This window comes from Oncorhynchus clarkii, chromosome 32, assembly GCF_045791955.1.
Source record: "Oncorhynchus clarkii lewisi isolate Uvic-CL-2024 chromosome 32, UVic_Ocla_1.0, whole genome shotgun sequence".
NCBI lineage: Eukaryota > Metazoa > Chordata > Actinopteri > Salmoniformes > Salmonidae > Oncorhynchus > Oncorhynchus clarkii.
In genome coordinates this window covers 30,805,689-31,094,046 of record NC_092178.1, presented here as the reverse complement: position 1 = coordinate 31,094,046, position 288,358 = coordinate 30,805,689, and the positions used below count along the sequence as shown (strand labels likewise).

The 288,358-nt window shown below is 42.7% G+C and overlaps 1 protein-coding gene across 3 annotated transcripts; it reads right to left on the bottom strand.

The window, feature by feature from the left end:
- Positions 1–80,373: 80,373 nt before the first annotated feature.
- On the bottom strand, positions 80,374–214,442 carry LOC139391821 (semaphorin-6D-like). Of its 3 annotated transcripts, XM_071139389.1 has the most exons (21): positions 214,246–214,442; positions 207,631–207,694; positions 187,052–187,214; positions 132,165–132,291; positions 113,569–113,790; positions 111,709–111,823; positions 111,438–111,495; positions 110,530–110,586; positions 109,902–110,003; positions 109,023–109,113; positions 108,585–108,707; positions 108,258–108,346; positions 107,322–107,539; positions 105,368–105,499; positions 105,034–105,189; positions 103,727–103,900; positions 103,088–103,228; positions 101,754–101,831; positions 93,416–93,474; positions 91,726–91,779; positions 80,374–83,065 (listed from the first exon to the last, which is right to left on the bottom strand). In XM_071139389.1, the coding sequence occupies exons 5-21, from the start codon at positions 113,702–113,704 to the stop codon at positions 81,720–81,722; spliced, it is 3,129 nt and encodes a 1,042-aa protein (XP_070995490.1). In that variant the 5' UTR covers positions 113,705–113,790; positions 132,165–132,291; positions 187,052–187,214; positions 207,631–207,694; positions 214,246–214,442; the 3' UTR covers positions 80,374–81,719. The 3 variants fall into 3 exon arrangements, with proteins under 3 accessions (XP_070995490.1, XP_070995491.1, XP_070995492.1); XM_071139390.1 differs by lacking the exon at positions 207,631–207,694; XM_071139391.1 differs by lacking the exon at positions 207,631–207,694 and having other exon boundaries at positions 91,726–91,776.
- Positions 214,443–288,358: the final 73,916 nt, after the last annotated feature.

Here is a 288,358-nt window from a genome sequence, read left to right as displayed (position 1 = left end):
AATGGACAGCTGTGTTGCCATAGAAATGAGTTTGGAACTCTATGGTTATCATTAGAATCCTATAAAATTCCTGGTCATCATTGTAATTATATTCTATGTTGTTGGAATAATATAAAACAAAAATACCAAATGTTTTTTAAAAGTCACTAGCTAGGTCAATGGCCCATTGAAATGTTTTAGCTTGTTTCATGGAAGTTGTTGTTGAACTTCTGAAAGTCTAGGCTTTGGCTCAGTGGGCTATAAAGACTTGTGGAGCACAGACAACCAGGGTTAAAACATATGACCACATTCAGACAAGGGGGGCGAAGCCAAAGCCCACTGAGGTTGGAGAGCACTGTAGGATCTGCATAATAATCATACCTCTTTTATAAACAGGATATTATTATCATTGATTATGTCAAAGTGTATGTATGAATAAATCTGAGTGAACAATTTCAACGATATTACTGAGTTAAAGTTCATATAAGGCAATCAGTCAATTCAAATACATTCTTTAGACCCTAATCTATGGATTTCACATGACTGTGAATACAGATGTGCCTCTGTTGGTCCCAGATACCTTTTTAAATGAAGACAGGGGCGTGGATTTGGGGCGGCAGGTAGCCTAGTGGTTAGTGTTGAGCCAGTAACCGAAAGATGCTGGATCCAATCCCCGAGCTGACAAGGTAAAAATCTGTCATTCTGCCCCTGAACGTGACAGTTAACCCACTGTTTCCCGGGAAGGCCGTCATTGTAAGTAAGGATTTGTTCTTAACTGACTTGCCTAGTTAGAAAAAGGATAACAAGCCTTCTACTGTGATGGAGAATGCCTATATCCTCTGGGTTCCTGCATGAACACCACTAACCACGCTATGATCCAACTAGTGGTCAGTATGCACTACTACACCCACTCACATGAACGCTAACATTGTTTTCAGTTGGAAAGATGCTAAATGGCTCAGACATTAATGGGAAATATGGCAAATTGAAACAAAAACACCCAAGATACCTGAGTCTACAATGGCAGACTCTTAATGTAGAGTACCGATAGTGAGAAGTTACATTTCATGACTGAAGCAATTGTGCCCTCTAGTGGTCGACTTTATACTATACCTGCTCTTTCCATGACAGACTGACCAGGTAAATCCAGGTGAAAGCTATGATCCCGTACTGATGTCACTTGTTCAATCCACTTCAATCAGTGTAGATGAAGGGAAGGAGACAGGTTAAAGAAAGATTTTTAAGCATTGACACAATTGAGACATGGATTGTGTATGTGTGCCATTCAGAGGGTAAATGGGCAAGACAAAATATTTAAGTGCCTTTGAACGGTGTAAGGTAGTAGGTGTATAAAGAATGGTCCACCACAGTGGGAATCATTGGAGTGAACATGGGCCAGCATCCCTGTGGACACCTTGTAGAGTTCATGTCCCGGCAAATTGAGTCTGTTCTGAGCAACAGGGGGAGCAACTCAATGTTAGGAAGGTGTTCTTAATGTTTTGTAAACTCCGTGTATGTAGGCCTACATATTTTTAAATAGTACAGAATCACACATCACAATTCAAAGCCATAAAGTGTGGGCCTGTAGTACCTGTAAATCACCTATACTTTGTTTTTCATTTCCATATGAAAAGAATAATGCATAATTGTTCATGTAATAGTGTAATATTAGCCTCATAACTCCAGGAATAGGAAATAGTGATGAAATAATCAAGTAATATGAAAAGACAGAGACAAATGCTTTTGAACTACTAGTTATTTTATTTAGAAATGTAAAATTCAGTGCAAAGTAATATAGTGCATTTGTGTCTAGACCCCTGTGTGGTGGCAAAGTGTCGCAAGAATCCTGTGGGGAGAGAAAACAAGAGAATACATTAATTCAATGGGTGTTAACTAATCAGGCTTCAGCGAAGCACTTCAAGTCCTCAATTCCTGAGAGAAAGAGAGAGAGAGAGAAATGTGGCCTTTCAGATGTCTGCAGTAGGACTACATGCTGGCCATGAGGTTCTCCAGGTGGTACTCCAGGAGGCTGGAGAGCTCAGTGACCAGAGACACTGGGTTAAAGTACCAGGCCAGCTGCTGCCCAAACATGTCATCTAGCAGAGCCAGCAGCCCGCCCTGAAGAGAACACCACACAACACATAGATAATGGCTCTAAGTTACTAGCTTATCAAGAGCAGAGAGACAATGAGAGTTACTCCTCGTAAAATGGCATTGAAACCCTGTTATTCATGAAAAAGTAAAGAGGAAGTAAACTAGAAATAGGGAAGTAAACTCTTGAATCTTACATTGATCAGCAGCAGGTATCTCTCGGCCTTTGGCTCAATGCTGGCAGCTACGGGCAGGAAGGAGTACAGGAGAGCGTACAGACGCTCCATGAACCCACCAGGGTGCTAATGGAAACAGAGGAGAGAAGTTTAAGTGAAATTACAAATAGAGAGACATCGAAACATGTACCAGTGAGATGCTACTTACCACCATCAGGGACTTCTGAGCTGTCATCATCCCAAATAGCACCAGTTCAAAGAGGACATCTATCAGGTTAACATGATGGATCTAGGACAAGAAAACACGTTTGGAGAAAATAGGAATGATTTCAAATAGATCAGCTACTGTGATGTATAAAAGACATGCATGTGGAAGAACTCAAAGTGAGACTTGAAAGAGTTAATGAACTCACCTTTACCTCAGCCAGCTCCCTCTCAATGTCAATCTGCTTGGAGGGGTCACTCAGGTAGTCCACAAAGTCGTTATAGGCACGGATGAATTCGGCCTCGTCCTATCACAAAGCAAAGAGCATTGACGTTAGTGAACAGAACACATTTCCCATCGAGGACGCTCTCTTTCCCTTGAATGAATAAGGCGTTACCATGTGGTGGGCCTGAACCAGTGCGCCCATTAGGACCTTTCCTGCCACAAACAGATGGTTCCTGCTCAGGGTGGAACCAAGCAGGGTCTAGAGAAGAGGCAAGAATTAGTGAGACACCCATCTTCCTCTTGGAGACAGACAGAACAAGAAGACACAGAGAGAAAAGGAAAAAGGAAGTCCACTCACAGTGAAGGCCTGGCGCAGAGAGACGAGCCTCAGGGCGATGTCCTCCACTCTCTTGGTGGTAAGGTAGAGGCTGTGGGAGGGAGGGAATGGAGATAACAGCATGGTGACCACTATCCTTCAGCATCTGGCAAGCCCAGACTACACAGACATTTAGAGGAACTCACTTTAGCAGAGGAACCTCCCTCTCCTCAGGCAGCAGGTCCTCCTCCCAGCCCTACAACAACAGAACAAACATGCAAGATCAGTGACCAATGCAATGACATGACAAACAATGGGTCAATGGAAGGATCTTAATGCTACTAGTCAATAGTATGTGTACTGTAGGTGTGTGTGTGTAACATCTGACCTCATAGCAGTTGTGGCCCTCAGGCTCTGGCTCAGTGAACTGCTGATTGGTGGGCGTAGACACGGAGGCAGCCTCCGACCACGCCGAGGAGGAGAGCAGCCCATCCGGCCCCATGTGGAGAGTGGCATACACCACCGAGACATCAGTCTGCTGCTCCAAAAACACATACAACACACCTGTTTACCACACACACGCATTATTAGAAAACAGAGCATATCTAAAGTAAAAACACCCAATAATTTCTGTTCAATATACATAAGAAAATGTATATTTACCTGGTAGCAGCCAAGGGTCATGTCCACAGACGTCTCATGACGGAGGTGAGAAGCATACTGGGTCACCCTGCCAGCCACATACTGACAGAGAGAGACGATATGTTAAGGCCAAATGGAATAAGTGAAGAAAGCCTAATCTTGTACTATTTCGGTAGTATTTACATCTTACCAGGATCCAAGTGACGGACTGAACCTTGGTGGCACAGTAGGGGATGCCCTCTGAACTAAGTCTGGCTGTCTCCCTGGAGATGGCCCACACCAGTTGAGTCTCCAGGCCTCGGACCCTACTCACATGGTGCCTCCTCACCACCACCTGCTGTGGAGAGAAACAACATCAACAAAACAACATCAGCCATCGCTGTAACATATTTCCATCAAGATCACATGACTCTGGCAATGTAGATTAGGACTAGGTAGTAACAAAGACACATACCTGGGATCCCCCACGCATATAGGTGATAATGGGGCTGATGAACTGGAAAGTTCTCCAAGCTTTAGCCACCGGACCGGCATGGTTCTGCACAGGATATGGGTGACATTACAATACATTCAGGTTAGAAACAGCTAATTACAGGAATTGTAACAGTGATGTGTGTGGGGGGGGTGGGGTCTCTTACTCTGATCACAACAGGCCCACAGTACAGGGGGCTGAACCTAATCGGTATCAACTGCCAATTACCAGTGGCCTCCTAAAGCAGACAACAAAGATTTTTAGAATTAATATCTGGGATACTTTTCAAACATAATACCAAAAACGTTCTGAAAATTGTACCTCAAGGATAGTCGGTACATCTGGCACATCCTCAAGGATGATAGCAGCATCCTGGACATCAAGGATGACTGGCAGCAGTGGCACATCCAACTGGACCTCATCCAGTACATTTGATTCTAAAATTAGTAGCAGGAATACAAACAAACAATTGTCAGGAAGTAAAACATATCAAGCTAGCTAGTAACGTCACTACTAGTAAAAGTCCAACAGTGCTTCGCTTATCAACAATTATTAAAGTTAGCGTTAGCTTGCAAGTCTGTATTACAGAAATACACATTTCACAAATGACATTTTCAATGCTGAATGTGGTAAAATAAGAAGTTAGAACTCCACGTACCCTCTTCGAAGTCGCTGTCGCTGTCCACCTCCCGACGATCGCGAACCCTGCAAAACGGAAAAAGACAACAAAAACAACCCACAAATGAATTTACACAACCTGTCGAAGCAGAAGGCTGCCCACGTCCTCGCACTCTCTCCATCAATCTTGAAAAACACCCAGGCATTTTCCAGTCGATTTTTCAATCTCAGGTCTCAAAAATCAGTCAAGTTTGTTGTTGTTAAACAGCAAATTGAAGTTGTTCTTGTTTTCGAACAGAAAACGTTCAATAGAACGCTGAGATGTTCTATTGGTTAGATGTCTCTTGGCAACACATATGTTAGAAAATTGCTGATTTAAAAATGGACAGCTGTGTTGCCATAGAAATGAGTTTGGAACTCTATGGTTATCATTAGAATCCTATAAAATTCCTGGTCATCATTGTAATTATATTCTATGTTGTTGGAATAATATAAAACAAAAATACCAAATGTTTTTTAAAGTCACTAGCTAGGTCAATGGCCCATTGAAATGTTTTAGCTTGTTTCATGGAAGTTGTTGTTGAACTTCTGAAAGTCTAGGCTTTGGCTCAGTGGGCTATAAAGACTTGTGGAGCACAGACAACCAGGGTTAAAACATATGACCACATTCAGACAAGGGGGGCGAAGCCAAAGCCCACTGAGGTTGGAGAGCACTGTAGGATCTGCATAATAATCATACCTCTTTTATAAACAGGATATTATTATCATTGATTATGTCAAAGTGTATGTATGAATAAATCTGAGTGAACTTTTTCATGGCAGGTTCACCTTTTGAAGCCGAGTGAGGTTCCCAAAGCGTGCTGCGCTCCCACCAAGCTCAGTCCCATCTCTAGACTCTTCTACAACGACAACGTGATCCTAAAGAAGCATGAAGACATGGTGGTCAAGACCTGTGTATGCCTGTGACACCTGTGGCAACCCATCTATTCTACATCATTTTAATAAACTTCACTACCTTTGTTCCAAAAGATATACCTTTGCAACCAGCAGTTGAAAGCAATAATCTGGCAATATGCAGATAAATAGTATGTATCTACACTGTACAAAAAAATTAACGCAACATCCAACAATTTCAACGATATTACTGAGTTAAAGTTCATATAAGGCAATCAGTCAATTCAAATACATTCTTTAGACCCTAATCTATGGATTTCACATGACTGTGAATACAGATGTGCCTCTGTTGGTCCCAGATACCTTTTTAAATGAAGACAGGGGCGTGGATTTGGGGCGGCAGGTAGCCTAGTGGTTAGTGTTGAGCCAGTAACCGAAAGATGCTGGATCCAATCCCCGAGCTGACAAGGTAAACATCTGTCATTCTGCCCCTGAACGTGACAGTTAACCCACTGTTTCCCGGGAAGGCCGTCATTGTAAGTAAGGATTTGTTCTTAACTGACTTGCCTAGTTAGAAAAAGGATAACAAGCCTTCTACTGTGATGGAGAATGCCTATATCCTCTGGGTTCCTGCATGAACACCACTAACCACGCTATGATCCAACTAGTGGTCAGTATGCACTACTACACCCACTCACATGAACGCTAACATTGTTTTCAGTTGGAAAGATGCTAAATGGCTCAGACATTAATGGGAAATATGGCAAATTGAAACAAAAACACCCAAGATACCTGAGTCTACAATGGCAGACTCTTAATGTAGAGTACCGATAGTGAGAAGTTACATTCAAGACTGAAGCAATTGTGCCCTCTAGTGGTCGACTTTATACTATACCTGCTCTTTCCATGACAGACTGACCAGGTAAATCCAGGTGAAAGCTATGATCCCGTACTGATGTCACTTGTTCAATCCACTTCAATCAGTGTAGAGTAGATGAAGGGAAGGAGACAGGTTAAAGAAAGATTTTTAAGCATTGACACAATTGAGACATGGATTGTGTATGTGTGCCATTCAGAGGGTAAATGGGCAAGACAAAATATTTAAGTGCCTTTGAACGGTGTAAGGTAGTAAGTAGGTGTATAAAGAATGGTCCACCACTGTGGGAATCATTGGAGTGAACATGGGCCAGCATCCCTGTGGACACCTTGTAGAGTTCATGTCCCGGCAAATTGAGTCTGTTCTGAGCAACAGGGGGAGCAACTCAATGTTAGGAAGGTGTTCTTAATGTTTTGTAAACTCCGTGTATGTAGGCCTACATATTTTTAAATAGTACAGAATCACACATCACAATTCAAAGCCATAAAGTGTGGGCCTGTAGTACCTGTAAATCACCTATACTTTGTTTTTCATTTCCATATGAAAAGAATAATGCATAATTGTTCATGTAATAGTGTAATATTAGCCTCATAACTCCAGGAATAGGAAATAGTGATGAAATAATCAAGTAAATGAAAAGACAGAGACAAATGCTTTTGAACTACTAGTTATTTTATTTAGAAATGTAAAATTCAGTGCAAAGTAATATAGTGCATTTGTGTCTAGACCCCTGTGTGGTGGCAAAGTGTCACAAGAATCCTGTGGGGAGAGAAAACAAGAGAATACATTAATTCAATGGGTGTTAACTAATCAGGCTTCAGCGAAGCACTTCAAGTCCTCAATTCCTGAGAGAAAGAGAGAGAGAGAGAAATGTGGCCTTTCAGATGTCTGCAGTAGGACTACATGCTGGCCATGAGGTTCTCCAGGTGGTACTCCAGGAGGCTGGAGAGCTCAGTGACCAGAGACACTGGGTTAAAGTACCAGGCCAGCTGCTGCCCAAACATGTCATCTAGCAGAGCCAGCAGCCCGCCCTGAAGAGAACACCACACAACACATAGATAATGGCTCTAAGTTACTAGCTTATCAAGAGCAGAGAGACAATGAGAGTTACTCCTCGTAAAATGGCATTGAAACCCTGTTATTCATGAAAAAGTAAAGAGGAAGTAGAATAGGGAAGTAAACTCTTGAATCTTACATTGATCAGCAGCAGGTATCTCTCGGCCTTTGGCTCAATGCTGGCAGCTACGGGCAGGAAGGAGTACAGGAGAGCGTACAGGCGCTCCATGAACCCACCAGGGTGCTAATGGAAACAGAGGAGAGAAGTTTAAGTGAAATTACAAATAGAGAGACATCGAAACATGTACCAGTGAGATGCTACTTACCACCATCAGGGACTTCTGAGCTGTCATCATCCCAAATAGCACCAGTTCAAAGAGGACATCTATCAGGTTAACATGATGGATCTAGGACAAGAAAACACGTTTGGAGAAAATAGGAATGATTTCAAATAGATCAGCTACTGTGATGTATAAAAGACATGCATGTGGAAGAACTCAAAGTGAGACTTGAAAGAGTTAATGAACTCACCTTTACCTCAGCCAGCTCCCTCTCAATGTCAATCTGCTTGGAGGGGTCACTCAGGTAGTCCACAAAGTCGTTATAGGCACGGATGAATTCGGCCTCGTCCTATCACAAAGCAAAGAGCATTGACGTTAGTGAACAGAACACATTTCCCATCGAGGACGCTCTCTTTCCCTTGAATGAATAAGGCGTTACCATGTGGTGGGCCTGAACCAGTGCGCCCATTAGGACCTTTCCTGCCACAAACAGATGGTTCCTGCTCAGGGTGGAACCAAGCAGGGTCTAGAGAAGAGGCAAGAATTAGTGAGACACCCATCTTCCTCTTGGAGACAGACAGAACAAGAAGACACAGAGAGAAAAGGAAAAAGGAAGTCCACTCACAGTGAAGGCCTGGCGCAGAGAGACGAGCCTCAGGGCGATGTCCTCCACTCTCTTGGTGGTAAGGTAGAGGCTGTGGGAGGGAGGGAATGGAGATAACAGCATGGTGACCACTATCCTTCAGCATCTGGCAAGCCCAGACTACACAGACATTTAGAGGAACTCACTTTAGCAGAGGAACCTCCCTCTCCTCAGGCAGCAGGTCCTCCTCCCAGCCCTACAACAACAGAACAAACATGCAAGATCAGTGACCAATGCAATGACATGACAAACAATGGGTCAATGGAAGGATCTTAATGCTACTAGTCAATAGTATGTGTACTGTAGGTGTGTGTGTGTAACATCTGACCTCATAGCAGTTGTGGCCCTCAGGCTCTGGCTCAGTGAACTGCTGATTGGTGGGCGTAGACACGGAGGCAGCCTCCGACCACGCCGAGGAGGAGAGCAGCCCATCCGGCCCCATGTGGAGAGTGGCATACACCACCGAGACATCAGTCTGCTGCTCCAAAAACACATACAACACACCTGTTTACCACACACACGCATTATTAGAAAACAGAGCATATCTAAAGTAAAAACACCCAATAATTTCTGTTCAATATACATAAGAAAATGTATATTTACCTGGTAGCAGTCAAGGGTCATGTCCACAGACGTCTCATGGCGGAGGTGAGAAGCATACTGGGTCACCCTGCCAGCCACATACTGACAGAGAGAGACGATATGTTAAGGCCAAATGGAATAAGTGAAGAAAGCCTAATCTTGTACTATTTCGGTAGTATTTACATCTTACCAGGATCCAAGTGACGGACTGAACCTTGGTGGCACAGTAGGGGATGCCCTCTGAACTAAGTCTGGCTGTCTCCCTGGAGATGGCCCACACCAGTTGAGTCTCCAGGCCTCGGACCCTACTCACATGGTGCCTCCTCACCACCACCTGCTGTGGAGAGAAACAACATCAACAAAACAACATCAGCCATCGCTGTAACATATTTCCATCAAGATCACATGACTCTGGCAATGTAGATTAGGACTAGGTAGTAACAAAGACACATACCTGGGATCCCCCACGCATATAGGTGATAATGGGGCTGATGAACTGGAAAGTTCTCCAAGCTTTAGCCACCGGACCGGCATGGTTCTGCACAGGATATGGGGGACATTACAATACATTCAGGTTAGAAACAGCTAATTACAGGAATTGTAACAGTGATGTGTGTGTGTGTGTGGGGGGGGGGGGGGGGTCTCTTACTCTGATCACAACAGGCCCACAGTACAGGGGGCTGAACCTAATCGGTATCAACTGCCAATTACCAGTGGCCTCCTAAAGCAGACAACAAAGATTTTTAGAATTAATATCTGGGATACTTTTCAAACATAATACCAAAAACGTTCTGAAAATTGTACCTCAAGGATAGTCGGTACATCTGGCACATCCTCAAGGATGATAGCAGCATCCTGGACATCAAGGATGACTGGCAGCAGTGGCACATCCAACTGGACCTCATCCAGTACATTTGATTCTAAAATTAGTAGCAGGAATACAAACAAACAATTGTCAGGAAGTAAAACATATCAAGCTAGCTAGTAACGTCACTACTAGTAAAAGTCCAACAGTGCTTCGCTTATCAACAATTATTAAAGTTAGCGTTAGCTTGCAAGTCTGTATTACAGAAATACACATTTCACAAATGACATTTTCAATGCTGAATGTGGTAAAATAAGAAGTTAGAACTCCACGTACCCTCTTCGAAGTCGCTGTCGCTGTCCACCTCCCGACGATCGCGAACCCTGCAAAACGGAAAAAGACAACAAAAACAACCCACAAATGAATTTACACAACCTGTCGACGCAGAAGGCTGCCCACGTCCTCGCACTCTCTCCATCAATCTTGAAAAACACCGAGGCATTTTCCAGTCGATTTTTCAATCTCAGGTCTCAAAAATCAGTCAAGTTTGTTGTTGTTAAACAGCAAATTGAAGTTGTTCTTGTTTTCGAACAGAAAACGTTCAATAGAACGCTGAGATGTTCTATTGGTTAGATGTCTCTTGGCAACACATATGTTAGAAAATTGATGATTTAAAAATGGACAGCTGTGTTGCCATAGAAATGAGTTTGGAACTCTATGGTTATCATTAGAATCCTATAAAATTCCTGGTCATCATTGTAATTATATTCTATGTTGTTGGAATAATATAAAACAAAAATACCAAATGTTTTTTAAAAGTCACTAGCTAGGTCAATGGCCCATTGAAATGTTTTAGCTTGTTTCATGGAAGTTGTTGTTGAACTTCTGAAAGTCTAGGCTTTGGCTCAGTGGGCTATAAAGACTTGTGGAGCACAGACAACCAGGGTTAAAACATATGACCACATTCAGACAAGGGGGGCGAAGCCAAAGCCCACTGAGGTTGGAGAGCACTGTAGGATCTGCATAATAATCATACCTCTTTTATAAACAGGATATTATTATCATTGATTATGTCAAAGTGTATGTATGAATAAATCTGAGTGAACAATTTCAACGATATTACTGAGTTAAAGTTCATATAAGGCAATCAGTCAATTCAAATACATTCTTTAGACCCTAATCTATGGATTTCACATGACTGTGAATACAGATGTGCCTCTGTTGGTCCCAGATACCTTTTTAAATGAAGACAGGGGCGTGGATTTGGGGCGGCAGGTAGCCTAGTGGTTAGTGTTGAGCCAGTAACCGAAAGATGCTGGATCCAATCCCCGAGCTGACAAGGTAAAAATCTGTCATTCTGCCCCTGAACGTGACAGTTAACCCACTGTTTCCCGGGAAGGCCGTCATTGTAAGTAAGGATTTGTTCTTAACTGACTTGCCTAGTTAGAAAAAGGATAACAAGCCTTCGACTGTGATGGAGAATGCCTATATCCTCTGGGTTCCTGCATGAACACCACTAACCACGCTATGATCCAACTAGTGGTCAGTATGCACTACTACACCCACTCACATGAACGCTAACATTGTTTTCAGTTGGAAAGATGCTAAATGGCTCAGACATTAATGGGAAATATGGCAAATTGAAACAAAAACACCCAAGATACCTGAGTCTACAATGGCAGACTCTTAATGTAGAGTACCGATAGTGAGAAGTTACATTTCATGACTGAAGCAATTGTGCCCTCTAGTGGTCGACTTTATACTATACCTGCTCTTTCCATGACAGACTGACCAGGTAAATCCAGGTGAAAGCTATGATCCCGTACTGATGTCACTTGTTCAATCCACTTCAATCAGTGTAGATGAAGGGAAGGAGACAGGTTAAAGAAAGATTTTTAAGCATTGACACAATTGAGACATGGATTGTGTATGTGTGCCATTCAGAGGGTAAATGGGCAAGACAAAATATTTAAGTGCCTTTGAACGGTGTAAGGTAGTAGGTGTATAAAGAATGGTCCACCACAGTGGGAATCATTGGAGTGAACATGGGCCAGCATCCCTGTGGACACCTTGTAGAGTTCATGTCCCGGCAAATTGAGTCTGTTCTGAGCAACAGGGGGAGCAACTCAATGTTAGGAAGGTGTTCTTAATGTTTTGTAAACTCCGTGTATGTAGGCCTACATATTTTTAAATAGTACAGAATCACACATCACAATTCAAAGCCATAAAGTGTGGGCCTGTAGTACCTGTAAATCACCTATACTTTGTTTTTCATTTCCATATGAAAAGAATAATGCATAATTGTTCATGTAATAGTGTAATATTAGCCTCATAACTCCAGGAATAGGAAATAGTGATGAAATAATCAAGTAATATGAAAAGACAGAGACAAATGCTTTTGAACTACTAGTTATTTTATTTAGAAATGTAAAATTCAGTGCAAAGTAATATAGTGCATTTGTGTCTAGACCCCTGTGTGGTGGCAAAGTGTCGCAAGAATCCTGTGGGGAGAGAAAACAAGAGAATACATTAATTCAATGGGTGTTAACTAATCAGGCTTCAGCGAAGCACTTCAAGTCCTCAATTCCTGAGAGAAAGAGAGAGAGAGAGAAATGTGGCCTTTCAGATGTCTGCAGTAGGACTACATGCTGGCCATGAGGTTCTCCAGGTGGTACTCCAGGAGGCTGGAGAGCTCAGTGACCAGAGACACTGGGTTAAAGTACCAGGCCAGCTGCTGCCCAAACATGTCATCTAGCAGAGCCAGCAGCCCGCCCTGAAGAGAACACCACACAACACATAGATAATGGCTCTAAGTTACTAGCTTATCAAGAGCAGAGAGACAATGAGAGTTACTCCTCGTAAAATGGCATTGAAACCCTGTTATTCATGAAAAAGTAAAGAGGAAGTAAACTAGAAATAGGGAAGTAAACTCTTGAATCTTACATTGATCAGCAGCAGGTATCTCTCGGCCTTTGGCTCAATGCTGGCAGCTACGGGCAGGAAGGAGTACAGGAGAGCGTACAGACGCTCCATGAACCCACCAGGGTGCTAATGGAAACAGAGGAGAGAAGTTTAAGTGAAATTACAAATAGAGAGACATCGAAACATGTACCAGTGAGATGCTACTTACCACCATCAGGGACTTCTGAGCTGTCATCATCCCAAATAGCACCAGTTCAAAGAGGACATCTATCAGGTTAACATGATGGATCTAGGACAAGAAAACACGTTTGGAGAAAATAGGAATGATTTCAAATAGATCAGCTACTGTGATGTATAAAAGACATGCATGTGGAAGAACTCAAAGTGAGACTTGAAAGAGTTAATGAACTCACCTTTGCCTCAGCCAGCTCCCTCTCAATGTCAATCTGCTTGGAGGGGTCACTCAGGTAGTCCACAAAGTCGTTATAGGCACGGATGAATTCGGCCTCGTCCTATCACAAAGCAAAGAGCATTGACGTTAGTGAACAGAACACATTTCCCATCGAGGACGCTCTCTTTCCCTTGAATGAATAAGGAGTTACCATGTGGTGGGCCTGAACCAGTGCGCCCATTAGGACCTTTCCTGCCACAAACAGATGGTTCCTGCTCAGGGTGGAACCAAGCAGGGTCTAGAGAAGAGGCAAGAATTAGTGAGACACCCATCTTCCTCTTGGAGACAGACAGAACAAGAAGACACAGAGAGAAAAGGAAAAAGGAAGTCCACTCACAGTGAAGGCCTGGCGCAGGGAGACGAGCCTCAGGGCGATGTCCTCCACTCTCTTGGTGGTAAGGTAGAGGCTGTGGGAGGGAGGGAATGGAGCATGTCAACCATTAGGGTCAATGGGGATAACAGCATGGTGACCACTATCCTTCAGCATCTGGCAAGCCCAGACTACACAGACATTTAGAGGAACTCACTTTAGCAGAGGAACCTCCCTCTCCTCAGGCAGCAGGTCCTCCTCCCAGCCCTACAACAACAGAACAAACATGCAAGATCAGTGACCAATGCAATGACATGACAAACAATGGGTCAATGGAAGGATCTTAATGCTACTAGTCAATAGTATGTGTACTGTAGGTGTGTGTGTGTAACATCTGACCTCATAGCAGTTGTGGCCCTCAGGCTCTGGCTCAGTGAACTGCTGATTGGTGGGCGTAGACACGGAGGCAGCCTCCGACCACGCCGAGGAGGAGAGCAGCCCATCCGGCCCCATGTGGAGAGTGGCATACACCACCGAGACATCAGTCTGCTGCTCCAAAAACACATACAACACACCTGTTTACCACACACACGCATTATTAGAAAACAGAGCATATCTAAAGTAAAAACACCCAATAATTTCTGTTCAATATACATAAGAAAATGTATATTTACCTGGTAGCAGCCAAGGGTCATGTCCACAGACGTCTCATGGCGGAGGTGAGAAGCATACTGGGTCACCCTGCCAGCCACATACTGACAGAGAGAGACGATATGTTAAGGCCAAATGGAATAAGTGAAGAAAGCCTAATCTTGTACTATTTCGGTAGTATTTACATCTTACCAGGATCCAAGTGACAGACTGAACCTTGGTGGCACAGTAGGGGATGCCCTCTGAACTAAGTCTGGCTGTCTCCCTGGAGATGGCCCACACCAGTTGAGTCTCCAGGCCTCGGACCCTACTCACATGGTGCCTCCTCACCACCACCTGCTGTGGAGAGAAACAACATCAACAAAACAACATCAGCCATCGCTGTAACATATTTCCATCAAGATCACATGACTCTGGCAATGTAGATTAGGACTAGGTAGTAACAAAGACACATACCTGGGATCCCCCACGCATATAGGTGATAATGGGGCTGATGAACTGGAAAGTTCTCCAAGCTTTAGCCACCGGACCGGCATGGTTCTGCACAGGATATGGGTGACATTACAATACATTCAGGTTAGAAACAGCTAATTACAGGAATTGTAACAGTGATGTGTGTGTGGGGGGGGTCTCTTACTCTGATCACAACAGGCCCACAGTACAGGGGGCTGAACCTAATCGGTATCAACTGCCAATTACCAGTGGCCTCCTAAAGCAGACAACAAAGATTTTTAGAATTAATATCTGGGATACTTTTCAAACATAATACCAAAAACGTTCTGAAAATTGTACCTCAAGGATAGTCGGTACATCTGGCACATCCTCAAGGATGATAGCAGCATCCTGGACATCAAGGATGACTGGCAGCAGTGGCACATCCAACTGGACCTCATCCAGTACATTTGATTCTAAAATTAGTAGCAGGAATACAAACAAACAATTGTCAGGAAGTAAAACATATCAAGCTAGCTAGTAACGTCACTACTAGTAAAAGTCCAACAGTGCTTCGCTTATCAACAATTATTAAAGTTAGCGTTAGCTTGCAAGTCTGTATTACAGAAATACACATTTCACAAATGACATTTTCAATGTTGAATGTGGTAAAATAAGAAGTTAGAACTCCACGTACCCTCTTCGAAGTCGCTGTCGCTGTCCACCTCCCGACGATCGCGAACCCTGCAAAACGGAAAAAGACAACAAAAACAACCCACAAATGAATTTACACAACCTGTCGACGCAGAAGGCTGCCCACGTCCTCGCACTCTCTCCATCAATCTTGAAAAACACCGAGGCATTTTCCAGTCGATTTTTCAATCTCAGGTCTCAAAAATCAGTCAAGTTTGTTGTTGTTAAACAGCAAATTGAAGTTGTTCTTGTTTTCGAACAGAAAACGTTCAATAGAACGCTGAGATGTTCTATTGGTTAGATGTCTCTTGGCAACACATATGTTAGAAAATTGCTGATTTAAAAATGGACAGCTGTGTTGCCATAGAAATGAGTTTGGAACTCTATGGTTATCATTAGAATCCTATAAAATTCCTGGTCATCATTGTAATTATATTCTATGTTGTTGGAATAATATAAAACAAAAATACCAAATGTTTTTTAAAAGTCACTAGCTAGGTCAATGGCCCATTGAAATGTTTTAGCTTGTTTCATGGAAGTTGTTGTTGAACTTCTGAAAGTCTAGGCTTTGGCTCAGTGGGCTATAAAGACTTGTGGAGCACAGACAACCAGGGTTAAAACATATGACCACATTCAGACAAGGGGGGCGAAGCCAAAGCCCACTGAGGTTGGAGAGCACTGTAGGATCTGCATAATAATCATACCTCTTTTATAAACAGGATATTATTATCATTGATTATGTCAAAGTGTATGTATGAATAAATCTGATTGAACTTTTTCATGGCAGGTTCACCTTTTGAAGCCGAGTGAGGTTCCCAAAGCGTGCTGCGCTCCCATCAAGCTCAGTCCCATCTCTAGACTCTTCTACAACGACAACGTGATCCTAAAGAAGCATGAAGACATGGTGGTCAAGACCTGTGTATGCCTGTGACACCTGTGGCAACCCATCTATTCTACATCATTTTAATAAACTTCACTACCTTTGTTCCAAAAGATATACCTTTGCAACCAGCAGTTGAAAGCAATAATCTGGCAATATGCAGATAAATAGTATGTATCTACACTGTACAAAAAAATTAACGCAACATCCAACAATTTCAACGATATTACTGAGTTAAAGTTCATATAAGGCAATCAGTCAATTCAAATACATTCTTTAGACCCTAATCTATGGATTTCACATGACTGTGAATACAGATGTGCCTCTGTTGGTCCCAGATACCTTTTTAAATGAAGACAGGGGCGTGGATTTGGGGCGGCAGGTAGCCTAGTGGTTAGTGTTGAGCCAGTAACCGAAAGATGCTGGATCCAATCCCCGAGCTGACAAGGTAAAAATCTGTCATTCTGCCCCTGAACGTGACAGTTAACCCACTGTTTCCCGGGAAGGCCGTCATTGTAAGTAAGGATTTGTTCTTAACTGACTTGCCTAGTTAGAAAAAGGATAACAAGCCTTCTACTGTGATGGAGAATGCCTATATCCTCTGGGTTCCTGCATGAACACCACTAACCACGCTATGATCCAACTAGTGGTCAGTATGCACTACTACACCCACTCACATGAACGCTAACATTGTTTTCAGTTGGAAAGATGCTAAATGGCTCAGACATTAATGGGAAATATGGCAAATTGAAACAAAAACACCCAAGATACCTGAGTCTACAATGGCAGACTCTTAATGTAGAGTACCGATAGTGAGAAGTTACATTCAAGACTGAAGCAATTGTGCCCTCTAGTGGTCGACTTTATACTATACCTGCTCTTTCCATGACAGACTGACCAGGTAAATCCAGGTGAAAGCTATGATCCCGTACTGATGTCACTTGTTCAATCCACTTCAATCAGTGTAGATGAAGGGAAGGAGACAGGTTAAAGAAAGATTTTTAAGCATTGACACAATTGAGACATGGATTGTGTATGTGTGCCATTCAGAGGGTAAATGGGCAAGACAAAATATTTAAGTGCCTTTGAACGGTGTAAGGTAGTAGGTGTATAAAGAATGGTCCACCACAGTGGGAATCATTGGAGTGAACATGGGCCAGCATCCCTGTGGACACCTTGTAGAGTTCATGTCCCGGCAAATTGAGTCTGTTCTGAGCAACAGGGGGAGCAACTCAATGTTAGGAAGGTGTTCTTAATGTTTTGTAAACTCCGTGTATGTAGGCCTACATATTTTTAAATAGTACAGAATCACACATCACAATTCAAAGCCATAAAGTGTGGGCCTGTAGTACCTGTAAATCACCTATACTTTGTTTTTCATTTCCATATGAAAAGAATAATGCATAATTGTTCATGTAATAGTGTAATATTAGCCTCATAACTCCAGGAATAGGAAATAGTGATGAAATAATCAAGTAAATGAAAAGACAGAGACAAATGCTTTTGAACTACTAGTTATTTTATTTAGAAATGTAAAATTCAGTGCAAAGTAATATAGTGCATTTGTGTCTAGACCCCTGTGTGGTGGCAAAGTGTCGCAAGAATCCTGTGGGGAGAGAAAACAAGAGAATACATTAATTCAATGGGTGTTAACTAATCAGGCTTCAGCGAAGCACTTCAAGTCCTCAATTCCTGAGAGAAAGAGAGAGAGAGAGAAATGTGGCCTTTCAGATGTCTGCAGTAGGACTACATGCTGGCCATGAGGTTCTCCAGGTGGTACTCCAGGAGGCTGGAGAGCTCAGTGACCAGAGACACTGGGTTAAAGTACCAGGCCAGCTGCTGCCCAAACATGTCATCTAGCAGAGCCAGCAGCCCGCCCTGAAGAGAACACCACACAACACATAGATAATGGCTCTAAGTTACTAGCTTATCAAGAGCAGAGAGACAATGAGAGTTACTCCTCGTAAAATGGCATTGAAACCCTGTTATTCATGAAAAAGTAAAGAGGAAGTAAACTAGAATAGGGAAGTAAACTCTTGAATCTTACATTGATCAGCAGCAGGTATCTCTCGGCCTTTGGCTCAATGCTGGCAGCTACGGGCAGGAAGGAGTACAGGAGAGCGTACAGGCGCTCCATGAACCCACCAGGGTGCTAATGGAAACAGAGGAGAGAAGTTTAAGTGAAATTACAAATAGAGAGACATCGAAACATGTACCAGTGAGATGCTACTTACCACCATCAGGGACTTCTGAGCTGTCATCATCCCAAATAGCACCAGTTCAAAGAGGACATCTATCAGGTTAACATGATGGATCTAGGACAAGAAAACACGTTTGGAGAAAATAGGAATGATTTCAAATAGATCAGCTACTGTGATGTATAAAAGACATGCATGTGGAAGAACTCAAAGTGAGACTTGAAAGAGTTAATGAACTCACCTTTACCTCAGCCAGCTCCCTCTCAATGTCAATCTGCTTGGAGGGGTCACTCAGGTAGTCCACAAAGTCGTTATAGGCACGGATGAATTCGGCCTCGTCCTATCACAAAGCAAAGAGCATTGACGTTAGTGAACAGAACACATTTCCCATCGAGGACGCTCTCTTTCCCTTGAATGAATAAGGCGTTACCATGTGGTGGGCCTGAACCAGTGCGCCCATTAGGACCTTTCCTGCCACAAACAGATGGTTCCTGCTCAGGGTGGAACCAAGCAGGGTCTAGAGAAGAGGCAAGAATTAGTGAGACACCCATCTTCCTCTTGGAGACAGACAGAACAAGAAGACACAGAGAGAAAAGGAAAAAGGAAGTCCACTCACAGTGAAGGCCTGGCGCAGAGAGACGAGCCTCAGGGCGATGTCCTCCACTCTCTTGGTGGTAAGGTAGAGGCTGTGGGAGGGAGGGAATGGAGATAACAGCATGGTGACCACTATCCTTCAGCATCTGGCAAGCCCAGACTACACAGACATTTAGAGGAACTCACTTTAGCAGAGGAACCTCCCTCTCCTCAGGCAGCAGGTCCTCCTCCCAGCCCTACAACAACAGAACAAACATGCAAGATCAGTGACCAATGCAATGACATGACAAACAATGGGTCAATGGAAGGATCTTAATGCTACTAGTCAATAGTATGTGTACTGTAGGTGTGTGTGTGTAACATCTGACCTCATAGCAGTTGTGGCCCTCAGGCTCTGGCTCAGTGAACTGCTGATTGGTGGGCGTAGACACGGAGGCAGCCTCCGACCACGCCGAGGAGGAGAGCAGCCCATCCGGCCCCATGTGGAGAGTGGCATACACCACCGAGACATCAGTCTGCTGCTCCAAAAACACATACAACACACCTGTTTACCACACACACGCATTATTAGAAAACAGAGCATATCTAAAGTAAAAACACCCAATAATTTCTGTTCAATATACATAAGAAAATGTATATTTACCTGGTAGCAGCCAAGGGTCATGTCCACAGACGTCTCATGGCGGAGGTGAGAAGCATACTGGGTCACCCTGCCAGCCACATACTGACAGAGAGAGACGATATGTTAAGGCCAAATGGAATAAGTGAAGAAAGCCTAATCTTGTACTATTTCGGTAGTATTTACATCTTACCAGGATCCAAGTGACGGACTGAACCTTGGTGGCACAGTAGGGGATGCCCTCTGAACTAAGTCTGGCTGTCTCCCTGGAGATGGCCCACACCAGTTGAGTCTCCAGGCCTCGGACCCTACTCACATGGTGCCTCCTCACCACCACCTGCTGTGGAGAGAAACAACATCAACAAAACAACATCAGCCATCGCTGTAACATATTTCCATCAAGATCACATGACTCTGGCAATGTAGATTAGGACTAGGTAGTAACAAAGACACATACCTGGGATCCCCCACGCATATAGGTGATAATGGGGCTGATGAACTGGAAAGTTCTCCAAGCTTTAGCCACCGGACCGGCATGGTTCTGCACAGGATATGGGTGACATTACAATACATTCAGGTTAGAAACAGCTAATTACAGGAATTGTAACAGTGATGTGTGTGTGGGGGGGGGTCTCTTACTCTGATCACAACAGGCCCACAGTACAGGGGGCTGAACCTAATCGGTATCAACTGCCAATTACCAGTGGCCTCCTAAAGCAGACAACAAAGATTTTTAGAATTAATATCTGGGATACTTTTCAAACATAATACCAAAAACGTTCTGAAAATTGTACCTCAAGGATAGTCGGTACATCTGGCACATCCTCAAGGATGATAGCAGCATCCTGGACATCAAGGATGACTGGCAGCAGTGGCACATCCAACTGGACCTCATCCAGTACATTTGATTCTAAAATTAGTAGCAGGAATACAAACAAACAATTGTCAGGAAGTAAAACATATCAAGCTAGCTAGTAACGTCACTACTAGTAAAAGTCCAACAGTGCTTCGCTTATCAACAATTATTAAAGTTAGCGTTAGCTTGCAAGTCTGTATTACAGAAATACACATTTCACAAATGACATTTTCAATGCTGAATGTGGTAAAATAAGAAGTTAGAACTCCACGTACCCTCTTCGAAGTCGCTGTCGCTGTCCACCTCCCGACGATCGCGAACCCTGCAAAACGGAAAAAGACAACAAAAACAACCCACAAATGAATTTACACAACCTGTCGACGCAGAAGGCTGCCCACGTCCTCGCACTCTCTCCATCAATCTTGAAAAACACCGAGGCATTTTCCAGTCGATTTTTCAATCTCAGGTCTCAAAAATCAGTCAAGTTTGTTGTTGTTAAACAGCAAATTGAAGTTGTTCTTGTTTTCGAACAGAAAACGTTCAATAGAACGCTGAGATGTTCTATTGGTTAGATGTCTCTTGGCAACACATATGTTAGAAAATTGCTGATTTAAAAATGGACAGCTGTGTTGCCATAGAAATGAGTTTGGAACTCTATGGTTATCATTAGAATCCTATAAAATTCCTGGTCATCATTGTAATTATATTCTATGTTGTTGGAATAATATAAAACAAAAATACCAAATGTTTTTTAAAAGTCACTAGCTAGGTCAATGGCCCATTGAAATGTTTTAGCTTGTTTCATGGAAGTTGTTGTTGAACTTCTGAAAGTCTAGGCTTTGGCTCAGTGGGCTATAAAGACTTGTGGAGCACAGACAACCAGGGTTAAAACATATGACCACATTCAGACAAGGGGGGCGAAGCCAAAGCCCACTGAGGTTGGAGAGCACTGTAGGATCTGCATAATAATCATACCTCTTTTATAAACAGGATATTATTATCATTGATTATGTCAAAGTGTATGTATGAATAAATCTGAGTGAACTTTTTCATGGCAGGTTCACCTTTTGAAGCCGAGTGAGGTTCCCAAAGCGTGCTGCGCTCCCACCAAGCTCAGTCCCATCTCTAGACTCTTCTACAACGACAACGTGATCCTAAAGAAGCATGAAGACATGGTGGTCAAGACCTGTGTATGCCTGTGACACCTGTGGCAACCCATCTATTCTACATCATTTTAATAAACTTCACTACCTTTGTTCCAAAAGATATACCTTTGCAACCAGCAGTTGAAAGCAATAATCTGGCAATATGCAGATAAATAGTATGTATCTACACTGTACAAAAAAATTAACGCAACATCCAACAATTTCAACGATATTACTGAGTTAAAGTTCATATAAGGCAATCAGTCAATTCAAATACATTCTTTAGACCCTAATCTATGGATTTCACATGACTGTGAATACAGATGTGCCTCTGTTGGTCCCAGATACCTTTTTAAATGAAGACAGGGGCGTGGATTTGGGGCGGCAGGTAGCCTAGTGGTTAGTGTTGAGCCAGTAACCGAAAGATGCTGGATCCAATCCCCGAGCTGACAAGGTAAAAATCTGTCATTCTGCCCCTGAACGTGACAGTTAACCCACTGTTTCCCGGGAAGGCCGTCATTGTAAGTAAGGATTTGTTCTTAACTGACTTGCCTAGTTAGAAAAAGGATAACAAGCCTTCTACTGTGATGGAGAATGCCTATATCCTCTGGGTTCCTGCATGAACACCACTAACCACGCTATGATCCAACTAGTGGTCAGTATGCACTACTACACCCACTCACATGAACGCTAACATTGTTTTCAGTTGGAAAGATGCTAAATGGCTCAGACATTAATGGGAAATATGGCAAATTGAAACAAAAACACCCAAGATACCTGAGTCTACAATGGCAGACTCTTAATGTAGAGTACCGATAGTGAGAAGTTACATTCAAGACTGAAGCAATTGTGCCCTCTAGTGGTCGACTTTATACTATACCTGCTCTTTCCATGACAGACTGACCAGGTAAATCCAGGTGAAAGCTATGATCCCGTACTGATGTCACTTGTTCAATCCACTTCAATCAGTGTAGATGAAGGGAAGGAGACAGGTTAAAGAAAGATTTTTAAGCATTGACACAATTGAGACATGGATTGTGTATGTGTGCCATTCAGAGGGTAAATGGGCAAGACAAAATATTTAAGTGCCTTTGAACGGTGTAAGGTAGTAGGTGTATAAAGAATGGTCCACCACAGTGGGAATCATTGGAGTGAACATGGGCCAGCATCCCTGTGGACACCTTGTAGAGTTCATGTCCCGGCAAATTGAGTCTGTTCTGAGCAACAGGGGGAGCAACTCAATGTTAGGAAGGTGTTCTTAATGTTTTGTAAACTCCGTGTATGTAGGCCTACATATTTTTAAATAGTACAGAATCACACATCACAATTCAAAGCCATAAAGTGTGGGCCTGTAGTACCTGTAAATCACCTATACTTTGTTTTTCATTTCCATATGAAAAGAATAATGCATAATTGTTCATGTAATAGTGTAATATTAGCCTCATAACTCCAGGAATAGGAAATAGTGATGAAATAATCAAGTAAATGAAAAGACAGAGACAAATGCTTTTGAACTACTAGTTATTTTATTTAGAAATGTAAAATTCAGTGCAAAGTAATATAGTGCATTTGTGTCTAGACCCCTGTGTGGTGGCAAAGTGTCGCAAGAATCCTGTGGGGAGAGAAAACAAGAGAATACATTAATTCAATGGGTGTTAACTAATCAGGCTTCAGCGAAGCACTTCAAGTCCTCAATTCCTGAGAGAAAGAGAGAGAGAGAGAAATGTGGCCTTTCAGATGTCTGCAGTAGGACTACATGCTGGCCATGAGGTTCTCCAGGTGGTACTCCAGGAGGCTGGAGAGCTCAGTGACCAGAGACACTGGGTTAAAGTACCAGGCCAGCTGCTGCCCAAACATGTCATCTAGCAGAGCCAGCAGCCCGCCCTGAAGAGAACACCACACAACACATAGATAATGGCTCTAAGTTACTAGCTTATCAAGAGCAGAGAGACAATGAGAGTTACTCCTCGTAAAATGGCATTGAAACCCTGTTATTCATGAAAAAGTAAAGAGGAAGTAAACTAGAATAGGGAAGTAAACTCTTGAATCTTACATTGATCAGCAGCAGGTATCTCTCGGCCTTTGGCTCAATGCTGGCAGCTACGGGCAGGAAGGAGTACAGGAGAGCGTACAGACGCTCCATGAACCCACCAGGGTGCTAATGGAAACAGAGGAGAGAAGTTTAAGTGAAATTACAAATAGAGAGACATCGAAACATGTACCAGTGAGATGCTACTTACCACCATCAGGGACTTCTGAGCTGTCATCATCCCAAATAGCACCAGTTCAAAGAGGACATCTATCAGGTTAACATGATGGATCTAGGACAAGAAAACACGTTTGGAGAAAATAGGAATGATTTCAAATAGATCAGCTACTGTGATGTATAAAAGACATGCATGTGGAAGAACTCAAAGTGAGACTTGAAAGAGTTAATGAACTCACCTTTGCCTCAGCCAGCTCCCTCTCAATGTCAATCTGCTTGGAGGGGTCACTCAGGTAGTCCACAAAGTCGTTATAGGCACGGATGAATTCGGCCTCGTCCTATCACAAAGCAAAGAGCATTGACGTTAGTGAACAGAACACATTTCCCATCGAGGACGCTCTCTTTCCCTTGAATGAATAAGGAGTTACCATGTGGTGGGCCTGAACCAGTGCGCCCATTAGGACCTTTCCTGCCACAAACAGATGGTTCCTGCTCAGGGTGGAACCAAGCAGGGTCTAGAGAAGAGGCAAGAATTAGTGAGACACCCATCTTCCTCTTGGAGACAGACAGAACAAGAAGACACAGAGAGAAAAGGAAAAAGGAAGTCCACTCACAGTGAAGGCCTGGCGCAGGGAGACGAGCCTCAGGGCGATGTCCTCCACTCTCTTGGTGGTAAGGTAGAGGCTGTGGGAGGGAGGAATGGAGCATGTCAACCATTAGGGTCAATGGAGATAACAGCATGGTGACCACTATCCTTCAGCATCTGGCAAGCCCAGACTACACAGACATTTAGAGGAACTCACTTTAGCAGAGGAACCTCCCTCTCCTCAGGCAGCAGGTCCTCCTCCCAGCCCTACAACAACAGAACAAACATGCAAGATCAGTGACCAATGCAATGACATGACAAACAATGGGTCAATGGAAGGATCTTAATGCTACTAGTCAATAGTATGTGTACTGTAGGTGTGTGTGTGTAACATCTGACCTCATAGCAGTTGTGGCCCTCAGGCTCTGGCTCAGTGAACTGCTGATTGGTGGGCGTAGACACGGAGGCAGCCTCCGACCACGCCGAGGAGGAGAGCAGCCCATCCGGCCCCATGTGGAGAGTGGCATACACCACCGAGACATCAGTCTGCTGCTCCAAAAACACATACAACACACCTGTTTACCACACACACGCATTATTAGAAAACAGAGCATATCTAAAGTAAAAACACCCAATAATTTCTGTTCAATATACATAAGAAAATGTATATTTACCTGGTAGCAGCCAAGGGTCATGTCCACAGACGTCTCATGGCGGAGGTGAGAAGCATACTGGGTCACCCTGCCAGCCACATACTGACAGAGAGAGACGATATGTTAAGGCCAAATGGAATAAGTGAAGAAAGCCTAATCTTGTACTATTTCGGTAGTATTTACATCTTACCAGGATCCAAGTGACGGACTGAACCTTGGTGGCACAGTAGGGGATGCCCTCTGAACTAAGTCTGGCTGTCTCCCTGGAGATGGCCCACACCAGTTGAGTCTCCAGGCCTCGGACCCTACTCACATGGTGCCTCCTCACCACCACCTGCTGTGGAGAGAAACAACATCAACAAAACAACATCAGCCATCGCTGTAACATATTTCCATCAAGATCACATGACTCTGGCAATGTAGATTAGGACTAGGTAGTAACAAAGACACATACCTGGGATCCCCCACGCATATAGGTGATAATGGGGCTGATGAACTGGAAAGTTCTCCAAGCTTTAGCCACCGGACCGGCATGGTTCTGCACAGGATATGGGTGACATTACAATACATTCAGGTTAGAAACAGCTAATTACAGGAATTGTAACAGTGATGTGTGTGGGGGGGGGGGGGTCTCTTACTCTGATCACAACAGGCCCACAGTACAGGGGGCTGAACCTAATCGGTATCAACTGCCAATTACCAGTGGCCTCCTAAAGCAGACAACAAAGATTTTTAGAATTAATATCTGGGATACTTTTCAAACATAATACCAAAAACGTTCTGAAAATTGTACCTCAAGGATAGTCGGTACATCTGGCACATCCTCAAGGATGATAGCAGCATCCTGGACATCAAGGATGACTGGCAGCAGTGGCACATCCAACTGGACCTCATCCAGTACATTTGATTCTAAAATTAGTAGCAGGAATACAAACAAACAATTGTCAGGAAGTAAAACATATCAAGCTAGCTAGTAACGTCACTACTAGTAAAAGTCCAACAGTGCTTCGCTTATCAACAATTATTAAAGTTAGCGTTAGCTTGCAAGTCTGTATTACAGAAATACACATTTCACAAATGACATTTTCAATGCTGAATGTGGTAAAATAAGAAGTTAGAACTCCACGTACCCTCTTCGAAGTCGCTGTCGCTGTCCACCTCCCGACGATCGCGAACCCTGCAAAACGGAAAAAGACAACAAAAACAACCCACAAATGAATTTACACAACCTGTCGACGCAGAAGGCTGCCCACGTCCTCGCACTCTCTCCATCAATCTTGAAAAACACCCAGGCATTTTCCAGTCGATTTTTCAATCTCAGGTCTCAAAAATCAGTCAAGTTTGTTGTTGTTAAACAGCAAATTGAAGTTGTTCTTGTTTTCGAACAGAAAACGTTCAATAGAACGCTGAGATGTTCTATTGGTTAGATGTCTCTTGGCAACACATATGTTAGAAAATTGCTGATTTAAAAATGGACAGCTGTGTTGCCATAGAAATGAGTTTGGAACTCTATGGTTATCATTAGAATCCTATAAAATTCCTGGTCATCATTGTAATTATATTCTATGTTGTTGGAATAATATAAAACAAAAATACCAAATGTTTTTTAAAGTCACTAGCTAGGTCAATGGCCCATTGAAATGTTTTAGCTTGTTTCATGGAAGTTGTTGTTGAACTTCTGAAAGTCTAGGCTTTGGCTCAGTGGGCTATAAAGACTTGTGGAGCACAGACAACCAGGGTTAAAACATATGACCACATTCAGACAAGGGGGGCGAAGCCAAAGCCCACTGAGGTTGGAGAGCACTGTAGGATCTGCATAATAATCATACCTCTTTTATAAACAGGATATTATTATCATTGATTATGTCAAAGTGTATGTATGAATAAATCTGATTGAACTTTTTCATGGCAGGTTCACCTTTTGAAGCCGAGTGAGGTTCCCAAAGCGTGCTGCGCTCCCACCAAGCTCAGTCCCATCTCTAGACTCTTCTACAACGACAACGTGATCCTAAAGAAGCATGAAGACATGGTGGTCAAGACCTGTGTATGCCTGTGACACCTGTGGCAACCCATCTATTCTACATCATTTTAATAAACTTCACTACCTTTGTTCCAAAAGATATACCTTTGCAACCAGCAGTTGAAAGCAATAATCTGGCAATATGCAGATAAATAGTATGTATCTACACTGTACAAAAAAATTAACGCAACATCCAACAATTTCAACGATATTACTGAGTTAAAGTTCATATAAGGCAATCAGTCAATTCAAATACATTCTTTAGACCCTAATCTATGGATTTCACATGACTGTGAATACAGATGTGCCTCTGTTGGTCCCAGATACCTTTTTAAATGAAGACAGGGGCGTGGATTTGGGGCGGCAGGTAGCCTAGTGGTTAGTGTTGAGCCAGTAACCGAAAGATGCTGGATCCAATCCCCGAGCTGACAAGGTAAAAATCTGTCATTCTGCCCCTGAACGTGACAGTTAACCCACTGTTTCCCGGGAAGGCCGTCATTGTAAGTAAGGATTTGTTCTTAACTGACTTGCCTAGTTAGAAAAAGGATAACAAGCCTTCTACTGTGATGGAGAATGCCTATATCCTCTGGGTTCCTGCATGAACACCACTAACCACGCTATGATCCAACTAGTGGTCAGTATGCACTACTACACCCACTCACATGAACGCTAACATTGTTTTCAGTTGGAAAGATGCTAAATGGCTCAGACATTAATGGGAAATATGGCAAATTGAAACAAAAACACCCAAGATACCTGAGTCTACAATGGCAGACTCTTAATGTAGAGTACCGATAGTGAGAAGTTACATTCAAGACTGAAGCAATTGTGCCCTCTAGTGGTCGACTTTATACTATACCTGCTCTTTCCATGACAGACTGACCAGGTAAATCCAGGTGAAAGCTATGATCCCGTACTGATGTCACTTGTTCAATCCACTTCAATCAGTGTAGATGAAGGGAAGGAGACAGGTTAAAGAAAGATTTTTAAGCATTGACACAATTGAGACATGGATTGTGTATGTGTGCCATTCAGAGGGTAAATGGGCAAGACAAAATATTTAAGTGCCTTTGAACGGTGTAAGGTAGTAAGTAGGTGTATAAAGAATGGTCCACCACTGTGGGAATCATTGGAGTGAACATGGGCCAGCATCCCTGTGGACACCTTGTAGAGTTCATGTCCCGGCAAATTGAGTCTGTTCTGAGCAACAGGGGGAGCAACTCAATGTTAGGAAGGTGTTCTTAATGTTTTGTAAACTCCGTGTATGTAGGCCTACATATTTTTAAATAGTACAGAATCACACATCACAATTCAAAGCCATAAAGTGTGGGCCTGTAGTACCTGTAAATCACCTATACTTTGTTTTTCATTTCCATATGAAAAGAATAATGCATAATTGTTCATGTAATAGTGTAATATTAGCCTCATAACTCCAGGAATAGGAAATAGTGATGAAATAATCAAGTAAATGAAAAGACAGAGACAAATGCTTTTGAACTACTAGTTATTTTATTTAGAAATGTAAAATTCAGTGCAAAGTAATATAGTGCATTTGTGTCTAGACCCCTGTGTGGTGGCAAAGTGTCGCAAGAATCCTGTGGGGAGAGAAAACAAGAGAATACATTAATTCAATGGGTGTTAACTAATCAGGCTTCAGCGAAGCACTTCAAGTCCTCAATTCCTGAGAGAAAGAGAGAGAGAGAGAAATGTGGCCTTTCAGATGTCTGCAGTAGGACTACATGCTGGCCATGAGGTTCTCCAGGTGGTACTCCAGGAGGCTGGAGAGCTCAGTGACCAGAGACACTGGGTTAAAGTACCAGGCCAGCTGCTGCCCAAACATGTCATCTAGCAGAGCCAGCAGCCCGCCCTGAAGAGAACACCACACAACACATAGATAATGGCTCTAAGTTACTAGCTTATCAAGAGCAGAGAGACAATGAGAGTTACTCCTCGTAAAATGGCATTGAAACCCTGTTATTCATGAAAAAGTAAAGAGGAAGTAAACTAGGAATAGGGAAGTAAACTCTTGAATCTTACATTGATCAGCAGCAGGTATCTCTCGGCCTTTGGCTCAATGCTGGCAGCTACGGGCAGGAAGGAGTACAGGAGAGCGTACAGACGCTCCATGAACCCACCAGGGTGCTAATGGAAACAGAGGAGAGAAGTTTAAGTGAAATTACAAATAGAGAGACATCGAAACATGTACCAGTGAGATGCTACTTACCACCATCAGGGACTTCTGAGCTGTCATCATCCCAAATAGCACCAGTTCAAAGAGGACATCTATCAGGTTAACATGATGGATCTAGGACAAGAAAACACGTTTGGAGAAAATAGGAATGATTTCAAATAGATCAGCTACTGTGATGTATAAAAGACATGCATGTGGAAGAACTCAAAGTGAGACTTGAAAGAGTTAATGAACTCACCTTTGCCTCAGCCAGCTCCCTCTCAATGTCAATCTGCTTGGAGGGGTCACTCAGGTAGTCCACAAAGTCGTTATAGGCACGGATGAATTCGGCCTCGTCCTATCACAAAGCAAAGAGCATTGACGTTAGTGAACAGAACACATTTCCCATCGAGGACGCTCTCTTTCCCTTGAATGAATAAGGAGTTACCATGTGGTGGGCCTGAACCAGTGCGCCCATTAGGACCTTTCCTGCCACAAACAGATGGTTCCTGCTCAGGGTGGAACCAAGCAGGGTCTAGAGAAGAGGCAAGAATTAGTGAGACACCCATCTTCCTCTTGGAGACAGACAGAACAAGAAGACACAGAGAGAAAAGGAAAAAGGAAGTCCACTCACAGTGAAGGCCTGGCGCAGGGAGACGAGCCTCAGGGCGATGTCCTCCACTCTCTTGGTGGTAAGGTAGAGGCTGTGGGAGGGAGGGAATGGAGCATGTCAACCATTAGGGTCAATGGAGATAACAGCATGGTGACCACTATCCTTCAGCATCTGGCAAGCCCAGACTACACAGACATTTAGAGGAACTCACTTTAGCAGAGGAACCTCCCTCTCCTCAGGCAGCAGGTCCTCCTCCCAGCCCTACAACAACAGAACAAACATGCAAGATCAGTGACCAATGCAATGACATGACAAACAATGGGTCAATGGAAGGATCTTAATGCTACTAGTCAATAGTATGTGTACTGTAGGTGTGTGTGTGTAACATCTGACCTCATAGCAGTTGTGGCCCTCAGGCTCTGGCTCAGTGAACTGCTGATTGGTGGGCGTAGACACGGAGGCAGCCTCCGACCACGCCGAGGAGGAGAGCAGCCCATCCGGCCCCATGTGGAGAGTGGCATACACCACCGAGACATCAGTCTGCTGCTCCAAAAACACATACAACACACCTGTTTACCACACACACGCATTATTAGAAAACAGAGCATATCTAAAGTAAAAACACCCAATAATTTCTGTTCAATATACATAAGAAAATGTATATTTACCTGGTAGCAGCCAAGGGTCATGTCCACAGACGTCTCATGGCGGAGGTGAGAAGCATACTGGGTCACCCTGCCAGCCACATACTGACAGAGAGAGACGATATGTTAAGGCCAAATGGAATAAGTGAAGAAAGCCTAATCTTGTACTATTTCGGTAGTATTTACATCTTACCAGGATCCAAGTGACGGACTGAACCTTGGTGGCACAGTAGGGGATGCCCTCTGAACTAAGTCTGGCTGTCTCCCTGGAGATGGCCCACACCAATTGAGTCTCCAGGCCTCGGACCCTACTCACATGGTGCCTCCTCACCACCACCTGCTGTGGAGAGAAACAACATCAACAAAACAACATCAGCCATCGCTGTAACATATTTCCATCAAGATCACATGACTCTGGCAATGTAGATTAGGACTAGGTAGTAACAAAGACACATACCTGGGATCCCCCACGCATATAGGTGATAATGGGGCTGATGAACTGGAAAGTTCTCCAAGCTTTAGCCACCGGACCGGCATGGTTCTGCACAGGATATGGGTGACATTACAATACATTCAGGTTAGAAACAGCTAATTACAGGAATTGTAACAGTGATGTGTGTGGGGGGGGGGGGGGGGGCCTCTTACTCTGATCACAACAGGCCCACAGTACAGGGGGCTGAACCTAATCGGTATCAACTGCCAATTACCAGTGGCCTCCTAAAGCAGACAACAAAGATTTTTAGAATTAATATCTGGGATACTTTTCAAACATAATACCAAAAACGTTCTGAAAATTGTACCTCAAGGATAGTCGGTACATCTGGCACATCCTCAAGGATGATAGCAGCATCCTGGACATCAAGGATGACTGGCAGCAGTGGCACATCCAACTGGACCTCATCCAGTACATTTGATTCTAAAATTAGTAGCAGGAATACAAACAAACAATTGTCAGGAAGTAAAACATATCAAGCTAGCTAGTAACGTCACTACTAGTAAAAGTCCAACAGTGCTTCGCTTATCAACAATTATTAAAGTTAGCGTTAGCTTGCAAGTCTGTATTACAGAAATACACATTTCACAAATGACATTTTCAATGCTGAATGTGGTAAAATAAGAAGTTAGAACTCCACGTACCCTCTTCGAAGTCGCTGTCGCTGTCCACCTCCCGACGATCGCGAACCCTGCAAAACGGAAAAAGACAACAAAAACAACCCACAAATGAATTTACACAACCTGTCGACGCAGAAGGCTGCCCACGTCCTCGCACTCTCTCCATCAATCTTGAAAAACACCGAGGCATTTTCCAGTCGATTTTTCAATCTCAGGTCTCAAAAATCAGTCAAGTTTGTTGTTGTTAAACAGCAAATTGAAGTTGTTCTTGTTTTCGAACAGAAAACGTTCAATAGAACGCTGAGATGTTCTATTGGTTAGATGTCTCTTGGCAACACATATGTTAGAAAATTGCTGATTTAAAAATGGACAGCTGTGTTGCCATAGAAATGAGTTTGGAACTCTATGGTTATCATTAGAATCCTATAAAATTCCTGGTCATCATTGTAATTATATTCTATGTTGTTGGAATAATATAAAACAAAAATACCAAATGTTTTTTAAAGTCACTAGCTAGGTCAATGGCCCATTGAAATGTTTTAGCTTGTTTCATGGAAGTTGTTGTTGAACTTCTGAAAGTCTAGGCTTTGGCTCAGTGGGCTATAAAGACTTGTGGAGCACAGACAACCAGGGTTAAAACATATGACCACATTCAGACAAGGGGGGCGAAGCCAAAGCCCACTGAGGTTGGAGAGCACTGTAGGATCTGCATAATAATCATACCTCTTTTATAAACAGGATATTATTATCATTGATTATGTCAAAGTGTATGTATGAATAAATCTGAGTGAACTTTTTCATGGCAGGTTCACCTTTTGAAGCCGAGTGAGGTTCCCAAAGCGTGCTGCGCTCCCACCAAGCTCAGTCCCATCTCTAGACTCTTCTACAACGACAACGTGATCCTAAAGAAGCATGAAGACATGGTGGTCAAGACCTGTGTATGCCTGTGACACCTGTGGCAACCCATCTATTCTACATCATTTTAATAAACTTCACTACCTTTGTTCCAAAAGATATACCTTTGCAACCAGCAGTTGAAAGCAATAATCTGGCAATATGCAGATAAATAGTATGTATCTACACTGTACAAAAAAATTAACGCAACATCCAACAATTTCAACGATATTACTGAGTTAAAGTTCATATAAGGCAATCAGTCAATTCAAATACATTCTTTAGACCCTAATCTATGGATTTCACATGACTGTGAATACAGATGTGCCTCTGTTGGTCCCAGATACCTTTTTAAATGAAGACAGGGGCGTGGATTTGGGGCGGCAGGTAGCCTAGTGGTTAGTGTTGAGCCAGTAACCGAAAGATGCTGGATCCAATCCCCGAGCTGACAAGGTAAAAATCTGTCATTCTGCCCCTGAACGTGACAGTTAACCCACTGTTTCCCGGGAAGGCCGTCATTGTAAGTAAGGATTTGTTCTTAACTGACTTGCCTAGTTAGAAAAAGGATAACAAGCCTTCTACTGTGATGGAGAATGCCTATATCCTCTGGGTTCCTGCATGAACACCACTAACCACGCTATGATCCAACTAGTGGTCAGTATGCACTACTACACCCACTCACATGAACGCTAACATTGTTTTCAGTTGGAAAGATGCTAAATGGCTCAGACATTAATGGGAAATATGGCAAATTGAAACAAAAACACCCAAGATACCTGAGTCTACAATGGCAGACTCTTAATGTAGAGTACCGATAGTGAGAAGTTACATTCAAGACTGAAGCAATTGTGCCCTCTAGTGGTCGACTTTATACTATACCTGCTCTTTCCATGACAGACTGACCAGGTAAATCCAGGTGAAAGCTATGATCCCGTACTGATGTCACTTGTTCAATCCACTTCAATCAGTGTAGATGAAGGGAAGGAGACAGGTTAAAGAAAGATTTTTAAGCATTGACACAATTGAGACATGGATTGTGTATGTGTGCCATTCAGAGGGTAAATGGGCAAGACAAAATATTTAAGTGCCTTTGAACGGTGTAAGGTAGTAGGTGTATAAAGAATGGTCCACCACAGTGGGAATCATTGGAGTGAACATGGGCCAGCATCCCTGTGGACACCTTGTAGAGTTCATGTCCCGGCAAATTGAGTCTGTTCTGAGCAACAGGGGGAGCAACTCAATGTTAGGAAGGTGTTCTTAATGTTTTGTAAACTCCGTGTATGTAGGCCTACATATTTTTAAATAGTACAGAATCACACATCACAATTCAAAGCCATAAAGTGTGGGCCTGTAGTACCTGTAAATCACCTATACTTTGTTTTTCATTTCCATATGAAAAGAATAATGCATAATTGTTCATGTAATAGTGTAATATTAGCCTCATAACTCCAGGAATAGGAAATAGTGATGAAATAATCAAGTAAATGAAAAGACAGAGACAAATGCTTTTGAACTACTAGTTATTTTATTTAGAAATGTAAAATTCAGTGCAAAGTAATATAGTGCATTTGTGTCTAGACCCCTGTGTGGTGGCAAAGTGTCGCAAGAATCCTGTGGGGAGAGAAAACAAGAGAATACATTAATTCAATGGGTGTTAACTAATCAGGCTTCAGCGAAGCACTTCAAGTCCTCAATTCCTGAGAGAAAGAGAGAGAGAGAGAAATGTGGCCTTTCAGATGTCTGCAGTAGGACTACATGCTGGCCATTAGGTTCTCCAGGTGGTACTCCAGGAGGCTGGAGAGCTCAGTGACCAGAGACACTGGGTTAAAGTACCAGGCCAGCTGCTGCCCAAACATGTCATCTAGCAGAGCCATCAGCCCGCCCTGAAGAGAACACCACACAACACATAGATAATGGCTCTAAGTTACTAGCTTATCAAGAGCAGAGAGACAATGAGTTACTCCTCGTAAAATGGCATTGAAACCCTGTTATTCATGAAAAAGTAAAGAGGAAGTAAACTAGGAATAGGGAAGTAAACTCTTGAATCTTACATTGATCAGCAGCAGGTATCTCTCGGCCTTTGGCTCAATGCTGGCAGCTACGGGCAGGAAGGAGTACAGGAGAGCGTACAGACGCTCCATGAACCCACCAGGGTGCTAATGGAAACAGAGGAGAGAAGTTTAAGTGAAATTACAAATAGAGAGACATCGAAACATGTACCAGTGAGATGCTACTTACCACCATCAGGGACTTCTGAGCTGTCATCATCCCAAATAGCACCAGTTCAAAGAGGACATCTATCAGGTTAACATGATGGATCTAGGACAAGAAAACACGTTTGGAGAAAATAGGAATGATTTCAAATAGATCAGCTACTGTGATGTATAAAAGACATGCATGTGGAAGAACTCAAAGTGAGACTTGAAAGAGTTAATGAACTCACCTTTGCCTCAGCCAGCTCCCTCTCAATGTCAATCTGCTTGGAGGGGTCACTCAGGTAGTCCACAAAGTCGTTATAGGCACGGATGAATTCGGCCTCGTCCTATCACAAAGCAAAGAGCATTGACGTTAGTGAACAGAACACATTTCCCATCGAGGACGCTCTCTTTCCCTTGAATGAATAAGGAGTTACCATGTGGTGGGCCTGAACCAGTGCGCCCATTAGGACCTTTCCTGCCACAAACAGATGGTTCCTGCTCAGGGTGGAACCAAGCAGGGTCTAGAGAAGAGGCAAGAATTAGTGAGACACCCATCTTCCTCTTGGAGACAGACAGAACAAGAAGACACAGAGAGAAAAGGAAAAAGGAAGTCCACTCACAGTGAAGGCCTGGCGCAGGGAGACGAGCCTCAGGGCGATGTCCTCCACTCTCTTGGTGGTAAGGTAGAGGCTGTGGGAGGGAGGGAATGGAGCATGTCAACCATTAGGGTCAATGGAGATAACAGCATGGTGACCACTATCCTTCAGCATCTGGCAAGCCCAGACTACACAGACATTTAGAGGAACTCACTTTAGCAGAGGAACCTCCCTCTCCTCAGGCAGCAGGTCCTCCTCCCAGCCCTACAACAACAGAACAAACATGCAAGATCAGTGACCAATGCAATGACATGACAAACAATGGGTCAATGGAAGGATCTTAATGCTACTAGTCAATAGTATGTGTACTGTAGGTGTGTGTGTGTAACATCTGACCTCATAGCAGTTGTGGCCCTCAGGCTCTGGCTCAGTGAACTGCTGATTGGTGGGCGTAGACACGGAGGCAGCCTCCGACCACGCCGAGGAGGAGAGCAGCCCATCCGGCCCCATGTGGAGAGTGGCATACACCACCGAGACATCAGTCTGCTGCTCCAAAAACACATACAACACACCTGTTTACCACACACACGCATTATTAGAAAACAGAGCATATCTAAAGTAAAAACACCCAATAATTTCTGTTCAATATACATAAGAAAATGTATATTTACCTGGTAGCAGCCAAGGGTCATGTCCACAGACGTCTCATGGCGGAGGTGAGAAGCATACTGGGTCACCCTGCCAGCCACATACTGACAGAGAGAGACGATATGTTAAGGCCAAATGGAATAAGTGAAGAAAGCCTAATCTTGTACTATTTCGGTAGTATTTACATCTTACCAGGATCCAAGTGACGGACTGAACCTTGGTGGCACAGTAGGGGATGCCCTCTGAACTAAGTCTGGCTGTCTCCCTGGAGATGGCCCACACCAGTTGAGTCTCCAGGCCTCGGACCCTACTCACATGGTGCCTCCTCACCACCACCTGCTGTGGAGAGAAACAACATCAACAAAACAACATCAGCCATCGCTGTAACATATTTCCATCAAGATCACATGACTCTGGCAATGTAGATTAGGACTAGGTAGTAACAAAGACACATACCTGGGATCCCCCACGCATATAGGTGATAATGGGGCTGATGAACTGGAAAGTTCTCCAAGCTTTAGCCACCGGACCGGCATGGTTCTGCACAGGATATGGGTGACATTACAATACATTCAGGTTAGAAACAGCTAATTACAGGAATTGTAACAGTGATGTGTGTGGGGGGGGTGGGGTCTCTTACTCTGATCACAACAGGCCCACAGTACAGGGGGCTGAACCTAATCGGTATCAACTGCCAATTACCAGTGGCCTCCTAAAGCAGACAACAAAGATTTTTAGAATTAATATCTGGGATACTTTTCAAACATAATACCAAAAACGTTCTGAAAATTGTACCTCAAGGATAGTCGGTACATCTGGCACATCCTCAAGGATGATAGCAGCATCCTGGACATCAAGGATGACTGGCAGCAGTGGCACATCCAACTGGACCTCATCCAGTACATTTGATTCTAAAATTAGTAGCAGGAATACAAACAAACAATTGTCAGGAAGTAAAACATATCAAGCTAGCTAGTAACGTCACTACTAGTAAAAGTCCAACAGTGCTTCGCTTATCAACAATTATTAAAGTTAGCGTTAGCTTGCAAGTCTGTATTACAGAAATACACATTTCACAAATGACATTTTCAATGCTGAATGTGGTAAAATAAGAAGTTAGAACTCCACGTACCCTCTTCGAAGTCGCTGTCGCTGTCCACCTCCCGACGATCGCGAACCCTGCAAAACGGAAAAAGACAACAAAAACAACCCACAAATGAATTTACACAACCTGTCGACGCAGAAGGCTGCCCACGTCCTCGCACTCTCTCCATCAATCTTGAAAAACACCCAGGCATTTTCCAGTCGATTTTTCAATCTCAGGTCTCAAAAATCAGTCAAGTTTGTTGTTGTTAAACAGCAAATTGAAGTTGTTCTTGTTTTCGAACAGAAAACGTTCAATAGAACGCTGAGATGTTCTATTGGTTAGATGTCTCTTGGCAACACATATGTTAGAAAATTGCTGATTTAAAAATGGACAGCTGTGTTGCCATAGAAATGAGTTTGGAACTCTATGGTTATCATTAGAATCCTATAAAATTCCTGGTCATCATTGTAATTATATTCTATGTTGTTGGAATAATATAAAACAAAAATACCAAATGTTTTTTAAAGTCACTAGCTAGGTCAATGGCCCATTGAAATGTTTTAGCTTGTTTCATGGAAGTTGTTGTTGAACTTCTGAAAGTCTAGGCTTTGGCTCAGTGGGCTATAAAGACTTGTGGAGCACAGACAACCAGGGTTAAAACATATGACCACATTCAGACAAGGGGGGCGAAGCCAAAGCCCACTGAGGTTGGAGAGCACTGTAGGATCTGCATAATAATCATACCTCTTTTATAAACAGGATATTATTATCATTGATTATGTCAAAGTGTATGTATGAATAAATCTGATTGAACTTTTTCATGGCAGGTTCACCTTTTGAAGCCGAGTGAGGTTCCCAAAGCGTGCTGCGCTCCCACCAAGCTCAGTCCCATCTCTAGACTCTTCTACAACGACAACGTGATCCTAAAGAAGCATGAAGACATGGTGGTCAAGACCTGTGTATGCCTGTGACACCTGTGGCAACCCATCTATTCTACATCATTTTAATAAACTTCACTACCTTTGTTCCAAAAGATATACCTTTGCAACCAGCAGTTGAAAGCAATAATCTGGCAATATGCAGATAAATAGTATGTATCTACACTGTACAAAAAAATTAACGCAACATCCAACAATTTCAACGATATTACTGAGTTAAAGTTCATATAAGGCAATCAGTCAATTCAAATACATTCTTTAGACCCTAATCTATGGATTTCACATGACTGTGAATACAGATGTGCCTCTGTTGGTCCCAGATACCTTTTTAAATGAAGACAGGGGCGTGGATTTGGGGCGGCAGGTAGCCTAGTGGTTAGTGTTGAGCCAGTAACCGAAAGATGCTGGATCCAATCCCCGAGCTGACAAGGTAAAAATCTGTCATTCTGCCCCTGAACGTGACAGTTAACCCACTGTTTCCCGGGAAGGCCGTCATTGTAAGTAAGGATTTGTTCTTAACTGACTTGCCTAGTTAGAAAAAGGATAACAAGCCTTCTACTGTGATGGAGAATGCCTATATCCTCTGGGTTCCTGCATGAACACCACTAACCACGCTATGATCCAACTAGTGGTCAGTATGCACTACTACACCCACTCACATGAACGCTAACATTGTTTTCAGTTGGAAAGATGCTAAATGGCTCAGACATTAATGGGAAATATGGCAAATTGAAACAAAAACACCCAAGATACCTGAGTCTACAATGGCAGACTCTTAATGTAGAGTACCGATAGTGAGAAGTTACATTCAAGACTGAAGCAATTGTGCCCTCTAGTGGTCGACTTTATACTATACCTGCTCTTTCCATGACAGACTGACCAGGTAAATCCAGGTGAAAGCTATGATCCCGTACTGATGTCACTTGTTCAATCCACTTCAATCAGTGTAGATGAAGGGAAGGAGACAGGTTAAAGAAAGATTTTTAAGCATTGACACAATTGAGACATGGATTGTGTATGTGTGCCATTCAGAGGGTAAATGGGCAAGACAAAATATTTAAGTGCCTTTGAACGGTGTAAGGTAGTAAGTAGGTGTATAAAGAATGGTCCACCACTGTGGGAATCATTGGAGTGAACATGGGCCAGCATCCCTGTGGACACCTTGTAGAGTTCATGTCCCGGCAAATTGAGTCTGTTCTGAGCAACAGGGGGAGCAACTCAATGTTAGGAAGGTGTTCTTAATGTTTTGTAAACTCCGTGTATGTAGGCCTACATATTTTTAAATAGTACAGAATCACACATCACAATTCAAAGCCATAAAGTGTGGGCCTGTAGTACCTGTAAATCACCTATACTTTGTTTTTCATTTCCATATGAAAAGAATAATGCATAATTGTTCATGTAATAGTGTAATATTAGCCTCATAACTCCAGGAATAGGAAATAGTGATGAAATAATCAAGTAAATGAAAAGACAGAGACAAATGCTTTTGAACTACTAGTTATTTTATTTAGAAATGTAAAATTCAGTGCAAAGTAATATAGTGCATTTGTGTCTAGACCCCTGTGTGGTGGCAAAGTGTCGCAAGAATCCTGTGGGGAGAGAAAACAAGAGAATACATTAATTCAATGGGTGTTAACTAATCAGGCTTCAGCGAAGCACTTCAAGTCCTCAATTCCTGAGAGAAAGAGAGAGAGAGAGAAATGTGGCCTTTCAGATGTCTGCAGTAGGACTACATGCTGGCCATGAGGTTCTCCAGGTGGTACTCCAGGAGGCTGGAGAGCTCAGTGACCAGAGACACTGGGTTAAAGTACCAGGCCAGCTGCTGCCCAAACATGTCATCTAGCAGAGCCAGCAGCCCGCCCTGAAGAGAACACCACACAACACATAGATAATGGCTCTAAGTTACTAGCTTATCAAGAGCAGAGAGACAATGAGAGTTACTCCTCGTAAAATGGCATTGAAACCCTGTTATTCATGAAAAAGTAAAGAGGAAGTAAACTAGGAATAGGGAAGTAAACTCTTGAATCTTACATTGATCAGCAGCAGGTATCTCTCGGCCTTTGGCTCAATGCTGGCAGCTACGGGCAGGAAGGAGTACAGGAGAGCGTACAGACGCTCCATGAACCCACCAGGGTGCTAATGGAAACAGAGGAGAGAAGTTTAAGTGAAATTACAAATAGAGAGACATCGAAACATGTACCAGTGAGATGCTACTTACCACCATCAGGGACTTCTGAGCTGTCATCATCCCAAATAGCACCAGTTCAAAGAGGACATCTATCAGGTTAACATGATGGATCTAGGACAAGAAAACACGTTTGGAGAAAATAGGAATGATTTCAAATAGATCAGCTACTGTGATGTATAAAAGACATGCATGTGGAAGAACTCAAAGTGAGACTTGAAAGAGTTAATGAACTCACCTTTGCCTCAGCCAGCTCCCTCTCAATGTCAATCTGCTTGGAGGGGTCACTCAGGTAGTCCACAAAGTCGTTATAGGCACGGATGAATTCGGCCTCGTCCTATCACAAAGCAAAGAGCATTGACGTTAGTGAACAGAACACATTTCCCATCGAGGACGCTCTCTTTCCCTTGAATGAATAAGGAGTTACCATGTGGTGGGCCTGAACCAGTGCGCCCATTAGGACCTTTCCTGCCACAAACAGATGGTTCCTGCTCAGGGTGGAACCAAGCAGGGTCTAGAGAAGAGGCAAGAATTAGTGAGACACCCATCTTCCTCTTGGAGACAGACAGAACAAGAAGACACAGAGAGAAAAGGAAAAAGGAAGTCCACTCACAGTGAAGGCCTGGCGCAGGGAGACGAGCCTCAGGGCGATGTCCTCCACTCTCTTGGTGGTAAGGTAGAGGCTGTGGGAGGGAGGGAATGGAGCATGTCAACCATTAGGGTCAATGGAGATAACAGCATGGTGACCACTATCCTTCAGCATCTGGCAAGCCCAGACTACACAGACATTTAGAGGAACTCACTTTAGCAGAGGAACCTCCCTCTCCTCAGGCAGCAGGTCCTCCTCCCAGCCCTACAACAACAGAACAAACATGCAAGATCAGTGACCAATGCAATGACATGACAAACAATGGGTCAATGGAAGGATCTTAATGCTACTAGTCAATAGTATGTGTACTGTAGGTGTGTGTGTGTAACATCTGACCTCATAGCAGTTGTGGCCCTCAGGCTCTGGCTCAGTGAACTGCTGATTGGTGGGCGTAGACACGGAGGCAGCCTCCGACCACGCCGAGGAGGAGAGCAGCCCATCCGGCCCCATGTGGAGAGTGGCATACACCACCGAGACATCAGTCTGCTGCTCCAAAAACACATACAACACACCTGTTTACCACACACACGCATTATTAGAAAACAGAGCATATCTAAAGTAAAAACACCCAATAATTTCTGTTCAATATACATAAGAAAATGTATATTTACCTGGTAGCAGCCAAGGGTCATGTCCACAGACGTCTCATGGCGGAGGTGAGAAGCATACTGGGTCACCCTGCCAGCCACATACTGACAGAGAGAGACGATATGTTAAGGCCAAATGGAATAAGTGAAGAAAGCCTAATCTTGTACTATTTCGGTAGTATTTACATCTTACCAGGATCCAAGTGACGGACTGAACCTTGGTGGCACAGTAGGGGATGCCCTCTGAACTAAGTCTGGCTGTCTCCCTGGAGATGGCCCACACCAGTTGAGTCTCCAGGCCTCGGACCCTACTCACATGGTGCCTCCTCACCACCACCTGCTGTGGAGAGAAACAACATCAACAAAACAACATCAGCCATCGCTGTAACATATTTCCATCAAGATCACATGACTCTGGCAATGTAGATTAGGACTAGGTAGTAACAAAGACACATACCTGGGATCCCCCACGCATATAGGTGATAATGGGGCTGATGAACTGGAAAGTTCTCCAAGCTTTAGCCACCGGACCGGCATGGTTCTGCACAGGATATGGGTGACATTACAATACATTCAGGTTAGAAACAGCTAATTACAGGAATTGTAACAGTGATGTGTGTGGGGGGGGTGGGGTCTCTTACTCTGATCACAACAGGCCCACAGTACAGGGGGCTGAACCTAATCGGTATCAACTGCCAATTACCAGTGGCCTCCTAAAGCAGACAACAAAGATTTTTAGAATTAATATCTGGGATACTTTTCAAACATAATACCAAAAACGTTCTGAAAATTGTACCTCAAGGATAGTCGGTACATCTGGCACATCCTCAAGGATGATAGCAGCATCCTGGACATCAAGGATGACTGGCAGCAGTGGCACATCCAACTGGACCTCATCCAGTACATTTGATTCTAAAATTAGTAGCAGGAATACAAACAAACAATTGTCAGGAAGTAAAACATATCAAGCTAGCTAGTAACGTCACTACTAGTAAAAGTCCAACAGTGCTTCGCTTATCAACAATTATTAAAGTTAGCGTTAGCTTGCAAGTCTGTATTACAGAAATACACATTTCACAAATGACATTTTCAATGCTGAATGTGGTAAAATAAGAAGTTAGAACTCCACGTACCCTCTTCGAAGTCGCTGTCGCTGTCCACCTCCCGACGATCGCGAACCCTGCAAAACGGAAAAAGACAACAAAAACAACCCACAAATGAATTTACACAACCTGTCGACGCAGAAGGCTGCCCACGTCCTCGCACTCTCTCCATCAATCTTGAAAAACACCCAGGCATTTTCCAGTCGATTTTTCAATCTCAGGTCTCAAAAATCAGTCAAGTTTGTTGTTGTTAAACAGCAAATTGAAGTTGTTCTTGTTTTCGAACAGAAAACGTTCAATAGAACGCTGAGATGTTCTATTGGTTAGATGTCTCTTGGCAACACATATGTTAGAAAATTGCTGATTTAAAAATGGACAGCTGTGTTGCCATAGAAATGAGTTTGGAACTCTATGGTTATCATTAGAATCCTATAAAATTCCTGGTCATCATTGTAATTATATTCTATGTTGTTGGAATAATATAAAACAAAAATACCAAATGTTTTTTAAAGTCACTAGCTAGGTCAATGGCCCATTGAAATGTTTTAGCTTGTTTCATGGAAGTTGTTGTTGAACTTCTGAAAGTCTAGGCTTTGGCTCAGTGGGCTATAAAGACTTGTGGAGCACAGACAACCAGGGTTAAAACATATGACCACATTCAGACAAGGGGGGCGAAGCCAAAGCCCACTGAGGTTGGAGAGCACTGTAGGATCTGCATAATAATCATACCTCTTTTATAAACAGGATATTATTATCATTGATTATGTCAAAGTGTATGTATGAATAAATCTGAGTGAACTTTTTCATGGCAGGTTCACCTTTTGAAGCCGAGTGAGGTTCCCAAAGCGTGCTGCGCTCCCACCAAGCTCAGTCCCATCTCTAGACTCTTCTACAACGACAACGTGATCCTAAAGAAGCATGAAGACATGGTGGTCAAGACCTGTGTATGCCTGTGACACCTGTGGCAACCCATCTATTCTACATCATTTTAATAAACTTCACTACCTTTGTTCCAAAAGATATACCTTTGCAACCAGCAGTTGAAAGCAATAATCTGGCAATATGCAGATAAATAGTATGTATCTACACTGTACAAAAAAATTAACGCAACATCCAACAATTTCAACGATATTACTGAGTTAAAGTTCATATAAGGCAATCAGTCAATTCAAATACATTCTTTAGACCCTAATCTATGGATTTCACATGACTGTGAATACAGATGTGCCTCTGTTGGTCCCAGATACCTTTTTAAATGAAGACAGGGGCGTGGATTTGGGGCGGCAGGTAGCCTAGTGGTTAGTGTTGAGCCAGTAACCGAAAGATGCTGGATCCAATCCCCGAGCTGACAAGGTAAAAATCTGTCATTCTGCCCCTGAACGTGACAGTTAACCCACTGTTTCCCGGGAAGGCCGTCATTGTAAGTAAGGATTTGTTCTTAACTGACTTGCCTAGTTAGAAAAAGGATAACAAGCCTTCTACTGTGATGGAGAATGCCTATATCCTCTGGGTTCCTGCATGAACACCACTAACCACGCTATGATCCAACTAGTGGTCAGTATGCACTACTACACCCACTCACATGAACGCTAACATTGTTTTCAGTTGGAAAGATGCTAAATGGCTCAGACATTAATGGGAAATATGGCAAATTGAAACAAAAACACCCAAGATACCTGAGTCTACAATGGCAGACTCTTAATGTAGAGTACCGATAGTGAGAAGTTACATTCAAGACTGAAGCAATTGTGCCCTCTAGTGGTCGACTTTATACTATACCTGCTCTTTCCATGACAGACTGACCAGGTAAATCCAGGTGAAAGCTATGATCCCGTACTGATGTCACTTGTTCAATCCACTTCAATCAGTGTAGATGAAGGGAAGGAGACAGGTTAAAGAAAGATTTTTAAGCATTGACACAATTGAGACATGGATTGTGTATGTGTGCCATTCAGAGGGTAAATGGGCAAGACAAAATATTTAAGTGCCTTTGAACGGTGTAAGGTAGTAAGTAGGTGTATAAAGAATGGTCCACCACTGTGGGAATCATTGGAGTGAACATGGGCCAGCATCCCTGTGGACACCTTGTAGAGTTCATGTCCCGGCAAATTGAGTCTGTTCTGAGCAACAGGGGGAGCAACTCAATGTTAGGAAGGTGTTCTTAATGTTTTGTAAACTCCGTGTATGTAGGCCTACATATTTTTAAATAGTACAGAATCACACATCACAATTCAAAGCCATAAAGTGTGGGCCTGTAGTACCTGTAAATCACCTATACTTTGTTTTTCATTTCCATATGAAAAGAATAATGCATAATTGTTCATGTAATAGTGTAATATTAGCCTCATAACTCCAGGAATAGGAAATAGTGATGAAATAATCAAGTAAATGAAAAGACAGAGACAAATGCTTTTGAACTACTAGTTATTTTATTTAGAAATGTAAAATTCAGTGCAAAGTAATATAGTGCATTTGTGTCTAGACCCCTGTGTGGTGGCAAAGTGTCGCAAGAATCCTGTGGGGAGAGAAAACAAGAGAATACATTAATTCAATGGGTGTTAACTAATCAGGCTTCAGCGAAGCACTTCAAGTCCTCAATTCCTGAGAGAAAGAGAGAGAGAGAGAAATGTGGCCTTTCAGATGTCTGCAGTAGGACTACATGCTGGCCATGAGGTTCTCCAGGTGGTACTCCAGGAGGCTGGAGAGCTCAGTGACCAGAGACACTGGGTTAAAGTACCAGGCCAGCTGCTGCCCAAACATGTCATCTAGCAGAGCCAGCAGCCCGCCCTGAAGAGAACACCACACAACACATAGATAATGGCTCTAAGTTACTAGCTTATCAAGAGCAGAGAGACAATGAGAGTTACTCCTCGTAAAATGGCATTGAAACCCTGTTATTCATGAAAAAGTAAAGAGGAAGTAAACTAGGAATAGGGAAGTAAACTCTTGAATCTTACATTGATCAGCAGCAGGTATCTCTCGGCCTTTGGCTCAATGCTGGCAGCTACGGGCAGGAAGGAGTACAGGAGAGCGTACAGACGCTCCATGAACCCACCAGGGTGCTAATGGAAACAGAGGAGAGAAGTTTAAGTGAAATTACAAATAGAGAGACATCGAAACATGTACCAGTGAGATGCTACTTACCACCATCAGGGACTTCTGAGCTGTCATCATCCCAAATAGCACCAGTTCAAAGAGGACATCTATCAGGTTAACATGATGGATCTAGGACAAGAAAACACGTTTGGAGAAAATAGGAATGATTTCAAATAGATCAGCTACTGTGATGTATAAAAGACATGCATGTGGAAGAACTCAAAGTGAGACTTGAAAGAGTTAATGAACTCACCTTTGCCTCAGCCAGCTCCCTCTCAATGTCAATCTGCTTGGAGGGGTCACTCAGGTAGTCCACAAAGTCGTTATAGGCACGGATGAATTCGGCCTCGTCCTATCACAAAGCAAAGAGCATTGACGTTAGTGAACAGAACACATTTCCCATCGAGGACGCTCTCTTTCCCTTGAATGAATAAGGAGTTACCATGTGGTGGGCCTGAACCAGTGCGCCCATTAGGACCTTTCCTGCCACAAACAGATGGTTCCTGCTCAGGGTGGAACCAAGCAGGGTCTAGAGAAGAGGCAAGAATTAGTGAGACACCCATCTTCCTCTTGGAGACAGACAGAACAAGAAGACACAGAGAGAAAAGGAAAAAGGAAGTCCACTCACAGTGAAGGCCTGGCGCAGGGAGACGAGCCTCAGGGCGATGTCCTCCACTCTCTTGGTGGTAAGGTAGAGGCTGTGGGAGGGAGGGAATGGAGCATGTCAACCATTAGGGTCAATGGAGATAACAGCATGGTGACCACTATCCTTCAGCATCTGGCAAGCCCAGACTACACAGACATTTAGAGGAACTCACTTTAGCAGAGGAACCTCCCTCTCCTCAGGCAGCAGGTCCTCCTCCCAGCCCTACAACAACAGAACAAACATGCAAGATCAGTGACCAATGCAATGACATGACAAACAATGGGTCAATGGAAGGATCTTAATGCTACTAGTCAATAGTATGTGTACTGTAGGTGTGTGTGTGTAACATCTGACCTCATAGCAGTTGTGGCCCTCAGGCTCTGGCTCAGTGAACTGCTGATTGGTGGGCGTAGACACGGAGGCAGCCTCCGACCACGCCGAGGAGGAGAGCAGCCCATCCGGCCCCATGTGGAGAGTGGCATACACCACCGAGACATCAGTCTGCTGCTCCAAAAACACATACAACACACCTGTTTACCACACACACGCATTATTAGAAAACAGAGCATATCTAAAGTAAAAACACCCAATAATTTCTGTTCAATATACATAAGAAAATGTATATTTACCTGGTAGCAGCCAAGGGTCATGTCCACAGACGTCTCATGGCGGAGGTGAGAAGCATACTGGGTCACCCTGCCAGCCACATACTGACAGAGAGAGACGATATGTTAAGGCCAAATGGAATAAGTGAAGAAAGCCTAATCTTGTACTATTTCGGTAGTATTTACATCTTACCAGGATCCAAGTGACGGACTGAACCTTGGTGGCACAGTAGGGGATGCCCTCTGAACTAAGTCTGGCTGTCTCCCTGGAGATGGCCCACACCAGTTGAGTCTCCAGGCCTCGGACCCTACTCACATGGTGCCTCCTCACCACCACCTGCTGTGGAGAGAAACAACATCAACAAAACAACATCAGCCATCGCTGTAACATATTTCCATCAAGATCACATGACTCTGGCAATGTAGATTAGGACTAGGTAGTAACAAAGACACATACCTGGGATCCCCCACGCATATAGGTGATAATGGGGCTGATGAACTGGAAAGTTCTCCAAGCTTTAGCCACCGGACCGGCATGGTTCTGCACAGGATATGGGTGACATTACAATACATTCAGGTTAGAAACAGCTAATTACAGGAATTGTAACAGTGATGTGTGTGGGGGGGGTGGGGTCTCTTACTCTGATCACAACAGGCCCACAGTACAGGGGGCTGAACCTAATCGGTATCAACTGCCAATTACCAGTGGCCTCCTAAAGCAGACAACAAAGATTTTTAGAATTAATATCTGGGATACTTTTCAAACATAATACCAAAAACGTTCTGAAAATTGTACCTCAAGGATAGTCGGTACATCTGGCACATCCTCAAGGATGATAGCAGCATCCTGGACATCAAGGATGACTGGCAGCAGTGGCACATCCAACTGGACCTCATCCAGTACATTTGATTCTAAAATTAGTAGCAGGAATACAAACAAACAATTGTCAGGAAGTAAAACATATCAAGCTAGCTAGTAACGTCACTACTAGTAAAAGTCCAACAGTGCTTCGCTTATCAACAATTATTAAAGTTAGCGTTAGCTTGCAAGTCTGTATTACAGAAATACACATTTCACAAATGACATTTTCAATGCTGAATGTGGTAAAATAAGAAGTTAGAACTCCACGTACCCTCTTCGAAGTCGCTGTCGCTGTCCACCTCCCGACGATCGCGAACCCTGCAAAACGGAAAAAGACAACAAAAACAACCCACAAATGAATTTACACAACCTGTCGAAGCAGAAGGCTGCCCACGTCCTCGCACTCTCTCCATCAATCTTGAAAAACACCCAGGCATTTTCCAGTCGATTTTTCAATCTCAGGTCTCAAAAATCAGTCAAGTTTGTTGTTGTTAAACAGCAAATTGAAGTTGTTCTTGTTTTCGAACAGAAAACGTTCAATAGAACGCTGAGATGTTCTATTGGTTAGATGTCTCTTGGCAACACATATGTTAGAAAATTGCTGATTTAAAAATGGACAGCTGTGTTGCCATAGAAATGAGTTTGGAACTCTATGGTTATCATTAGAATCCTATAAAATTCCTGGTCATCATTGTAATTATATTCTATGTTGTTGGAATAATATAAAACAAAAATACCAAATGTTTTTTAAAGTCACTAGCTAGGTCAATGGCCCATTGAAATGTTTTAGCTTGTTTCATGGAAGTTGTTGTTGAACTTCTGAAAGTCTAGGCTTTGGCTCAGTGGGCTATAAAGACTTGTGGAGCACAGACAACCAGGGTTAAAACATATGACCACATTCAGACAAGGGGGGCGAAGCCAAAGCCCACTGAGGTTGGAGAGCACTGTAGGATCTGCATAATAATCATACCTCTTTTATAAACAGGATATTATTATCATTGATTATGTCAAAGTGTATGTATGAATAAATCTGAGTGAACTTTTTCATGGCAGGTTCACCTTTTGAAGCCGAGTGAGGTTCCCAAAGCGTGCTGCGCTCCCACCAAGCTCAGTCCCATCTCTAGACTCTTCTACAACGACAACGTGATCCTAAAGAAGCATGAAGACATGGTGGTCAAGACCTGTGTATGCCTGTGACACCTGTGGCAACCCATCTATTCTACATCATTTTAATAAACTTCACTACCTTTGTTCCAAAAGATATACCTTTGCAACCAGCAGTTGAAAGCAATAATCTGGCAATATGCAGATAAATAGTATGTATCTACACTGTACAAAAAAATTAACGCAACATCCAACAATTTCAACGATATTACTGAGTTAAAGTTCATATAAGGCAATCAGTCAATTCAAATACATTCTTTAGACCCTAATCTATGGATTTCACATGACTGTGAATACAGATGTGCCTCTGTTGGTCCCAGATACCTTTTTAAATGAAGACAGGGGCGTGGATTTGGGGCGGCAGGTAGCCTAGTGGTTAGTGTTGAGCCAGTAACCGAAAGATGCTGGATCCAATCCCCGAGCTGACAAGGTAAAAATCTGTCATTCTGCCCCTGAACGTGACAGTTAACCCACTGTTTCCCGGGAAGGCCGTCATTGTAAGTAAGGATTTGTTCTTAACTGACTTGCCTAGTTAGAAAAAGGATAACAAGCCTTCTACTGTGATGGAGAATGCCTATATCCTCTGGGTTCCTGCATGAACACCACTAACCACGCTATGATCCAACTAGTGGTCAGTATGCACTACTACACCCACTCACATGAACGCTAACATTGTTTTCAGTTGGAAAGATGCTAAATGGCTCAGACATTAATGGGAAATATGGCAAATTGAAACAAAAACACCCAAGATACCTGAGTCTACAATGGCAGACTCTTAATGTAGAGTACCGATAGTGAGAAGTTACATTCAAGACTGAAGCAATTGTGCCCTCTAGTGGTCGACTTTATACTATACCTGCTCTTTCCATGACAGACTGACCAGGTAAATCCAGGTGAAAGCTATGATCCCGTACTGATGTCACTTGTTCAATCCACTTCAATCAGTGTAGATGAAGGGAAGGAGACAGGTTAAAGAAAGATTTTTAAGCATTGACACAATTGAGACATGGATTGTGTATGTGTGCCATTCAGAGGGTAAATGGGCAAGACAAAATATTTAAGTGCCTTTGAACGGTGTAAGGTAGTAAGTAGGTGTATAAAGAATGGTCCACCACTGTGGGAATCATTGGAGTGAACATGGGCCAGCATCCCTGTGGACACCTTGTAGAGTTCATGTCCCGGCAAATTGAGTCTGTTCTGAGCAACAGGGGGAGCAACTCAATGTTAGGAAGGTGTTCTTAATGTTTTGTAAACTCCGTGTATGTAGGCCTACATATTTTTAAATAGTACAGAATCACACATCACAATTCAAAGCCATAAAGTGTGGGCCTGTAGTACCTGTAAATCACCTATACTTTGTTTTTCATTTCCATATGAAAAGAATAATGCATAATTGTTCATGTAATAGTGTAATATTAGCCTCATAACTCCAGGAATAGGAAATAGTGATGAAATAATCAAGTAAATGAAAAGACAGAGACAAATGCTTTTGAACTACTAGTTATTTTATTTAGAAATGTAAAATTCAGTGCAAAGTAATATAGTGCATTTGTGTCTAGACCCCTGTGTGGTGGCAAAGTGTCGCAAGAATCCTGTGGGGAGAGAAAACAAGAGAATACATTAATTCAATGGGTGTTAACTAATCAGGCTTCAGCGAAGCACTTCAAGTCCTCAATTCCTGAGAGAAAGAGAGAGAGAGAGAAATGTGGCCTTTCAGATGTCTGCAGTAGGACTACATGCTGGCCATGAGGTTCTCCAGGTGGTACTCCAGGAGGCTGGAGAGCTCAGTGACCAGAGACACTGGGTTAAAGTACCAGGCCAGCTGCTGCCCAAACATGTCATCTAGCAGAGCCAGCAGCCCGCCCTGAAGAGAACACCACACAACACATAGATAATGGCTCTAAGTTACTAGCTTATCAAGAGCAGAGAGACAATGAGAGTTACTCCTCGTAAAATGGCATTGAAACCCTGTTATTCATGAAAAAGTAAAGAGGAAGTAAACTAGGAATAGGGAAGTAAACTCTTGAATCTTACATTGATCAGCAGCAGGTATCTCTCGGCCTTTGGCTCAATGCTGGCAGCTACGGGCAGGAAGGAGTACAGGAGAGCGTACAGACGCTCCATGAACCCACCAGGGTGCTAATGGAAACAGAGGAGAGAAGTTTAAGTGAAATTACAAATAGAGAGACATCGAAACATGTACCAGTGAGATACTACTTACCACCATCAGGGACTTCTGAGCTGTCATCATCCCAAATAGCACCAGTTCAAAGAGGACATCTATCAGGTTAACATGATGGATCTAGGACAAGAAAACACGTTTGTAGAAAATAGGAATGATTTCAAATAGATCAGCTACTGTGATGTATAAAAGACATGCATGTGGAAGAACTCAAAGTGAGACTTGAAAGAGTTAATGAACTCACCTTTGCCTCAGCCAGCTCCCTCTCAATGTCAATCTGCTTGGAGGGGTCACTCAGGTAGTCCACAAAGTCGTTATAGGCACGGATGAATTCGGCCTCGTCCTATCACAAAGCAAAGAGCATTGACGTTAGTGAACAGAACACATTTCCCATCGAGGACGCTCTCTTTCCCTTGAATGAATAAGGAGTTACCATGTGGTGGGCCTGAACCAGTGCGCCCATTAGGACCTTTCCTGCCACAAACAGATGGTTCCTGCTCAGGGTGGAACCAAGCAGGGTCTAGAGAAGAGGCAAGAATTAGTGAGACACCCATCTTCCTCTTGGAGACAGACAGAACAAGAAGACACAGAGAGAAAAGGAAAAAGGAAGTCCACTCACAGTGAAGGCCTGGCGCAGGGAGACGAGCCTCAGGGCGATGTCCTCCACTCTCTTGGTGGTAAGGTAGAGGCTGTGGGAGGGAGGGAATGGAGCATGTCAACCATTAGGGTCAATGGAGATAACAGCATGGTGACCACTATCCTTCAGCATCTGGCAAGCCCAGACTACACAGACATTTAGAGGAACTCACTTTAGCAGAGGAACCTCCCTCTCCTCAGGCAGCAGGTCCTCCTCCCAGCCCTACAACAACAGAACAAACATGCAAGATCAGTGACCAATGCAATGACATGACAAACAATGGGTCAATGGAAGGATCTTAATGCTACTAGTCAATAGTATGTGTACTGTAGGTGTGTGTGTGTAACATCTGACCTCATAGCAGTTGTGGCCCTCAGGCTCTGGCTCAGTGAACTGCTGATTGGTGGGCGTAGACACGGAGGCAGCCTCCGACCACGCCGAGGAGGAGAGCAGCCCATCCGGCCCCATGTGGAGAGTGGCATACACCACCGAGACATCAGTCTGCTGCTCCAAAAACACATACAACACACCTGTTTACCACACACACGCATTATTAGAAAACAGAGCATATCTAAAGTAAAAACACTCAATAATTTCTGTTCAATATACATAAGAAAATGTATATTTACCTGGTAGCAGCCAAGGGTCATGTCCACAGACGTCTCATGACGGAGGTGAGAAGCATACTGGGTCACCCTGCCAGCCACATACTGACAGAGAGAGACGATATGTTAAGGCCAAATGGAATAAGTGAAGAAAGCCTAATCTTGTACTATTTCGGTAGTATTTACATCTTACCAGGATCCAAGTGACGGACTGAACCTTGGTGGCACAGTAGGGGATGCCCTCTGAACTAAGTCCGGCTGTCTCCCTGGAGATGGCCCACACCAGTTGAGTCTCCAGGCCTCGGACCCTACTCACATGGTGCCTCCTCACCACCACCTGCTGTGGAGAGAAACAACATCAACAAAACAACATCAGCCATCGCTGTAACATATTTCCATCAAGATCACATGACTCTGGCAATGTAGATTAGGACTAGGTAGTAACAAAGACACATACCTGGGATCCCCCACGCATATAGGTGATAATGGGGCTGATGAACTGGAAAGTTCTCCAAGCTTTAGCCACCGGACCGGCATGGTTCTGCACAGGATATGGGTGACATTACAATACATTCAGGTTAGAAACAGCTAATTACAGGAATTGTAACAGTGATGTGTGTGGGGGGGGTGGGGTCTCTTACTCTGATCACAACAGGCCCACAGTACAGGGGGCTGAACCTAATCGGTATCAACTGCCAATTACCAGTGGCCTCCTAAAGCAGACAACAAAGATTTTTAGAATTAATATCTGGGATACTTTTCAAACATAATACCAAAAACGTTCTGAAAATTGTACCTCAAGGATAGTCGGTACATCTGGCACATCCTCAAGGATGATAGCAGCATCCTGGACATCAAGGATGACTGGCAGCAGTGGCACATCCAACTGGACCTCATCCAGTACATTTGATTCTAAAATTAGTAGCAGGAATACAAACAAACAATTGTCAGGAAGTAAAACATATCAAGCTAGCTAGTAACGTCACTACTAGTAAAAGTCCAACAGTGCTTCGCTTATCAACAATTATTAAAGTTAGCGTTAGCTTGCAAGTCTGTATTACAGAAATACACATTTCACAAATGACATTTTCAATGCTGAATGTGGTAAAATAAGAAGTTAGAACTCCACGTACCCTTTTCGAAGTCGCTGTCGCTGTCCACCTCCCGACGATCGCGAACCCTGCAAAACGGAAAAAGACAACAAAAACAACCCACAAATGAATTTACACAACCTGTCGAAGCAGAAGGCTGCCCACGTCCTCGCACTCTCTCCATCAATCTTGAAAAACACCCAGGCATTTTCCAGTCGATTTTTCAATCTCAGGTCTCAAAAATCAGTCAAGTTTGTTGTTGTTAAACAGCAAATTGAAGTTGTTCTTGTTTTCGAACAGAAAACGTTCAATAGAACGCTGAGATGTTCTATTGGTTAGATGTCTCTTGGCAACACATATGTTAGAAAATTGCTGATTTAAAAATGGACAGCTGTGTTGCCATAGAAATGAGTTTGGAACTCTATGGTTATCATTAGAATCCTATAAAATTCCTGGTCATCATTGTAATTATATTCTATGTTGTTGGAATAATATAAAACAAAAATACCAAATGTTTTTTAAAGTCACTAGCTAGGTCAATGGCCCATTGAAATGTTTTAGCTTGTTTCATGGAAGTTGTTGTTGAACTTCTGAAAGTCTAGGCTTTGGCTCAGTGGGCTATAAAGACTTGTGGAGCACAGACAACCAGGGTTAAAACATATGACCACATTCAGACAAGGGGGGCGAAGCCAAAGCCCACTGAGGTTGGAGAGCACTGTAGGATCTGCATAATAATCATACCTCTTTTATAAACAGGATATTATTATCATTGATTATGTCAAAGTGTATGTATGAATAAATCTGAGTGAACTTTTTCATGGCAGGTTCACCTTTTGAAGCCGAGTGAGGTTCCCAAAGCGTGCTGCGCTCCCACCAAGCTCAGTCCCATCTCTAGACTCTTCTACAACGACAACGTGATCCTAAAGAAGCATGAAGACATGGTGGTCAAGACCTGTGTATGCCTGTGACACCTGTGGCAACCCATCTATTCTACATCATTTTAATAAACTTCACTACCTTTGTTCCAAAAGATATACCTTTGCAACCAGCAGTTGAAAGCAATAATCTGGCAATATGCAGATAAATAGTATGTATCTACACTGTACAAAAAAATTAACGCAACATCCAACAATTTCAACGATATTACTGAGTTAAAGTTCATATAAGGCAATCAGTCAATTCAAATACATTCTTTAGACCCTAATCTATGGATTTCACATGACTGTGAATACAGATGTGCCTCTGTTGGTCCCAGATACCTTTTTAAATGAAGACAGGGGCGTGGATTTGGGGCGGCAGGTAGCCTAGTGGTTAGTGTTGAGCCAGTAACCGAAAGATGCTGGATCCAATCCCCGAGCTGACAAGGTAAACATCTGTCATTCTGCCCCTGAACGTGACAGTTAACCCACTGTTTCCCGGGAAGGCCGTCATTGTAAGTAAGGATTTGTTCTTAACTGACTTGCCTAGTTAGAAAAAGGATAACAAGCCTTCTACTGTGATGGAGAATGCCTATATCCTCTGGGTTCCTGCATGAACACCACTAACCACGCTATGATCCAACTAGTGGTCAGTATGCACTACTACACCCACTCACATGAACGCTAACATTGTTTTCAGTTGGAAAGATGCTAAATGGCTCAGACATTAATGGGAAATATGGCAAATTGAAACAAAAACACCCAAGATACCTGAGTCTACAATGGCAGACTCTTAATGTAGAGTACCGATAGTGAGAAGTTACATTCAAGACTGAAGCAATTGTGCCCTCTAGTGGTCGACTTTATACTATACCTGCTCTTTCCATGACAGACTGACCAGGTAAATCCAGGTGAAAGCTATGATCCCGTACTGATGTCACTTGTTCAATCCACTTCAATCAGTGTAGAGTAGATGAAGGGAAGGAGACAGGTTAAAGAAAGATTTTTAAGCATTGACACAATTGAGACATGGATTGTGTATGTGTGCCATTCAGAGGGTAAATGGGCAAGACAAAATATTTAAGTGCCTTTGAACGGTGTAAGGTAGTAAGTAGGTGTATAAAGAATGGTCCACCACTGTGGGAATCATTGGAGTGAACATGGGCCAGCATCCCTGTGGACACCTTGTAGAGTTCATGTCCCGGCAAATTGAGTCTGTTCTGAGCAACAGGGGGAGCAACTCAATGTTAGGAAGGTGTTCTTAATGTTTTGTAAACTCCGTGTATGTAGGCCTACATATTTTTAAATAGTACAGAATCACACATCACAATTCAAAGCCATAAAGTGTGGGCCTATAGTACCTGTAAATCACCTATACTTTGTTTTTCATTTCCATATGAAAAGAATAATGCATAATTGTTCATGTAATAGTGTAATATTAGCCTCATAACTCCAGGAATAGGAAATAGTGATGAAATAATCAAGTAAATGAAAAGACAGAGACAAATGCTTTTGAACTACTAGTTATTTTATTTAGAAATGTAAAATTCAGTGCAAAGTAATATAGTGCATTTGTGTCTAGACCCCTGTGTGGTGGCAAAGTGTCGCAAGAATCCTGTGGGGAGAGAAAACAAGAGAATACATTAATTCAATGGGTGTTAACTAATCAGGCTTCAGCGAAGCACTTCAAGTCCTCAATTCCTGAGAGAAAGAGAGAGAGAGAGAAATGTGGCCTTTCAGATGTCTGCAGTAGGACTACATGCTGGCCATGAGGTTCTCCAGGTGGTACTCCAGGAGGCTGGAGAGCTCAGTGACCAGAGACACTGGGTTAAAGTACCAGGCCAGCTGCTGCCCAAACATGTCATCTAGCAGAGCCAGCAGCCCGCCCTGAAGAGAACACCACACAACACATAGATAATGGCTCTAAGTTACTAGCTTATCAAGAGCAGAGAGACAATGAGAGTTACTCCTCGTAAAATGGCATTGAAACCCTGTTATTCATGAAAAAGTAAAGAGGAAGTAAACTAGGAATAGGGAAGTAAACTCTTGAATCTTACATTGATCAGCAGCAGGTATCTCTCGGCCTTTGGCTCAATGCTGGCAGCTACGGGCAGGAAGGAGTACAGGAGAGCGTACAGACGCTCCATGAACCCACCAGGGTGCTAATGGAAACAGAGGAGAGAAGTTTAAGTGAAATTACAAATAGAGAGACATCGAAACATGTACCAGTGAGATGCTACTTACCACCATCAGGGACTTCTGAGCTGTCATCATCCCAAATAGCACCAGTTCAAAGAGGACATCTATCAGGTTAACATGATGGATCTAGGACAAGAAAACACGTTTGTAGAAAATAGGAATGATTTCAAATAGATCAGCTACTGTGATGTATAAAAGACATGCATGTGGAAGAACTCAAAGTGAGACTTGAAAGAGTTAATGAACTCACCTTTGCCTCAGCCAGCTCCCTCTCAATGTCAATCTGCTTGGAGGGGTCACTCAGGTAGTCCACAAAGTCGTTATAGGCACGGATGAATTCGGCCTCGTCCTATCACAAAGCAAAGAGCATTGACGTTAGTGAACAGAACACATTTCCCATCGAGGACGCTCTCTTTCCCTTGAATGAATAAGGAGTTACCATGTGGTGGGCCTGAACCAGTGCGCCCATTAGGACCTTTCCTGCCACAAACAGATGGTTCCTGCTCAGGGTGGAACCAAGCAGGGTCTAGAGAAGAGGCAAGAATTAGTGAGACACCCATCTTCCTCTTGGAGACAGACAGAACAAGAAGACACAGAGAGAAAAGGAAAAAGGAAGTCCACTCACAGTGAAGGCCTGGCGCAGGGAGACGAGCCTCAGGGCGATGTCCTCCACTCTCTTGGTGGTAAGGTAGAGGCTGTGGGAGGGAGGGAATGGAGCATGTCAACCATTAGGGTCAATGGAGATAACAGCATGGTGACCACTATCCTTCAGCATCTGGCAAGCCCAGACTACACAGACATTTAGAGGAACTCACTTTAGCAGAGGAACCTCCCTCTCCTCAGGCAGCAGGTCCTCCTCCCAGCCCTACAACAACAGAACAAACATGCAAGATCAGTGACCAATGCAATGACATGACAAACAATGGGTCAATGGAAGGATCTTAATGCTACTAGTCAATAGTATGTGTACTGTAGGTGTGTGTGTGTAACATCTGACCTCATAGCAGTTGTGGCCCTCAGGCTCTGGCTCAGTGAACTGCTGATTGGTGGGCGTAGACACGGAGGCAGCCTCCGACCACGCCGAGGAGGAGAGCAGCCCATCCGGCCCCATGTGGAGAGTGGCATACACCACCGAGACATCAGTCTGCTGCTCCAAAAACACATACAACACACCTGTTTACCACACACACGCATTATTAGAAAACAGAGCATATCTAAAGTAAAAACACTCAATAATTTCTGTTCAATATACATAAGAAAATGTATATTTACCTGGTAGCAGCCAAGGGTCATGTCCACAGACGTCTCATGACGGAGGTGAGAAGCATACTGGGTCACCCTGCCAGCCACATACTGACAGAGAGAGACGATATGTTAAGGCCAAATGGAATAAGTGAAGAAAGCCTAATCTTGTACTATTTCGGTAGTATTTACATCTTACCAGGATCCAAGTGACGGACTGAACCTTGGTGGCACAGTAGGGGATGCCCTCTGAACTAAGTCCGGCTGTCTCCCTGGAGATGGCCCACACCAGTTGAGTCTCCAGGCCTCGGACCCTACTCACATGGTGCCTCCTCACCACCACCTGCTGTGGAGAGAAACAACATCAACAAAACAACATCAGCCATCGCTGTAACATATTTCCATCAAGATCACATGACTCTGGCAATGTAGATTAGGACTAGGTAGTAACAAAGACACATACCTGGGATCCCCCACGCATATAGGTGATAATGGGGCTGATGAACTGGAAAGTTCTCCAAGCTTTAGCCACCGGACCGGCATGGTTCTGCACAGGATATGGGTGACATTACAATACATTCAGGTTAGAAACAGCTAATTACAGGAATTGTAACAGTGATGTGTGTGGGGGGGGTGGGGTCTCTTACTCTGATCACAACAGGCCCACAGTACAGGGGGCTGAACCTAATCGGTATCAACTGCCAATTACCAGTGGCCTCCTAAAGCAGACAACAAAGATTTTTAGAATTAATATCTGGGATACTTTTCAAACATAATACCAAAAACGTTCTGAAAATTGTACCTCAAGGATAGTCGGTACATCTGGCACATCCTCAAGGATGATAGCAGCATCCTGGACATCAAGGATGACTGGCAGCAGTGGCACATCCAACTGGACCTCATCCAGTACATTTGATTCTAAAATTAGTAGCAGGAATACAAACAAACAATTGTCAGGAAGTAAAACATATCAAGCTAGCTAGTAACGTCACTACTAGTAAAAGTCCAACAGTGCTTCGCTTATCAACAATTATTAAAGTTAGCGTTAGCTTGCAAGTCTGTATTACAGAAATACACATTTCACAAATGACATTTTCAATGCTGAATGTGGTAAAATAAGAAGTTAGAACTCCACGTACCCTTTTCGAAGTCGCTGTCGCTGTCCACCTCCCGACGATCGCGAACCCTGCAAAACGGAAAAAGACAACAAAAACAACCCACAAATGAATTTACACAACCTGTCGAAGCAGAAGGCTGCCCACGTCCTCGCACTCTCTCCATCAATCTTGAAAAACACCCAGGCATTTTCCAGTCGATTTTTCAATCTCAGGTCTCAAAAATCAGTCAAGTTTGTTGTTGTTAAACAGCAAATTGAAGTTGTTCTTGTTTTCGAACAGAAAACGTTCAATAGAACGCTGAGATGTTCTATTGGTTAGATGTCTCTTGGCAACACATATGTTAGAAAATTGCTGATTTAAAAATGGACAGCTGTGTTGCCATAGAAATGAGTTTGGAACTCTATGGTTATCATTAGAATCCTATAAAATTCCTGGTCATCATTGTAATTATATTCTATGTTGTTGGAATAATATAAAACAAAAATACCAAATGTTTTTTAAAGTCACTAGCTAGGTCAATGGCCCATTGAAATGTTTTAGCTTGTTTCATGGAAGTTGTTGTTGAACTTCTGAAAGTCTAGGCTTTGGCTCAGTGGGCTATAAAGACTTGTGGAGCACAGACAACCAGGGTTAAAACATATGACCACATTCAGACAAGGGGGGCGAAGCCAAAGCCCACTGAGGTTGGAGAGCACTGTAGGATCTGCATAATAATCATACCTCTTTTATAAACAGGATATTATTATCATTGATTATGTCAAAGTGTATGTATGAATAAATCTGAGTGAACTTTTTCATGGCAGGTTCACCTTTTGAAGCCGAGTGAGGTTCCCAAAGCGTGCTGCGCTCCCACCAAGCTCAGTCCCATCTCTAGACTCTTCTACAACGACAACGTGATCCTAAAGAAGCATGAAGACATGGTGGTCAAGACCTGTGTATGCCTGTGACACCTGTGGCAACCCATCTATTCTACATCATTTTAATAAACTTCACTACCTTTGTTCCAAAAGATATACCTTTGCAACCAGCAGTTGAAAGCAATAATCTGGCAATATGCAGATAAATAGTATGTATCTACACTGTACAAAAAAATTAACGCAACATCCAACAATTTCAACGATATTACTGAGTTAAAGTTCATATAAGGCAATCAGTCAATTCAAATACATTCTTTAGACCCTAATCTATGGATTTCACATGACTGTGAATACAGATGTGCCTCTGTTGGTCCCAGATACCTTTTTAAATGAAGACAGGGGCGTGGATTTGGGGCGGCAGGTAGCCTAGTGGTTAGTGTTGAGCCAGTAACCGAAAGATGCTGGATCCAATCCCCGAGCTGACAAGGTAAACATCTGTCATTCTGCCCCTGAACGTGACAGTTAACCCACTGTTTCCCGGGAAGGCCGTCATTGTAAGTAAGGATTTGTTCTTAACTGACTTGCCTAGTTAGAAAAAGGATAACAAGCCTTCTACTGTGATGGAGAATGCCTATATCCTCTGGGTTCCTGCATGAACACCACTAACCACGCTATGATCCAACTAGTGGTCAGTATGCACTACTACACCCACTCACATGAACGCTAACATTGTTTTCAGTTGGAAAGATGCTAAATGGCTCAGACATTAATGGGAAATATGGCAAATTGAAACAAAAACACCCAAGATACCTGAGTCTACAATGGCAGACTCTTAATGTAGAGTACCGATAGTGAGAAGTTACATTCAAGACTGAAGCAATTGTGCCCTCTAGTGGTCGACTTTATACTATACCTGCTCTTTCCATGACAGACTGACCAGGTAAATCCAGGTGAAAGCTATGATCCCGTACTGATGTCACTTGTTCAATCCACTTCAATCAGTGTAGAGTAGATGAAGGGAAGGAGACAGGTTAAAGAAAGATTTTTAAGCATTGACACAATTGAGACATGGATTGTGTATGTGTGCCATTCAGAGGGTAAATGGGCAAGACAAAATATTTAAGTGCCTTTGAACGGTGTAAGGTAGTAAGTAGGTGTATAAAGAATGGTCCACCACTGTGGGAATCATTGGAGTGAACATGGGCCAGCATCCCTGTGGACACCTTGTAGAGTTCATGTCCCGGCAAATTGAGTCTGTTCTGAGCAACAGGGGGAGCAACTCAATGTTAGGAAGGTGTTCTTAATGTTTTGTAAACTCCGTGTATGTAGGCCTACATATTTTTAAATAGTACAGAATCACACATCACAATTCAAAGCCATAAAGTGTGGGCCTATAGTACCTGTAAATCACCTATACTTTGTTTTTCATTTCCATATGAAAAGAATAATGCATAATTGTTCATGTAATAGTGTAATATTAGCCTCATAACTCCAGGAATAGGAAATAGTGATGAAATAATCAAGTAAATGAAAAGACAGAGACAAATGCTTTTGAACTACTAGTTATTTTATTTAGAAATGTAAAATTCAGTGCAAAGTAATATAGTGCATTTGTGTCTAGACCCCTGTGTGGTGGCAAAGTGTCGCAAGAATCCTGTGGGGAGAGAAAACAAGAGAATACATTAATTCAATGGGTGTTAACTAATCAGGCTTCAGCGAAGCACTTCAAGTCCTCAATTCCTGAGAGAAAGAGAGAGAGAGAGAAATGTGGCCTTTCAGATGTCTGCAGTAGGACTACATGCTGGCCATGAGGTTCTCCAGGTGGTACTCCAGGAGGCTGGAGAGCTCAGTGACCAGAGACACTGGGTTAAAGTACCAGGCCAGCTGCTGCCCAAACATGTCATCTAGCAGAGCCAGCAGCCCGCCCTGAAGAGAACACCACACAACACATAGATAATGGCTCTAAGTTACTAGCTTATCAAGAGCAGAGAGACAATGAGAGTTACTCCTCGTAAAATGGCATTGAAACCCTGTTATTCATGAAAAAGTAAAGAGGAAGTAAACTAGGAATAGGGAAGTAAACTCTTGAATCTTACATTGATCAGCAGCAGGTATCTCTCGGCCTTTGGCTCAATGCTGGCAGCTACGGGCAGGAAGGAGTACAGGAGAGCGTACAGACGCTCCATGAACCCACCAGGGTGCTAATGGAAACAGAGGAGAGAAGTTTAAGTGAAATTACAAATAGAGAGACATCGAAACATGTACCAGTGAGATGCTACTTACCACCATCAGGGACTTCTGAGCTGTCATCATCCCAAATAGCACCAGTTCAAAGAGGACATCTATCAGGTTAACATGATGGATCTAGGACAAGAAAACACGTTTGTAGAAAATAGGAATGATTTCAAATAGATCAGCTACTGTGATGTATAAAAGACATGCATGTGGAAGAACTCAAAGTGAGACTTGAAAGAGTTAATGAACTCACCTTTGCCTCAGCCAGCTCCCTCTCAATGTCAATCTGCTTGGAGGGGTCACTCAGGTAGTCCACAAAGTCGTTATAGGCACGGATGAATTCGGCCTCGTCCTATCACAAAGCAAAGAGCATTGACGTTAGTGAACAGAACACATTTCCCATCGAGGACGCTCTCTTTCCCTTGAATGAATAAGGAGTTACCATGTGGTGGGCCTGAACCAGTGCGCCCATTAGGACCTTTCCTGCCACAAACAGATGGTTCCTGCTCAGGGTGGAACCAAGCAGGGTCTAGAGAAGAGGCAAGAATTAGTGAGACACCCATCTTCCTCTTGGAGACAGACAGAACAAGAAGACACAGAGAGAAAAGGAAAAAGGAAGTCCACTCACAGTGAAGGCCTGGCGCAGGGAGACGAGCCTCAGGGCGATGTCCTCCACTCTCTTGGTGGTAAGGTAGAGGCTGTGGGAGGGAGGGAATGGAGCATGTCAACCATTAGGGTCAATGGAGATAACAGCATGGTGACCACTATCCTTCAGCATCTGGCAAGCCCAGACTACACAGACATTTAGAGGAACTCACTTTAGCAGAGGAACCTCCCTCTCCTCAGGCAGCAGGTCCTCCTCCCAGCCCTACAACAACAGAACAAACATGCAAGATCAGTGACCAATGCAATGACATGACAAACAATGGGTCAATGGAAGGATCTTAATGCTACTAGTCAATAGTATGTGTACTGTAGGTGTGTGTGTGTAACATCTGACCTCATAGCAGTTGTGGCCCTCAGGCTCTGGCTCAGTGAACTGCTGATTGGTGGGCGTAGACACGGAGGCAGCCTCCGACCACGCCGAGGAGGAGAGCAGCCCATCCGGCCCCATGTGGAGAGTGGCATACACCACCGAGACATCAGTCTGCTGCTCCAAAAACACATACAACACACCTGTTTACCACACACACGCATTATTAGAAAACAGAGCATATCTAAAGTAAAAACACTCAATAATTTCTGTTCAATATACATAAGAAAATGTATATTTACCTGGTAGCAGCCAAGGGTCATGTCCACAGACGTATCATGACGGAGGTGAGAAGCATACTGGGTCACCCTGCCAGCCACATACTGACAGAGAGAGACGATATGTTAAGGCCAAATGGAATAAGTGAAGAAAGCCTAATCTTGTACTATTTCGGTAGTATTTACATCTTACCAGGATCCAAGTGACGGACTGAACCTTGGTGGCACAGTAGGGGATGCCCTCTGAACTAAGTCCGGCTGTCTCCCTGGAGATGGCCCACACCAGTTGAGTCTCCAGGCCTCGGACCCTACTCACATGGTGCCTCCTCACCACCACCTGCTGTGGAAAAAAAATTAGTGTTGAGCCAGTAACCGAAAGATGCTGGATCCAATCCCGAGCTGACAAGGTAAACATCTGTCATTCTGCCCCTGAACGTGACAGTTAACCCACTGTTTCCCGGGAAGGCCGTCATTGTAAGTAAGGATTTGTTCTTAACTGACTTGCCTAGTTAGAAAAAGGATAACAAGCCTTCTACTGTGATGGAGAATGCCTATATCCTCTGGGTTCCTGCATGAACACCACTAACCACGCTATGATCCAACTAGTGGTCAGTATGCACTACTACACCCACTCACATGAACGCTAACATTGTTTTCAGTTGGAAAGATGCTAAATGGCTCAGACATTAATGGGAAATATGGCAAATTGAAACAAAAACACCCAAGATACCTGAGTCTACAATGGCAGACTCTTAATGTAGAGTACCGATAGTGAGAAGTTACATTCAAGACTGAAGCAATTGTGCCCTCTAGTGGTCGACTTTATACTATACCTGCTCTTTCCATGACAGACTGACCAGGTAAATCCAGGTGAAAGCTATGATCCCGTACTGATGTCACTTGTTCAATCCACTTCAATCAGTGTAGAGTAGATGAAGGGAAGGAGACAGGTTAAAGAAAGATTTTTAAGCATTGACACAATTGAGACATGGATTGTGTATGTGTGCCATTCAGAGGGTAAATGGGCAAGACAAAATATTTAAGTGCCTTTGAACGGTGTAAGGTAGTAAGTAGGTGTATAAAGAATGGTCCACCACTGTGGGAATCATTGGAGTGAACATGGGCCAGCATCCCTGTGGACACCTTGTAGAGTTCATGTCCCGGCAAATTGAGTCTGTTCTGAGCAACAGGGGGAGCAACTCAATGTTAGGAAGGTGTTCTTAATGTTTTGTAAACTCCGTGTATGTAGGCCTACATATTTTTAAATAGTACAGAATCACACATCACAATTCAAAGCCATAAAGTGTGGGCCTATAGTACCTGTAAATCACCTATACTTTGTTTTTCATTTCCATATGAAAAGAATAATGCATAATTGTTCATGTAATAGTGTAATATTAGCCTCATAACTCCAGGAATAGGAAATAGTGATGAAATAATCAAGTAAATGAAAAGACAGAGACAAATGCTTTTGAACTACTAGTTATTTTATTTAGAAATGTAAAATTCAGTGCAAAGTAATATAGTGCATTTGTGTCTAGACCCCTGTGTGGTGGCAAAGTGTCGCAAGAATCCTGTGGGGAGAGAAAACAAGAGAATACATTAATTCAATGGGTGTTAACTAATCAGGCTTCAGCGAAGCACTTCAAGTCCTCAATTCCTGAGAGAAAGAGAGAGAGAGAGAAATGTGGCCTTTCAGATGTCTGCAGTAGGACTACATGCTGGCCATGAGGTTCTCCAGGTGGTACTCCAGGAGGCTGGAGAGCTCAGTGACCAGAGACACTGGGTTAAAGTACCAGGCCAGCTGCTGCCCAAACATGTCATCTAGCAGAGCCAGCAGCCCGCCCTGAAGAGAACACCACACAACACATAGATAATGGCTCTAAGTTACTAGCTTATCAAGAGCAGAGAGACAATGAGAGTTACTCCTCGTAAAATGGCATTGAAACCCTGTTATTCATGAAAAAGTAAAGAGGAAGTAAACTAGGAATAGGGAAGTAAACTCTTGAATCTTACATTGATCAGCAGCAGGTATCTCTCGGCCTTTGGCTCAATGCTGGCAGCTACGGGCAGGAAGGAGTACAGGAGAGCGTACAGACGCTCCATGAACCCACCAGGGTGCTAATGGAAACAGAGGAGAGAAGTTTAAGTGAAATTACAAATAGAGAGACATCGAAACATGTACCAGTGAGATGCTACTTACCACCATCAGGGACTTCTGAGCTGTCATCATCCCAAATAGCACCAGTTCAAAGAGGACATCTATCAGGTTAACATGATGGATCTAGGACAAGAAAACACGTTTGGAGAAAATAGGAATGATTTCAAATAGATCAGCTACTGTGATGTATAAAAGACATGCATGTGGAAGAACTCAAAGTGAGACTTGAAAGAGTTAATGAACTCACCTTTGCCTCAGCCAGCTCCCTCTCAATGTCAATCTGCTTGGAGGGGTCACTCAGGTAGTCCACAAAGTCGTTATAGGCACGGATGAATTCGGCCTCGTCCTATCACAAAGCAAAGAGCATTGACGTTAGTGAACAGAACACATTTCCCATCGAGGACGCTCTCTTTCCCTTGAATGAATAAGGAGTTACCATGTGGTGGGCCTGAACCAGTGCGCCCATTAGGACCTTTCCTGCCACAAACAGATGGTTCCTGCTCAGGGTGGAACCAAGCAGGGTCTAGAGAAGAGGCAAGAATTAGTGAGACACCCATCTTCCTCTTGGAGACAGACAGAACAAGAAGACACAGAGAGAAAAGGAAAAAGGAAGTCCACTCACAGTGAAGGCCTGGCGCAGGGAGACGAGCCTCAGGGCGATGTCCTCCACTCTCTTGGTGGTAAGGTAGAGGCTGTGGGAGGGAGGGAATGGAGCATGTCAACCATTAGGGTCAATGGAGATAACAGCATGGTGACCACTATCCTTCAGCATCTGGCAAGCCCAGACTACACAGACATTTAGAGGAACTCACTTTAGCAGAGGAACCTCCCTCTCCTCAGGCAGCAGGTCCTCCTCCCAGCCCTACAACAACAGAACAAACATGCAAGATCAGTGACCAATGCAATGACATGACAAACAATGGGTCAATGGAAGGATCTTAATGCTACTAGTCAATAGTATGTGTACTGTAGGTGTGTGTGTGTAACATCTGACCTCATAGCAGTTGTGGCCCTCAGGCTCTGGCTCAGTGAACTGCTGATTGGTGGGCGTAGACACGGAGGCAGCCTCCGACCACGCCGAGGAGGAGAGCAGCCCATCCGGCCCCATGTGGAGAGTGGCATACACCACCGAGACATCAGTCTGCTGCTCCAAAAACACATACAACACACCTGTTTACCACACACACGCATTATTAGAAAACAGAGCATATCTAAAGGAAAAACACCCAATAATTTCTGTTCAATATACATAAGAAAATGTATATTTACCTGGTAGCAGCCAAGGGTCATGTCCACAGACGTCTCATGGCGGAGGTGAGAAGCATACTGGGTCACCCTGCCAGCCACATACTGACAGAGAGAGACGATATGTTAAGGCCAAATGGAATAAGTGAAGAAAGCCTAATCTTGTACTATTTCGGTAGTATTTACATCTTACTAGGATCCAAGTGACGGACTGAACCTTGGTGGCACAGTAGGGGATGCCCTCTGAACTAAGTCTGGCTGTCTCCCTGGAGATGGCCCACACCAGTTGAGTCTCCAGGCCTCGGACCCTACTCACATGGTGCCTCCTCACCACCACCTGCTGTGGAGAGAAACAACATCAACAAAACAACATCAGCCATTGCTGTAACATATTTCCATCAAGATCACATGACTCTGGCAATGTAGATTAGGACTAGGTAGTAACAAAGACACATACCTGGGATCCCCCACGCATATAGGTGATAATGGGGCTAATGAACTGGAAAGTTCTCCAAGCTTTAGCCACCGGACCGGCATGGTTCTGCACAGGATATGGGTGACATTACAATACATTCAGGTTAGAAACAGCTAATTACAGGAATTGTAACAGTGATGCGTGTGTGTGTGTGTGTGTGTGTGTGTGTGTGTGGGGGGGGGGGGGGGGGGGGGGGGTGGGGTCTCTTACTCTGATCACAACAGGCCCACAGTACAGGGGGCTGAACCTAATCGGTATCAACTGCCAATTACCAGTGGCCTCCTAAAGCAGACAACAAAGATTTTTAGAATTCATATCTGGGATACTTTTCAAACATAATACCAAAAACGTTCTGAAAATTGTACCTCAAGGATAGTCGGTACATCTGGCACATCCTCAAGGATGATAGCAGCATCCTGGACATCAAGGGTGACTGGCAGCAGTGGCACATCCAACTGGATCTCATCCAGTACATTTGATTCTAAAATTAGTAACAGGAATACAAACAAACAATTGTCAGGACGTAAAACATATCAAGCTAGCTAGTAACGTCACTACTAGTAAAAGTCCAACAGTGCTTCGCTTAGCAACAATTATTAATAGAGTTAGCGTTAGCTTTGCAAGTCTGTATTACAGAAATACACAGCATCTCACAAATTACAGTTCCAAAGTTTTAAACTCCACATGCCCTCTTCGAAGTCGCACAAAAACAACCCACAAATTAATTTGAACAATCTGGCGACACAGCTGACCGCGGACGTCCACGCACTCTCCACCAACCACCCAGGCATTTGAATCAGAGAGGTGCGGGGGGCTGCCTTAATCAACAACCACGTCTTCGATGCCCGGAGAACAGTGGGTTAACTGCCTCGCTCAGGGGAAGAACGGCACTCTGTTCACAACATTGACATCAGCAAACCGCCAACCCATGTGACGCGGGATTAATCCTTTAAGAGCACACTTCTTCAGCGTGCCAGTAGCCATTGAAGGCGAGCATTTTCCCTCAGGTCAACCTGGTGAGTACGACGAGCACGCAGATGGGCTTCCCTGCAACTTTTTCTTACAGTTTGTGCAGGAATTCTTCTGTTGTGCAATCCCACAATTTCTTCAGCTATCGGGGTGTCTGATCTCAAACAATTCCGCAAGTGAAGAAGGCAGATGTGGATTTCCTGGGCTGGCGGTTACACGTGGTCTGCTGTTGTGAGGCCGGTTGGACGTACGGCCAAATTCTCTAAAATGACATTGGAGGCGGCTTATGGTAGAGAAAGCAACAGCTCTGGTGGCCAGTCCTGCAGTCAACATGCCAACTGCGCACTCCCTCATAACTTGAGACATCGGAGGCATTGTGTCATGTGACAAAACTGCACATTTTAGAGTGGCCTGTTATGTCCCCAACACAAGGTGCACTTGTGTAATTATCATGCTGTTTAATCAGCTTCTTGATATGCCACAGCTGTCAGGTGGATGGATTATCTTGGCCAAGGAGAAATGCTCACTAACAGGGATTTAAACAAATTGGTGCACAACATTTGAAAGTAATATGCTTTTTGTGTGTATTGGACATTTCTGGGATCTTTTATTTCAGCTGATGAAACATGGGACCAACACTTTTCATACGTTGCTTTTATATTTCTGTTCAGTATAATATGTTGATTTTGAGTGTGAGAATGGTATATGAATAACACCCAATACCTCCTTCATTAAAGAAGGATCTTCGCATTTGACCTATAACCATACTTCACTCTTGATTAAACTATTCAAATCTACAGTAATTCAGATAATTACATCACCCTTTGTCATATATTTTATGTATCCAATCAAAGCTGTGAAGTCCTGTGACATAAGTGCAATGCTACATATCTACCATTTTGATGGCTGTCTTGTTGAACCATAATTTTCTAATTGTCTCTTTTATATGTACTGCACATGGTTCAATTAACTAGCTAAATATATATATATACCATAAGTGCATGGCAACAAAAAAAGATATGACTTTAATTATACTTTTTTTCCAGTACAATTTAGTAGCAATGGAAAATGTCATTGTCTTTTTTTGCCGTTTTTATATGTACAGAGGATCCAATACACAGGAATATGTCATTGACAACAGATTTCTGGAGGACTGTGCACTGCTATATTTGTAATAAAATAAACTAGAATATTAATGGCGGAGGTTGATTTGATGCAGAAGTGAGAGTAAATGCCAGTGAACACAGACCTTCAGAAACTGATCGACACTCTCCTCCTAGACAGTGTTACCTCTCTTCATCTACATAGCATTGCAGTGTATTGGAAATACATTTGAAAATACTTCTAAGTATGCATTTGTCTGGTATGAGGATAGACGGAATGGATTTTAAATTGCATTTGACATACTAATCATAGTGTTCCGTATTTACAGCCATGTGAAATTGTATGCACTCACTGATGTAAATCACTTTGGATTATTAAGTCTCAAAATCGCATAAATAATTATCAAGAACCCGGCACATTTTAAACCTTTTGATCAGCTGAACGCATTCATGCTACGTTTTTCGCAGACGTTTTACCAGGCAGGGGCACACAAAGTCAGTTCTAAGCAGTGCAGTACCACTCAGAGCAGTTTGGCCTCTACAAGGGTTCATCGAGATGGAAATACAGGCATGATTTAAATCTACATGCCTTCTACAATTGCTTAAGTCATTGTCATTTATATCATTGTAATTCTGCAGAAAAAAGTGGCTGACATTTTTTGTAAATGGTGATGACATTTCACAGTGAGGATAAGCAATATTTCTTCTGTCCCTCTTTTTTATTCCTTGTCATTCTCAGGTGTGTGGCCGAAGTGCACCACAACCTGTAGAGAAACTCTATGAGATGCTACAAGACCAAGAGCTGGTTCAGTCGCTGCAGATTCAGCTGAACATCGTGACAAGTATAAAGTCATCCTCTCGACATCTTCCAGAGCAGAAGCCGGTGACAGCAAAGATCTTTCAGTATTTAGAGGACTTGCCGATGAACATTGCAGCCAGCAAAGAACTACAGTATGAGGCTTGTTCACACTACTTTGACACAGTTGACGACTTGCCCTTTGCTGTGAAAACAAAAATCTTGAGCACTGATGAAGAGGCATACACCAATGCAGAGGAAAAACTTACAGTACATGTCAGGTGGTCAGCCTGCCCTGGAGTTCCTCCAAGAAGTTAGGGTGTTTGATCCACGTCACATTGCGTATATGGATGACCGAGTGTTCAGCTACAAGGCTATTCCAGGCTTCAGTAAGGTACCGAGAGATGAACTGGATGCCTACTTGACCAATGCAGGACCAGCAGCACTTAGAGCCACAGTGAGTGGGGTGGTAGATTTGAATATCTTCTGGGATGGACTTCAAGAGAGACTTCCTGTGCTGAGCACCCTGGCCCAACGCTACAAAGATGCAGTCTCAAACTCAGCTGATGCTGAGCGAAGCAACAGTATCTACAAGCTTGTGTTGTCCAGCCATAGGCGGTCAACCTCTAACAACCTACGAGCCTTGGTCTTCATGTACCACAACCAACAACTCCGCAGTGGAGGAATTGATATGGAGGAGGATAGGGAAGATGAAATGGAGGATTACATTGAGATATAGGCCTAGATGAGCTAGGCCCTTGGTCACCAACCCTCCTCTCGTTATGTTCAGAAAAAGAGCTGTGTTTGTTAAAAAAAATAAACAGCCCAAAAGATCACTTTGTCTCAAATATCACTTTTTTTCTTGGTAAAATAGCCCTTACACAGCCTGGAGGTGTATGTCCAAACCAGATGGGATGGCGTATGGCGTATGGCTGCAGAATGCTGTGATAGCCATGCTGGTTAAGTGTGCCTTGAATTCTAAATAAATCACAGACAGTGTCACCAGCAATGAACCCGCACACCATAACACCACCTCCTCCATGCTTTACGGTGGGAAATACGATAATTCGTTCACCCACACTGCGTCTCACAAAGACACAGCGGTTGGAACCAAAAATGTCAAATTTGGACTCCCGACCAAAGGACACATTTCCACCGGTATTAAATTCATTGCTCATGTTTCTTGACCGAAGCAAGTCAGTTCTTGTTATTGGTGTCTTTTAGTAGTGTTTTTTGTTGTTGCAGCAATCGACCATGAAGGCCAAGAGTGTGCAAAGCTGTCATCAAGGCAAAGGGTGGCTATTTGAAGAATCTCAAGTATAAAATATATTTTGATTTGTTTAACACTTTTTATTGGTTACTATATGATTCCATATGTGTTATTTCATAGTTTTGATGCCTTCACTATTATTCTACAATGTAAACATTTGAAAAATAAAGAAAAACCCTTGAATGAGCAGGCGTTCTAAAACCTTTTGACCGGTAGTGTACTTCAACAGACAAAACAAGCCTGTCAAAACAGCCGTGGAAAACTGAGAAAAACCCTGATGAGGCTCCTGACGATTTGACATTTCTGCCAGCCAAGCAGCCAGGAGTTTAACCAGAAGATCCCCTCACCTGACAGCACTCCTCTGGACTTATTCAATGTGAATACTGTCAGAACCCTCTGCCTCCACACAAACAAACAAGCTGATTCAGACAAACAACATAACACGAAAAGGGAGAAAAGAGGAAAAGCGTTGGTACAACCACGTTTTATCATTTCAATGGAATGGTCATCCTCCGAGGTCAGCTGAAGTTTAGAAATATGATGGTATTACAGGAGGGACAATATCTTCTCAATGAGGATGGGACTGCACCCATGACCCACCGAGCATTCATAGAAGAGCTTACCAACCAGATTTGTGGGGTGTCTGTTGAGCTATTAGAACAGGTGAGAAATGCACAATTGAGGATGAGAACTACACACGTACCTGTCCCTGTCAAAACACCTATCGCTGTCAAGAAAAAGGGTGTTGTAAAAAAGATAATAAAGAGGTGTCTACAATGCAGGAAGAACGGAGTCACTTTGGAATCTCCATTGAAGTGCCAACAGTGCCAGGTAGCACTCTGCGTCAGGCCTGACAGAAACGGCTTTCATGAAGCTCCTTTTGAGTTGAGCGAAGGACAGCAGTAAAAGAGAATCCGCTCATCTTATTTTAATAACAGATTGTCATTTTTTTTCCTGAGGTGGACAAATGTATTTTGAATGTGCTAGTGGTGCACATTTACTAGAGAGTATGGAAACCGCACCACAGAGTATGGACATTCAGCACCCCCCTACGAAAATACTTTATTTGGAGCAAATAAATGTACCTCGGTGACGATAAATTGTTAACCACAAGCAGGACAGGCTATGCCCAAACAAAGCTTTATGTGAAGGTTTAGTAAGTTTACTGATGTGATGTAAACATCTACTTAATAAAAATCACATTTGGTTAAGCATTGGAGCTACTTGTTGTGTAAAAGACCTTGTGTTAGCTGAGTATTGTAAATATGAGGAAGCAGGGGAAAGTAAGAACCTTGAACAAGTAAGCCTTGTCTGAGTCAGAAGGGCCCTGTAGTGAGAGGCAGCTTTATGTAGTCTTCCAAGTACACCCCTGGACAGGACGCGCAGGGCCTTACATCCCAATCACAATTCAATATGGAAGTGGTCAGATGATGCGGATGCTACGCTACAGGACTGTTTTGCTAGCACAGAATGGAATATGTTCCTGGATTCATACAATGGCATTGAGGAGTATACCACCTCAGTCATCGGCTTCATCGATAAGTGCATCGACGACGTCATCCCCACAGTGACCGTACGTACATATTCCAACCAGAAGCCATGGATTACAGGCAACATCTGCATCGAGCTAAAGGCTAGAGCTGCCACTTTCAAGAAGTTGGACAGTAATCCGTATGCTTATAAGAAATCCTGCTATGGCCTCAGACGAACCATCAAACAAGCAAATCGGCAATACAATTAAGATTGAATCCTACTACACCAACTCTGATGCTATTACGGACTATTACGGACTACAAAGGGAAACCTAGACGTGAGCTGCCCAGTGACGCGAACCTACCAGATGAGCTAAATGCCTTTTATGCTCACTTCAAGGCAAGCAACACTGAAGCATGCATGAGAGCACCAGCTGTTCTGGACGACTGTGTAATAACGCTCTAGGTAGCCATTGCGAGCAAGACCTTTAAACCGGTCAACATTCACAAAGCCGCGGGGCCCGACGGATTACCAGGATGTGTACTCAAAGCATGCGTGGATCAACTGGCAAGTGTCTTCACTGACATTTTCAACCTCTCCCTGACCGAGTCTGTGATACCTACATGTTTCAAGCAGACCACCATAGTCCCTGTGCCCAAGGAAGCGAAGGTAACCTGCCTAAATGATTACCGCCCGTAGCACTCACGTCGGTATCCATGAAGTGCTTTGAAAGGCTGGTCATAGCTCACATCAACAGCATCCTCCCTGATACCCTAGACCCACTCCAATTTGCATACCGCCCAAACAAAGCCACAGATGATGCAATCTCTATCGCACTCCACACTGCTCTTTCCAACCTGGACAAAAGGAACACCTATGTGAGAATGCCTTTCATTAACTTCAGCTCAGCGTTCAACACCATAGTGCCTACGAAGCTCATCACTAAGCTAAGGATCCTGGGAGTAAACACCTCCCTCTGCAACTGGATCCTGGATCCGCCCCCAGGTGGTAAGGGTAGGCAACAACACGTCTGCCACGCTGTTCCTCAACACTGGGGCCCCTCAGGGGTGTGTACTTAGTCCCCTCCTGTACTCAGTGTTCACCTACGACTGCATGGCCAAACACCACTCCAACACTATCATTACGTTTGCTGACGACACAACAGTGGTAGGCCTGATCACCGACAATGATGAGACAGCCTATAAGGAGGAGGTTAGAGACCTGGCAGTGTGGTGCCAGGACAACAACCTCTCCCTTAATGTGTGCAAGACAAAGGAGCTGATTGGGGACTACAGGAAAAGGCTGGCCGAACAAGCCCCCATTCAACCCTACCTCCATGTACAAATTACATAGACTAACTTGTACCCCCGCATATTGACTCAGTACTGGTACCCCCTGTCTATAGCCTCGTTATTGTTATTTTATTGTGTTACTTTTTATAATTTTTTACTTTAGTTTATTTGGTAAACATTTTCTTAACTTTCTCAAACTGCACTGTTTGTTAAGGGCTTGTACAGTAAGCATTTCACTGTAAGGTCTACACTTGTTGTATTTGGCGCATGTGACAAATAAAGTTTGATTTGATTTGATCTCCTTAATGCTGAGTGCCAAGCAGAGGCGTGTCAGGTCCCATTTGTAGAGTCTTTGTTATGACTCGACCAAGGCTTGAACCCCCAGCCTGCCAAAAACCACAAGGATACGGAGTCTGGGGGCTATCAACAACATAGCTCAGGCAGTAGGAAGCTCTCTCATCCATTTATATGCAGATGATACAGTCTTATTCTCAGCTGGCCCCTCCCCGGATTTTGTGTTAAATGCTCTATAACAAAGCTTTCTTAGTGTCCAGCAAGTTTTCTCTACCCTTAACCTTGTTCTGAACACTTCCAAAGGTCCCCAAACCTAACACATCCCTGGGTCGCTCATCTTTTCAGTTCGCTGCAGCTAGAACGAGCTGCAACAAACACTCAAACTGGACAGTTTTATCTCAATCTCTTCATTCAAGGACTCAATCATGGACACTCTTACTGACAGTTGTGGCTGCTTTGCGTGATGTATTGTTGTCTCTACCTTCTTGCCCTTTGTGCTGTTTTCTGTGCCCAATAATGTTTGTACCATGTTTTGTGTTGCTACCATGTTGTTGTCATGTTGTGTTGCTACCATGCAGTGTTGTCACCTTGTTATGTTGTTGTCTTAGGTCTGTCTCTGTGTAGTGTTGTGTTGTCTCTCTTGTCGTGATGTGTGTTTTGTCCTATATTTATATTTAATATAGTTATACATGTTTTATTTTTAATCCCATCCCCCGTCCCCGCAGAAGGTCTTTTGCCTTTTGGTAGGCCGTCATTGTAAAAAAATAATTTGCTCTTAACTGACTTGCCTAGTTAAATAAAGGTTAAATAAAAACATTTTAAAAAAGTGGTGTTAAAGAAAGGCCTACAATGAGGAGGCAAATGGCTTCAGGTTCATTTGACACATTTTTTGGGAAGTCATGTCTTTGATCTACTGAATGTATTCATAGTGGTGTATTTTGTTTTGGGAATACAGATCTGCATCCTAGGGCTCGATTCAATCCGTAGCGCAAAATATGTGTTTGAAATGATATACGGTTGAAATTGAAAGGCAATTTCCGACTGAGCCGACTTATGCAGCGTTTAACGTTAATGCAGTCTCTTTGAATGCGGAAACATTGCCTTTAAATGTCAATCACGCTATAATATCAGCGCCATGGCTTGAATTGAGTCTTTAACCTATTGAACACGTTTATACTTGTCTGAAAGTTGTGCTTGTGCTTCTACACCTGCATTGCTTGCTGTTTGGGGTTTTAGGCTGGGTTTCTGTACAGCACTTTGAGATATCAGCTGATGTACGAAGGGCTATATAAATAAATTTGATTTGATTTGAAAGGAAAATTAATTCAGTACTACCCAGTGTTTGATCAGTCTATTGTTTTTAGTCAATGGGGCCTCGCTTTTGTGTTATTGTTTTGGATTGCTAACAAAATAACCTGACTGAGTGTTCATGTTGCTTGTCAACACAGTCTTGCAGTACAGTCTTGAACTGTATAATTATTGGTTGTTAGAACCATTTTCTAGTCATTGATTAGATATTTTTTACATTTCATTATTTTACTTCCTTTTACTATTCATTGGTTACTGATATTTTTGTCCTATTTGACCTGTTAGTAACGTTTAAATTGTTATTTGGAACCATGCAATCACTTAAGAGATTTCCTTGTCTATTGATTAATAAATTCACTATCATTGAATGCAATTTCTCTGTGGTCAACTCACTGCACCAAAAATGTGTCTGCATAAAAACTCTTAGGCCGGGATTCAAATTGATCGCAGGTCCTAGGCATTGCGGATTTTTAAGTCAATGTTCCTGCGTTCGCGGAGATCCCATTCACCATAAACACTATGTCGGCTCTATTGGAAATTGCCTTCAAAAGCTTCAATGCCTGTAACCCGAGATCGGATTGAATCCCGGCTCTACACTTACTCATCAATAAAAGATACAGAAACTGTCATCTCTTTCTGCACTGCACAGTGCGCAATAGACCTCATGAGGGTGCCAAAGATCTGAGTTTAAAAGAAATGGGCATGTGGTTGCAACCGGGACCATTTCTTATTTTGAATCCCTCACAAAATATGGCTGTCATTCATCTCCAAGTATATAATCATAATCAAATTCTTGACATAACATTTCACAGGACATTAGACTTGGCTAAAATTATGACATGTTTTAGAAACTTCATATGAACATGCTTGGAACATCAGAATCTGACAGCTAAATTAACCATGTAAATTAGCCATTTGGATTTTTATAAAAGAAAGCAATTTTAATGTATGTTCAGACCAATTAAAAAAACACTGGACATGGTCCACTTGAAACAATGTGATTTATTCATTCCCTTAATCTTCACCTCGGGGCTGATTTCGATTTAGGAAATTACGCCTTCTTACACATGCCTTTCCTACGCACTTCTCAGTAGTTGTTGGCTATTCAGGCTTACATAACAGGCTTTGCAGGTGTGGTTCCCTTGCACATGCTGAATACATGTAATTAAACTGCTGAAAACCCTCCTACTTGCTAGCCAAAAGTTTTCCTTGTATCACGACTTCCGCCGAAGTAGGTCCCTCTCCTTATGAACTTATCCTCTGCAGCATTGGTAACTCTGTGTCTTCCTTTCCTGTGGCGGTCCTCATTAGAGTCAGGTAGCCTAGTGGTTAAAGTGTTAGGCCAGTAACCAAAAGGTTGCTGGATTGAATCCCTGAGCTGACAAGGTAAAAATCTGTCATTCTGCCCCTGAAAAGTCAGTTCTACTGTTCCTCAGTAGGCCGTCATTGTAAATAAGAATTTGTTCTTAACTGACTTGCCTAGTTAAATTTCATCATAGTGCTTGATGGTTTTCGCAACTCCACTTGAAAAAAGTTGTTGACATTTTTTAAGTAATGATGGACTGTTGTTTTTCTTTGCATATTTGAGCTGTTCTTGCCATAATATGGACTTGGTATTTTACCAAATAGGGTTATCTTCTGTATACCATCCATACCTTGTCACAACACAACTGAATGGCTCAAACGCATTAAAAAGGAAAAAAAATCCACAAATTAACTTTTAAAAAGGCACACCTGTTAATTGAAATGCATTCTAGGTGACTACCTCATGAAACTGGTTCAGAGAACGCCAAAAGTGTGCAAAGCTGTCATCAAGGCAAAGGGTGGCTACTTTGAAGAATCTCAAAGATAAAATATTTGTTTTATTTACTTAACACTTTTTGCTTACTACATGATTCCATATGTGTTATTTCATAGTTTGTCTTGCATATTATTCTACAGTAAAAATAAAGAAAAAACCCTGGAATGAGTAGGTGACCCCGAACCTTTGACTGGTACAGTATCTGTTTGGGCTTCTTGCAGTCAATTTCCAGTCTACAAATTATTTGTAATTATGTTCCGGCCCCCGACCAACCGCTCAAGAAGAAATCGGCCCCTGGCTGAATCTAGTTGATGATGCCTGTTGTAGCCTATACCAACTGAAGGGAACTAACAGTGAATTGGCAGTTTAATATGTATTATTAGGCCTACTGACAGAAATAGGAAACAGAGAAAGTCGGGGTAGCCTATAATTAAGAAATTCGAGAGTGCCCATCCGTGCAACTTCAAAGACCATACAGTTGAAATTCTGCATAACGGCACAGCATTTTATAAACTTTACTGTGGGAAAGGTGATATGTTGATATGTTTGAGTTTGCAGCCATATGACTGGTTTCACATTTGTCTCCAGAAATGATAGGGTAAAATATATCCAAAACAAGACATTTACAATTCCCTTATCCAAATGGATTACTAATGTACCTAGCTTTTATCATGTTGTAAATTACAACGCATGGAGAACGGTGTTATTTCTATCGGAAAAAAATAAATATGATTTTTGCACTTGGAATCGATAGGTTCACTAGACCATATTCATGGTTTCCTTGTGCGAAAGGTAGTGAAATAATTAGGGAATTAAGTCAAGGTCAGAATACGTCATACGATCGCCACCTGAACAAATAGCGGGATAATGGCACGCGATTGTCATGCTTAAATTCAAGGTGTCACACCCTGATCTGTTTCACCTCTCTTTGTGATGGTCTCCACCACCCTCCAGGTGTCGCCCATCTCCCCCATTATCCCATGTGTATTTATACCTGTGTTCTCTGTTTGTTGCCAGTTCGTCTTGTTTGTCAAGTCAACCAGCGTTTTTGCTTTTCCCCAGTCTCTCTTTTCTCTGGCCTGGCCTGACCCTGTACCCGTCCACCAGACCACTCTGCCTTTCCCTGACTCTGAGCCTGCCTGCCTGCCGTCCTGTACCTTTGCCCCACCTCTGGATTACCGACCTCTGTCTGACCTGATCCTGAGCCTGCCTGCCTGCCGTCCTGTACCTTTGCCCCTGTTGCTGTAATAAACATTGCTATTTCGACACTTTCTACATCTGGGTCTTACCTCGATACCTGATACAAGGTCAGAATACACAGAGAGAAAAGGGCATAAAAAGGAATTACGTTCCTGTGTTGTAATTGGGCCCCTATTGACTTGGTTTACGTACGACAGGTGCCACACAGTTGTATGATGTATTTGACACACATACAACATGCATTTGAAGATTCTTTTATTAGATATATTTAATTGTAGCGGACATACAGCTGTGTTTAATAGAATTCAGGAGCATCTGGGGCGAAGTCCACTTGTAAAAATAAACGAAATCACCATGGAGATGCAAGTGACTGCTGGTTTGCTATATTTACAAAAACAGTAAACCTCATTGGTCAAGTGAGTGAGGGGTATGATACATTAATAAGATGTCAAATGAAATACATTTTAGATGTATGTCAGAGAGCATTCTTCTGAAGGGATTTTTATAGCAATTGAAAATGCAAACATTGCATATAAACTCAATATTGGCATACAGTACTCAAACGTAACCAGTTTACATGAATCTATTCTAGCACCCAACTCAACTTTTTTTCTGTCAAAGTGGCCAGATGAGGGGATATAGATAACGTGGTTTTAGTGTTGTAGGCATTTCATGACGTGTCTTGCAATTGACATTAGCATTGAATTATTTGATATTTCTGTTCAACTTGAGGCAGAGAAGGTGCCAGTGCACACACTCAATCAACTCACTTGTTAACCTCAACGTAAAACAAAGTCTTGGTTCCTTGTACACACACACACTGCAGGTGCTATTTCTCTATTTAAAGGAAAATTCTACCCCAAAACTAGCTTTTGGTATTCGTTTCATTTGTCCATTGTTGACATATGCAAACATTTTAGGACTGTCAGCAATCAAGTTAAGCTATAACTTTAAAAACACAGAAATACAGCCGTATGAACTTGATTGCTGACATGCAAAACATTTTGGGGACTAGATCAACAATAGACTAATGAAACAAATACCAAAAGATAGCTTTGGGGTGGAATTTTCCTTTTACAGTAATAGCAAAGAAATAACTAAACCTATGGGCACTGTTAGCTCACTGTAGGCATCACTTCCGGCATCTTCAGACACCTACTTTATGTCCTACAATCCTGAGCTTCATTTGAATAGCATACTTGTTGGACCAGGCAATCATCAACCATCCAGCCCTTCTTGCAGCATTTTCATTTGCAAGTCCCTCAGCTAGCCTCTTTCGCCCCACACTTGGGGCTATATTTAATCCGCAGTGCGAAAATTCTGCTTTACAGCGTGATTGAAATTTAAATGCAATATTCCCGCTTTAGCAGACACTGCATTCGCGCTGCGCATGTCGGCTCAATGGGAAATTACCTTAACAATTCTATCGGAATCTGTAATGCTTCAGCTTTAGACTGAATAGAGCCCTTATTAAATACAATTTCTTTGTAAAGCAGAGTTAATGCCTCAGCCTATGTCCATACCATTTCAAACATATTTGAGAACTCTTTCAAAAACATGACACAGACCTAACATTGCTGATATACTTTCAGATCTACTCATCTTTTCCATCTAGCTCCTTTGTCATTAAATATACAGTATATAAAGTCTGTGCAGGAGGACAGATTTGAAATGAATTTGTAATGACAACAGAACGATGGAGACAAAAACAATACTTTTTTTTCCCTTTTCCACACCACATTATTAAATAAGGCACACATTAACACATACAAATCAAAGTTTGGCTAGTATTATTCCACAGATGCCTTTATTTACAACAACATCCACAATGTTAATAGCAATATGGTAAACATAATTACTGACTTTATTACACAGTTATTAAGGGCTTGTCCATAAGAGGGCGCTATGTGCCCATGAGTGATTTCTTGGGGCTCCGCTTTAAGACTTGACTTTTTAAATATAATTTTATAATGCTAATATAATACATAGCCTGAATGATTGCACCTCAATGTGGAACCAATTCTCACTAAGTGTTAAGGATGAAACAAATTGTTTTCGAGGTTGCAGTGTACTGCATCCTCTTCTTGAATGACAATGACAGTCATATTGGGGGCTTGTTAAATTCCTCTGGAGTTATCGTAGCATTTATGTCCAAAAAGTAAGAATTCCAAATGCAGGGCAAGGATTCTCCTAACTCATCAGGCCCCGAGGCGGCCTTCTGTCACAGGCTAGCGGAGCCCCCATCCACCAGGGACAAACATAATAGTAACGCTATGATGCATGATGGGTCTATACTGACGCCATGTGTCTCGTTCCTCAGCATCATTCCACTAATACAGAATTAATAATTTTCCAAGCATTATCAAAGTGGTCATTTCTTATGGTATGCTGCAAGAAGTATAATACTTACCCTTATATCAAGGGGTACAGTTGATACTTAACTGCACAATGGTAAGTTATTGCTAAATCCCTCGTTGAGGGATGTATATACCGAATGTGTGTACTGAGTGGGGCCTCCATGGTATTTCTGTCATATGAGGGTTAAGAAATGGCTAGGAGTTGACCATCTCACCACAGTTAATGTAGCTGCTTCATGGTTCCGCCCTCTGGTATCTTAACATGAAGTGCATATACATGTATACACACACGCATACAGTATACATACATTACAGGCAGGATGAGCACTGTTTGTGTTGTGAGGTGCTCTCTTAAGTTGAGGCCTTGGGTCCAAGCTAAAGCAGGCATTGTTCACAGCTTTGGTGGCCGACTGGCGATCTGTCCTTTACATTGAGTTTTGGGCCCCTGTTACTCTATTCTTTGGCCTCAAACGAGGGTACAGATCCTCCAAGTCAATTCAATACTACCACATGTTCTATATGCTGTTAATCCATCACTGTCCTGTGATCAAGTAGCATTGCAATAATACCAATATGGTATAAGGACATTCATCAGGTGTGGAGGCTATTGTCGGCCGTCTCGTCAAAAGATATGCCAGTCCTGGTTGTTGCCCCCTCGAACCCCACTCAACCCCCCCCGTCACAGGGGAGTTGCCCTAACTCTGAGAGGAGCGAGGTTACATCGTCTGCCGTTTTGGGGCCTCTCAGTCCGACTCCAAACTCTCAGTAGTTATAATTGCCTTGCTCGTTTACGGGCGAAGTGGCGGGCAGGAAGAGGGGCTTGGGGGGTACCTGGGGCTTGAGGGAGGCCGTGCGGCGTACAATGGCGGCGCGGTGGAGGTGGGGCGGTTCGCTGTAGCTGTGCTGCCGTGTCAGGCAGGCACTGGGGATGAGTGGCCGGTGGGCTTCAAAGCCAACCCCTCCCCCGCCGCCACCACCACCTCCAGAGTTGATCCGGGTGAGCAGCTGGTGGGGTGGTGGCCCAACCCCGCCCTGTCTGAAGCTGTGCTGGCGCGGGACGGCCCCTCCGTTCCCCATCTTGATCATTAAATGCCTCTGGGAGTGGTGGCGAGTCACTGAGCTCCGCTCGGGGATGGACTGCTGCTGCAGCGGGGAGGCGGCAGCAGCGTCTGGGGGCACGTCCAGGCGGCGGGTCAGACTGTCCCTGGGCAGGGTGGAGGAGCAGTAGTACTGGGCCGACTCCGTCTCGGGGATCTGGGGCTGGGATCTGAAGCTGCTCTGGCTGTGACTGTGGTTATGGCTGGAGCTGGAGCTACCCGGCAGGGGAGCACACGGTGAGGTCAGCACAGTGATGCTGTGGCTGCCTGAGGCGCTGACCTCGTGGATGTGCTTGAGGAGCTCGTCCAGGGCCGCCACATCCACCACCGTCTGCGGATAGCAGGAGGAGGACTGGGAGGCCGAAGCCCCCTTTGCACGCTCGTCATTGGGGATCTTCCTCTCCTCGGGCAGGTGCCCGAGGGCTTGGCCGTTGGTCAGGCTGTGGGAGAAGGGGAACACCTGCTGGGTGACCCCCGAGCTGGACCTCGACGAACCCAGGCCGAAACCGGTGCCAGGCGGTGCCTTAGACTCCTTTGCGTTGTTGCAGTTCTGGTTCCTCTCCCACTGGTTCCGGAAGGCCTTCATGTTCTTGATCGGCAGCTCCGGGGTGGAGTCAGGGGTGGGTAGGCCCGAGAGGTTCTCCCCCTGGGAGAGGTTAAGGTCAGGGTCTCCCAGGGACATCCCGTGCCTGCCCGGAGTGTGCTCCTTCCCGTTGGGAACGAAGGAGCTGTACATCTTGGGCGTGGACACATCCAGCTTCTCCTCTTTCGGCTGGCCGTCCAGCAGGCCATTTAGCTTGGCCAGGCTGCGCAGCGAGAGGGCGGGGTGGAGGGATGCCTCAGGGTCCTTGCCAAGCCGGTGGGCACGGCGGGCGTTGTGACTGCAGTAGCATGACACCAGGAAGCCGGAGAGGATGGCACCGAGGAAAAAGGCAACCAGGACGCAGGCGATCAGGAGGGTGTAGTGGACGCTGGGGCTGGACTTCTCCATGTCAGGGAGCCTTCGGACACCTAAAAGAGAAAAAGAAAGATAGTGAGGTCATGACTTAGCCCATACGAAAATAAAACCATTACCTTGTCAGATCCTGTCATGACATAAAAAGGATTTCACATTCAACCGTCCCCCCTGTTGTGACTGTAACAGCCTTGACTCATGCTAAATCAGGTTCCATCCGTATTGCAGAAGTATTGCAGAAGGCCGTGACAGACAAGCCTCCAGACAGTCTACTCGTTCATCATAGCAAACACCCAAATCAGCCCAGACTCTAAACACAGAGCACAAACAGCTTAGAAGACCCTGGGAAAGAAAGAGTTTATTTGAGTTCATACTTCACTGCAGGTGCACCTGGCTTCTCGCACTGGCCAAGATCAACACTTAGATATCCAGAAGCTTATCAGGGCTCAAACTGGCACACTGCAGCCAAGTATCGAGGCTTGGTTATGGGGAGGCTAAATGAGAACAGTGCCCTGGCATATCCAGCAGAGCAGCAGCTGGAGTTGGGTTTAGCCCAACAGAGGTAATGGTGTCTGTGTACTCTGGGGAGCTCCATTAAAATGTCATCAGAGGGATTAGGAGGAGTGGATGAACGTGCTGGACTGAGGTAACTAAAGGAAGCATAGCTTGCTGCTTCCTGAGAAAGGTTCTGGTCAGTCACTTTTCATTAATTAAAAAGATACCATGTAGGTTCATGGAATTTTGAATCCTTTGAGTAATTGGACAGTGTTAAAGTGTGAAGTATGAAATAGCACTTGGCCCGTGTCCTTGCAACATATCAACAGATTTCTATAACTGAAAGTTCGAGGCAGAACCATACATAATAATGATGTACTTTATGCAAAATTATACCGAAATAGAACACACACATCCACCCACCACTAATATCATCTGCCCCCGGTGAGCAGCAACATGTTCCGCTTGTTTTCACCTCATCATTCTCTTTTTTTCTCCAACATTAGTTAAAAATAGGATGGGGCGAGAGACACAGATATGGTAATTCGACTCAAACAAAGCGAATGTCTTTCTCTCGAAAGCCCTGTCGAGTAAAGGCCCTCTCATGTGGTTCTCATATAGACGCAGAAGTAGGTCACAGAGTTGCAGAAAGAGTGATGTTCCCAGAGGATTCCTTGCCTCTAATGGGAACCAAATGCATGGTAAGCCGCGGATTTCAGCACCGGTTTGAGATCCTGTGCTCCGAGCAATTATGATGGCACTGCCTGCCAACTAACTTTAGAGTAGCAATCAAGGGTTAAAACGTAGGGATCTGCGAAGTGAGTTATGACTTTTGTTGTTGTCAAAACAGTGCTGTATGTGTGCGGTACCTACCAACTCCAGTAAACAGATATTACAAGGGAAATGATTGGCTTGGATATGCTCCAGATACCATTTGACAACAAAGATAAGTCAATATACTGTACAATATGTCTTCTGCTTGTCACTAACTCAGAGTACAAATGACTTCTATTAGAAACCAAGCTATCACAAAATCAAAGACATGATGCCATTTTATGACAATGATTCAGGGGAAAGAACAGAGGAAGGAATATTCAGGGACTGAATATGTAAGCAGGCACAGGGACTCCAGCACTGGCATTAGATTCCACTCATAGGCCGATGCATTGGCATTCACGCACTGCGAGACAAGGGATGTTGACATTGCCTATGTTGCGGCACCCACTGTCCGTTGATAGTCTACCTTAAAGGTCACGAGCAGCTGACAGAAATGAGAAACTCTGTTACCTTAGGCCGAAGAGAGTGTGGTAGTGGTGGGTGATGGGTTAGGAGTGTGACGCGCACACACACACACACACACACACACACACACACACACACACACACACACACACACACACACACACACACACACACACACACACAGACTTGTGTTTTGAATTGATCTGAGACACTCTACAGAATAATAATCCGTGCATACTCCTTAAATTCCATTCAGCAACCAAATGTCTTGGCCATTAGCCAAGTTTGATAGATACACAGTCAAAGTAACCTGCACTTTATTCAGCCTTTTATCACTGACCATAACAGTTATGTAAAACATAGACTGGTTAATATTTCAACCAATCACAATGGACTCTTTGATGCTTCACTGCAGTGCTACTTCTGTTGGCAGGACAGCAATGCTACTGTATGTAAAGACAGACAATTACACGTTTATGAAGCATTCATCTTGGCGGGATTTTGACACGATATGGCACAAAGTGTAAGTATTATGGCTAGTGCTAATAAAGGGTGTGATCATCCCACTGTATTTGGCTTGAATGAACAGGACATATGCATATCTGCAGGGAGTGTGAGGTGTCCAGATTTCTCTGCTTAGTGCCAATGGATTCTAGACCAGGCCTCAGGACATGGCAGGATGTGCCTTTTGAAGGATTATGGAACTACCAGTGAGCAAAACATGCATCAGAATGTCTACCCTGCCTTGATGTGTTTTTGTGAACAAACACCCTCTGGCAGATACAGGTAACAGCCAAAATAATGGAAACACGTGAGTAAACGAGGGATACAAAGCACAGTATATTGAAAGCAGGTGCTTCTACACAGTTGTGGTTCCTGAGTTAATTAAGCAATTAACATCCCATCAGGCTTAGGGTCATGTATAAAAATACTAGGCAGGCCATTATTTTGGCTACCATGGCTATGCCCCCATAGGATGACAATTTCCCCATCCACAGGGCACGAGTAGTCACTGAATGGTTTGATGAGCATGAGAACGATGTAAACCATATGCCATTGCCGTCTCAGTCACCAGATCTCAATCCAACCGAACACTTAAGGGAGATTCTGGAGCGGCGCCTGAGACAGCGTTTTCCACCAGCATCAACAAAACACCAAATGATGGAATTTGGCATGGAAGAACGACACTTGTAGAATCTATGCCAAGGTGCATTGAAACTGCTCTGGCTCGTGGTGACTCAACATCCTATTAAGACACTTGGTTGGTGTTTCCTTTATTTTGGCAGTTACCTGTATATCCATATTGTTGTAGCCTATATTGCATACATTGTTGTATACATCCCAGTCAAAAGGTTCATAAAAGGTATTTTAACAGTAGCACAGATAGAGATAATTCAGGCAGAGGAATAAACATTTAGCACTCGGTAGAAGTGGAGTGCACAGTGAATGCTCTCTTAACTGAACTCCAGATAGTATTGTTTCGAGTGTTATTAAAACGGTGTATATGCACGTTGCCTTAACATATTTAAGGCATTTTGTCATTAGTGGTTGAGGGGAAAGGCATGATCACTAGAGCCCGCCAGGAAACATAATCGGAACAGTCAAACAGTTTGCATAGTACAATACGTTTCCTAGTTATACAACTAGAAAATAGTGCATTTTCACGTATCCAATTCAAATGGGGAGCATCTGGTATTTTCAGCAGGTCTTTAGGTTCAACAGAGCTCTACTTCAGGTTGCCAGTAATGTATTTCTGCCTGGGTTTATAGTCACACATTTATCTCCTGAACTTGGTTTTATGAGTACCCTTGAGCCAGGACAATTGGAACATTAGGTTTAAGTAATACAGAAAAATGCTGTATGCTGGAGAAGCTTGTGATTTGTTCAAATAATCCACATTTTAATAAGAGTATCGGGGAACCCTCTTTAATAAATCTTCTATGAAGACAGATCTGTAAAGCCTTTTAGTGAGAATGCAGAAAATAGACAATGTAATAACTAAAGCTTTAGTGAGGTCAAAGGTCAAAGGTCATTCTTTGCCATTCTTGTTTGTACAATATATATATATATATATATATATATATATATATATATATATATATATATATATATATATATATATATATATATATATATATATATATTCCTGAAAAGGAAAATATTTTCAGGTAAAATCTCCACCATCCCATCATTAAAGTGAATTCACCCCCAGTCCGGCAAATCTCTGCTTCCGACCATGACACATTGCTGTTGGTTCTGTACAACGCCTCGCCTATCTCTAGGATGCCACTGGAATCATTGACTTTCCCATATGCACACTTCGCTTGACGGGCAGGAAATTCATTATCTTGTTTTGCCCGTTTCATGCGGAGCACCCTCATGGCTGTAATGGGGGCTGCCAAGCCTAACACGACAGCGCTTCCCTTCAGGATTGATGTTACCTTCATGAATGTGCCCGGGAAATCACTGCGTCAACAAGTAAAGCCACTAGGCACCCCCAAGAGAAGCTGAATACATGAACATCTGAGCATGATAAGCAGCTATAATGACTCACTCACTCTCAGGGGTTAATGGAGGTCTGTGTTGTTCTTAGTGGTGAGAAAAAGTATAGTCAGTCTGGTCTCAAAAGACCAATCTTCTCTTTGGCTGACTCAATCTGAACGTCAACACCAACCGGCGATTCAATCATTTCCCCAGCCTTTTCAATACGGCGTAACACCTTCTACAGTATGATTCTCTCTGCCGTGGATTTCCACTAGGTGAAGACGTGTGTGTCGTGTGCGAGTGTTATTGATAGGGCCCCGGCCCCGCGTGGTGTATACTGTTACAAGGTGATAATAAGCCATAGGAAATAAACGTTAAGCTGTTGTAAAAGTAATTAGGATACGTGGACGTCCACATAACGCATGCACATGAGACAATCTGTTGTGATTTCTGCTACACCTCGGCCCCATAATTGCATACCACCACCCGAGCGGACGATCCACCGCCGAGTTCCTAAAGTGTTTTTAACGAGTTGAAGCACTTACAAATGGAGTGTCTCTGTGTTATCTTCCAAGCATTAAAAAGGGAAGGTCTATGGCATCGGTTACTGCCAAATAAGTCAAATTGCAGGTAATTCTGTTCCTTTTCACAGCGTTCGACTGCAAGACCTTTTCGAAGGCCTTATACGGGGCTCTTGTTCCTTTTAAAGACCTTGTCGAGCTTTCGGGACAAACCAAAGCCAATTTATGGACCGGACTGTTCGAGCCAGCTGGCAAAGCCAACAGAGATTTGTCCAATGTTCTACAGCCGCAGGACCAATCTCTTAGAACACTGCGGTCCACTTTGTTGAGTAATCATAGATGGGCACAAGGCCACTGTCATTTATTATATGAGCTGCAGTTCGATAACTAACTCTGCATTCACTATGTCCTATTGATGCACTGTATGTCTCTACATTATATATAAAGTCATATAAATATAAAGTAATATATAAAGAAATAAAGCTAATATGAAACAAGTCAAATATCTGGGCAGGATTCATCCTTATAACTTATGTAGGATAAATCTACATAAGAATCAAAGTCATAATCTATTAAATACTAATGTCATGGAAAGTTGTCATATGATATTTCCATCTCCCGGCTTTAACTAGGATCTGTAAAGCATTGCCTTCATTAAATGGATTTGTTCCAATGTTTGTTTCAAAGGCATTCGGAAATGACAGTCACTATGTCCATTACCTGGTAAAATTTTGGCATGCTCCCTACGCCTGTTCAGTGACTGGAGTCCCGACGTTTCTGCGTATTCATCAAGACCGTTTCAAGGTCTTTGGCATTGCCAGTGTTTCTAAAGGGTTTCAGTGACCTCCGCTATGTTCCCTGTGCTCGTGGAGGGCCACCTTGAACCCTGTGTGCTGCTGCATGATGGGATTGATTGCTAATGAGGCTGCGGAGGCGATACTGCCATGATTTTCCACACAGATTGCACCTGGGGGCTAGTTAAAAAGTTCACTCACTGGAATATGTTGTTCCGTCAACATGCCATCTGTGTTGACTTGATTGTACAGTTCATTGCAGCCACAAGATCCAAGGGGGAAATGTGCCCTAATATAAATGTGTTTTAAATGTTACTTTTTAACTAAGCCACTATTCCCAATTTGAAACTAAATTGGCATTACCAAAATGGCAGTATCCAGTAGGAATTGGGCTCTTCCACCAATTGAGAAATCACTCCCCTGACATGGACCTTCACGCTTGGCTGGCCTGCGCCAGGATGTTAATGCCCAACGTGCCTGTTGGCAGCTGAGGCTAGAGTCTCCATTAGCCTCTAATAGTGTCATTTACTCCATGGGTTCATCACAGTGAACGGTTAAGGCTGGGCTTATATTACATAATGAGGGTCTTCCCTGGTGTGAGGCTCGCTCTGTAATTAACAATTACGACGCTCAAGTATTATTAGGCCTACCTGAGGGGTTTATTGACTTGGGCATGCCCATTCATGAATTGTGAGATTAAAAGAACATCACCTATCGGTAACCCAAGGAGATCCATTTAATCTTGATCTCTTGGTTTAGGAAGTGTAACTGATCTTACTGTAACGGATTTCCTCCTCTTCATCGGAGGAGGAGTAAGGATCGGACCAAAGCACAGCGTGGTAAGTGTTCATGAGGATTTTAATTAAAGAAAGCACTGAACACTGAATCAAAACAATAAACGAATGACGTGAATTTCCAAAACCCGAAACAGTACCGTGTGGCCCAAACACTCACACGGAAACAAACACCCACAAACCAAAAGTGAAACCCAGGCTACCTAAGTATGATTCTCAATCAGAGACAACTAACGACACCTGCCTCTGATTGAGAACCATACTAGGCCGAACACAAAAACCAACATAGAAAAACAAACATAGACTGCCCACCCCAACTCACGCCCTGACCATACTAAAACAAAAATAAAACAACAGAACTATGGTCAGAACGTGACGTGGACCCCACTTCACCACAGTTTTTGTCCGCCTCCTCAACCGCCCCTGTGGTCTCTTACGAGCGGCGACCCTCGCCTCCGACCTCCGACTGGGGACCTTAGCCATGGGTCCTGAATGGACGGGAGATTCCGGCGGCGCCGGACAGGCGGGAGACTCCGGCGGCGCCGGAGAGGCGGGAGACTCCGGCAGCTCCGGAGAGGCGGGAGACTCCGGCAGCTCCGGAGTGAAGGAAGGCTCTGGCAGCTCCTGGCTGGCTGACGGTTCTGGAAGGTCCTGGCTGGCGGCTCCTGGCTGGCTGGCGGCTCCTGGCTGGCTGTCGGCTCAGGACAGACGGGAGACTCTGGCGGCTCAGGACAGACGGGAGACTCTGGCGGCTCAGGACAGACGGGAGACTCTGGCGGCTCAGGACAGACGGGAGACTCTGGCGGCTCAGGACAGATGGGAGACTCTGGCGGCTCAGGACAGACGGGAGACTCTGGCGGCTCAGGACAGACGGGAGACTCTGGCGGCTCAGGACAGACGGGAGACTCCTGTAGAGAGAAGACGGAGAGACAGCCTGGTGCGGGGGGCTGCCACCGGAGGGCTGGTGCGTGGAGGTGGCACCGGATAGACCGGACCTTGCAGGCGCACTGGAACTCTTGAGCACCGAGCCTGCCCAACCTTACCTGGTTGAATGCTCCCCGTAGCCAGGCCACAGGGCTGTGCTGGCGAACCGGGGACACCATGCGTAAGGCTGGTGCCATGTACGCCGGCCCGAGGAGACGCACTGGAGACCAGATGCGTAGAGCCGGCTTCATGGCACCTGGCTCGATGCCCACTCTAGCCCGGCCGATACGAGGAGCTAGAATGTACTGCACCGGGCTATGCACATGCACCAGGGACACTGTGCGCTCCACCGCATAACACGGTGCCTGCCCGGTCCCTCTCGCTCTCCGGTAAGCACGGGGAGTTGGCTCAGGTCTCCTACCTGACTTAGCCACACTCCCCGTGTGCCACCCCCCAATACATTTTTGGGGCTGCCTCTAGAGCTTCCAGCCGCACTGCCTCCTCATACCAGCGCCTCTCTGCCTTCGCTGCCTCCAGCTCTGCTTTAGGGTGGCGATATTCCCCTGCTTGTGCCCAGGGTCCCTTGCTGTCCAAAATCTCCTCCCAAGTCCAGGAGTCTTGTGTTTTCGGCCGCTGCTGCTGCTGCCCGTTACCACGCTGCTTGGTCCTCTTGTGGTGGGTGTTTCTGTAACGGATTTCCTCCTCTCCGTCTGAGGAGGAGTAAGGATCGGACCAAAGCACAGCGTGGTAAGTGTTCATGATGATTTTAATTAAAGAAAGCACTGAACACTGAATCAAAACAATAAACGAATGACGTGAATTTCCAAAACCCGAAACAGTACCGTGTGTCCCAAACACTCACACGGAAACAAACACCCACAAACCAAAAGTGAAACCCAGGCTACCTAAGTATGATTCTCAATCAGAGACAACTAATGACACCTGCCTCTGATTGAGAACCATACTAGGCCGAACACAAAAACCAACATAGAAAAACAAACATAGACTGCCCACCCCAACTATACTAAAACAAAGAATAAAATAACAGAACTATGGTCAGAACGTGACACTTACTCATGAGCCTCCATTTCCAAAAGCAGCAACATATGTTTAATCTTCTCTACAACATGTGGAACTAGAGGAATGTTTGTAGCTCTTAATGAGCGAACTGAACCTGTTCAAAACAAACAATACTTTGAATTACAAGTAACCCAAAACCTATAATGGTATGGTCTCCAAGTCAAAAGGTTTAACAGACACCGAAAAGATTTGTCTATTCTTTCATTTTCAAGTTGTCTAGTGTGAAACCTTAAGTGAAACTACAAATTGCCAATAGATAATGCAAATTCATTGCATGCAACTTAAAAGTGTTTATGCTCAGTCATACTGCAATAAAATAATGTGGAACCCAACACAGGGAGAAAGGAGGGAGAAAGAGACTGGGGGAAAAATGGAAACTGACCGTAGGCTGAGTCTGCCGCGGGGTTCTGGTTTCGCTTGGTCGCCAGAACATCTGCTGATGGGAGCAAAACACAGCATTACTACCGAAAACAAAAGACGGAGTGAATTACAATACCACTCACAAAGACATAAGAAAACAAATGTTTTTTTATGATGGCGTGACATGCAAGTAGGTTGGACTGCTCTGGATATTTCCAAACTGTGACCCAGTTGTGGATTCAAGTGTCATAAAATACTTTTTAGATGTGCTGTTTTCTCCCCAACAATACTTTTCTCCTCATATTCTTGTAGTCAAGTAAAATTGTTGATATAACTTTTGTGTGTACCTTAAGAACATACTACTTCAATGTTAGCTGGCAGATTGACAGGAAGCAAATGAAACATTGTTACATCAATTAAATCCATAACAGAGCAAACAAAAGGGGAGAAGGTATTTGATATTACACCATGGAAGCCTGTGACATCCACTCTTCCATGTACAGTGCCTTCGGAAAGTATTTAGAGCTCTTGACTTTTTCCACATTTTGTTACGTTACAGCCTTATTCTTAAATTGATTTTTTTTAAATCCCCCTCAATCCCTACACAATACCCCATAATGACAAAGCAAAAACAGGATTTTAGACATTTTTGCAATTCTCCCCAAAGATTTCCGACCGGGTTCAAGTCCAGGCTCTGGTTGGGCCACTCATGAACATTCAGAGACTCGCCCCGAAGCCACTCCTGCGTTGTCTTGGCTGTGTTTTCATCGAGGATCTCTCTGTACTTTGGTCTGCTCATCTCTCCCTCGATTCTGACTAATATCCCAGCCGCTGCAGCTGAAAAACAACCCCACAGCATGATGCTGCCACCACCATGCTTCACCGTAGGGATGGTGCCAGGTTTCCTCCAGACGTAACGCTTGGCATTCAGGCCAAAGAGTTCAATCTTGGTTTCATCAGACCAGAAAATCTTGTTTCTCATGGACTGAGAGTCCTTTTGGCAAACTCCAAGCGGACTGTCATGTGCCTTTTACTGAGGAGTGGCTTCTGTCTGGCAACTTTACTATAAAGGCCTGATTGGGAGTACTGGAGAGATGTTTGTCCTTCTGGAAGGTTCTCCACAGGTTCTCCACAGAGGAACTACGGAGCTCTGTCAGAGTGACCATCGGGTTCTTGATCACTTAACTGACCATGGCCCTTCTCCCCTGATTACTCAGTTTGGCCGGGAGGCCAGCTCTAGGAAGAGTCTTGGTGGTTCCAAAGACCACTGTGTGCTTGGGGACCTTCAATGCTGCATACATTTTTCTTCCCAGATCTGTGCCAACACAATCCCGTCTCTGAGCTCTACGGACAAATCCTTCAACCTCATGGCTTGGTTTTTGCTCTGACATGCACTGTGGACCTTATATAGACAGGTGTGTGCCTTTCCAAATCAATCATATGTTTTTTATTTTTAATAAATTTGCAGAACTTTCTAAAACCCCCTTTTCGCTTTTTCATTATGGGGTATTATGTGTAGATTGATGAGGACTTTAAAAAAAATCCTTTTAGAATAAGGCTGTAACGTAAAACAAAATGTGGAAAAAGGGAAGGGGTCTGAATTCTTTCTGAATGCATTGTACTTCCATGACGGAATAGACCCTTTTTTTACAGGGCTTATATTTAGATGATTGGCCTGTTGCTACTATATGGGGAAGTTGATGATCGCTCACCAAGGCAGTTCTCAGGGTAGAGCGAGTGGTCTCCCTCGATATCCTGCTCAAAGCCAGCCCTGGAGAGAGCAAAAGAGAAAGAGTAAAAAAGAAAGGCTCATCACCCGTTTTCCTCTTTGCTGCCACAAGCAACCACCTACCCAACTGTAATTGGGACTTGTCATTTAAAAAAATATATATTTCACCTTTATTTAACCAGGTAGGCCAGTTGACAACAAGTTCTCATTTACAACTGCGACGTGGCCAAGATTGAGAAAAACAGTGCGACACAAACAACACAGAGTTGCACATGGGATAAACAAAAGTACAGTCAATAACTCAATAGAAAAGTCTATATACAGAGTGTGCAAATGTAGTGAGATTCGGGAGGTAAGGCAATAAACAGGCCATAGTGACTTAATAATTACAATTCAGCAATTAAACACTGGAGTGATGGATGTGCAGAAGATGAATGTGCAAGTAGAGATGCTGGGGTGCAAAGGAGCGAAAACAAAATAACATGGGGATGAGGTAGTTGGGTGGGCTATGTACAGCTGCAATGATCGGTAAGCTGCTCTGACAGCTGATGCTTAAAGTTAGTGAGGGAGATATATAGTTGAAGTCGGACGGAAGTTTACATACACCTAAGCCAAATACATTTATGCAATTCCTGACAATTAATCCTAGTAAAAATTCCCTGTCTTAGTTCAGTTAGGATCAATACTTTATTTTAAGAATGTGAAATGTCAGAATAATAGCAGAGAGAATGATTTATTTCTGCTTTTATTTCTTTCATCACATTCACAGTGGGTCAGAAGTTTACATACTCAATTAGTATTTGGTAGCATTGCCTTTAAATTGTTTAACTTGGGTCAAATGTTTCGGGGAGCCTTCCACAAGCTTCCCACAATAACTTGGGTGAATTTTGGCCCATTGAGATCAGGGCTTTGTGATGGCGACTCCAATACCTTGACTTTGTTGTCTTTAAGCCATTTTGCCACAACTTTGGAAGTATGCTTGGGGTCATTTTCCATTTGGAAGACCCATTTGCGACAAAGCTTTAACTTTAACTGATGTCTTGAGATGTTGCTTCAATATATCCACATAATTTTCCTGTCTCATGATGCCATCTATTTTGTGAAGTGCACCAGTCCCTCTTGCAGCAAAGCACCCCCACAACATGATGCTGCCACCCCCATGCTTCACGGTTGGGATGGTGTTCTTTGGTTTGCAAGCCTCCCCCTTTTTTCCCCAAACATAACGATGGTCATTATGGCCAAACAGTTCTATTTTTGTTTCATCAGACCAGAGGACATTTCTCCAAAAAGTATGATCTTTGTCCCCATGCGCAGTTGCAAACCGTAGTCTGGCTTTTTTATGGTGGTGGTGGAGCAGTGGCTTCTTCCTTGCTGAGCGGCCTTTCAGGTTATTTTAATTAGATTTTTTATTTAATCTTTATTTAACCAGGTAGGCTAGTTGAGAACAAGTTCTCATTTGCAACTGCGACCTGGCCAAGATAAAGCATAGCAGTGTGAACAGACAACAACACAGAGTTACACATGGAGTAAACAATAAACAAAAAACAAGTCAATAACATAGTAGAAAAAAATAATCTATATACATTGTGTGCAAAAGGCATGAGGAGGTAGGCAATAAATAGGCCATAGGAATTAATAATTACAATTTTGCAGATTAACACTGGAGTGATAAATGATCAGATGAACATGTGCAGGTAGAGATACTGGTGTGCAAAAGAGCAGAAATGTAAATAAAATAAAAACAGTATGGGGATGAGGTAGGTAAATTGGGTGGGCTATATACCGATGGATTATGTACAGCTGCAGCGATCGGTTAGCTGCTCAGATAGCAGATGTTTAAAGTTGGTGAGGGAGATAAGTCTCCAACTTCAGAGATTTTTGCAATTCGTTTCAGTCGCAGGTAGCAGAGAACTGGAAGGAAAGGCGGCCAAATTAGGTTTTGTCTTTAGGGATGATCAGTGAGATACACCTGCTGGAGCGTGTGCTACGGGTGTTGCTATCGTGACCAGTGAACTGAGATAAGGCGGAGCTTTACCTAGCATAGACTTGTAGATGACCTGGATCCAGTGGGTCTGGCGACGAACATGTAGCGAGGGCCAGCCGACTAGAGCATACAGGTCGCAGTGGTGGGTGGTATAAGGTGCTTTAGTAACAAAACGGATGGCACTGTGATAAACTGCATCCAGTTTGCTGAGTAGAGTATTGGAAGCTATTTTGTAGATGACATCGCCGAAGTCGAAGATCGGTAGGATAGTCAGTTTTACTAGGGTAAGTTTTGCTGCGTGAGTGAAGGAGGCTTTGTTGCAAAATAGAAAGCTGACTCTAGATTTGATTTTGGATTGGAGATGTTTGATATGAGTCTGGAAGGAGAGTTTGCAGTCTAGCCAGACACCTACAGTGCCTTGCGAAAGTATTCGGCCCCCTTGAACTTTGCGACCTTTTGCCACATTTCAGGCTTCAAACATAAAGATATAAAACTGTATTTTTTTGTGAAGAATCAACAACAAGTGGGACACAATCATGAAGTGGAACGACATTTATTGGATATTTCAAACTTTTTTAACAAATCAAAAACTGAAAAATTGGGCGTGCAAAATTATTCAGCCCCCTTAAGTTTATACTTTGTAGCGCCACCTTTTGCTGCGATTACAGCTGTAAGTCGCTTGGGGTATGTCTCTATCAGTTTTTCATATCGAGAGACTGACATTTTTTCCCATTCCTCCTTGCAAAACAGCTCGAGCTCAGTGAGGTTGGATGGAGAGCATTTGTGAACAGCAGTTTTCAGTTCTTTCCACAGATTCTCGATTGGATTCAGGTCTGGACTTTGACTTGGCCATTCTAACACCTGGATATGTTTATTTTTGAACCATTCCATTGTAGATTTTGCTTTATGTTTTGGATCATTGTCTTGTTGGAAGACAAATCTCCGTCCCACTCTCAGGTCTTTTGCAGACTCCATCAGGTTTTCTTCCAGAATGGTCCTGTATTTGGCTCCATCCATCTTCCCATCAATTTTAACCATCTTCCCTGTCCCTGCTGAAGAAAAGCAGGCCCAAACCATGATGCTGCCACCACCATGTTTGACAGTGGGGATGGTGTGTTCAGCTGTGTTGCTTTTACGCCAAACATAACGTTTTGCATTGTTGCCAAAAAGTTCAATTTTGGTTTCATCTGACCAGAGCACCTTCTTCCACATGTTTGGTGTGTCTCCCAGGTGGCTTGTGGCAAACTTTAAACAACACTTTTTATGGATATCTTTAATAAATGGCCTTCTTCTTGCCACTCTTCCATAAAGGCCAGATTTGTGCAATATACGACTGATTGTTGTCCTATGGACAGAGTCTCCCACCTCAGCTGTAGATCTCTGCAGTTCATCCAGAGTGATCATGGGCCTCTTGGCTGCATCTCTGATCAGTCTTCTCCTTGTATGAGCTGAAAGTTTAGAGGGACGGCCAGGTCTTGGTAGATTTGCAGTGGTCTGATACTCCTTCCATTTCAATATTATCGCTTGCACAGTGCTCCTTGGGATGTTTAAAGCTTGGGAAATCTTTTTGTATCCAAATCCGGCTTTAAACTTCTTCACAACAGTATCTCGGACCTGCCTGGTGTGTTCCTTGTTCTTCATGATGCTCTCTGCGCTTTTAACGGACCTCTGAGACTATCACAGTGCAGGTGCATTTATACGGAGACTTGATTACACACAGGTGGATTGTATTTATCATCATTAGTCATTTAGGTCAACATTGGATCATTCAGAGATCCTCACTAAACTTCTGGAGAGAGTTTGCTGCACTGAAAGTAAAGGGGCTGAATAATTTTGCACGCCCAATTTTTCAGTTTTTGATTTGTTAAAAACGTTTTAAATATCCAATAAATGTCGTTCCACTTCATGATTGTGTCCCACTTGTTGTTGATTCTTCACAAAAAAATACAGTTTTATATCTTTATGTTTGAAGCCTGAAATGTGGCAAAAGGTTGCAAAGTTCAAGGGGGCCGAATACTTTCGCAAGGCACTGTAGGTACTTATAGATGTCCACATATTCTAGGTCGGAACCATCCAGGGTGGTGATGCTAGTCGGGCGTGCGGGTGCAGGCAGCGAACGGTTGAAAAGCATGCATTTGGTTTTACTAGTGTTTAAGAGCAGTTGGAGGCCACGGAAGGAGTGTTGTATGGCATTGAAGCTCGTTTGGAGGTTAGACAGCACAGTGTCCAAGGAAGGGCCAGAAGTATACAGAATGGTGTCGTCTGCGTAAAGGTGGATCAGGGAATGATTGAACCCTGTGGCACCCCCATAGAGACTACCAGAGGTCCGGACAACAGGCCCTCTGATTTGATACACTGAACTCTGTCTGAAGTGTAGTTGGTGAACCAGGTGAGGCAGTCATTTGAGAAACCATGGCTGTTGAGTCTGCAGATAAGAATGCGGTGATTGACAGAGTCGAAAGTCTTGGCCAAGTCGATGAATACGACTGCACAGTATTGTCTTTTATTGATGGCGGTTATGATATCATTTAGGACCTTGAGCGTGGCTGAGGTGCACCCATGAACAGCTCGGAAACCAGATTGCATAGCGGAAGAAGGTACATTGGGATTCGAAATGGTTGGTCATCTGTATGTTAACTTGGCTTTCGAAGACTTTAGAAAGTGTCGGAGTGTCGGGGAGTGTCACCCCGTTTGAAGAGGGGGATGACCGCGGCAGCTTTCCAATCTTTAGGGATCTCAGACGATTTGAAAGAGAGGTTGAACAGGCTAGTAATAGGGGTTGCAACAATTGTGGAGGATAATTTTAGCAAGAGAGGGTCCAGATTGACTAGCCCGGCTGATTTGTAGGGTGTCCAGATTTTGCAGCTCTTTCAGAACATCAGCTATCTGCATTTGGGTGAAGGAGAAATGGGGGAGGTTTGGGCAAGTTGCTGTGGGGGGTGCAGAGCTGTTAACTGGGGTAGGGGCAGCCAGGTGGGAAGCATGGCCAGCCGTAGAAAAATGCTTTTGAAATTCTCGATTATTGTAGATTTATCGGTGGTGACAGTGTTTTGTAGCCTCAGTGCAGTGGGCAGCTGGGAGGAGGTGCTCTTATTCTCCATGGACTTTACAGTGTCCCAGAACTTTCTGGAGTTTGTGCTACAGGATGCAAATTTCTGTTTGAAAAAGCTTGCCTCAATCACCTACAGCTCAATCCCATTTACCGCCATCCTAATACAGAACTTGCCCAACCTGCCAGTTGTCGATGAGAGAAGATTTTTCTTAGCCAGTACATTCACAACCTGAGAGACACATCCTGCACATGCATATGACGTCACCATCCACAGACAAGGTGGTCGAATCAGGAAAGAGAACATCCATTTTGCTGGCACCCTAACAAAGTTGGTCTGTTCTCCCCTTGTGCGCTGTCCAATTAGAAACCAGCGTCACGACTGATAAAGGTCAGATGATAATCAGAAGTGGAGCAGAAGTGGCCAGGATAGCCTGCATCAGTTAGTAGAAAAAGATAGCAAGGACTAAAGCCAAGGTCATTATCCAGACCCTATTCAAACAAAATAAGGAGCCAGACCCAGTGTTTTGCTTGTGCATATTCATTTTACATTTACACTATTTAGCAGACACTCTTATCCAGAGCGACTTACAGTAGTGAGAGCATACATTTTCATACTAGTCCCCCGTGGGAATCAAACCCACAACCCTGGCTTTGCAAGGGACTACTATATTCCAGAACACTTTAAAGGGAAGTGAAACACACGAGTGCAGGTTTAACTATTGGGGGCTGTATTTTGGGCCACTCTCCCCTCCTACCCACGGAGAAGGGGGGGTTTCAGTATTCATTCTCATTAGGACTTTTCAATCAGTGCCTGCCACTTGCACAGACAGCCATCTATAGATTTAGATTCAGCATGCCCGTGAATGAGAGAAAGGTCCATACACAACCAGATACATTTAGAGTGGCTGGAGGCTAATGGAATGTGGGGTTTGAAGGCGGCACACAAGTGTCCATTAAGGGAAGGGGAATGAATATGATTAAATTGGATCCCACTTCTGACACCAACGGGAGCTCATTCTCATTCACCCTTCAGCCCTTTCCGTCTCTGTGCTGCGGAGTCCTTGCTTTGTGTACATTTGTTTATTTTTGCTTTTTCTCTCCTCTCTCCGCTTCTCGTTCACTCGCTCTCCGTGTATCCATTTTCAAAAGTGTGGGATGCGTGAGTGCTATTCATTTCCCTCACTCAGAAACTGTAACGCTCTTCTATTTACTAGCAATGAACGAGGGGAAAGGACTAGGAGACATACATATGAAAATATGACAATTCTCAGAAATAGTCTCACTGACAACACATACTCGTAAAAAAGGAACTACCAGAGATGCATACAGGCAGTGAGACTGATATAAGTTTATACAAATGCTTGCTAATTAAAAGTCATATAAGAAAATAGTCACCCACTCATATCCAAATAAGGAGGATTCAGTTTAGGAGAAGGCCTAATTAGAGGTTTGAGTTTAAGAAGACAAACATCATATTTTAAACAGTGGTGGGCCAGGCTGCAGAGTTGCTTCGGGACTGGCAAAGCACTTCAGCTCCATTTTGTTTTTCGCCGATCGCCTCACTTGGGAGCTCTTTAGAGCATTTTGCCAAGATGGCCCGGTCTGCCAAAACGTCTGTCGCATTCACCTCTGGTCTGGATCAACCCGTTCGTCTCCAGGGAAACCACTGACTCGCTGCCACAACAACAAGGCCCATCTGCTGCTCATCTTAGGGAAGTGGCTGAACCACAGTGTCCTGGATAAGGTGTTTCCAGAACATTCTTCCTCGTCCACTGAACTCTAACTCTCTAACAAAAACAGAGATATTTCACTGAGATTTATACTTTGGAGGTGCAACTTTATGGAACTTCCAATAGTCTCTCAAAGTTCATGAATCCCCGTCTTAAACCACCAATTCCTGTGCTGCTGGGATTAGGAATGTCCCCCAAAATCCCATAACTATATAGATTACAGTGAGTGCCATTAGATCCATGTCGATGACTGACATTTAAACTGCAAAATGACTTTTTTCAGCATCTAAAAGATTTAATCAAGGCCTTCTACTGCGGACACAGCATGACAAATCGCGCTAAACCGCCAACCCTGGAAGCGCCATGTCGAACGTCACAGGATGGAAACTCAATTCTGCAGCAGTTAAAACAGACAGAATGCTTTCCGCTATTCTCCTTGGTTCCACAAATCAAAGACCTTTGCTTTTTTCCCCTCGACAATCTGGGAGATTGAGGGAGATGTCACATATCAGCGAAAGAACAACGGCAAATGAGTAGGAGAGGAGACAGGAGAGGGAGGAGAGATTTGGCAGCTTGCCAAAAGAGAGGTGTGAGAGTAGGTGTGAGCCACAACCTTGTTCTTTAGCACCACTTCACCAAAGGGGGGGGGGGGGGGGGGGGGGGGGGTGCTAGCCCTACACATACAGAGCCGCAGTACTGCTGGTTTTTGTCCGCGACTCTGCAGTGAAACACCGGATTCAGCTAATCAAGGTGTTGGCAATTAGTTTGATTAGTTGAATCGGGTGTGATGGCACTAGGCCGGGACAGAAACCGCGAGCAGGATAAATAATCACTGCTAGGGAATGGGTGGGGTTGTGGAACAAAGTGAACTGGTGGCATGGCCAAGTGAATCCCAGTAAGCTCTTACACAGCAACCTTTTCCACAGCACTGGAGAGCAATGATCATGAGTTAGTGTCAAATGACCCCTCTTCAGTTCATGAGAACTGATCGATGGCAACCAATCAGTTGTTCAGTCATTTCCTTTGTTTCAGAGAATTGAAGAGACTATTTTCATTTTCAGGAGGTCTGGGGTGACAACATTTTTTATTCCTGAGAGATTGCAGTATCTGTCAGCTCATAAATAAATCAATGGACTCAAGCCATTGTGGCTCAAGTGGTTGATTGTTCCTTTCACTTAAAGTGCATTGCAAAAGTGGAAACTGGCCCAAAGCCAGCAGATATAAAGAAACACATGGATGCATATTAGCATTAACTGCACAAACAGAGTTCCAAAGTGTATAATTTGCTGGTGTAAAGAAACTGACTATCGGGAAAACTCATCTTTGAAGAGCGGTCCTCATCTGCAGTACAATGATGTCACTTACTCAATACATTCTTCCTTAATATGACTTTCAAAAGGTTTTGAGATTTATTTCCCTTATATCTTCCACTCTCTACTCTCCTCTCCTTTTATGGGGGCCAATACTGATGGCAGATATACGATCACGCTCTCAAACCTTTATTACCTTTCAGATTGATGCCTTTCAGCGCGACAGGAAGGAAAGTGACACTTACTTGAACCCTGGCGCCATGTTGGCACAGCTCCCGGTCCGGAGCCAGATGCAGTACGGGTCGCGGGATGACAGACAACTCCTAGAAAATGACGAGGCAAGAGACGGTTAAATCCCTGTATGATATTGCTCCTTGGCGTGGAGGCAATGGGCGCCCGACTGTGTCTACGTTGACAAAGTGACACGCCACACACACACTTGAGGCAAGGACACTGCTGCGGTCTAGTGGAGCGCGGTCTGTTAGGGCTATTCCCCATCTGGTGTCTGCAGAGCGAGACTGGCCTGCGTGTGAACACAGAGAGGTGAATGTGTCTGACAGTGTGTTTTAGCTCATTCTCCAAGATGACAAGTATGCCTGTGAAAGACCTCATAAAGGACAGGTGTGTGCATCTGTTTCTAAATATTTCTGTGTGTGTCATGACGGGCAGCCTGGAGGAGTGAAGCCAGTTATCTTAGTGACAGGTGCCCCTCAGTCTCTCTCCTCCAGCTGTGGAGACATGCTGACAGCCAGGACCACAGGGAATGAGGGGGTGCTCCGAGGGGAGAATATGGGAGAGGGGGGGGGGGGCTGTCATACACTTGCCTAGGGAAGGAGGAAGAGAGGGGGTTGTCTCCTTTGGATTTCTCACTTGTCAATCAGTGCTCTATGTTTTCATGAAACCCTGCCTCCCTCACGTCCCACTAGTAGGAGTTTATGCACACGGCCTCTCAAAAGGTATTGTGGGCTGACCCAGACTGCGTTTGTATGCATGCACATGCGAGTGTGTGTCCGACTATGAAGGAGGCAGTGAATTTTTTTGTTGCTGTTTGAATGTTGATAAATTCCAATGGCAGGATCAGTCAACTATAATGATATTCTTGATGTGGTATTCTGTGCTAATGATATCCTGAAACATTTCCAACATTTACGGGCTGTTAAAATATTGATTCCAGGGGCAATTAAGCACCCATTTCTAATGTTTTGGTTGTTTGCCAAAATATACAAACAGGCTCTTTTAGAAGCTGTGCCAAATACATTTGGACAATTTGGTAATTTCCTCATGGCTTCCCTGTTCTCTCTAGCTCAATTATCTGACAAATGACTAGAACAAATATAAATATTTGTTGATACTGAAATCACTTGACCACAATTTGACATTTAAAGAGCTTGGTATACAGAGACTAAGTATTTGTTATAACACATTAGAGTAAACCATTTTGAGCAGTGCAAAAGCACAAAAAAATGCCAGGCCCCGTTTTTTCTAGGTCACGTAGTCAGGGAAAACTCGGCCCTAACAATACTGTATATCCTCCCATGTGTATTTTCACACAATCGTTTCCGACCTTGTTGTAACTCACTTTTTACAGGCGCCGTGCTCAGTGCAGCGGCTGAGTGGTACTCTGATGACACAGCTGGTGAAGGCCACGAACAAGGCATGATGGTCCTTATCCAGCTCCATTCCCAGAATCCTCCGGTCCTCCTGCCCCTGAATGTTACACCTGTGGGAAACCATGGTCACATGACACGTGAGAACACTTAAAGCACAACCATACTAACAGATTAGAGTTAGACCATAGACATGTGAAACACAGTACAATGACTCAGTCGCAGATAGAAATGGGAGCCCCATTTAAAGCCTATCTCTGTAAGAAATGTGCATTTAGGAAGTTGATATACCATTTGAACCCCTAATATAGTGTGGAGAATAAAATTACTCTGCTTGTGAACTACCATAGTAAAGATTTGGACCATTTGGTGGAAGTAATAGCATTATAATGTAGGTTACAGCTTTAAAGAGGGTATAGACATTCATTTTGGAGATTTTCCAGACTGATATTACAGTACTGTCACAATGGGATGCTTATACAGCAGTCAGGTTTTCATGCCATAACCAACTTTTGCTTTTACTACGCCTGCGTAGTTATGACCTATTCAAAAGTGGTTACACACTTACTTAAGTGGGGTTATAGACTGACTTATAGAGGTTTTGTGCTCACATTGAGGGGTTATACACATCTATGTCCTCCAGGAGCTGGGAGCCAAAGGAGGCGTTAGGATGAGTGCTGGACAACACCTTCAGGACCCTGCCATCCTCCGAGCCCAGGAAGACCACAGTGCGGTCTTTAGACGGCCCGGCAGAGGTGTCCACCGCAATCTGAGTCAGCTTGTACCTGGAGAAGTGAAAAACACAGTTAGCGCTGATTGTACTTCCGGAACTGGTAACTCGTCAGCCATAATGGGTCAGTCATTCAGAACAAGTGAACCGCCGTGACTGGCATTGAGACACAGGTCAACATAGGGTTATAAATGAAGAATTTTTCATCCCTTTTTGTGCTTTTCCTGATTTTAACTAGTATGGTTTTCTGTGCACCAAAAGACGGCGTGGATAGTACACTCAAATGGGGAAAACAGAATAGCTAGAGTGCAGCTGCTCTGAAAATTCCCTTTTGCTTTAGGCTACTTTCTGGGTGAGATTTGGCACTTTCCCGAATGGCTTGTGTTGGTTCCCTAGCAGCATAGCAGCTGTCAAGGAAGGTTTTGTAAATGAACTATGATTGTCTCCAAAATGTACATGTTCTTATCTTTGTGTGTTTACACATGCATATCTAACGCCAGTCATCTCTATTGGCTGCTGAAGACTGAAGCATAACCCCTGCATGTCATTTTCAGTTTTATAATAACCACTATGCTATAAAATGTTATTTCCTCGGGTTCATGAATGCAACACACTCGATGAGAACATCCTATGATTTAAGCCCCATTTTATCGCCAATATTTCCATGACTTCACTAGGACTTCGGGATATTTCACTAGGAGGTTTCGTCTCAGGATGTTTGGAGCAGTGTGAAATAACATGTTCCCTGTGCCCCCCTGGCTTCTGTTGTCATTTACCAGAGTATCACATCAGCTTCCTGTGGTGAGAAGCAGCAGGCCGGGCACCCAGGGGGTACGGCAGGCAGACTCAAACACCTCATATCACCTCTGCACCGCCAGTAAATGTCAAGCTTTGTGGATGAAGCCACAGTCTCCGGTCAAACAGAGAAGCAGTAGCTAGGCTGAGGCAATTTCTGGGTTTAGTTTCTGAGCGAGGACTCCAGTCGCCTGGTTTGAGTAAAGTGTCATTCACTGAGTCATTTGACTTACTGTACATAGTTGCACAAAAACTTTGCTGTCATACTGCTCATATGTCAGATTTGTATAACATTGTATATTATATTGCATTATTGCATATTTGTCTATGGTGCCGTTTGTCGACACAAAGATAAATAGTTATATTCTATTGCATGGTACTGCCCTACAGTACCTGCTGGTGGTGCGGGTGAAGCAGGGCCGGTCGTTGACGGAGGGCACCGCCTCGTCCATCAGAGGGTAAGACTTGATGAAGGTCAACGTGTCGTCGGGGAAGGTGGTGGACGACTTGTAGGCAGAGGCCAGGCCGTCACCGGCACAGGAACCAGGTCTGAAGTAGAAAATAGAGATTTGAGAAATTACATTTGGCAACTCTTATTCAAACAAAACATGGGTATGTACTGTGCTAGTCTAGCTGGTCCCAGATCTGTTGGTGCTGTATGGCCAACTCATATGGTTGTTGTCATATGTAGGCTAGTGTTTCCCCCCTTTATAAGGCAGTCTCATACCTAGGCTTGGGCACCTGTTCCTCTGGTACTGGGGTCCAGGCTGAGTCACTGGTTTTCTGCTCCTTAAACTTCCCATTAAAGGCCTTCTCTATGTCATCCATGTAGAAGGCACACACTGCTGAGCCAGGGATACTGACGAGGGAGACAGACGCAAAGAGCGTGTTCAAAAAAGAGCCTTGTGGGATTGAGTTATTGAAAAGGTTTGTTGAAACATGGTTGGCTAGTCAAACAAGGCAAACATTTTTTTAATCCAATGTTTATCTGGTGAGTGTAGAGCTCTGTGTATAATTCCAAATCAATATCAAGAAGTTTGAGGTAAAACTAAAATGTTCCTGTGCAGTAAGGCCGTCCAGTGTTTGAGTGATGTTGCATATTCTTGCAGTGTAACACCCATTTCAGACAGAAGATGTGGTATATTACCAGTAAAACCTTATAAGGCAATGTTTATATGACCCCCTTTCATACATATCAGTGGGTAATTGGCAAATTAGGAGAGGTGGGGGATGTAGTTAAAACATTGGGGTAGGGATGGGTTATACTGTATATTGAATTCATTTAAATTTATGTTTTAGCGCGACGTTCCAAATGCCTCTAGGTTTTTAGTTTATTTTTTACTAGCGTTCTGTCTTTGGTCTCGCCTCCTTCGCTCCTTACGTGCTGTGCGCACAGTGCAACTTCCCACTCGCACATAGACGCCAAGCCCCTCCCCTCTGCCGCTCACAACAACAAAAGACGAAAGATAAACTGCTTGTTGTCAGGGAGGAAGAAGTTAAAAACTCGCTATTTCCATTTGAGGTTTGGTCCAACAGAATTGGTCATATGGACACCGAAACGGTTACAAACATTATTTTGCTGTAATAGAAAAGAACTTAAACTTTCTAACTATACCCTTTTTTTTACTCCCAAAATGTAAAACAGATAAGACCCTACTAAAACGAGAGTATCAATTCACTTGATTGGGGAACATGTATGCTCAGTTTCTATCGTGCGCTGCATTGCGGTACCACGCACAGCTAGCAGCATTTTAGAGACAGAATGTCATGCGCTAACTTTCTAGTTTGTGTTTTATAAATGTGCAATGTGCCTAAAAATACACATTTATATAAGGAATTGGAACCTCTCATTCTGAGAAATAAGCAAATATAAAATTCAAATATAAAGATGAACTGGCTACTCACTAGCACGTGGGCTTGTGCTTGAGAGATTGTTCATGAGACCTGTGTTCATTTTCCTATAATGCCTGTTACAAGAAGTGGGTCATTATCTGTGGGTGTGCATGGTTCTAGTAAATGTTTTAACAAAAAGGGCATTTTCATAGACAGACTTGAAAGTCAGATCAGTGATTATTGCAACAACAAAAAAGCAGGTTCAACTATTTTGATCAAATAATGTAATATATTAGTGGGTCATATGGTTGTGGAAGGCTTATATTTAGCCTAGGTATAATTTTACGAGCCCTGAATTCATTAGATTATTCCTGACTGTTTGAAATGCGGTGTATTTACCTTAAATTGTGAAAAAAAAGCTTACTTAGAGAAAATCGAGATGTATATCATGCATGAGTTGCCCGTAAATTTGAAATAAATCGATATATGGTTTTTAGGCCATATCGCCCAGCCCTGAATTTCAAAATAGGGAGGTGTTGAACAATGGAAGTGTTAATGAATTTACCTGCAAAAAAGCAGAGAACTATTCACACAGACCTAATAGGTGTATTTTGGTTACAGGGTCTGTGAAAATGCAGGAATCATAACTAGGTCTTTAGGTGGGTTTAAATTGTCCATGTTTTTTAACCCCCTACCCCTTTCAGATGTACAAAAAAAACAGGTTAAATAAAGCAGGCACGGTAAAATCGTAGGAATGTTGTCTGTGTATGAAAGGGGTATAAGAAATGTATGGATATTGGCGTTGATGGAAGAGTGCCCACCACTACTTTCTTGGCCACTAGGCTAACCTGTTAGCTTGCGTAGTAAACACTCCCACCACCGCGGGGCGCTGGTTGATCTGTAGCACGTTGGTAAGCGACTGCAGCACGTCAAAGTAAAAGAACGAGTCGCCGGGCACCGAGCAGTTGAGCCGCGCCTTCAGGAAGGAGGTCCAGTAGCGCTCTAGCACCCGAGGAGAGCCGCCGTTGTCGTTCTTACACACCCGCGCCACACGAGAGAACACCACCTTGGAGCAGAACCAGAAAATTATACAATATAATAGAATAGTGCTTTATTATCCTAGGCGCTCTTCTCCCGACCCCTTGAGACAACAAACATGACTTAATAGGCTTGAAGCAGCACAGGATCAGCCACAGTGCTGGCTGTCTGGGGTTAATAAGTGCCTTGCTCAAGGACACAACAGTAGTAATGTGTACTGGAGATTCTGTCACCAGCTGTCATCTCATTTTCAACTTCTCGATTCTTCACCATAGGATTTCAATCCGCAACCCTCTGGATGCACTTACGCCTATCTAACCTCCAGACTAACCCCCACAAATGGACGTTATTTCCCATTCGTAATAGCTCAGTGGTTCCGGGACATAAGGCTGCAGACCTGTCATTATAGCTCATATCCTATGTCCAACCATAATGGTGCCTTCATCTTTCAAAAAGACCACCAGGAATTCAGCTAAAACTTTGATTAATTTAGGAAATTTGTTCCCAACTATTCTCACAAATAAAAAAGTGACACGTGACTGTGTCTCAATGTAATCAAGGTATGAAATTACTTATTTTTCAATATAATCTCTTTTTGGGCTTAGTTGTAGTCAATTTGCAGTGTAAAAATTATTAGAATTATGTTTCGGGCCTCGACCATCCGCTCCGACAAAAATCGGCCCCCGGCTGAATCTAGTTGGCTACCCCTGTCATACATCAATCTTATATAAGTGACACCCTCTTACCTTGCCCAGTGTGGTGTACTCCACTGCAATCTCACTGAGGAAAAAGTAGACATAATTTCCATACTCGATCGCATGGTGGAAATGGGGCTCTAGGAAGACAAGGAGACACACACAAGAGGGGAAAAGTGAGAGTTGAGATTGAATTAAAGTCATTATGGTGAGTCATACTTTTCTGGGGTGTATCAGAGATGGAGTCACTGCTGTTCAGGCATTTGTTCCAACCCAGTACTACCACCTGATCCAACTAATTAAGGACTTGATGACACGGTGATTGGTGGTGTAAGAGCTACACATCCCCAACCAGGACACAAAAGTAATGTGACCAACCTCGGAGCCACTTGGAGTCGTACTTGACGGTTCGCAGGACGGGGCTGTCGTCGCCAAGACTACGATAGATGACAGCGTCGCTGGCCAGGAAGTCGGTCATGGTGGCAGAGTAGAAATCCCCGCCTGAAAAATAAAGTAAGTAGAGAGAATATAGTAATTAATAAGTACAATAGTATAGTAGTAATACATAAAGTCATAGTAAAATACCAGAAAACATTTTCATAAATAATGCTATAAGAATGCTCAACTGATTAAGCTAATATTTACTATAAGCTAGGTACAGACTTTTATGACTCATCGATTTAACCAAAAGACTAGGCTTCCGTCTCGACCTGCCTAAAAGGCCTTACATTCAGTCTTTGGACAACATATTATTTGCTAATGGACTACGGACAAAATTTCATTTCAAATTCTACATTTACAAATTGAGCCACTCACCAGCAAAGAGGCCGAGGTTGGATTGACCCGACTCGAAGGGACAGCGCGCCTGACCCACCACCTCTTCGCCAACCTGCTCCAGGGTGGTCATCTGTGGGAATGAGAGGAGACTGTTAGTTCTCTGTTGCCATTGTGGCTCTGGGCATGGACTGAAACCTGCACTGCACAAACCCCTTAACTCCTTTACCTCCGCTGCAACATTAGCTGAATTGCTAACACAGCCATTGCTATTGCTAGCACGGCTGTGGACGTTTAGCCCCTCGCTGGCGCTCATAAATTACCTGGCTGCCTCTCCAGTCCCTCATGGGACGGTCTCCTAGTTGTGGCTAAGCAGGAGTTGGACTCCCTGCCCCCCCCCCCTCCCCCCACACACACACGCTAGGAAAAACAAAACAACATCTGTCTGGTTGGCTTCACCTCACTCTGCCTTCAATGAGCTCCAATTAAGTAGTTTCTAATATTAAATGACAAGTCCTCTTTCTTGCCTTTTCAACATAACTTCACACTATTGCACGTATGCAAATTGAATTGGTAATTGTATTGAATGCGAAAAACAGACAAATGTGTAATGTCATCTTGACTTTTATTCAATTGTGAGTCATGAGTGAACAAACCGACTGCTCGGGAAGCAATTATACCTTCTCAATGCAAGAGGTTTGAACACACAAAGGCTTAGCACTCAAGAGGGGGTGAATGAAGAGCCAAACTGTGGCATTGTGATAATGACTAGCTCGTTGTCTCTGCATGCCCACCAATCAGCAATCACAGCTTTATAATTGGAGTGACATTAACAAACGTCAATCATGGCTCTGTCGAATCTAAAGGTTTGATGAAAGAAGTTAACAGCACACATCAACACCTAAACTCACACACACGTACCTTGTAGTTACGGCAGGTGGGGTTGAAGGCATTAGTGCCGCAAGCAAATAGGGTCTCGTCGTTCCGCGGTACCAGCACTTTGACATAGTTGTAGCATTCATCCTGGAAAAACACATAGGCTCAGTCAGTATCACTGGGAACTCATGTACTATAAATACATTTGGAACAAGAACAGGCTGCCATAATAAAATAGCGCTGATGCATTACTCGTCCTCACAAGATAATTATGGTGCCTTTGAAACCATCTAATTATGTTATAGGGTGCACTTACATTTTTTAAATGTAACCTTTATTTATCTAGGCAAGTCAGTTAAGAACAAATGAGTATCTACAATGACAGCCTACCCCGGCCATACCCTAACCCGGATGACGCTGGGCCAATAGTTCGCCGCCCTATGGGACTCCCAATTGAGGCCGGTTGTGATACAGCCTGGAATCAAACCAGGGTCTGTAGTGACGCCTCTAACGCTGAGATGCAGTGCCTTAGACCGCTGCGCCAATCGGGAGCCCCCCACTTATGCTGCTAGGGAGTCGACTCTACCACTGAAGAATACCAAGCAGTAGCTAGTGTGTTCTCTCCTGACCTTAACATAGACACACATAGAACATGGTGGAGAAAGATACTCACGCTGTTTCTACCCCTCACGGTACACTTGGCCACATCCTTGGACCTCCATGTCAGCTTCTGCAATACATGAAAGGGGGGGAAACAAAATATGACACCACACCATGCTCTAGACCAGGGGCATTCGGTCAGGCATTCGGTCTTCAATAAGGTCCGGAGGGCCGCATTGAAAATTGGTTGTACTTCCTCGCCTTCAATTTGCTAAAAATGTTCCTTTTTCCCATAGCTTTCATTTTGGTGATTAGTAGCGAGCTGGACACAGTCAAGAAACGGTATGAATGTAGGTCTATTATCATTTATACACAGTTTCCATTTGGTTTTAGTCATTTTAAAGTATTATGAAAAATCACCGGATTGGAACCCCAAATGCCGGGTTTAGCCGGCATCTAGAGAAAGCGCCACCCCACCACACATAGGGTTACATGAAAGAGCCTGATGCAATCACAGAGTGCGTTCATGTGGCCATAACCGGTCAGAGGCCTCTCTGTGACCTTTGGGCAATCTTTGGATCTACCTGCTGAGAGCCTCGCTCGACTTCGCAACCCCATCCGGAGAAGTTGTTTCTGGGAAGCTGATATGAAAAGGGGCTTCCACGTAGAACTACTGCCATATTGGGGTTACCCTCGAGGGTCCTCCGGGTGGGGAGCAGCCAAGCTAAGGGCCATTGTTTGCAGGCTAGTCCATTAGTGAGGAAAACTCAGAAGAGGCCAGGCTACGGTACTTCTAAAAACAAATATAATTGACATTGCAAATAAATGATGGGTACTTTGGTGTTTAGAATATATATTTTTTTAAATCAAAAGTATGCAGTAATAAACCACATGGTCATGTTAGTTCCTGCTTGTATTATGTCGTATTCCATCTTGCATAGCCATGTGAGGTTTGATCGAATGTTTGATTATGTAACTTACCAGCTGGGGGACGAAGTCGTCACCAGCTGTGGTCAGGTTTACTGCAAAAACATGGTCCCTGTGGGGTAAAGATTAAGATTTAGTGTCATGGTGTTCTGTGCACAGTCTCATAAATAAAAACAAACTAAGGGTTGGTTTCCCGGATTCTGCATTGAAAAACCTTCAGTGTCTGGGAAACAGACTCTAGTTTGGTCAGTCTGGTAGTGATGTTTTATTGGTTGTGATTGTTAACATGTGGACCAGAACGGAGGCAGTGAATTGGCTGACTGACCTGGCAGCGATGTAGAGCATGTGGTTGATCCTCAGCATCCTCTGGAAGTCCAGGCCTAGTCTGATTGTGTCGTTGTCCGACACCAGCCCCTGGAACCCTGGGTACAGGTAGGAGTCTACAAAAAGAGAGAGAGAGACGTTGAAGATAAGAGTAGCTGAATTATCACATATATTTCAAGATTTTTCCAATTCGTGACCCCAACTCCTGGACAGCTCACAGCTTTACGGGAATGACTACTATCTCAAGTTGTCATTTATAATTGGTAATCCTGCTTGGTCCTGACAGGCCTCATTCTGGTGTTTAAATCTTTAATTACGTAGTATTTGTTGTATTTTCTGTTGCTTGTGGCAATAAATGGATACAGTGTAGGTTTGCAGTCGCTAAACTAAACCAGTCACTCTCTGGTCAGGCACGCTCCCATTCTAGTCATGTCCTGTTCTTCCTGTGAACGGTATCCAGGTTCGGGAGGCCTGGCTTGTTTCTAAAAGGTCAGACTAGGGGAAAGTTAATGAACAGAAACCTCTGCTAGTCCCTGCTCTCCTGCTCTAGCCGTCTGTGTCCAGTCCTGGGTCTTGTTCATTAAGGCACGCAAGAGAAAACGTGAGGGTTTCTTATATTGTCTGTTTTCTTCCGTTTGGTGCCCAATGAACACAACCCTGCTGAAGGGTAAATAGAGGTTTGATAGAGGCATAGTTTATTTGGCTTGGGATGAGTGAGCTAAGATTTTTAAAAAGTGTCTGCTATTGTATTTCTGTCGTAAGCAATTTGCATAATGGCAATTATTAAAGCATATACTGTAGCTGTACGATTAAACTCAATTCATCTGCCCGAAAGGCTTTGTTTGGACAATACAACAGGAAATCTGATGACTAGGCAAAAGTGTTCATTAAATGATAAGACTGTTGGCATTTCGTCGATGGCAAAGACGGCGTCAGCTCGCAACCTGCAGAGTGAGGAGCCGAATACGCTCTAACCCTAAACAAAATGCCCTTGAGAAGTCCACTCTCACAGTTAGTCTAGGTAGGTCTGATGGTGTCGTTTCCACTGTTCGATAAGTCAGGAGATATATCCGCAATGGATCTGCTTCAAGGTGTTACCTACTACATTCAACAGAGATGCGATGATATCAGTCTGAAATGTTCAGCATTTTACCTCGACTTTGATTTGTGCATACCGATAACACACTGTAAACTCCCTTTCGTTCTTTGTCCCCCTCTCTTTCCGAGATTCCAAGCTGTTGACCTAGCAAACCAACACCCATTCAATGCCATGATGCCAATGCCTCAGCGACTCTTTCCTTTGCCGCTCTTTATCCTCCTTTCTCACACCAATAATGTATTAGACCTGCCCGGCTCATTAACTATCATGTAAACCATACCTCCTGTAGCCGATAGACCCACATATAGTGGAGTACTTTAGGAAAACAATGCCCAACACCCACTCAAAAATCAATGATGGCCATTTTGAGTGTACATCTCTGTTCATAATCTTATTTGGGGTTTAATTTGCACAAGCCATTCATCCACACTCATCTCCTGTGCAGGCCAAATATACAGACTGAATTCCTGACTTTGGTCCATCAATGTTTTAACAAGGTAGCATTAGGGCTCTGAGCCAGCCTTAGGCAACGCAAATAGGGAATCTGTCTCCTTGCGTGCTGCTGGAGACAAATACCACAGCAGTCTTCCTCCCCTAACTCAGTGGTAGATCTATATGTCACATCATATTAGTGCACTCTAACTACCAGTCTCGTGCTACTAAATGAATCCCCTTATATCACTGAGGAAAAATATGTAACATGGCACCACTTGGCCTTTAAAATAATTTTAAGCCAATCAGGGGGCTGGTGGGACTACTCACGCTCCCATCGGACAACGTTGATTGGCTCCAGGTCTTTTGGGAAGGGCGGGGCTGTGGCTGAGGTGGACAGTAGACAGGAAGTGAGTGTGAGGGCTGCCAGCAGGAGGCGCCACCTCGTCCGTTCCGGAGGGACCATCTTCAAAGAGGAGAAGGGGGGTGGGTAAGCAGCAAGTGGGGATTCAGCAAGTCATGGTGTGTAGCTCAGATCCACGGGGGCCCTGTCTGTGGAAGGTAAGATTGAAGGAGAAGAGAGGAATTCAGTTCAGTCAAATGAAAAGGGGTCAGAATACAAACACATGTTGTTTGACTCTACATGATGAAAACCCATTTCATATCTCATACTGCAGATATGTAAATGTTCTGTCAAATATGTAATTGCTCAACTTAGGACATTTTCTCAATTGGCTAGTGGTTTTCACATATTCATCGACTATAATGAACACATTGAGGAATCGAAGTCTATTATTTGAATGATACAATTTCAGGACAAAAGATGCATTTTTAGCGTGCATTATCTAAGCAAAAAGCTACCATTATGATTCATCATAGCGTAATGGCATTTAAAGGTAACACAGGAGCTCAGATCTGGGAGCAAAACAAAATGGATTCATCATTACAATTTGGAAAGTAATGCACAAAAATAAATCTCACAGGACAATTGATTTATGTGATTGTGTATATGTTCTGGTCTATCAACTCATGACACCGGCAGCAGTCCAGAACTCGTCAAACTAATCAAAATGTTAACACTAATAAGTAAAATAAATAAATATCCAAGGTCAGACTGACACCAGGCTGTTTAGTCAGAAATATTAATGATCAACTTCAGGCTGTCTGCTTTCGTCAAAACAATATCAATGAGGAACGAACAGTTCAGGCTGGAACCCAGATGGTCTTAACGGCTGCTAATGTCAACATCTGCCTCTTAGAGTGCTAACATACTAAGACACACAACCAGAGTGATTGTGGGAAAGGTCATTCTGTCGGAGATACAGTACACATCAGTCCGATGGACCATAGAGATGCATTCATCTACATTTTTAATGAGTCAGTCCCACATTAAAAACCAAGTAGATTGCACAGAGCAAGATATACATGTTTTACAATTACTAGGGTAACATACTTGGGTATCATTCTGATTCTCTGACTCTTTCATGAGGAATACTGGGAGGAATGCTGCTAGCAAGAGGAAATGAATCCTTAAGTTAGGCCTGATTCTACACACACTAGAGACAGGACGTTAGCATGCCGCGCTAACTATATACCCACCCAAAGTCAACAAACAACAGGAGCACTCGCCATCAATATCAATTAGCCTATGCCATTCTCGTTTAGATTCCGAGCAGGTGTTGTGCTTAGCCGCGAGGTCAGCCAGTCATGGCCCCCCGCTATAAATTATAACGATTAGCGTCTAGTCGTGTTTACAGCGTGGCTCGCAGTAGCCTCTCTACTCTAAAGGATTACACCCACTCAGACACTAAATACCTACTGCTTCACTACTGTCAGACTGTAGAGAAAGTAATGGATGATGAGGCAACCTGAGTTGTCATTCAATCGATGTTTGGGAAAGTAAGTCTGAGATAATGTTTGTGATCACATTACACAAAGAGGGGAAGTGTTCAAAACTCCCCCCCCCCTGACTAGCATAATCAGTACGATCCATCACAGGTACTGTAGTAACTGCAATGTTGTTTTCCAGGCCAATATCATAAAACAAAAAGAAACAATGTTGTATATTTTTTCTGGGTAAGCCAAGGTCATATAGGGCTCCTGAGTGGTGCAGCAGTCTAAGGATCTGCATCTCAGTGCTAGAGGCGTCACTACAGACCCTGGTTCGATCCTGGGCTATATCACAACCGGCCGTGTTAGGGAGTCCCATTGTGCGGCGCACAACTGGCTCAGCGTAGTCCGGGTTAGGAGAGTGTTTGGCCGGGTTAGGCCGTCATTGTAAACAAGAATTTGTTCTTAACTGACTTGCCTAGTTAAATAAAGGTTAAATAAAAAAAATATAGTATGACTGTGTGAGCTAAGGCCCAGCTGATTTCAGTCCACCTTCAGCTGACCTCGCAAGCGACTTAAGGAGCTAAAAGTGAGAACATGCATTCCCATTTTCTCCAATAGAGTGGTTGCTACAGCACTGCTAAGAGCTCCCAGCTGGGAGACATAGACCCCTGAGACAAAAACTCACTCTAGCTCTTCAACTGGTTCTCTATTGTGGTGGCGCCTGCCTGGGTTGTGGCAGTCACAACTGTGGGGAGATATTGCAAGAGATCAGAAGTATTGTATGAAGCCGCAACAGGAGACGGCTGAAGCCATCTTGGATTGATTTAAGCGGTTTGCTTCTGTTTGCTATGCTAAGTGTTCTAAATGTATAAAGACCTGTCACCAGAGATTAACAATCAAAAGTTTAGTATTTGGTCCATATTCCTGACTAAATAAACTTTGTGACTCTACAAACTCTACAAATATGGGAACAAATACTACAGTATTGACTACTTTAATACACTAAGTGAATTTGTTTAAATACGAGATACACCATATATACAAAAGTATGTGGACACCTTCAAATTGTGGATTTGGCTATTTCAGCCGCATGTCCGAGCAGCCGCATACAAGCCTAAAATCACCATGCGCAATGCCAAGTGTAAAGCTTGCCGACATTTGGCTCTGGAGCTGTGGAAACGCATTCTCTGGAGTAATGAATCACGCTTCACCATCTGGAAGTCCGGCAGACGAATCTGGCTTTGGTGGATGACAGGAGAACACTATCTGACCCAATGCATAGTGTCAACTGTAGAGTTTGGTGGAGAAGGAATAATGGTCTGGGGCTGTTTTTCATGGTTCAGGCTAGGCCCCTTAGATCCAGTGAAGGGAAATCTTAACCCTACAGCATAAAATGACATTCTAAACGATTCTGTGCTTCCAACTTTGTGGCAACAGTTTGGGGAAGGCCCTTTCCTGTTTCAGCATGGCAATGCCCCCGTGGACAAAGCGAGGTCCATACAGAAATGGTTTGTTGAGATCGGTATGGAAGAACTTGGCCTGCACAGAGACCTGACCTCAACCCCATCGAACACCTTTTGGATGAATTGGAACGCCAACTGCGAGCCAGGCTTAATCGCCCAAACTCAGTGCCCGACCTCACAAATGCTCGTGGCTGAATGGAAGCAAGTCTCCGTAGCAATGTTCCAACATCTAGTGGAAAGCCTTCCCAAAAGAGTGGAGGCTGTTATAGCAGCAAAGGGGGACCAACTCCATATTAATGCCATGATTTAGGAATGAGATGTGGTGTCCACATACTTTTGGCCATGTAGCGTACATAAAGTGCTTTCATTCCTAAACAGTGAAACAGATATGTATGAAAATACCCTCAAATAAAAGGTGACATTCTGTACCGTTGCCTCACATGAAACATTTTTTATAGATTTCGTTTTTTTGGTACTTATACCCTTTTTCTCCTCAATGTTGTGGTATCCAATTGGTAGTTACAGTCTTGTCTCATCGCTGCAACTCCCCTACGGACTCGGGAGAGGCAGAGGTCAAGAGCCGTGCATCCTCTGATCGACAAATCAACCAAGCCGCACTGCTTCTTGACACAATGCCCACTTAACCCTGAAGCCAGACGCACCATGTGCACCTGGCGCCCATGTCAGCATGCACTGCGCCTGGCCTGCCACAACGTCATCCCTGCCGGACAAACCCTCCCCTAACCAGGATGACGCCGGGCCAATTGTGCGCCGTCCCATGGGTCTACCGGTCGCGGCCGGCTACGACAGAGCCTGGACTCGAACCCAGAATCTGTAGTAGCACAGCTAGCACTGAGATGCAGTGCCTTAGACCACTGCGCCATTTGGGAGGCCCGAAACGTTTGATCTCAAATCCAAAATGCTGGAGTATAAAGTTAAATGTGTTGCTTCACTGTCCAAATGCATATGGAGGAGAGTGTAACTAGAGGTTATTCTGTTCAAGCAAAAAGTTAGCTTCCCTATGTGGAAAGGGGACCAACTGCAGGAATGAACTATGAAGCAAAATCCTGGAAGGATGTGCAGGCTTTAAAAAGGAAGAGGAGATATGGCTCTCCCCCTGACATTCCACAAGAGGCATGGGTGTCAGTCACCCTACCGCTCAACTTCTCAACCCTCTCACTGCGGTCACTGGCGCACACCAGGGGTTTTGGAGCAATCGGAAAACCCCACTTAAGCTGAGACTGATTATGGTCCATGAAAATCACTCCGCACGCACCCACCAGCTTCACAATTACCTAAATACATCTCTGTTATGTACATCATAGTCCCAAAACCTCCCCTGCACTTTTGGTTTGTCAATGCATGGGAATGTGGCTCCTCAAACAGTGTGTAATTTCTTTCGAGGGACCAGTCCAATTTGTTTTCAGTCTTTTTTTTTTACTGTACTCTCTGCTCTGTGAAAAAAAACTATGGAATCGGGGATCGTTTCCCGCAGACTAAAACGGTGCCTTGGTTAAAAGGGGTTACAATGACACACAGACAAATAGTCTCCAATATACAGACCACAACACGGGTCGATGCACTCATGTTTGTTATTAGATCTAGAGACTTTAGAGTTTAGGGAATTGCTTCATTTCCTCTCATTTGCAACCCATATTACTGCAAAGGCTGAGGGTAACACCTGGTTTGAAGTCAAAGGCAAAAATTATAGTAGGGGAGGGCATCATGCTACATCAAGGAGTCACGGCATTTGTGAGTTTGTTAGTTAGTTAGAGAGGGGAAGAGACAAATTTGAGATCCGCATCCGGCAAAAACAAAGACTAACTTGGTTCGGTTCAGGCTGTCTTCCTATTTGACGAGCTTGCCTACGGTGGGTGTGTGTCATTCCATAGCATTAGATTACTCCCTGCTTTGACAGCAAATGTTCATTCACATGTACTTACGTCACTGTTATTCACTCGTCATTTGCAGTTTTTCTATGCAAACTCTACAAAACTCTCGAACACCCCACATATCTAAGCTAGCGTAAACACAGCACCTCAGGACATGCAATGTTATCTACAGTGGGGCAAAAAAGTATTTAGTCAGCCACCAATTGTGCAAGTTCTCCCACTTAAAAAGATGAGAGAGGCCTGTAATAGGTGCACTTCAACTATGACAGACAAAATGAGAAAAAAGAATCCAGAAAATCACATTGTAGGATTTTTTATGAATTTATTTGCAAATTATGGTGGAAAATAAGTATTTGGTCACCTACAAACAAGCAAGATTTCTGGCTCTCACAGACCTGTAACTTCTTCTTTAAAAGGCTCCTCTGTCCTCCACTCGTTACCTGTATTAATGGCACCTGTTTGAACTTATCAGTATAAAAGACACCTGTCCACAACCTCAAACAGTCACACTCCAAACTCCACTATGGCCAAGACCAAAGAGCTGTCAAAGGACACCAGAAACAAAATTGTAGACCTGCACCAGGCTGGGAAGACTGAATCTGCAATAGGTAAGCAGCTTGGTTTGAAGAAATCAACTGTGGGAGCAATTATTAGGAAATGGAAGACATACAAGACCACTGATAATCTCCCTCGATCTGGGGCTCCACGCAAGATCTCACCACGTGGGGTCAAAATGATCACAAGAACGGTGAGCAATAATCCCAGAACCACACGGGGGGACCTAGTGAATGACCTGCAGAGAGCTGGGACCAAAGTAAAAAAGCCTACCATCAGTAACACACTACGCCGCCAGGGACTCAAATCCTGTAGTGCCAGACGTGTCCCCCTGCTTAAGCCAGTACAAGTCCAGGCCCATCTGAAGTTTGCTAGAGAGCATTTGGATGATCCAGAAGAAGATTGGAAGAATGTCATATGGTCAGATGAAACCAAAATATCACTTTTTGGTAATAACTCAACTCGCCATGGAGGACAAAGAATGCTGAGTTGCATCCAAAGAACACCATACCTACTGTGAAGCATGGGGGTGGAAACATCATGCTGTTGTTCTGCAAAGGGACCAGGACGACTGATCCGTGTAAAAGAAAGAATGAATGGGGCCATGTATCGTGAGATTTTGAGTGAAAACCTCCTTCCATCAGCAAGGGCATTGAAGATGAAACGTGGCTGGGTCTTTCAGCATGACAATGATCCCAAACACACCGCCCGGGCAACAAAGGAGTGGCTTCGTAAGAAGCATTTCAAGGTCCTGGAGTGGCCTAGCCAGTCTCCAGATCTCAACCCCATAGAAAATCTTTGGAGGGAGTTGAAAGTCTGTGTTGCCCAGCAACAGCCCCAAAACATCACTGCTCTAGAGGAGATCTGCATGGAGGAATGGGCCAAAATACCAGCAACAGTGTGTGAAAACCTTGTGAAGACTTACAGAAAACGTTTGGCCTCTGTCATTGCCAACAAAGGGTATATAACAAAGTATTGAGATAAACTTTTGTTATTGACCAAATACTTATTTTCCACCATAATTTGCAAATAAATTCATTCAAAATCCTACAATGTGATTTTCTGGATTTTTTTTCTCATTTTGTCTGTCATAGCTGAAGTGTACCTATGATGAAAATTACAGGCCTCTCTCATCTTTTTAAGTGGGAGAACTTGCACAATTGGTGGCTGACTAAATACTTTTTTGCCCCACTGTATACCTAGAGGGTCCACAAAGAAGTTCTGTAAGCACAACACCAAGACTAACTCTTCACTGCTTGAATAGATTCAGACGGGCTTGAAAAAACATTTGTAATTCAATTTCTGGGACCTCTGGGTTGTAGTGAATTGAGGGGGTGAAAGGTTTTTACAATGCAGGAGCAAAGGAAGGAGAATTGGGGGCTTTGCCACTCTATTAGCTTAAAGACCTTGGGGAAAAGCTACATGCTCTTAAATCTGATTTGTGGTGATCATGGCTTAAGAATATAATCTTAAATGGGAGAGGGACAGCTTGAGGGTACTGTAAAGTGTAACTATCACTGGTTGGAAAGACCACCTTGAGGCTTAACGTAATCATTGACCTTCAATTGGCCAATTGGCACCTAATGTCGTGACTTATTTTAATGCTACCGAGGCCTAAATGCTCCTTATCTTCCATTCACAAAACATGTCGCCCAAGCCTAGCTTATACAGTTGAAGTTGGAAGTTTACATACACCTTTAGCCAAATACATTTAAACTCAGTTTTTCACAATTCCTGACATTTAATCCTAGTAAAAATTCCCTCTCTTAGATCAGTTAGGATCCACACTTTATTTTAAGAATGTGAAACGTCAGAATAATAGTAGAGAGAATTATTTATTTCAGCTTTTGTTTATTTCATCACATTCCCAGTGGGTTAGAAGTTTACATACACTCAATTAGTATTTGGTAGCATTGCCTTTAAATTGTTTAACTCGGGTTAAACGTTTTGGGTAGCCTTCCACAAGCCTCCCACAATAAGTTGGGTGAATTTTGTCCCATTCCTCCTGACAGAGCTGGTGTAACTGAGTCAGGTTTGTAAGCCTCCTTGCTCGCACACGTTTTTTAAGTTCTGCCCACAGATTTTCTATAGGATTGAGGTCAGGGCTTTGGATGGCCACTCCAATACCTTGACGTTGTTGTCCTTAAGCCATTTTGCCACAACTTGTAAAGGAAGTATGCTTGGGGTCATTGTCCATTTGGAAGACCCATTTGTGACCAAGCTTTAACTTCCTGACTGATGTCTTGAGATGCTGCGTCAATATATCCACATAATTTTCCTGCCTCATGATGCCATCTATTTTGTGAAGTGCACCCCCACAACATGATGCTGCCACCCCCGTACTTCACGGTTGGGATAGTGTTCTTCGGATTGCAAGCTTTCCCCTTTTTTCTCCAAACATAACGATGGTCATTATGGCCAAACAGTTCTATTTTTTGTTTCATCAGACCAGAGGACATTTCTCCAAAAAGTACGATCTTTGTCCCCATGTGCAGTTGCAAACCGTAGTCAGTTTTTTTATAGTGGTTTTGGAGCAGTGACTTCTTCTTTGCTGAGCGGCCTTTCAGGTTATGTCGATATAGGATTTGTTTTACTGTGGATATAGATGCTTTTGTACCTGTTTCCTCCAGCATCTCCACAAGGTCCTTTGCTGTTGTTCTGGGATTGATTTGCACTTTTCGCACCAAAGTACGCTCATCTCTAGGAGACAGAACGCGTCTCCTTCCTGAGCGGTATGACAGCTGCGTGGTCCCATGGTGTTTATACTTGCGTACTATTGTTTGTACAGATTAGCGTGGTACCTACAGGCGTTTGGAAATTGCTCCCAAGGATGAACCAGACTTGTGGAGGTCTACAATTTTTTTCTGAGGTCTTGGCGGATTTCTTTCGATTTTCCCATGATGTCAAGCAAAGGGGCACTGAGTTTGAAGGTAGGCCTTGAAATACATCCACAGGTACACCTCCAATTGACTCAAATGATGTCAATTAGCCTATCAGAAGCTTCTAAAGCCATGACATAATTTTCTGGAATTTTCCAAGCTGTTTAAAGGCACAGTCAACTTAGTGTATGTAAACTTCTGACCTACTGGAATTGTGATACAGTGAAATAATCTGTCTGTAAACTGTTGAAAAAATAACTTGTGTCATGCACAAAGTAGATGTCCTAACTGACTTGCCAAAACTATAGTTTGTTAACAAGACATTTGTGGAGTGGTTGAAAAACGAGTTTTAATGACTCCAAGCTAAGTGTATGTTAAACTTCTGACTTCAACTGTACGTACGTACGTACGGTCAATCGAGAGCAGGGGTTGGAAGCAAAATTATTTTCCAAATAGCTTTGTTCTGAACAGAAGCTTAATTTTTTTTAGTTCCACAGTTCCGACCCACAAAATAAAGTTCTGAACAGGCCCAAACTCCAAAAAATGAACATTTTATTTATATAGTTCCTTTCTGTTTTTTAAACCTCAAATCTTTATTTTTACATTAAGCTTGACATTACATTTACTCACGAATCAGTGTGGATAGACACAAGCTATAGCCTAGTTGTTTATATGCGTGATGGACAGATAAGTGTAAGGCGCGAGATGTGACTGAAATTTTGCGGGTGGGGAGAGAGCAAGAGAGGGTGAATGAGGAGGCTTGGCTTGAAGCATTGGGCATCTTGTTATGACATGCATGACCTAAATTAGGCCAACAATATTATACCTACGGAGGAGCGGCTTCTATGGACAAGCTTTGAATGTCTTTGTATTTCTGAGAGTTGGCTTAACATTAGACCAGAGCTAACGATAACAAGCTTGTGTGTGCAGAGCGGCACCGGAATTAAAAATATATCTTACCTTTTTGTAGTTAACAAATCCAATGTCAAGCGTGTTAACTATAGTATCCTTTAACTAGCATTGAAAAAGCGAATCCATTCTTCTCCAATTAAAAATCTCTCCCTACACTGGAATAGATTTCTGAGTGAGAGGGAGGGCTTTGCATAGGCACTTTGTTGCGTATTTTGTGTGACTGAAAAAAAAATGCCCGGAATATTATTAACAGGTTCAACTGATTTTAAAATAACGGTTCTGTTCCGTAACAGTACAGATCACTCTCGGTTCTGATTCTGTTCATCAAACAATTTCGTTCTTTTACGGTTTTCTGTTCTGTTCCCTGAAACGGTTCCAGCAGAAAGACAGAATCTCAGTGTCATGTGACAAAACACCGTAATCTTCTAATACCGTCTGGTGTATTTCTCTTGCCCTTAGTTACCCGTGGCAGAAAGTCCAAGGAAATCTTTCAACAGCCTAAAGGTTCTGTGAAAAGCTGTGGTGGGCCCCTAATGGTGCTGGTGGCTGCTAACATGAGTGAACTTTACGGGACCCTGGCAGACACCGTGGCTCACAGATTAGCAGAGACGGGGGTGTGTTGACAAGACTCTACCCTAGCAAAACGCAAATTAGCCTTGGAACGGTCAGATCTCAACTGGCAGAGACATAAATTAAGGGATAGGAAGGATAGCATTGGAATGGTGCTGATAGCAACAGCCTCTTACGAAGTATGAAGAGGAGTTTTAGTCTGTTCCCAAAGATATCTAATTAGCTTATCTAGTCCTGTGTGTGCGGACGTGTGAAAGCATTTCGCTAAATTAACGTAATGTCCTGTAAAAGGTTGAGAATATCAGTGGAAAATCTTCAGCGAGCATTAACATATTACACTCAGGGCTTATCAAACACGCACACAGCAAAGCAGCAAGTGTGTGAGAAGCTTGGCAATCATTCAAATACACTTTTGCAACTGTACTGGGACCTGTAAACCAAACCCTTAAGTGCACCAAAATAAAGTGTGCCATTGATATATTGACTGAAATATCCAAGATCCAGGCATCTAAACATCATGTTTAACATTTCTAAACTGCATGGGTACATTTAAAGATGGGTTTAATGAACCTGAGCCTGAAAATTAAACAAATGCAGTACACGTGCCCTGTGATGTCATCTAAATGCACACAGTTGCATTATGAGTGGTCATTAAAATAACTGATGGTATAACATACGCTTCTGCTTCCGAGAAAGTTGTTTGTGCTTGGAGACATCAATGTTGTCCGTAGCACAAATCAATTGCTGCATGTTCTATGCAAAATAAAAAGTACTTTTTTCGACAGGAACCACACTGATTAGATGGTATTGACCATTGCTTGTGTTGAACTTGAGTAACCTTCATGAATGAAGCTTGAAGTACCTATCTACTGCTATAGGTCAGTTTTTGTGTGTGAATTGATGCAAGGTGCCGCTATCTGTGTGTGTGTGTGTGTTACATGTCAGTGTTCAGCTCCATGTGTGTGTGTGCCTTGCACTGCTCTTTCCCGTTCTCTGATGATCTGTAGGACATGGCTATCCCCTTCGCTAAGCAAGTCAGCTGCCAATCTACTCCTAGCCAGTCGCCACCCACCTGCCAAAATCCAAGTATCTGCTTTGGCGGCAGAAACGAGATCTGTCACGGAACCCTGGCACGACCTGGGAATATCCCAGTGGTCAGCGGCTTTGGTGGGCGGCGTCTCCTTTTGTGCTAATTCCTCCATTTCCTCCCCACAGAGGGCCAGTACCCAGCCAGGCAGCCTTCAGGGATCATTAGGAGGCCCTTTAAAAAGATGAGTGCTAGCGTTTTCCTCTGAGCATCACAGCGTCAGCTCCACCACGCACACCTGAAACCGCCAGGTCCAGACAGGATCATTTTAGGATAATGTGATGTCTGTGTTTTGTCTTGTGCGTGTGTTTGGTTTTTCTCCCCGGGTCTCGCTTTCTCTTTCTCAACGGTGTCTGTTTCTCTCATTCTGTCGCTCTCTTGTGTTATCCTTGTTTTTCCATAAACACTTAAAGCTCGAACAAACACTGAGCGATTATAAATGCATATTTTCTCCGTTTCTCTTTCTCAGCCATGCTTGTTTGGTGTTTCACACTTAACAACGTAAGGCTTTTGTGCTCAGCAACAGAGGCATTTGCCTGTTGTGTCATAGAAGTAGAAATAAATAGCCTTGAAACCAAATCTAGTAAAACATGAGATGAAACAGGGAAACCCATAAAACACGTTTTGTTTCAAAAGATGGATAATCACTTTTTGCCTCACATTAAAATAGAGAAATGGCCTGACCACTGATCTAACAGAATGGTGTGGGGAGGGAGGGGGGGTGGAGGAATCAATGACCAGCCATGGCTGAGTCTGTAGTAATGTACTTTCACAAAGAGGCTTTGGAGAATCTCAAAGGCGCCATTAAACATCTGTACAGACTGCACTACCTTCCCTCCAGGATAAAGAGGTAAAGCAGAAAGGAGAGGGTTAGGTACAAAGCAGAGCTCCCCGCTTCCCGATATCCTCCTGACACAATAGAATGATCGCTTTGTACGAGTGCTTTTCCATTTTACCGCAGTCTATGCAAATTCACGCTATGAATCAATGGGATTTATCTGTGCACTTCTTAAGCCCTCCATTTTGAATACGGCGCTAGGCAGCGTAAAATGCAACGGCCTCGCCTGCTCGCTTCCTAGCGCTCTCCGCTGTGATGAAATACTTCATCATTGTGTCTGCTCTTACATTGTTGTGGCATCTTACAGACTTTACAGGGTACCAACTGGCAAGGCGTGTTGTTAACCCGAAACGCATAAGACTGTTTATCACGAATGGTCTCTAGGTGAGAGGAAAACCAGGTAAAAAGGGCTGATCAGAGTTAAACCTGATTAAAAAATGCAAGATCATTCCTCTGGCTCAATAGGCCTAAAATGGATTTGAATTTGGTAGAGACTACAGACAACACAAATCATATCAGTTCAGTTGTCTTGATATACAACAAAGCAATGCACTTTTTTTTGTGAATGCTTGCTCTTAAAAGTCCTTCAAAGAGAGAGAAGCTGTTTACTTTCTTTAAAAAAATATATTGTATACATTGAAGCTTTGGCAATATTTAATATTTATGCAATGTTTCTCAATAAAATAATTTGAATTTGAAAGAAAGTGTGTGTGTGAGAAGGAAAAAGAGAGAAAGAGAGGGAAATAATGTGTTCACTCTAAAATAGAGAGTGCCTTGAAACACGGCACTGGACCGTGAGAGAAAAACTGGGATAAGCTTTCATCATGACAGCTAATCCAGCAGCCATCTTTCACTGCGTGTGCTTGGTGTCACGCTGAAGGACAAACACCAAAATAACCTTCTCTCGTAGAAAAGAGACACAGAGAGGAAAATGGGAGAGAAAGGAGGGATGGAGAGATAGAGATGGATGACATCAGGATAGAAAGAAAGAGGAGTGCATTGGAGAGAGACCACATGAGAAAGAGAGAGAGTGATCATCAACAATGAAGACAGTACACTCCCAACCACACACATACACACAGCTGCAGAGAGACGGTGGAGATAAACAGTCCTGTTTGTAGCAGGCGGCTAGCAGGCGTGGCGTTAAAGCCGTGGCAGAGGGACCATTAAGTGTGAGCATGTGATAAATGCACTGGGCTCCACAGGCCCAAAGATCTCATTACTCTGTGTGCAGTAGAGACCTGCAGAGGCATCGCTCATGAAGGGTGGGGGATCCATTGGCTGTGTGTGTGTTTCTGAGTGCATGCGTATGTGTGTCTGTGTGCAAGCGTATGTGTTTGTGTGTGCGCGCGCATGTCCACCTGTGTCCAACACAATGCCATTCATATCAGTCATTGACTCCCATTCATATTTCTTCGGCACCGGAGGGTGTAGCCTTTTGGGCAATAGGGTACAGTGAGAGGGGAGGTGGCGTGGGCCTCTCTTGGAAACACAATTTATGGTCTTAGCGTCTCATTCCGTTGCCCCTCCTGAACTCTATTTCTGCCCTTCTCTTCTCTCTTGGCTGACATCTGTGGAATTTCCACAGGCGACTCCAAAGTCGCCAAGCAGAACCACTTTGGGGACCAGGGAGGGCTGCATCAGACAAATAGCTAGCGGAAAGAAAGAAAGAAAGAGCCAACGTTGCCTGGAGGAAGGAGGCGAGGGGGGTTTTGACATTATATGAATTAAATATTTGAAGCCAGTTGCCCTCAAGAGGGCCAGGTTAGAAGGGAAATGTGGATACCTAGTCAGTTACACAACGGAATGCATTCAACCGAAATGTGTCTTCCGCATTTAACCCAACCCCTCTGAATCAGAGATGCGGGGAGATTCCTTAATCAACGTCCATGTCCTTGGCACTCTAAAGTGTCTTTCATGCAAATGTAAGAACAGAGTGCGAGAGCAGGGCCCAAGAAACGACCAAGTCACTATGATTCAGATATCATTTCATGACTATTTTATGAACTTTGTTTGGGGAAGAGAGAAATAATTCAATTTTGGAAATAAACGGGGGACCTCGTTTTGCATCGCATCAGTCGTTCCCCTCTTCGCTTGTCAGAGAGAAAACATAAAAAAGGGGAGGGCAAGAGACTGTCAGTAAACTGTTTGAAAGAGAGAGAAACTCAATGGAAACGAGGATGCCAAACAACGAGTGACGGTCGCTAAAGACAAGAGGCGAAAGATGAACGCCAGAACTCCGAGGAATGATTAGACAGATGAAGGGTTTTAAAAATAGCCCCTCACTCATCAGGGAGAGATGAAAAGCAGGTCCCCCCCATCCTCTTTTTTTCCACTTTCGGATACTCTGACATTTTTCTACCTCCCCCTCTCTCTCTCTCTCAATGCTATTTCTTCTGCTTCTCTTTCTTCAATCATCCTTCTTTCAAATTCGGATCATTCCTCAATGTCTTTTGAACTCAAATCGCCAGTCTTTTTGGCTGTACTTCTGTTGTTTTTCTCTCTTCTCCCCATGTCACTTTGCTTTCTCCCCTCTCATTTTGACCTAGAGCCTGCTGCTTTGGTCCACTTCGTTTGATGCCTTTGTACTCAGAACAGCCTATAACACCACGCATGTCATGCAATGTTATGTTATACAACCCTGGTTTCTGATCCCAGGACAGTTCCAAACACATTGATCCTCCTCAGAGCAGCCAGCTACTGTACCAGTCTCATCTAGGGCATATTAACTCTGTCAACAAAGGATGACATTGTCTTTCTGTACTCAGCCAAGCCTCTAACCACGAGTCCATAAAACACTGTCTGTGATAGTAGAGCTATCATAGATAGGTAGAAAGGATTGACCGTCCTCATTCTCTTGAAACGACCGACACCCAACTGATTCTGCAACCTTCCTGAAAGTGCACGTCTCTGAGCCTTACCGTTTGTGAGAAAGTGTGTGTGTGTATCTCTTTGTGTACAGCAAGTGTGTGTTTGTGTGAGCCCATAGATTGCTCCATTTTCCGATAACTTTCCGCATTCATCAGTCTCCTTTCACAGTTTGTCAGCGTGTGTCTGTGAGCAGATAGGGACAGAAGCTGTGGCCCCATTTGTTCTAAAAATAGACCAGTCTTTAGTGTCCCTAACACTCGGCTGGACCGGCTGACGCAGCGATAATTGGGGGGAGCTGAAGGCAACAGTGAGACATGGGAGTGATTACCGAGCAAGAGGGCTTTGAATCACAGAAGTGCTTTTCTTTCTGGGCTCTGCTCCCTGGTGGAGATGCCACCTAACAACTAGCCCTGTCAGACTTTAGCAAGATTTCAAGTGATTGGTGTGGGTCAGTGTGTGTTTGTGTCAGAGCAAGTGGATGTATGCATTTCTGTGTGTATGTATGCATGGTGTGTGTTAGTGTGGTTGAGAGCCTCAGTCCCCCTTCTGCGTCACTTTGAGAAAAAGGTTGTGTCATGCCCCGTGATGAGGACATCCCAGAACTGGGTTTCTGTGGTTACTCTCTCCCTGGACAGCCGGTTGTTGGGGAATCAATACTTTGACCTCCAGTGCTGTTCTGTGCCAACGTAGAAGTGCATAATGGGAGTGCTCCAGGTGCTAGAGTGTGAGAGCTAAGTGCCTGTTATCACCAGAGATGTCATCTTGCCACCTGCATCGGAAGCCAAAACGTGACTGCTCTCAACTCCTTTATCGCTATACTATTGCATAGTCTCGTTCTTCTTCTCCTTCAGCCTTTTCCACTAAGTCATCCTCCTCTTTTTCTCATTGCTATTTTGCGTTAGCTCTGCTTACCATGGGCCGGATTCACAAAACATTATTAAGGAAAAAAATAAGAAGTTCATAAGATAGTAAGTGCAATTCCTCAAAATGTTCTTAGGAATTCATTGTTTTCTTAGGAACTTCATAAATATCTTTCCTAAGAACTTTGGAAATATCTTCTTATGTGGCATTGACATTAATGACATGCTTGAAACCAATAAATAAGTCTTTTTGACAGAGATGATAGGATTTGGCCCACTATAATAAAGTGTTGATATTTACATTTTATTACATTTATTTATCTGCTTTATGTCTCAAGATTTATTTATTTTGCCATCAGACTAGCTATATCAAAAACAAAAATGGATTACCAAGGAAAGCACAATAAAAACTTCAGCAAACAAGAGCTTGAAGAGATGGTGGAGGAAATAGCAGCCAGGAAAAAGATTGTTGTTGGGGACACTCGAAAACTGCCGGGTCACTGCAGTGACCAAAAAGAGAGGATGGGAGAATCTGTCTTTGACGTCGGGGGTATGGAAAGGGACATTGACTCCGTCGTAAAAAATAGTGGTCCGACATTAAGTCGGCAGCTAAGAAGGGAGCTGAGAAACCATTCATGTGAACCAGCTGGAGTAGAAGGTGTTGTCCATGATAGTAGAGAAGGTGGTAGAGGGACTATACGACTGGTAAGTTACTTACAGTAGCTACGTTAGCTAGCTAATGTGTAACGACATTATAGCCAACATAACTAACGTTAACGTTAGCTAAGTTAGCCATGTTCTTCTTTACAAATTAACGAGCTAACGCTAGCTATTTAACACTTCTACAATATTGGAATATATTGTTAATTACGAGCTAGCTAGATAATGCACGTTTAATTTGTTTTCTTGCTGCTTTTAAAATGTCCGGTAGCCAACTGTGTCTGTGGCAGTGGTGCAAGAAAACATTCATAGTTACAAAAGTATCCATTCGTCACAAGACAAGGGTTTAGCTGATTGAAAACCTTGTAGAGGACAGGTGTAAACCCCATAATCAAACAAATACAATATTCAGAACGTACAAAGTGGACATTCTACACAGGGTCAGTATAATTTCAATGTCCTCCCTTTTGGCTTAAGGTATGCCCCATTTATCAAATTATTTAAAACTAGGGATGCACGATATATCGGTGAACATATCGGAATTGGCTGATATTAGATAAAAATGCCAACATTGGTATCGGCCCGATGTCTAGTTTAACGTTAAATTATTATGTGACGTGCAGTCATATTCAGGTCCTGATTGGTCAACAAGCTTATTTGACATGACAAATAGTGTACATGCAAAGACCCAAACGGCGTTCCATAGAAATCCTGGTTGAGAATGAAACGACTGAACAAATGAACAACGCAACAGCACAGCAAGTAAGTGAAATAAATAGGTTTGGATGTTTTACTGGTAATGGGGACAAACGTAAATGCCAACAAAATAACTTTTTGGTCAGTGTGGTGTGTGTGTGTGTGTGTGTGTGTGTGTGTGTAACCTTTATTTAACTTGGCAAGTCAGTTAAGAACAAATTCTTATTTACAACCCGGACGACGCTGGGCCAATTGCGCGCCGTCCTATGGGACTCCCAATCACGGCCGGATGTGGTACAGCCTGGATTTGAACCAGGGACTGTAGTGTCGCCTCTTGCACTGAGATGCAGTGCCTTAGACAGCTGCGTCAGTGTGTGTGTGTTAACTATTTAACTGTACTAGAATGCTTAAAAGGCCGCTAAAATGTTAAATATCAGTTATCGGTATCAGGTTTTTTGGCAAGGAAAATATCGGATATCGGCATCGGCCAAAAATGCCATATCGGTGCATCACTATTTAAAACTGACCCTATGTTAACCACTCAACTGGTTGTTAGTGAGGAAAGGCTAGCCCTGCAATTACATTTGAGAATAATCTCATGTGCTTTTCCAGTGGCCTGATTTAGCGTCAGCACAGCTGAAAATTCAGGTGAGCCAACATTCTATCCAAATACTGACTCAAATTAATTGCTGTGGCACAATGGCTGACAACTCGTCAACACTCTGGCCCAAAACGAACAGGGTTTCCCCACACCTGGGCTGAATGGTCTACCCATGACTCTGTTGAGTGTTACCGTGTCTATTTTCACCTTTACTCTCGGCGACCTTCCCTGTACAAAGCTGACCTCGGCACACCTATAAGTGCAGCAGTCTCATTCAAGCCCACACAAAGGGTTCTGCCAACATGGCTGATAGGAGGACAAGAGCCGCGAAGAGACCCGTCTGTCCGCAAAAATAACCTCGCCACAGCCCGTTAGCAAACCAAGGCCGTCTAGTCACTCAAACAGACTTAACGAAGGTTGAGGGCAATGGAGTAGTAGAGCTGACATTGAAGTGTGCTGCTTTGTGTGCCTGTGTCATTGGGCAGCCACGTCCTTGCGTGTGCAAACTAGTGATGGTGGGGCAAAAAATCTATAGGTACATGTCAGGATATTTTTTTTTTTTACAATATATCGTATCATTTTGACAATAATCTCAATATTATTTGTGCGCTAATTGGTTGCACCAAAGCTCCCAATATTTTTATTTCATAGCTTGTTCTCCATCTTCTTTTTAAATATGGCGGCAATTTGTTTTAAGCACTTTTTTTCCCATGGCGGATAAAAACTTGTTTTCTCATGGCTCTCTCTTTTCCCTCCGCAGCAGACACATGGTGAGCAATATGTTTGGAACATCGAATCGCAATAAAATCACAGTATCAAATCGCAATACATATAGAATCATGAGAATCGCAATACATATCGTATTGGCCCCTAAGTATTGTGATAATATCGTGAGGTCCCAAGGCAATTCCCAGCCCTAGTGCCAACTTTGAGAGAGATCCGAGTAATATCGTTAGGGCCACACACAATGGACTTAGCTAACCATGTCTCCAGAGCTTATACAAGTATTATCACTTTAGATATTGTGCCAGTAACTACATCACAGTTGTGATCGACATTGCTATAGAGTGATTACAATACTTTGGCTTTGGGACTTTGCTGATCGAATAAAGTGCATTATGAAATAAAAATTGCTAGGCTGAGAACAGAAGTGCTCAAAGTGAAATCTAACCATGTCCTGCAATAGGAGAGAAACTAGTTGATACTCACAGTCTAGAATCAGCTGAGACTGGCAGATGCAGTGTCCAATCAGTCACTATCGTTGAAGTTCACAATGGTTCAGGAAGAAGAGAGGGAGGTGGGGGTGGACCCCCGCAGAGTGGTCCTCAGCAAGGTCCTGTGATAACAAGAACAACATTTAATCAGAAACGTTGACTTTTATAAACACACAACAAAACGGCCCCATCTTGTTTTCGCTTCACCCCTCTGACTGTCCAATCCAGGGTTTGCGATTGTGGTTAAGGAGACAGAGTGGGAGTGAGAGGGCCTGCTAATGTAGTATATAAACATCCTGATAAACAGATAACCAGGAGACATTAACAAATCCATCTGTTTGAGGTGCAATGGAGGCCAAGAGTAGGGCTGGGCGGTATACTGTATTTTACGATATACCAGTATTGATGCACGGATTGGTTTGGTATTTGAATGTTTGGTTTATTAAATGCGATGCACCATGTTTAATGTACATTTTTATACTTTACTTCGCTACTTGAGTCATCTCCCTCCGCTCTCGCTATCGCCATGCCGCTTTCAACAGACCTAGCCCCGCCCCCTGTCACTCAAGGATCGCATTTGTTGTTCCTCTACCACGAGACACTTGCGTTCAGTCTGCATGGTCAGTGCAGCACATGCAACAATGTTGATGACAGCGATGCTGTTTTCACTTTGCTTCTTAATATAAATTCACTAGCGTTCTATAATTACACTGTTAGTTTGTGTTTCTTACATCTGAAAACAGCTGGTTTGTCTTTTCTTAGCAAGTTGGGCCTAAATCTTGTTAGCCATTAATGCTAATCGCTAGTCTACTGGCTAACTAGCTAATAAATGTCAGAGCAAACGTAATTTGCTATACAGACTCATAATACCAGTGATGGTGTAGACATAAATCAGCATGTTGTTTGTGCAACAGCATTTTCAAAATCAAAAAGAGGAATACTGTACATGAAGCATGAATATGTAAGCTACATGAAGTAGCTAAGAGAAAACATTCAATGTAGTCAAAGATTCTAAGGTCCTCTAGGACAGACAACACTTTGGTACCTACCCTGACACAATAACTCCTCCCTGGCATTTTCCTTCATTGTCATGTCAAACACCGTATTCAAGTGCCCACTATTATTAATTATTATTATTAAAATAATAGTTATATTTCCATGATTCCATGGTTCACCCAAGTGTTTTTCTCTAAATCGCAAGTCAAATTGAAATTGCACCATTCGATTAAGAATAAGGCCTAGATTGTTTGCCAATACTGTGCAGCCCTACGTGGCAGTGTGGAAATGATCTCAAGTGAGTGCAGAAAAGGCTAAAAAATTACTTTTGGTTGAAGATGAATTGAACAGTATAAAATAATCAGAATGGACAAAGACCCATTGAAATCACTTAGAATTTATGTGTTGTCACTGTATGGTCACACACTACTCAGAAAGCAAATTTAGAATTTGTACTTTTAAAAACATAAAATACAGTCATTTTTTGGGGTAAATACCGTGACATGATATTTTAGCCATATCGCACAGCCCTAGCCAAGAGTGGATGACAGTCAAAACCTCAATGGTGACCTCAACATGGTCCACTATTAGTAGGGAATGGCGGTCAGTGGCATTAGGTTTGACTGACGACATCCAAGTAAATAGATCTGTATCATAAAATGATGCCACAATCTGGTTGTCGGCAAATTTAGCTATTTTAATTCCAAAAAAGATAAAGAACTATCATTAGAATAACATAATTGCTTACTGAGCTATTAGATGACCCTATTAAACAAAAACAATCCATGTTAAAAGTAGCCTATTTCCTGGATTTGACATACTAACTTTTTACTGGAGGGAACTTTTTTGTTGAATAACCTTTACTAATCAGATTTTTTAAAGGAAGTCTTGGTCCAATTATAATTGAACTTGACTAACGAGCGTGAGCTCAAGAGTTAAACACACAACGAAGACCCACAGGAGACTGGCTGAGGCTCTCTAATCTAATTTTACCAGAGGGAAACATGACCACTGAGGTGAGTCCAGAGAAAACCTGCTACCGTAGCAACCTGCTAGCAACGGCAACCCAGAGAGACCACCTGGCCAATAGGAAGCCGAATAAGAGACGAATCCAAAGGCTCTAAGCCCTCAGGCCTGTAATGGCCCCATTGTTATGATCCGGCATCCAGCTGTATTATCCTGTCACTGGCTTTTTATCTTGTGCTTTCTCCAACAAAACAATGTTTTGGAAGGTTTTATCCTGATATGACCTGCCATTGTTTGGGCGTTTTGCCCATGTCACCCTTTGCTGCCTTTCCCATTCTCAAATCGGTCCGTCAGCTCGACTTCCTCTGAGTCAGGATTTGTAATACCATTTTGTAAAAAAAAAATATATTTCACACCGAGCCTAGTTGTTGCCTTTCTGTTGCCTTTCTGTTGTACCATTTATTTATCAATCAGTCTTTCACCCAAAGTACACACTCTTTCTTCGTTCCGGTGCCCTTTCATTTCAGAAATGCCTTTGTTTATATCTCTTGTCCAACGATAATGGCGTTCTCTTTATGATCTTTTTACACTGCCAATGGGTTTTTAGTACAGCATGTCAAAACTTAATTGAGTGTTGGATGTTGTTGTTTGATTACTGGATTAATTGGTTGTTTGGCTATCGCCGGGGCAGTTGTCCAGAGCTGTGCTTTCAATGGCTTAATGTGTTTGGCCAATGAATTACTCCACTGATGTATTTTGGAGATTTATTGAGAGTGGTTTGACTTTGGGAGGAAATAATGGCATGTTAAGACAGAGATCAATGCAGCTTGCTTGGTCATATCTCCAGCCATTCCAAAGACATTCTGCCTGTCCTCATAGACGGAACGTTTGGGTCATGGAGACATTTTTCCTGTTGATTCCCAGTTTCACTCTAGGCAAGGCAGTAGAAAATCCTCTACAATAGGTCACCAATCTGAGAGCGGGATTGTGTAAAAGGGTGTGCCTGTGACATCCACCTCTCATGGACAACACACCTAGAGTGAATCTATCTGGATTGTTCCATGAGCTGAGACAAAGACCAATAAATAAAGGAAGAGCGGGAGAGAGGCAGAGAATAAGAGCAGGCAGCAATGGGTTGATGCAGAGGTAAAGAAAATGGAAATAAGAAAAAATTACGCAATGGACTTAAAGCAGCCTTTCTTAAAGTATGGGTCACGAACCACTTGGACCTGTTAATGGTGGGTTGCGACGTGTCAGAGTAAATGTATAATATTTCATGAATTACTGGAATTGATTTGGCCAAGGGCATCTGCACTCTCTGTTTCGCAGCGGTCTCTGCTCAGTTTGGCAGCTGCGCGAGAGGGAAATGCCCGTGTACTTTGCAATTCACCGGATCTTTTTTTCTGCAGTGTTCTTGAAGATCACTCCGCGACACACGATGCAGCGCTGTCGTTCAGCAGCAGATGATGCGCTGTCAGCCACTGACTTGTCCTTCCCACTCGCCATCACTCACCGCTGTCATCAAATGGACTCATGCTAGCCACATGTTCTGACTGAGCTCAATTGTCATGAAACACAAACACGGGGATGAGTTTCTCTCTCTTTCATACAAACTTTGAGAATTAAACGAGGAGCACCCACAAAGTGTTTTGTGTGGGGAAGTGGTGAATGTTAGTAATAATTCTCTCAAAGCAAACAAATTAATAAAATGACACGTCCTGACCGAACATCCACAGCACGATGGTAAACCCAGGGAGTTCTTTCAGAAAAGGGCAGAATGCTTCTGGAAACAGTGCTTCGGGAAACAGTGCTTCCACAGTGGAAAAGTAAGTCAGCTAGCAAGGCATTGTTGTCATTTTATAACAGGTGATGATAAGCATAAATAAGGGAGTACTAACTAACTCTCATAGTAGTAGATATCTTTCAAACAATCCCCTTGTCTTGTACACAGCTAATAGCTAACATTCACCAAAGCAAGCTAGCTAGTTACTGATGTGCAACCCTTATTAACAGTATAGATGAAAAATGATCAAGCCTACTGTACATCTCACTGTAAAAAATTATTGTTGAAAACTAGTCTAGGTGGGAACTGTTGCTGTCAAAATACAAGTACTAATTTGTATTCTGAACTGGATTCAACTGATTGAAGCAAGATGCTTTTTGAGGCAAACGCACTCACACAGTCCTGGGTTGCTCATCTACAGCAGGAAGCGGTCTCCTGCCTGACTGAGAAAGCAGTAACGTTATATGTTCTGGTCCAGTTTGGCACCACATACCTATGCGAGTCAGGGTTCTCAACTCTGGCATACTTAAAAAACAAGTACAGAAACCGTTTCAAGGCTGAGCATGACCTCAGTGTTACACTGTCAAAAACAGAGTCAAGAATAGACATGTTTGTTGAAAACTTCAACCAGACCCACACCTCTCATTAGGATTGTGTGTGTGTGTGTGTGTTTTCTGGTCTACATCTGTGTGATGTGATCAATCAGTTTACTCCAGTTCAGAATGAAAAAGATGTATTGTATTTTAACAGTCACAGTTCCAACCTAGACTTTCTTTTAACAATCATTCATACAGTAAGATGTACAGTAGGCCTGAACATTTTTCATCTGTACTGTTACTTAGGGTTGCACTATCAAAAAGCCTGTGTGTGTGTTCTGTTACTCATCTGAGTGATGTGATCAGTTTATTCCAGTTCAGAATGAAAAAATACGCATTGTATTTTAACAGCAACAGTTCCAACCTAGACAGATATGTAAGAGTGTTTTTAATGCGGAAAATAAACCTGAATATATATTTATATGAATATGTAGTTTCATTATTATTTGTTTTTCTCTAGATTGTATTTGTTTTAGGGCATAAGGGCAATGAAATGTACCGACATTTACGTATAGTTGCATATTTTCCTTGGGTCCCAGGAAAACACAACATTTCTAATTTAGGTCCCAGGCTGAAACAGTTTAAGAACCCTTGACTTAAAGAGAGATGTGAGGAAGGGGGGGGGGGGGCAAGAAAGACTGGAACAAATAAGACGAGACAGAGAAGTTGAAGAAAAGTTCAACTGAAAGAGGGCAAATAGAAAGACAAAGACAATCTACATACAATAAAGTTCTGAGGAGGCTGCAATCCTAGAATGGGTTTACAATTGGCTGATGCAGTGACAGGTGTGTGTGTGTTTAATACTTTGCTGCAAAGTCACTACAGAGAGTTCAGAGAGGGTTCATCTGATCTTGGGTTTTTAAGCCAAATCATATCAGCACAAAGAGATGGCGTAGCCCAACACAGACAGCATCTCTTTGCGTAGATCCTGGACACACTCCAGCTGACTAAACTGAGCCATACAAGATTTTTCATCAGCTATCAGTACAAAATACAATAGCAATGTGTGTAATGACAGTGTCTTTGTTCAACTGTTTTGTTCATCTCCATTTAATTAACGCATTTCAAGTTTGATATGATAGGGCTCGATGCTGTGTATACCATCAGAATAATAATTTTTAAAAAGGCTACAAAATGGAGAAGTTTTCGTCAAGTGAGCCCTTAGAGAAATTTTTAATGGCGTCTGTCAGACTTCCACTAAAGTGAGTGCAAAGACGAATGGGTGTTCCAGAAAATGTACTCTGGATTAGTCCAATGTTCAGAAGTGACCTGTCTGGGTGTATGAGCACCTATCTTTCCCGCTAGTTTGAGTTCCTAGTTCCGAGGTGCCCATTTTCTCATTAATCTTCGAGCCCATCTTCTCTTCAATCGGACTTAAACCACAGGTACACTTCTCTCAATGTGTCCCTCAAGAACAAAAATGTCTCCTCAAGAAGATTGGGCCTGAACGCTAGCAGACATGATTACGTGACCAATGATAAATGAGTTCTAACGAGTATCCCAGCCTGCCTTAACAGATTCCCTTTTCTCAATCCGTCCCCGTAGCAACACTGGGTCGTAATGAGGCTCATCCTCGTTAGGCCATGATTCATTGACTCCACTCCTTCTCCGACTTAATGAACCTCCACTTCCTTCCTCCTCTCTTTTCCTTTCCACTCAACTCCCCTCTAAATGTCCATCCCTTTTTCTCAAGCACGCCCTCCTCGCCAATCCTTCTGTTTGTATTAGGCCTCCTGACTTTCTCCCCGTCTCACTTTCTCACCAGTGTTCTGTCTATTCTTTCATTCTTTCACTACTTTATTCCCCTCTTTTTTCCTCTCTCTGCCTGTTCGGTCTGTTGTCATCTTTTCTGTAATTTCTCATCCATCAGCCTGACAGTTAGGTCGGAACCGTCACTTGTGATCAATGGGTGTGACCTCACTTCCTGTTAAGAAATTCAATTATTCACTTCTTCCTGTCGCCCAACCAATCAGGCCATTTCCAGTCTGTCACAGAAGACATTAGTTCCGACTGAAGAGTGCTGAACATCCTTGCGGAATAACCATAAACAATCCCAATGACTCACAAAACCATGGCAGAGAGCATTTTATCATGGGAGGAATGTTACAACTTTACACTAGACAGTTCTAATGATACAATACCGCTGATATTTTGTGGATGGGACTCAAAGGGGAGAGAATGTGTGTGTGCGTGTGTGTGTCCGTGTGTGTGTGTGTGTGTCCAATGGAGATGATGCATCTCAGTCCCTCTTGAAGCCATTTGCTTGTTGCCCTTGGTAACAGGTGGTGAGGGACCTCTGCTTAACAGGGTGTAATAAGAAATCAAAGTCATCACTGCACACCGGGTGGAATGATCGATACGCCCTCCACCAGCCATACTGGAAGGACACGGACACACACACAGACACACACACACACACACGTCAGCACTTCTACTATAACCTCATCTTAACAGATGTCGTGCTCAGCTAGGGTCAATGAGGGGATTACAATCATAGTAAAGGCGGAGAGCAGAAAGGGCATGGTTTACCCTCCCATGAACCTACAGAGCTTTTAGGCGTCGTCTTGTGGTTGAAACGATGGTGGGTGGGTTATTCAGGTGGTTGGGCTTAAGCAAAAATGTTGTCGACATACATTTTTTGCTTTTCTACTTTTCAACTCACATGCTGACCAAACCGGACAAGCGCCTGCATGCGCCTTCACGCGCATGTTGATTCTGTACCCCCACACCAGACACGATCAGGACACGCAGGTTGAAATATCAAAACAAACTCTGAACCAATTATATTACATTTGGGGGCAGGTCAAAAAGCATTGAACATTTATGGCAATTTAGCTAGCTAGCTTGCTGTTGCTAGCTAATTTGTCCTGGGATATATACATTGGGTTGTTATTTTACCTGAAATGCACAAGGTCCTCTACTCCAACAATGAATCCACAGATAAAACGGTAAACCAAATTCCTTTCTCGACATCTCTCCTCCTTCCTCAGGCTTCTTTTTTACTTCTTTGGACTTTATATGGCGGTTGGCAACCAACTTTATGGTGCATTACGACATCCAACTGGCGTGTAGACGTCAGTTCAACTTTCAATCACCCACGTGGGTATATGCTCCTAAACACCAATGAGGAGATGGCACATGCTCTTAAAAACCAATAAGGAGATGGGAGAGGATGGACTTGCAGCGCATTGAGCGTCACAAATAGAATCTATTTCTATTTCAGCGCCTGGCCACACAGACGCAGATGTGACGCGAGCGGTGTGGTCAGCATGTCACACATAGGCTGTTGTTCTGTTTAAAAAATATACAGGCTTCATGACGAGTCAGTCCTCATATTCTCTGCCCCAGTTCTAAAGGGTCGAAGACTAAAAATACATGCCTATATATACCAACATCAATAAAGCCTGTTTTCATACACAATGTAGCAAAGATATGCCACAGGGGTTCATCTAGGGACCCCTCTGTTTACCACGGGCTTGTTTGTCTGTGTGTTACCATTTTGGGACGTCGCAGGAGATACTGTAGCGATGAGACAAAGATGATGAGATGCGCTTTCACTGTGATTTTTTTTTTATCGTCAGCTGGGTAATCAGAATGGCTTATTGCCTGATAACAAACAATGGCCGGGAGAACAGACACAATGGAATTGAGAGGTTACTCTTGATTTTTTGTGAGGCAGATTCCGGGAGTGTATGTGGCAGAGGGATTGAAAATAAACAACAATTTGTGGCTGTAAAGTGTTTGAGTGTACACCTTGGGCCTCCTATTCCCGAATTTGCAACCCTTTTCTAAGAAACGGCACAGTATCTGATAGGAAGAAAACAACATCATGGGTTGTACGATACAAGGGTGAATTTGTTTTTATGTGTGTGTGTGTTCCCATCTAAGTACAGAGCAATGCCATGGTGTCTTACTGGGAAACGAGACTGTGATCAAAGTGATGTAAAAGCCAGACACGACTGAGTCTGACACGTTTAGAATCAAACGTTTACATTTAGCTCAACATAGATTGTGGATACACTTTTGGAAGGATTTCTTTTATCAGCCTTTGAAGTGTTGTGTTCAAAAGGAGGGAAAGGGATGTTTTTTTCTTCTGAGGCGCGCAAAGGGGGAATTTTAAAAGGTATGTTAAAGCCGTGTAAAGAGCGTCCATTTCAGGTGCCCCCCGTGGTTCACACACCCCATAGTCACCTGCAAATATTTTATGTCAATACCACACAGACATTGACATAGACCCAGAGACAGACAGACAGGCAGGCACTCACAGCCCATCCATTTCTCCTATAAGCATACCTGTTTTTCTTCCATTGGAGCAGACTTAAAGGTGGATGCATTCCAACAGTAAGGGCTTGAACAAGATGTCAATCAGGATTGAGCAATTAACCCCATTTGCGGGGCAAATTGTGATAAGGGGATGAACAAAGCAAGGTCTCATAGCTCTTTTGTTGCCACCTGTCTCTCCATAACTCTCATACACCGCAGTCCAATAGAGGAGAGAAGAAGAAAAAACACGGATTTGAAAAGATGCGAAGAGAGGATGAACAAAGATGTCATGAGAAGAAAGAGGGAAGATAAAGATAAGAGCGAGTGTAAGGAAAGGAGAGAATATTGAGAGGGGTGGAAGAGTGCAGAGAAATGGAGATGAAGAGGAAGAAGAGTGATAGAGAAGAAGGGATAGGAGGAAAGAGGGAGAGAACGAGGGAGAGTGGAGAGGGAGAGAGGCAGAGAGAGTGAGAGAAACAGAGCAAGAGAGCAGCCAGCCAGAACTAATTGAAGACCTACCGCTGAGGCAGAGTGAGCGTGGGTGCCTCTGTGTTGCCGGGAGCGACTGCTCAAGGTGGTTGTTGCCCCTACAACACCCCACCCCCCTCCCTCCCCCTCCTCCCCTCTATGGCTGTTGATGGAATGTGCTAATTGGATCAAACGGATTACAGATGTCTACAGGCGCTGGCTAAGTGTTTGTGTGTGTGTGTGTGTGTGTGTGTGTGTGTGTGTGTGTGCATTATTGTGTCCCTATGGGTGGTTTTGTGACTTTTGGAAAATTGTGTGTCTAATTCTCAGAGAACGGTTTCAGATGTAACCACTACTCACAAGAGGGACATTGTGTATCATGCGATATTGTGAATATTTGTGTGTGGGTAGGCATGCATACCATGTCTGAACATTGGAGCAAGTCTCATAATAAAGTATTGTATTAAAAGAGTTGGTGCGTGCCAGTGTACCAAATGTGTATACAAGTATAATATTACAGCTCACACACACACACACACACACACACTCATGGTCCATAACAATTTATATCCTATGAAAAAACAAATTATCCTCAGTGTTTCACCGTATAGTTCATTGAATGCTACCATAAGCCACATTTAAAATCCATAGCTCATTAAACCAATGCTCCTGCACACTATGTGGGCTAGCCAAAGCCTCTCACCTCTGCAACTATGTGCATGGGCAGCAAACCCACAGGAAAAAGGACACTTCCCTTACAGTAGTTCCACATCTGTTGGCCAGATGACAGTAATACTACAGAAAGAACTCTATCCCATTAGCTTTCATCACTCCAACTCGCTGCCATATTTAACATTTCAGCAACGAGTATTTGAATAACAGTTAGCACTCAGCTGATATGAATAAACAAAGCTCTGCTCAGTTGGCCACTCTAAACATCAGCTGTGACCTGCTCTGTGAGCTCTTTGTGCAAGTGCTTGGTCCGGCCAACCCTAACACTCACTTCCACAGGATCTTTGTCTTTACCATTTTCAGTTGAGTTATAGGCTAATGGCTGTACGTCCTGCATAAGATCCTCGTCGTTAAAATAGCTGAATAACATAGAAAATCATGGGTATAGAAATCCCCAAAAGACATAACGTGAGATAATGTGAATCCCTAATCCAGTTCCCACATTGTGTCATCTTAGCAACTCAACCCTCTAAGCCCTCCCATTAACAAATACACAACTACATTGCTATTATCAGCTCCGTGTATAATTGGCCCTTATGCACAGATCTAAGATCACCCTTTCCACATCCTAATCTTAACAAATTAGTGATCAAATGCACAACTGACCTGAGATCAGTCTATCGATAACTAACTCCAACTGCCTATGGCTATTATGATGTTGTGAAAGATTTAGGTCTACTTCCTGGTAAACGACTGAGGATATATCAGGCTTTAGTAAATCTCTATACAAGACTATAGCAGAGATTATGGCCTGTAGTGAATTAAAGGGGATGAGGGGAAACTATCACTGAGATTTGAGTCTGTCTCAGAAAGCCTATATTTAATGCCGTTGTGATGTTTCTTAAAGGGATATGGAGATGTTTATGCATGCATTTAGTGAATGAATGACAGTTACTCATGATACTTAATCTGTGTATGTGTTGTTACTTAAAGGACATTCATGTTCTACAGTACATTAAAGACATACTGAACGAATGCACATTTACACGCAGACATGCACGTCAAGTTCCCGGTCTACATTGTAAATACATAATTTACAATGTCCATATGTGCACTCACAACCATGAAGAAGACAACTAGTCGTGCACCTTTAAATTAACCTGCCACAAACCATGATGCATCTTCCACAGGTGAATCCAAGATGTCAGAGAACCAGAACGAAGTGAGCCTGGAGTTCTAAATCGTCATGTCCTCTCTTGACACACACACACACACACACACACACACACACACACACACACACACACACACACACACACCACAGCCTCAAGCCTCACTGCTTCCAAAACATCCCAAAACAATTGTCACCAACCAACACAACCCATAATAATAAGCGCCCTCTTTTAATTGGCTCCTCAGGAGTTTGAGGCATTTTCTAAATTGGCTGAGAGAGTAGGTGTGAACTGTCTTGAAGAAAAGGCCCCCCTAGCAACCCCATTAAAGAAATGCTGCCGACTGACAAGAAGACTTGCCACTGCTGGTGACAAGGCTTGTTTGTCGGTGTCTGGAGTTTATTGGACGAAGAAAATGAAAACAACAATAACATCTGCTTTGCTTGATGTCACAAGCAGCATGTGTCAAAGAAACTTTTCAGACACAATGCCATGTTTTGACAGGGTCCACTTTATGGCTGCTTTGTCAAGGGGCCCTGTCATGCCAAATAGTGTCCCCCAGCCAAATAGTGCCGGTGAGTTCTAGCATCTGTTGCTAGGGCTGTTGCTAGAACTTGAAACATTCTTCTGACCGGATTACGTAATGAACCAAAGCGTCCGTTGCTATGCTTGTTGCTTGGCTCTATTTTACCTCGTAGCGGTCGCGAAGGAAGCCAGGAGGACGCGGGCAGTTCTAGTTCTATTTCACCTCGCAAAATTATTACCTCAGAATTGCTCTCCAAGGATGGTGTTTTTGACGGTGACAACCTGCTGACTACCTGCTGCTTCAGAGGACCGAAAAGACTGGAAAGAGAGCACTCGTTCTTAACCGTATATGTGTCTTTATATGAGAAACTATTGTTAAATATGAATAAATAATTTAAGCTGTTTTTAGATTGACGTTGCTAGCTTCTGTACTTATAGCGTTAATGTTTCCAACCAGGGAAGTACTATGAAGGCACCACTGATCTCGACAAGAGGCGCAACATTCAGAGAAATTCACAATTCAGGGTAACAGTTCCGTTCTATAAGATAACTGGACGGATTTAGCTATGCACAACCATTTTCACAACAATTTTCCATCTAGCTAGTTAGTCATCTACATGATGCTAGCTATACATAGTTCAGTGCTGGCTGCTGAGGGGAGGATGGCTCATAATAATGTTTGGAATGGAGTACATGGAATGGTATCAAACACATGGTATGTGGTTGATATCATTCCATTCGCTCCATTCCAGCCATTATTATGAGCTATCCTCCTCTCAGCAGCCTCCACTGATATAGTTATATGTCTGTCATATTGAGGTTTCTAGCTATAAGTTAAACCTGATCGATCAAATGGATAGGTGTAAGCAATTAGGGTAATTCCAAATTCCCATTAACTAGGTTTCTTCGCTAGACTGACACAGATACGGGGTGGGGGTAGGGGGGGGGGGGGGGGGGGGGGGGGGGGGGGGAGTTAGAAAGAAAATATGAAAGTGAGAGAGAAAGACAGCAGTGGAAATGTACTTAGACTTGAGTATTTCAACAACTCTTCCCAACTTGTTAGGCAATCATATGTACCTCCGGGGATAGATGGCCAGCTACACAGGAGGGTGATTTTTACTAAGGAGGAGAAAGAGGCTGTGCTGACTGAGATGCATACTGGTCATTTCGGAGTAAAAGCGCATGACTACCAAAATCAACCTTATGCTTCTTCTGACTGGGAATTGTCAAGGAGGTGGACAGCTGGGCAAGTGAAATAACTTTTTGTTTATCAATCACATTCTATTACATCAGAAATGATTATGATTTCAATGAATGTCATATCAGAGAGCACACAATGTTTACATGGGTTACTTTCTGCTTAAAGGTCAGTAACCTGTCTAGCCTGCCAGAAACGTGAGAGGGCAAGACTGTGGCGCCGGAGATGAAGCCCATCTGTAACGACGTGCGCTGAGAGTCGGGAAGCAAGTTCATGGGATTGAGTGTTTCAATGAAATAAACATAATACAAAACAAGAAACGCTAACAGCACACAGACATGAAACAGAAACAAAAAACGCCTGGGGCAGGGTAATCAAAGAGAGTGACATATATAGGGAAGGTAATCAGGGAGGTGAGTCTGATGATGTGCAGGTGCGCACAACGATGGTGATAGGTGTGCGCCATAATGAGCAGCCTGGTGACCTCGAGGCCGGAGAGGGAGCACATGTGACACCATCAAAGTTGTTTCACTGTGGCACATGATCGGTAAGTGTCCCAATTCAAATCTTGCCCTAATAAATTGTTTTTTAATGGTTGCTTTATTTGACCACAGCAGAGTTTAATATTACAGAATGTGTGTGTGTCAGTATCCTTACAAATATGACAGTTTGCATACTGTATGACACAGATACGGGTAAGAATACAATGATCTTCTCTCTAACACTTTAAATGTCAGGGGTGGACCTCAGACTCTCCACGAAATCCCGCAATGGCAACAGCTGGTGTCTGACGGTGACCGATCACTTTACCGAGTGGGTGGAGGAAATAGCCATTAAGGTCAGTAAATGAAGAGTATGTGGTTAACCCTAAATTCCATTCTGTAATCCATTAAAAAGGGTGCTTGGAACCAAAGATAGATTTTCGTTTTGTATGATACCCATCAAGGACGAGACTAGCGAGGCCACCCACTGTTCTCCTGAGGTCATCTTGAGTGACTGAGGTCATGAACGCTGGAACAAGATACGGATGTTATAGGTTATATTGTGTCACCAATGGTTTGTTTTATTTATTTTTTACAATTTGTTTTTATTTTTCCATGGCACACAATCAGACAGATTTCAATATCTTACATTGTCAATAGATATGGCTTTCCTACCCCCTCCAGGTTTGGTTAATGGACCAACCAGACCCACCTTCAGACACGGAGTGAGAAGGATGGGGAGGTTTTTGACCAGGTAAAAATTATTGTCCGCTGTTAATTTATTTTCTGGCCCTCCAAGAGATATGTAAGAAATGTATTTGTAATATGACATATAATTGCATTTATTCCTGTTATCAATCAAGGTGAGACTGAACATGGACAAGGCGCAGGATAAACAGAAGGAGATCTACCGGAGCAGAATCAAGAAGGGGACCAAGTGCTAAGACCGGGCGAATGACTTGGGTTTGGAAGAAGGACGAAAGGAAGTTGAGACCTGGAAAACCTCGCTGCTCTTTCTCCTTCTAGTTGTGGTCACCATCCCTTAAGGTGAATATAAAAATCTCAGATAATAACTATTGAAGCTAGTTTAAATTGAAGCTAGTTTTAGTTTCCCTAACACTAGGGTTACCTCGGTGGAAGCCAACAATCTTCTCCAGTTGGAGCAGCTGCACGGTCAACCACGGTCAACCACTGACGCCCTACACTTCGGTGAAGCCCAATAGACAAAGTATGTTAGGCTTTGGTTGACATTCAAAAAAGCAAGAAATTGTAGTTATTTTAACTAGGCAAGTCAGACAAGAACAAATTCTTATTTAGAATGAAGGCCTACCCCGGCCAAACCCTACCCCAACCCGGATGACGCTGGGCCAATTGTGCGCCGCCCTCTGGGACTCTCGATCACGGCCGGTTGTGATACAGCCCGGGATCAAACCAGGGTCTGTAGTGACGCCTCAAGCACTGAGCTGCAGTGCCGTAGACTGCTGCACCTGAAGGTGTTAGGTGTAAGACCCCATACCTTCTAATGGGTTAATAACTTATTAACAAACTGTGAAGTATCCTTATGAGACGTGTGTGTTAACCTGTTGTGAGTGATGTGCCCTGCAGACACTGTCAGAAGGCGGAAACCGCCTACGCTCATACTCTTCCTGTCTGGGTCCCACCGTGGCTGGCTGAGAAGACGACTGGTTTTCTGAGAATGCAAAGTCACCGCAGGCCTTATGGAATTCACACCTGTCAGAAGATGCTTAAAGACTCGCTTGTTGTGATTGTCACCTTGTTGTGACCCTGTGTCTGTGGTGAAGTGTCGGATTTCGGTCGAGCATGCTTTTGAGCTATATAAGTGGCCAGATGTCTTAGACACCATGCAGAAGCTGGGGAGACCTATCATATACTGTACTCTGTACCAACTTCTGCCTACAATTTATTTACTAAAGGAGAATTGTAATACTTAAACAAAGAGTCTGTGTTTCCTTTCTACTACTAATATATATATACACACACACACACACACACACACACACACACACACACACACACACACACACACACACACACACACACACACACACGTTTAATAATTATATAGACCTGATCATCTGTTGAAGAAATTGACCAACACACCACTCTGGAGGCCTAAAATGCTGAGCTTATAAAAATGTACCTCTTCAAATAAATTTACCTCTCCTGTGATTTGAATGAGCAATACCCATTGCGTTATCAGCAGCACAATTTCCCAGATCAAGACTAAATAAATCCAGGTACATTTGGCATTGGCCTGCACCGCTCTCTGTGTAAGTGTTCCATTTTGAAGCGCCGAAGTGTTCCACTGTCAACAGTCGATGGTCCCCAGGAGGTATCCCATCCACCAGAACCAGTGAGTTCAGATCAGTCTAATTCTCTGTGCTCTGAGTCGGAAGGGGACCAGCTTGAGGAAGGCTATGCCTTCCAAAAGTGTTGAAAAGTACATGTCTCCCATTTATAACACTGCACTAATCCATCAAATTCTCACAGAAAAGTGTAACCTGTGTGTTTGCTTGTTTACGTCTCTGTCTCCTACCCTGTTCCCTTTAACTCTGCTCCTGTTCTCCACGACCTATGGATTCTGTCCAACAACAAGACGTGGATCCACATGATGTCACCCATTACCAACCATCCTTTTCATTGCATCGGCTACTGTTATTGTCATGTTGAAGTTATCTGCTAAGCAATGTTCTTGCTCATACTGGGCACATAATGTGTGAGATACACAGATTAACTAAAAACACTAGCACTGCAAAACACTCAGAACAAAGAGAACAGCAGTGCCTGGATTTTGAAGTCACCCTCTTCAAGTCCCCCTTCCCAACTGGCTGTCTGTTGAGAACAACCTCCTATCCACACAGCAACCACCTCCTCAATATTCCACACACCAGAACTCAGTATTGTAGTCTGATTGCCATGTGAGTGTACAAAACCCCCCAGAAAATATATTAAATGACTGTACCAAAAAATATCAACGTTTATGTATGAAAAATATTCAACATTGCCGGGTTGGTTTTCACAGCTGTTTCACAAGGTGTTCATTATTGTAAGTTGTAAGGTATCCTTTGATGGTGTTTATTTGTTCCACATTATGTATTGTTGTATCCAAGGACCTACAATATATATACACATCTTTCCCATAGACACACACACACACACACACACACACACACACATATACATATAAGGTTGTGCTAATGAGCTAAGCAAAATATATATTTTTTAAAACATAAGAGGACTACTGAAATGGTATTATTTCAGTGTAGATAAGGGGAAGGGCATGTTAAACTAAAACATGACAGCCAGACAAGCCAGTGTATGAATCAAACGGATTTTCATATGAACGGAGTGGAAATCAGCTGACTTCGTGACCTGTAAGGTAAATAACTTGTCAAGCAGATTACACGTTTTCTTTCCCATTTCTGAAACATAGCAACGTTTAAGACATGGATTTAATGTTAACAATGCACACAAAAGTAGTTCATTTTATTAGCAGTAATTTTATTTTCAAAAGAAAACGTGTTTAAACAGCGAAATTGTCACAGAAATCAGCCTTGTTTGCATAGCGATGATGAAAAGAACATAATTTAGGCTGTAATGATCTCCAAAATTCTAATCATTAGGTCATCACGCCGTTCGATATAGCAACGGACCCTAATAGTTTATTGAATCCCATTGTGACATAGAGGGGAACACTATTTGGCCGGGGAACATTATTTGGCATGACAGGCCCTCTCCGTACTGATTCAGTATGGTGGCAGATGTGAGATTGAAACCAGAGCCCCCTGTGTGTGTGTGTTTCTGTTAACTGTATGCCCTCAGTGAATATTCACACCCACGCGTTGATATTTACTCAAACTCCTGCCGATGCATCCCATTACCCTTCTAAAAAGCCCCTCACTGTCACCCGGCAGTCACCTGTATAAACAGACAGTGCAGGTGCCAATGCAAACACACACACAGATGCACAAAAAGTCACACACACAGATGCACAAAAAGTCACACACACACACACGCAAAAAAAACACCCCCACCTATCTGTACCACTGACTACACATAGGGCTCTGGGCTACATTACAGAGACGAACTGATGCTCACTGGAATACAATCATCACGATAGGTCATTTAAAAGTGCCTGCTAAATGATGGCAACATATATTCAGAACTATTCTTGTGGAATAGTGTGGAATCTTTAACTCACTGCCCTCCCTGCTAGCACCTAACCTACTGAGCCATATGATCCATAATAGTTCCACAAAAGACTCACAATAGATCTCAGTTATAATGGTCTGAGGAGAGCGGTTATATTGTTTCCCAAACTCATTACTTAGGAGGTGTAGTGGATTCCGCCAAGACAAAATGCACTGTTGTGACCACTTGAAGTGCCCAATTGGTTTCAGTTGAACATTTATCCCACCCTCCAACAGGGTGTAGAACACACAGTAACAACCGCTTTCTTCTGGTTTCAACTGAACACGTTTTCTCGATGTGGGTTTGGGGGCCAATTTGAGCAAAAAGTCCACATGGAAGTAAAAAGACGAGTAAAGTATACGTTCCCATTCAGGACACGTTACCCCATACCTTCCTCCCTAAAACAACCCTGCAATCGCCACTGCACTTGCTCTCTGTCCAGACTCCAGACAAAGCTAAGATAAGATTGTTGGCCAAAACAATCTCAGGCAGTGCGTGTGTTTGTGTAGGCGGTGTGTGTGTGTGTGTATATAAACAGATAGGTAGATATGTGGCAATATGCTCCTGCAGTCAACGTCCTTCGGCTTGAGACAGTTAATCTCCACGTTGTGTCTTCCATCTCTGCAAACTTCATAAACATGCAACACTCTCTCTCTTCCTCCTCGCAAAGACTCCTACCGGTCTCTGCTTCTTTTCCTCCTCCCTCTCTGTCCGTCTCTGCCCTCCCACTCACCTTGACATCTCTCTATCCATCTCTCTGTTACCTTCCTCCTGTTCCCTCCCTATCCCTTCCCCCATCTTTCCCATAGACACACTCCAATCTCCCTGTAAACATGGCTGAGCCAGAGACAAAGCTCCCTATAATCCTCCCTCCATCTACACTGGCTGCATGAGATAGATATGGTCTGTCTTGTTTTGGCATTTGAGATGGAGATCTTCACTTTCGCAATCACTGATGGCTTACAGTACCTAAGCTGAGACATGAATGCCAACAAGCTTGACAAATCTCTATAAGCAAGGCCCAGAGGTTCAAAGGTAACAGGATGACCTAGGACAGCGTGTAGAGTGGACCTAATTGCTCCTCTGTTTCCTGGAACTGACTAATTTATGGTTGAAGTGAGGCAATCAGAAACCTCCCAGTACTGATACTGAAAGCCTGTTTATGTGTCGGTGTGTGTGAGACACCATGAACGTAAGTGTCATTCTTCTCAGTCCGTGCCTGAAGGTGGGTCTGGTTGATCCATTCACCAAACCTGGAGGGGGTAGGAAAGCCATATCTATTGACAATGTAAGATATTGAAATATGTCTGATTATGTACCATGGAAAAATAAAAACGTAACATTACAGCCTTATTTTAAAAGGGATTAAATATTTTTTAAATTCTCATCAATCTACACACAATACCCCATAATGACAAGTTGAAAAAACAGATATTTAGAAATGTTTTAAATATAAAAAGAGAAATACCTTATTTACATAAGCATTCAGACCCTTTGCTATGAGAATCGAAATTGAGCTCAGGTGCATCCTGTTTCCATTAATCATCCTTCAGATGTTTCTACAACGTGATTGGAGTCCACCTGTGGTAAATTCAATTGACTGGACATGATTTGGAAAGGCACACACCTGTCTATATAAGGTCCCACAGTTGATAGTGCATGTCAGAGCAAAAACTAAGCAAAAACTAAGCGTTCTCTGACCAAGAACGCAGCGGTCACTCTGACAGAGCTCCATAGTTCTAGAAGGACAACCATCTCTGCAGCACTCCACCAATCAGGCCTTTATAGTAGAGTGGCCAGACGGATGCCACTTCTTAGTAAAAAGGCACATGACAGCCCACTTGGAGTTCGCCAAAAGGCACCTAAAGGACTCTCAGAAACAAGATTCTCTGGTCTGATGAAACCAAGATTAAACTCTTTGGCCTGAATTCCAAGCATCATGTCTGAAGGAAACCTGGCACCATCCCTACGGTGAAGCATGGTGGTGGCAGCATCATGTTACGGGGGTGTTTTTTAGCGACAGGGATTGGGAGACTAGTCACGATCAAGGGAAAGATGAACGGAGCAAAGTGAAGAGAGATCCTTGATGAAAACCTGCTCCAGGGTGTTCAGGACCCCAGACCGGGGGCGAAGGTTCACCTTCCAACAGGACAATGACCCTAAGCACACAGCCAAGACAACGCAGGAGTGCCTTTGGGACAAGACTCTGAATGTCCTTGAGTGGCTCAGCCAGAGTCCGGACTTGAACCTGATCGAACATCTCTGGATAGACTTGAAAATAGCTGTTCAGCGACGCTCCCCATCCAACTTGACAGATCTTGAGGATCTGCAGAGAAGAATGGGAGACACTCCTCAAATACAGGTCCGCCAAGCTTTTAGCATCATACCCAAGGCTGTAATCGCTGCCAAAGGTGTGGCAACAAAGTAATGAGTAAAAGGTCTGAATACTTATGTAAATGTGATATTTCCATTTTTTTTTATACATTTGCAAAAATATAGAACCTGATTTTGCCTCGTCATTATGGGGTATTGTGTGTAGATTGATGAAAAACAAACAACAATTTAATACATTTTAGAATAAGGCTGTAAATTAACAAAATTTGGAAAAAGTCAAGGGGTCTGGATACTTACAAAATGCACTGTATGTCTGCCTATTTCTCTGTGTGTGTGTGACAGGCCACATCTGTCTGTAGGCGTGAAGAGAAACACAAATAGAAACCTTCTAACACACACAATGCTTTCTCAGAGGTGGGGAATGTAATGTTAAAAGGCAGCCTTGGCATGTGTAGCATTTAGTCAGGTTCCAGGAGGAACCGAAAGCAAATGGGGCCCTCGTTCCACCCTAACACACATCACATGGACACCGTGACATTTCCTGCGTTGCGGCATTCTTTGTCTTCCTGTCAACAAGATGTGCCACCTCCACAAAATCCAATACAACAACGACTGTAAGGTGGAACAAGGTTCATAACACCACAAAAGGTGTGGTGACGTGAGGAGACCTGTGCGGTTTCTGATAGGGTTTGTGAGAGACTTGGATGCGTTTTAATTGAAAATGTTATCTGCTGGTCATCTTGGACCGAGGATCAACTATTCTGTCGACTTTTTGACATTGATAAAATGCTCCGAGATGTGCAGAAACCTCTATTACTCACAGCACTGAACATGTCAATCGATCTTTTTACGCTGTCCATGAGGGGCTGATTCAAAGTGAACAGTACATAAACAATGAATGCACATGTGATAAAATCACAACCTCGTATTCCGAACTCAGTGTGTCATCCATTAAGTAGTTTATCATAACATGGAAATAAACAGGTGTCAAATTCCCCATTTTCATTGTACGACTAGGATAGCCACCAGAACTCTTTAAATCCCTTTGAAAATGTCGTCAAAGGTCATCCTCGTGTTCAACTTGAACAGCTGATCCGAGATATTTTGTTTAAAAAAATGTCCATATCTGCCTTTAACAGAGCTCCCAGTCATGTTTTAAATTGAATAAGCCCTGAGCAGCCGACCATAGAGCAGATGCCACATTTGGAAAGCTCCATTACTTTGGGCTTCCTATAAATGTCAGCTTTAGAGCCTCTTAACTACTGGATCAGTGTCTCGAAATAGGGACAATTGCTGCTCAATATGCGATATTTGACTAGAATGGCGTTGTAAACAAAAGCCACATTTCTGGGACATAGACATGTCTTATATGGTCAGAAAGCTTAAATGATTGTTAATCTAAGTGCAGTGTCCAATTTACAGTAGCTATTACAGCGAAAGAATACCATGCTATTGTTTGAGGGTAGTGCACAACAAAACACTTATTAAGGCAGCTGGTTTGATACATTCACCTCTGACAGCAAATAATGTACTTACATTCAGTAACCTTGATCTAATTTGTCATCATGAGGGTCCCAGAGAATTTTTTGGGGGGTAGTTTTGTTTGATAAAATCTATTTTTATAACCCCTCACAATCCATGTTGTACACAGCGTTTCGCATGACTTCCGATTATTTCAACAAAACAATCAATGAAATCTAACCGGCTAAACATTGTTTCATCCGGCCAAGTTCGGTGCAATCCTCAGACACTCTAGAAGGCAACCAAACTTTGTTTCATAATTTTACATTACGTATTGGCTACACAACATGTCAATTAGCCCACAAAGGACAGCCATCATTATGTCGGGCAGTGTTCACTTGATTGACAGTCTCTTGGTCCAAGGACCACCTATCGTTTTGAAACATAGCTGGCTAGATAGCCAATGAGCTGGGCTTTACATGAGTATGTGATGGTCCTTTGTAGGACTAACGCCCATTGTCCTATGGCTGCGTGCAATGCGATTCATTCTCCATTGAAAATCCAAAGGACGCAGGGGAGCTTATGTTACTCAGCGCTCGCCGTCTTCTACAAAGTTTTCTCAAAACGTAAAAAGTACGACATGGCTACTAAGAGTATAAACACTAAATCGAACTTCAAGTATACACATTTGGATGAGATTATTGCAGAAATTTAACAGGAGAGGGCATGAGGAGTCCTGCACGCAAGAAAGATTGTAAGGAGAAGGTAATGTTACTTTTAGATCAGTAAGTAAAATACGATTTTTGCTTCTCATGCTAATCCAATTGTTTAAATGGTTGCATATTCATATAAGATATTTGTCTTTGATTTCTCTCTCTCTATATATATATATATACAGTGCCTTGCGAAAGTATTCGGCCCCCTTGAACTTTGCGACCTTTTGCCACATTTCAGGCTTCAAACATAAAGATATAAAACTGTATTTTTTTGTGAAGAATCAACAACAAGTGGGACACAATCATGAAGTTGAACGACATTTATTGGATATTTCAAACTTTTTTAACAAATCAAAAACTGAAAAATTGGGCGTGCAAAATTATTCAGCCCCCTTAAGTTAATACTTTGTAGCGCCACCTTTTGCTGCGATTACAGCTGTAAGTCGCTTGGGGTATGTCTCTATCAGTTTTGCACATCGAGAGACTGACATTTTTTCCCATTCCTCCTTGCAAAACAGCTCGAGCTCAGTGAGGTTGGATGGAGAGCATTTGTGAACAGCAGTTTTCAGTTCTTTCCACAGATTTTCGATTGGATTCAGGTCTGGACTTTGACTTGGCCATTCTAACACCTGGATATGTTTATTTTTGAACCATTCCATTGTAGATTTTGCTTTATGTTTTGGATCATTGTCTTGTTGGAAGACAAATCTCCGTCCCAGTCTCAGGTCTTTTGCAGACTCCATCAGGTTTTCTTCCAGAATGGTCCTGTATTTGGCTCGATCCATCTTCCCATCAATTTTAACCATCTTCCCTGTCCCTGCTGAAGAAAAGCAGGCCCAAACCATGATGCTGCCACCACCATGTTTGACAGTGAGGATGGTGTGTTCAGGGTGATGAGCTGTGTTGCTTTTACGCCAAACATAACGTTTTGCATTGTTGCCAAAAAGTTCAATTTTGGTTTCATCTGACCAGAGCACCTTCTTCCACATGTTTGGTGTGTCTCCCAGGTGGCTTGTGGCAAACTTTAAACAACACTTTTTTATGGATATCTTTAAGAAATGGCTTTCTTCTTGCCACTCTTCCATAAAGGCCAGATTTGTGCAATATACGACTGATTGTTGTCCTATGGACAGAGTCTCCCACCTCAGCTGTAGATCTCTGCAGTTCATCCAGAGTGATCATGGGCCTCTTGGCTGCATCTCTGATCAGTCTTCTCCTTGTATGAGCTGAAAGTTTAGAGGGACGGCCATGTCTTGGTAGATTTGCAGTGGTCTGATACTCCTTCCATTTCAATATTATCGCTTGCACAGTGCTCCTTGGGATGTTTAAAGCTTGGGAAATCTTTTTGTATCCAAATCCGGCTTTAAACTTCTTCACAACAGTATCTCGGACCTGCCTGGTGTGTTCCTTGTTCTTCATGATGCTCTCTGCGCTTTTAACGGACCTCTGAGACTATCACAGTGCAGGTGCATTTATACGTAGACTTGATTACACACAGGTGGATTGTATTTATCATCATTAGTCATTTAGGTCAACATTGGATCATTCAGAGATCCTCACTGAACTTCTGGAGAGAGTTTGCTGCACTTAAAGTAAAGGGGCTGAATAATTTTGCACGCCCAATTTTTCAGTTTTTGATTTTGTTAAAAAAGTTTGAAATATCCAATAAATGTCGTTCCACTTCATGATTGTGTCCCACTTGTTGTTGATTCTTCACAAAAAAATACAGTTTTATATCTTTATGTTTGAAGCCTGAAATGTGGCAAAAGGTCGCAAAGTTCAAGGGGGCCGAATACTTTCGCAAGGCACTGTATATATATATAATATGAGGCATACAATATATCAGTATAGTCTGTGTCTTATTGCCTATTTATCCACATTTTATTATAGTGATTGTGTTCCCTATACTCACTCACACACACTCACACATACATGCATACATTTATAGATAAGGTTTGTGTATTTAATGTATTGAAGCAGTGCTCACCCCCAGCCAAAATAAAGGTGAAATAAAATACGTAATAGTAAACTTGAGTTCTAACTGATTTTTAAATCCTCAATAGCGGTAGAGAGTCAGATGACCTGTGGGAGCCAACTTCAAAGATACCACAGTCAAGCCCTCCACCCCCCACTCATTCAAATGTAGGAATTGGTACCTCCAAGGTTAGTACCTTTTTATGTAGGGAAGCTAATGATCCATCATGTATGACATTCCTGGGAGTGTGTAAAGGTACATTATTTATTGCCACAGCATTGTTGTATGTTCTCTATAGTTATGTACTTGGAAATGTATCAATTGACCAATTCAGCCCCTTGGGTACATTTGAGCAAACTCGTGAGGAACACATGGGGAGACTTCATACAAAATATATTTTTAATAGAAAAATAATAGAACATTCATTCACCCACCTGGAACGGCTGCCATGCGATCTGGCATCTGCCCGTGGCACATAAAAAGAGCCGGCCAGTAGTCTGTATGGTTGGCACCTCTGTCCTAAAGATAAGGCTGAGCCCCATAAGGGTGAATGGGGGTGAGACTGAGAGAACGCCTCTATGGGATGGATCTGATAAGTGGCTTCTCACTATGATTTGGCTCTCCGTATAGTCCAGGAATAGACACAGGCGAGACAGTGTTAGAATAGTCTAGTGCTGACTGATTCAACAACATTTCTGGGGTTATTAAACAACTAATTGACCTACATCGGTTTATTTACTTGAATTCCCTTTCAGTTTGTTTTTTTGTAAAGGGAGTTGCAGTTTTCATGAAGCAAATGTTCAACCTAGTTCTGCGCAGAAACGTGGTAATGAACTACAATGACCATAAGCCTGTTCTTTCCGGCTCGGATAGAGATGGATACACTTTTATGCCTGCTATGTTAGGTTAGATACACAAAGACCGCATAAGAGAGGAATGTACACAACGACAAGGATGATGTAATTTTTTTTTGTAAAAGTATGTCTTATCTACTTTGAAGAACTAGTAAGATGATTTTGTCAGACAGCTCTGTAGCATACTTAGGAAGGCTAGCCTAGCTAAATTGGATGGCTAAAGACAGTATAGTATGGGGAGCAGTGACAGAGATAACAGAAGGCCTGGCTGGCTGGCTGCCACTGCTTGGTCAGAGATGAGATGAGGCCTTAAGTAATGAAAAATAATAAAGTTATCAAATAAAAATGTTTAAAAAAATGATATACACACACATCTGAAATATTTTATAATTTCATAGTAATTTCCTATTTTTATATTGATGTCTACCCAATGTGGACGAGACAATGGAATTGAATGTTCACTATTTGTGGCTTTGGAATTTCCATTAAAAAGCTCTAAAATTATGTTGTCATTATCTAATGATGCATTTAATGTAAAAAATAATAATAATCGAAACCTAAAATTGATAATCGAACTGAAACTGATCTCAAAAAGCACTAATCAGGGACCTGCCGAGTGGCACAGTGGTCTAAGGAACTGCATCGCAGTGCTAGCTGTGCCTCCAACACATTGGTGCGGCTGGCTTACGGGTTAAGCGGGCGCTGTGTCAAGAAGCAGTGCGGCTTGGCAGGGTCGTGTTTCAGAGGACGCGCGGCTCTCGACCTTCGCCTCTCCCAAGTCCGTACGGAAGTTGCAGCAATGAGACAAGACTGTAACTACCAATTGGATACCACGAAATTGGGGGAGAAAAGGGTGAAAGTAAAATAATTTAAAAATAATACCCTCAGCACTAGAATAGTATCACCTAGATAGGAGTAAATCTCTTATTGAGATAGCTTGATAGGGCTTGTCGAGCGGCTCAAGATTAATCGGACGGAGACTGGGCTTTTGGAGGTGTGAGAAATGAGGAGGATATGTATGGGCATGTGCACAAGTACACTCATGAACGGACACTCACCTATGAAGACACACACAACCTCCTTCGGTGGGGAAACCTCTAGCAGGGAAATATAGCTGTGTCCCATGTGAAGTGATTTCCTCCCTGCATAGCCACTGGATAACCCAGCCCGATATTTATCGACTTTCTCATTGTGTTCTCGTCAGAGGATCAATGTCCTCTACCTTGGCTTGGGTACTGTAGAAAAGTCCTCAGAACCTCACCCAGCCACCTTATCTCAAAGACTGAAGCTTCAAATGATTCCTAGAGACACCACTCCCTGTACAATAAAGTTAAGTTTAAACTGAGATCTTGTTTAGTTGGATAAGCCCAACTAAGTATGTACAGTTTGCACATACAAAGTAGTTTACAGTGTCATTGATCACCAAATGATCTACTAATGAAACTTTTGCATTCTCCGAACTCTTGGAATCACATGGCCTCAACACAATTCACTTGTGTTTGTATTTGTATTTATTAAGGATCCCCATTAGCTGCTGCCAAGGCAGGTCCAGCAAGGTCCAGGTCCTGAGGTCCAGCAAAATTAAGGCAGTTTATGAATAAAATTTAAAAAAATACAATACATTCATAACAGATTTCACAACACACTAAGTGTGTGCCCTCGGGCCCCAACTCCACTACCACATACAGTGGGGCAAAAAAGTATTTAGTCAGCCACCAATTGTGCAATACTTATTTTCCACCATAATTTGCAAATAAATTCATTAAAAATCCTACAATGTGATTTTCTTGATTTTATTTTCTCATTTTGTCTGTCATAGTTGAAGTGTACCTATGATGAAAATGACAGGCCTCTCTCATCTTTTTAAGTGGGAGAACTTGCACAATTGGTGGCAGACTAAATACTTTTTTGCCCCACTGTATCTACAACACAAAATCCATGTGTTTGTGTGTATGTGATCATGGGTGTGTATGCATCTGTCTGTGCCTATGCTTGTATGTACGTGCATGGGTAAGTTTGTGTGTAAGGATGTGTGGGTGAGTATGGATGTGAATTTGTGTACGCAAAAAAGTGTGTGTGTGTGCGCATTTAAATGTGTATGTTTGCGGGTGTGCCTTCGCGTGGGGCATCCCTCCCGTTTCTCCCTAAAAACAACGAGCCAAGAGGATGGAGAGACACACCCCGGGAATCTGATTGCGAGGGCTCGGAAAAGCAGCGGGAATAGGCCTTTTGAAGGATATTTCCTGTTGCCTAATCCGCTCTTCACCTCCCCAATGTGGGATTAGGCAGGAATTCTGAGATCCGATAGGAATAAGTAGCCAAACTCTCCAGGCTCACATGAACGCAGTTTACCCAACCTGTCGCCATGTTTCTGATCCAAATTGACCACACACACACACTCAAACACAGACACACACACAGAGTGCTAAAACAATTCCAAGCATTGAGCTTCGTTGTACAATAGTTATGTTAATCCCTTGTGCTGTTAATTGCTCAATTACATTTTCTAATTGCCTTAGACAAAAGGATCAGGGGTCTAGATACACAGACATCATATTTGACGACTACATACACAGTTTACGACACTTCTTCAATATGAACTACAGTCAGCGAATTTGGATTGAACAGACTTTATCTACAGAGAAGCATCAGGAAATTAGTATGCCAATTAAAAGAGTATTTTGTTCTTAAATTATATTGTAAATTGGAATGGTAGAGTTTTGTCCTTCATGGAGTTATCAGAATTGTACGGGAAGGTCTGCTCAAGAAGAGTACAACCAATTGATTACAGCATTACCCCAAAAATGGAGGAGGCAGGTGGCAACGGGAGGAGGTGGGGAACTGGTCTGTCTGCTCGCCCAATATAAAGTATCAAAACTGGTGGAGGAATAAAAATAGCATAAATAGGAAAGCATACCAGTTTCATTTGAGGACCAGGATGTTAACAACTGTGCCATACAGATTGCAAAATAGTTGGGAAGAGATTTTTGATGTACCGATTCCATGGTACAGGGTGTATGAGTTGATATACAGTATAAAACAACGCAAGATTCAAGACTTTGTGCTTTTCAGCTAAAATTATTATATAGAATTCATGCCACCAACAAAATGTTGAATATTTGGGGCATAAAATCATCGAAGTTCTGCAGATTTTGATGTGAGGATACAGAAGCAAAATACCATTTATTTTGGTATTGCCCTCAAGTAGCCTGTTTCGGTCTCAGGTTCAGGAATGGCTGAAAATGCATAGCATTTAGTAATACACTAATACTCTTTGTAAAAGTATTTATCTTCAACTCGCAATCTGTGGATTCTATTCGATTAGATAGATTGAAATTGTACATTAAACATCACAGCATAGTTGAAAGATATGTGTTGCGTAGAAACCCGAAGTGGGTGGCCAGCAGAGATAGATGGGATGGGCTGAGGGAAGCTGAGGGTTGGGATGTGGAATTGGAGACAAGTGGGAGTGGAGTTGCTGTGCAGGAGATAGAATTATGGTCAAAGATAAAAGTCAACAAAAAATAAAAATAAAACATAATAAAAAGTATGTTTGAATGACACTGAGGGGCAGTGTTTGTACAACTAATGCTGGTTTGCCTGAGGCTGATGCCATGCAGGTGTTTGTACACATGCATATACTCACACTCTCATTCAAATCAACATAAACAAGAACACACACATACATGTAATAGTGCCAGACATGCACACAAACATATACAATTGGCATTGCTGTCATGATTTTAGTTGTCATTGATGTGCTTTGTTTTAACCTCTTGGGGCTAGGGGGCAGAATTTTCACTTTTGGATAAATAGCATGCCCAATTTCAACTTCCTGCTACTCATGCCAAGAATATAAGATATATTATTAATAGATTTGGATAGAAAACACTCTGAAGTTTCTAAAACTGTTTGAATCATGTCTGTGAGTATAACAGAACTTATGTAGCAGGCAAAACCCTGAGGAATAACTGTTCAGAATTTGTTTTGTTTTTTTCTCCTCTCTGTTACCTGAATTGTCTTTGCTAAGGGATATTTCATAGGAACCTGTTTTCAGTTCCTACCGCTTCCACTGGATGTCACCAGTGTTTGGAATTTGGTTGAGGTTATTCCTTTGTGCAAGAATGGACTTAATTGTATTTTTTATTTTTCTTCTTGGGGGGGGGGCTCAAATGGTTGAGGGACAGCTATTGTGAGACTATGGGGGGGATCTTGGAGGGTTCGGGTTCATGTTTTTTGGCCTGGTGGGAGGTCTGTCAACATGCCCTTGAGCAGGGCATTGACCCTGGATGCTTCTGTGTGTCGCTCTGAATGCGAGTTTGTTGGATGACTGGTATGATGTAGTTGTTGAGCGGCTTCACTGCAAGTATATTGTATGTTTCGGATATTCAATAAAATAAAAAAATTAATTACAATTTTTTTTTTTTAAGTATGCCAATTTACATTAGTGCTTGGGGTTTCGTAATACTGTACTTCAGTTATCAAGTGGGGCAATAAAGTTACAGGCAATAGACCTATTACGTGTTATCTGGGCTCGGTCAGTAGGGCACAACATTACGGAACATTCATATGTAGTTGACCCTGCAGCTTTCCAACTCTCTTGCAAAAGATAGTTTATAAATTAAAGGTCCTTTGTTATCTAGTGAATAAGTAAAAAGGGCAAAGATAACTTGTGAGTCATGACATCATTGCAGTATTCCACCACGATTGATGCACCATCTGTCAGATTAGCCATAGCCAGCAGGCTAGCAGGCATACCTCCACCAAATAAATAGGCCCCTTTCTTTCTAAATACTCAGTATAAGGCTATCTTAGTTAACTGGTCCTTGACTGCCATCAAAAAGTACCCTCTAAATATAACCAAGTAAAAACCTCCTATATTAATCGCTGATGTCAGTGATAATGGGTGAATGCACTTATCCTTGCTTCCTTAATGGCTGAAGGGGTTTGTGGGTAGCTGCTACCGCAAAAGCTGCTGAGCCACAGCCCCCCATTGAGAACCTGATCCCATGTGCACTCTGCACTCCTTCTCCACAAGACTCCCCTCGTGGGGACCATATGAGCGCGGCCCCCTGGCGAGAGCGTGCCGGTGTGGCTAGAGCGCACGGTATCCTTACAGACACACAATGATAACACACACATTCAGGAACTAATAGTGCAGAAAGTGAAGTAGAAAGGATTGCAACCTGTGAGAGGTGAGACCAGGGCCACAGGTGATTCATCAGAAAGAAATAGAAAAGTCTAAATTAGTCAAGAGAAAGAATTCCATGATACTGTACAGGTATTCACATGAAAACAAACCCACTCCCTTTTTCCGGGATAAATAACTGCGAGAATCCGGCAAATTATTATAAATTATTTCTAATCAATGCGAAATGGAACTGTTAAATTATACGTGATGTCTAAATCTGGATTCTCTATGGCCACCTCTCTGCATGATTAATTATCAATGCTCAGGGTGGGGACAGACAGCACATCACAGTAGAAGCGCAGTTTACAATGCATGCATCTCATCATGGTCACTTTTTCTCCTGAGACAGGTAGGCCTACATTTGCTGCAGCATAGCCTATGTTACTGTAATATAAATGACTGAATGCGAGTCTAATTTACACATCTCCATCTGCCTTTCAGGTTTCACTTTATAATGTTATTATAAATATGTTTTTTTTTATTGCAGCTGCAGAGATTTAAAACAGCCCATCACTCGAATATCGTTGCTTTAAAATCAGTGCATAAGCAAGCACTCTCTCGCCATCTTTCTCTCGCTCCATCAATCCAATTGCATCCAAAATAGATAATTCTGCTCAAGATTGAGACACACACACACTTCAGAAAGTATTCATACCCCTTAACATTTTCCACATGTTGTTGTGTTACATAAGTATTCACACCCCTGAGTCAATACTTTGTAGAAGCACCTTTGGCAGTTGTGTCTTTCTTGGTAAGTCTCTAAGAGCTTTCCACACCTGGATTGTGCAACATTTGCCCATTATTATTTTCAAAATTGGTTGTTGATCATTGCTAGACAACCATTTTTCAGGTCTTGCCATAGATTTACAAGTAGATATAAGTCAAAACTGAAACTCGGCCAACATCCACTGTCTTCTTGGTAAGTACATCCAGTGTAGATTTGGCCGTATGTTTTAGGTTATTCTCCAGCTGAAATGTGAATTAATCTCCCAGTGTCTGGTGAAAAGCAAACTGAACCAGATTTTGCCTGTGCTTGGCTCCATTCCATTAATTTTTTTATCTTGCAAAACTCCCCAGCCCTTAACAATGTCAAGCATACCCATAACATGATGCAGCCACCACTATGCTTAAAAATATGGAGAGTGGTACTCAGTAATGTGTTGTATTGGATTTGCCCAAAACATAACACTTTGGCAAAGCAATTAACTTTTTCTCCTGAATACAAAGCTTTTGCAGTATTACTTTAGTGCCTTGTTGCAAACAGGATGATTGTTTTGGAATATTTTTTATTCTGCACAGACTTCCTTCTTTCCACTCTGTCAATTAGGTTCGTTTTGTGGCGTAACTACAATGTTCTTGATCCATTCTATCATAGCCATTAAACAAACTGGTTTAAAGTCACCATTGGCCTCAGCACAAGAACTGTTCGTCGGAAGCTTAATGAAATGGGTTTCCATGGCCAAGCAGCCACACACAAGCCTAAGATCACAATGTGCAATGCTAAATGTCGGCTGGAGTGGTGTAAAGCTCACCACCATTGGACTCTGGAGCAGTGGAAACGAGTTCTCTGGAGTGATGAATCACGTTTCACCATCTGGCAGTCCGACGGGACGAATCCGGGTTTGGCGAATGTCAGAAGAACGCTACCTGCCCTAATGCATGGTGCCAGCTGTAAAGTTTGGTGGAGGAGGAATAATGGTCTGGGGCTGTTTTTCATTGTTCGATCTAAGCCCCTTAGTTCCAGTGAAGGGAAATGTTAACGCTACAGCATACAATGACATTCTGGACGATTCTGCGCTTCCAACTTTGTGGCAACAGTTTGGTGAAGGCCCTTTCCCATTTTAGCATGACAATGCCCTCATGCACAAAGCGAGGTCCATAAGAAAAGGTTTGTTGAGATCGGTGTGGAAGAACTTGACTGGCCTGCACATAGCCCTGAACTCAACTCCATCGAACACCTTTAGGATGAATTGGAACACCAACAGCGAGCCAGGCCTATCGTCCAACATCAGTGCACGAATGGAAGCAAGACATAACGATGGTCATTATGGCCAAACCGTTCTATTTTTGTTTCATCAGACCAGAGGACATTTCTCCAAAAAGTACAATCTTTGTCCCCATGTGCAGTTGCAAACCGTAGTCTGGCTTTTTTATGGCGGTTTTGGAGCAGGGGCTTCTTCCTTGCTGAGCGGACTTTCAAGTTATGTCGATTTAGGACTCTTTTACCTGTGGAAATAGATACTTTTGTACCCGTTTCCTCCAACATCTTCACAAGGTCCTTTGGTGTTGTTCTGGGATTGATTTGCACATTTTGCACCAAAGTACGTTCATCTCTAGGAGACAGAACGCATCTCCTTCCTGAGTGGTATGACAGCTGCCTAGTCCAATGGTGTTTATACTTGTGTACTATTGTTTGTACAGATGAACGTGGTACCTTCAGGCGTTTGGAAATTGCTCCCAAGGATGAACCAGACGTGTGGGGGTCTACCATTTTTTGCTGAGGTCTTGGCTGATTTCTTTTGATTTTCCCATGATGTCAAGCAAAGAGACACTGAATTTGAAGGTATGCCTTGAAATACTTCCACAGGTACACTTCCAAATCAGAAGCTTCTAAAGCCATAGCATAATTTTCTGGAATTTTCCAAGCTGTTTAAAGGCACAGTCAACTTAGCGTATGTAAACTTCTGACCCACTGGAATTGTGATACAGTGAATTATAAGTTAAATAATCTGTCTGTAAATAATTGTTGGAAAAATATACTTGTGTCATGCACAAAGTAGATGTCCTAACCGACTTGCCAAAAGTATAGTTGGTTAACAAGAAATTTGTGGAGTGGTTGAAAAATGAGTTTTAATGACTCCAAGCTAAGTTGTCGTGTCTTTGGCTATGTCGGATTAAGTGATATGACATGATAGTCTATAAAATAATTTCTCCGTAATTAATATTACCTGATTGAGCTAATCATGTAAATTTAATTAACTAGAGAGTCGGGGCACCACAAAATAATATTTATAGAGCTGTTATCTTCCGAATAAACTCTTAAAGACCTAGCAATATTTTACATCAATAGCAGTCAATATTAATTGTCACCTTAATTCAGTCTCACTGAAAGTTGTACATTTTTGGTTATGTTCACGAACCCTGGCTAACAAGTTGAATCAGCAATACAAAATTGGGGTTAATTATTTATTTACTAAATACCTAACTAATCACACAGAATTACATATACACATAATTAATCATAACTTGATTACAAATTACGTCATAAAGAAAAACGTCCCTAGCGGGCGGAACAGATATGACAGCTTGTTACACAAAAGAAAAGGGGCTGGGTTTGAGTGAAAGAACAGGAAGACTGAGGAACAAAGGGCGAAGCTGTGCTATCGTAAATACAGTATATTACAATTCTAAATTTAGAATTGCATTCTAAATTACCGCCCATTTGGAAAAGGAAAAAGCAATAAATATTTACTCTGAGCTGCGCTTCAGTAGGTTGGTGGTAGATGGAAGGCCGTGTTGCCAAACCGAGTCCTTTGAATAATGTCTCTGGTGATCAATTGGATACGTTGTAGTAACATCATGGTGTGATAGACGGGATACTCTGTCTGTTCCTTCCTAACCCTCATTTGCAGTTGCTGTTGCTAACTCAACGGCTAGGAGGTATCACTTCTGTAGTAAATAAGAGTTCAAAGTTCATACCATTCGCAACCAAAGCTCACGCTGATGTTGGCTTTGTTCTGTAGTTATTATCTGAACCATTCTGACATCGGACCGTCGTCCTCACATCCTCGGAACAGGAGGTTATATTGTCATCAAGGCTTTATATAGGAAGGGAGAGGAGGGCCTGTCCCTTCACAGGGGCGGGCCACTGATTGAGCAGAGCCCTAACCTTATGAAAACCCAAATCTCACATTTTAGAAGCTAAAATCACATTTCATCCCATCACGAATAATTTCATATTCAAACATTTCAATTGAACAACAATTCCATGTAAATCCGATAACTCTGATGTGTAGACTTTCCACTGTAGAGTTTATGTCATCTTATCATTGATGAGAATGTCTCAGATGACAACCGAACTGACATCATATTCATTAAGTACCACCGCATATGTTCAATTGGTCAGATTACCAGAATATAGTCAATTTCCCCCCACCTTCTGATGTTCCCAGATTCTCTATGTTAACCAAGGGGTTTGCAAATGTCACATCAGTAGGGTAGAGAGAGATGACTGTCATAAACCTATCCCCAGGCCAACGTCATGACAAAGTGTATGTAAACTTCCGACTTCAACTGTATATGCATTCATAAATCAAGACCTTTCTTGAGTTGGGCTCTGGGATGTTGCAACTGTTGAGAATCTTAGTCTATGGTTGTTGTGGGGGAAAGGGGTTGAGTGTGTATGAGTGTGTGAATCCCACAACTGTTGCGAGGGAGTAAAATATGTTAGGGACAATTTAGGATGATTCACAATAATCCTGTATTCACAACCTAAGTGTATGTAAACTTCCGACTGTATATATAAACACACACACACGCACACGCACACAGAGTATACGAAATTAAAAACACTTGCTTTTTTCATGACAGACTGACCAGGTGAATCCAGGTGAACGCTATGATCCCTTATTGATTTCCCCTGTTAAATCCACTTCAAATCAGTGTATATGAAGGGGAGGAGACAGGTTAAATAAGGATTTTTAAGAGACAATTGAGACATTGATTGTGTGTGTGTGCCATTCATAGGGTGAATGGCCGAGATAAAATATGTAAGTGCCTTTGAACAGGGTATGGTAGTAGGTGCCAGGGGTACCGGTTTGTTTCAAGAAGGGTCCATGCCCCGACTAATTGAAGGCAAAGACTTTTCAAAGAGGGATGTGAGTTTGAAAGAAGAGAGAACGTGTGATGGCGGTAGGCTATAGCAGTTATTTATTCAGATAAGTCACCCATAACCATTCAATCTTCATGGAGAGAAGTGAATATCATCTACATCTTATTCTAGTCCCATATTACTCAAGCATGTCATTACAATGATGAAGAGGGATGCCAGCTCTTGTTTGCTGATGTTAAAATACAGCAGCCAATTCAACTCACGGGACGTTTGAATTAAGAAAGAACACGCGATGGCAGTAGACTAGCAGTTATTTATTCAGACCAGTCACCCATAACCATTCAATCTTCGTGAAGAAAAGTGAAAGCTGTCTACATTATTCTAATCCTATATTCTAGTCCTAATGTTGAAAGCAAGGAAGAAATGTAACAGGAGGCTAATATGCACGTTTCACAACTTTAGGGGAAATATTGTGAAAGATATATGCTTCAGACTAATTATACTCCTATTATCTTTCAAAATTAAAATCAGATTTGCTAGCCTATAATTGTAACTTTGTAGGACACAAGTCCTGCACCAGCGTCCCATGTTCTCTCCCAGCTTCATGGTTTGAACGAGGTGCGTAATTCATGTCATATAATACAATACAGTAATACACTCCCCATTCAAAAAGATTAGCCTATTGGAGCTTGTTTAATTTATTTCCTAAAAGAGGATAGCTACATCTATGGACTTTTATGTTTTTCTTTCATGCGTAATTTGTGGTTGCTTATTCAGTATATTATATATGCTGTATTGGATAACGGCACTATGATTTGGGCTTTTTTGGGGCTTGGGTTCATAGCATGTATTTAATATATGACTCATCAGGCTCAGGTAGCGTCAGGCTTGAATTTTTATGCTGATCAACGCTCTAATCAAATCCAGACATATTCATATGCTTTATAATGCTTTAGAATGGCACTTGCGGTTTTGGCGGGACATACTGGTTACCCGGGAGAAAAGTGATTTACTTTCCTGAAGAAATATTTGCAAAAAATATTCAACCCTAGTCACATTGCTGGTTGAAAAACACACCAACACTGATCAGGGGGTAAACCACATTGCTGCGGCTGGTGCAACTGGCTAGGCTGCTTTTCAGTGACTGTGTTTAGTGGAAATACATGGTGCAAAACAGTGTAAGGTTTGGTATGTGCTGTGCACACCGAACTGACACCTATTACAGATACACAAAGCAACCCCTTCGAGTTTGATCAGCAAATAGGCCTTGTGTTAGAGACAGAAGACAGCCTTGACGCCTTCCCATTTCTAAAGCGCTAGAAGAAAGTTGCTCCGAATTACTAATGCAGGGTAAGATATTTTTTCGTGTCCTAATGGTTTAAGTTAAAATTTTGGGTAGGAATATCTGATCCTAGATCTGTGGTTATGGGCAACATCTACAATGTCAAGCCATTTTCGCACCATGTCCCTTTAAATAACGGCAAATGAATGAAAAGGCCAATCAAATGTCTCCCATTACAGAGTGCCAATGCGCCGTGCCAGCGATAATGACCCTCCAACAGAAAAGTAATTATGCTAATGATCCATGCATAACCCTAATGGCAGCCCCAGCCCTAACACTTGAAGTGTCAGAAGAGTGACAAAAGAGACACACATACACAAGCGTGTGCGCGCACACATGCACATTCACATGTATATACACATACACACTCATGCCCATAGGGAATGAGAACAGCCTCGGGGCAAGCGTGGCAGTTCCCACAATGAACGGACCTAGCCACGCAAGCGAGAGTAAAACCAGAGACGGAAAATGAAGAGGTGCAGGGAGAAAGGAAGGTCTTTCAAGTTTAAGCTTTTGTTGAAACTTTCCGCAAGTGAGTCACTTTGTCTGAGACCTAAAGATGTATCTTTACCTCTAGGTCCCAATCTAACCATTTAGCTAACTGGGTAAAACTAAATTGGCTCAGATGTAGTCTTTATACATTCATCGCTGTTAAATTTCTTGTTTTGCAAACAGTGTCGGTGTGAGAGTGGGTGTCCAGAATTAAATAAAAGATCTCTCTATGGGGGCTACCTGAATTACCCTTATTCACCCTAGTTCACCCCACATACACTCCTATTCCCTGAGATGAGCCCGAGGGCACTGCCTCACAGAACACTACAGGGTTGCTCCTGTTAACTGGGTAACATCACTCCCATCCCGTCATGTGACATGGCTACACCAAACAAAGTCAAGGGATAAGAAAAATCTTCAGAAGCTGCATGTTAAATAGGGAGAAACGTTCCATTAGCAATTTCTAGCATCTACCATCCCTCCTTCCACAGCCACAGTCTAACATCACTCGCTCCCACTGGCCTCTAAACAATCTCCCACCCATATCTCCTCCAATCCAGAAGCTTCTAAACTATATATCTTCCACTATATTCTCTCCCTCAAGTTTCTTTCAACCATCTTAATTTGCACTCCTATTGCTACTTTTAGCTTTTTCCCCCCTACCTCCCTTCCTCCCTCTTTTCATCTTTGGTCTCTTTCAACGACTGATCATCACTCCCACGCTGTACCCAGCCACAACAAGCTTCATCTAACTGTACCCTCTGGTCATTCCAAACTACTGTACAGTATCTCTCTCAGACCACTCACTCCATTCAGCTTCTTTCAACAATCAAGCACGACAAACCCTCAGGACTACATCTATTTTTGCACAGCTCTTTCTCAAGTCACTTTCAACGGTCGAATATGTGTCATTCTGGATATAGATTGCCTAAATGACTGCAATATAGTGTAACACGATGTAATGCTATGTCAACTAGCTAAGTTAACTGTCAAATAAGGTGACATCTTCTCTATTCAGGCCATCAAAGAGCTCCTCTCAGCGGAGGCTCGTCTTTCAGTCAAGCCAAACTCCAAAAGTTTTGAGAATAGGATCTGACTGGTGAGTATGTTTCTTAGTACCCAGTTTAGATATCAAAGCCAGTATGCTAGCAGTGGTCCAACAATACAGCCTTTATGCAACTTTCATTGGGAAATTAAGCTTTGAAGCAAGCATTTGCTTTCTTGTTCTGTATCATAGGCTATATTTTTCCTAGAGCTACAGTCCTGTATTTTGATATACTGTGACTGTATGTTACTCCGTTTTCTCAACCGAAACCCCAACTTGTCATATATAAATATTTAGACCTAACATGCATTTGCTCTCTGGTTTCTAATCTGACAAAACTTCACAGCAAAAGTTTGCGTTTGAAATATAATAAATTAGCTAATTTAGGAGATTTCCGCTTTGAACTCGAGTTGCCGCTTGCTGTTGCTCTCCCTTGAGGACGTCAAAGGAAAAATTGGACGGTTTTCAGTTAATATCTTAAGAGCATCCTTATATGTACTGTAGTTGGAAAAAAAACCCTGCTAAATCACTTCCTCTGTTACGTTTTTTCATAAAACAGTATTTTCCCTTACCCTCCAAGATTTTTGCAATCGTTTCCCAAGCTTCCTCTGACTTTTCAGTTTCCTACATTTCCTACAAAGCCTCAACATTTCGTTCTCTCACCCCTCCTCTCCTTTCTGAATATGGGGCATGCATATTTGGAGGTGGGTTGTGAAGTCGCATGCAAAGTTTGTCATCCTACTGCTTGAGTGAAGATGCAAAGTTGTTAGCACTGCCGTGGTGTGCAGTTCCTGGGTGTGAGAAGTTTTTATTTATTTATTTAATTTAACCATTATTTAACTAGGTAAGTCAGTTAAGAACACATTCTTATTTACAATGACGGCCTACCAAAAGGCAAAAGGACTCATGCGGGGACTGGGATTAAAAATAAAAATAAATACAATATAAATATAGGACAAAACACACATCACAACAAGAGAGACAACACAACACTACATAAAGAGAGACCTAAGACAGCAACACATGCAAGGCAGCAAGACATGACAACACAACATAACAACAACATAATAGCAGCACAAAGCAGTCAAAGCAAAGTCGAAAGGAGTGATATTTCATAGTTTGACGGAATCGGACATTCCAAGATGCATGCAATAATTAGTTACAATACGACATGAATACACCTGTATCACTGTACATCAACATTTGCGTATGTAGCCAGCATTTTCGACCAGAAAACTACAAAACCGATATGCAAGCTGAACTTGTGGGAGGGACACCAAAAAAACACTGACAATGCGGTTTCATCCATATTTCCCTTTTCCCTGAAATGCCCGGAATTGGACGACCAAACAACACAAAAGAAGAGAATTCATCACAAAGTAAATGAAGATGTTTCGTTACATACTATTTATCTACCCTACTAATACCACCTAGCCATATATCTAAAAAAATCTAGCATGTCTTCAGGCTACAAAAAGGCATATGTCGTGTGCAAGTTATCAAAGCTGTACCTAAACTAGTCAAAATGCTCATAAAACCCTCCATTTTCCTTTGGTCATCATGGATGGAGATTATTGAGAAGGATGTAGCTAACTAGCTAGATAAATGTCTCGCTCTGTTTTCACCTTTAGTATTTGCAAAGTGTGACCACCACCTCTACATTATCGCCAACAAAATCACCACTACAACTGAGGGTAAATAATGTTATGCAATTCGTCACCACAGTTACCTTTGATTTCTCTTGCTACGATTTGTACCACTTATCTCCACAAGAATACACAGCTTTACCACATGCATTTGCCACTTGAGTCATAATATTATCGTAAGTTGCCATTTAGCTCTTAGAATGTTTGATAGTGGAATAATCAAGCTAGTCTCCATTTCTATTATTGTCTTATGCACTGTATCACACGGGACCAACATGAACCCAGTACAGCCCAGCCAATGACGTCAACACCCTCCAAAAGAAGTGGACTTCAGATATTGCAGTGAGGAAGAGGCTCCAGACCCCCGCGATACAAGCTATAGGGCTGGAACAAGTTCAAGCTCGTCTTCAGACTGACAGTGCTCCCAGGAATAGAGGAGGAGTACAATCTCCAGAGGAACATTTCGCTGGCAAGGCTGTCCACCCAACAAAGACAAGATGACCAAAATATTAAAAACTTTGTAAATAAAACTGTCTCGCAGCAGAGCTTGGAGCAAAAACAGAACCTGTAAAGGCATCCGCATACATAGGTTCAGTTTACTCCTATCAGAACTCGGCTAGGCGACGTGAACGTCTGTGCTTGCATACTCCCTAAAGACCTTCACTTGAGAAAGGAGGAAAATAGCAGCAATATTACGGTTTGTTCCTCTTGAGCCACCGTAGCAACAACATAGTCATAACACCTCCTCAAAATAGTCAGAATTAATAAAAAAATCGCTAATTCATTTTGACATTTTTCCAGAGGAAGTCTTAGATGTAGAATTGCGATATTTGCTGGAGTATTTCAGTGAAAAAAATGTACACGAAAGCTAGTCGTCTCTCACTGAATGACAACAAACACGTAATTGAAGAATCCCGTCCATAGTTCCCTCTCCTACTAGGAGTAGTACTGTTGACCAATCACAGAAGGGGCGTAGACTTTGACTACGTACAAACGTACAATAAAAACCTGCTGAACAACAAAACAAACAAAAAAAACGTCATAACATTTTCACAAATTGTTTTGACTGGGAAGCAGGCGACAGGCTTTCTATAGAAACAGATGTCCCACAAATCCATCAAGAGCCTGTGTAATGTACACGCTGCAGCAAACCCCCAAAAGCAATTTTTCGAGATAAACATCGACTCGCTTGCATGTGCGTGCCTGTTTCAATGAGTTTCTGCATTCCAGCCCCTCTGAAGATAAACAGACACATTAAACATGCAATTAATAGGGACGTGCTCATGTAACGACCCCTCTTAAAAGGAGGGAGAGAGAGGGGAAGGGGGAAGAGATGGAGGGCTGAGGGTTGGAATAAAAGACCTGTGCTGACGGGGCTAATTTGAATATCAAATCATGATGTAAAACGGTGAATAAAAGTCAATTAGGGAGGGGGACAGGGTGGGGGGAAAGACATAGACAGGGGGGCACAGAGGGAGGCAGAGAAGCGGAGGATGATCATATGATATGATGACAGAAAGGCGAGAGAAGATAGAGGAATGTAGAAAGAAAGAGTGAGAGAAGAAGTGAAAGAGAGTGGGGAAGACCAGTGAGGAAGAGAGGGGGGAGAGATTGATGGACAGGGCGGCGACTGCAATCAAAATTGAGACTCATATTGCACAGGCCATGGACTCAAATCAATACAATCACGAGTCCAAATGACAAAAACCTTTATCATCAAATCAACCCTAACCGATACACAGCCATGGGGCATTCTTCAGAAGCTCAGCTCAGACTGTCACAGGACCTTCATAGGATGGTGTGTGGAGGTGTGTGTGGGTCCTCTAAGTGGTCCCTGAACACCATATTCAAATAGTTCCATAATGCGGTTGGCCCCGCCGTGATCCAAAGCCAGTCGTCCGACGCCCATTGATCCAGTTTTACTTATTTCTGCAGGCATAATGAGGGCTGAATATCAATTCTCACAGTGTGTGTGTGTAGGTCTGTGTGAGACAGAGAGGAAGCGAGAGAATTTGAGTGGGTGTGTGTGACAGTGAGTGAGTGAGAGAGAAAGAGAGAGAACGCAGGTGTGTGTGTATGTGATAAAACCTGTGTGTGTGTGTGTGTGTGTGTGTGTGTGTCTGTCTACACAAGCAACTGTGGGTCTGAATACAGAAGCTTTATTATGGAAGCCACTGGGGAGAAAAGCTCCGAAACGCACATCACGACAGCATCGGGCACCGCGGGAGACTGAAATGTGGATTTTAAAACGCCAGAGAGAAGCTTTTCCTGACAGGCTGGCAAGCAGGCAGCGATCAGCCAAACATGCACAGGCTCACTAGCGCATACATGCACACACCCAGTCACATGAACACACACACACACACACACACCTGTCTCCTAAGCTGCCTGCCACCAAGGACACCCAAAAATGCTGTTAACCCCCCTTGCATTAATTATTGACAGTCATCCTGAAGGGACACATATGAATAATACAAAAACGTCACAGTGCCTGGCAGCCCCCAGGCCACATGAAAGGAAAGCGCACTGCGCTAAACTAGCATTTTACCTAGAGTCTATTTGAAGCCCCTGTCCCACAACAGTGGCTCCGCTTAGAACTCGGAGACATAGGATGCAGGCTTTAACTTGACTTGAGTCAAGTCGGTTGGCAATAGATGAGGGTGGAGAACATGTAAAAAATGTAAACCTCAGTGGGTAAATATATCCAGAAATAACCAACATTTTCTGCGAAGAGGAAGGACTATAGTGGCTCCAGAAATTGTCATTTTTAATGTTCTTACTGAGGAATGTGTAGCTAAAACCCACTGTGAATGCTGAGGAAGGGCTGGTCGACCGAAACTGGAGAGAACTCCACAAACAAACAATAGAGCTGTATGTTTGTTGTTTACCATCTGCGTTTTGTTTGTTCTTTACCCTGGTCCTCGGGAACACAAGAGAGGGGGTTGCTGGGTATCTGGACGGCCCTTATCGGTTTGAAAAGCCGTCCCTGGAAGCCTGCAGCAAATCAACAGTTTTCGCAATGATCCCCTATATAAGGAAGAAGAGGTACTGATTCTGCTGAAGAATACATTTAGGGTGCTTGGTAGGGAGCCTCAGCAGAAAGCTTTTGATGGCTCTCTGTTGTGTTCAAAGCACAGCAACTTTTTCCAGTTTAGCTATCTCAGTTGTGTTCAAAGCACAGCAACTTTTGCCAGCTTAGCTATCTCTGTTGTGTTCAAAGCACAGCAACTTTTGCCAGCTTAGCTATCTCTGTTGTGTTCAAAGCACAGCAACTTTTGCCAGCTTAGCTATCTCTGTTGTGTTCAAAGCACAGCAACTTTTGTTCATCTCTGTTGTGTTCAAGCACAGCAACTTTTGCCAGCTTAGTTCTCTGTTGTGTTCAAAGCACAGCAACTTTTGCTTAGCTATCTCTGTTGTGTTCAAAGCACAGCAACTTTTGCCAGCAATCTCTGTTGTGTTCAAAGCACAGCAACTTTTGCCAGCTATATCTCTGTTGTGTTCAAAGCACAGCAACTTTTGCCAGCTTAGCCATCTCTGTTGTGTTCAAAGCACAGCAACTTTTGCCAGCTTAGCTATCTCTGTTGTGTTCAAAGCACAGCAACTTTTGCCAGCTTAGCTATCTCTGTTGTGTTCAAAGCACAGCAACTTTTGCCAGCTTAGCTATCTCTGTTGGGAGTTTTTATTTTGAAGCTTAGGTTCTTAAGTTGCTTTTTAAGTGTTCATGAAGCAGCCCCTGTGAGGGAAGGCTAAAGGTGCCTCTTCGCAGTCTCATTGTAGCATAGAGGCTTCGGAAGATTTTAGTCACAGCTCAGGGACACAGCTGCAGAGGCAGGCTAGGATGGACGGCCATATTTGGTTAGCGTTTGTGCCGGTTTCACACGGAGAGACCGTTGGAGGAGGGATGTGGGTGGGAGGAGGTAGCTGACCCAACAGCAAGGGGTCGTTATGATTGGTTCTCAGACTCATTCCAGTAATTAACATTTGATTATTTATTTCTTCCCCTGGAGGTGATTGGGCTATAGCCTAGTTTTTTGTTGGGCACTGTGTATGTGCGCGCATGTGTGCATTCGTGCGAGCGTGTGCTCGTGGCCGAACAAACTACCGTAACCACACCACACACACACACATATCCTTCCCATGCACACACAGACCACACACTTTCACCGGTCCTCACTGCTCAGTCATCCCTCAAACAACTGCACTTCCTCGTAGAGATGAGCTGATAAACCGGAAATGATCGACATCGATCAAACCAACCACTTATCGTGGACCTTTTACTGATATCGTTCATTATGATAAATAACCTTTAGGGTCTTACTAGAGAAATCTGAAGTTTGAAATGAAATAAGTTGGCAAATATGGGTGATTGTTAATGGGAAAATGGATAGCTGCAACATTCAAAGTAGTAGTAGTAGTTTTAAGTGTAAAATCAAAAAATAACAATGGTGCACATTCATATTAAAAACGTTAACTGTATCGTTATAATTCAGTCCATTTCTCATGATATGTAATTTTGCTCTACGTCGTCGCCTCCCCTACCCTCCAACCACAGAACAAACCAGAAATGTGAGCAACAACAACGATGCATCTGTGCCGCACCTGTTTTCTTAGCGGTCACGTGTGTAATGCTTTCATACACCCGGACCCTCCTCCCGCCACCAATCACCAAACACCCCCCCCCCCCCCCCCCCAGCAGTTCACCACATAGACATCTGTCAGAGAACAGTCGGTAGACTTTCAACAACAGAAAACAGAAACATAGATGGTGATATCATCAGTGTGACAGACAGTTCTTACTTTGATTGCCAAAGACTACAGTACCTTCTATGGCTGGGTGATATAAAGGCCATTGTCTTTGCCTCACGGATGAAGCAATATGGCATGTCACCAGTTGGCACACTTTTGCAGGGGTGACATGTGAACTAAACGCTGTTCTCACACACTGCAGCCAAAGCCACAACTTCAATAGCTTCCAAATTAGAAGGTGTGGAACATGGATGTTGTCCAATTGGAAAGAGCATTTAAAACGTAAAAAAAAAAAAATTTCTTTAAAAGTATTGATATGTCAATATCAGTCAGCCTGACAAAGATTCTCGGAGTAGGAGGGATCAGTTATACCTTTCAGATCCGAATGATGAATAAGATATTTTTTGACAGGAGGGAGCTGGTCCTAGATCAACACACTTGCTCAGAGAGGCTTTTTGAAGAGGTATGCTAGTTTTTCTCTTCTTCTCTCATTCTTTAATCTCTACAATAGCGCAGACCAGCACACAGTGTCCGGAATCCAGCTACGCAACCCCAGTGTGACGCCTGCCTCAGGATTCCTGGGTTGTATCGACTTATCAAGATCGTATTACAGACAGTGCACCGCGCTGGTTCACTCTGACATCCCTGTGCACATTCTTGTTGAGATGTCTGATGTGATGCCTGTGATGGTTGTGTAGGCTCATGTGTTACGTGAAGCTAATATCCACTCCAAGTATGTACAGTACAGTAAATGTGTGCATTCACATGTGAGTTTTTGTGAGGACTTGGTTCGGGGGTAAGACGAGATGTCGTCCTACCTGTAGACGATAAGACAGAATTAACATAACCTAAAAAAAAACATTGACAGGTGTGGCCGTAATAACAAGATAAGAAGTCGTAACAACAAGACCGTCACTATCGCACCTGTCATCTACTGTCACACCAGTCATCATGGGAGGGGCTGTCAGACAGGTCGGGCCACATGTAGTGCGGGGAAAGAGGAGAAGAGAGAGGGAGAGAATGAAGAGGTAGGACAAGAAGAAAGGGTGAGCAGAAAGAGGAGATAAGCAAAAAGAGAGAAGAAAGACCATTAAGGACGGAAAGAGCGAGATAGTGAGAGCAAGCGAGAGAGAGAGCAAATATCAAGAATGCACCCAAAGCTGAAGAGAAGCGAAAAGGCCAAGGAAGAGGCATTCTTTTTAGGAGAACAGACATCACGTGCGAAAGGAGGGAAGAAAGGAGAGCTAAAGAGGCCCCTCCGGTGAGACAGGGGGATGAAGAAATGGAGAAGAATGAGACGGGGGAGCAGGAGAAGGAGCAGGGAAGAGGTACTCTCTGAAAAGAGGCAGTGAACAGGTGAAAATGGGAGGTGGGGGAGAGTGGGGGTACAGGGACAATCTTTGGAGTTGACGAGGACAAACGGGTTCTTGCTGAGTTCTGCTCAACCCAGTAAAACACCACACCACCCCCTTCCTCTCTACCTGCCCCTCCTCCCTGGCTTTGCCGCCGGTCTGTCCTTTCAGCTCCACTCGCAAAGGTGCAGATATTCACTCCAAAGCAGAATCATACAGACATATAGTGACACACGCACACGCACACACACGCACACGCACAGAGACACACACTCACACACGCACAGAGACACACTCACACACGCACAGAGACGCACTCACAGAGACACACTCACACGCACAGAGACACACTCACACGCACAGAGACACACTCACACGCACAGAGACACACTCACACGCACAGAGACACACTCACACGCACAGAGACACACTCACATGCACAGAGACACACTCACATGCACAGAGACACACTCACATGCACAGAGACACACACATAGAGAAACACACAGACAGGCACAGAGGAAGGGGAGCTGGCCCCACTGTAAGGGAAGATGTATGTGTCTCAGTCACATGCATAGCGAGTGAACAGCACAGGTTCCCCAATGTTGTAGAATAGGTGACTGTGGGTGTTTACAAACGATGCTCCACAGTTTAACACTGCAAACAGGATGGCTAAAACTGTACAGTCAGACCGGGACTGCAGCAGAACCAACAGGTCCTTTTTACAAAGCAAATGGCTCTCTGTGTGTGTGTGTGTGTGTGTGTGTGTGTGTGTGTGTGTGTGTGTGTGTGTGTGTGTGTGTGTGTGTGTGTGTGTGTGTGTGTGTGTGTGTGTGTGTGTGTGTGTACATCCGACCTGCGCATGCCTGTGCGTACATGAGTGGATTGTAAATGAAAGATACACACAGGCAATACACTTCTTTTGAGGGGCATTATGTCCTTGAGACATGGGAATATTATATGTGACAGCAAAAAAATGGTAGCCAATGGGATTGTGTGTGCATGCAGAAGAAAGGGAAAGTAAGGAGACCCTCATTTCTGCCTTGAATGTCAATTAGCTTGAGGAATATCCCCAGGAAAGCTTGCCATCTCTATTTGTAAGGTCATTATTTCGCTAATTGCATTCCAACCCTCATCTGTTGAAGCTTTGTTCATGGAGACACTTTGAGGAATGAACCCCATAAAGTGTTGGCCCTTAGGACACAGACAGATAAGGGATGTTTAGTTATGAATTAACCCAAAAGATATGGCACAGTATCTCACATTTGCTTGCTGCTATCATCACATGGGACGTACTGAGAGAAAGTCCTTTGAAACTCCTTTTAATAAGCTCAGTCATTGTAAATGTCAATTGTCTTGTGTTAAGGACAACACAATAAGTCAAATCCCTTATAAGTGTGTCTCTCTCTATACACGCCTGTGTGCACCTACAGTCTAAGGAGCCAAAACACAACTCCAATCTACACCTTCCTAACAAGTCCTGTCATTGACAACATTATAGCCAAAGGAGCACAACCAGACAACGAGCAATGTGGTCACTTACGTTCCTGGAGGAAGGGGTGGAGAGGAAAAGAGTCCGGAACCCTGAGGGTCCACTTAAGCTAATGAATGGCTTTTGAGGGAGCTCTAAGTCGTCTTCCATTAGACAAATGAGCAGGCGGTAGCCTTCACGTGGGGAGTAATGGCTGCCACACCGTAATCACTCTTTCATTCTAATCAGGGTTTTCTTTAATGAACACGCAATCTCTTGTGCTCAGGAAACAGAATAGCTGTATTTCATTAAAATAACTTAAATGAATAGCTAGGGAAGATGGACAATAGGTCTGAGATCAGGTAATAGAGTAGGGCTGTCCTTGAACCCGCTTTTCTTGGAAATCTTGGAAGTCAAAATTTGTCTTTGTCAACTGCTTAATGTTGTGTAATTTGCATATGCTAAATTGAAAAGCTTTATCAAATTCAGCCACTCGGCAGACCCATGATATTTCTTGTGTGGGCATTGGGCAATGTTCAAGAGCGAAAAAATGTATATTCACGAGTCAAGGTTCGGAGGTCAGCCATTTTGTGCCATGATCCAAACATGCTTATCCAATCATGTTAATTGCAGAGTGTAAATATTGGATAGGCGTTGCCTTAGCCAGTGCACTGCTGGTACGTTTTAACCATGAGAGTGACTCTTGGCAGAGATGGCACTGTATCAGGTGTCAGTGCAGAGATTCCCAGAGGATATTGTAGCTCAAAAAGGGATACATAAAAAAAAAGGGTTGCACAATAAGTTACGCTGGTGACGTCAATCAGCGCATCATCTTGTATCAGTCATGCTCTACTTGATTGGAGGAGAACACTACCAGAACTAATGTCAAATGTCTGGGAAAACCCCTGCAGGGAGAATAAGGATGGTGAGGCTGCAAGGACTATAGGTTAGAGGTCATGGTGCATTGCCTTGGCAAACCAGGGAAACTTGAGATGCCTGAGGAGTCTGATGAGATGGATATTGGTTCAAGCTCATAGCACAATCCAAAAGAATCGGGTAAAAGCTTACAGGTTGAACAACTGAGGTTTTTTTTTTATTTTATTTTTTAAATGAATGCAACATGTGCAGTTTCATATCTGCGCTGCTTTTCTGCACTGTCAAAATGTCATCCCAAAACTCCAAAGTAAAAAAAAAACATATCCTCTAAGGTTCACAGGATCAAGAAGGGCTAGGCTACGTTTGGAGAGGGAAAAGTTCAGGCTGGCACTATCTGGTGCTTGATACAGTATCTGGCATAAAACGGTGATGTGTACTGTACGAGGCTAAGAGCTATAAGCTACTGAATCGCTAAAGGACGCACAGGTACGTGACACAGGATTAAATGGGAAGCGTACGTGAGGGTGTAAAAGCCAGAAAAGACTGTGGTATTTTTGGAGTCTTTTAGAAATACACTACATAACCAAAAGTATGTGGACACCTGCTCGTTGAACATCTCATTAAAAAAACATGGGCATTAATATGGAGTTGGTCCGCGTTTGCTGTGATAACAGACTCCACTCTTCTGGGAAGGCTTTCACTAGATGTTGGAACATTACTGCGGTGACTTGCTTCCATTCAGCCACAAAATAATTTGTGAGGTCGGGCACTGATGTTGGTTGATGAGGCCTGGCTCGCTGTCGGCATTCCAATTCATCCTAAAGGTGTTTGATGGGGTTTAGGTCAGGGCTCTTTGCAGCCCAGTCAAGTTCCTGCACACCGATCTCGAACAAACCATTTCTTAATTGAACTCGCTTTGTGCACGGGAGCATTTTCATGCTGAAACAGGAAAGGGCCTTCCCCAAACGTGTTTTCAGTGCTCCGGAGTCCAATGGCGGCGAGCTTTACAACACTCCAGCCGACGCTTGGCATTCCGCATGGTGATCTTAGGCTTGTGTGCGGCTGCCCGACCATGGAAACCCATTTCATGACACTCCCGACGAACAGTTCTCGTGCTGACGTTTTTTACACGCTACATGCTTCAGCACTCGCCGGTTTCGTTCTGTGAGCTTGTGTGGTCTACAACTCCGTGGCTGAGCCATTGCAGCTCCTAGACGTTTCCATTTCACAATAACAGCACTTACAGTTGACTGTGGCAGCTCAGTAAGGCCATTCTACTGCCAATGTTTGTCTACCCCCCCCCCCCCAATAGATTTTAAAATCCCTTGACGTTTAATAAGGGCTCTACCTTTAAGGAATGGAGAACGCTTCCTAAAAATGGTTTGTAGGGGGTTTAAAGACTTGTTTGCCTTCTTTCACTTGCCCCCCCAAAAAACAAGGTGTTCAAAAGTGTAAGGTTTACCCGAACCCAAATTTCTGGAACACCCTCAAACTGGTCAATGATCTGGTCACATACCTTTGACCTTCATTTCTACCTCAGAACATGTGTATCCCTCCCTAGCCCACTCTCTTAATGCCACCAAACAGGGCAGTCTCCAAGTGAGGCTAAAATCAAGCCAACCCAGGAAAAGTACACCATCACCCCATTGTCTATGCCACCACAACTTGACAGTGCCTGTTTAAATTAGGGGAAATACCTTCACATGGCAACAGTCCATCTGCCGTTCTGGGCTCAAGGAGGTGGGGCTTAGAGCACTTTACAGGGGGGCACTGATCTGATCCGGTTTAATCCACAGACAGAAGTAGACCCACCCTGACAACTGGACTGAGCAGCTCAAGCTTCTATCTCCCCCTTCCTCAAGTCAAGCCCTGCCCAGGGAGCCAGACCTGTCAGCTTAACCCCCTCCTCTACCTGACTTCCACCATTAAAGACTTTTAGATCAGGCCTTTACCCACCATGTGCTTTCAAAAGGTTTGGAGAAAACATGGAGACAATGGGCGGTTGATGGCTTCCCCTGATAATACATACACTTTTACCAAATAGGAATGGTAGATTGACATGGAAGTATGAGAAGGCACACCGGAAACAACTTGACTACTTGCGGTTAAACCCATGCAACATTATAATAAGTGTAATGTCCTCTCTGACTCCCCACATTGTGGTTCACAATTCCCCAAAGCCCCTTCTCACACAGGTGAGAGGTCACATGACATGGTAGGAGGCTTGTTGCCATGGACCCCAGGCTCTCCCCGACATTACCTCAATTATACTTCCAACCCATCTAAACACAACAGTCATTTCTGAGAGAAACAACAGAAGGATTCTGTGTTGCATTTCCACCACAAATACTAATTTGTGAGTGAGCTATATCTTATCAACTAGTCACTTAATGGACACCCTTCAAAAGTCTTGGAAAATAAATAACAAGGATGCACTTCATGCGCAAAAAGCCAAATGAAAGAGTTGTGGAGTGACATAAGTTGACTGACATTTGAAGAATCACAAGCAACAACACATCTCAGTTCTGTAGTGAGGTTAATGGTTTCTTCTATCTCCACTCAGTAATGGTCAAAATGGCCGTCTAACCGAGGCGTATTAGGCCTATCTACCCCTGACTGGAGTTCAAAAGGCTTAGCAGCATTCGTCTCCGTTTCCCTGTGTGCATCAACTCACCCCAATTATGCAGCTGACGCCTCCCCTCTCCCACGTCTCCCCTTCTTCCCTCGACCCCGCTAAATCAGATTAGCTCACAGCGGGCAGGGCTAGCTTTTCACCCCCACATTTTTGATGGATATGACTAGTCTGAAAATATCAACAAAGCGTACCCCCCTTAACCCACCACTCCCTGTTTGTCCGTTACGAGAGCTAGGAGCTGAGCAGAAGGGGAGACGAAATTAGCGACAGGAGGTCAAAGGTCAATGGATTTGAACTGTCCCCCCCCAGGGGAGGATGACTTCCCCTCTCATTGAAGCCACGGCAGTTCAAGACCAACCACGGTACCGCAGGCATTGTTAGCAGATAACAGGATCCCCATTATAGTGAATGGAAAAATTGCGATCTTTGTAGTCAATCTTTGTGTAAAAAAAAATACATCTGAAGACAATCATGGTACCACAAACTCGACTTCATTTGGCTGCAATGCGCCGTTGAGTCGTCACGCAGGAATGAATGGTGTCACGTGATCGATGGCTTTGTCCATCCATTTGTCTATAGAGACAGTCATTGGTCCCCCAATCACCACCTTCCTCTGTCAGTCTCTAAGCTGTGATATCAGCAGCATGTTCTTAGGTATGCCTTCCCCTATAAAAATGCATCTGAAGCACAAAAGCTAGCACTATATTGACCTACAGGCCAATAGATATGGCACTTAATGCCTGCAATCTATTCAATTTCATGTATTCAATTTTATGAATACTTTTACCTGAAATGTAAAATATCAGACTATTTTGTTTTGTCCTGAGTTGTCGCTAAAATGATGTAGAGTATCTGAGGTAAACCTGAAATTCACTGAAGTGTGCAGTCATCCAAATCCCACTAGGAAAGTAATGCACATGGAGAAAGGAACATTTTGTGCTAATAACTGTAAAATAGGCAGCAGCGATTGACAGTAATGGTTCCAGACGATAATGGCTCCACAGCATAAAGCCACAATGCTTCAGCCCTTTCATCTGTGAGAGGAAATTAGGAAATGGAGCATTACCTGTGGAGCTGCTAGAAAAGAGAACATCTACAAAACGGCACAAATAATGGGTCTAAAAGACATCTAGTTAGGCAAGTTAGATTCACAGGAATCCGTTAAAAAGGATCCCTGACACTTTGGTTCCTATGTTATTTAACCATTATCATAAAGTGTACAGCAATTAGGCCTACATTCTACATTTCATACATTCGGAATAATCTGAATTCAACCTAAAAGGTTTGCAGTAAGGGACGTTCCATTTGATTTCAATCACTTTTTAACCGCACCCCTTTTGATTTCAATCACTTTTTAACCGCACCCCTTTTGATTTCAATCACTTTTTAACCGCACCCCTTTTGATTTCAATGAAAGCTTCTATAAATATTTGCCGATGATAGAAGCAGTCAGAAAGTAACTTTTTGGACCCGAATGCCAAAACATTTAGGAGATAGAGGTGCTCAAAGTTGATCCATTTCGCACACCCTATCCTACCATGAGACATCCATGTCTTCATCATTGGAAAATATAAACGGTTGAGATTGATGTAATTTAAAAGCTTACAAACGGTCACGCCCTGACCTTAGTTATCTTTGTTTTCTTTATTATTTTGGTTAGGTCAGGTTGTGACGAGGGTGCTATATGTGTTTTCCCTGTCTAGGGTTTTTGTATGTTTATGGGGTTTTCCAGTCTAGGTGTTTTTATGTCTATGGTTGCCTAGATTGAGAACTAATCAGAGGCAGCTGTTTATTGTTGTCTCTGATTGGGGACCATATTTAGGTAGCCATATTCCTTGGGTATTTTGTGGGTTATTGTCTATGCGTAGTTGCCTGTTTCAGCACTCTTGTTATATAGCGTCACGTTTGTTGTTTTGTATAGTTTGTTTAAGTGTTCTTTCTTTCATTAAAGAAGAATGTATTCAAATCACGCTGCGCCTTGGTCTCCTCACTACAAACAGGGTTGTCAAACTTTTTATAATTTCTTTAAAAAAAATGTGTTTCAATAAAAAAAAATTACCTTCAATGTACATTTTCTTAACTCATAAACTATTCAGCATTTTTGCACATGTTGTAGTTTAGACCCAAATTTACATCTTCTGAGGTTTTTATGTTGTGCCCACCATCAGTTCATTGTATTTTTATTTAACTAGGCAAGTCAGTTAAGAACAAATTCTTATTTACAATGATGGCCTATCCCGGACAAACCTGCACCGCCCTATGGAACTCCCAATCACGGCCGGATGTGATACAGCCTGGTTAAGAGAGAGCATGCTATTGAAAACAGGGTAGGGTGGGTGTCATGTTTTGGCTGATACATTGGAGAATCCGCGTATTTGGAAAGGATCATTTTTTCCCTCACTTTTTATTTTAAAAGGTATTTGCAAGACATTATTAAATAGTTTGACAACCCTGTTAAATTATAGAAAACTTAACCGTAGGGTTGGGTGATATCATTTAACAGGGTTGTCAAACTATTTAATTATGCCTTGCAAATACTTTTTTAAATAAAAAGTGAGAAAAATAATAATAATTCCTTTCTAAATGCGCGTAAACTCCGATATATCACATTATTTAAACAAAAATGGACGGTATTTGACGTTTTTTAATAAAACAAATAAATGTTCTTAATGAGTAGTGTGTGACCCGAGGGTGATAAATACATTCTCAGTGATTTCAATGGGTCTTCCTTCATTCTAGATGTTCAACTTCAACCAAAAGTCATTTTTCAGCATTTTCATGCATTTCTGCACTCATTTAAAAGCATTTCCACACTGCCTCATAGGTCTGCACGAGGTATTGGCAAACAATCTAGGCCATATTTTTAACCAAATATTGTAATTGCAATTTGACTTGCAATTTACAGCAAAACAATTGGGTGAACTGTTGGAGTCATATAGAATGATTATTCTAATTCTATAGTTAGAATTTAATAGCGGGCACAGCTAGTTTTTATTTCCTTATCAAGTTGGGCCTAAATCGCTAGCTAATAAATCTACTGAATCAGAGCAAACCTAATTAGCTATACAGCTGTTTGACAATTAAAATGCCAGGGAAGAGTTGTGACAGCGTAGGAACCAAAGTGTTGATAAGTGTTTCATAGGGGACCCTATAATCTTTGGATACATCGCATGTTCTCTCTTAGCTACTTCATGTAGCTTTCATATTCATGCTTCATTCCTCTTTGATTCTGAAGATACTGTTGCACAAACGACATGCTGATCTAGGTCTACACCATCACTGGTGTTATGAAGCTGTATAGCTAATTATGTTTGCTCTGATTTAGTACATTTATTAGCTAGCCAATTAACTAGTGATTAGTATTACTAACACGATTTAGGCCCAACTTGGTAAGAAAATAAAAACCAGCTGTTTGCAGATGTAAGAAACAAACTAATAGTGCAATTATAGAACACAAGTGGATTTATAATAAGAAGCAAAGAGAAAACAGCATCGTTGTCATCAACATTGTTGCATGTGCTGCACTGACCATGCAGACTGAACGCAAGTGTCTCGTGGAGGAGGAACAACAAATGCGATCCTTGAGTGACAGGGGGCAGGGCTAGGTCTGTTGAAAGTGGCATGGAGAGAAAGCTTCTTGAGGTGACTCAAGAAGCGAAGTAAACTATAAAAATGGACGTTAAACACAGCCTATCACGTTTAACAAACCAAACACTCAAATACCGTTATAGAAGGTAAAGTAAAAACGCAAACCGATCCGTGCATCAATACCAATACCAGCCCTACTCAACCATTTATATTTTCCAGTGACGAAGACATGGGTGTCTCATGGTAGGGTAGGGTATGCTAAATGGCTCAACTTTGAGTACCTTTATCTCCGAAATGTTTTGGCATTCAGGTCCAAAAAGTAACTGTCTGACCACTTCCATTATGGGCAAATGTATGGAAGGTTCACATCTAAAGGGGTGCGGTCAAAGTTATTGAAAATGAACGACAGTTTATGGTTGCAAAATGGGAATTGCTGCTTGACTTGATGTGACCACACTCTGCACCTGAGAGGCACTTCACATGGCTAACACGGTTCACATCAGGAAAATGGCCCGACAGCAGAAAAACAAAAATGTGCAAAAAAATTTGATTTGTAATCCGATGCCCTAGATAAGGGTCCCTTGCTTAAACAACAAATGTTGCTGGATGTGTTCCAATGCTCTTACTCAAAACAGGTCAGAGCCTTTCCCATGGGATCCTCGTTGCGCCCTGAGGCAACCTCAGAGATGCAGCACAAGTTCAACCCAATTACAGGAGAAAAGAGGCTTGTTGAGACAAGCATTTTTCTCAAAACACAAGTTATTGGGTGGCCGCATCAAACAAATAGGCCAGCTTCGTACTTGGACCGATTAATCTGGCTGCCACAGGGCACATTTGTACAAAGAAACCCCACAGAGGACTCTAAAAGTACAGTAAGCCTCAAGTCTCCACTAGTAGGTCTATTTTTTCAGTGTCTCCTCGGATTTACTTCACTATGTCACATTAGCATTCTCGCTGTCATTCTCTATTCCTTCAAGGACAAAGAATGACTTACCTCAGCTTCTGAATCGTCCAACAACGGCAGTGGGATTCGATGAGCCAATCGGTACAGAGTGAACATCCAGTAGGAATCCCAAATCAGAGGACAGAACAGGATTCTGAAGGGTTCTGAATTTAAGAGGTATGGGCTGAATTCTTCCTCCCAACTGACTGATTACCTGTGAGGAACAAAAGTAAAGAAAACAGAGCGAGCATTAGAGAGTGCTTGAGCATGCCAAGAGGCGGCACCTCCACATTTATTCTTATCCTAACTCATTCATTTTTTTATTTTTTTATTTCACCTTTATTTAACCAGGTAGGCTGGTTGAGAACAAGTTCTCATTTGCAACTGCGACCTGGCCAAGATAAAGCATAGCAATTCGACACATACAACAACACAGAGTTACACATGGAATAAACAAAACATAGTCAATAATACAGTAGGACAAAAGAAAACAAAAAGTCTATATACAGTGAGTGCAAATGAGGTAAAAAAAGGGGGGGGGGGGGGGGGGGGGGTTAAGGCAATAAATAGGCCATGGTGGCGAAGTAATTACAATATAGCAATTAAACACTGGAATGGTAGATGTGCAGAAGATGAATGTGCAAGTAGAGATACTGGGGTGCAAAGGAGCAAGATAAATAAATACTGTATGGGGATGAGGTAGGTAGATCGCCCATCTGTAAACCGCCCATCTATGTACAGGTGCAGTGATCTGTGAGCTGCTCTGACAGCTGGTGCTTAAAACTAGTGAGGGAGATGTGAGTCTCTAGCTTCAGAGATTTTTGCAGTTCGTTCCAGTCATTGGCAGCAGAGAACTGGAAGGAAAGACGACCAAAGGAGGAATTGGTTTTGGGGGTGACCGGTGAGTTATAACTGCTGGAGTGCGTGCTACAAGTGGGTGCTGCTATGGTGATCAGTGAGCTGAGATAATGCGGGGCTTTACGGATGGCACTGTGATAGACTGCATCCAGTTTGTTGAGTAGCGTGTTGGAGGCTATTTCATAGATGACATCACTGAAGTCGAGGATCGGTAGAATGGTCAGTTTTACGAGGGTATGTTTGGCAGCATGAGTGAAGGATGCTTTGTTGCGATATAGGAAGCCGATTCTAGATTTAATTTTGGATTGGAGATGCTTAATGTGAGTCTGGAAGGAGAGTTTACATTCTAACCGGACACCTAGGTATTTGTAGTTGTCCACGTATTCTAAGTCAGAACTGTCCAGAGTAGTGACGCTGGACAGGCGAGCAGGTGCGGGCAGTGATTGGTTGAAAAGCATGCATTTAGTTTTACTTGCGTTTAAGAGCAGTTGGAGGCCACGGAAGGAGAGTTGTATGGCATTGAAGCTCGTTTGAATGTTAGTTAACACAGTGTCCAAAAGGACCAAAAGTATACAGAATGGTGTCGTCTGCATAGAGGTGTACCAGAGAATCACCAGCAGCAAGAGCAATATCATTGATGTATACAAAGAAGAGAGTCGGCCCGAGGATTGAACCCTGAGGCACCCCCATAGAGACTGCCAGAGGTCCGGAGAACAGGCCCTCCGATTTGACACACTGAACTCTATCAGAGAAGTAGTTGAGAGGTTTTCAGTAGCCCTGTAGCGGAGTCAGATTCCTCCAAGGTTGTTTATATACCAGCCCAGCAGCGGTCACTTTTACCATCGTCCTACTAAAAAGCCAGACGCCTTTAGGAACCATAGTCCAGGTAAACACTGAGCTCAGAAGTGGGAAATTCTGCCCCTGAATGGACTCCCTGTCTTGTTTTTTTCTGTCAGTTCGGCCCTTCATGGATTGCATTAGGTCAGTTGCAAAGATGTAGGTGAATGAGTTCCTATTAGTGATGTGCGGGTTGACTCATAACCCATAATCCCTGGGGCGGACGTATCTGTGTGGCGGACGGGTTTAGAGTCATTAAATATTGTGTTGCTGAATGGCGGAAAGGGTGGCTGGCGGGCGGGTTGAAGAAAGAGAAGCAATACCTTAAAAAAATACATCAATGTATAATTATTGTGTAATTTATATAGGCTACATTAAGATTTTTCTTCCATTATTTTAGGCGATCTGGTATTAGTACATAAACCTAAAAATGTAGGGCTTAACTCTACGTGCACCAAATAGCCTACACAGCGAATCGTGTGTGATGTGTGATGACTGTGAGGCGCTATCCAAATTTGACAGTCACAAGATGAGACTTCAAATACAGTAGGCCTATGACACGTCATGGGAACTGTAGCCTACTATTTAGATGGGTTGAATGGAAACTGAAATCTGGGCACTGACTGTAGGTGTATAACCTCTCACATAGCTTTAATATTAATTCCTTCAGAATTAAGCATTTCTTGTAGTAAAATTATACACCAAATGTAGGTAAAACCTGGACAAGAACAGGACTGGAGAAATATGATTTATTTATTTCTGCATCTTGAGAGAATACAATGCTCAAAGGTGCTGTCTTTATCATAAAAGCTGACAGTATTTCAACCACATAAAATATGCATCGAAGCCGAACTGAAATCTTATCAGAAACGCCTTGGGTTGTTTTCGCAGCTTTCTTTTTCTTTACAACCGGTCAACCTGATGTCCTTTTGACAATTTGCACAGCAAATCTTTCCTGTTTTTTTTAATTATATTTTCTCCCCAGTCCCTAAACGTATTTGCTCCGTGAAAGATGACAGAAAACTTTACCGATGTCAACTACTATAGATGGAAGCATTCTATTACATTATTCTGTTAAAAAAAAGTCCTTTATGGAAACATATAATGATAAAAGAGAAGCTACATGCATTTAATTATCAACAGGTTGACTAACAAATATCCTTACCAAAACTTCAGAAATGATGAGCAGAAACAGATCTAAATCCGGCAACAACAAAAAATGCACACTGTCCAAAAAATTCGGCAGTCTTTGACTATAGCCTATAGCGCATTTTCTATATTTGTAGGTTGGGTACGGGCCTCAGATTTCCACTTTATCACATACAGTCAGGAGGTTGCGGATGGGTTATTAGCAATTGCGGGCGGGTGCGGATGCACAAACAGCTGACCCACAGACCACTAGTTCCTATATTGAGAGTAGCCCCCCCAGGAGCACAGCTACATATCAGCCAAAAAGGCAGAACGTCTTCATGTTCTGAAGAGAATGAGGGGGAATTGGGGCAATCGGCAGTGTGTCTTTTGGATCAGATACGTTTGTGCTGGAATCCAACCGACTATGTCTTTCCAAAGTGAACCAGATCTGTTTTATACAGCATGGGCCGCTTTTCCTGGCTAAACCGTCGCTAGTTAACAATACACAGAAAGACAGAGGCCTATTCCATGCGCAGCCCGGGCCAAGTGGAATGCAACTGACTGCCATCTGGTGTCAGGGGGGCAGGGCCGCCCACGTTTGACGTTTCCAGAGGGTCTATCAAATGTGCCGTGGCGCTTGCCTTCGCCCTGCCAAAAACACGCTGCCTCCCCCGTCGACTTCCTGATTGTGTTTAGCACATGCTCTCAGCACAGCTGCTTGGGGAGTTTTTTTTCCTCTCCCTCGAACGCAGCTCAACACAACACGCTTACTGAGCGCAAGGGGAAATCATTCTCTGAGCAGGGCACCCCAGCCAGACTCGGATATCAGGCGGTTGGCCCCAACCCACGGTGGTTAAGCGTTGAAGCCAGCCTTAAGCGTTGAAGCCAGCCAATATGTCATGGTCTCTTCCTACATAGAGGAAATGTTGGAAAAGGGCATTCTGAACACTGATAGTGTCATCATTGTTCAGGGTGGTGCCATGCTTCAGATAAGTGCCACTAGTAGGGGGTCTATACGTCAGGCCTTTGAAAATGAGCCCATTGGTTGGTATGCGATCTAAAATGGAAAGCTGCTGGGAAGTTGTGGAGGCCAAAATACATCCTCTGCAATCAGAAAACACCACAGCCGGAATAACCAAAGTGGTAGAGTACAGAGAGAGATGATTAAAAAAAATGGTACTGAGAAGGGTGCGGGCAGCTGAGCGTGTTCTCCCTGAACAGTAGAGCTTGGCAACCTGTGCCCCAAGACACAAACCAGAGCCTTGGAGCTCAGCTGAGATTTATCAAAACCATGCCCGTGTGTTCTGTGCTAACAGTTGAACTAACCTCAAACTCAACTCTCCCCCAGTTTTAGAGGTTAAGGGGAGACACAGCAAACCTTTAGCAGGAGAAATGAGCTATTGTCATGACTTTAGGAAACCTACTTCCACTACCCCAAAATCCTTGTTTTTCCCCTTAAATCTGTTCCTGGGTCAATTTAAGCCCTTTTCCAAATAAACCATTTCTCCTGTCATGGCTTGTTACCTTGTCAATAGGGGGTTTCTTGTTTCCCTCCTAAAGTAGCTAGCCCATCAACAAAGGATCTGTCATTGGGAATTAGCCTGGGGCAGGACGTTTCTAGTTTAACTGAATCCGGCCCTTGTTCTGGGTCCTAAGTGTGCCCATTGTAGTTCAGATCACCACAGAAAACCAAAAATGTGATTAAATCTAAAAACCCAATCACTCCTCCCTCGCTATAAGACCAAAGCATGTTTTGCTGTGGGCAGACTGAGCAGGAGGTCAGCCAAGCAGGTCGAGGGTTGAAGAACATTTCAGATCTGTGTTGTGACCGAATTGCCTACTCATAACACTCTAGGACTAGTTAGATGTTTGCCAAAAAAGCATGTTCAACAATGGGTGGGATTACGGTCTAAAATAACAGAACAGTGAAGAATAATTTCAAGATTTCTGTGGACCAGGTTTGAAAGTCTTTGACAAACATTTTTAATTAAATACTTGAAGATTCTGATTACAAAGCCAAAATATAAAATGGCAAATTATTTCATGAACATTAAAATAGAGAGAATGCCAAGAGTGTGCAAAGCCATCATCAAGGCAAAGGGTGCCTACTTTAAAGAATCTCAAATATAAAATATATTGATATGTTTAACACTTGTTTGGTTACCACATGATTCCACATATGTTATTTCATAGTTTTGATGTCTTCACTATTATTCTACAATGTAGAATAATAGTACAAATAATGAGAAACTCTGGAATGAGTAGGTGTGTCCAAACTTTTGACTGGTACTGTGTATATTTATTTATGTATTATTATAGCTTCTATTCATCAAATTGTTATGTATTTCACTTCGCTTTGGCAACATTGACCTTGTCAGTCATATATAAAGCATATTGAATTAGAATTTAAGCGAGAGCGAGAGAGAAAAGAGAGAGAGATGCATTGCTTTGACCATACTTGACCGAAGGACTGGAGTGCTTCAGGGCAAAGCAGCTTGTTTTCGACATACACTTCTTACCCCATCCCAAAGAATTGTGAGATAATGAACAGCATAGCCCTGCTTCATGTGAACAATCCACCTCTCTCACCACCAGTCCAATCTACTACCTGACTAGAGATATCGAGAGGCTCTTCAGATTTTCAACATGCCAACCCCCCTGGCCTAGACAAGAGTTGACCTAGGTATGCCCTAAGATAGTGTGTGCGAGAGAGAGGGAGCGAGAGAAGCAGAAAGAGAGCGGTAGAAAAGGAGCGAGCGAGAGAGACGTCAGGGCAAATCAGTAGCTGGTCCAACGATACACCTACACAGTTGACTTATGGCCTGACAGAGCTTCCAGACAGAAATGGGACCCATAGGAACTAGCGTTGTCACGATAGCAGAATTTTGACTAACACCGATACCAGGTTTAGTATCACAATGCTTTATACCATCACGATACAACAGTGAAAAAAATGAGGCATATTAGCCAAAATCCCAGAATGGCATTTGATCCAGACAGATAAACACAGCTACTGCTCTGTTCAATCGTTGAGCATCTTTTAAGTTCAATATCATTCGATTTGAACATTTCTATGCCACATTATTTTTGACAGCTATGCATTAATGAATCAATTATACAATCATTCAATAAATATGACTTTTTACAAATCCAATTTCAAAACTACAATGGCAATAATTGATTTTGTATGGTACATCTCTATTGATAAACTGGGTAAATAAAGATGTAGTCTAGGTCTATTCACAATCCAGGTGAATGCATATTATTTCAACAGGAGTGTGTGCATGCATTGTCTTGAGTTTGTTTTAGCTAAGAAGCAAAAGACAAACAATCCCTTCCATTTAAGATGTATTTTATTGTTAACTAGGCTTGGGCGGTATATTGTATATACCGTATACCGGGGTATTTGGAAAAAGCCACGAGATGGTTTTTCAAACCCGACAATAATATTTGAAGTTTAAAAAAAAAAGAAATTACAATACATGTAGGTACTTTAAGTAAATACCTGCTGTCAACTTTTGTAATATCTTAGGAGATAAAGAACATTGCGTTCCACATTTCAGCTGTCACATTATTAGGAATCTTACCGTAGTCCCCAGTCACGCGTCACATGGTGTTTGTTTACATGCACAAAACTATGAGAGAAGGGAGCCTTGTGAGTCACTCACTGTTGTGCAGCATGTGCTAGGCGATCAAATTAAAGTATGGAATTCACAGCTAGATATTTATAACTATTAAATTAACTGTTTAAGATGTGTTAAATGCTGTGCATGGCGGGCAGGTAGCCTAGCAAGCCAGTTACTGAAAGGTTGCTGGAACGAATCCCAGAGCCGACCAGGTGAAAAATCTAACGATGTGCCCTTGAGCAAGGCACTTATATCCAGAGCGACTTACAAGAGCAATCATGGTTAGGAGAATCTTCTAAAATATAAATGTAAACATTTGGTTTGGTTTCCTAATTTAGTAGCTGGCTAGCTTCTTCAAAAAGCATGCATTCACTTGGTAACAGAAGGGAATCCCCTCCAGGATCAAGAGCCTGGCTAGCTAATAATTGTTTTGACATGCAGCAAACGGGGAATAGCATTGTTGAGCTACTTGTATAGTTTAGGTCAGAAACTGTACCAAAATGTTTGCAATGCACTTTAGAGTATTGTCCATTCTGGTTCATATAAGGCCAAAACAGACTAATTTCAGTCTACTTCAGAGTCAGACAAACATGAGCCCAGACCCACTCCACATGCTCTTAAGCGATCAGCCTCAATAGATGTTCAGAGTAATAGAAAAACACAGCGGGTAACATCATATAGCGGTGCAAGGCAGTCCAGCTCTGCTTACCCCGCACTGTTCCATTTCTGATACGTCTTTCCAAGAAACTAGTTAAAATAATTGAATGGTGAGGGATTGGCAGAATACCATTCCCACTAATGGTGTGTTTCGTATGATAATAGCTGCACGAGCACTACGAGAATCTGATTAGTTACTCCCACTACTCTGACATGATCATGCTAATCTAGGCCTTAAAGAAACTGGGCCTGCTGAACATTGATTTCCATACTGGCAGGGAAATGAAAACTCTGCTAACCCAATATCTATCCCAGTGACTCGAAACAGCCGAGTATATGGAAAGAGGAAGACATTAGTGCTAACTGTTAATTAAGAACATTACTCTCCGTGAATGGAAGGATGGAGACCTGATTTGGACCACCGTTTTCACTACAGCCAGGCAAAATGATTGGTTCCAGTGACACAACCTCTTTCTTAGTGGAGTGGATTTAGGCCTACTTCGACAACAATTTATTTTTCGAAGTGTATTCTGTTGCAATTCAATAGGCTAATTACACTGAACAAAAATATAAATGCAACATACAACAATTTCAAAGATTTTACTAAGTTTACAGTTCATATAAGAAAATCAGTCAATTGAAATACATTTATTAGGCCCTGATCTATGGATTTCACAAAATGGGAATACAGATATGCATCTGTTGGTCACAGCTACATTAAAAACGTAGGGGTGTGGATCAGAAAACCAGTCAGCATCTGGTGTGACCACCATTTGCCTCATGCAGTGAGTGACATCTCCTTCGCATAGAGTTAAACAAGCTGTTGACCGTGGCCTGTGGAATGTTATCCCACTCTTTAATGGCTGTGCGAAGTTTCTGGATGTTGGCAGGAACTGGAACATACTGTCTGTCGTACAGTACACGTCAATTCAGCGTATCCTAAACATGCTCAATGGGTGGCATGTCTGGTGAGAATGCAGGCCATAGAAGAACTGGGACATTTTCAGCTTCCAGGAATTGTGTACTGATCCTTGCAACATGGGACCGTCATTATCATACTGAAACATGAGGTGGTGGTGGCGGATGAATGGCACGACACTGGGCCTCAGGATTTCGTCACTGTATCTCTGTGCATTAAAATTGCCATCAATAAAATGTGTTTGTTGTCCGTAGTTTATGCCTGCCCATACCATAATCCCACCATGGGGCACTCTGTTCACATCATTGACATCAGCTAACCGCTCACCCACACAACGCCATAATTGTTTATTTATTTAACCTTTATTTAACTAAGAAAGTCAGTTAAGAACAAATTCTTATTTACAATGACGGCCTACCCTGGCCAAACCCGGATGACGCTGGGCCAATTGTGCGACGCCCAATTACAGCCGGATGTGAAACAGCCTGGAATCGAACCAGGGACTGTAGTGATGCCTATTGCACAGTGAGATGCAATGCCTTAGACCGATGCGCCACTTGGGAGCCATCTGCCTGGTACAGTTGAAACCCGGATTCATCCATTAAGAGCACACTTCTCCAGCGTGCCAGTGGCCATCAAAGCTGACTATTTGCATACTGAAGTCGGTTACAATGCTGAATTGCAGTCAGGTCAAGACCCCGTTGAAGACGACGAGCACGCAGATGAGCTTCCCTGAGACGGTTTCTGACAGTTTGTGCAGAAATTCATCGGTTGTGCAAACCCACAGTTTCATCAGCTCTCCGGGTGGCTGGTCTCAGACGATCCTGCAGGTGAAGAAGCCGGATGTGGGCTGGCGTGGTTACACGAGATCTGCGGTTGTGAGGCCGGTTGAACGTACTGCCAAATTCTCTAAAATGACATTGGAGGCAGCTTATGGTAGAGAAATTAACATTCAATTATCTGGCAACAGCTCTGGTGGACATTCCTACAGTCAGCATGTCAATTGCACACGCCCTCAAAACTTGAGACATCTGTGGCATTGTGTTGTGTGACAAAACTGCACATTTTAGAGTGGCCATTTTATTGTCCCCAGCACAAGGTGCACCTCTGCAACGATCATGCTGTTTAATCATCTTCTTGATATACCACACCAGTCAGGTGGATGGATTATCTTGGTAAAGGATAAATTATCACTAACAGGGAAGTAAACAAATTTGTACACACATTTTGAGAGAAATAAGCTTTTTGTGCGTATGGAACATTTCTGTGGTGTTTCATGATCTCAAATAAAAGATGGGATCAACACTTTACATGTTGCGTTTATATTTGTATATTTTCCGTCAAGACCTTTTTACTTCATTTTTAACGTTTTGACGTAAACAAATGAAACGTGACAATGGCCGATGGGGCTAAACCCCACGCTGTAACTCCCATACCTACCTTGACACTTCAAAGGGCAGTCACCTAACGAGTAAAGTCGTTACTTTTAGCTCTTATTCTTATCTGTATTTTTTAAAACTGCATTGTTGATTAGGGGCTCGTAAGTAAACATTTCACTGTAAGGTCTACTACACCTGTTGTATTCGGCGCATGTGACTAATAAAATTAGATTTGATTTAAAGTTTGATTGCCTGTTGCATTTCCCTATTCCCAAGTGTAGTTTGTTTTTATGGCCTTTTACTGCCCCTTGTGATGTGGGTGTGAGGTATATCTCCTTGCTCAAATGATTTCCTGGATGCACCTAAATACAATTTTAAAGACAAGCCATTTTATTAAAGGTGCCACATGCAAAGACTTTTGGTCAGAGGGCAACATTTTAGCAAAAGGTGAGAGTTTATTCTGGATGCACTGTTTTAGGAAAGACAAAAACAAAGTGAATCAGTCACACACACACTTAAAACTGCTCAATATAGCTCCAGCCAGATCAAATACACTATTGGTCTTTGAGACCTACAAGCTGCTTCAGGTGAAAGAGTGGCAATGATGTTTACAATCCTTATAATCCAGAGTTAGCAACATAGCCAGTTATCTTCCCCCATCAGCGCTCTCCTCATTAGGAGGCGAGGTTTGGGTACAGGCAGTGCTTCAACCGCATTGCAACCTCTGCACCTCTTGACCCTCTGTCCCCTTCACGCACTCCCAGGTTTAAACATAACCCCTTTTCCAAACCGAAGCCCGAACACCAGTCAAACCCCTCTCTCCTCATATACTAAGTCCCCGCCACCAAGTCCTAAGACACAAACCAGATGTTTGGTTCTGGTCCAGCATGAGTTAGACAGAAAGGGTGGAGGAAGAGAGAGAGCGAAGAGAGAGAGCGAGAAGAGGACATGGAACACTCCATCTTTGTCACCTGCTTCCTGTCCTCCTTCCAGTCGCCAGGCTGTCAACTGCCGTTCCATCTCTTACTGGTGACGCCATTGTTTGCCAAAGCCAGATAGACTGAATGTGGATCAGTGAATTAAACATCTAGGCTAGGTCCTGGTGTAAACTATTTGTACACAAGAGGTAATTGAGGACCTTTAAGAATAATGGGAGTCATGTGCAACACATGCTGGTAGGGATTGAGGAGATAGGGGAGCAATAAATGAATATGAAACCCATTGAACAGCTCTGAAGTGCAGAAATCCAATCTCTGGCTCCTTCCATTTTATGCCTCATTTCATCTCTCAACCTGATTACAGATTTTTTTTTTTTTAATGGCATCAGCTGGCAATTTAACCACACCAAATCATCTGTTGTGTGTATTCTGACAAAGTCAAATTTCTCTGTTGTCTAACCGCGCTACTGTAATTATTGTTCCATTAATTGCCATAGAGAGGCCTTGGAACACTTACAGAGACCATCTTTTCCACTAAGCTCCATGTGTTGCAAAAAGGCGTTGTTTCTGCAACGTTTTAAGTGCTTGGAAGAGACAGCTTCCAGCTGTACATTTTGGAGAGCTCTTTCTTCTCCTTTTTTGGACTTTTCTCAATCCTCATCAGACTGGGACAAAGTTAAAGATCTTGAGCGTCCGTGGCCTCTCAATCTTTCCTCAGCACGGCTTTTCTCTCTCTCTCTCCCCCCCTCCTCCTCCTCCCCCCTCTTTCGGAACACTAAGGAATTCCGCGGGATCTTTCTTAAAATAAAAATCCCCCCTCCCTTCACCCCACTTTGCTTGCTTCTACTTTCACATTCCTGGAACGCTTGTGCTAAGGAGTTTGAATGTTGTGTTTGTCAGCACCTGCACTTCAACTTCAAGCAAGCAAGTGAGCAAACAAGCAATGAGGCAACAAAAAAAACAGTAGGAGCAAGACAGAGGAAAAAAAGAGGGCACGAAAGAAGCAAGAAGTTGATAAAAACTGGCAAGCCTGCATCCGCAAAACCCCCCCTACAGAATAGGCCTTCCTCCACGCAATGACTTGTGTTATCTCCGCGCCTCACCAATAAAGCTCATAAAACAGTCTCTGTGCTGCATATCAGCAGACACCATCAACCGTAAAACTGATTTAGCTACCCCCGATCTCCCTTTGAAGCAGGCCAGTCGCAGAAATGACTCTTCAGCCATTTTATTTGCCAACAGCTAATCAATGAAGCAGGAAAGAGATACACTATCATTAAGTGAATAAAAGTAGAGATCATTTGGCACAAGCACCCCGAAGCCCCTTTGAACCTTATTTATAATTTAAACCTGTCCCTGGCTTTAAAAGTCAGCCGGTTTTTAAAAGGAGCAAAGCAAATAAGCTGGCAAGTCAGGCAAGTCAGTTAATGAACAAATGATTTTTTACAATGATGGCCTACCTTGTATGGAGGGCATGTGTTGACAACTAACCCTTTGACACATACGATCACATATTTGTGGTCATTGTTGAGTAATCCCTGCAGCGTACCATCGCAAATATGTGATTCGAACAGTAGAAACAGAACGTGCAGTGCATTCAGAAAGTATTCAGACCCTTTGACCTTTTCCACATTTTGTTATGTTACATCCTTCTTCTAAAATGGATTAAATATCAATCAATCTACACACAATACCCCATATACAATGCGAAAACAGGTTTATAGAAATACCTTATTTACATATGTATTCAGACCCTTTGCTATGAGACTCGAAATTGAGCTTGGGTGAATCCTGTTTCCATTGATCATCCTTGAGATGTTTCTACAACTTGATTGGAGTAAATTGATTGGACATGATTTGGAAAGGCACATGCATGTCTATATAAGGGCCCACAGTTGACAGTGCATGTCAGAGCAAAAACCAAGCCATGAGGTTGAAGGAATTGTCTGTAGAACTCTGAGACAGGATTGTGTCAACGCACAGATCTGGGGAAGGCTACCAAAAAATGTCTGCAGCATTGAAGGTCCCCAAGAATACAGTGGCCTCCATCATTCTTAAATGGAAGAAGTTTGGAAGCACCAAGATTCTTCCTAGAACTGTCCGCCCGGCCAAACTGAGCAATCGGGGGAGAAGGGCTCGGTCAGGGAAGTGACCAAGGACCTGATCGGAGCTCTGAAAGACATCCTCTGTGGAGATGGGAGAACCTTCCAGAAGGACAACCATCTCTGCAGCACTTCGCCAATCAGGCCTTTATGGTAGAGTGGCCAGGCGGAAGCCACTCCTCTGTAAAAAGGCACATAACAGCCCGCTTGGAGTCTGCCAAAAGGCACCTAAAGGACTCTCAGACCAGGAGAAACAAGATTCTTGGTCTGATGAAACCAAGACTGAACTCTTTAACCTGAATGCCAAGCATCACATCTGGAGGAAACCTGGCACCATCCCTATGGTGAATCATGGTGGTGGCAGACTGAGAGACTAGTTAGGATTGAGCCAAAGATGAACGGAGCAAAGTACAGACAGATCCTTCATGAAAACTTGCTCCAGAGCGCACAGGACCTCAGACTGGGGGAAGGTTCACCTTCAAACAGGACAACGACATTTAGCACACAGCAAAGACAACACAGGAGTGACATTGGGAGAAGTCTCTGAATGCCCAGCCAGGGCCCGGACTTGATGGGCAGTGACGCTCCCCATCCAACCTGATAGAGCTTGAGGGGATCTGCAGAGAAGAATGGGAGAAACTCAAATACAGATGTGCCAAACTTGCAACGTCATACCCAAGAAGACTTGAGGCTGTAAATGCTGCCAAAGGTGCTTCAACAAAGTACTGAGTAAAGGGTCTGAATACTTATGTAAATATGATATTTCTAAAAACCTGTTTTTGCTTTGTCATTATGGGGTATTTTGTGTAGATTGATGAGGGCGGAAAACTATTAAATCCATTTTACAATAAGGCTGGAACATAACAAAATGTGGAAAAAGTCAAGGGTTCTGAATACTTCCCGGATGCACTGTATGATGCAACAAACAGCATTGTTTTCTGAAAAGCATCTAAACAATGTTTTGTTCTGATGGGAAATAAATGTCTTCACAACTTTATTCCACAATCTCACCTTTTATTGTAAAAGATAAATGTGAACGTCATCATCTAAGCACCACACGGAACTTCCACAACCAAACTCATTTCATAAACCAATCTAAATAACAGGCTGCGCCGAGAGAGGGGGAAAAAAAATAAAAACATTGGCGACCTAACAGCTAGACTTGTTTACAATGTACCACGGCTCTTATGAGCCCAAGGGAGAAATGTAATATTGTTTAGAAAATAAGTGTGTGTCAGCTAAGCTAACAGCAGCTAAATGCTTTATGATGTTTATCCATGTTTGTTTATGTTTTTTATTTTTATTTCACCTTTATTTAACCAGTTAGGCTAGTTGAGAACAAGTTCTCATTTGCAACTGCGACCTGGCCAAGATAAAGCGTAGCAATTCGACACATACAACACAGTGTTACACATGGAATAAACAAAATATACAGTCAATAATACAGTAGAACAAAAGAAAACAAAAAGTCTATATACAGTGAGTGCAAATGAGGTAAGTTAAGGAAATAAATAGGCCATGGTGGCGAAGTAATTACAATATAGCAATTAAACACTGGAATGGTAGATCGGCAGAAGATGAATGTGCAGATAGAGATACTGGGGTGCAAAGGAGCATAAATAAATAAATAAATACCAGTATGGGGCTGAGGTAGGTAGATAGATGGGCTATTTACAGATGGGCTATGTACAGGTGCAGTGATCTGTAAGCTGCTCTGACAGCTGGTGCTTAAAGCTAGTGAGGGAGATGTGAGTCTCCAGCTTCAGAGATTTTTGCACTTCGTTCCAGTCATGGGCAGCAGAGAACTGGAAGGAAAGACAACCAAAGGAGGAATTGGCTTTGGGGGTGACCCGTGAGATATGCCTGCTGGAGCGCGTGCTACGGGTGGGTGCTGCTATGGTGACCAGTGAGCTGAGATAAGGCGGGGCTTTACCTAGCAGAGACTTGTAGATAACCTGTAGCCAGTGGGTTTGTCGACAAGTATGAAGCGAGGGCCAGCCAACGAGAGCGTACAGGTCGCAATGGTGGATAGTGTATGGGGCTTTGGTGACAAAACGGATGACACTGTGATAGACTGCATCCAGTTTGTTGAGTAGAGTGTTTGAGGCTATTTTATAGATGACATCACTGAATTCGAGGATCGGTAGGATGGTCAGTTTTACGAGGGTGTTTGGCAACATGAGTGAAGGATGCTTTGTTGCGATATAGGAAGCCGAATCTAGATTTAATTTTGGATTGGAGATGCTTCATGTGAGTCTGGAAGGAGAGTTTACAGTCTAACCAGACACCTAGGTATTTGTAGTTGTCCACATATTCGAAGTCAGAGCCGTCCAGAGTGGTGATGCTGGACGGGCAAGCAGGTGCGGGCAGTGATCGATTGAATAGCATGCATTTAGTTTTACTTGCGTTTAAGAGCAGTTGGAGGCCACGGAAGGAGAGTTGTTTGACAAGCAAAAACTCCCTAATCCCATTCACTATAAGATGCAAATAAACAAAGTCAAAGTTGGTTGCGCCTATTGCCCAGAAAATAGTTAGTTTGGCCACTTTTCAGCATATTACAAATCTTCAATGTACTTGTTACAGTGTATACCAGAACCAGAGCACATGACTTGAAAAAATTCATTTACAGTTTGACAAATCACAAAGCAAATAAAATGTTATCACCTCACAGATCATCACCCCAAATACAAGCCTATTGCCTAGCCTAACCGTAGAGAGAAAGCTAAACAGCGTTGCCAGATTTGGGTGAAACCATTTTAACCTCTTTAAGCTAGGGGGCACTATTTTTATGTTGGGAAAAATAACATTCCCAAAGTAAACCGCCTATTTCTCAGGACCAGATGCTAGAATATGCATGTAATTGACAGATTAGGATAGAAAACACTCTAAAGTTTCCAAAACTGTCAAAATGTTGTCTGTGAGTTAAACAGAACTGGCTAGGCTAAAACCTGAGGAAAATCCAATCAGCAAGTCCCCTGTTTTTGAAACCCCTCTGTTTTTATGCATCCCTATTGCCCATTTAAAGGGATATCAACCAGATTCCTTTTTCTATGGCTTCCCTAAGGTGTCAACAGCCTTTAGACATAGTTTCAGGCTTTTATTTTGAAGAATGAGCGTGAACGACCCCATTGGGTAAGTGTAGAGGTGAGGGCTCTCAGAGTGAGTTGTGCGCAAAAGAGAAAGGTTACTCCCAGTCCTAGTGAAAAGCCAACTGTCCCGGTTGATATATTACCAAATGGATATTTGAAAAACACCCTGAGGATTGATTATAAAAAACGTTTGACATTTTTCTGTGGACATTATGGATATAATTTGGAATTTTTGTCTGCGTTGTTGTGACCGCTTTTTCCGGTGGATTCCTGGGCATAACGCACCAAACTAACGGTATTTGGATATAAAAAATATCTTTATGGAACAAAAGGAACATTTGTTGTCTAACTGGGAGTCTCGTGAGTGAAAACATCTGAAGATCATCAAAGGTAAACGATTAATTTGATTGCATTTCTGATTTTCGTGACCAAGTTACCTGAACCTAAGTGTACTTATTGTTTTGTCGAGCGATCGATAAACTTACACAAACGCTTGTATTGCATTCGCAGGTGGATTAACAAAAGGTTAAGCTGTGTTTTGCAATATTGCACTTGTGATTTCATGAATATGAATATTTTCTAGTAATATTATTTGACTGTGGCGCTATGCTATTCAGCATTGCTGATGACAGTTATAGCGGAACCGGGATGGGTGGTTCAGAGAGGTTAAGGGGGTTTGTTGAGGATTTCAAGTCCATAGGGGATAGAAATGGGGGAAGTTATCGTGGGGGTATATGACGCAGTAAATATTAATATGACGGGGGATTTATCCATAAATGGGTGGCAAACACAGGAAAGTTTATAAGTTAAATAAAAATAAAACACCTGGAAAGGGGTGTCTAAACTGGAAACCCTGAGTAATGATAGATTGTAACTAAGTCAGTCGGGTGAACCATCCCCTTTACCTCATTTTGTTATATACCTCATTTTGTTATATCTTTGGTCTGACAGACGACAACCAGAGTGCATTGTATGACGTCAACAAACATGGTGCCACGAATAGCTGGCATTTTGCTTAGCATTGGCTCATCATAAATCAGTACAACCTTCCAAAAAGTATTTTATACACATCATATGTGTCCATTACAATCTATGCAAGAATCAGAATGCATGATTTGTCACCAGTACTTGAAAACATGTGAATGAAACAGTAAATACATGATGCTCCATACATACTTACGGTGTGCTACAGTAGAAACAACACGATATACAGAAACTATAATGATAACATAATAAGGTACTTACTTTGATAGGAACACACACATGTCCAATGTTATTATTAGCAAGGAAAACAACAAGAAGGCAATGCTGGACACCAGCCGGAAAATGTGCCAGGGGGAAAAAGTTTGTGCAAGTTATGTTCTGACTGGAGATGCGCAAATGCCTGCGTACTTGTTCTCGGGAAACACTGGGGAAGTGCTTGGGCTCTCGTCAAAAGACAGCTCAGTAAATCCTCAAACATAAATTGTCCGCAATAGTTAAATAGGCTACTTCTGTGTGAATTAACGAGGAGGCGGAACACACCTAAAACTGTTGTTGGAAAATAAAACTTGTTAGAAAATCATTTGAAACTGACAAGTTGTATCATAGCCTATAGATCCTTTTGCAGGCAGCGTGCCTTGGTTTTGGAACAGTGAGTGCATTCTGACATTAAGCACATAAAAAAAAACTCACACAGGGGCGACCGTTAGAGATGTTTGAAACTCACACGTGAAAAGGTTAATTAAGTCATTTGGGGAGAGTGTGCTGTGTTCGTGGATCGCGACATTAGGTCAAAGCTAGCTAGTGAGTGGCAAACTGTGAAAGAAGTCTTCCGATAGATTTGCAGAAATGTTTTCATCGCATGCAGCAGAGAGGATCATGGGGAGTCTACACAGGCATGCGGAGATTACAGCTGAGCTACAACACTAGGCGTCAACCGAAATCCCCCGACCATGACGACGGAGCAGCATTTCACAGATCCTTAATTTCTACAGGAGGCAATTGCATCATGGTATTTATATACTCTGACATGACTTTACACTGGGCAGAGACCCGTTGCTGCCGAATTGGACAAACTATCATCTCTTACCAAATACATGCCTATAGCAATGCTAAAAGCAAAACACTATAAAGATCTGGCTTTCTGTTCCTCCCACGTAATGCAATAAAAATAGTGTTATGGATATGTGTGGACAGAACCAATAATAGGGCAATAGAATAGAGTGGAAGAGATTAGGAAATTGTGGGAGAAATTTGGAGATAGATTGAAAAGCTGGTGGGACAAGAGAAGAAGAGAATAGATAAAAGTTTATGATGTGAGAAGAGGTAGGGCTGTCAGTCAATAAATAATATAATAATACTCATAGGAAAGGTTTTCATCTTCAGCTCACAATCTGTGGATAATACACGATTAGAAAGGTTCAAACTTTTTGTCAAACATCACAGCACAATTGAAAGATTTATGGCACATAGAAACCAAACGAGGGTGGTCTATGGTGATAGGTGGGATGGGCTGAGAGTGGCTGAGGGGGTGGGATTAAAGAGCTGATGTTTGGTAATGTATTATTGTTATGTGACTGCTTTATATAAAAGTATGTAAAATGTAAAAATATATGTATATGTAGCAAATGAAGGTGTAAAAAAATGATGATATTTGTCCTCCGAAGAGGGGGGGTGGTGGAGGGTTTAATAAAAACTAAAGAGTAGGGCTGGTTAAATTCCAGAGAACTCGTGATACAATAATAACACGATAGTCTATATGTATTGTGATTCTCACGGTTCTAAATGTATTGCGATTCAATTTATTAGCGATTGATTTTATTGCAATTTGATGTATATGTCTGCTGCAGAGAGACAAGAAAGAGCATAATAACATTTGTTTTGATCAGTCATGGAAATAAAAAAGTGCTGAAAACATGTCGGCTCACTATTTAAAAAGAAGAAGACGTTTTATACCCTTCCCCAAATATACAGTTGAAGTTGGAAATTTACATACACTTAGGTTGGAGTCATTAAAACTCATGCAATCTTTCCAACAATTGTTTACAGACAAATTATTTAACTTATAATTCACTGTATCACAATTCCAGTTGGTCAGAAGTTTACATACACTAAGTTGACTGTGCCGTTAAACAGCTTGGAAAATTCCAGAAAATGTCATAGCTTTAGAAGCTTCTGATAGGCTAATTGACATCATTTGAGTCAATTGGAGGTGTACCTGTGGATCCATTTCAAGGCCTACCTTCAAACTCAGTGCCTCTTTGCTTGACATCATGGGAAAATCAAAAGATATCAGCCAAGACCTCAGAAAAATAATTGTAGACCTGCACAACACCTGAAGGTACCACGTTAATCTGTACAAACAATAGTACGCAAGTATAAACACCATGGGACCACACAGCCGTCATACTGCTCAGGAAGGAAGGGCGTTCTGTCTCCTAGAGATTAACGTACTTTGGTGCGAAAAGTGCAAGTCAATCCCAGAACAACAGCGAAGGACCTTGTGGAGATGCTGGAGTAAACCGGTACAAAAGTATCTATATCCACAGTAAAACAAGTCCTGTATCGACATAACCTGAAAGGCCGCTCAGCAAGGAAGAAGCCACTGCTCCAAAACCACCATAAAAAAAGCCAGATTACAGTTTGCAACTGCACATGGGGACAAAGATCGTACTTTTTGGAGAAATGTCCTCTGGTCTGATGAAACAAAAATAGAACTGTTTGGCCATAATGACCATCGTTACGTTTGGAGGAAAAAGGGGGATGCTTGCAGGCCGAAGAACACCATCCCAACCGTGAAGCATGGGGGTGGCAGCATCATGTTGTGGGGGTGCTTTGCTGCAGGAGGGACTGGTGCACTTCACAAAATAGATGGCATCATGGGGTAGGAAAATTATGTGGATATAGTGAAGCAACATCTCAAGACGTCAGTTAAAGCTTTGTCGCAAATGGGTCTTCCAAATGGACAATGACCACAAGTATACTTTCAAAGTTGTGGCACAATGGCTTAAGGACAACAAAGTTCAGGTATTGGAGTGGCCATCACAAAGACCTCAATTCTATAGAAAATGTGTGCAGAACTGAAAAAGTGTGTGCGAGCAAGGAGGCCTACAAACCTGACTCAGTTACACCTGCTCTGTCAGGAGGAATGGGACAGAATTCACCCAACTTATTGTGGAAAGCTTGTGGAAGGCTACCCGAAATGTTTGATCCGAGTTAAACAATTTAAAGGCATTGCTACCAAATACTAATTGAGTGTTTGTAAACTTCTGACCCAAGGTGAATGTGATGAAAGAAACCAAAGCTGAAATAAATCATTCTCTACTATTATTCTGAAATTTCACATTCTTAAAATAAAGTGGTGATCCTAACTGACGTAAGACAGGGAATTTTTACTAGGATTAAATGTCAGGAATTGTGAAAAACTGAGTTTAAATGTATTTGGCTAAGGTGTATGTAAACTTCCGACTTCAACTGTATGTTCCAACAAGACAATGACCCCAAGCATACAGCCAAAGCAATGCTGGAATGGCTTTAGAACAAGAATGTGAAATCTCTGGAGTGGCCCAGCCAAAGTCCATACTTGAATCTCATTTCAAATCTGTGGAAAGACTTGAAGATTGCTGTTCACCGCCGCTTCCCATCAAATGTAAGAAGAGCTTGAGAAAATCTGCAAGGAAGAATGGGAGAAAATCCCCAAATCCAGATGTGCAAAGCATACCAAAGACAACTCAAAGCTGCAATCACCACCAAAGGTGCTTCTACAAAGTATTGACTCAGGTGTGAATACTTATGTAAATTAGATCTGTAATTCTTCTAAAATAAAATTGACTAAAAACATGTTTTCACTTTGTCATTATGGGGTATTGTGTGTAGATGGGGAAGAAAAAATATATGTAATCAATTTTGAATTCAGGCTGTAACACAACAAAATGTGGAATAAGTCCAGGCGTATGAATACTTTCTGAAGGCACTGTTACTGTATCGATTTACCCCCATCTTTAGAGGAGAGAGGGAAAGGAGACAAAGAGAGGAGAAAACATGAAGTAAGATAAGAACGAGGAGCAGATACTAGAGGCACTTGAAGGGGAAGGCTATTTCAGCACTCATTACCTCTGGGGGCATTAGGAGCGATGGGCCTTTGAGGACCTCTCCACCGGCGACACAATTCAGGAGTCTGGAAAAGAGACAGCCAGGAAATAAAAATCACACCCTCGACAAAACAGCCCATTTCTCAGGGTGTTTCTGCGTCTGCAGACCATCAGTGAGGGGGACACAATCTTTGAATGAAATGGAAAAAAGCTACGATGGCGGGGTCATTTTTAGCCATCATGGGCTGGTGAGCAGAACCCAACTCGGCTGGTGAATGGAGAGGCTACTAATGACAAACAGAGGAAGTGGGACTTTTACAGATCCTCTGGAGTTACAGAGTGGAGCAACATACTAGACGTAACAGATTGATACAGATACTAGGACAAAAAGACCCATGCGCACAAAGCAACTGTACATCAGGCGGAATGACAATCACACAGGCCTGTGCTCACTTCTTAGTGACCACACTATAATAGTTGTGGCTGCTTCGTGTGATGCATTGTTGTCTCTACCTTCTTGCCCTTTGTGCAGTTGTCTGTGCCCAAGTTGTTGTCATGTTGTGTTGCTGCCATGCTATGTTGTCGTCTTAGGTCTCTCTATGTAGTGTTGTGTTGTCTCTCTTGTCATGATGTGTGTTTAGTCCTATATTTTTAATCCCAACCCCCATCCCAGCAGGAGGCCATTTGCCTTCTGGTAGGTCATCATTGTAAATAAGAATTTGTTCTTAACTGACTTGCCTAGTTAAATATCATAAAATATATATATATATTACATACACTGCTCAAAAAAAATAAAGGGAACACTTAAACAACACAATGTAACTCCAAGTCATCACACTTCTGTGAAATCAAACTGTCCACTTAGGAAGCAACATTGATTGACAATAAATTTCACATGCTGTTGTGCAAATGGAAGAGACAACAGGTGGAAATTATAGGCAATTAGCAAGACACCCCCAATAAAGGAGTGGTTCTGCAGGTGGTGACCACAGACCACTTCTCAGTTCCTATGCTTCCTGGCTGATGTTTTGGTCACTTTTGAATGCTGGCGGTGCTTTCACTCTAGTGGTGGCATGAGACGGAGTCTACAACCCACACAAGTGGCTCAGGTAGTGCAGCTCATCCAGGATGGCACATCAATGCGAGCAGTGGCAAGTAGGTTTGCTGTGTCTGTCAGCGTAGTGTCCAGAGCATGGAGGCGCTTCCAGGAGACAGGCCAGTACATCAGGAGACGTGAAGGAGGCCGTAGGAGAGCAACAACCCAGCAGCAGGACCGCTACCTCCGCCTTTGTGCAAGGAGGAGCAGGAGGAGCACTGCCAGAGCCCTGCAAAATTACCTCCAGCAGGCCACAAATGTGCATGCGTCTGCTCAAACGGTCAGAAACAGACTCCATGAGGGTGGTATGAGGGCCCGACATCCACAGGTGGGGGTTGTGCTTACAGCCCAACACCGTGCAGGACGTTTGGCATTTGCCAGAGAACACCCAGATTGGCAAATTCACCACTGGCACCCTGTGCTCTTCACAGATGAAAGCAGGTTCACACTGACAGAGTCTGGAGATGCCGTGGAGAACGTTCTGCTTTCTGCAACATCCTCCAGCATGACCGGTTTGGCGGTGGGTCAGTCATGGTGTGGGGTGGCATTTCTTTGGGGGGCCGCACAGCCGTCCATGTGCTCGCCAGAGGTAGCCTGACTGCCATTAGGTACCGAGATGAGATCCTCAGACCCCTTGTGAGACCATATGCTGGTGTGGTTGGCCCTGGGTTCCTCCTAATGCAAGACAATGCTAGACCTCATGTGGCTGGAGTGTGTCAGCAGTTCCTGCAAGAGAAAGGCATTGATGCTATGGACTGGCCCGCCCGTTCCCCAGACCTGAATCCAATTGAGCACATCTGGGACATCATGTCTCGCTCCATCCACCAACGCCACGTTGCACCACAGACTGTCCAGGAGTTGGCGGATGCTTTAGTCCAGGTCTGGGAGGAGATCCCTCAGGAGACCATCCGCCACCTCATCAAGAGCATGCCCAGGCGTTGTAGGGCGGTCATACAGGCATGTGGAGGCCACACACACTACTGAGCCTCATTTTGACTTGTTTTAAGGACATTACATCAAAGTTGGATCAGCCTGTAGTGTGGTTTTCCACTTTAATTTTGAGTGTGACTCCAAATCCAGACCTCCATGGGTTGATCAATATGATTTCCATTGATAATTTTTGTGTGATTTTGTTGTCAGCACATTCAACTATGTAAAGAAAAAATATTTAATAAGAATATTTCATTCATTCAGATCTAGGACGTGTTATTTTAGTCTTCCCTTTATTTTTTTGAGCAGTGTATACACACACACACACACACACACACACACACACACACACACACACACACACTAGCTACTCATCCAAGCTACACACGCCATAAATCGAATACAACACAAGCATTGTTATATCTTTCACCCTCACACACAAATACATAGACTCACAGAACACATACACACAATCTCACCAGAAGCTTCCCACTCTGAGAACATCCCACATCCTGCTCTTCTAATTCACTCATCTCAAATCAACAAGCGCCATGTCAACAACGCAACTGGCTAGATCCAGTTCCCCTGTCATGGTGCTACGGCTCTCCAGCCGTAACCTCACCACTCCCACTGTGTCACCCTCAGTCACAGCAGAGGGACGGGGAGACGGCACTGCACTCAGAGGGGTGGTTTCACATCCAAGCTGAGATAAGCCTGTTTAGGTTGTGTGCTGGATATTCAGGCAGGCAGATACAACTGTGCATGTTAATGCTTTTATAACCACGCAGACAAAACACTGTAGAGGTTCCATGCTGATTAGGCCTAGACTTTGTGTACGTGCAAACACATTCAACGAAGTACTGATGTTTTTCAACCTTTGTCGGAGCCATGTTTAAACATTAGCGAAGACAGAATATGGCATGATCCGTGTGCTCAAATACAGCTACATACATAACACTCATTTCCAGCTACATGAAGTTATCTGTCAACAAAAGCCCACTAAATAGATGCAAACATTACACACAAGCAGAGGTATAATAGCTCGAGCCATCTGGAAACCTATTAATTGCCAGCGAGATAGAGATGTTGAAATTAATGAAGCCACACGCTAAAGAGACAACTCTCACTAAGGGGGAACGGGATCGACGTAACACCAACTACAGACAACTGTCACGTACTCTTTCTCTTTGTGTTTTTATTTTTTTGTGGTATCCAATTTGTAGTTACAGTCTTGTCCCGTCGCTGCAACTCCTGTACGGACTTGGGAGAAGTGAAGGTCGAGAGCCATGCGTCCTCCGAAACACGGCCTTGCCAAGGCGCACTGCTTCTTGACACACTGCTCACTTAACCCGGGAGCCAGCCACAACAATGTGTCTGAGGAAACACTGTACAACTGTCAACCAAAGTCAGATACAGTAGCAGGTGCCCGGCCCGCCACAAGGAGTCTCTAGAGCGCGATGGGACAAGGAAATCACAGCAGGCCAAACACTCCCCTAACCCGTGCGACGCTGGGCCAAATTGTGCGCCGCCTCATGGGTCTACCGGTAACGGCCTTAGACCATTGCGCCACAAGAGAGGCCTTGAATTCTCTTTTAAGTGAGGTAAAATCTTTAAGGCCCATTTTCCTTTAGAACAAAAAAAAGAAGAGATGTGGTTCGATGATGCAACGGCACCGAGGGTTTTGTTGTGGCGCCAGTTAACGACACCCTTGAGGTTGTGAACCCAAACTCCTAATTACCAGTTAGCCAATTAAGGCTGTCGCCAAAACCTAGAGCGCGTGCCAGAAAATTGGCTTCAGTTCAGTTAGATCAGCTGTTCACAACACTGATTCACTGATCTACAAATCAACTGCCTGAGCACCTGAGGTCTACCGTGATGGTGCTGAGCTGTAGGGTAGAGACCTGGTAAGGGAGAGATTTATGGTAGGCCCACCGACATGCTGTGGCAGTGATGGAGGGATCTTAGTAGAGCAAGGCCACCGATTCACAGCATCAGTAACTTAATCAGTCATGCACCAGGTGACACGCACACAGCGAATACATATGCACACACATGCAAGCCAAAAATGAAACTGTGCTTTCATTTACACGCACACACACACGCACGCACGCACGCACGCACACACACACACACACACAGCGAATTACAGGGGGCCTAAACCCCCCTGAATGAAAGAGGAATCTAAATGCAAAGTCCATCTTTGGGGAGGGGTCTCCAAATAATGCAATTTACTGCTACAGTGATAAATATTAAAATAAAAGTTTATTCTAAATTAACAAACACCCCCACATCTCTGACATGGTTTTAAAAAATACATTTCCCATGTGGCTGCACTTGTCATCCTGGGACAGTCCCGTATTTCAGCCCCTTTTCAGGTTTCTCAACTTGACTTTTTATAAAAACATATCAACTAATTCGGGCTACATGAGTGTAGGTCTAATGAAAATCGCAGAATGTCACTTGACTTGTTGTTTTGCACCCAATGTCTCTTTCTAGTCATCAAATGGGCGTGTGCCCAGTACACTGTTCAGATGCTGGAAGTATTTTGGAGTGGATGAACTTGTGCAGGTAGTGGTTTGTTTGACAATCAGATGAAAACATCATGACTGGTTGTGTTCATGCCACATGTTTACCATTTAATGACATGCCTTTCCTATTAGGCCCAAATAGGATGGTCCCATGAAACAAATAAAGTCCCCCCCAACCCCCCCCCCCTAATTCACACACAAACACACAGCTGCTGGCTCCAACACAGCATCCTGCTGAGGTGAGATATGACGGCTATGCTGAGGTGAGATATGATGGCTAAATTTAGGTGAGATATGATGGCTAAGCATGGGGTTGACACATGATGGCTCTCTCCTCCAGAGAATGGGCAGTGTGGTCCATTACAGTAGCCCGAGTGCATTGAAGCCTAGAAGATCTTATACAATTTTAACAGTGCATAAATGTTTCAGATAGCTCTGTCCAAAGATAACATTTCTCTTCTACTTCAGGTTGCCAACTGCAGAATTATGTGTAAGTGAGCATTCATTTTGTAGCCTGCTGTCTACTTCATTTACACTGAACTTTATTGAGCTTGAAATAAGTCTTTCCATGTTACAATTGCATAATATATTTATGTAGGCCTATGCCCAAATGCAAAAGACAGAAAATTTGAAGCATAGGCATAATAGCGTGAAGACAAAAGATGCTAAAAATATTTGCGGGAAAGACAATGCGCAAGTCAATTAACCACCTGAAGAGAGCAAGCAAATTCGATTATATTGCCCCTTATCTGCCAAAACAATTGTCATACAATCTGTTACCGCGTAAAGGCATTGTTTGAATACATGCATAAAAATGTGCTAATTTGGACTGTGTTTTCGCAGGCAATTGCAGATGGCCAGACGTCACGGAGTACTAAATCGCTAAATCCTGTATTTTGATTGTGAACCAGTACGGTGAGGGAAACGGATTAGGACAAAAGGCGAGTCCCGCGGCAGAGATTTCAGGGGAAATAATAGGCGCATGGCAACCGGGGGTTCAGTAGAACATCTTTCCTATGGTTGTCTTGTGTAATAACATTATTGTTACCACCCGTCTGTGTGTTTAAACAGGATTTTTATTTTTAAAATATCAAGTTAGGTTTTTTTTAAATGGTAGGCGTATGACTAGATTATATATATATATATATATATATATATATATATATATATATATATATATATATATATATAAAAACGATCGTTTTTTTTAAAGATACAACTACAACATAATTTACATAACCTGCACAAAGCATTTCATAACTAATATGATAAACTTTGAAAGCCTCAAAATAAGGAATGGCTATTGACTACAATTCACTAAAACGAGAGGTAGGCTTTGAAAGCCTCAATATAAGGAATTATTATTGTCTACAATTCCCTAAAATGATAGATAGGCCTATACGTCACTTCAAGTTGACGACTTTATAGGCTAAAGCAACATTACACAGTTGACGCTTTCGATATTGTGTCAATTCTATTTATCGTGCACTGACAACCCTGTGAAGTTGCCCCCATCGATATTAATTGATGATTTGGGGTAGAATGATGCGACGGACCTTTATGGGCAACTATGACTATGACCCCGCACCCTTTAAACTAGCTGGAGAAATAATTTGACATAAATTATAATCACAAACTACAATAGTGACCATCAATCTGGCAAGTTATCAAGTGCCCTAGAAAATATATATACAACCTGGAAAATACGAACCTAATAAAATAGGCTACCATGTAGCATAACAATAAAGGATGCATGCTACAAATCGGTCACTAGAATAAATGCAATGTTTTTCTCATTCAAATGTTTAATTTGACACCTTGTGTGACAGCTCTTTAATTGAGACCTCAGACCTGTCAAACCAGAAAGTCGCAGTCATGTCGCCAAGTCGTGGGATGAAGGTTGTCGACATTTACTTCGCAAATTCAGTTCAGTGGGTTTGCAAAGACCGACAACCCACATACAACATAATGGTCCGCATGAGGACTGACTTTTCAAACATTTGAACCAAACCAAATGTACAGAGGGAGCAGATGCAGATTGTCGGCAACATATACCGCACAGGGGCGACAACAAGGAATTTACCTTATCTCCAAAATAAATTCCGCGAGATATTTCCGAGGGAAATAGTCCAAAATTCAGCAAGTGTATTGACGAAGAGGTAACAGTCTGAAAATAATCACTATTTCACTCCTAGAACGTCGTAATTCCCAAGACGCACGCTGTTGAGTTTGCATTGACTATACACTGAAACAGGCGGAGATCTACCCAGGCGCGCGACTGTCGTCTCGTCCAGGACACACCCTCCTCGTTTGCATGAAAGACCCTTACGGCCAATTAAGGGTCGCAGCACGGTAGACTACGCAGCTGGCACCTCCCACACCGTTCAAACCACGGTCCAGACTTCAGACCCCAGTCCAGACTGTAAACATAAAATGGTTCTCAGAATGGTTTTCCCCTTTCTTTTTAACACTGTTTCGAATTATCTCTCTCTCTCCGCGTGAGTGTGTGTGTGTGAAATCAACAATAGGGTAAATCATGAACTCAAACATGAAGCATCTTATTATGATAAGCATGAACTATGATATACCATGTCATCTTATTATGATATGATAAGAATAAGGATAGTTGCAAGTAAGTAGGAATAACCAGCAACAATATTAGACAGAAGAAAAATGCCTAATTGTGCATTGCATAGTGTTTGACATGGATTTCTCGCTTCTCTTTTGATCAAATGCAAATCCAATCTACTTCGACCATAACACATTTTCTCCCTATGCCATGAATATATGTGAGGCCTTGCACAGTCTCACTTGGAGGGTTTTTATCGAACACTTAGGCACACCTTGAGAACTGAGTCATTAAGTGGTATTATTCTACATTTTAAACTATAGTCCCAAACCTTGTTTTTCCAGCAATCAAAGCATTTAGAGCCCACCGCTCAACTCCCAATTCAATCTCAGGGATCAATGTCCCAATGTCCCCGGCTGATTTTCCTGCCACCTCCATTTTCCATTTCCCAACAACCTCTGGTGAAACAGCAAGAAATGACGTGCCCTTTAGCCCCATGCTGAACCCACTTTGTGTCACTTTATGTCAAAGTCAGCCGATAATTTCAACAAAAGTTAATCATTTAAATGTCATTGTCTTTTCTCCAGAGTAATTACATGTAAAGACGCGGTTTATCCAGAGTGAGACAAATACCTCTGTTTTTTTTGTTTTGTTTTTACCAGAGCCACACAATGTAGAAAAAAGAAAAAAAAAGATAGGCCTATTTATTATGAGAAATGTTGTATCCTGGGAAATATTGGTTTATTTGTCGAAGTCAAAGCTACTGTTAAATGATTATACCGTAGTCTTATGATGTTGATTTCCCCTTCCTCTCTCCATGGTGCTGTATATTCATAAAAAGGGAATGTTGTTATGTGGACCCCGATGCAGTGTTTGTATTGCATTGTTAACCCAAGCATGTAGGATCAGCGTCCATTTCATAATTGAGTTATCCAGACTGATGGACATGTTTGTGAATGTAAATTTAACACAAGTGCCAATAAGGTAGGAGAGCCATTTGCCGGCGCCGCTAATGGTATCAGTGACAGGAGAGAGATGACTGTGTTTTGTCAAAGCCACCAGACCATAAACTATCAGCAGCAGCCGGAGAGGGGGGGGGGGGGGGGGGGGAAAGAGAGAGAGAGAGAGAGAGAGAGAGAGAGAGAGAGAGAGAAAGTGAGAGAGAGAAAGAGAGGGGGAGAGAGAGAGAGAGAGAGAGAGAAAGAGAGGGGGAGAGAGAGAGAGAGAGAGAGAGAGAGAGAGAGAGAGAGAAAGAGAGGGGGGGGGAGAGAGAGAAAGAGTAAATATCTATCTGATGATCTGAATGCACTCTGAAAATGACAAACTGAAACCTTGTAGTGTCCATTGGTATTTACAAATTGCCTGTATTTTAATAATGAAAGTGAGATAATTGGATAGCCTATTTATACAAAAACTTTGTCATATGAGTGAAGCTATTACCAGAGTTAGAATTGCAGACTTGCCTGGGGGAGCCGATGGACACTCCTACAACAAATCAGGACATTCTAATAAGCAAAATAATATTAAATACATCCTCATATTCTAATAAGCATTATAAACTGGGTGGTTCGGGCCCTGAATGCTGATTGAATGACAGCCGTGGTATATCAGACCGTATACCATGGGTATGACAAAACATTTATTTTTACTGTTCTAATTACGTTGCTAACCAGTTTATAATAGCAATAAGGCACCTCGGGGGTTTGTGGTATATGGCCAATATACCACGGCTAAGGGCTGTATCGAAGCACACTGCATTGCGTTGTGCATAAGAACATCCCGCAGCCGTGGTACATTGGCCATATACCACACCCCCTCGTGCCGTATTGCTTAATTAGAGCACCCCAAGAGTCAATGATACATCAACACATTGGTTACTGGTTAGTGTCACAGAGGTGGTTCGGTGAACTATGCTCATGTGATGATGAGTAACCTTGCTTTATGAGAAGACGTGTGTTAGCTCCATGAGCTAATGCCTTTGCTTTAGTTCAGCATGCTAACACAGTCTTGTGGTGCATTGGCCACATTAGCCCACATTATATCATGAATGTTGATTCAATAAGTAAATTAAATGCTCAACATTAATTGAGTGCATTCTGTTCTGCTCCAAGTGGGGCTCAACCAGCTGCACAACAATTCACACTACTCAAAGCCAACTGTCTGAGTCAACAGTGTAAGAGACTATTCTGTCACTCCAATGACAGTTGGCTTTAGGTCTCAGGGAAGGTGACATCAGCCAACATGCTACAGACAAGTTTCATATCCATCACACATGCTCACTGGGCACCAAAATCTGGCAGCACAAATAACATCCCATTGCATTTTGCCAAGGCAAACAGGTAGAGGGACTTGATCATTATGAGCCAAAAAACTTGCTAACTTCACTGTCTCTAGTTTCTGGGATTGCTAAAGCGATAGAGATGGTGATTATTTGATGGTGATCATTATATCTCTCCCTGACCAGTGGGTCACTCAGTCAGCATTTCTCTGGACCATCAACATAATGAATCAAGATCCATACGTTTATTGATCAAATAAAAGAAGATGTTTCGTCACAAACACCACATAAGTGCAGTGAAACATTAATAGACTATGTGATCAACATGATTTGGAACAAATCAATGGTTTACACTTTAGCAAGTGTTGACCAACACAAGTCAGCAAACTCTATGACCCTACATGAACTTGAATTTCCATCAACTTTACTCCAAGGTCCTGCTACATGGAGATGAATGTTCTCAGTTATATTTTTTATTTTAATTTAACCTTTATTTAACTAGTCATGTCGGTTAAGAACAAATTATTATTTACAATGACGGCCTACCCCGGCCAAACCCTAACCTGGACGACGTGGGGCCAATTGTGCGCCGCCCTATGGGACTCCCAATCATGGCCGGTTGTGATACAGCCTGGAATTGAACCAGGGTCTGTAGTGATGCCTCTAGCACTGAGATGCAGTGCCTTAGACCGCTGTGCCACTCGGGTGCCCAATATCAGGCCCCCCCCCGTACGAGACCCTAGATGGGCTGCAAATTACTCCCTATGTTTTTAAGAAAGCAATCACTAAATATTTCATGGGTGCCTTCGTTTGTTCTGTGGGAGGCGGGAGGAGGCCAGTTACAAATTCATTTTCGCGAAGGTCACCCAATCCAAATAAGACAAGTTGACACCCAACTCCCAGATGGATTACAATGAAATCCAAATTGATTGGCCTCATGTCCCAACCAAAAAGGTAGTGGAGAGGAGTCAAGGGCATAAACATAACTGTTTTAGAGAAGGCACAACACATTTCTACGTGCAGAGTAGACAGACAGAAACACACACATGTTACCTGTAGCCTTTAGACTTCCGTGCATGACTGACTCGGGACATCACTTTGTTCAATAACCAACCTCAAATCTTTTTAGAACCACTTTAACCCAATGAAGTCTGTATGTTATCTCACGCGTAGGCTTATAGATAAATAAGACACACAGTCAGACACTAGAGCGAGGAAGGGAACTGGGCGCCCCCAGAATAACATCATCAGACAGGCTGCAGACAGAGGGTGACACCGTGTTAATTAAAACACGCCGGCCAATGACCCCCCCCCCGCCCCCCCGTGTCCCTAATCCACAAATCAGAGGGGCAGGACCGCTGTCTCGCCCCCCACCCCCGGGGTCCCACCCCTTCACCCTAGCAGAGATGTCACAGTGTGCTTGGGTGTTGTTAGCCGTTCTGAGCTAAATAAGGCTAAAGAAGCTGTCACTGCTTTTTCCTATGTACTGTATTTTAGCTTCACTCTTACAGTGCCTTCAGAAAGTTTTCGCACCCCTTAACTTTTTCCACATGTTGTGTTACCGCCTGAATTTAAAATGGATAAAATTGAGATTTTTTGGGTCACTGGCCTACACACAATAACCCATAATGTAAAAGTGGAATTATGTTTACAAATTAATAAAAAAATGAAAAGCTAAAATGTCTTGAGTCAATACGTCTTCAACCCCTTTGTTATGGCAAACCTAAATATGTTCAGGAGTAATAATTTGCTTGGCATGTCACATAGTAAGTTGCATGGACTTACTCTGTGTGCAATGATAGTGTTTAAAATGATTTTATAATGACTTCCTCATCTCTGCACCCCACACATACAATAATCTGTAAGGTCCCTCAGTCGAGCAGTGATTTTCAAACACATATTCAACCACAAATACCAGGGAGGTTTTCCGATGCCTCATAAAGAAGTGCACCTACTGGTAGATGGGTAAAAAAAAATACAAAAGCAGACATTGAATATATCCCTTTGAGCATGGTGAAGTTACTCATTTCACTTTGGATGGTGTATCAATACACCCAGTCACTACAAAGGCACAGGCGTCCAGAGCGGAAGGAAACCGCTCAAGGATTTCACCATGACACGGTATAATGGCTGTGATAGGAGAAAACTGAGGATGGATCAACAACATTGTAGTTACTCGACAATACTAATCTAATTGACAGAGTGAGAAGAAGGATGCCTGTACATAATAAAACCATTTTTTTAATGCATCCTCATTGGTACAAGGCGCTAAAGTAATACTGCAAAAAATGTGGCAAAGCAATTAACTTTTTGCCCTGAATACAAAATGTTATATTTGGGGGGAATCCAATACAATACATTACTGAGTACCACTCTCCATATTTTCAAGCATAGTGGTGGTGGCTGCATCATTTTATGGGCATGCTTGTAATCATTAAGGACATGGACATTTTTCAGGATAAAATATAAATGGAATGGAGCTAAGCACAGGCAAAAACCTTGTTCAGTATGCTTATCACCAGACACAGGGAAATTAATTCACCTTTCAGCAGAACAATAACCTAAAACACAAGGCTAAATATACAGTAGAGTTGCTTACCACGAAGAGAGTTAATGTTTCTGTGTGGCTGAGTTAGTTTGGACTTAAATCTACTTGAAAATCAATGGCAAGATTGTAAAATGGTTGTCTAGCAATGATCAAGAACAAATTTGACAGAGCTTGAAGAAGTTTGAAAAGAATAATGGGCATATGTTGCACAATCCAGGGGTGGGAAGCTCTTAGAGACTTACCCAGAAAGACTCACAGCTGTAATCATTGCCAAAGGTGCTTCTATAAAGTATTCACTCAAGATTGTGAATACTTATGTAAAGTACATGTTTAATTATTTAATATTCAATACATTTGCAAAAATGTCCGACTTCTTTTTACTTTGTCATTATGGGATGGGGTGGGGTGAATACTTACACTACTGTTCAAAAGTTTGGGGTCACTTAGAAATGTCCTTGTTTTTGAAAGAAAATTAAAAAAAATGTCCATTAAAATAACATCAAATTGATCAGAAATACAGTGTAGACATTGGTAATGTTGTAAATGACCATTGTAGCTGGAAACAGCTGATTTTTAATGGAATATCTACATAGGCGTACAGAGGCCCATTATCAGCAACGATCACTCCTGTGTATCAATGGCACGTTGTGTTAGCTCATCAGTTGTACTGATTAAAGAAGTAATAAAACTGGCCTTCTTTAGACTAATTGAGTATCTGGAGCATCAGCATTTGTGGGTTTGATTACAGGCTTAAAATGGCCAGAAACAAAGTCCTTTCTTCTTTGACTTCCAGTTTTGCACACCAGTTTCAAACAGCTGAAAATACAATATTTTTGGTTATGGACAATATATTTCACAGCGGTTTAGATGGTACAATGATTCTCTAGACTATACTTATTTGTCTTGTCATTAGGCAAACTATTAGAAATTTAGCAACCAGGAAATGGCAGAGCGATATCTGCATAGTGCATCTTTAATCCATTTTGAATTCAGACTATAACACAACAAAATGTGGAATAAGTCAATACACTGTATGTGTTACATTTGGCATGGTGTCTGCATTCCTTTATGTTTTACAGTTCTTCAAAACAAATATATTGGATTGATAAAGTGTACATTGGAGAAGTGCAAACACTCACATTTGACTCCATTGGTCTTTCTCGCAATGTCATTATATTCCCCATGTGTTGTTTGACATCCATTGATAGTGAAATTATACTGTGAAAAACATGAGTATAATTTCAAAATGTACTGTTACACCAAAAGTAGGTTGGTGGATCTCTGTGGTATAGTTGCTCCCTTGATCCAGATTCCCTTTTCAACATTCACAGTGCGTGAGTACCCTTGTATGTGGATCAGTTAACTGTCCGTAGAATCCTTTGAGAGCTCTACGCAATTACAAGCATCATTCATGGGTCCCTGTATCTGACCAAAAAGATACTTAAGAACTCACTGGCTCACATGCACACCACTACTTCCTCACAGAAATAGAATGCCATTGCTCACACCTACAATGACACAAAAGTCCTTCTTCTTGCATTTGTACAGCGATATACTCTCCTGCTTTCATGTGCCGAGCTTCTCGCGCATGCGCACCTTCACTCTCATTCTCTCTTAGACATGTCCAGCCATGATTTGGACCACCGTTTTCATTACAGCCAGGCAGAATTATAGGTTGCGTGTCTGGAACCACTTTCTGACTGAAGTGAACTTAGGCCTACTTCTACCACAAATTATTTTTCTAAGTGGATTCTGTTGCAGTTCAATAGGCAATACTTTTTGACTTGTCAAGTTTTACATTTTGACGTAAACAAATGAAACTTGACAATGGCCGATGGGGCTAAACCCCACGCTGTAACTCCCATACCTACCTTGACACTTCAAAGGGCAGTCACCTAACGAGTAAAGTCGTAATGTTTGATTGCCTGTTGCATTTCCCTATTCCCAAGTGTAGTTTGTTTTTATGGCCTTTTACTGCCCCTTGTGATGTGGGTGTGAGGTATATCTCCTTGCTCAAATGATTTCCTGGATGCACCCTAAGTACAATTTAAAAAATGAGACACCTCTTATTAATCTGCCAACTTGCTGGTTTAGTAAAAGGTGAGCTTATTCTGGATGCACTGTCCTAGGAAGGACAAAAACAAAGTGAATGAATTCTCTCTCTCTCTCTCTCTCTCTCTCTCTCTCTCTCTCTCTCTCTCTCTCTCTCTCTCTCTCTCTCTCTCTCTCTCTCTCTCTCTCTCTCTCTCTCTCTCTCTCTCTCTCTCTCTCTCTCTCTCTCTCTCTCCCCATTATTCACTGCAGTCAGGCCCAGAGTGGTGACATCACAAAGATAGATATTTAGGGAATACTGTGAAGTTAAAAACATTAGGTCAATCACCACATTACCGTCAATTTGAGCAAGCAGACAAAAACCATGAACAAACATGTTGTCTGTCTGCAGCATAGAAATGCAAGGCATGCTGTTAGTACACTCATTAACACTTATGACTTAAAACTGCTCATTGGGGCTCCAGCCAGATAAAATGCACTATTGGTCTTTGAGACCTACAAGCTGCTTCAGGTGAAAGAGTGGCAATGATGTTTACAATCCTTATAATCCAGAGTTAGCAACATAGCCAGTTATCTTCCTCCATCAGCGCTCTCCTCATTAGGAGGCGAGGTTTGGGTACAGGCAGTGCTTCAACCTCTTTGCAACCTCTGCACCCCTTGACCCTCTGTCCCTTTCACACACTTCCAGGTTTAAACATAACCCCTTTTCCAAACCGAAGCCCGAAAACCAGTCAAACCCCTCTCTAAGTCCCCGCCACCAAGTCCTAAGACACAAACCAGATGTTTGGTACTGGTCCAGCATGAGTTAGACAGAGAAAGGGAACAGGGGGTGGGGGAGAGAGAGGAGAGAGAGAGAAGAGGACATGGAACACTCCATCTTTGTCATCTGCTTCCTGTCCTCCTTCCAGTCACCATGCTGTCAACTGCCGTTCATTCTCCTACTGGTGATGCTATTGTTTGCTAAAGCTAGGTAGACTGAATGTGAACCAACTTCCTGGTTTAGTAAAAGGTGAGAGCTTGTTCTGGATGCACTGTCTTAGGAAAGACAAAAACTCTCTCTCTACCGCTACCTATACCTCTCTCTCTCTCTCTCTCTCTCTCTCTCTCTCTCTCTCTCTACCTCTCTACCTCTCCCTCTCTCTCACACACACGCCAAATCCAATTTTGTTTTAATATCTCACAGATGCTCATATGCAATAACCAACACCCCCCCTTAGTTTCCCTCGGGATCTCCCTGTTCATTTGCGAATAAGGCCATTTATTGGTTCTTTATTGTAATTCTAATCAGATTCCAGATCAGTTGGTCTTGCTGACGTTCTCATAATCACTGCACCATGAACCGAAAGCGGGCCTCAAACGGAACAAACTTGACAAAAAGGAAAGGTTTTCAGATGGCATTTAAGGTGACGATGATTGGGGTTTGTATTTGGTATGGGGGTGGAGGTGGGTGGCTGCATGGGGGTTGTGTCAGACCCAATATTATGAAATACAGCACAGCTCAAAGCATTCTGAAATAGGTTAGAATGACTTGCAGTAATACGATTTTGTACGATCCCTAGCTGGCTCTCAGTAGTTCTCCTAAGAGAGAATGTCGCTCCCTCTGCCAACATGATATGGGCTAAAGGCTGAATCCCAACTTGAGATGCATGCGCTTAACTCAGATTTGAGCATACATCATGCATCGACTTTCAATGGAAGACCTGTGCGAAAACTCAAGTTACGCAAACATTGGGAAACATTGGGGCCTATGTGATTAGCTAAGGGAGGGGTGGCAACAGAATGGAGGGTTGTCGGGAATGGGGTTAGGGTTGTTGTTACAACCCTCAGTGTTGACCTAACCCTTTGATCCACTGCTGCCCCTGACAGGACAGGAGGGGAAGCAAAACATAACCAACTCCTGGACATGTCTAAAATAATTAGGGGAGATTTGTATGCTGAATCTGTGTGTGCCTGTGTTTGTATGGCTATGTGAAACGGTCTGTTTTTCCGCCCTACAAACCTCGACAGAGCGTGAAGGAGGGGATTTGAAGGCATGCAAGATCTATGACTGTTAAGAATGGAGAGACATGCGGTACCCCAATGAACGCAAACACACTCATGTGTGACATGTGTGTATATGTGAGAGAGGGAGGGAGAGAAGTGGACTCCTCTAACCAAAGTAGTCCCCTTGGTATTCATACAGAGATGCATCGCTCAAGGGATTCACTATTTCAGTGCACCTTATTTAACTTCAAGAAGACATGCGATGGAGCTGCCTTAGCATATTTCCATCTCAAGGGTCAAAAGTCAGAGCCATTTTTACCTGAATCAGCAGCATATTGTGCAGTAGTACTTGTTATCTCCCACTATTCAACTGTCTTCCTTTTGGTCACACTTTCAACATTATGTATGATATGGAAAATATCAGAAAACAGCAACAAAAAAATATGTGTAAATCAAAGATGACCTTGACAACATTATTGTCAGATTGTGATAGGTGGGATGACACTCCACCACCCTTCCCTGAAGGCTAGGGATTCTTGCCAGCACACCAGGCAAAATAATTACGTCACAGTAATCTACCAAATCTGACCAGACCACAGCCAACCGCTTGACCAGTGACCACCCAATACCATTTGAGGCTTAACTGGCCAAATCTTATTTGACTTTTCCAGAACATTACAAATATCTCCAACATCTGACACAGAACCAAATCAAATCAAAATCAAAATCAAATGTATTTATATAGCCCTTCGTGCATCAGCTGATATCTCAAAGTGCTGTACAGAAACCCAGACTAAAACCCCAAACAGCAAGCAATGCAGGTGTTGAAGCACGTTGGCTAGGAAAAACTCCCTAGAAAGGCCAAAACCTAGGAAGAAACCTAGAGAGGAACCAGGCTATGAGGGGTGGCCAGTCCTCTTCTGGCTGTGCCGGGTGGAGATTATAACAGAACATGGCCAAGATGTTCAAATGTTCATAAATGACCAGCATGGTCAAATAATAGGTCTGGGACAGGTAGCACGTCCGGTGAACAGGTCAGGATTCCATAGCCACAGGCAGAACAGTTGAAACTGGAGCAGCAGCACGGCCAGGTGGACTGGGGACAGCAAGGAGTCATCATGCCAGGTAGTCCTGAGGCATGGTCCTACAGCTCAGGTCCTCCGAGAGAGAGAAAGAAAGAGAGAAAGAGAGAATTAGAGAGAGCATACTTAAATTCACACAGGACACCGGATAAGACAGGAGAAGTCCATCCGATGATACCCCCGGACAGGGCCAAGCAGGAAGGATATAACCCCACCCACTTTGCCAAAGCACAGCCCCCACACTACTAGAGGGATATCTTCAACCACCAACTTACCATCCTGAGACAAGGCCGAGTATAGCCCACAAAGATCTCCGCCACGGCACAACCCAAGGGGGGGCGCCAACCCAGACAGGAAGATCACATCAGTGACTCAACACACTCAAGTGACGCACTCCTCCTAGGGACGGCATGAAATAGCACCAGTAAGCCAGTGACTCAGCCCTTGTAATAGGGTTAGAGGCAGAGAATCCCAGTGGAAAGAGGGGAACCGGCCAGGCAGAGACAGCAAGGGCGGTTCGTTGCTCCAGAGCCTTTCCCTTCACCTTCACACTCCTGGGCCAGACTACACTCAATCATATGACCCACTGAAGAGATGAGTCTTCAGTAAAGACTTAAAGGTTGAGACCGAGTTTGCGTCTCTCACATGGGTAGGTAGACCATTCCATAAAAATGGAGCTCTATAGGAGAAAGCCCTGCCTCCAGCTGTTTGCTTAGAAATTCTAGGGACAATTAGGAGGCCTGCGTCTTGTGACCATAGCATACGTGTAGGTATGTATGGCAGGACCAAATCAGAGAGATAGGTAGGAGCAATCCCATGTAATGCTTTGTAGGTTAGCAGTAAAACCTTGAAATCAGCCCTTGCCTTGACAGGAAGCCAGTGTAGGGAGGCTAGCACTGGAGTAATATGATCAAATTCTTTGGTTCTAGTCAGGATTCTAGCAGCCGTATTTAGCACTAACTGAAGTTTATTTAGTGCTTTATCCGGGTAGCCGGAAAGTAGAGCATTGCAGTAGTCTAACCTAGAAGTAACAAAAGCATGGATTAATTTTTCTGCATCATTTTTAGAGAAAGTTTCTGATTTTTGCAATGTTACGTAGATGGAAAAAAGTGGTCCTTGAAACAGTCTTGATATGTTCTTCAAAAGAGAGATCAAGGTCCAGAGTAACGCAGAGGTCCTTCACAGTTTTATTTGAGACGACTGTACAACCATTAAGATTAATTGTCAGATTCAACAGAAGATCTCTTTGTTTCTTGGGACCTAGAACAAGCATCTCTGTTTTGTCCGAGTTTAAAAGTAGAAAGTTTGCAGCCATCCACTTCCTTATGTCTGAAACACAGACTTCTAGCGAGGGCAATGTTGGGGCTTCACCATGTTTCATTGAAATGTACAGCTGTGTGTCATCCGCATAGCAGTGAAAGTTAACATTATGTTTTCGAATGACATCCCCAAGAGGTAAAATATATAGTGAAAACAATAGTGGTCCTAAAACGGAACCTTGAGGAACACCGAAATTTACAGTTGATTTGTCAGAGGACAAACCATTCACAGAGACAAACTGATATCTTTCCGACAGATAAGATCTAAACCAGGCCAGAACTTGTCCGTGTAGACCAATTTGGGTTTCCAATCTTTCCAAAAGAATGTGGTGATCGATGGTATCAAAAGCAGCACTAAGGTCTAGGAACACGAGGACAGATGCAGAGCCTCGGTCTGATGCCATTAAAAGGTCATTTACCACCTTCACAAGTGCAGTCTCAGTGCTATGATGGGGTCTAAACCCAGACTGAAGCATTTCGTATACATTGTTTGTCTTCAGGAAGGCAGTGAATTGCTGCGGAACAGCCTTTTCTAAAAATGTTGAGAGGAATGGAAGATTCGATATAGGCCGATATTTTTTTGTATTTTCTGGGTCAAGGTTTGGCTTTTTCAAGAGAGGCTTTATTACTGCCACTTTTAGTGAGTTTGGTACACATCCGGTGGATAGAGGTTTATTATGTTCAACATAGGAGGGCCAAGCACAGGAAGCAGTTCTTTCAGTAGTTTAGTTGGAATAGGGTCCAGTATGCAGCTTGAAGGTTTAGAGGCCATGATTATTTTTATCATTGTGTCAAGAGATATAGTACTAAAACACTTGAGTGTCTCTCTTGATCCTAGGTCCTGGCAGAGTTGTGCAGACCAGACCCTGGTTAAAGTATATGGGCTTGGGGAAGTTTATGCTAAAGGGTCAGAGGTTACAAATGGGTCGGGGGACTAATGACCGAAGGTTAAAATAACGCCTTAAACTGACAAGTCTCCAGTATTAGGAAGTAATCATTTCAAAACATTTACAAACTTTTCAACTAACAAAACCACTATTCTCTCTCTAATTACCCTAAAGCTGGGAGGATTGGAGTATTGATAAGGGACCTGATCATTTGAGCTAAACACCCTGCACATCTCTGAAGTGCCCAGTTTTTAACGGCTTAGCTGGACTTTGCTAATGTGTCCAACTCCAAAATGAGCACAGCGGTTAGGATTAGAGTGATAGCTGAACGGTAGATTCAACAAGAGGGCATAAAAAACAAAATAAACACTGAACCCTTCAACAGGGTATACCATTCACCTCCTCTCATGGGCTGCCTGTCCATCATCCTCCTCGTCCAATTTTCATTTCATTTTCATCACTCATTCATTTTTGTTTTTTTTAAAGAGGGGGAGAGTAGCAATTTAGTGGGATTTATAGGTTAACCTTACCTAAAGTCTAGTGGCTGAAAGTGGATGTGACTACTCCACAATGACACAGAAGGACATGCGTAATTTACGGGAGCCACTGTAGGGAGAAGAGAGAGAGCGAGTGAGAGGGAGAGACAGAGACAGAGACAGACAGGGACAGAGAGATTGGAAGAATTGGTTATTAAGGAAAACAAGGTAACAGAAATGGAAATGGAGTTAATGATGACTGAACAGAGGGGAAGTGGGAAGGTGATGAGAGAAGCATATAGCAGATATCAGATAGAAAGTGTTTGGGGGAGGCGGTTGGGCACAGAACACAAAGGGAGAAATTAGGTGTGGTAACATCAGCATAAATTATCCATTCAGGCTTACATGAGATTACAAACTTCACATGAGGTATAACCCTAATTATAAGGACTTCCCGGTGTGTTGCCATGTCAGCTACAGTCGCATGAGCACACACACACACACACACACACACACACACACACACACACACACACACACACACACACACACACACACACACACACACACACACACACACACACACTCTCTCAAGAGGACAGTTCGGGGAATATCACTAGTGGAAAATCATTTCGAAACACTGTGATGCTGCCATAACAATACCATAACCCAAGACTGAGAAGCCAGAGAACTCACTCTATCCTAATTAAGGGCGACGTAATAAGGAGAATCGTTCTTTCAGCAGTAAGAAGAATGATAATTAGTCCTATTTTGCATTTCTGGTCTCAGAGTAATGAGGACCCACATGGCTAGCTTCTATGGTAACCAGACAGAGGGCGGGTGAACTTCAAAACAGATAAACTTTTCAAGGTGAGGCAGAATGGAAGGCACAGGCCCTCTCCCAACAGTTATCCATAAGGTGTGATGCGGGGGCAGGAACAGTTGGGTGGAGGGGGGATCACTGAAGGGAATCTGGCTTTCTTCCTTTCATTTCCTCCTCCATGTTTTACTTTCTTTTCTTTCTTTTGTACAGGGGATAGTGCAAATTCAAACCCCTTCAAGATTCTTCCCACATTTGGGTAAGTTGCACGGGTCACTGTAGAAAATAGCTGAACCAGGGCTACGTTACAGTATCCACACATGCCACTTGATGCAATGTATTGGGCATGCTTTATAACTGGTGTGCTATTATGGAAATTGGAACTCAGCCTATTTCTTGAGTCAACCGCCATCTTGCTCAAGAGGTAGACTAGTAAAAATGCTCAGTTTGTTAAACAAATTGATAGCATCACTTTAGGGATTGGTAAACAAAATGCTGCCTATATAATCTACTACTGTGCATCTTCTGACATTGAATGACTCCAACAACAATTCATAGCGTCGCTGCAAATGTCCAAAAAGCCTACGGGTGATTGATTATACTCTGCGTGAAGCCTTTCTAATATGAATATATCATGAAAATGACACAAAAAGTGCCATAATGAGTCATGGCAGCCATCTTGTCATTTTACGACATCAAACACCCCCCAGTACTAAAGCACAAAGTGATTGTGGTGACACCCGTGTTAGATAGTCTTTATGTTTGAGGCCTCTAAGCGAAGAGTTACCGAATTATTTATTTTCAGTCTTACATGGGGCAGTAGCATACCGGCTAGCAGACTAACGGCTCCTTAAACATATAACTAACCCATGATGAGATAGGTGAGTAGCTCTACCACTGACCATTACGTTAATGTAGGTACATTTAGTAAGGTCTCAGGGTGAGAGAAAGCAGGAGGCAACCGATTCCATTTGTAACCATTGATTACCCCACCATTACTGCATGTTCGCACAAGCCCATTCAACTTGACACTGCCACCATGCAGGACACTCAGTGGTGCACAGAACGGGAGGCACTAAGGGTTAACAACCTGGCTTAACATTCGTCATCATCTCAGCAACGCTTCAGGGGTAGGAGTTTACAATTCTCGTGGAATTCAGTCTATAATTCAGTATAGCTGTGTGTGCTGTTCTTCTCACGACCACTAATCACAGACTATAGGCGTTTAGAGGAAATACACAAATTGTTCTTGTAGCCTATAGTAGCTCAAATGGTTCAAAGTTCTTAACCAAACTGGATTTCTCAATGGACATAAATATTACGGAACATACTTACTGCTCACAAACACGCTATTATTCATTGGATTAGCGTTAGCAATTAGTGTTAACATACACAACTCTCATCAGAACCTCTGTTCTACTTTCGCATGTTTTGGTCTTTGAATTAGGTTGGAAATTCTTAATGACATTTCATTATTCATTAGTAGGCACTCAGGGTTGTTTTTAGTTATGGTAATGGCCTCTTTGGTTTACGGGAACGCTCAATGACAAACCACTCTGTGCGCTAATATAACTCCACAGATGGTTAGCGGTGGGCTATTAACCATATACTCTATAAAACGGTGGATGGTTTTTGGCGGTTCCCTCCCACCCACTGCCTTGGGGCAGGGTCTCATTAAATAAAAAGCTGTGGGACCACGCTAACCAAACATGCCACTGAATTCACATAGCGTGGATCATTTATACGCAACAAACACTGGCATGATGCGCCTCACACATGGAGAGCTGATGTAAAGTATGTTTTATGTATGTAATGTGGGATCCGCAATTGGGTTACAGTACATGTGCATTAATGCAGAAGGACAGAGGCTGGTGATCAGCCATATTCAGTAACCGAACAACATGTCACTAGGGAAGTTGACAATGACAAGCGAAGAGTGGGGGAGGGGTTCAGTGCCCAAGCAATACCCTTGAGGGGAAATACACCATCATATTAATCTAATAATAATGGCATGAGACATTCGTTTATACACATTATAAGATGTGTTTTTTTTCTCTCTCCCTTTTCTCTCTCTTGAGATGTGTCACTTGTCTCAGGGCCTCTCAACCATATGCAAATGTCTCCTCTCAAACTGTTCAGGCATCTTTTTCATTCACAGAGTTTGCACTTTTACATTCTGAAGCCTCTCTCTCTGGCAGTGGTTTTCAATTGTGTCTTTCCAGACAATTGTATTTGTCAGAGATTTCTGACACGCACGCACGCACAAACACACACACACACACAGAAACACCATACTGTTTCATCTCTCTCTCCTCCTAATTTAGACATTTTCTCAAACAACAGCTTTTTGTGCTCCACTCTGCAGTTTGTTCGTGACCTTCCAACCTCCTCTTTTCTTCACATCAAATTGTTGGTCTCTGTAGCTGTGCTCAGAGCCACATTGTTGGAGGGGTGTCTGATCTTCTGCTACATTCACTGAAACTAGAGGAGAAAAAAACTTGAATGGAAATTCACATTCAAATGTATTGCTTCCGTGTTTATGGCAGAAGGGGTACCAGAAGGGATGTGATGTAGACACAGGGCGGGACTTCCGTTTGCAAGTCTTCGCAAGGAATGATATGGCACATCAACATTTTCAGGTAGTTCAAAAGTAAGTCGAAATGCCAGAGCATATTAAAAGCAGCCTTCCCTTTTGTGGCGAAAAACAACATTGCGACACTTCCTTATGCTCCGAACCTTCCGTCTCCGTGGAGTATACATCCGCCTTCAGAGGGGTGTCTGAGGATCTGATCTTGAGCTACATTCACTGAAACTAGGGGACACAATACTCAAATGGAGATTCACATTTATTGCCAGTATTCTCCCTCATCAAAAATGAAACAGTTATAAAAGTATTCATAACGTAAATGATTAAAAAGGGTGGGTATGACGGAGAGAAAGTCAGAGAAATGTCGATGTCATTAAATATAACTGTAAGATAATGTCCACAAGGTCAGGAAAGATCTTAAAGGACAATTCCACCCAAAAACGATGTTTTGATATTTGTTTCATTAGTCCATTTTTTTTGCCTCAACCCTTACAGAAAATCCACATGATTTCACATGTGGAAAATCACATATTTCAGATGTGAAATTTCATATGAAATCATGTTTTTGGAATACTTAGTAGTTTCATGTTATCACATGTAGCATTACATGTTGCCACATGTTATCACATTAACTTCACATAAGATCACGTCATCACATGAAAACATGTGTTTTTGGAACACTTTACGCCTATGTAGATATTCCATTTTAAAAATCTGCCGTTTCCAACTGCAATAGTCATTTACAACATGACCAATGTCTACACTGTATTTCTGATCAGTTTGATGTCATTTTAATGGACAAAAAAAAGTGACCCCAAACTTCTAAGTGACCTCAAACCTTTGAATGATAGTGTACAATGTGAAAACCACACTTTGAGCAGACAGAGAGTATGTCTTCGCCTTTGGTGTCGGTGTGTCCCATGTTGTTAATCTATCTCTATTCATAAAGTGCAACTATATGTTTTTCATTCTCTCTCTCGTTTTCTCTCTCTCCCTCAAAAGCTCGTTCAAATTCAAAAGGCACTTTGCTAATTGAATGGCATTTGCAATTATAGGACATGTCAAGCATAATCTAGCCGAAGAACAACAAAATGAGACAGCGACAGGTAATAAGGGCAATAGCAATATTCCCTCCCTTTCCCTCTTTCCCCTACCCCCTACTTACCCCTCACTCTGTCCCCTGCAGTATCACCCTATTAGCTACTGCCCCTGGCAGTCTGGTAAATGATCATGAATTATGAAATTCAGAGGGATCTGGAGGGTACAAAACTGTGTTCATGGAGCGAGAGATGAAGGGAGAGGGAGAAGGGATGGAGAGAGAAGGGAGGAGGAGGGGGATTGTAATGTGATCTAGTCTCCCATCACCATTAGGCAAGGGGATGGTGAGGTTTGGTATGAACTGGGAACAGAGAAAGACACAAAAGGGAATTCCCATTACATTGTCTCCTAAGGGAGATTATACGCTAGATCAGAGGTATTCAAAACCAGGGTCGTGAGTACAGATTATTGTATGGGACTAATTAAAAAAAAACTTTTTGAGAAAGATCATTTGAGAAATGCAATTTCATTGAGTAAATATATTAATTGGTTCTCTTAATTTTGATTAGTGAGATGAAAATGGAATGACTTGAAGGTTATTTGTTCATGTGAAAATCTAAATTGACAGATTTTAGTTGTGTCATTCGATTTAAGGTAGGGTAGGTGTCGCCAGTATTTCTGGCCCCCCAAAAATTTGGTCCCTGCTGAAAAAGTTTGAATACCACTGCACTAGATAATAGATAATAGGATGGGCACAAAAAATCTGAACTCATCATGTTCAGAAATCCAAGAATACAAATTCCTCTCCTTCCCTGCCTAAGCAAGTTATGTCTGACTCTGGCATCATAACTGAGAAGAGTGATGCTTTTAATCATCATTTTATCTCGGCAGGCTTTTTATTTGAGCAAAACGGTGGTTTAATTGACCCTGGTCAGTCAATCGACAGCTCTTTCCTCTGCCAGCCTCTAGCTGATGCGACACTTAACCTGTCAACTTCTAGTCAATCTTTGTTTTCATTTCAACAATTTACTACCTGTGATGTGCTAGATCCCTTGCTTAAGATTGATGTTAAAAAAAATCAATCCGCTGGAGCTGATATGTTTGATCCATTTTGGCTGCAGCCCTCTGCCCCCCTAAATGCTGAACCATTAACTGAATCTTTTAAAAATTTTTTTTTTTAGAATTTTACCCATTTTTCTCCCCAATTTTGTGGTATCCAATTGTTGTAGTAGCTACTATCTTGTCTCATTGCTAAAACTCCCGTACGGGCTCAGGAGAGACGAAGGCTGAATGTCATGCGTCCTCCGATACACAACCCAACCAGCCGTACTGCTTCTTAACACAGCGCGCATCCAACCCGGAAGCCAGCCGCACCAATGTGTCGGAGGCTACACCGTGCACCTGGCAACCTTGGCTAGCGCGCACTGCGCCCGGCCCGCCACAGGAGTCGCTGGTGCGCGATGAGACAAGGAGATCCCTACCGACCAATCCCTCCCTAACCCGGACGACGCTAGGCCGACGTTAGGCCAATTGTGCGTCGCCCCACGGACCTCCCGGTCGCGGCCGGTTACGACAGAGCCTGGGCGCGAACCCAGGGACTCTGATGGCACAGCTGGCGCAGCAGTCCACTCGGGAGGCCGGGGAGGCCTTAACTGAATATTTTTAACCTGATAATTATATCTGGTACTATCCCCAAGGTTTGGAAGGTGGCCCATGTAATCCCCTTTCACAAATTATCGGCCTATTTCTAAACTTTCTTGCCTAGCTAAAATATTAGAATCCTTGATTTATTACCAGCTAAGATCTTTCTTATCTTTGAAATGTATTCTAAATGTCCATTAGTTAGGTTTTAGACCAGGTCATAGCACTATCTCTGCTGCATTCCTAGTTATAAGGGATGGCAGGTAGCCTAGTGGTTAGAGCATTGGACTAGTAACCGCAAGGTTGCTAGATTGAATCCCTGAGCTGACAAGGTAAAAATCTGTTGTTCTGCCCCTGAACAAGGCAGTTAACCCACTGTTCCTAGGCTGTCATTGTAACTCAGAATTTGTTCCTAACCTAGTTAAGGTTAAATAAGAAATGTAGTGGTTAACTGTATGGATAAAAGGCAACATTGTGCTGCCCTCTTTGTTGACCTGTCAAAGGCCTTTGGTACTGTTGATCACTCACTACTAATTCAGAGGCTTTCCTTTATTGGCCTAGACCAACCAGGCTGCATGTAACTGGTTTAAAAATGACTTGACAGATATAACTCTATATTAACAATATTGACCTGTCTGTAAAATATTGTAACTTGTATGCTGATGATATTGCTATTGCCTCTACGGTTAACCAGCCTTTATCTGAACTACAGTCTACCTTCATTGGATTGTTTGACCTGAAATTATTATTGAATACAAGTAAAAACTTGTTGTTCTCTACAGTGCATAACATTTTTTAAGGATATATACTTTGGATGGTGTCCATATTGATCGTGTCCCTGCTTACAATAATCTGGGCATCTGGATAGATGAAAAACTGTCTTTTAAAAAGCATATTGATGAGTTAGTTATTTAAGCTGAGAACACAAATGGTCTTCTTCTATAGTAATAGGTCATGCCACTCGCTAAATAGTCGATAGAAGATGATTCAGTAGACATACCTATTGGTCATACTATGGCGACACTATCGATATGAACACAGCTGCCACTTCATCAAAATCCATTAGATGCAGTTTGTCATATCTCACTGTGCTTTATTACGAGCGACAGTTTTAATACTCATCACTATTGTGGAAAAATCTTCAAAATGTTCTTAAAGTTTATGTTTTGGTGGCTGTAGGGAAATTCAGAAAGCTAATTGAGGATCGTATTACTGATGAATGTTTTTCTTTCTATCGGCTTGCATTTTGTATTTATATTGATGTATATATTTTCTGTGATTTCTGAAATTCAGGGCTCATCTGTAAAAGAGACCTTGGTCTCAGTATGACTCCCAGATCAAATAAAGGTGAAAATAAAATAAATAATGGGCCGCGGTAGATCACGGGTCTGCGTATGCACCCACCCACTGTAAGGGGTGCGTACTGGCGGTAGAGAAGTCAGACGCAGGAGGGCAAAAACTGTGTTACAATGGCGCAGTTTAATAATAAAAATCCCCGTAAACAGAACAATCAATACAATAGGTACAAAACACGTCGCACACCAGCATAATGTGCACAAGCACTTACAATAAACAATTCCGGACAAGGACATGGGGGGAACAGAGGGTAAAATACACAACATGTAATGATGGAATTGTAACCAGGTGTGTGGGAAGACAAGACAAAACAAATGGAAAATGAAAAGTGAATCAGTGATGGCTAGAAGACCGGCGACGCCGACCGCCGAGCGCCACCCGAACAAGGAGAGGAACCAAATTCGGAGGAAGTCGTGACACCCACCTTGCCAGCAAAACATTTTAGCAGCCCCGCTCTTGACAGCAGAGAGTTAATTCTACACATTTTGCCACGGGGCGTAGAGAAATTGTTACTTTTTTAAAGCAAGTTTTTGACATTCTACACATTTTAATATGGACGGAGAGAAGATTTTAGCAATTCTATAACTCATTTCAAGCAATTCTACTCATTCTGTCCATATGTTGGAGATACATGTTTGCAGTTTTTAATAAGATATCTGAGTGAGAGTGAATAACAAAATCAATGGTGGCCCCCCAGTCGGTAATTCAACATTCAACATACATGATAAGTACAAGTTTAGATAACTGGTTAGACTAATTTACCAATCAAAAAAAGTTTTGCTGACATGGGCTAATTGAGTGAATGTCAGTGACTGAAATAACAAGAGAAAAACTGCTGATGTACAACCAGTTTTCAAAATTACAGTAAGTTGAGACCCCGACTGGGTTTCACCAGGGTTGCCCTGCATTGCCCCCTGTAAACACTAAACACCATCTAACACCAGCTGGAAATGTTCTTTACAAGGTGCCATAAATAATCTATAAACAGTCCATTTTCTGCCTCTTAAATTTAATGGGAGTTTAAGAGATGGTGAGAGGCTATTAATATGAATGGTGTTGATCGTCTGCACGAGGGCACTGTGTCTGGTCATTATGGATGTTTAAACTAGCATTGATTGTATCGACTCCCTTGTACAATATGACAGGGCGCAATGGAGGGAGAGCTCCTCAAAGGGTTGTAAAGAAAGGCGGCCATTTTGGATGTAGACAAACCCAACGGCTCTCACAAAGGTCCAGTGACATACAACGGTGGGATGAATAAACTTGCCTGATACCTAAAGACTTGCCTAAGCTCCCAGACCTAATGCCTACTTGGACTTTAGCCCTGTGGGCCAACACAGCATTTAGGAGACCCTGGTTCAAACACCCAGCCTGTGATATACAGTGGAGCAAAAAAGTATTTAGTCAGCCACCAATTGTGCAAGTTCTCCCACTTAAAAAGATGAGAGAGGCCTGTAATTTGCATCATAGGTACACTTCAACTATGACAGACAAAATTAGGAAAAAAAATCCAGAAAATCACTGTCAATATTACCGAAGGTGACTCCCCTTGTTCGGGTGGCGCTCGGCGGTCGTCGTCGCCGGTCTACTAGCTGCCACCGATCCTTTGTTCTGTGTTCGTTTGTTTTTGTCTAATTGGTTTCACCTGTTTCTTGTTTGGTTATTAGGGTGGGGTTATATAAGTTCATTCAGCCCGCTTCTGTTTGTGCGGGCTTGTTCATCTGTATTTGTTAGAGTGGTTTGTGTTTTGCATTTTCAGGTTTTTTCGCTGTCCTTTATTTTCTTCACATGTGTTGTTCGCCTGATTTTTGTTCGTGTGATTTTCTGGACATTAAAGCTGTTTTCCCGTATCCTTTGCTCTCTGCGCCTGACTCCACACCTATTCACTCATTTGCCGTTACAATCACATTGTGGGATTTTTAATGAATTTATTTGCAAATTATGGTGGAAAATAAGTATTTGGTCACCTACAAACAAGCAAGATTTCTGGCTCTCACAGACCTGTAACTTCTTCTTTAAGAGGCTCCTCTGTCCTCCACTCGTTACTTGTATTAATGGCACCTGTTTGACTTGTTATCAGTATAAAATACACTTGTCCACAACCTCAAACAGTCACACTCCAAACTCCACTATGGCCAAGACCAAAGAGCTGTCAAAGGACACCAGAAACAAAATTGTAGACCTGCACCAGGCTGGGAAGACTGAATCTGCAATAGGTAAGCAGCTTGGTTTGAAGAAATCAACTGTGGGAGCAATTATTAGTAAATGGAAGACATACGAGACCACTGATAATCTCCCTCGATCTGGGGCTCCACGCAAGATCTCACCCCGTGGGGTCAAAATGATCACAAGAACGGTGAGCAAAAATCCCAGAACTACACGGGGGGACCTAGTGAATGACCTGCAGAGAGCTGGGACCAAAGTAACAAAGCCTACCATCAGTAACACACTACGCCACCAGGGACTCAAATCCTGCAGTGCCAGACGTGTCCCCCTGCTTAAGCCAGTACATGTCCAGGCCCGTCTGAAGTTGGCTAGAGAGCATTTGGATGATCCAGAAGAAGATTGGGAGAATGTCATATGGTCAGATGAAACCAAAATATAACTTTTTGGTAAAAACTCAACTCGTCGTGTTTGGAGGACAAAGAATGCTGAGTTGCATGCAAAGAACACCATACCTACTGTGAAGCATGGGGGTGGAAACATCATGCTTTGGGGCTGTTTTTCTGCAAAGGGACCAGGACGACTGATCCGTGTAAAGGAAAGAATGAATGGGGCCATGTATCGTGAGATTTTGAGTGAAAACCTCCTTCCATCAGCAAGGGCATTGAAGATGAAACGTGGTTGGGTCTTTCAGCATGACAATGATCCCAAACACACCGCCCGGGCAACGAAGGAGTGCCTTCGTAAGAAGCATTTCAAGGTCCTGGAGTGGCCTAGCCAGTCTCCAGATCTCAACCCCATAGAAAATCTTTGGAGGGAGTTGAAAGTCCGTGTTGCCCAGCAACAGCCCCAAAACATCACTGCTCTAGAGGAGATCTGCATGGAGGAATGGGCCAAAATACCAGCAACAGTGTGTGAAAACCTTGTGAAGACTTACAGAAAACGTTTGACCTCTGTCATTGCCAACAAAGGGTATATAACAAAGTATTGAGATAAACCTTTGTTATTGACCAAATACTTATTTTCCACCATAATTTGCAAATAAATAAATAAAAAATCCTTCAATGTGATTTTCTGGATATTTTTTTCTCATTTTGTCTTTCATAGTTGAAGTGTACCTATGATGAAAATTACAGGCCTCTCTCATCTTTTTAAGTGGGAGAACTTGCACAATGGTGGCTGACTTTTTTTTTTGCCCCACTGTATTTACAACCCAAAGCGGGGAGACAGCAATATCTGAAATAATTCGGATTCTATGATACTAAAATAGCAGTAGGCCTAACATAATACATTAATCAAACAGAGATGTACATATTTCAAAACATTGTAAGCCCTATGTCGATACATCACCGTCCATCAACAAAAATAACCAAAAGCCTATCTTACTTCTTTAGAACTCAGCATGGGGTAGTTGTAAGAAGCTTGGCTACATTTATACCTGATATACAGTATCTAATGCTTACTGACTTCTAGTCAAAAAGAGACACACTGTTTCCCCTGAGCCTTCTCTGGTTGTGCTTCATTGCCCCCACCGAGGGAGACCTCTCACAGCAAGAGCAAGAGCTCCAGAAATGGGAATTTACTGGGGAGCTCAAGCACCTTGGTGGGTCTCACTCTCATCCAAAACGCAAGAAATCTAATTACAACAATAAACTTCTGCAATTTGTTTGAAGCTCAGAGGCTTTGAAAAGTTACCAACATAAAAGCATATATTACTTGTCCTCATTAAAAAAAATACAAACAGAGAGCACCATTTTGTCTCTCATCTTGTTTACTTTTTAATTACAGATTCATTTACTAGGTAATGGAAATAAAGTATTATCTACTTTTATGTATTTTTCTGATTTCTTGTACTGATCTTGTTTGCTTTTACGGTTGATTATGTGCACCATAGTCCCTAAGGTTGTATTTAGCGTAACACAAAGTTAGTAGGAGTGCAATATAATAAGCCAGTCAGTTGTTTTATGTATCCAGTGTCCCTTATGAAACCTGTACACTACGGAATGAAAACATTTGAAAATGAACCTGGTAAGTGAAACATAATTGTCAGGTAGGCATCACTTCCCTTTCGTCATATATCCTTTTTTTAATGTCAGAAATAGTTACTTTTATAATCTGGCAGAGACAATTCCAGAGAAACTGACTAGCAGGTAGGGAGCAACGGGTCAAAAGACCTTTGAATATGAGGCATACACTAAGCAGACACCGTAAACCCCATAGGCCTACATTATATTTTGTAAAAAGACAATTCCATGTACCAAAGACAAACAGAGACAACATTCCTTCTTGAATATGCATGGAAAATGTACGTTTCAATATTCATCTGTAAAATGTAAACAAAACAAGGGACACCACGTCATCTTTGGAAGATTGTTTTTGATACATCAGGGTTAGGGTATCGGCCCAGAAAACTATTGTAAGAGAAGTTACTAACTAACTAAATGTATTTAACGACCAAAAATTGACAGCCGCGCCTTTCTAGATTGCAAAACAGTTGGGAAGAGATTATTGACGTACCTATTCCATGGCACATGGTTTATGAACTGATACGCAAAACGACGGCGGATTCAAAAATTAACGGAGCTGAAGGTTGGGACTAATAACAGCAAAATAACTAACGTAAAACATACTGTGCCCGTAAAACATATATAAGTTAATTAAGAACTTTTTTGAAAAAGCACAGTTTGAAAGGTATGGAAAATAAAAATCTAACTGGATGGACATCATAAATATATGGGAGAGGTTGAGGGTAGAGGAAGGACAATAGTTAAAATAAAACTATTATAAAATAGACTTTCTCCATAAAATGTATATAGTATGTATAAGCTGGAAATGCAGGCCTAAGCGTTGTTGTTCACTAGTTTGCTCCAATTGGGGGAGGGTAATAAAGGATAAAAAAAAATATATATATATATATATATATATATACGTATGTATGTATGTATGCATGTATGTATGTATATGTTTTATATATATATATTTGCCCCAAAATATATGGGGGATTGGAATTGATGCAGACAATTACATTGATGGAAGCTACAATCTCTATTCAATATTAAAGCTGATCTACCCCCTAAAAAAACTAACTAGATGTGAAGAACTTTAGCTAGCTATCTAACCATCTTGGTTAACTATCGGGCAAAACATTTCAGTTATTTACAGTTACTTTACAACCACAAAACTGATTGCTAGTAAACACCCACCCGTAACACGCCCGTAACACGCGCTCCAGCAGGTGTATCTCACTGATCATCCCTAAAGCCAACACCTCATTTGGCCGCCTTTCGTTCCAGTTCTCTGCTGCCTGTGACTGGAACGAATTGCAAAAATCGCTGAAGTTGGAGACTTTTATCTCCCTCACCAACTTCAAACATCTGCTATCTGAGCAGCTAACCGATCGCTGCAGCTGTACATAGTCTATCGGTAAATAGCCCACCCATTTTTACCTACCTCATCCCCATACTGTTTTTATTTATTTACTTTTCTGCTCTTTTTTTTTCTGCTCTTTTTTTCTGCTCTAATTTATCACTCCAGTGTTAATCTGCAAAATTGTAATTATTCGCCTACCTCCTCATGCCTTTTTCACACAATGTGTATAGACTCTCCTTTTTTCTACTGTGTTATTGACTTGTTAATTGTTTACTCCATGTGTAACTCTGTGTTGTCTGTTCACACTGCTATGCTTTATCTTGGCCAGGTCGCAGTTGCAAATGAGAACTTGTTCTTAACTAGCCTACCTGGTTAAATAAAGGTGAAATAAAATAAAAAAATAAAAAACTATGCCTCCAAAGCTGAAAGTGGCTCCACTAATGACATTATTACATTGGTGACGAATCCTCTTTCCTAGCCTATTCATAACTCACGAGGGCCACTTTCCTATTCTCCCATTTCCTAAATAATTAGTCTACAAAATAAAATTTTATCACACCCTTTCCCAATTTTGTGAAGTGGGAACACGTCCAGCTACTCATCAAAGGCAACTTTTCCATTCTCTATGGATCATTGAAGTTGAACAGCGTGAGGCTCGTGGTCTCTGACAACACTGCAGATCGGACCGCCGCTTCTCCTGTAATTAAGTGCAGCGCTCCGTCCCTTTTCCCAGGATGTTCCTGCCTCGACATCAGATGAGCAGGAAAATTAAAACCCTGCATCAGATGACAGCCCCAAAGAGAGCCTGGTCGTCTCTTTTTCTGTCTCGTTCCCTTCTCTCTTTCTGTCTCTCCTTCTCTAAAAGATAGCTAGCCTTGAAGGTTAATTAAAACCGATGGAAGACGCAGAGAGGTGTGAAACTTCCATGACGCCAAGGGACAGGGAGGGACTGTCTGGATCTCCTCTTCTCTTGGTAAAATAACTGTGAGTTTTTTAAACAAGTGTATCAGATATTAACATTTCCTTTCACTTTATGTCTATCCACATGGACATGGATATTGTTGTTGGACTATTGATTGGATGTCTGGAGGGGACAGCGTAGTCTTACCTTATCAAGGTGTACCTCCCACCTTATCGGGGAGTGCCTTTCAGGCACCAGTATTAAATGTTGACTGATTTGTACAGCCATAGAAGAAAGGCTCTAACCTATGGTGCATTGATGGCTACAAGGTCCTGTAAAAACAGAAATAATCATTCAGTATGTCTTACAACCTCTTAAATGTAAACTCCCCGTATTTGGGGAGGGTATTTGATTTTCTTTATTCAATTCAGCTTGGTTTGAGAACGGTAGCCCCTATCTGCAAAAGCAGGGTGTCTGCAGAAAAGCTGAGTGTCTTGGCTATTGATCGGTGCCTTCATAGTTTTGGTATGACCTACTACCAAATATGGGCATACACATTTATAAGGGCAGGCTGAGCCGATGACCTAATTTCAAGATGGCTGATACCTACATTCCGGTTAGCGTTGTGAAGCATAAAGGAATTAAACACAGAATGCGTTGATACATGCCTAAAGCCGAGACTCCACAGATTATGAGGATGTCTTATTTGTCTGTCTGTGACCAACCGTTATTGATCACCAGCCCCGAGAGTCAAAATGTTTATTTTACACAATGTTTTCACCAAACAGCAAACATCTTACAAGGTAAGCTGCCATTTGGTCTGTGTTTGAGCTATAGCTACATGGGTGGTATCAAATCAAATCAAATTTTATTTGTCACATGCGCAACAGGTACAACCTTACAGTGAAATGCTTACTTACGAGCCACTAACCAACAATGCAGTTTTAAAAAATAAAAATAAAATATGAATAAGAATAAGAAATAAAAGTAACAAGTAATTAAAGAGCAGCAGTAAAATAACAATAGTGAGACTATATACAGGGGGTACTGGTACAGAGTTAATGTGGTTAGTCAGCACCAGTTAGTCGAGGTAATTGAGGTAATATGTACATGTAGGTAGAGTTATTAAAGTGATTATACATAGATGATAACAACAGAGTGTAGAAGAGGCGTAAAATAGGGGGGGCAATGCAAATAGTCTGGGTAGCCATTTGATTAGATGTTCAGGAGTCTTAAGGCTTGGGGGTAGAAGCTGTTTAGAAGCCTCTTGGGCCTAGACTTGGCGCTCCGGTACCACTTGCCGTGTGGTAGCAGAGAGAACAGTCTATGACTAGGGTAGCTGGAGTATTTGACCATTTTTAGGGCCTTCCTCTGACACCGCCTGGTATAGAGGTCCTGGATGGCAAGAAGCTTTGCCCCAGTGATGTACTGGGCCGTACGCATTACCCTCTGTAGTGTCTTGTGGTCGGAGGCCGAGCAGTTGCCATACCAGGCAGTGATGCAACCAGTCAGTATGCTCTCGATGGTAGAGCTGTAGAACCTTTTGAGGATCATGCCAAATCTTTTCAGTCTCCTGAGGGGGAATAGGTTTTGTCGTGCCCTCTTCACTCACGACTGTCTTGGTGTGCTTAGTTTGTTGGTGATTTTGACACCAAGGAACTTGAAGCTCTCAACCTGCTCCACTACAGCCCCGTCGATGATGATCATCTCCTTTGACTTGATCACATTGAGGGAGAGGTTGTTGTCCTGTCACCACACAGCCAGGTCTCTGACCTCCTCTCTATAGGCTGTCTCGTCGTTGTCGTGATCAGGCCTACTACTGTTGTCATCAGCAAACTTAATGATAGTGTTGGAGTCGTGCCTGGCTGTGCAGTCACGAGTGAACAGGGAGTACAGGAGGGGACTGAGCACGCACCCCTGAGGGGCCCTTGTGTTGAGGATCAGCGTGGCTGATGTGTTGTTACCTACCCTTACCACCTGGAGGCGGCCCGTCAGGAAGTCCAGGATCCAGTTGCAGAGAGAGGTGTTTAGTCCCAGGGTCCTTAGCTTATTGATGAGGTTTGAGGGCACTATGGTGTTGAACGCTGAGCTGTAGTCAATGAATAGCATTCTCACATAGGTGTTCCTTTTGTCCAGGTGGGAAAGGGCAGTGTGGAGTACAATAGAGATTGCATCATCTGTGGATCTGTATGCAAATTGGAGTGGGTCTAGGGTTTCTGGGATAATGATATTATGTGAGCCATGACCAGCCTTTCAAAGCACTTCATGGCTGCAGATGTGAGTGCTACGGGTCTGTAGTCATTTAGGCAGGTTACCTTAGTGTTCTTGGGTACAGGGACTATGGTGGTCTACATAAAACACGTTGGTATTACAGACTCGGACAGGGAGAGGTTGAAAACGTCAGTGAAGCACTTGCCAGTTGGTCAGCCCCTGCTCGCAGTACACTTCCTGGTAATCCGTCTGGCCCTGCGGCTTTGTGAATGTTGACTTGTTTAAAGGACTTACTCACATTGGCTGCACAAAGCGTGATCACACAAGCTTCCAGTACAGCTGGTGCTCTCATGCATTTTTCAGTGTTATTTGCCTTGAAGCGAGCATAGAAGTAGTTTAGCTCATCTGGTAGGCTGGTAGGCTCGTGTCACTGGGCAGCTCGCGGCTGTGCTTCCCTTTGTAGTCTGTAGTGGTTGGCAAGCCCTTGATCTTGTGTATTCTGAACTATGTAACTCCTATCTTCTGACCATATCCTCATAATCTCCCAGATGTCTTCTTTCCAAATATAAACATGTCAGAATCATGTGACCTACACATTAATAGCAGTTACTTTTGGGTATGTCTATTTAGGAGGAAATCTACATTTTGCCATTACATTTAAGAGGTTGTTTAATAACATCCAGGTAATCCGGGCCAAAGGGCAAATTACACTGTGTCATTCGAGGGGTCTTTTTTCATGGGCCTAATAGTAAAGACAATTTAACCCTAAATAAAATGTATTACCTTTTCATTTGGCATGAACACAACCAGTCATGATGTCATCCTATTGTCAACCAAAAAACGGTGATTCCTCCGACACATTGGTGCGGCTGGCTTCCGGGTTGGATGCGTGCTGTGTTAAGAAGCAGTGCGTCTTTGTTGGGTTGTGTTTTGTCATGGCTTTCGACCTTCGTCTCTCCCGAGCCCGTACGGGAGTTGTAGCGATGAGACAAGATAGTAACTACTAACAATTGGATACCACGAAATTGGGGAGAAAAGGGGGTAAAATTCAACAAAAAAAGAAAAGAAAGGTAGGCTGCCTGCACATGTCCGTCCACTCCAAAATAACTCCAACATCTAAGTGGACTGTGCACCTGCAAAAACACGTCCATTTGCTTTATCACAGGTGACAGCTTTAATACTCACCACTGCATCCTGTATCAAAACGTTGGCTGATACTCATTAAAGTCCCGTATGTCACTTCATTATTCCCCTTTTGTTTTCCTCCAGACGTGACACATGGCATTCCTGCCAAAGAGTTCAATATTGGTTTCCTCAGAACAGAGAATCTTGTTTCTCATGATCTGAGTCCTTAGGGTGCCTTTTGGCAAACTCCAAGCGGGCTGTCATGTGCCTTTTACTGAGGAGTGGCTTCCGTCTGGCCACTCTATCATAAAGGTCTGATTGGTGGAATGCTGCAGAGATGGTTGTCCTTTTGGAAGGTTATCTCATCTCCACAGAGGAAGTCTGGAGAACTATCAGAGTGACCATTGGGTTCTTGGTCCCCTCCCTGACCAAGGCCCTTCTCTCCCGATTGCTCAGTTTGGCCGTGCTGCCAGCTCTAAGAAGAGCCTTTGTGGTTCCAAACTTCTTCCATTTAAAAATGATGGAGGCCACTGTGTTCTTGGGGACCTTCAATGCTGCAGATATTTTTCCCCAGATCTGTGCCTCGACACAATCCTGTCTCGGAGCTCTACGGACAATTCATTCAACCTCATGGCTTGGTGTTTGCTCTGACATGCACTGTCAACTGTGGGACCTTGAATAGACAATGTGTGTCTTTCCAAATCATGTCCAATCAATTGAATTTACCATAGGTGGACTCCAATCAAGTTGTAGAAACATCTCAAGGATAATTAATGGAAGCAGGATGCACCTGAGCTCAATTTTGAGTCTCTTAGCAAAGAGTTTGAATAATTATGTAAATAAGGTATTCATGGTCATGGAATAATAATCTATATTATTATATTTGTGGAATATATATTGTTTATATTCCCTCTCAATTAGCATTATTTAGAGCCCCCTCCCCCAAACTTTGTTGCATCTAGGGGGACTCATGTCTCTTTCAGGGTGTCTCTAAATCATGCTAAATTAACCCTTCTCCTATTTGTTTAAAATGCTACAGGGATAAATATTAAAATACAAGCTTATTCCAAATGAAATGAACACCCCCACCTCTGTGTCATAGGGGTTCATAGGACCCCAATGGAAATAAGTCCCTGACTTTATTGTGCTATCCTAGTAACGTTTTTTTTTAAACTGGCAAATAAAATCAATCAATAGATCAATCAGTTCATGCAGAGGTAGGTTCAAATGGTGTTTGCTTTCTTTCAAATACTTTAGCTGCACTTGATTGAGCTTGCCTGGCAAAATGGAAAACATTGGGATAGCCTCAAAAGATCAGCATCTTATTTGTCATCGCCATCATCATGTATGGAGAGTGTGAAAACATAATTTTTAATAGGGTGTCAAACAGCATGCAGTATACACAGACTAATTGCATCACTTGTCAATCATGCTTGTCCGACAAAAGAGAATTATTCACATTATCTCCACTTAAAAATAGAAAATTAGCTGCTCTTGTGTTGGACCACATCAGTAAACACTTTTTTTCCCACGAGAATTCGCCCTTCATTGCTTGTCTGGGCTTTAACAATATATATAGGGGCTATAGGCAGTATGGACGTTTCCACCTGTTTGGACCCTACTGTACATGACCCTGTTGCCTTAAAGGGATGTAGTTTACCCAAATTACAAACAAAATGTTTGCTTCCTTATCTTCAAAACAGTCTAGGCACAAGGAGAGACTGTATTCCACACTTTTTGTTTATGTAGCATTTTCTATCCAGAAACCGGTTCAAGGCAATGTGGCCCATCATACGATGCTTTAAATGCTATGCCCAAGTCTTTGACAGGAATTTGTGCAGTTACATTGTCATGAGCCAGGACACCACATGATACTAAGTAGAGAATGTGTAGTTTATGTAGCATAGAAAGTTAAACCGTGAAATGGCTACCTAAAGCTGTGTGAACGGCACTAATGTTAATGGGTGCGCATGACGCCACGGCAACATTAACAGAAAATAGACCTCTCTAATAGACTCATTAGACAGATTACTCATTAGTGTCACGGAGAGCAACATACTTAATATAACCCATTATTTCCCTTTTCCGTTCTACCACCAGGAAGAACCCACAAATGGCATGGAACAAAAAGTTGTTTGCGACCCTGAAGAAAGAAAATAAACTGATGACAAAACATGTTCATAATCATGACATTTTGTATCTTGGAGCTTGTATCCATTTGGGTGTTTCTTTTACAGATGATGAAAGAGTGTGATCGGAATAGAAATCACTGACTTAGAAGATTCCCCCAGACAGAGAGGGTTAGTTGTTTTGGACCACCTCCATGTTATTTGTCTCAGGGTTTGATTGACTGTGTGTGACAACATTTTCATTTCAGATGTGTCATAAAACACCTCATTTATCATGGCATGGATCAGCTCATGAGAAATTATGTGACAAAATCCCATCATTAAGTAGTTTTGTTGCAATTTAATTATTCATTTGTTTGGACAGTCTCTCCACTACCCTTTCCTTCGAGGACACCAATGGCTTGAGAATTCTCTCAAGATTACACAAAACATCACATGATCTCCAGCAATGTCTGACATACGAATACATTGCAGAGTTCTAAAGTTTCCATTTGAACCAAAAATATGACTCATAATTATTTTATGGCATCAATGATTGAAATGTTTGCTTTATAGAGCTGCGGGGCCGACAAAAATGCAAACCGAAATAGCTTCCCCTATACGGTGGCTTTTATGACAGATTGAAAGCTTTTGAGAGGGGCGCTGGCTTGGCCTAATGTTTTCTACCTTTTACATGTTCAATTATTCAGTGACCATTGTTCTGCTCACCTGGAGGAGAGCATGCCTTGACATGAGCTGGACCAGTTGGCCTAGTGGGTAATCCAACCCTGGCCCTGGCTCAGAGAAGAAGCCACATGTTTGTCCTGCCAGAGTGGTGGCACCTAAGCTAGCGTGATCGGCTACGCTAACGAAACAAAAAAAACTATGCTATACTGACTGGGTTAGGATCAGTGAACCAGACACCACAGTTATTAGAGTCAATTAGCGCCAGCTAAGCTAGCTGTACATGCCTATCCAGGGGTGCGTGAATGATTCTCAATGGAGGAAGAAAAGCCTAAAACCTGAGACGCCAAGCTATTATGCCACCTGTTTTTTCAAGGACTGTTACCCTCTTTCCACCCATAAAGTGGGTATTGTGAACCCTTCCACTATGCGTGCCAGCTGTTGCCATGCCACAGTGTAATAATAGACATCTCCTGCCTGTTTGCCTGTGCGGTTGACATTACTGGCAACACAAAGATAGGATAGACAGGCTCCTCTGTCAAGTTGACATCATTCTGTCCTAGAAGGAATTTATAGCAGCTTGTTCTTTGTACAGCAGAACCAGCTTCTGAATAATATATATTATGCTGCGGATATTGAAGGCGACCTGTTGTTGTTTTAGCACTGACCCAATTTCAGCCAGTGAGATTAGAGATCAAAGGTCAGGCTCAAGTTTTTCCACATAGCAACTAGTTGTTTTTTTCTTCCCTTTTTGACACAAATTCTTCAACAAACCCACCATGGGTGATATACTGTAGATTGATAGGACATCAAATCAGATTGTATTTGTCACATACACATGTTTAGCAGATGTTATTGCGGGTATAGTGAAATGCTTGTGTTTCTAGCTCCAACAGTGCAGTAATATCTAACAATTCACAACAATACACACAATACCCACAACCTAAAAGTAAAAAAAGGGAATTAAGGAATATATAAATATTAGGATGAGCAAATTCGGAGTGGCATAGACTAAAATACAGTAGAATAGAATACAGTATATACATATGACATGAGTAAAGCAAAAATATGTAAACATTATTAAAGTGACTAGTGTTCCATTATTAAAGTGGCCAGTGATTTCAAGTCTATGTATATAGGAGAGCAGCCTCTAAGGTGCAGGGTTACGTAACCGGGTGGAAGCCGCCTAGTGGTGGCTATTTAACAGTCTGATGGCCTTGAGATAGAAGCTGTTTTTCAGTCTCTCTGTCCGAGCTTTGATGCACCTGTATTGACCTCACCTTCTGGATGATAGCTGGGTGAACAGGCAGTGGCTTGGGTGGTTGTTGTCCTGGAGGGCAGGTAGTTTGCCCCCGGTGATAACCTGATCTTGGGGGCCCCTAACCAGATAACCTCTCACTCGACATTGAGTGAGAGGTTATTTTACTTGATGATTGAGTTAGAGGTGTGCGTGGCCACGCAGTCATGGGTGAACAGGGCGTACAGGAAGGGGCTTAGCACGCACCCTAGTGGGGCCCCTGTGTTGAGGATCAGCTTCCTACCTTCACCACTTCACCACCTGGGGGTGGCCCGTCAGGAAGTCCAGGACCCTGTTGCACAGGGCGGGGTTCAGACCCTGGGCCGCAAGCTTACTGATGAGCTTGGAGGGTACTATGGTGTTGAAGGCTGAGCTATAGTCAATGAACAGCATTCTTACATGGATATTCCTCTTGTCCAAATAAGATACGGCAGTGTGCAGTGTGATTGCGTCGTCTGTGGGTCTATTGGGGCGGTAAGCAAATTTAAGTGGGTCTAGGGTGTCAGGTAAGGTAGAGGTGATATGATCCTTAACTAGCCTCTCAAACCACTTCATGATGACAGAAGTGAGGGCAATGGGGCGATAGTAATTTAGTATAACGGCTTTCATCGGAAGAAGAGGAATCGTCAGACCAAAATGCAGCGGGATACGTGTTCATCTTTATTTCAAGGAACAGAACACCGAATACAAAAATAACAAAAGGAAAACCCGAAACAGTCCTGCAAGGTGAAACAAACACTAAACAGAAATTACAACTACCCACACCTAAAAGTGGAAAAACAGGCTACCTAAGTATAATTCCCAATCAGAGACAACGATAGACAGCTGTCCCTGATTGAGAACCATACCCGGCCGAAATATAGAAATACAAAAACCTAGACATACAAACATAGAATGCCCACCCAAATCACACCCTGACCAAACAAAAATAGAAACATACAAAGCAATATACGGTCAGGGAGTGACATTTAGTAAATTTACCTTTGCTTTCTTGGGTTCAGGAACATTGGTGGACATCATCAAGCAAGTGGGAATAGCAGACTGGGATAGGGATAGATTGAATATGTCCGTCAACACTCCATCCAGCTGGTCTGCGCATGCTCTGAGGATGCGGCTAGGGATGTTAACCTTGCGAGGGTTAACAAGCTTAAATGTCTTACTCACGTCGGCCACAGAGAAGGAGAGCCCACAGTCTTCGTAGCGGTCTGAGTCGGTGGCACTGTGTTATCCTCAAAGCTGGCGAAGGTGTTTAGCTGGTAGCTAGATGTCGCTGTCCGCGACTTGGCTGGTTTTCCCTTTGTAGTCCGTGATTGTCTGTAGACCTTGCCACATACGTCTCGTTGAATTTGGACTCCACTTTGTCTTTATACTGACGTTTTGCCTGTTTGATTGCCTTATGGAGGGAATAACTGCACTGTTTGTATTCGGCTATTTTCCCAGTTTTGCGCGAATACTGCCATCTATCCACAGTTTCTGGTTAGGGTAGGTTTTAATAGTCACAGTGGGTACACACTACTAGTCCTATACACTTCCTGATAAACTCAGTGACTGTATCTGTGTATTTGTCAATGTTGTTCTCGGAGGCTACTCGCAACATATCCCAGTCCGAGTGATCAAAACAATCTTGAAGCATGGATTCCAAAATGGAGTGGTGATCAGATTTGCCAAATTGAGGGTGAGGGAGGGTCTTGTGGCCATCCCGGAAGTTGGAGTAGCAGTGGTCGAGTGTTTTAGCAGCGCGAGTACTACAGTCAATGTGTTGATAGAACTTCGGTAGCGTTTGCCTCATATTTGCTTTGTTAAAATTCCAGCTCTAATAAATGCGGCCTTAGGATATATGGTTTCCAGTTTGCATAAAGTCCAGGGAAGTTATTTGAGGGCCGTCGTGGTATCGGCTTGAGGGGGAATATACACCGCTGTGATTATAACCGAAGAGAATTCTCTTGGGAGGTAAATCGGTCGGCATTTGATTTTGAGGTATTCTAGGTCGGGTGAATAGAAGGACTTGAGTTTCTGTATGTTATTACAATCACACCATGAGTGGTTCATCATGAAACATACACCCCCGCCTTTCTTCTTCCCGGAGAGTTCTTTATTCCTGTCTGCACGATATACTGAGAACCCAGATGGCTGTATGGACAAAGACAGTATATCCCGATAGTGCCATGTTTCCGTGAAATAGAGTATGTTATAATCCCCGATGTCTCCCTGGAAGGAGATTCTTTCCCTGAGCTCGTCTACTTTATTATCCAGAGACTGAACATTAGCGAGTAATATACTCGGAAGCAGTGGATGGTGTGCGCGCCTCCTGAGTCAGACCAGAGGTCCACTCCGAATACCTCTTCTCCGCCGGCGGTGTTTTGGAGCAACCTCTGGAATCAGTTCTATTGCCCTGGGGGGTACGAACAAAGGATCCAATTCGGGAAAGTCATATTCCCGGTCGTAATGCTGGTGAGTTACCGCCACTCTGATATCCAAAAGTTCTTTCCAGCTGTATGTAATGACACAAAACATTTCCTGGGCTAATAATGTAAGAAATAACACAACATTTTTTTAAATACTGCAAAGTTGTTTAAGAGCTAGAAGCAGAGCGGCCCTATCTGTCGGCGACATCTTTCTACTGTAAGATCAAAACCCTCACAGCTAAAGGTTAGTCACATCTGGCATTTTGTATCTTTAAAAAAATATATTTTCAGTTTTTTCCCCCAGCTTTCCATCTGATTCTGCAGCTAGACTTGTTATGCTGTCATGTCATGCCATAAAAAATAATACTTAGCATGTTTCAAAGTAAATGATAACATTTCATGTTTCTGTACAGCGAAACAAGAACAAGACAATTTTACGCCATTAGGATCCCACGGCGAACCGCCTCAGAGGGAACATTCCTGAAAACACAGCCATATGTGCACACACAACATCTCCTCACTCCATCAGCAATACATCTCTCCTGAATGAGAGATGAGAGGTGAAATATGACAAATTGGCAACAAAGAGCCTGAAAATAGCTTCCCCTCTGGTAAGCAGAAAATAGAACCTCCTGGAAAAATGCAGAGTTCATTATTTGGTAATTAAGGCATAATTAACTAATTATGGTGTTCAGGGATGGTTGGGGTGGGTTAACGGCTGCAAGACAGAATCAGGTAAAGGGGAAATCTGGATAAAAGTATGAACTTTGATTTCAACATAATCCTTTGTTGTTTTGTTGGTACCCTGAACTTGGGGGGTGGTGTGTGTGTGTGTGTGTGTGTGTGTGTGTGTGTGTGTGTGTGTGTGTGTGTGTGTGTGTGTGTGTGTGTGTGTGTGTGTGTGTGTGTGTGTGTGTGTGTGTGTGTGTATGCGTTCCTCAGACCTTCAAGTGGATTGGATGATGAAAAGTAGACCCCAGACGTATTGAATGGTCTCCCGTAGACCACAGATGTATTGTCGTACATTTTGAGTTACAACACTTGAACAATGACATTTAAAAACGTGTGTGTCTGTACCATAAACATCAGACACACTCGTGCCTTTGATGCCATGTCTGGAAAGGACGACGTGAAAGGAAACATATCAGAGCCAGCAAGGCACGGTTCAGGTCTTCACACAAGTGTGAAAAGGTTACAACCGAATTTAGAGGGAAGGTCAGATAAGGTCAAATGTGACAAGCCAGCTATTTTGGCAGCAGCATCATCTAAAGTCCCTAAAGATGGCTGTGTATTCCCAATTCCCCATTCCAATATGGCCCTTTGTTTTCATTTGGATAGTAACTGTAGAAACAGTGCAGTGGTGTAGATAATAATGAACGCGAGTTAGGAAAGGATTCCTTCAGGGTTTAAACCTATCTAAGGCTTACACTGACTGATAAAAGGGATGTTCCTCTGATCCCATACGTTGGGTCATTGTGTTCGTACAAGAGGAAATCACAGACAGAAAGAGAGGAAAAAGGCTGTTGATGGGTGCCAATTCAATCAGTCTCTACAGAGAGCAGTTTCCTGAATTGTTTTATTTGTGTGTGTGTGTGTGTGTGTGTGTGTATGTATGCGTGTTTGAGAGAGAGATAATGTTGTCATTATTTCATCAACGGACAGATAAATTAACCATCCTATATTGGAGGGCAAACTAGATAGTTATGATTGTTATCATTTATGATGTCACAATGGTGTTACTTCATAGATGCGGTAAAGAGGTCAATGGAACGCAGACCGTGGGGAATAGAACATGGAAGACATCCATACAAGCATTATACACAGATTATTATACACAAATAAACAATATCCTACATTTAGGCTAATGTTGCTGGGGGGCAATGAGGAGATTTGGGATCTTTCTGTCATAGCATCTTTCCCCCACGCGTTTCCATGGCATTCCCATTGCTTTGGTAGAATAAGTATTCTCATTTCAAAGTTTGTGTAGAGTTCCAGCGAAGAATATTGGCGATAGCAACAAGGGATGTCACAATAATGGACACCAGAAGGGAGTTCTAAAACAGAAACAGAATTCATGAGAGAGAAAGAGAGAGAGATGTACGGGCCTAAAGACCTTAAACATACATTGAATACTCCCTCAGTTGGAGAGTTAAGATGTGGGAGATGGGTAGGAAGGTGGAGGAGTGGAGGTTGTACATGGGTGAGAGGATGAGACGCAGCAGATTAAGGAGAGAAAGTGGCTGAATGAGAAGCTGGACAGAATGCATGGCTACAAGAGAGAGATAGAGCTCAGGATCAATGACCTTAAAGAGGAGAGGAGAAAGGAGATGGGGAGAATTGGACGAAGACGAGAGCAAGAGAGGGGAGGGGAGAGGAGAGGTCATGGGCGACTGAGGTGAGGAGAGTGGAGGGGACGAGGGGGATGATGGAGGGAACAGATGGAATGGCAGAGACAAAAAAGAGAGGAGTTGGGGATGGAGTTGGTTGAAGAGCAGAGGACGTTGGAGGAAAGAGAGAGGGAGAGATTGAGGAAGAAAGATCATGAGGAGATTGAGGAAGAAAGGAGCATGCTTAGGGAGAAAGAGAGAACTGGATGCTGAAAAGGTGGAAGTGGAGATGCAGAGGAAAGGACGAGAAACAGAGGATGTGTCTGGAAGAGAAAGAAAGGCAGAGAGGGAAGGAATGAAGGAGATGGAGGCCATTGAGAAGATCAGGGAGACCGAATGCACCGAGATGGAGAGAGAGAGAAAACAGAAAGGGAGATGTGGCGCGAGATAAAGAGACAGGTGGAGAAGTTCAGAAAGCAGGTGAGGATTTCCATGTCCGAGAAGCTTGAGGTAGAAATTACCGAGATGGAGCAGGAGATGAGAAAGATGAAAGAGGTAATGGTGAAAGAGGGAGAGAGGCTCAGGCTGGACATGGAGGTAAGACTGGTTGAGGCACTGAAACGAGAGAGGGATGTGAGGAAGGTGAAAGACAGGAGCATCCGAGAAAGAACAACAAGGAGGAGAGTGCAGAACCTTGATACCAATGAGACTGACCTGGGTTACCCAGACCTCGTGTGTAGAAACAGAGCAAAATGGATGAAGAAAGAGACAAGAGAGAGGATGAGGGAGAGGAGGAAGTCTAAGGAAAGCAAGAGAGGCAAATAGAAGAGTAGAGAAATGGAGGAAGAGAGGCTGAGAAGAGGAAAGGGCAGCAGAAAAAGTGAGAGCAGTGAGGCAAGGCAACAGTTTGAGAGGAGGAAGGACAGTGACTTGAAAACTGCCTTGGAAAGTTCTGGAAGTACCAAGCTGTCTAGCAGCACTGAGATGGAAAGCAAGTAAAGCAAAGGTAAGGACATGAAACGGAATCTGTTCTTCAAGTGGTTTGCCAAAAATAATTGAGAAAAGATGGGAATAAGAGTGATGGCTTTGTCAGATAATAGATTGTTTCATTGAATTTAGTTGAATTTAAAGGCCTGGTGCAGTCCAAAATGTGATTTTCCTGTGTTGTATATACACTGAGTGTACAAAGCATTAGGAACACCTTCCTAATATTGAGTTTCACACCCTTGTGCCCTCAATACAGCCTAAATTCGTCGGCATGGACTACAAGGTGTCGAAAGCGTTCCACAGGGATGCTGGCTCATGTTGACTCCAATGCTTACCACATGTTAGCTAGTTGTCCTTTTTGAGGTGGACCATTCTCGATACAGTGTTGTTCTTGACACACTCAAACCGGTGTGCCTGGCACCTACTGCCATACCCTGTTCAAAGGCACAAATCTTTTCTCTTGCCCATTCACTCTCTGAATGGCAAACATACAAAATCCATACACAATCCATGTGTCAATTGACTCCAGGCTTAAAAATCTTGATTCAAATCAAATCAAATTTATTTATATAGCCCTTCGTACATCAGCTGATATCTCAAAGTGCTGTACAGAAACCCAGCCTAAAACCCCAAACAGCAAGCAATGCAGGTGTACAAGCACGGTGGCTAGGAAAAACTCCCTAGAAAGGCCAAAACCTAGGAAGAAACCTAGAGAGGAACCAGGCTATGTGGGGTGGCCAGTCCTCTTCTGGCTGTGCCGGGTGGAGATTATAACAGAACATGGCCAAGATGTTCAAATGTTCATAAATGACCAGCATGGTCGAATAATAATAAGGCAGAACAGTTGAAAGAAACTGGAGCAGCAGCACGGCCAGGTGGACTGGTGACAGCAAGGAGTCATCATGTCAGGTAGTCCTGGGGCATGGTCCTAGGGCTCAGGTCCTCCGAGAGAGAGAAAGAAAGAGAGAATTAGAGAGAGCATATGTGGGATGGCCAGTCCTCTTCTGGCTGTGCCGGGTGGAGATTATAACAGAACATGGCCAAGATGTTCAAATGTTCATAAATGACCAGCATGGTCGAATAATAATAAGGCAGAACAGTTGAAAGAAACTGGAGCAGCAGCACGGCCAGGTGGACTGGTGACAGCAAGGAGTCATCATGTCAGGTAGTCCTGGGGCATGGTCCTAGGGCTCAGGTCCTCCGAGAGAGAGAAAGAGAGAATTAGAGAACGCACACTTAGATTCACACAGGACACCGAATAGGACAGGAGAAGTACTCCAGATATAACAAACTGACCCTAGCCCCCCGACACATAAACTACTGCAGCATAAATACTGGAGGCTGAGACAGGAGGGGTCAGGAGACACTGTGGCCCCATCCGAGGACACCCCCGGACAGGGCCAAACAGGAAGGATATAACCCCACCCACTTTGCCAAAGCACAGCCCCCACACCACTAGAGGGATATCTTCAACCACCAACTTACCATCCTGAGACAAGGCTGAGTATAGCCCACAAAGACCTCCGCCACGGCACAACCCAAGGGGGGGGGGCCAACCCAGACAGGATGACCACATCAGTGACTCAACCCACTCAGGAGACGCACCCCCTCCAGGGACAGCATGAGAGAGCCCCAGTAAGCCAGTGACTCAGCCCCCGTAATAGGGTTAGAGGCAGAGAATCCCAGTGGAAAGAGGGGAACCGGCCAGGCAGAGACAGCAAGGGCGGTTCGTTGCTCCAGAGCCTTTCCGTTCACCCTCCCACTCCTGGGCCAGACTACACTCAATCATATGACCCACTGAAGAGATGAGTCTTCAGTAGAGACTTAAAGGTTGAGACCGAGTTTGCGTCTCTGACATGGGTAGGCAGACAGTTCCATAAAAATGGAGCTCTATAGGAGAAAGCCCTGCCTCCAGCTGTTTGCTTAGAAATTCTAGGGACAATTAGGAGGCCTGCGTCTTGTGACCGTAGCGTACGTGTAGGTATGTACGGCAGGACCAAATCAGAGAGATAGGTAGGAGCAAGCCCATGTAATGCTTTGTAGGTTAGCAGTAAAACCTTGAAATCAGCCCTTGCTTTGACAGGAAGCCAGTGTAGAGAGGCTAGCACTGGAGTAATATGATCAAATTTTTTGGTTCTAGTCAGGATTCTAGCAGCTGTATTTAGCACTAACTGAAGTTTATTTAGTGCTTTATCCGGGTAGCCGGAAAGTAGAGCATTGCAGTAGTCTAACCTAGAAGTGACAAAAGCATGGATTCATTTTTCTGCATCATTTTTGGACAGAAAGTTTCTGATTTTTGCAATGTTACGTAGATGGAAAAAAGCTGTCCTTGAAATGGTCTTGATATGTTCTTCAAAAGAGAGATCAGGGTCCAGAGTAACGCCGAGGTCCTTCACAGTTTTATTTGAGACGACTGTACAACCATTAAGATTAATTGTCAGATTCAACAGAAGATCTCTTTGTTTCTTGGGACCTAGAACAAGCATCTCTGTTTTGTCCGAGTTTAAAAGTAGAACGTTTGCAGCCATCCACTTCCTTATGTCTGAAACACATTCTTCTAGCAAGGGCAATTTTGGGGCTTCACCATGTTTCATTGAAATGTACAGCTGTGTGTCATCCGCATAGCAGTGAAAGTTAACATTATGTTTTCGAATAACATCCCCAAGAGGTAAAATATATAGCGAAAACAATAGTGGTCCTAAAACGGAACCTTGAGGAACACCGAAATTTACAGTTGATTTGATTGAAGTGGATTGAACAAGTGGACCATAGCTATCACCTGGATTCACCTGGTCAGCAAGTGTGCTTAATGGTTTGTACACCCAGTGTATATTTCCACACTATGAGGTTGGACTAAGTGTGAAAGTTATGATAATGCACTTTTAGTGTAAGAGCTGTTTGAAAAGACCGGCTGAAATGTCAGTCTCTTTTGGTGGGATGTTTTGGCCTGCCTGGTGTAATAAAGATACATTCAGCATTAAAACATCTTCCTGTGCTTTTTCATCTTTGCACTATACGTAGAGTAGAGCATTTTCAGTTGAATTGTTGAATGGGGAAGCTCAATACTTGCTCAATATTTTGTTCAATAGTGTTTTTACATTTCAATCTGGGTTTGACCTGCTTTCCGTTCTTGTAAATATTCCCTGAAGACATTTCCTACCATGATAAAGGCACCCGTTGGGTGCTGTGGTCGGGTAATGTATCAGTCATACATAAACTTATTCAGAACGTCATTCAAATTCATGTCTGAGTCAATAAAAACACAAAGGCCATTGGCTTGCTTATTGAAGTGTTATGGCCTGGATCAATAGTCCATCAGGGTTATGTACATAAAGGCACACTAAAGCAAAAAAAATTCAAAAGAAAAAAAAAACGAGCATTCCTTATTGCTTCTACATCTGCATCGCTTGCTGTTTGGGGGTTTAAACTGGGTTTCTGTAGAAGCACTTTGTGACATCTGCTGATTTGACTTAAAACACAGGAAAATCGAGTTTCTATATATTTCCACACTATGAGGTTGGAATGATGCTATAAAATTGTGAAAATTATGATAATGCCCTTTTAGTGTAAGAGCTGTTTGAAAAGACTGCCTGAAATGTCCGCCTGTTGTGGTGGGATGGAGTTTTGGCCTGCCTGATGACATCACCAGGCGGTAAATTAGTTAATAGGATAAAGAGAGTTCCCAACCTTTCTGCCAATAACAGGTCGTTTTCCCCTCCCCACTCAGACCACTCCCAGATAGTCCTGGTAAAAGTCTTACTTGAAAATTGCTGTTAGGTGAAAAGCTATTTTTCTTTTTAATTGAAAGCAAATATAATAATGTACTTAATTGTTACCCAAAAATGATTTGATATTGAGCTAAAAAAATGGATACATTGAACCTTTAAGTTCAGCCTTTCCTGTCAACTGAACACGACCCACTTCCTTTCTGTTTTGATCAACCAATCATGTGTGAGGAATATGCCAGTGTGAAAGCGAATCAACAGACCTAATCATGGACTTGGCTAGCAGAACAAACTAAGTGGCTTCCATCATAGAGCATACATTGTATTCCCCGACTATGTCTGCAAACATGGACGTATCGTTGCCAGCAGAAGCATCACGTTGTATGTTTAATCATATGGGCCTAGTCGATAGTCACGTAATAATAAGGAATTCCCCTCGACCATGGCCACATTCTTTCTCATTGACCCCCAGTGTAAAAGAGCCAACACCGTTTTCCATTTTTTGTTAGACAGAGATTTTTAAAAAACATGCAGAAAAGCTGCTGTGTTGTTTAATGTACATGTAACCAGGTCAAAAATCCCGACCTACGGTTCACAATGCTCCCACGTGGAAGAGTAGGAAATGTGGGGCTCTCTGTGTCCAAGTAGGCTACACGTGGCTGTGAGTGGAAAACATTTAATCACAGGTAAGACATTTAACTTGTTTAGGATAGTTTGTTTGTAACTCAACTCACTACTTGTAGCTGTACATTCTTTTGGTTTGTTTGTGTTGTTGATATTCGGCTAGCTTAATGTTCCGGTCGGTAGCTAGCTAGCACTCACTCAGTCATTCACTCCTCCTCGCCTGCTAGCACCGTCATGAAAAGGGGCACGAGGGAAGCCCTACAATATTACATTTTTACTAGCGAGAACGCCCAGCGTTAAGCAATGTTAAAAAGACATCTTTAGACATGTACTTTTCTTAAATGCAGTTTTGTAATTGACTAAAACAAGCAGACAATAAGAAAATTGAGTTTGAAAAAGGTCAAGTTTTTGCTGTGAGCCAATGGGGTAACCTAGGTAACCACAGGTTGTTTTTCCCACAAGCAGGCCGGGCTGTGAAGTTCTATCTAATACAGTCTGGGACTATGGTAAGCTTGTGTGTGTGAGTGCGTGTATGTTTGGTAGGTCCAAACCCAGACACACACACCAATAACACATGGAGAAGGAGCAGGGAGGCTCTCTTCCCTCCTAACCTCAGGCAGACAAAACTACCATGGCATCCATCTGGAGGTGATTCGCTGACTTTTCCAAGTATTCTCTCCGTTTATCTCTGCGGACATGGCCCAGACTGCTGTTCTCATTTCAGTTCCTCCAGGCTCTCTAGAGCTACAAGTGGACAAAATTTCATTCAAATTCAATGTTGAGTATCTCCTATAGACAACTCTGAAGAGAGAGAGAGAGAACCGGCAGCTACTCTTCCTGGGGTCCACACAGACCATAAAACATGACATCATTTAGAACATTAATAGACAAGAACAGAACTACATAAATTACAAGTAAATGTGTTATGGTTATGTTTGTGAGTATGAAAGCATGTGGGCAGCGTTTTTTGTGTGTGTTTGATTATGCTTGAGAGTGTGCGTTGTAGCACTGGGGGTGGTTAGATAGATAAAGTTTAGTGTGAGGTCACGGGAAAGGTGTCTATCTGTGATTGTTAAGCCTGTGGCTGAAAAAGCTGTCTGCTCTCACAGCAGACTGCTTTTTGTATTCTATTTGTGTATTACCGCCTACACACCCTGAGACCAGCTAAACCCAGACCCTCAGAGACACACACACACACACACACACACACGTACTGTAAGCACAATGATGTGAATGTACGTGCACACACAGAGAGGTGTGCACACACACACACAATCAAGGCTATATCTCAGAAGTAAACACAGGGAGGGCATTTGTTATTTGACAATGCTTCGCTTTGCTTTGGCTCTTCTATGGGGTTACATAAATATGCGCATAATATTAATTTATTGGATTTAACTGTAAAGTATGCTGCTCTGGAGGCACATGTATGGATATCTGTCACGTTAAAGCAATTGCAAGCATGACAATAGTGTTAGTACTTTGTCATAAACTTTGTTGTGGGGGGTTTAGTGTAGCTCTACATGTTATGGCATGTTATGGCATGTTATGGCATGCCTATTAAGCCCTAAGTCATTTCAAGCGAATGATCATTTCTAAGTGGAAACACATTAATGTGAGAATTCATGTGAAAGCCATCCACACCTACAGCTCAGGCTTCCAAGTCAATCTGGTAGCCCTATTAACGCAAGCTCTCATATAAAACTGCACCTTTCTCATGATCAGGTACAGTATTACAGGCCCTATAAACTTATGCTATTAGAAGGATCCCTGTATAAATTCCAGTCTGGGGCAACTTATGTTGACCACTGCCTGTGTTAAAAAAACGGACTAAAATGTAATCATGGTTTGGGTAATGATGTGGCTTTGTGGACCACCAACAGTTGACTGCTGTCCCCGCCATGTTTGTGGACCATATGGAGTGAATCTGTCCATCTCCCTCTTTCTCTGCGACAGAAGCAATGGATGGAGCCTCAGTTTTTGGAACTGCTAATGGCCCATATGGACGGATCATATGCTGCCAATGAATTTTAACGACAGGACATTGGCCATCACTCACCATGCGCCGCATGCCTTTTTAAAGACGCCAGTGAATGTCATCTCCATTGTGTTGTCTCAACTTGGCCCGAATCACAAATCTGATCTGAAATTGCATTTGTGTGAATTTATATGTCAAAAGCCCAGTGCGCACACACACACAAACACTGACTAATATTGCTTTGATGGAGAGGCTCAATATGCATTTATGAGCGATGCTAGCTGGCAGTTCTTAGCACCCTACTGTACATTTCTTTTTATAATTTCATGAGCCATGGTGCTAGCCATATGGCCGCTTGGAGGGAGTGAATACAGAACAGAGATGGCTTCCCAGACTGTCTATTATTATTCTTGACATCAGTGGATGAATTATTCAACAAGGCCACTCAAAGATACAAAATAATTAGTCCTTTGTCTTTACTGTACTTGCTGCCTAACTTTGAACTTAATGTCACTGTAAGCTTTAAGTAAATGTTGAAGTCAATGTGCTTCTCAGACTTTTGGACTAATGGAAACCTTAATTACCATACTGAGCAACAATATAAACTCAACATGCAACATTTTCAACAATTTTACTGAGTTATAGTTCATATAAGGAAACCAGTCAATTGTAATAAATTCATTAGGCCCTAATCTATGGATTTCACATGACTGTGCATGGGCAGGGAACCAGCCAATCTGAATACATTTTTTCCCCACAAAATGGCTTTATTACAGACAGAAATACTCCTCAGTTTCATAAGCTGTCTGGGTGGCTGGTCTCATACGATCCCGCAGGTGAGGAAGCTGGATGTGGAGGTCCTGGGCTGGCGTGGTGACGTGGTCTGTGGTTGTGAGGCCGGTTGGATGTACTGCCAAATTCTCTAAAACGATGTTGGATGCGGCTTATGGTACATAAATTAACATTCAATTCTCTGACAACAGCTCTGGTGGACATTCCTGTAGTCAGCATGCCAATTGAATGCTCCCTCAAAACTTGAGAGCTGTGGCATTGTGTTGTGTGACAAAACTGCACATTTTAGAGTGGCCTTTTCTTGTCCCCAGCACAAGGTACACATGTGTAATGATTATGCTGTTTAATCAGCTTCTTGATATGCCACATCTGTCAGGTGGATGGATTATCTTGGCAAAGGAGAAATGCTCATTAACAGGGATTGGGCGGCAGGTAGTTAGAGCTTTGGGCCAGTAATCGAAAGGTTGCAGGATCAAATCCCCAAGGTAAAAATCTGTCATTCTGCTCCTGAACACGGCAGTTAACCCATTGTTCCCCGGTAGGCCGTCATTGTAAATAAGGATTTGTTCTTAACATGGGATAAACACTTTACATGGTACGTTTATATTTTTGTTCAGTACACATCAAAACAGTAACACAAAGATACATCAATGGAATCTCTACTCTACAAAGTCAAGTTTTTTTAATACCTCTATCTTTTCCCATACCCATTCCATTTAAACATGGCTGACCTTGACACTGACTTCACTGAGCAAAATCCTCCTATTCAAGGCAGGAAGTTGGTGGGATGCTCCCATCCCCTATCTACATGCCATGTAAATCAGCACTAATCCCACCCCTGTAATGATCGCTCTCTTTTCAGTAATGCTGACAGCAGGCCGCAAATTGCTCACTCTGTAATTGGAAGGCAATTTCCATTCTTTTTCATCTCCCAGGGAGCGATAATGAGGGGGAGGCGGCCTACCATCTGTGCTGCAGGTAGGTGCTGTGAGCATACTGCACCAGAGACGGATGGATTTTAAACTAAATCACTGGGCGAGGGAAAGATATCATTTTTCACATGTATTGTAGTAGACCCGTAACTGTAGTAGATACGACCAAAGGTTACAGTGCCTTCAGAAAGTATTCATACCCCTTGACTTATTCCAGATGTGTTACAGCCTGAATTAAACATGTTCTCACCCATCTACACAAAATATCCCATAATGACAAAGTTTTTAAAAAGTGGGACATTTTTGCAAATGTATTGAATACTAAATAATTAAATATGTCATTTCCATAAGTATTCACAATACTATTCAATACTTTGTAGAAGCGCCTTTGACAGTGATTACAGCTGTGAGTCTTTCTGGGTAAGTCACTGAGAGCTTCCCACCCCTGGATTGTGCAACATTTGCCCATTTATATTTTTAGATTTTTAAGTAGATTTAAGTCAAAACTCTAACTTGGTCACTCAGGAACTTTCACTGTCTTCTTGGTAAGCAACTCCAGCGTAGATTTGGCCTCATGTTTTATCTTATTGTCCTGCTGAAAGGTGAATTAATCTCCCAGTGGCTGGTGGAAAGCAGACTGAATCAGGTTTTCCTCTATGATTTTGCCGCTGCTTAGCTCCATTCCATTTATTTTTATCCTGAAAAACGCCCCAGTCCTTAGCGATTACAACCATACCCATAACATTATGTAGGAAACCAAAATATGAAGAGTGGTACACATTGGATTTTCCCCATACATAGTGGTGTGGGGCCTGTGCTTTGGCAAAGTGGGTGCGGTTATATCCTGCCTGTTTGGCCCTGTCCGGGGGTATCATCGGATGGGGCCACAGTGTCTCCTAACCCTCTGGCATGATGACTCCTTGCTGTCCCCAGTCCACCTGGCCGTGCTGCTGCTCCAGTTTCAACTGTTCTGCCTGCGGCTATGGAACCCTGACCTGTTCACCGGATGTGCTACCTGTCCCAGACCTGCTGTTTTCAACTCTCTAGAGATAGCAGGAGCAGTAGAGATACTCTCAATGATCGGCTATGAAAAGCCAACTGACATTTACTCCTGAGGTGCTGACTTGTTGCTCCCTCGACAACTACTGTGATTATTATTATTATTATTATTATTTGACCATGCTGGTTATTTATGAACATTTGAACATCTTGGCCATGTTCTGTTATAATCTCCACCCGGCACAGCCAGAAGAGGACTGACCACCCCTCAGCCTGGTTCCTCTCTAGGTTTCTTCCTAGGTTTTGGCCTTTCTAGGGAGTTTTTCCTATCCACCGTGCTTCTACACCTGCATTGCTTGCTGTTTGGAGTTTTAGGCTGCATTTCTATACAGCACTTTGATATATCAGCTGATGTAAGAAGGGCTATATAAATACATTTGATTTGATAACACTATGTTTTCAGGACAAAAAGTAATTGCTTTGCCGCATTTCTTACAGTATTACTTTAGTGCCTTGTTGAAAACCGGATACATGTATTCTGTATAGGCTTTCTTATTTTCACTCTGTCATTTAGGTTAGTATTGTGGAGTAAATACAATGTTGTTGATCCATCACAGCTATTAAACTGTTTTAAAGTGAGAATATGTAACTTTTTGGGAGACCCAGCCAAATTCACATAGATCTGTAATTCACATTTCTATCATTCAATTTGAAAGCAAGTCCAAGAAGCGTTAGATCTGTTCTATGTGCACTATTTCTATGCTTCTGGTTTTTAAGTTTTGTTTTTGCGTCTTTTACTTTCGGTTTTGTAAACCAGCTTCAAACAACAATATTTTTGGTTCATGAAAATATATTTCACAGCAGTTTAAGGTATAATGATTCTCTACACTGTTAGTTATTTTGTCACATAAACTGAAATTAGGCAAGCTATAAAAGTTTTTTCAACCAGGAAATGGCAGAGAGATTTCTGCACAGTGCAACTTTAAAGTCACCATTGGCCTCATGGTGAAATCCCTGAGCCGTTTCCTTCCTCTCCAGCAAATTAGTTAGGAAGGAGGCTTGTATCTTTGTAGTGACTGGGTGTATTCATACACCATCCAAAGTGTAATTAATAACTTCACCATGCTCAAAGGGATATTCAAAGGGATGTTTTATTTACCCATTGGCCAATAGGTGCCTTTCTTTCCGAGGCATTGGAAAACCTCCCTAGTCTTTGTGATTGAATCTGTGTTTGAAATTCACTGCTCAACTGAGGGAATTTAGAGATAATTTAGCATGTGGGGTATGAGATGATGTGGTCATTAAAAAAATGTATGTTAAACACTGATTTTGTGACTTAAGCAATGTTTTACTCCTGAACTGATTTAGGCTTGCAATAACAAAGGGGTTGAATACTTATTGACTCAAGACATTTAATCTCTTCATTTTTTTATTAATTTGTAAAATAAAAATGTTGAAAAACAAACCTAATTCCACTTTGACATTATGTAGGCCAGTGACATAAAATCTACATTTAAAAATTCAGGTTGTAACACAACAAAATGTGTAAAAAGTGAAGGGGTGTGAATCATTTCTGAAGTCACTGTTCACTAACCTTTATTTCCACAGGTTATTCTCATTAAGATAAAAATCTATTTAGCAAGAGAGACTTGCTCAAATATGTGGTTCCATGGTGGTTGGCAATTCTTTCACGCCATCATTTACCTAAAGATGTGTTTATTCTCCTTCTATTTTATGAGAAAATGAAACTGAATGAATACAATCCATAGGCATGATGGTGATCATATCGATCGTCAGCCTCTTCTCACAATTGACGTATCATGACCCCCTGCCGTTGCAATAACTCAAGTGTATCATGATCCTACACGGTATTTATGCTATAATGACTGCTCTTCAACATAATAACAGATACTTCTCCTGTACATATGACACTGACTGTTCAATTTTTGTTTCTCCACTAATGGGAGTCATAAAGCATGTATGAAGCCATACATACACATACCATTACCGCATTGATGGCATCGAGCATGAGGCACAATGCCACCTACAACCCTTGGCATTTGGAGTGCTGTATTACAGTATCACAACCACACTCCTATCCGAGTATGCTAATTGACTTATTTGTCTGCTCTCTCGCAGTCAACTTCCTGCCACTGAGGCAGATGACGTCGGAACATTTTGGCCGACTACAAATGAAAATGACAGCTAAGCATGCAATCAACGGCATGCCGCCTACTGAAAAATACATTTAAATTATTTATCGTTTTTTTTTGTTTTTCCCATGCTATTTTTATGTGAAATGTCTCCAAAAACATTTTATGCTGAAACTATCCTAACGGTAAATAGTTAGACCAATGTCTAACTAGATGTCCATTATGGTTGTGGTTAATATATTGTTTATAATTAACAAGCCTGGAGATGATGCTAAACAGATCTTGAAATGTGAATTGCTACATTTGATGTTGGACAGAAATGTGGATTTTGTATTACAATGTGGTCCTGTCAGTCTGGCTCTATGAATGATTGATATCTCTCTAAAAGGGATAGAAAAAGAGATATCTCTCAAAATGACGCATCTACTAAAACCTACCATTCACGTTTACAGTGTCCACAGACTCACACATCCGATCCACAAATGTTAGAATCACTTGGAGTTGTTTTTTTGGGTGACTGGTATGAGAATTAAATGAGCGGTTGCACTCTGCTCATATTGACTAACACTGTCAGCAAACTGTAATCACTTGCTAATTGGGAAAAATATAAAATAACCAAGTTAGCATAACAGGACCTACAACGCGGCTAATTAGGAAAAGCTCTAACTTCTATCTAACTTTTGTCATATTCTCCAGGGAGAAATGTATTTTCATCTTTTCCCTTCATTTTGGGTTCATATTGCGATGACGTTTATGGCATATCCTTATGATAAGAAACGTGTACAGTTGAATGAAGCAAAAGAGCGATTATGGCAGCAGGTGGTAAAGAACGAGTGATTAAAAGAGTGAAAAGATTTGGGAACAGATTAAATTGCAGAAGAGAGGTGGGTCGACGAGGAGAATACAATGGAGCAAAGAGAAGGGGAACAGGGGCGAGAAAACAAACCATTCGCAAGACCATTGTGCTTATTTCAGGCACCATTGGTGAGGTGCCTGGTCGCTGCATCCCTCCTATAAAACCAGTGGGCTGACAGATCATTAAACTAGAGGGGATTTTTACTGGGGCCGCTCCAGATAAGGACATTTGAACCTAATAAATGAAACACAAAGGAGGACTGTGTATTCCACCAGGGGCGTTTTCCTCCTCCAGTACATTTCTCTTTCTGTATTTCTCCCTTCTAGTTATATAGAGGTTGTGTGTGGCATAACAGAACACTTCTCCATAACATAACATTTCAAAATGCCTATACACAGCCTTAGTAAGATCTTAGAACTTGGGAGCTAGAGCTCTATATCTTAGGCAGTGGTGGCTTCTGGGGGACCAAAGCTCAAAAGCAAAGGTTTAAAGAAACAACGGTTTAAAAATATGAGCCAACAAAATGGCAGTTCAGAGGACGTCTGGTCCAAGTCTCCAATCACGTTACATGGGGTGATCATCTGCTCTGTGTCATCCTCTTGTCATCCGCTTCTGCCCCTCAAAAACGTCCATACAGTCACACCCACTTTGAAATGGGCCACTGTTTCCCCCCTTGTGGTTGATGGTACATACACATGGGACAGGAAATAAAGCATCAACCTAGCTTGAGGTTTCCCAACAGTAGGGGAGAAAGAGAGGTTTCACTGGTTTCCCTGTTCCCCTTGATCGGCCACCCGAATGGGTCAGGGTGCGTGGAGAGGAGGATGAGGTCTGTGGCGGGAGCTCCAGAGGCGTCCTGAGAACGGGAAAGAGTTTCCCACACTGATTGTAACAAACAGGCGTGTGCATCTGACACAAGCCCAGCATGAGGTTGCGATGGTGACTTCCTCGGCTGATATTGGGCAACACTACAGAGACCTGATATTGTGTATGTTACGTTAACTTGTAGTTTACATTTTCAAAAGAGGGTAAAAATAATTTATAATAATGCTATCAGGTGACTGTGTATGTAAACATTTATTAACTAGCTCATGTGCTAATGTGAGATAAGTCACGGTGTCACACTGACCATGATTTGCCTTGTTAGTTTCTATGTTTTGTTTGGTCAGGGTGTGATAGGAGCGGGCATTCTGTTGTATGTCTAGTTTGTCTATTTCTATGTGTTTTGGCCTGATATGGTTCTCAATTATTGGCAGGTGTTTGTCGTGGTTGGGAACCATATTTAGGTAGCCTGTGTTGTATTGTAGTTCGTGGGTTATTGTCTATGTGTAGTTGCCTGTGTCTGCACTCATTGTCATAGCGTCACGTTTGTTTTGTTTAAGTGTTTGTGTTTTTTCGTCATTCAATAAAAGAATGGATTCACACCACGCTGCGCTTTGGTCTACTCCATACGACGATCGTGACACATGGATCTCCAACAGGTAGATCGCGAGCTACCAGTAGTTCGCTGCCCACCTATAGTAGCTTGCCAAGCAATTCTGAAAGTACATGCATTTTTTTAATGTGTTCCATCGCAACTGTCATGAATATAAAGTCCCCGGCTACTATCCAATCAAAGCCACATCGACATTATCCCACTCCTGGTTCGCCATTATTGGCTTAAGAAATTGACTTAAAAATTGGCTTAAAAAAACAAACGTCCCAATTCGTTTCCAGCAATTTTGCCCCAGTCTGTTTGGTGTGCTGATCTTTCTAGCATTCCGTATGTAGCCAGTTAGCGATGCTAATTTGCACATTTTATGGTGCTCCATAGAGATGTTTATTAACCATTCTTTTACCAGGTATATTGACAAAAAACACAGCTCGTACACCAACGACCCAGAGAAGAGTTCCGGGGCACATTAGAGAAGAATGTGCCTATTTGAATGCTATAAAAAAATAAATGTAACTCACAACATGTTTCATTTTTTTTTAAGTAGCTCTCATGCTTGAAAAGGTTGGAGACCCCTGAGGTAAGTTAAACTTCTCTAGGGTAGGGAGCAGCATTGGGAATTTTGGATGAAAAGCATGCCCAAATTAAACTGCCTGCTACTCAGCCGTAAAAGCTAGAATATGCATATAATTAGTAGATTTTGATAGAAAACACTCTGAAGTTTCTAAAACTGTTTAAATGATGTCTGAGTATAACAGAACTCACATGGCAGGCAAAAACCTGAGAAAAAAATCCAACCAGGAAGTGGGAAATCTGAGGTTTGTAGTTTTTCAACTCTTGGCCTATTGAATACACAGTGTCTATGGGGTCATATTGCACTTCCTACGGCTTCCACTAGATGTCAGTCTTTAGAACCTTGCTTGATGCTGAGTCAGAGGTCTGCTAACTATCACGCGTTCACGTTAGTTAGCTCTGTTCCATTGCATTTCTACAGACAAAGGAATTCTCCGGTTGGAAAATTATTGAAGATTTATGTTAACTTCCTAAAGATTGATTCTATACATCGTTTGACATGTTTCTACGGACTGTAACGGAAGTTTGGATTGTGTACTCAACGCGCTAACAAAAAGGAGGTATTTGAACATAAATGATGATGGACATTATCGAACAAAACAAACATTTGAATCCTACAGACGAAGAACCATATATGTGACATTTACAAAAAAAATGAGATATACATGAACAATCATTATTGGACACCCTTTTTCTATAGTGAACCGGTTTCACAAGCTTTCCACGAGCTAATTAACAATAATTTTAAATTGAAAGATAGGCTCTCGTGGAATAACCGTTTATGTGCACCACTCAGAATGGACGGACAAGCGCACAACCTTTCTGTTGCTGATGAAAATCGCAGAAATGTGGGAAAGAAACGTAAAACAAAACTAAAAGAATGGAAAGACAGGCAAAGGAAGATCTTACGGGATGCGGGAAAACCCTATACATATCGTAAGGGTCAAGAAAAAACTGGGTAAAGCTGTCCAAAAGAGGTTTGTGGAAGAACCGTATATCAAACAATCAAGCTAGCTAGCTATAGAGTACAGTAACTAACATGTATGTTGTGGGTTGTCTAATTTGTAACTATAGAGAAAACATATTAGCTAAAGTTCGTTGGCTAATAACTCATACATTATCGTTACAAATGTTATTGCTAGATTATAGAAGAAACATAGCTAGCTACTTTTTCTCCATCCACCGGATGATTCGACATGGCTACAGTAGCTAGCTAGTTACACTGTATCCTGCAGGGAAGAGCGTGTTCCACGACGTGCAGAAAGGATTGTGGAAAGTGACTGATGAGCGCAAGCTGCATCTGTTCAACAGTTTCTACACTGTCCCATACGAGAAACAACAAGCGTTGATTCTCTCCGGCTTAGAACAGGTTAGAAATAAGACAAAACGCCTATTATTATAATAGCTATATTGAACACTTGCATAGTTTAACTTTGACAGTAATGATACGTACATTAACGTTAACTCTAAAAGTGCTGTGTTACACAATGGTGCAATACAAACTCATTCTGTGTATAGATTGCGAGTGTTTTGTAGTTCTATGGTATGTTCACATTGAGGGCTTCATTTTAAATGAGACTAAGATTTCATGACTCAACTTTTAAGAAAAGTAATCAGTGCTAAAGTTGATAGACCACCTTTAAATGAACCTCCATACAAATGAATTAACTACATATTGCATTTAAGTTATTTACCAGAAGGGCATCTGTACTTGAAAGTACTTAAAACATCATATCAGATGTTAAAAAAGGACATCTTACAAGAGTCATGCAAAATGTCACATATACTGTTCTTCCACAAACTGAAATCATCACTGGAGATATACTGTTCTTCCACATTCTTAAAATTAAAACGGCAATAAAAAAAGTATTTTTTGAAATAACAAAAAAATATAAATTGTTGTTGGAAGATATGGGTATGGTAAATTATTTGTCAACCATAAAACACCTAATGTGGTACACACAATTGATAATATAAAAATAACTGATTATCTTAAAATGGAAAAATTGTCACATATATGGTTCTTCGTCTGTAGGATTCATTTAATGTGGGACTGGGATTCCTGGGAGTGTTCCACTTCAACTTCTGTTGACTCCACAACATGACGGATATCTGTTTGGGTTGTTTTGGTCTCTGAGAGCCGTACTCAGATTATTGCATGGTGTGCTTTTTCCGTGACGTTTTTTTGAAATATGACACAGTGGTTGCATTAAGGAGAAGTGTGTCTAAAATTCCATGCATAACAGTTGTATCTTTTAACAATGTTTATGAGTATTTCTGTAAATTGATGTGGCTCTCTGCAAAATCACCGGATGTTTTGGAACTACTGAACACGCGCCAATGTAAACTCAGATTTTTGGATATAAATATGAACTTTACCAAACATACATGTATTGTGTAACATGAAGTCCTACGAGTGTCATCTGATGAAGATCATCAAAGGTTAGTGATTCATTTTATCTATATTTCTGCTTTTTGTTACTCCTCTCTTTGGCTGGAAAAATGGCTGTGTTTTTCTGTGACTTGGCTCTGACCTAACATAATCGTTTGGTTTGCTTTCGTCGTAAAGCCTTTTAAAAATCGGACGCTGTCGCTGTGTTTACAACAAGTGTATCTTTAAAATGGTGTAAAATACATGTATGTTTGAGGATTTTTAATTATGGAATTTCTGTTGTTTTGAATTTGGCTCTCTGCAGTTTCACTGGCTGTTTACAAGGTGGGATGCTACCGTCCCACATACCCTAGAGAGGTTAATATTTTGCTAAGATAAGTTGTCAGAATCGATGGTAAACTGCTCATCAACATTCACATCTAATATTCTAATTCTGACACATTTGTGTGGTTTATTTCCTTTCCTAGGATATCTGCCAAGCAATTATTGGACATTTGCCAGTAAAACAAACCACCTTTTGATTTGCATATTAATATTAATGAAATCATCACAGAGGAACCTTCTGTCCTGATAAAACAGCTTCCAAACTGTTCAAGTTCATTTGCCATTCTAATTATGTCTTTTACGATATACATCATTCACATCTGCCAGAGATATATCACAATTCATATGACTTTCATAGAGTAGAGATACAGTATATCATGACAAGGTCTGACAAGGGGATAATCATCACAACATAGATATTAAAATATCTGTCACAATATCCTACAGTTAAGTTCAAGGTTGATATTTCTCTCTGGAATCCATCATGGAGAAGACTGCTCAAGAAACAATCCAAATGTTGATATTTACGATACATGGATTGCAAGGTTAGTGGCGAGCAACTACTTTTAACTGTTTTCCGATACTGACACTCATTCACAAGCTTAGTGGACGACTACACCGTTGAAGCGAAATTGGCACATCTCTTCTAGTTTATATGCATCCGTCCACAGCCCTACGGATCCTTTGCTGCCTCCATTCCTTGACTCAAATGGGAAATGTTATGTTACAAAGTCCACCCTTTCCTGTATCTCTGTGGTGGTGTGCCCACGCTCCCACACGCAGACACCTGGCTAGCTGGCATTGAGAGGAGCCCAAAGCTCTGCCAGCTGTGCCAGCCGACCAGAGACACACTCTTCCCACCGTGCAATACCATCTGCCCAGCCATATGTCTCAGAGCCCGGCTGGAGACACGTACACACGTACAAAGCAAACACACACATCTATCGCTGTATCATGAGTTCTGCTGGAAGAGTACGACTTCATGCCCACAGACAGTTGTATAGAGGGTGTACTCCACTCAAGTTTTTTAGGTATTGGTTGAAGAATATTGTACTGTAAGAGCACAAATGCAAAGTGTATGATACGTGTTCTATACGGTTTATAGTCTCCAAAATGATTTTAGGGGGAATGGCATGGGAAGTGTGTTTCAGTCTATTCATTTAGTATTTCCTGGTATCATACACTCTTATCTATATATTTTAATAAGAATCTGGAACATGTTGAGTGGCTGATGAAGTGCCGAAAAAAAGAGACATAGAAAAAAAACTGTACTAACATCGACAAAATACTATATTATGTCATGCGCGGGTTTGATGTTTGTCTGTGAGGAATTCATTCACAAGCCTATCATCCAATAGGCTAAGACGCGGCATCCACAGCACATGGGGAATGTGTGCACTGTCATTTGAACATAATAGCATTTTGTTTGATGTCCCATTTCTCCACAGTGGAGTTGGCTTGTTTTTTTCTTCTGTGTGTGATTTCACATCTTCCCGTCGTTCCCAGGGCCCTGGAAAAGGGGAGCAAAGCAAATTTTCAGAGTGAATAAGAAAGCCAGGGATTTTAATGAAATATACATGCCAGGCGCCATTTGTTGTGGGAGCTTGACGATTTCGGCGAGGGAGAGATACCAATTGCAACAAACGCTTCCTTCAAATCTTGATGAGAAACAACACACAACGGAAAGCAATTTAATTACTTCCCTTCCTGTTGTCGTTTGAGGGCCTCTGCCCCCTATTTACCCTGACCCTAAATTTCTGATGCTTCTCTCACAGAATCGGTTTCACCGATCTGTGCAACCTTTTCTATAATCTATGGTGGAGTCATTTCCCGCTCTGTATGTTATCCGGTTAGCATTTAATTAATAAGGATCATTTGTAGCTGAGATAATCCCAGATTGAACAAGACAATTACTTATTGTCTGAGATGCAACCCTCTGAACTTTACTGAGCTGAACTTTACTAAGCCAGCCTCTGAAAGTACATGGCTGTGTGGGAAGTCAAAGTCTTGATAAGAGAACTGCTCTCATTGTCAATGGTAACCTCATACAGTACATAGCTGTGCAGACTCAAAGGTGGGCTGTGCGGGGTTCAAGGGCTTTTCGGTTGTACAAAAGGTAATCCCACCAGTTACAATTTCCCAGGAATTTCAATGGGCAAACGTAGGCACAAAGACAGCCTTTCCCTCACAACATATGCTAGTTTAGGCCAAGATAACACTTCAGAAATGTTTTGGGCCGTTTTCACTAGTTTGACATTTCTGGGGCAGTTTGATGAGCACACACAACTGAGTGGTAATATATTATTCTTTATCAAAAATCTCCACATTTAAGTGTTAAATCTGGTGAAATTCAAGAGCTTCTGAGGCTAAGCACTTGCTGGACCATATCAGCCATTGTCCTTTGTTGAATCATAGCAATGCTATGACAATGAGCCACAGAAGAGCGTTCTGATGCTAACTATGATCTTCACATTCCAGTGACTCTCTGGGATTTGAACTGGTGATTATAGTGCATTGTCTATACAATCATAATAACATAAGCACTTTTTGGCTCTTGGGGCAATGTTACTGCCTGACAATCCACTCTTACTTAGGTACATGGTTGCAAAGGGCATCAGTGTCGAAACAGAGCGATTTGCCAAGGCAGAATACTCAGAAATCTGGCAGTGGCTTCTCATTTAAATTCAATTTTCATAGAACCGATTGTTGCAATATCGATGATGCTCTCTTGTTCAGATATTGGTAAGTGGACTGGAGGCAGGGCATAAAAGGGATTATGAATCCAGTTGTTTGTGTCATCCGTTTCGGGAAAGTACCTGCGTAATTGCGCACCCAACTCAACCAGGTGCTTCGCTATATCACATTTGACACTATCCGCAAGCTTGAGTACATTTGCACACAAAAAAATCATACAATGATGGAAAGACCTGTATGTTGTCCTTGTTAACGCAGACTTCTTAATCAATTTTGTCACACACATTGTATATGCAGTAGTGGCGGAGAGTCCCTGTAATCCTAGATTCAGATCATTCAGGAGAGAAAAAACATCACCCGGATAGGCCAGTCAGACAAGTGAAAATGATGGTCAGTAAAGAAAACTTTAAGCTTGTCTCTCAATTTTTAAAAAAACGTGTCAATACTTTGCCCTTTGATAACCAGCGCACGCACTTCTGTATGCTGTAAAACCATTACATGGTCGCTGCCCATATCATTGCATAGAGCAGAAAATACAAGAGTTCAGGGGTCTTGCTTTAACAAAGTTAACCATTTGCACTGTTGTGTCTAAAACGTCTTTCAAGCTGTCAGGCATTCCCATGGCAGCAAGAGCCTCTCGGTGGATGCTGCAGTGTCCCCAAGTGGCAACTGCTTGGCTTTTGCGTCATCAGTCAGATACCAACATAAGCAGCAGCTACGTTTGGCTACATATGGACTATTAGTGGAATTCCTGTGAGAGAGTAAGAGTTAATGTGATTGGATGTTAATTATTTGATTAGCCTACCTGTATTTGACATTGTGTTATTTCGCTGAAAACTAGATGATTTTATTTTATTTTTGGCAGTGAAACGAGGCTACTCAGGCGAGAAAAAAAACTCACCCAAATGTATAGCCCCGTTGGAAAATATAAATGGAATGTTTGAAAATGTGTACCCCCGACGGCATTGCGCTCACCCCTGGGGGTACCTGCCTTAGACAAAGGGGTTCATTTCTCGGCTATTAAGTCACTGTTTATCCCTATATTTGTGTTATTGACTTGAGTCATTGGAGTAAAAGACTGCAGTTTATAGCAAATGATAAGTAAACATGGCACTTGAAGTAAATGTCTTATAAGCCATTCACATCATGTAAAGTGTACTGGAAATGGATAATGCAGTGGGAATGGATCACGCATTGGGGCTGAATGAACAATACACCAGTTAAACTTAATGGAAAAATGTGCAACAGCCCAACAAACAAAAAACACCAAATTGAATATTTTCAGAGAGCCCTTGGGTTTACAACACAAGATGGTCCTAATGAAATTTTCTCAAAAGGGACAAAGCAATAGATAGCAGGTACTACAAGCAACCATACAACAGAGAGTGATCGGTTCGATGAGATGCGTTAAACATGAACACACGACGCAGCTGAGCACATGAACACAGGTACAGGCTAAACAAAGAAACAAAATATTCACAGGCAAGAGGTTTGCTTCGATCAACCCTCAAGGCCAATCTTCTCAAATCTTGTGCTCTATTAGTATTTTTTTCAGACTATTCCTCAAACCTCATGTATTCCACACTCACTGTATTTCTGCAGTAGCCCACAGCAAAGAGAAATGATCAAAGGTTTTTGGTTGATAGTATAGAGACTGAACTCACAGCTGTGGATACCATCACTATTTTAAAACATCCCTGTATTGGTCCACTTGCCCTGAAAGTAGTCTATTAAACCCAAGACCCACGCCAATTTGCATACCGCTCAAACAGATCCACAGATGATGCAATCTCTATTCCACTCCACACTGCCCTTTCCCACCTGGACAAAAGGAACACCTATGTGAGAATGCTATTCTTTGACTACAGCTCAGCGTTCAACACCATAGCGCCCTCAAAGCTCATCACTAAGCTAACGATCCTGGGACAAAACACCTCCCTCTGCAACTGGGTCCTGGACTTCCTGATGGGCCGCCCCCAGGTGGTAAGGGTAGGTAACAACACATCTGCCACGCTGATCCTCAATACTGGAGCACCTCAGGGGTGCATGCTCAGTCCCCTCCTGTAATCCCTGTTCACCCACGACTGCATGGCCAGGCACGACTCCAACACCATCATTCATTTTGCTGACGACACAGTGGTAGGCCTGATCACTGACAATGACGAGACAGCCTATAGGGAGGAGGTCAGAGACCTGTCCTGGTGGTGCCAAAATAATAATCTGTCCCTCAACGTAATCAAGACAAAAGAGATGATTGTGGACTACAGGAAATGGAGGACCGAGCATGCCCCCATTCTCATCGACAGGGCTGTAGTGGAGCAGGTTGAGAGCGTCAATTTCCTTGGTGTCCACATCACCAACAAGAACGGTCCAAACACACTCATACCAAGTGAAGAGGGCACAACAAAGCCTATTCTCCCTCAGGAAACTTAAAAGATTTGGCATGGGTCCTCAGATCCTCAACAGGTTCTACAACTGCAACATCGAGAGCATCCGGACTGGTTGCATCACTGCCTGGTACGGCAACTGCTCAGCCTCCGACCGCAATGCACTACAGAGGGTAGTGTGTAGGGCCCATCACTGGGCCCTAAGCTGCCTGCCATCCAGGACCTCTATACCAGGCGGTGTCAGAGGAAGGCCCTAAAAATGGTCAAAGACCCCAGCCACCCCATTCATAGACCGTGTCAAGCGGTAACGGAGCGCCAAGTCTAGGACCAATAGGCTTCTCAACAGCTTTTATCCAGAAGCCATAAGACTCCTGAACACCCCCCCCCCCCCAATAAGCATTTCACTATAAGGTTGTATTCGTCACGCGTGACAATTCAACTTTGATTTGAGTAGATTATGAGTCTGTCTTTGGAATTGTTTGAATAGCTTGTGCTAATCAAAAACTTAACGGGTATCACAGGGGCAATTTATGACCAAGTCAACAAAATAGAGGCATTAAAGATGTAATTTAAGATAATGTTTCAAACCCAATAGCAAGTATCTAGTAATATACATGTAGCTTCCACCTAAGGACTGTCGTGGTGCAGCGCCCTTTATGACATTGCAACAAAAACAGGGCGACTTAGTCACGTTGACCTGTGCTGAGTGTGACACTTGAATGAGGTGACATTTAAGCAAGAGGCAATAAGCAATCAAGAAAGCCTTGACCCAGACAAGTGGCTTCTATATATAGACAACCAGAGGGAGTAAGAAATGAAAATCCTAAAGGATTCAACATGAGTCATGATTAATAGTGCTTTGTTCCTCGCTGTGTGTACTATGCTATAAATATGATGTATTAAAAACTGATAATCTGCCATTTTGTCTATCTATTTTCAAATAAATCAGAGAGATGTGTTTAAAAGATCATCATGATACTTTGGGCATTAGGTTACCAAAAGCAATGTGTCATGAAATCTAGCATTGTGACATTTTGTGGGATTGTATCAAAATGTGGACTAATGAAGAATATATGAAATAATATTATTGAGTAACATGCCCTTTAATATTATAAGCACACCTTAATTGAATTTACATATACGCATTTGGTAGACACTTTACTTTTACTCCCTTGACATAATTGTCATATTTGTGAGACGTCCTCACATCTTTACGGCTAGTTGACAAATTGTCCCGAAAGCATTTCTAGCTATGCATCAGTGAAGCCCCAAATCCATTATGCTATTGAATACGTGACTACAGGGAATCCTTGGGCCACAGATATAAGTATTCCTTGGCAGCAGCTCCAGAGTTACTCAGGAGAACAGCATTTTTAGGAGGGAAAGATTTTTTTTTAAAGTGTCCAATAAGTCTGAAGTAGTGGGAAAATGAAGCGGGTAGTATTCAATTAGAGGCAGCATGAGAATTATTGGAGCGTTACCTCTTCAGAAAGGGAGGCAGACAAAGTCGTAAGCTCCCCATATAAATGGGGTGCACACTCAACTAGAGCCTGCCTTGGCTGCTTTATTGTCTGCCTGGCAGAAATATTATCCCCAAAGAACGGATCCTGGACCAGTGTCTACATACAACTTCCCATTATGTGGGGTTTGCATAGATTCAGGAGCTGGATTAAAGGGTAGAAAAAAAATATTCAATATCGAATTGCCGTAACTGAAAGTTGTTATGAAATTGACTCATTACACTTACATTTCAGCTCATTAAAACAGGTGCTTCCGCACAGGTGTGTTTCCTGAGGTAATTAAGCAAATAACATCCCATCATGCTTAGGGTCATGTATGAAAATGCTCAGTTGCCCATTATTTTGGTTATCATGGCTAGAAGAAGACATCGGTGCCTTTGAAAGAGGGGTCACAAAGGAGCATAGGGGGTGTGTGTGGGGGTGTGTGTGTGTGTGTGTGTGTGTGTTTGTGTGTGTGTGTCTCAGTCACCAGATTTCAACCTAATTGAACACTTATGGGAGATTCTGGAGCAGCGCCTGAGACAGCGTTTTCCACCACCACCAAATTATAACATTTCTCGTGGAAGATTGCGGTCTCATCCCACCAATAGAGTTCTAGACACTTGTAGAATCTATGCCAAGGTCAGCTGAAGCTGTTCTGGCGGCTTGTGGTGGCCCAAAGCACTATTAAGACACTTTATGTTAGTAAGTCACCTGTTCATCCATCTTTAATTACATAGACTATGGTTCTGGCCTACACATACAGTAAACAAGTTGTAGCATGGGGATTTTTCAGATATTTTTAGAATTATATTCCTAGCTACATTACGTCTATTTAATGACTCCCTAACTGGACTGAGATGTAACATTGACTTGGGTGGGAATTAAGCCAGTGCTCGAAACTCCTCATAGTGCTGAGAAGAACATCAGGAGGTTCATTAGCTCCAACTGGGCAAACCACTTACAGTGCCGTAAAAAAGTATTTGCCTTTCAGATTGTCTATTTTTGATACTGAATGTTCAAATCTTCAAACAAAACCTAATATTAGATAAAGGGAACCTGATTGCCTCCTTACACCCAATAACTGGTTGTGCCACCTTTAGCTGCAATGACTGCAACCAAATGCTTCCTGTGGTTGTTGATCAGTCTCTCACATCACTGTGGAGGAATTTTGTTCCACTCTTGCAGACCTGCTTTAACTCAGCAACATTTGTGGGGTCTCAATCATGAACTGCTCGTTTCATGTTCTGCCACAACATCTCAATTGGGATTAGGTCTTGACTAGGCCATTCCAAAACTTCAAATGTGTTGCTTTTTAACCCTTTTCATGTAGAATTGATTGTGTGTTTTGGATCATTGTCTTGCTGCATGACCTAGCTGCGCTTTAGCTTCAGCTCACAGACGGCTGGCTTAACATTCTCCTGTAGAATTCTCTGATACAGAGCAGAATTCATGGTTCCTTCTATTAAGGCAAGTCACCCAGGTCCTGAGGCAGCAAAGCATCCTCAAACCATCACACTACCACCACCGTGCTTGACTGTTGGTATGAGGTTCTTACTGTTGAATGCAGTGTTTGCTTTCGCCAAACATAATGGGACCCATCTGGTCCAAAAGTTGACTCAAGTTTGCTAAACATCACCTGGAAGCACCTGGATGATCATCAAGACTCTTGGAAGAATGTTCTAAGGACGGAAGTCAAAAGTCAAAAGTATAACCTTTTTCGATGACATAGGTCCCATTATGCCAACTAAAAGACAGTTTGAGTGAAACTATAAATCTTCATCACAGTATAACAAATTTATGAACGCTGAGTACATTTCTAATTTAATTCTCTCATGAGAATGCGAAACGAAAACATAACAACAGGCGTGTATCCAAGGTGAAGTTGGGAGACAAATCTCCAGCGATGTGCTCTTTTAATCGAATAGCGGGCGAAATTGAAATTGCTCTTCCGTCTTAGTATGCGAGATGGCAGCAGCATGAACCCAGAGGATTACAAATATTATTACACAGTAATATTCAAACAAATCCTCATTACATTTTATTACTGAGATAATAGACATAACCAATAGAGCTGCAGCCTTACACTACACTGGCAGAGAAGGTAATTGGTAATCACTAGTGTGGCAGCTGAGAGACTTCCGTTAATAAACCTCCAACAGTGTCTACAACATAAGCAGGGTTTGGCTTGGAAAGTTAGAGAGCGTGCTGCATTTCGACGTGCCGTTTCAAATCTCTGAGGATGGTCTTGGTGGGTAGGGAGGTCTAGTTTGGGTAATAATATCATCAAATCGATTCATACATGAGTACACATTTGCGCGTGATATAGTACATGCATAACATACAATAAGGATCCATCATAGATGAGCACACTGTGGAAAGTAGAAATATTAACAAATGCTAAAAGAGGATGCAGGGAAACATAATGAGCAATATCCAGTATATTGCTGTAAAGAATATCATTGCTACTAAATCTAATTGCGTCATTTCAAATTATATATTATATGTATCGTCCATCCAGGTGTACAATATAGATTAATGACGCTCAACTAAGGGCCCCATTCAAACAAAAGCGATTAACTGGCATCCCAGGATAAGTCCAAAACAACATTTTTCATATGTTGCAAGCGCGCACATTTGGTTTCATGTACTCGACTCAACAAAAAAAATGTAGTGTGGAACAAAAACAAAACACAACAGACACGTTGTCACTATGCAGGAAGAATTTGAACTTTTCAGGAAACCCGGATATCCATTTTGATTGAATAAAGTTGAACGTCTCAGTGAACGCGTCATGCTCTGTTCCAAATGATAAAACCCCATCCACCCCTCCACTTTGACAGCCAAGGGAGTACTGTCACACTCTTCCGAGGGAACGAAGACACATGACAAACTGTGATTGATGGGGCGTGACCAACCACCCTTGCTCTGTTGTGGTACGATCTGAGACCCAATGAGCTGGAAAGGCGATAGACAGCCAACATGTGTGAAAAGAGGCGTAGTCAGATGGGTTGAAATGACAGACTCAAAGAAAGAAAAAAATAACACTTACCACAATCCATTGGGGTTTACATGGTAACATAGGTCGAGTTACTGTATGTGTGCTATGTGATACAATAAGACCACCAGGTATTAGGATCGAGTGGACTTACTCAGGATCTGCTCATCATAGATTCTCCTGGGTAAATTATAGGATCTATCATTCTGAAAATCAAATCAGATTTTGTGTTGCTTCAGTGTGCTCGGAGCAATTCATTTCTCACTTAAATCAAACAACTTTCTTTTTCCTCCGCCTCAGAGGCTTCAGTCATATCCTTCCAACGACAGCGGAGAGAAGGCACCATAGTTACCTGAGTAACTGAATCCACATGTAGCCGTCAGCTGGACATTTGACCTTCAATCATCCTCCTCCGGGACGTTTCCCCTATTGATGCGAGCAGGCGGCTAGATTAGATTAGCCTGGTGATTGCGGGGCCGTACATAATTAGGTATTGTTGGCGTGTCAAGATCATAGGAGGACGGCAAATGGTGAATGTCTGATTGAGCCTGGCCCCTAGGTTGATGAGCTCTGTTTTGGGATTAAAATAATGACAATTTCCATCTCTCCGTTTCTCTTTGCTTCTTCTCCATTTGGTCGTTCACTTTCTCACTAGCTCATCCCCGGGGATAGTGCTCTACAAAAGACAGAAAACAGAGTCGAAATGAACCATGACTAAACACCTCCTATAACGTCAGGCGCCAGACAGCTGAATTACTTCAAGCTCAAAAAGACTTTCACACTACAAACGGGTTGGTGCGCGACTGACTGTCGCTCCCTCTTCCATGAAAGTGAAAGGTAATTCATCCAATTGGGTTTCCATGGAGTCTGTGCCAGACTTTTGTGCCATTTCAAATTGTTTCAAATTGCTTACAAATTGTACGTTTCCTGTACAGGGATGTACAGTATTTAGTGCAGGTTTTTTTCTTAAAGAAACATTGATGATGGGAAGATATATATTCTCCATCTGTATTATGTTTTGAGGACACAAAAACAAGTTTGCCCTCTGTTAAAAACTCTATATACAAAAGTATGTGGAGACCCTTACAAATGAGTGGATTTGGCGATTTCAGCCACACCTGTTGCTGACAGGTGTATAAAATCGAGCACACAGCCATGCAATCTACATAAACAAACATTGGCACTAGATTGGCCTTACTGAAGAGCTGTAACTTTCAATGTAGCACCATCATAGGATGCCACCTTTCCAAGTCAGTTCATCAAACTTCTGCCCTGCTAGATCTGCACCGGTCAACTGCTGTTATTGTGAAGTGGAAATGTCTAGGACTAACAACGGCTCAGAAAAGAAGTGGTAGGGCACACAAGCTCACAGAATGGGACCACAGAGTACTGTAGTGCGTAAAAATCTGTCCTTGGTTGGAACACTCACTACCGAGTTCCAAGCTGCCTCTGGAAGCAACGTCAGCACAATAACTGTTCATCAGGAGCTTCCTGTAATGGATTTCCATGACCGAGCAGCCGTACACAAGCCTAAGATCACTATGCACAATGCCACGCGTCTGATGGAGTGCTGTAAAGCTTGCCGCAATTGAACTATCAAATCAAACTTTATTTGTCACATGCGACGAATACAATAGGTGTAGTAGACCTTACCGTGAAATACATACTTACAAGCCCATAACAATGCAGTTCAATAAATAGTTAAGGAAATATTTACCAAATAAACTAAAATCAAAAATAATAAAAAGTAACACAATAAAATAACAATAACGTGGCTACTGTTTATACTGGGGGTACCGGTACCGAGTCAATGTTCGGGGGTACAGGTTAGTCGAGGTCATTTGTACATGTAGGTAGGGGTGAAGTGACTATGCATATATAATAAACAGTGTACAAAACAAATGGAGGGGGTCAATGTAATAGTCCGGGTGGCAATTTGATTAATTGTTCAGCACTCTTATGGCTTGTGGGTAGAAGCTGTTAAGGAGCCTTTTGGTCCTAGGCTTGGTGCTCCGGTACTGCTTGCCGTGCGAGAGAGAAGAGTCTATGACTTGGGTGGCTGGAGTCGTTAACAATTTGTGAGGATTTCCTCTGACCACCTACTATATAAATCCTGGATGTCAGGAAGCTTGGCCCCAGTGATGTACTGGGCTGTACGCACTACCCTCTGTAGTGCCTTATGGTCAGATGCTGAGCAGTTGCCATACCAGGCGGTGATGCAACCAGTCAGGATGCTCTCGATAGTGCAAGTGTAGAACTTTGAGGATCTGGCGACCCATGCCAAATCTTTTCAGTCTCCTGAGGGGGAAAAGAGGTTGTCGGGCCCTCTTCACGACTGTCTTGGTGTGTTTGGACCATGATAGATTGTTGGTAATGTGGACACCAAGGAACATGAAACTCTCAACCTGCTCCACTACAGCCCTGCGATGTTAATGGGGGCCTGTTCAGCCTTTTCCTGTAGTCCACGATCATCTCCTTTGTTTTGCTCACATTGAGGGAGAGGTTGTTGTCCTGGCACCACACTGCCAGTTCTCTGACCTCCTTCCTATAGGCTGTCTCATCGTTGTCGGTAATCAGGCCTACCACTGTTGTGTCGTCAGCAAACTTGATGGTGTTGGAGTCGTGTTTGGCCATGCAGTCGTAGGTGAACAGGGAGTACAGGAGGGGACTAACTTAGCACGCACCCCTCAGGGGCCTCAGTGTTGAGGATCAGTGTGGCAGACGTGTTGTTGCCTACCCTTACCACCTGATAAGGGTAGGCAACAACACAGTTGCAGAGGGAGGTGTTTAGTCCCAGGGTCCTTAGCTTAGTGATGAGCTTTGAGGACACGATGGTGGTGAATGCTGAGCTGTAGTCAATAAACAGCATGCTCACATAAGTGTTAGTTTTGTCCAGGTGGGAAAAGGCAGTGTGGAGTCCGGTTGAGATTGTGTCATCTGTGGATCTGTTGGAGCGGTATGCGAATTGGAGTGGGTCTAGGGTATCCGGGATGATGCTAACGATGTGAGCCATGACCAGCCTTTCAAAGCACTTCATGGCTACCGACCTGAGTGCTACGGGGCGGTTATCATTTATGTAGGTTAGGCTCATTATAGTCCGTAATAGTTTTCAAGCCCTGCCCCATCTGCAGAGTGTCAGAGCCGGTGTAGTGGGATTCAATCTTAATCCTGTATTGACGCTTTGCCTCTTTGATGGTTCGTCTGAGGGCGTAGAGGGAGAGTGGAGACAGGTTCTCTGGAGTGATGAATCACGCTTCACCATCTGGCAGTCCCACGGATGAATCTGGGTTTAGCGAATGCCAGGAAAACGTTGCCTGCCCCAACGCATAGTGCAAACTGTAACATTTGGTGGAGAAGGAATAATAGTATGAGGGTTTTCATGGTTCAGGCTCCTTAGTTCCAGGGAAGGGAAATCTTAACGCTACAACATAAAATGACATTCCAGACGATTCTGTGCTTCCAACTTTGTGGCAACAGTTTGGGGAAGGCCCTTTCCTGTTTCATCATGACAATGCCCCCGTGCACAACGCAAGGTCCATATGAAAATGGGTTGTCGGGATTGGTGTGGAAGAACTTGACTAGCCTGCTCAGAGCCCTGACCTCAACCCCATCAAATACCTTTGGGATGAATTGGAACGCGGATTGCAAGCCAGTCCTGATCGCCCAACATCAGTGCCGAACTCACTAATGCTCCTGTGGCTGAATGGAAGCAAATCCCTGAAGCAATGTCCCAACATCTAGTGGAAAGCCTTCCCAGAAGAGTAGAGGCTGTTTTAGCAGCAAAGGGGGGACTAACTCCATATTAATGCCTAAGATTTTGGAATGAGATGTTCGACAAGTAGTTGTCCACATACTTTTGGTTATGTAGTGTATGTCTTCAGGCTTCTGCTCCTGGAGCTATACGTTGAACAACAGTTAGATAATACATTTCTTATTCAGCACAATCATATTTCTCAAACAATCTTAGAATCTGCCTAAAATTTGATTTTTTACATTTTAAAATTTCACTTTTATTTAACAAGGTAGGCTAGTTGAGAACAAGTTCTTATTTACAACTGCGACCTGGCCAAGACAAAGCAAAGCAGTGCAACAAACACAGTTACACATGGAATAAACAAACACACAGTCAATAATACAATAGAAAAGTCTATACACAGTGTGTGCAAATGAGGTAGGGTAAGGGAGGTAAGGCAATAAATAGGCCATAGTGGCGAAATAATTACAATATAGCAATAAACACTGGAGTGATAGATGTGCAGAAGATGAGTGTGCAAGTAGAGATACTGGGGTGCAAAGGAGCAAAATAAATCAAAGAAATAACAGTATGGGGATGAGGTAGTTGGATGGGGTACTTACAGATGGGCTATGCACAGGTACATAATTCTGTACATTTCAGACACTAAGCTAAATGGGTCATTTGCATGTTGCATACTGTATGTTATTTTTTTAACCAAAACATTTTTTAAAGCTTGTTTGGGATCAATGCTCTCGTGGCTTGCCCTGGTTTAGTTCCAGTAAACTGATTAGAATTTCAAAGGAGCAGAATTCTGTCTTTCCAAACCTGTCTTCAGTAGCGCATAAAGGTTTTTACCCCCCCTTCAACTAATTTGTATGTAACAGATTCCATGCAACTCATGGCAAGGCCTTATTTCACCATCCCAAGTTTTCAAAAGTACATTGAATGAGATGATTTCCATTTTAGGAATCAGGATGCCACAAAGTAATTATCGCTTTGATCTGGTGATGTTTGTTTGCTTTCCTTTGAAGTAATGTGGATGAGAATGGGGGAAAAAAAGGAACCTACAGATTGCTTGCTTCGGCACAATCTGTGATATTCAAATGAGGTTGCTGCCTCTCTCAAAGTTGTCAGTCTTGCTTGTTCATCGTTTTGGAGGAGAGGTGTCGGTGGAGGGGGGGGGGGGAATCATTTAGGGCAGTCAGTTGTGAAGCAGAAACAGTAGGTTTAGCATAACAGAGAGAATATGCCTAGGTTTCTTATCTCCAGCTCTTTTTTGATTTGATAAAAAGGTGGGCGAGAGGAAAGAAGCAAAAAATAAATAAGGAACCCACTCTTCATATGTCAGGTGATGTTATTATCTCCCAGCGTCGGATGGATGGCTCTGTCTGAGCTTATAGATGTCAGCCTGCATCTCAATGCATCATCGAGAGAGACAGAGAGACAGAGAGACAGAGAGACAGTCTCTGTCTCAGAGACAGAGAGGGAGAGACCAAACAACTAAAGAAAAATAAGGAAATACTACCGGATCCCTGGGAAAGTGAGATCGAATAACAAATGGAGTTCTAGTAACAAAATAAGCAATACAAGACGCATAGTAAACTCTTCCATTGATCACTAATTATGCTTCAAAATGGACACTGATAATCAATGACTTGCGGGTTAGTAATGACCTGCAACAAATGTGTAATGAATGTTTCAGTTTGCAATTTGTCATCGGCATGAAAAATGTAGTAAAATTCATGTCCTTAGTGAGTCAGACATCACTAGCTTTACAAGTTTAGTGAAGAACATGCCAACCTTTAATTTCCTGAATGGTAAGTAGCTGGTAGCGTATATTACTTTACCGCTTAGGGCCACTATAGTATGTAGCACCTAATATGTTTTTAATGAACACAGCCCCACTTATCTAGATTATTCATGGTTGGTAAAATCAATCTACATTTAGTTTACATTGCCGGGAACTGTCTGTCAAGATTCAGATTAAGTGTGCTCTTTACTGAGGATTCATTAGTAGACTATGCTGGCAATGCAAATTCCGCTTAATAAAAATAAAATAAATATGGGCAAAGTGCCCTTGACCACCCAGACACTACTTTTGCAGACAATGTTTATCACAACTGTTTGTTGGGAGCCTGGTCTTTAGCAGTGCTCTGTGACAAACTGTCTTACTGACCTTTAGGGTGATTGTGATGGACAGAGGAGATTCCTGCACATGTTTACATCTCTGTTTCTCAAAGAAATGGATGTTGGTCTAAACCCTTTCCATTTTGTTTGTGTACACAGACCAACTATTTTCATCCTGTCACAAAATAACATGGCCACCACATTCCACCCCCGTCGTCATTTCAACATGGAGCATTTGGTAATATTCGGTAGATGGAGAATTGGGAAATATTTGGTAGATACTTTGATCAAAGAGATTACAACCTATGTTCACCCACTCAAAAAGACACAAAGGTTTGTTGAATTCCCAAATTTGTGTTGAATCATGAGCTGAATTTAAACAATAGCTGTTGAGGACTTTCCAGATGCTGTATAGGCTTAAATAACATCATTTATGACATACAATATGATTGATAAAGTATGGTTACATTTAATTTGCTCTGTTGAACCTATCCTTTGGAATGAATCTATTAACTAGTTTGTGCCCACTGGGTAATCTGTTGGAGTTTATTTCTCCAATCAACAAGACTTATAACTTGTTTTTCAGCCACTTACACAACACATGAAATATTAGCATGACGGCAACGTATATCATCAATCATCGTCAGATCATACTCCACTGACCTGATGCCTGTTTAGGAATCCCGCGACCACCGAATTCCTAATCTAAGCACCCAATCAAAATGTTGTATCACCTCAACTGATTTAGGTCTCAACATTAGTGCCCCTGACATGTTTATTCAGTCCATGTTGAATGTATGAACCATTGGCACATGTTTCAAAAGGTCTATAACATCCATAATTATGTATAATAGCAGACAGAGTGGTGTGATACAGTAGTTTCTTGTTCATTGGCCTACTGCTATGTAGAGAACTTGGTCACCTGCCACGCCACACCATTGACTTTCATGTATATACCGTGTGAGTGTTTTCAACTCCCAAAACGTGTGTTCTGTAACGGTCCTGCGGCAGCTGTGGTCGGGCAGCGGTCCAAACCATTCCAACAGCAGGCTCTGTGCAGACTTGACCCGACCGCTGGGTCTCTTTATTGTGAGATGAAGAGCATGGGAACCAGAGATGGGGGGGGGGGTCCAAATGGGTCAAGACACCCATGTTGTGCACTACCTCCTCCCCAGAGCTGAGAACAGCTTAGTGGGCTTCAGTTTATAGGTCCCCTTTCACTCTAACCAGGCCTCATCTTTTCCACAACATGTCAGCTATTATACGGTCATGTTGCAGTGTCTGTACATGTAAACACTACCACGGTTTGTCTGGTTAGGCCTTTTTTTGAGCCTCTCTCTATTTGTCACCATGGAAATCTGCAACATTCTTAGGTCTTCATTCATTCCCTAAAGGCTGACTTACTACACTTAATTCGTCCAACAACATGCAATATCATTTGATTTTGTTGAAACACACAAACCAAGATTGTGTGAGCAATTACATGTACAGTTCCCTGCACTCAACAAACATAAAAGCTGTCATTTTTCACATAACCTCTTTAGAGAAACACTATCTCTACTAGCTATTTATTTCATTGCCATGGCAATTGTAATAGCCAATGGGGTTTGTCCACTTCATTGTGTTACGGGCGATTAGTTCTGGACATTGAAGTAAAATGTCACATTTACTGAGGAATACAGAAGTTCTTTCATCTTTTTCTCTCTGGAATGTATGGGGGCTGCTGTGTTAAGTTGCAGCCCCTAGGGATATTTACAGTATT

Excerpts from the sequence above, each read along its gene's own strand:
- LOC139391821 (XM_071139389.1), bottom strand. The coding sequence starts at position 113,704 with ATGGTCCCTCCGGAACGGACGAGGTGGCGCCTCCTGCTGGCAGCCCTC. Across the intron at positions 103,229-103,726 it reads GATGTGTATAACCCCTCAAT|GTGTAACATTCAGGGGCAGG; the intron begins GTGAGCACAAAA and ends GGTTTCCCACAG. Across the intron at positions 91,780-93,415 it reads CTACCCTGAGAACTGCCTTG|CAGATGTTCTGGCGACCAAG; the intron begins GTGAGCGATCAT and ends TGCTCCCATCAG.